This window comes from Salvelinus alpinus, chromosome 23 (assembly GCF_045679555.1).
Source record: "Salvelinus alpinus chromosome 23, SLU_Salpinus.1, whole genome shotgun sequence".
In the NCBI taxonomy this organism is placed as follows: domain Eukaryota; kingdom Metazoa; phylum Chordata; class Actinopteri; order Salmoniformes; family Salmonidae; genus Salvelinus; species Salvelinus alpinus.
The window spans coordinates 43,713,187-43,957,218 of NC_092108.1; the positions used below are offsets into that span (position 1 = coordinate 43,713,187).

General features: G+C 42.6%; 9 protein-coding genes and 1 long non-coding RNA gene across 20 annotated transcripts; 8 read left to right on the plus strand and 2 right to left on the minus strand.

Annotated features, from left to right (window-relative positions):
- Positions 1–2,783: 2,783 nt before the first annotated feature.
- Positions 2,784–20,961, plus strand: LOC139551099 (BMP/retinoic acid-inducible neural-specific protein 3-like). Its single transcript, XM_071362494.1, has 8 exons — positions 2,784–3,365; positions 3,689–3,984; positions 8,624–8,817; positions 9,312–9,529; positions 13,994–14,099; positions 14,472–14,708; positions 15,469–15,691; positions 17,237–20,961. The coding sequence occupies exons 2-8, from the start codon at positions 3,734–3,736 to the stop codon at positions 18,408–18,410; spliced, it is 2,403 nt and encodes an 800-aa protein (XP_071218595.1). The 5' UTR covers positions 2,784–3,365; positions 3,689–3,733; the 3' UTR covers positions 18,411–20,961.
- Positions 20,962–80,209: 59,248 nt separating this feature from the next.
- Positions 80,210–82,591, plus strand: LOC139551100 (regulator of G-protein signaling 5-like). The gene is made up of 5 exons (XM_071362495.1): positions 80,210–80,378; positions 80,568–80,657; positions 80,853–80,914; positions 81,416–81,582; positions 81,791–82,591. Exons 1-5 carry the CDS (start codon positions 80,335–80,337, stop codon positions 81,965–81,967), a joined length of 540 nt encoding a protein of 179 aa, XP_071218596.1. The 5' UTR covers positions 80,210–80,334; the 3' UTR covers positions 81,968–82,591.
- Positions 82,592–108,610: 26,019 nt separating this feature from the next.
- LOC139551101 (carboxyl-terminal PDZ ligand of neuronal nitric oxide synthase protein-like) lies at positions 108,611–144,392 on the plus strand. The gene is made up of 10 exons (XM_071362496.1): positions 108,611–108,945; positions 109,398–109,469; positions 116,433–116,525; positions 117,450–117,508; positions 117,661–117,769; positions 121,570–121,714; positions 122,054–122,175; positions 130,521–130,667; positions 138,095–138,263; positions 143,355–144,392. The coding sequence occupies exons 1-10, from the start codon at positions 108,841–108,843 to the stop codon at positions 143,879–143,881; spliced, it is 1,548 nt and encodes a 515-aa protein (XP_071218597.1). The 5' UTR covers positions 108,611–108,840; the 3' UTR covers positions 143,882–144,392.
- A 9,737-nt stretch (positions 144,393–154,129) lies between these two features.
- On the plus strand, positions 154,130–168,388 carry ddr2b (discoidin domain receptor tyrosine kinase 2b). Of its 4 annotated transcripts, none has more exons than XM_071362500.1 (17): positions 154,130–154,429; positions 156,095–156,177; positions 158,855–158,957; positions 159,185–159,428; positions 159,799–159,946; positions 160,492–160,594; positions 161,068–161,251; positions 161,629–161,872; positions 162,106–162,171; positions 162,616–162,752; positions 163,134–163,341; positions 163,687–163,916; positions 164,193–164,347; positions 165,051–165,251; positions 165,565–165,799; positions 165,917–166,066; positions 167,279–168,388. In XM_071362500.1, the coding sequence occupies exons 2-17, from the start codon at positions 156,117–156,119 to the stop codon at positions 167,411–167,413; spliced, it is 2,604 nt and encodes an 867-aa protein (XP_071218601.1). In that variant the 5' UTR covers positions 154,130–154,429; positions 156,095–156,116; the 3' UTR covers positions 167,414–168,388. The 4 variants fall into 4 exon arrangements, with proteins under 4 accessions (XP_071218601.1, XP_071218599.1, XP_071218600.1 ...); XM_071362498.1 differs by having other exon boundaries at positions 154,131–154,429; positions 160,492–160,603; XM_071362499.1 differs by having other exon boundaries at positions 154,131–154,429; positions 162,103–162,171.
- Positions 168,389–171,690: 3,302 nt separating this feature from the next.
- Positions 171,691–176,540, plus strand: LOC139551103 (myb/SANT-like DNA-binding domain-containing protein 4). 3 transcript variants are annotated; one of them, XM_071362503.1, is made up of 11 exons: positions 171,692–173,213; positions 173,507–173,577; positions 173,665–173,841; positions 173,932–173,993; positions 174,076–174,162; positions 174,250–174,291; positions 174,360–174,533; positions 174,613–174,648; positions 174,747–175,301; positions 175,583–175,694; positions 175,789–176,540. In XM_071362503.1, exons 1-8 carry the CDS (start codon positions 173,056–173,058, stop codon positions 174,646–174,648), a joined length of 807 nt encoding a protein of 268 aa, XP_071218604.1. In that variant the 5' UTR covers positions 171,692–173,055; the 3' UTR covers positions 174,747–175,301; positions 175,583–175,694; positions 175,789–176,540. The 3 variants fall into 3 exon arrangements, with proteins under 3 accessions (XP_071218603.1, XP_071218602.1, XP_071218604.1); XM_071362502.1 differs by having other exon boundaries at positions 171,691–173,213; positions 174,360–174,648; XM_071362501.1 differs by having other exon boundaries at positions 171,691–173,213; positions 174,360–175,301.
- A 1,137-nt stretch (positions 176,541–177,677) lies between these two features.
- LOC139551107 (3-keto-steroid reductase/17-beta-hydroxysteroid dehydrogenase 7-like) lies at positions 177,678–198,899 on the plus strand. Its single transcript, XM_071362512.1, has 9 exons — positions 177,678–177,855; positions 178,421–178,624; positions 180,074–180,166; positions 188,698–188,812; positions 196,288–196,482; positions 197,159–197,263; positions 197,391–197,447; positions 197,958–198,056; positions 198,487–198,899. The coding sequence occupies exons 1-9, from the start codon at positions 177,821–177,823 to the stop codon at positions 198,619–198,621; spliced, it is 1,038 nt and encodes a 345-aa protein (XP_071218613.1). The 5' UTR covers positions 177,678–177,820; the 3' UTR covers positions 198,622–198,899.
- Positions 198,900–203,524: 4,625 nt separating this feature from the next.
- On the minus strand, positions 203,525–204,595 carry LOC139551109 (uncharacterized). The gene is made up of 2 exons (XR_011670202.1): positions 204,457–204,595; positions 203,525–204,185 (listed from the first exon to the last, which is right to left on the minus strand). It is a non-coding gene; the product is annotated as an uncharacterized lncRNA (long non-coding RNA).
- On the plus strand, positions 204,445–211,590 carry LOC139551105 (SERPINE1 mRNA-binding protein 1-like). Of its 2 annotated transcripts, none has more exons than XM_071362510.1 (9): positions 204,445–204,866; positions 206,233–206,422; positions 206,756–206,896; positions 207,019–207,087; positions 207,250–207,327; positions 207,709–207,910; positions 208,435–208,488; positions 208,700–208,900; positions 209,893–211,590. In XM_071362510.1, exons 1-9 carry the CDS (start codon positions 204,611–204,613, stop codon positions 209,950–209,952), a joined length of 1,251 nt encoding a protein of 416 aa, XP_071218611.1. In that variant the 5' UTR covers positions 204,445–204,610; the 3' UTR covers positions 209,953–211,590. The 2 variants fall into 2 exon arrangements, with proteins under 2 accessions (XP_071218611.1, XP_071218612.1); XM_071362511.1 differs by having other exon boundaries at positions 206,236–206,422.
- A 1,418-nt stretch (positions 211,591–213,008) lies between these two features.
- On the plus strand, positions 213,009–222,891 carry LOC139551108 (nucleotide sugar transporter SLC35D2-like). The gene is made up of 13 exons (XM_071362513.1): positions 213,009–213,544; positions 215,534–215,567; positions 215,651–215,737; positions 216,128–216,195; positions 218,239–218,310; positions 218,410–218,478; positions 218,681–218,783; positions 219,128–219,220; positions 219,355–219,422; positions 221,242–221,320; positions 221,432–221,514; positions 221,701–221,753; positions 222,061–222,891. Exons 1-13 carry the CDS (start codon positions 213,348–213,350, stop codon positions 222,069–222,071), a joined length of 1,017 nt encoding a protein of 338 aa, XP_071218614.1. The 5' UTR covers positions 213,009–213,347; the 3' UTR covers positions 222,072–222,891.
- mier1b (mesoderm induction early response 1b, transcriptional regulator) lies at positions 222,706–238,440 on the minus strand. Of its 5 annotated transcripts, none has more exons than XM_071362509.1 (13): positions 238,342–238,440; positions 237,434–237,458; positions 233,863–234,002; positions 233,321–233,503; positions 231,730–231,862; positions 231,349–231,410; positions 231,143–231,215; positions 230,853–231,004; positions 228,941–229,022; positions 228,610–228,701; positions 228,107–228,153; positions 224,580–224,710; positions 222,706–224,452 (listed from the first exon to the last, which is right to left on the minus strand). In XM_071362509.1, exons 1-13 carry the CDS (start codon positions 238,348–238,350, stop codon positions 224,106–224,108), a joined length of 1,476 nt encoding a protein of 491 aa, XP_071218610.1. In that variant the 5' UTR covers positions 238,351–238,440; the 3' UTR covers positions 222,706–224,105. The 5 variants fall into 5 exon arrangements, with proteins under 5 accessions (XP_071218610.1, XP_071218606.1, XP_071218609.1 ...); XM_071362505.1 differs by having other exon boundaries at positions 228,107–228,234; XM_071362508.1 differs by having other exon boundaries at positions 228,610–228,704.
- Positions 238,441–244,032: the final 5,592 nt, after the last annotated feature.

Genomic DNA, 244,032 nt, shown 5'->3' on the forward strand with positions numbered 1-244,032 from the left:
ACATGTAAGGAAGACGAGAAAGACAGACTTGAGAGAAACAGAAAGAGGTGGAGAAAGAGTAGGAAGGAAGGAAAGAGAGACAGACAGATAACTGGGGAGAGTGGGGAAAAGGGAAGAGAACAGATAGGTTTAGGAACTTTTCAATAACCGTATACCCAGACAGCCAAGGCCCAAATTTCAGGAGACTATAACAGTCTTCAGCCTAGGGGGAAGCTAATTTTTGCCGACAGAATATTTAATGCATTCCTTTTGCAGCACAAGCAATTGTAGACTTCCATATCGTTGGAAATCACCATCAGTTACTGAAGGAGCAAATTCTCCAGACAGAAACTACATAATGAATGGTGGGCTACATTATTGCTCAAATGGAGCCATTTCATGTAGATTGGGACCATCCGATGGCATTGAGGAGTTTACTACATCAGTCACCGGCTTCATTAATATTAGTGCATCGATGACGTTGTCCCCACAGTGACCATACGTACATATCCCAACTAGAAGCCATGGATTACATGCAACATTCGCACTGAGCTAAAGGCTAACGCTGCCACTTTTAAGGAGCGGGTTATTAATACGGACACTTATAAGAAATTCTGCTACAACCTCCATCAAAAGAGGGCATCCTCAGGATGCTGAAAAGATTTGGCATGAGCCCTCAGATCCTCAAAAAGTTATACAGCTGCACAATTGAGAACATCTTATTTTTTATTTTTTTTTATTTTATTTTTCCCCCATTTTCTCCCCAATTTTCGTGGTATCCAATCACTAGTAATTACTATCTTGTCTCATCGCTACAACTCCCGTACGGGCTCGGGAGAGACGAAGGTCGAAAGCCATGCGTCCTCCGAAGCACAACCCAACCAAGCCGCACTGCTTCTTAACACAGCGCGCCTCCAACCCGGAAGCCAGCCGCACCAATGTGTCGGAGGAAACACCGTGTACCTGGCCCCCTTGGTTAGCGCGCACTGCGCCCGGCCCGCCACAGGAGTCGCTGGAGCACGATGAGACAAGGATATCCCTACCGGCCAAACCCTCCCTAACCCAGACGACGCTATGCCAATTGTGCGTCGCCCCACAGACATCCCGGTCGCGGCCGGCTGCGACAGAGCCTGGGCGCGAACCCAGAGACTCTGGTGGCGCAGCTAGCACTGCGATGCAGTGCCCTAGACCACTGCGCCACCCGGGAGGCCAATTGAGAACATCTTGACTGGCTTCATCACCGCTTGGTATGGCAACTGCTTGGCATCCGACTGCAAGGCGCTACAGAACGTAACGGGTGCAGCCCAGTACATCACTGGGACCGAGTTCCCTGCCATCCAGGACCTCTATACCAGGCGGTGTCAGAGGAAGGAATTAAAAATTGTCATCACGTACACTGCTGCTACTGTTATTCTGTCCTGTTGACTAGTCACTTTATTCCTAGTTATATGCACATATCTACCTCAATTATCTCGTACCCCTGCACATCAACTCGGTAATGGTACCCTGTGTACTCATTGTGTATTTATTATGACTTTTATTGTTCCGTGTTAATACTTTTCTATTATTTCTCCCCCAAAAATATTTCTCCATTGTTGGAAGTAAGCATTTCACGGTTAGTCTAAACCTGTCATTTACGAAGCATGTGACCGATAATATTTGATTTGATCCTCACATCTAGCATTGGTGGTGACTGAAGTCGTTTAGGGTGTATGGACATGACCCCTAAATATTGAATTCTCGTTCAATTTGAGTTTGAACGAGAATACGAAGTCCCTTGACACTTCTGTGGCCCTTGCCAAATGACAATAAAACAGAGAAATCGATGACTGCAGACTATGGATTCGGTAGCATAGAGAAATAGAGACTACCCTAATGTGCTCTGTCAGTCCAAACCATTTAACAGTTTCACTTCTCGCCAGTCACTCGTTGCAACTTTGAATGACAAACATAATGATGACTTGCAAGTTCCTGAACAAAGGGCTGGCTCCTACAGCAACCAACATAAAGGGGGATTACCAACCTGACATCAAAGTACTCATGTTCAGGCATTTAGCTTTTCATTCTTTTGCTCCCTCATAGTTGAAACAGTCTAATTAGCGATCCATCGCCTGCACCTGCCACTCACTCACCCCTCCTTAATCCTCAGTCCCAGAGGATCCACTTTCAACTACTGTCACTCCAGCTTCCATATCTTGTGAGAGGTGTCGACCGACCGGCGCATCAGCTCGCTGTGATGTAGCCATGATGAGAAAATATCAAAAGTATGCATCTGCTCCACACCTGTCTCCACCATCGCTGAAAGGACATATCGATTGCATCGCTAAGGAAGTAAATTCTGAGCCAAAACTCATTTGAACTATAGCATGGTGCCAATCAGGACCTACAACCGAGTTTGATGTTGTTTTGTTTTTGGTAGGCTACCATACTGGTTGGAAGATATCAATAAATACCTAGCCATTGCTCATTGATTATATGCAATTATACTACACTAATGTCTGTTGAAAAAGATCAAGACATTGCTATGTAGAAATGACCAATCTTTCAACATGCATATAACACATGTATAGCCTAAGGTCAGGCTGTTCATCATTGTGATTAGTAGATGCAGTACCAGCAGCTGTGTAGCCTTGTTGTCATTCCAATCATCATCATCATCATTGCCATCTTCATCAAAATCAAAGTTGCTGTGGCTGCTAGAGCAGTTGAGCTCACAATCATCAAATTCTGAATGAAATACATGAACGTGCATTGTGAACAATGTTTCGTTTGTCTGCCCTTAGAACGGAGCTCTCTCCAATCTGCTCCCCCCTCCATCATTCACACAACTGATACTGAGAGGGAGATAGCAACTGCCTGAGCTTAGGAATTGAACTCCGATAACGAATGATCAGGCTATTTGTGCACCCGATTTAGGAATTTTAGGGGTTACAAGTGAAATTAGCAAGTGTTAAATTAAAATAAGGAAGTTGAAAAACGCGTATTCAATTCACTAATTGTGAATTATTGTATTTGACCGCAATTTTTACTCACTTGTTTGAGGCGGACGCCCAGAGTTATTCCCTTCTGTTTTGAGGCTGAAGTTGTCGCGCAACGCAAATGTGAGATCCACCTGCAATCTACGGAGGAGCCTTCCAATATTTGGATGTATGTGCTCTGGAATATAAAGTGGTTTATTTTCAGAAGGCAGGAAAAATGAACGTTTTTTCCCCCTTGTTTGGTATTTCAGCCTCGCATCAATTCTAACACGGGCAGTTGCGCGAATTTATTTCATATTTTGACCACACGGAAAATGAAAATACCTTTTATCAGCGCTCGTGCAACCTCGATATCTCTTTGAGTCATTAAAAATAAACATAATTGGTCTCCACACTTTCAGAAATCAGGTAAGGACCCAAGCAAATTATTTTACAATATAAGGACTATCTATTCACAAGTTGTATGTAACTGTAAGTATGACGTGGAAATGCACGAAAAAATGCATAGGAATGTTAACGTTGATTTATGTACTTGTTTTTTACGTTTTTTATATTGAATTTATCACAGCTCTCCTTTTCAATCTTTCTTTAATATAGCAAGTATCTCAGTGTAGTACAATTTCATGCAATATCATATACAGTATAATACTAAAGCTTATAAAATATCGCAATTAAAGTAGGCTAACATTCCCCAATTGGCAAATTCCCTCAAATGGGTTGTCCCCCCCCAGGACACAGCCACAGTTTGGAGAGGATGAGGAGTCGCTGGGTGAAGCATGAGCTGCCAGGGTATCGGTCTTAGACAGGTGCCTCTGCTGCTCTTATGGGAGGGGGTCGCTCTGGGCCTGTTCTGCTGCTGGACCTGGGCTGGGGTTGCTGCCGCCGCGGCCGGACCAAGTAATGGCGGTGGTGCTGGGCCCATGGGCTGGCTGCTGTCAGACAAAGGACCCTTCCACAATTCCCTGGAGTTCACAGAGTCTGTGGAGAGACACCAGCAGGGCTACACCACCAGATACAAGATCTACAGGTGATCTCTCTCTCCATATCTATCTTTGCTTTCTCTCCTCTCTCCCTCCATCTCTCCCCCTGCCCCCACCCCTCTTTTGCCCTCTACCATAGCTCTACACAAGTGAGGCTATTCTGTGGCACATCTCCCTCTCTGAACAACACTTCACTCCTATAGTATGTGATTCTCAACTCTTAGATGGCATATAGGGGGTCTGAATACTTTCTGAATGAACTGTATGCTATAATTCAGTCCTCACATTGAATGCACTGTATATTAGTGTCTCAACTGCATACATTCACCAAGGACATGCAAATCCATGTGGCGCCAACACAGACGTCAACACGAACATAAGTACACATACACTGGATGTCCACCAAAATTCGCATTGATGGTTACGGTTTCTGCAGAACTAGTGTAAATTGAAATTGAGGTCATGTGCTCTTAAAATTATATTAACTTTTGGATTGGTGGTATTTGGTTGAATACACTCTCCACTCTGGTTCATGCTCTGTATCAGAAAGGATACCGACTGCTTTAGAAAAGCAGTATCGTCTGAAACATTCCTGAATGGTCTGGAATAAATGGAAGGTCAAGTGTTTGTACTGCTCAAACTTCCAAGGAACCATATATGATCATTGGAAAGTATAGGATGATGCTGGCCTTGTGCCACTGCAATTAACAATATAATGGCATTACTATAATTAACAAAAATATAAACGCAACATGTAAAGTGTTGGTCCCATGTTTCATGGGCTGAAATAGAAGATCCCCATAATTTTCCATATGCACAAAAAGCTTATTTCTCTCAAATGTTGTGCACACATTTGTTTACATCCTTGTTAGTGAGTATTTGTATTTTGCCAAGATAATCCATCCACTGGACAGGTGTGGCATATCAAGAAGCTGATTAAACAACATGATCATTACACAGGTGCACCTTGTGCTGGGGACAATAAAAGGCAACTCTATCATGTGCAGTTTTGTCACACAGATGTGTCAAATTTTGAGGGAGCGTGCAATTGGCATGCTGACTGCAGGAATGTCCAACAGAGCTGTTGCCAGAGAATTGAATGATCCTTTCTCTACCATAAGCCACCTCCAACATTGTTTTAGAGAATTTGGCAGTACATCCAACCGGCCTCACAACCGCAGACCACGTGTAAACCACGCCAGCCCAGGACCTACAAAGCCAGCAACTTCACCTGTGGGATCACCTGAGATCAGACACCTGGACAGCTGATGAAACTGAGGAGTATTTCTGTCTGTAATAAAGTGCTTTTGTGGGGAAAAACTAATCCAGAGCTGCTTGGCTTGCCCCCCCCCCCCCCCCCCCCCCCATGGTTCCGTCCCTACCCAGTCATGTGAAATCCATAGATTAATTTTATTTATTTAAATTGACTGATTTCATTACATGAAAGATAAATCAGTAAAATTGTTGAATGTTGCGTTTAGATTTTTGTCCATTATAAATATGGTCCTGCTGGTCCACTACGGCTCAATACTTGTTCACCATCTTGTGGTAAGCTAGATAAAGGAGACTTTCTACTGGCTCTGAGAATGCTATAGTCTTCTCTGAGAGCACACAGAGTCCCATCACCCATCTCCCTGAACAGCTCCTACTGATTTTAATTCTCTCTAGAGGATGGAGAAAAAGCAACATGGTATCCATTCAATTCAGATGAAGCCCCCGCTTTGAAACGTCCTCTGTTTGGATTGGAATATAACCATAGCGACGTAACCATGTGGATTAACATCGGATTCAGTTACAAGTGATTAAACCGACAGACCGCTGGTGTCCGTTTTTCCTCTCGACCGGCTCTCCATTTTCCCCGGGGTGCCTTCCCGTTTCTCCGCATTTGATTACACATGGCTCCGGGTCTTGAACAGGAAGCTGTCAGACTATTATCCACCAGTGTAGCGTTAGCGTAGTATCCCTGCTTCCAATCCATAAGTGCTCACTGGTGAATAAGACCGCAGGCTAACGCCGGGGTGCGATCTATAGTGCCCATCAAGTGACAACCGGAGAGGCACTGCAGTCTGCCTCTCGTTACGATGATTGGATGTAATGACATTCTCCACACCGGCCTTATTCCTCAATTATTTCTCTGCCGATCGTTACTCGTGGCAGTGATTTGATTGCCTCCCATGAGGACGGAGCAGTAGGAGTCTTGACTGTAGAGACTGGAGAGAGAATTGTGTCTTAAGAATGCTAGAGTTTGCATGTCCCCAATGGGATGTGACTGTGTAACTAACAGTTGATGGTCGATGTGACACGTGTCAGTACACTCTGTATGTAGCGAGTAACGGTCATCGCAAACAGTTAGTGGTGAATCACAAGGGCTTTGTGATATAAAATGGTGAACATGCAGTGCATTCGGAAAGTGTTCAGTCTTTCCCTTTTCCACATTTTGTTGCGTTACACTCTTATTCGAAAATGTATTATTTATTATTTATTTATTATTATTTTTTATATTATTTATTATTATTTTCCTCAGTAAATCTACATACTATACCCCATAATGATAAAGTGAAAACAGGTTAGAAATGTTATTTGCAAATGTATTAAAAATAAAAACAGGAATACCTTATATACATAAGTAGTCAGACCCTTTGCTATGAGACTCAAAATTGAGCTCAGGTGCATCCTGTTTCCAGTGATCATCCTTGAGATGTTTCTACAACTTGATTTCTACCTGTGGTAAATTAATTTGGACATGATTTGGAAAGACACACACCTGTCTAAATATGGTCTCACAGTTGACATTGCATGTCAGAGCAAAAACCAAGCCATGAGGTCAAAGGAATTGTCCGTAGCGCTCCGAGACAGGATTGTGTCGAGGCACAGATCTGGGGAAGGGTACCAAAAATGTTCTGCAGCATTGAAGGTCCCCAAGAACACAGTGGCCTCCATTATTCTTAAACGGAAGAAGTGTGGAACCACCAAGACTCTTCCTAGAGCTGGCCGTCCGGCCAAACTGCACAATCGGGGGAGAAGGGCCTTGGTCAGGGAGGTGACCAAGAACCTGATGGTCACTCTGACAGAGCTCCAGAGTTCCTTTGTGGAGATGGGAGAACCTTCCAGAAGGACAACCATCTCTGCAGCACTCCACCAATCAGGCCTTTATGGTTGAGTGGCCAAATGGAAGCCACTCCTTAGTAAAATGCACATGACAGCCCACTTGGAGTTCGCCAAAAGGTAGCTAAAGGACTCTCAGACCATGAGAAACCAGATTCTCTGGTCTGATGACAGCAAGATTGAACTCTTTGGCCTGAATGCCAAGTGTCACGTCTGGAGGAAACCTGGCACCATCCCTACGGTGAAGCATGGTGGTGGCAGCATCATGCTGTGGGGATAATTTTCAGCAGTAGGGACTGGGAGACTAGTCAGGATCGAGGAAAAGATGAACAGAGCAAAGTACAGAGAGATCCTTGATAAAAACCTGCTCCAGAGCGTTCAGACTGCGGCGAAGGTTCACCTTCCAACAGGACAACGACACTAAGCACACAACCAAGACAACTCAGGAGTCTCTGAATTTTCTTGAGTGGCCCAGCCGGAGCCCGGACTTGAACCTGATCGAACAACTCTGGAGACACCTGAAAATAGCTGTGCAGCGACGCTTCCCATCCAACCTGACAGAGCTTGTGAGGATCTGCAGAGAAGAATGGGAAAAACTCTCCGAATACAGTTGTGCCAAGCTTGTATCGTCATACTCAATAAGACTCAAGGCTGTAATCGCTGCCAAAGGTGCTTCAACAAAATTCAGAGTAAAGGGTCTGAATACTTATGTAAATGTGATATTTCAGTTTTACGTTTGCAAACATTTCTAAAAAACAGTTTTTGCTTTGTCCTTGTGGGGTATTGTGTGTAAATTGAGGGGGGGGGGGGGAACGATTTAATCAATTTTAGAATAAGGCTGTAACGTAACAAAAGGTGGAAAAAGTAAAGGGGTCTGAATACTTTCCGAATGCACTGTATTTGGTTTGCTCAAGGTCTTAAGATGTTTCACGGTCACTCAGGTCTGGTTCAGGATACGCTGTGGTACATGGTTACCCATGCTTATAGGGACGCTGCACTGGTTTATGGGCCCTCTGGCATATAGTAGTTCATGGTCACATTGACAATTTATATCACTTGTTATGCATTCGTAGTGCTGCATTGGACACCCATAAGGACTCATGCTACAGTAGCAGTATGGGACTGTGGAGATCACCTAAGCAAAGACATTGCCCAACTGAGGTTTCTTTCCATCGCAACAGCTAGCTGGAAGCTACAAAGAAATAAGGCAATGGCGCAATAACAAACACAATTGCAAGATAAGGTCCTACCGTCACAAACACCACTATAGACCTGTGAACATACTGTATGTGGCTTGAGAGTGACCTACTGTCTATTAGCCAGTGGCAGTCTGTCAGAGCAAATGTGGCGGAGTCTGAGTAAGAGAGATTCTGCATGTGTCTGTCTGCAAATGTTGTGTCTGTTTGCATTGGGGTTTATCTGTGAATGAATGTTTTCAGATTCCACAATTACATTCGACTGAATGTTCTCAACAGCCTATTGAGTTTAACGTGACGTTTTCACAAAGTTAAAACTCCTTCCGCAAATCAAGAACCTCAATCAACTATTGTATGAAACGTGTTAAGGTGACGTTGTTTACAGGGAGTTTGGCCGATGGAAGGTCAACAGCCTGGCGGTGGAGTGGCGTGACAACAGTGGCGGCCTGGCTCCGCCCCTCGACCCTGACTTCATGCACACGGTCCGGCAGCTTGGGCGGCGGCCCACACTCCGCAGGATCACTGAGAAAATCATCAAGAAGTACGGGACTCACCTCCTACTGTCCGCCACGCTGGGAGGTACAGTAAAGGGAGGCTCCGAACGTTGGTTCCTACTTGACCCGCATTACAGCAGTATTATTCCCTGGGAGATGTCTTAGACTAAAAATAACTGTGTTTTTGCAGAGGGAATTTTGTATGACTCTCATGTCAAAACCTACTCTTCTCAGTGTCTGAGATACACTCAGTAACTTAGCTACAACAGATTCTTCTGCAGAAGCGGTCGATTCCAAATGTAACTTGGAAATGACACAGTTTGGATGTGATGTATACATATATGTTATGTGCATAAAGAGCTTTATACACTAAAGCAGAGAGCTTTGTTCAGTATGGTTGTTGAACTGGGATGAGATTAAACATAGATCACGTGTTCTGCCCATTACCATTCTTCAACACAGTCATTGAATAATTGGAACCTCCCTGAAGGAGAGATGGGAGATAATTACCATTGATTAACGTCTCTGGCCCAGCCTCTCAGTCTCCCATTTCCTCATTTCCTGTTGCTTTGTAATCAGGGGAGGAGTCCTTGACGATATTTGTGGATAAGAGGAAGCTACGCCGCGACCCGGAACCAGGGGCTGGAGCTGAGGGCAGCAGACACAATGGTACGGGGGCCATGGCAGGGGCGGTGACCCTGGAGGCCCTTCACCAGCTGGCTGCCTCCTACTTCACCGACAGGGAGAGCACTCTGCGCCGGCTCCACCACCTCCAGATTGCCTCCACTGCCATCAGGGTAAGAGGCCCTAGACTGCCCTCTGCCTCTGGGCATACGGAGTTGAAGTTAGATGCGAATAGGTTACTATATACAATATAGGTTACTACAGAATAGGTTACTATATACAATATAGGTTACTACAGAATAGGTTACTATATGCAATATAGGTTACTACAGAATATGTTAGTATATACAATATAGGTTACTACAGAATAGGTTACTATATGCAATATAGGTTAATACAGAATAGGTTACTATATGCAATATAGGTTACTACAGAATAGGTTAGTATATGCAATATAGGTTACTACAGAATAGGTTACTATATACAATATAGGTTACTACAGAATAGGTTACTATATACAATATAGGTTACTACAGAATAGGTTACTATATACAATATAGGTTACTACAGAATAGGTTACTATATGCAATATAGGTTACTACAGAATAGGTTACTATATACAATATAGGTTACTACAGAATAGGTTAGTATATACAATATAGGTTACTACAGAATAGGTTACTATATGCAATATAGGTTACTACAGAATAGGTTACTATATGCAATATAGGTTACTACAGAATAGGTTAGAATATGCAATATAGGTTACTACAGAATAGGTTACTATATACAATATAGGTTACTACAGAATAGGTTAGTATATACAATATAGGTTACTACAGAATAGGTTAGTATATGCAATATAGGTTACTACAGAATAGGTTACTATATACAATATAGGTTACTACAGAATAGGTTACTATATGCAATATAGGTTACTACAGAATAGGTTACTATATGCAATATAGGTTACTACAGAATAGGTTAGTATATACAATATAGGTTACTACAGAATAGGTTACTATATGCAATATAGGTTACTACAGAATAGGTTACTATATGCAATATAGGTTACTACAGAATAGGTTAGTATATACAATATAGGTTACTACAGAATAGGTTACTATATGCAATATAGGTTACTACAGAATAGGTTACTATATACAATATAGGTTACTACAGAATAGGTTACTATATACAATATAGGTTACTACAGAATAGGTTAGTATATGCAATATAGGTTACTACAGAATAGGTTACTATATACAATATAGGTTACTACAGAATAGGTTACTATATGCAATATAGGTTACTACAGAATAGGTTACTATATGCAATATAGGTTACTACAGAATAGGTTAGTATATACAATATAGGTTACTACAGAATAGGTTAGAATATGCAATATAGGTTACTACAGAATAGGTTACTATATGCAATATAGGTTACTACAGAATAGGTTACTATATACAGAATAGGTTAGTATATACAGAATAGGTTACTATATGCAATATAGGTTACTACAGAATAGGTTAGTATATACAGAATAGGTTAGTATATACAGAATAGGTTAGTATATACAGAATAGGAGGTCAAACTGTTAAACCCGTGCTGCTGCTGTGGGGACTTTGTTTTGTTTTGTTTCTATGTTTCAGTGGGGGGGGGGGGGGGGGGGGGGGGGTGCAAGTGGATAGGCTGCTGCCAACATTTTATTGTTGATCATTTATTTATGTGAAATAGTCTAAGTGTAGCGTGTTGATTTTCCTTATTGTCGGACTCCCGCTGTGCGGATTTAGTATGTAAGAGTTGTAGCGTAGTCTATCTCAAGATGAAACTGCTGAGAATTAACATGTTTCAAGTCATAAGAATTGCATGGGATTTCCATCAGGCTGTACCCACGTGTTCCAATTATATATTCAAGGGATGGACAGATGGACAGGATTCTGTCGGTAAAGAATGTGTACCCATAACAACAAAATATACACATCACATAAAATATCCACCCCCATATTTTACAGTAGGTATGGTATTCTGTTCTGCTTATGCATCCTTATTGCGACACCAAACCCACCACTGGTGTGCGTGGCCAAAGAACTTTATGTTCATGTCATCTGACCAAAGCACTAGTTCCAATCCAAGTACCAATGCCGTTTAGCGAACTCCAGACGTTTACGTTTGTTGGATGACATGAAAATAAAGCTCTTTGGCCACTCGTTGGTGGGTTTGGCGTCGTAATAAGGATGTATAAGCAGTAAGGAACCCCATACCTACTGTAAAATATGGTGGTGGAGCGTTGATGTTATGGGGCGGTTTTGCTTGTACTGGTCCTGGGGCCTTTGTTAAGGTCAACGGCATCATGAACTTTACCCACTACCAGGACATTTTAGCCATCAACCTGGTTGCCTCTGCTAGGAGGCTGAAACTTGGCCCCATGTGGATCTTCCAAGCACACAACAAAATCCACAAAGAAATGGTTAATTGTCCACAAAATCAACATTTTGCGATGGCCAAGGATTGATGTTCTTCTTTAATGAGTACACTACTGGAACACACATACACTATATAAACAAAAGTATGTGGACACCTCTTCAAATTAGTAGATTTGGCTATTTCAGCCACACTCGTTGCTGACAGGTGTGTAAAATCGAGCACACAGCCATGCAATCTCCATAGACAAACATTGGCAGTAGAATGGCCTTACTGAAGAGCTCATTGACTTTCAACGTGACACCGTCATAGGATGCCACATTTCGAACAAATGTCTGTCCTGCTAGAGCCGTGCCGGTTAACTGTAAGTGCTGTTATTGTGAAGGGGAAACGTCTAGGAGCAACAACAGCTCCGCCTCGAAGTGGTAGGCCACACAAGCTCACAGAACGGGACTGAGTGCTGAAGTGCGTAGTCGTCTGTCTATGGTTGCAACACTCACTACCGAGTTCCAAACTGCCTATGGAAGCAACATCAGCACAATAACTGTTTGTCAGGAGGTTCATGAAATGGATTTCCAAGGCCGAGCAGCCACACACAAGCCTAAGATCATCATGCGCAATGCCAAGCGTTGGCTGGAGTGGTGTTAAGCTCGCCGCCATTGGACTCTGGAGCAGTGGAAGCCCGTTCTCTGAAGTGATGAATCATGCTTCACCATCTGGCAGTCCGACTGAAAAATCTGGGTTTGGTGGAAGCCAGGAGAACGCTACCTGCTCCAATGCATATTGCCAACTGTAAAGTTTGGTGGAGGCATAATGGCCTGGGGCTGTTTTTCATGGTTCGGGCTAAGCCCCTTAGTTTCAGTGAAGGAAAATCTTAACTCTACAGCATACAATGACATTCTCGATGATTCTGTGCTTCCAACTTCGTGGCAACAGTTCCGGGAAGACCCTTTTCTGTTTCAGCATGACAATGCCCCCGTGCACAAAGCAAGGTCCATACAGAAATGGTTTGCCGAGATCGGTGTGGAAGAACTTGACTGGCCTGCACAGAGACCTGACCTCAACCCCTTTGAACACCTTTGGGATGAATTGGAACGCTGAGCCAGGCCTAATCGGCCAACATCAGGGCCCGACCTCACTACTGCTCATGTGGCTGGATGGACGCAAGACCCCGTAGCAATGTTCCAACATATAGTGGAAAGCCTTCCCAGAAGAGTGAAGGCTGTTATAGCAGCAAAGAGGGGACCAACTCCATATTAATGCCCGTGATTTTGGAATGAGATGTTCGACGAGCAGGTGTCCACATACTTTTGGTTATGTAGTATACTATTCATTCAGATTAGTGCTGAGCAATTAACAGAAATGTCAGTTATTTTTGGGGGGTTTTCTGTGAGCTCAAGGCGCACATTGCACAGCTTCTCTAGAGATAAATCAGGACCTCTAAACTGTGCGATGTACTAGGGAGTGGTAATGAACTACAATGACCATAATCCATTGTGCATCTACTTGTCCGGTCTGTGTTTCTTTTTTGTCTGCAATGGAAGAGGCAAAAGAATGCACAATCATGAGGGGATATAGAGTGGCAGCTGTTGCTTCGCGAGGTATCTCTAGCTGTAAAATTGCGCATTTTTCTCTCCATCCCATGTCAAAATGATTAGAATTCCATGACATGAGAGTTAGAAAATTGCAAAAACTTCTTTCTGCTCCATGGCAAAATGTGTAGAATTGCAGGAAATGCACTTTAAAACGTATATTTGTTATCTTCGCTGTCATGAGGGGGGCTGCTAAAATGTTTTGCTCGCAAGGGGGTGGGGGTGTTGGGGGGAGGGGTGGTAAGTCAGCAGTCCTAAAAGTATGCCTTATTTACTTTGAAGAACAAAAAAAAATTGTGATTTTGTCAGACAGCAGAGATGATATGATGCCTTGGAATGAAAATAATACTACCACTACCATCATGGGGCTTTTATTATTATTATTTTATTTTTTATTAATTATTAAATTGTTGTTACAGCATTCAAACAAAATAATCAAAACCGTGATTCTTTTTTAATCATTGAACCGAAACCGAACCGACCTCAAAAAACACTAATTGCTCAGAACTCATTCAGATCCACAGAATGTGTTTAGATGTTTGATGCAGGAAACAAAACATGGGTAAATTAATGATTGAGGTCAACATTGACAGTTCATTTGGTATCTTTCCTCCCCAGGTGACTGAAACCAGGACGGGCCCGCTTGGATGCAGTAACTATGACAACCTTGACTCTATCAGCTCAGTACTGGTCCACAGTCCAGAAAACAAGATCCAGTTACAAGGTACTTCTGAAACTAGATCTACAGACAAATTGTCAACAGGTGTATCACTCTGGAAGAACATGAATGAATCAGGTGTGGCTTTCATGGTTTACTCATTTATTCCCAATAAGTTAAAGGGACTACTGTACAGTAACTTACTACAGCTGCCTCTATATGGGGTGCATTCTTAAGGAGGTCCAATGCAGCAAATACAGGGGATAGTAGTTCCTATCTGGAATCGAATTGGCTCTCGAGGCTAACCCACAAGGAACGTATTCATACCCCTGGATGACTGTAATTGGTATATCCTCAAAAGAAATGTAGCTGCAGTGCCTGTTTGTTGTGCCTTCTTACACCCCCAAATACTTACCTACGTCTCACTTGCCTCCCCAGGACTCCAGGTAATTCTACCAGTCTACCTGCGGAGCCGCTTCGTCCAGGCAGCCCTCAGCTACATCGGCTGTAACTCGGAGGGCCAGTTTGTTTGCAGGGACAGTGACTGCTGGTGCCAGTGCGGACCGGACTTCCCACAGTGCAACTGTCCACAGACGGACCTCCAGGCCCTGGAGAACAACCTGCTGCGCCTCAGGGAGGCTTGGACACTGGCCAACCAGGAGTTTGTGGAATCAGGTGTCTACTGGAGTTAGTTGAATATGCAACAGTCCAATGTACTTGGTGATGAGCGACAATTGAGTAGGCTGGGTGCCAGTATGCTTCTGCTTTAGCCAGCTTGTTGATGACTTGCAACAATGTAGTGTTGAATGTAGGGAGTCGGGTCTTCAGGCTCGCATTCAATAAGCTTTCATATGTATGGAAATAATAAAAATCACCATTGTCCAATTTTTCATTGAGGTATGGTCGTGGAGTAGGGTGCATAGTAGTTTTCAACCTTCACATAACAAAAGTGTCTCGATGTATTTCTCACTCCTTTGAAAGACCTCTGAAATACCCCTGTTTCAACAAAAACCTTGATATAATAGGTTAACGTGGCGATTTAAATGGTCTTGCTTCGATACCGTAGACAGCTGGAAGTGTATTTTTGCACCCACTCCAAGTTACTCACCATCTGATAAATGACCAGTTTAATGACTGAGGTTGGATAACCATCCCTCACTGCTCCAAATTACAGACAGGTGGTTAATAAAATATGATACATTTTTGCTCCAATTAAATAATGTCAGTTCTGTTCTCCAGCAAGTCATAAACAATAAGAACAACATATTGTTTATTCATACTTGGGTTTGTTTGCTTTTCATGTACAAACAAATACAGTGAGAACAGACACGTTTTTACCACATTCTTATTATTACCCAATGGCTCATGCTCCTCCCCGCCAGAAAATAAAACTTTACTTATTCATGTTTTTTGTCTTATTTTGGTTTTATTCCAGAGGAGTTCCAAAGCTTTGTTGGAAGGTTGCCAACCCATTACGCCGTGAACACATCTGTCGTGGAGCACTTGTGGAGGATGGATGGGGGTCTGCTCCAACGCTATAGGCAGCTGGAGACCACGAGCGGCCTGCTCCTCGACAAAGCACGTCGCGCCGCTAACAAGCTCTTCAGTCTTAGCAAGAGATGCCGCCATCAGCCCAGAATAGTGCTGCAGAGGGAGAGGTACAGATTATTTTTAGGGGGTCCGTTAACCCGAGGTCCCCCCCTAAAATTCCTTGTCTTGTATTTATGCAACTGATTTATGCACTGTACGAGAAAGAAATGCACTTTTGGGAAACAAAAGCTGAGACGTTTTGAAAGGAGACAAGAAGTGCTGACGGTAGAAATTGAGTCTCACCTGGGAAAACCCGAATGAAGGATAGTTGGACGACCGGCAGTCGCTTATTGCAGTACAATTAGAACCGCTTCTACTTTCTTATCCGAAGTATCTAAGACCAAAGAGCTCAGTAGTTGTGGTAGGCCTACATACTAGGTCACAATAAGTCTTCGGATAATGTGGGATGTCCACACTCAGAAAGAAGTATGAAGAACAAACGTTTTGACATTCAAACGTTTGCGCTTTAGATCACGCCTCTTCTAAAGTAACTCATTACATGCAATCCCTTTTAATCTCTTTCATTAAAAGTTAACCGCCAAAACTACAGTCTAAAGTACATTCGATTTAGAATTTGGATAGCCTGGTCCCAAAACTCTTTGTGCTTACTGGAGCTGGCAAAATAGCATAAACAGATCTGGGACCATGCTACTGTACCTCTAAAAATACTGTTTCTGAGTAAACCATAAGTAGTTAGCACTGTGACTACTGTTGTTTCCTGGTTCAGCCCTATGCCCTGCTACCTGGCCCATCCGTTATTAGTTACTCCAGCTTTCCAGAGCAGCTCTCCTTTTATCATAACTTCACGGTGATGGATTCCTCTCTCCTGACCGCTCTGTTTTGATAGCCATTCTTTGTATAGGAAATGAACTAAATGGCACAATACATCAGTTCTACTGCCATAGGCAAGCTCTGCTTCCTCAATCCACAATCCAATTACACTGCTTTATTACACCTCGCTGGTAGTAAAAGGGGGATTTGATGGAGGTGCAGAATTATTAATCTTGTAAATTTTTTGCATGTGTTCCCATGAAACCTTATCAGAATCCCATATTTTTTTTATTCTTTAATAGCTCTAATTGTACTGAGTTAGTATATGCCGTATTCATACATTGAACAAAAAAGTGTGTGTGTGTGTGTTCGTGTGGCTCTCTCCATCACCACCCACCTGTCTACTCAGGGGGAATTCCCGACTAGATGAACATGTTCATTTTTGTCTGATTTGGCTTGCATTGCAACAGCTGAGCCTACGGGAGCAGAAATGGGGCTTCTGATCTGCCTATCCCACTCAATTTACGATATTGTTGCTGTTAATGTGCAGTATGAATCCTGCTGTGTCTGATGAGATGTTTTTCACATACAGTCAGGTCAAAAATGATTGAAAATGAGTTTTTGCATATAAAATATTATTTATTTTATACTGTTTTTTTTGCTCATCTTTATAAAGGATGCCAATCATTTTGGACCTGACTGGATATCATGGACAGAAAACAAGAAAATTGACTAACAAAAGTTAACAAAACAAAAGAAAACGTAAATTTACTAAGAAATCAAAATGTAAAGTGACTAAGAAGTTACCCTCATCTACAGTATGTTCTATCCTCTGTCCTCAGACCCCTTCGCTACTGGCTGAGCTACATCCTGTCCCTTCTGTACTGCAGTGAGAATGACCACATCGGCCTGTACTCTGTGGAGACCCGCAGCTGCTCCTGCCCCTACCTCCACCCCCCCTGCCAGGGCCCCATCCCCTGCTCAGTAGGAGAGGGCATCCGCTGCACCTCCTGTTCCACTGAGAACCGCACCCGCTGCTCCAGCTGCAACCTGGGCTTTACCCTGGGCCAGGGGCTGTGCCGACCCGCCGTGCCTGACCCCACGGACCCCTACCTGGGCTTGGAGAGCGACCGAGACCTCCAGGACCTGGAGCTGTGCTACCTGCTCCAGCACCGGGACCCGCGCATCACCTTGCACGGCATCTTCGTCAGCAACGACGTTCGCCTCAACGCCTGGTTTGACCCGTCGTGGCGGAAGAGGATGCTGCTGACCTTGAAGAGCAACCGCTACAAGTCCAACCGTGTGCACATGCTCCTGGGGGTGGCGCTCCAGGTGTGCCTGACCAAGAACAGCACGCTGGAGCCTGCGCTGTCCGTGTTCGTCAACCCGTTCGGGGGCAGCCACTCTGAGAGCTGGACCATGCCCATCGGCCAGCATGGCTACCCCGACTGGGAGCGGACCAAGCTGGATATCCCCCTGGACTGCTACAACTGGACCTTGACGCTGGGTAACCGGTGGAAGAGCTTTTTCGAGACAGTGCATTTCTACCTGAGGAGCCGCATTAGGGATTCGGTGCCAGGATTGGCTCCAGGGCCAGAGGTTAGGGGACACAGGAACGCTAGTACAGTGTACCTGGAATCACCTGAGGGCACCGTGAAACCAGAGGTGGCATCTTCATCCCAGAACATGGGCTACATGAAGATCAACAGCATGCAGCTGTTTGGATACAGCATGCACTTTGACCCGGACACCATCCAGGACCTGATCTTGCAGCTGGACTACCCGTACACTCAGGGATCCCAGGATTCGGCCCTGCTGCAGCTGGTGGAGATCCGCTACAGGGTCAACCGACTCTCTCCTCCAGGGGCTCAACCGATGGACCTGTTCTCATGTCTGCTCCGTCACAGACTGAAACTGTCCAGCTCTGAAGTGACCAGAATACTGGCTTCCTTACAGGCTTTCAGTGCCAGACAACCAAACTCTGTGGAGTACGAAGCAACCAAACTATGTAGTTAATAATGAGCGGTGGGCAGGGCCAATGTGATGTTTTTTGTATTGACCCAATCAGAGACAATGTCTGCCACATAGCTTATAGATTTTGTCCAATGGGTCCATTTGTGTTGGTGTACACTGTTCATGGCTTTAGTTGTATGTAAGTGTCATTAAATTTGATGTTTTTAATCACTCAAATAATCAAATTGCTTTGATTTATGGACTTTTATGAATTTTAGGAAACAAACCATCAATTGGTTATTACATTGATACTAACATGCACCCTACTGGAGCATATGTATCAGTCTAATTCATCTGCTGAGGGAAGGGGAGTGAGACGCTGCATATGGGCTGCGTTTGTACTGACCATCTGAAGCTGCAGAATACATTGTCTCACAGTGTCTCTGTTCTCCAATGGGGAGAGAAGCTATCCTTGGCACAGATTACCAAGCATATAGTGGGGAGATTGAGAGTAGTAGCCTCCTACTCTGTACCTGGCCGACATTCACATTTACTGTCATGGATGAGGGAGGGAAGCAGAGAGACATGCAAAGCATCAAACACAGGCTAGGTATCAATGGCCATGATCAGAGATACAGTTGAAGTCGGAAGTTTACATACACCTTAGCCAAATACATTTAAACTCAGTTATTCACAATTCCTGACATTTAATCCTCGTAGAAATTCCCTATCTTAGGTCAGTTACGATCACCAATTTATTTTAAGAATGTGAAATGTCAGAATAATAGTAGAGAAAATGATTCATTTCAGCTTTTATTTCTTTCACCACATTCCCAGTGGGTCAGAAGTTTACATACACTCAATTAGTATTTGGTAGCATTGCCTTTAAATTGTTTAACTTGGGTCAAACGTTTCGGGTAGCCTTCCACAAGCTTCCCACAATAAGTTGGTTGAATTTTGGCCCATTCCTCCTGACAGAGCAGGTGTAACTGAGTCAGGTTTGTAAGCCTCCTTGCTCGCACACACTTTTTCAGTTCTGCCCACAACTTTGATAGGATGAGGTCAGGGTTTTGTGATGGCCACTCCAATACCTTGACTTTGTGGTCCTTAAACCATTCTGCCACAACTTTGGAAGTATGCTTGGGGTCATTGTCCATTTGGAAGACCCATTTGCGACCAAGGTAAACTTCCTGACTGATGTCTTGAGATGTTGCTTCAATATATCCACATAATTTTCCTTTCCTCATGATGCCCTCGATTTTGTGAAGTGCACTAGTCCCTCCTGCTGCAAAGCACCCCCACAACATGATGCTGCCACCCCCGTGCCTCACGGTTGGGATGTTGTTGTTCGGCTTGCAAGCCTCCCCCTTTTTCCTCCAAACATAACAATGGTCATTATGGCCAAACAGTTTTATTTTTGTTTCATCAGACCAGAGGACATTTCTCCAAAAGTACAATCTTGTGCAGTTGCAAACCGTAGTCTGGCTTTTTTATGGTGGTTCTGGAGCAGTGACTTCTTACTTGCTGAGCATGTCGATATAGGACTCGTTTTTACTGTGGATATAGATACTTTTGTACCTGTTTCCTCCAGCATCTTCACAAGGTCCTTTACTGTTGTTCTGGGATTGATTTCCACTTTTCGCACCAAAGTACGTTCATCTCTAGGAGACAGAACGCGTCTCCTTCCTGAGCGGTATGACGGCTGCATGGTCCATTGGTGTTTATACTTGCGTACTGTTGTTTGTACAGATGAACGTGGTACCTTCAGGCATTTAGAAATTGCTTCCAAGGATGAAGCAGACTTGTGGAGGTCAAACATTTTTTTTTAGGTCTTGGCTGATTTCTTTTGATTTTCCCATGATGTCAAGCCAAGAGGCACTGAGTTTGAGGGTAGGCCTTGAAATACATCCACAGGTACACCTCCAATTGACTCAAATTATGTCAATTAGCTTATCAGAAGCTTCTAAAGCCATGACATCATTGTCTGGAATTTTCCAAGCTGTTTAAAGGCACAGTCAACTTAGTGTATGTAAACTTCTGACCAACTGGAATTGTGATATAGTGAATTATAAGTGAAATAATCTGTCTGTAAACAATTGTTGGAAAAATTACTTGTGTCATGCACAAAGTAGATGTCCTAATCGACTTGCCAAAACTATAGTTTGTTAACAAGAAATTTGTAGAGTGGTTGAAAAACGAGATTTAATGACTCCAACCTAAGTGTATGTAAATTTCCGACTTCAACTGTAGTTCTCACACGGAGCAAGAGGGAGTTGATTTAAAGTCTCAAAGACCAATGGGTAAAATTTAGATAGCACTTGTGCAGAAGTCACTAGTAGTCACGTAATCTAGATTCGTAAGACATTTTCTCCTGGGGTTAAGGAGAGACTTGATTTTCTGATATTCTCTACTAACCACTGCTCATATTTAATTTAAACAGGATGAGAGCTGAAGGGATTATGTAATGTGATGGTACTTTATGGAGGTAGGGGGTATTGGCGACTGTGTATAAGGGTGTTTTTCTGTAGTCTAATAGTGAGAAGCTTGTACATGTTATTTTGTGTGTTATTTATGCCAGACTTTTTTTTAAATAAAATAAAAAATCTGAGTTATCCATCCCATCTCTTCCCTTTGTTGTAATTCTAATTTAAGGGAAAGAGAAAGTGGGTAGAAACAGAAGCAATTTACTTGAAAACACTACAAATGACACACTCCTTGTCCCTAAAATATGCAGTCGTTTAATTTGTAAGTAAATTGGATTGCTTTCCAAATTTGACAGACAGAACCATTTTCAGTGAGGCAAGGTTTAGATTTCTAATCAATTTGAAAAAAGGTCCTAGTTATATTTGCATATCCAAATGGAAAGTAAAGTAATTAAAATCAAGGCTGAGTAAACAAACAAACAGCTATGCCACCCATGTGTAGCATTTCATCGACAAGGCCCAAATGTACTTGAACAAACCCTTTATAATGGTCCTTGATTGTGGGGTTGCAACGTCCCCGGATTGCTAACCTCTACACTGTGTTGTGTTTCAAAATGTTATTTACCAACAGGGAGGCAATTTTTTTCTGTTAAAATATGTTAATTCAATGGTTGTTCACAACTGGCCATTTTTGTAATCATGGTGTTTGATTGTGATTGTACAGCATATAGGCCTATATCTGCCAATGTAGAGTTTTTAAACACACACACAGACAGAGATGAGCATAGAAGGATGAAGGAAACACACACACTGAATGATTAGCTGAGGCTTTGGGCTGACAGGCCAGTGGGCCTTGGAGAAAACATGAGTTAGACTAATGTGTGTGTCTGTTTTACAAGTGGGCTGGTGAGGGGAGCCCGGGCTGCGGTGAAGAGGAAGAGTTTATGGAGAGGAGTCTCTCAGGAGAGGCATTAAAAATAATGTCTGACAATCCACAGGAAGAACACAATGAACTCGCCCTGGAAGTCCACCGAGACTAAACGAGAAATCTGTGTGTTCATTGTACAACAGCAGTTCCTCTATATGAAACAGCCCTGTTGTTAAAGCTGAGCCACGCTCTACTGTGCTGGCCGGGTTAGGCATCCACCACTGGAACCATGCTGGAAAGGACAGTGTAAAAATTAAATATATGAGCCAACATAGTATGTTTCTGGTTGGCACGGTAGTGCGAAAAGGGGACATGTGAGCTAAATGTATCCACACACAGGGATAGAGCAGTAACTGAACCTAGAGTGACTGATAACTGTATTTCATAAGAGAATATAAACATGTCATCCTCATCATGCATATATGACACGATACAAATCATCATCTAAGGTTTTGGTTTTATTTACCGTTAATAGATTCAAGCCCCCTCAACAAGATTTGACACAATCATTTTAATGCACTCTTTAAAAACTCTTTTTTTCCCAGAATTCTATAGCTATCCTTGAGACCTACCCCAGCTAGCACATAAGGTTCTGAGAACAATATGTTTCTTAGAGTTTAGTGAGAGTGTGGTTGTCCTATGGTTATTTTACATAGAACCTTCCCACAACTGGAACATTGGAACATTCTTAGCACATTTAAGGAACTTGACAAAAAAACATAATTTTACTGGTTACTTTAAGCTGCAATATGTAACTTTTTGTGCGACCAGACCAAATTCACATAGAAATGTAAGTTGTAGATCTGTCATTCTCATTGAAAGCATGTCTAAGAAGCGGTATATATGTTCTATGTGCACTATTTCTATTTCTTAAGTTCCATTTTTGTGTCTTTTACTTCGGTTTTATACACCAGCTTCAGGCAGCTGAAAATACAATATTGTTGGTTATGGAAAAGATGTGTCACAGCGGTTTAGATGGTACAGTGACTCTCTACACAGTACTTGCTTGTTTTGTCACAAAAAGAAATCAGGCAAATTATTCAAATTTTTGCAACCAGGAAATGGCAGAGCGATTTCTGCATAGTGCATCTTTAACAGACTGTTTACTTAAATTTCAAACATGGTTACATTTCATTTCAATTTTGGTAATGTTCTATGAACTTTCTCCAACAGGTTTGACATTGGGAATGTTCTCAAATACTTCAGAGAACGTTAAAAACAACGTTCTTCTGTGGAAATGTCAGTACTTTCAGCACAACATTTCCTCATGGTTCTATTTAAAGTAATGTTCTCAAATTGTTCGGAGAAAGTTAAGAACACTTTCCATAAAAACCACAAGAAATCTTTAATAACGTTCAGAGAATGTTCTTAGAATATTATTTAAAAAACGTACAGTCCGTTCTCAGAACGTTAAGAAAACATTCCATAAAAAACAAAAGAAAACATTATTAACATTCAGAGAACGTGCTAAGATGTTATTCAAAAACATGTCTATTCTCAGCATCAATACGACTCCTCTATCTTGTTAAGTGTGTTCAGGTGTGTTGGCCTCGACCACTAATTGGCCACACCTGATCTTAATGAGTGTTTGTTTTCTTTTAAATGGGGTATGGTTGAATAGACTAAAACTAACATCTTTGTAGATGTAAAAAACAGGCATGCTAGCTCCATCCTGGTAGCACAGTGGACTAAATCCTGGCTAGAGAACAGAAGATTATAGGTTCGCTACTCTCTGATACTGTGTCACAAAAAATAAACGTGTTTGCATGATTAATGCATGAAATAATAAATTTCCATGTGTCCTATCTGTGCTAGGAGTTCCAAAGAGTTAACCCGAAATAAGCTAACAGTGTTAATAGACGTCTTACTGAAACGTAAAGTTTTAAGTAAGTTATTCAAAAACCTCGAAATAACCTATAATTTATTTTCTCAGAGTCTTAAATGTTCTCAGAACCTCCCTACAACCTAAAAAAAAAAAATGTCAGTTTTCTTATCAAAACGTTCAAAGAACTACCGGTCAGGAAACCTATGGCTTTGTTTCCACAACCAATGTGCAACCAAAAACTAGGGTGGAGTGCCAGATGGGCAGGTTTTGCACATGTGGGACTATTCCATTGATTCTGCAGCACCAGGCAAGCTCAATCAAGTGCAATGAAAGTATAAAAGTATAAAAAGAAAAATACAATTTGGTACCCAGGTCTGGTTTCAGGAGATTCAAAACCTGTCTTGAAACAAGCTCAAACCACCAAGAACAGGGATGTTGTTCATCTGATTTATTACATCGTACTGACATGAAACCTCACATATTTACATCCAACAAAGCCAATTTGCTTGGCAGCTGATAGACATACTCAGATCAGAAGAGGACCCATCGACTGAATCACCTCTTTGGCTTTGAAATATTGCTGGAGTATGATATTTTCAACATCTATACTTTCTCACATAGCTTAACAATGGATGCAATAAAGAGTTCCCATCGTGAGTGGCATCAATGCCCCCTGCTATGCCAGGAACACTAACAACGGGCCAGTTCAGTTATTTATCTCAGTCTCTCATTGTTAGCTACCGAGCTAATGACTCTCAGCGGATGGAGGTATGGTGTCTGAGATGAAAGACGGAGATACTGAACAATTAAAGATCTACCGATCGCTGATAATGCACACCACAAACAAAAAACACCCTCCGGTGACCACCGGTGGGGGTTCTCCTCTGTTGTTTTGCCACGTACTTCTTCAACAGCTAGCATTATTGAAAAGCAGAGCATGTGAATTAGAATGAGAGTCTAGCTTCCCTTCCTGTAGTACAAAGCCGGTTGGAGGCGTAAATCCATAGACACACACCAGGGCCCCTACGCAACGCCTGTGTAGCCTCTGCTACTTCTTCGGCTTCCTCTAAGCAGTTCTGATTATTAGCATAATATGGTATTATAATGCTACGCTAATCAGGTGCAGAGGAATATTCAGCCAGACCAGGCTGGGGATTTGAGGGAAACTTCCTTGAATCATTGAAAAGTACTCATTGTATGATGTGCCATACTACTGATAAACAACAGTGGTATACTGTCATTCAAAGCCAGAGGCAGCCATTGTACAATATACAGTGTAAAATAATCCATGCCGTTCTGTGCCCCATATACTGAATACAGTACTCTCATACTAAAGTACACAATCCAAATATAACAGACAGAGGTTAATAACCTTAGGCATCTCATATCATCCAGCTAACACAATGTCATCCCCATATTGCGTTATGTACCAAAACATCACCTCAAAATAGTATACAGACCTGTTAGTAAGTAGTGCAGCTACCTGTTACATTCCTCAAATCATTGGCCTGTGATACTACGTGACGAATTGAACTGACAACATCATACATTTTGTGTTATTCATATTTCACATAGTAAACAAACAATTAGTTATCCTCATTTACTCGGCTGTGTCCGGGGACGCTTCAGGGTTGGGCAGCTGCCTCGGGAACCTTTTTACAACATTTCTCAACGTTCCCCCTTCACATAAATGAAACAGGCACTGACTAGCACATAATCAGGATGTCTAGAGGCCGTCTGAGAGCGCACAAATTATTGTGAAAAGCTGTAGGAATCAACGGTTTCGGGGTCTTCGGAGACTGTTTGGCTGGCAGGAGCTGCCATAGCTGGAGGACTTGTAATCTCACAGCCCCCTAAACATTGCAGCCAATTATTTAGTAGAAACAGGCACATCCCAGGACAACCCAGGGCCCTTGAACAGCACAGTGGAGTGGGAATAGTAATTATGTCTCAAAATCATAGGTAATTTGTCTCTTTTGAAAGGTATTTACTACACCATACAAGTATCAAGTACACTGGCGTTATCCGTAGTCTATTTCACTGGTGATACTTGTTTTTGCAGTTGTCGAGCTTAGTGGCAAGTTCGTGAGGAGTTTGTACCATAGATGGGGTTTGAACTAAACGACCCAAACACCCATGGTGAACGTTGTTTTTTTACTATACCCTCGGTAAGCTGTCTCTTGTATTAAGTTGGAATTCACTGAAGCATTGAGAAAGCGCATGTAGAGCTACTAAGGTAGCATTAGCGGTTAAGAGCGTTTGGTCAGTAACCGGAAGGTTGGTTCAGTGAAATGCTGGTTCCAGGCAGCAAGGTGGAAAAATCTGCTGTTCTGCACCGATGATGTTGATTAAGGCAGCCCCGTACCTCTCGGATTCAGAGACGGCCACTGGCATGCTGAAGAAGTGTGCTCTTCATGGATGAATCCTGGTTTCAACTGTACCGGGCAGATGGTAGATGACATTGTGTGGGCGAGCAGTTTGCTGATGTCAATGTTGTGAATAGCGTGCCCCGTGGTGGTGGGGTTAAGGTATGGGCAGGCATAAGCTACAGACAATGAACACAATTGGATTTGAATGCACAGAGATACCGTGATGAGATCCTGAGGCCCATTGTCGTGCCATTCATCCATTGCCATCACCTCATGCACGGCCCCATGTCGCAAGAATCTATACACAATACCTGATAGATGAAAATGTCCCAGTTCTTCCATGTCCTGCAAACCCACCAGACATGTCACCCATTGAGCATGTGTGGGATGCTCTGGATCGACGTGTACGACAGCGTGTTCCTGTTACCACCAATATCCAGTAACTTCACACAGCCATTGTAGAGGAGTGGGACAACATTCCACAGGCCACAATCAACAGCCTGATCAGCTCTATTTAAAGGAGATGTGTCGGGCTGCATGAGGCAAATGGTGGTCACATCAGATACTGACTGGTTTTCTGATCCACGGCCCAACTTTTTTTTAAGGTATCTGTGACTAACAGATACATGTCTGTATTCCCAGTTATGTGAAATCCATAGATTACAGCCTAATGTATTTATTTAAATTGACTGATTACCTTAAACAGTTGAAGTTGGAAGTTTACATACACTTAGGTTGGAGTCATTAAAATTAGTTTTTCAACCACTCCACACATTTCTTCGTAACAAACTATAGTTTTGGCAAGTCGGTTAGGACATCTACTTTGTGCATGACACAAGTAATTTTTCCAACAATTGTTTACAGACAGATTATTTCACTTATAATTCACTGTATCACAATTCCAGTGGGTCAGAAGTTTGCACACACTAATTTGACTGTGCATTTAAACAGCTTGGAAAATTCCAGAAAATGATATCATGGCTTTAGAAGCTTCTGATAGGCTAATTGACACAATTTGAGTCAATTGGAGGTGTACCTGTGGATGTATTTCAAGGCCTACCTTCAAACACAGTGCCTCTTGGCTTGACATCATGGGAAAATCAAAAGATATCAGCCAAGACCTCAAAAGAAATTGCAGACCTCCACAAGTCTGGTTCATCCTTGGAAGCAATTTCCAAATGCCCGAAGGTACCACGTCCATCTGTACAAACAATAGTATGCAAGTATAAACACCATATGACCACGTCATATCGCTCAGGAAGGAGACGTGTTCTGTCTCCTAGAGATGAACGTACTTTGGTGCAAAAAGTGCAAATCCCAGAACAACAGCAAAGGACCTTGTGAAGATGCTGGAAGAAACAGGTACAAACGTATCTATATCCACAGTAAAATGAGTCCTATATTGACTTAACCTGAAAGGCCGCTCAGCAAGTAAGAAGCCACTGCTCCAAAACCGCCATAAAAAAGCCAGACTACGGTTTGCAACTGCACATGGGGACAAAGATCGTGCTTTTTGGAGAAATGTCCTCTGGTCTGATGAATAAAATTGTAAAATTGTTTGGCCATAGTGACCATCGTTATGTTTGGAGGAAAAAGGGGGAGGTTTGCAAGCCGAAGAACACCACCCCAACTGTGAAGCACGGGGGTGGCAGCATCATGTTGTGTGGGTGCTTTGCTGCAGGAGGGACTGATGCACGTCTCAAAATAGATGGCATCATGAGGTAGTAAAATGATGTGGATATATTGAAGCAACATCTCAAGATATCAGTCAGGAAGTTAAAGCTTGGTCGCAAATGTGTCTTCCAAATGGACAATGACCCCAAGCATACTTCCAAAGTTGTGGCAGAATAGCTTAAGGGCCACAAAGTCAAGGTATTGGAGTGGCCATCACAGAGCCCTGACCTCATCCTATAGAAAATGTATGGGCAGAACTGAAAAAGCGTGTGCGAGCAAGGAGGCCTACAAACCTGACTCAGTTATACCAGCTCTGTCAGGAGGAATGGGCCAAAATCCACCCAAATTATTGTGGGAAGCTTGTGGAAGGCTACCCAAAATGTTTGACCCAAGTTAAACAATTTGAAGGCAATGCTACCAAATACTAATTGAGTGTATGTGAACTTCTGACCCACTGGGAAATAAAAGCTGAAATATATCATTCTCTCTACTATTATTCTGACATTTCACATTCGTAAAATAAAATGGTGATCCTAACTGACCTAAGACAGGGCATTTTTACTCAGATTAAATATCAGCAATTGTGAACAACTGAGTTTAAATGTATTTGGCTAAGGTGTATATAAACTTCCGACTTCAACTATAACTCAGTCAAATCTTTGAAATTGTTTTATGTTCCGTTTATATTTTTGTCCAGTGTAATAAAGCAGTGATCCAGAAACAGAACTTCTCGTTAGTTTAGCATATGCCCGACTTGATTCCATTACCAACCTGAAGTCCAATTTGTGGTAATGGGAAGAAGGTGCAACGGAATGTCAATGTGACCGACTTTGGTTTGAACCAGGATCTCCTTCATATCCCTCTGAGCTCAAGCCTTTAGCTTGGAGAGCTAACACAGGTTTTCAGGTCTGGGGCAAGGTTACTCATCGTGCAAACGTGTTTCAGCAAAGTACCTTATTGTATTATTATCATAATCTCCAATTTGCCACAATAGACTGATCATTTGGGACGATTTCTAGCTGAATTGTTCAATGGGAACCAGGTACCTGTAAATGTCCAAAGGTTTAAAAGGGTTGCTCATTAGATTTGGGCTCCTATTGTGAGCCTGGTTAGTATCCCCCCAAACACAACCCAGATGCCCTTGCACAACCTAATGACAGCATAAATCAACTGTACAGCGCCTTCACTCGTAATCTGTCCACAAATTCATGGGCCCCCATCCCATTTTAATTCCGTCCCTGCCGGTGCAGTGCACCCTAACTCAAATTGCAGCACTATAGGACTTGAAACTCGATAAAAAAAGCGGAAATTGAGGCACATTCCTTTGAAAGCGAAACGTCTCTTTATTCCTTGGAGGTTGATGCGTCTGCAGTAAGCTTGCACAGTTTGCAGATGATGATGATGATGAAAGGGGTTTCAAGTCTGGCTGAAGATGAAAGAGATGACTTTGCTTCTCTCCAGGCTCATTATTCTCAATTTAGGTGTCTTTCCGCAGAGTACTTCTCTCCTCCCCTCCTTTTCCCTCTTCCCTCCCTCCTTCACTGTCAGATCCCTCGCTCCGGCTGAATGAATGAAGTCGTCTTCACTTAGGGGTCCGCTAATAGGATCAGAGTGATGCCCAAATGATTTTGTTAGACAAATTGAGACAAATGTACAGAAATTTGGTTGACGGTTGGCAGACATGCTGCTTTGATGAGAACAGGTAGATAATGAATTAGAAGGGGGGATCTTCATGATTGACAAACATATATTTTGAAACATGAATGCAAAGAAAGTTGTTGGTTTGATCCTTGGCTCATTGATTTCGATGCCCCAGCAACTAACAAGAACATGTATTTACATCAATGATTTCAGCACGATCATAACTCCAGAGAGGTGTATCTCGCTCTGTCCTTCGAGACACATTTCATGACTGACAATTTAAGCTGTGCCTCGATTAATTGGCTCCCATTTGGGCCGGTCCTCCAAGAGGACTGTAACCGTATGCTAATTCCGCAACTTTAAAAGCAAGTGAAATACATCAGCCAGGCTTAACTATATAGACGTTTTATTAGTGCTTAGGCAGATGGGTAATGACCCTCGACAATAATAAAATGTGTTTTATAATGTCCCAAATCTTACCCCTTAGAACCATGGGTATACAGTGTGTGGTAAGGTGAGACACTTGCGAGTACTTGCATTTGTCACATCTCTTATTGATTCCATGTGTTCTTATAGAAAATGAGAAGATAGGCCATGTAATATCACCATTCCCTGAGTTACTTGTCCCTATCTACCGATTCAATTAAACCGAACAAAGAGGTCCTCAAAGAATGATTTCCGGGCTTCACATTTTGCAGTCAGATGCAATCAGTGCAATTGCTGCAAAAATGTATAAATTGCCCATTGCCACTAAAGCCCTAATATTCAGTATAAAAGCCTCAAATGCAGAGGCACTTTTCATTTGCCAAAGACAGCATATGTTTGCAATTAGTGTATGTCAAAGATGGAATCAAAACAGTAATTAAAATTGACACCAGAACGGCACATAGAAAATGTGCAGCATTGTTTTTCTGACAGTGTGGCATAAACATTGCCTGGCATTGTCGCTTGTCTTTATTATCGCTGTTCTGAACAATATAACACATTACCGTGTCTCCCCAAATTACAACAAATCCCCAAATGTTCTGAAAATAACATTCAAAAGTTTTAATTAGCGTACTGTATAGCCAGCATTGGCCACCGATGGAGATTGCCGTGTGAGCTAATTAAAGGATAGCTCAACCAAATTACAAATGTACATGTGTTTCCTTTCCAAATAGACAAAAAAAAAAAAATGTAACGTGGATGAACTATCCCTTTAAATCAACCAGCATGTGTTATCGTATTCCTATTTCCCCTTATATCCATGCTAGTGGAATGATTACCAGAGACTCGTGTTTAGAGGTGGCCAAGTGGCTTGTTGAGGTCATCCGATTAATCCCTTGTTGAAAATGAAACTCTCCTTCAAAATGGAAGGAATTAATAGACATCCCCCTCAAAAGCTCTTTTCTCCATTATCCTTCTATGTCAAGTAGGCCTACAGAGGTGGAGGAGTACTAGGCACAGTATGATAAGCACAGAGACTCATTATTACCAAAAAACTCTTCAGCTCTATATTGAGACTCTACACAGCGCTGAAAAAGAATGTCTCAGTCGCAGTCTAAATTAAAACGTGACACCTGTGTACTGAAACTGAGGACATAACCACACAAAAGTGCATCTCTTTGTAATTTTTGGGGAGAAATAATGACTTTTCCGAGTAGAGTTCCTCACTCCCAGACTATGTTCAATTGGATTGGCTTTTTCAGTCATTTCAGATGTGGCACTGACACCAACTTATTCACCCATATATACTAAGTGTACTGTATGTTCTTCCCTTTTCCATCTTCAAACGATTGTAAGTAGCCATAACGGAATGGCACCATCAAAAGATGAATGTGGCCTGTGTGGTCGTGTGGCTAGTGCCCCTGACCCCAGCACACGCACTGTATAGGCCAGAGTTATGGGCTGGAATCTGACTCACTACCCTTCTGACTCAAGCTCCTCCTTATCTGCCTCTCACTATCCGATCTGTTCAATAAAAACCACAAAATCAGATGAGATTCATCTTTATGGTATCATCTATGTCTCTGCCTAACTGTAAAATGTGAGGGTACATAAATGTAAAGTATTGGTTTACTCCACAAAACCTTAATCACCCTTTCTTAAAAAGAAACACTGGGTCCTGATGTTGCTCATTACAGTTTAACTCGAGAGAACTTTTGAAACTGTGCTCTGCTTTCCATTTCTTAATGCATTAATATCGCAATTATCCGCAATGAATCTGCCAAGATAATGTAATAGAGGAAGATTTATGACAGTCCAGCAAAAGACCGGTGCAATGATTGAGTAATTTCTGAGACTGGGGAAAGACAGACATAACCATTGACTCTCCTTTCTACTGCGTCCCCTTTTTCCACCTCTCATTTCAGAAGGGAATCGTTTTAAGCCATCACGTTCAGATAGGTCCACTTATCGCTGTCATTTATCCCTATTATGCTTCAATCACAGCCTCACATCATCCCATTGGAGAAAATAGCTGTGGAGATTGCAGGGCCACTTGGAAAATATTTATTTTGTTTGATAATGACATTAGTTAATTAACCCTTTGACGCATACCAACACATGGGTGTGATCATTCTACAGTGGTCCCTGCAGCGTAAACTCAAACCGGTGTGATTTAGAATGCTTATTTAGAATGTCCATTTTAGATTGACGCAACAGTCAGTCTTTGAGCTGGCAACACAGTTGTTTTCACAGAAACATTTCGCACAAACACAGTCCTTACAACATTATGTCCTGAATGTGACAAGTTTATGTTTGAATGCAATGTTCAGACAGCGACAGCTGTGTCGTCTACCATCATTCAAGTCCCTTCATTCACTTCCGGAAGTTTACTCAAAAGATGAGTGAATCATCCCTCACCTCATTTTGTTATAACATCTTTGGTCAGACAGATGTTTATGCGACACTTAGAATGCATTGTATAATGTCAACAAACATGGTGCCACACATAGCTGCAAATAGCTTAGCATTAGCTCATCATAATCAGTACAAACTTCAAATAAGCATTTTATGTGTCCATTACAATCTATGCAAGAATCGTAATGCATGATTTGTCACCAGTACCTGCATTTTTTTAAATTAAACAGTAAATACATTATGCTCCATACATACGGTATGCTACAGTAGAAACGACATCCCGATATACATAAAATAAGGCACTTACTTTGGTTAGGGACACACACATGTCCTAAGTTATTATTTGTAAGGAAAACAACAATGAAGGCAATGCAAGTACCAGTCAGAAAATATACCAGGGGGAAAATGTTTGTGCTAGAATGCTCAAATATCTGCATACTTGATCTGGGGAAACACTGGGGAGGTGCTTGGGCTCTTATGGAAAAGAGAAGTTTGTCCGGTCCGGTAAAGCCTCAAACATAAATTGTCCGCAACAGTGAAATGGGATACTTCTATGTGAATTAATGAGGAGGCGGAACACACCTCAATTCAAACTGTTGTAAGAAAATAAAAACTTATTAGAACATCATTTCAAATTGATCACATTTTGATCACATTTTGGGATAGTGAGTGCATTCTGACATCACACGCATAAAAAAATCTAAACAAACTCAGGATGGGGCTACCGTTAGAGATATTTGGAACTCACGCATGAAAAGTTGAACCATCCCTGTATGATGCATTTTGCATCAATCTGTATGATGAGATGATTTCGGTATTTTAAAAGCTACATATCTTGAAAATGTTTTTGCTGACATTCAAAACATTTTTGGGACTATGTCAACAATGGACTAATGAAACAAATACCAAAATATTGTTTTTGTGTGGAATTTTCCTTTAATTTGCAATTACTATAGTATTTTGTTTGAGATGGGAGAACATGTTTTTTATTAAGTTGAACATGTGCTTGCCATGACAGAATGTTACACTACCCAAAAGGGACTGATTTCGTGGAACTACCCATATCTCCCCACAACAAGAAAGCATTGGTATTGGAATATATATTATGTGAATCTTTCATTAAAGCTGATAAGGTAGGTCTACATGTACTGTAGGAACACAATCATACATTGTCCTTGCATGGTAAAGTGCGTATTAAGTACGTAGTTTAAGGCCTTGGGCCAAAGTGGGCATTTGTTCTCTGCATACCGTTTATTATTTATTTCTCAATTCAGCCAGATCGGACTGTGACTAAATAATTTTTCCTCTGTTAGCCCTTGAACTCTAAGTTTTTCCCTCTCAAGTCATAATCTATTCATGCATCTGTTACCTGATATACAAAGTATTCCATTGGCATTCATAGCTGGACCTTGAAAACAGAGAAGTGATTGGGTATCTCTCAAGAAGCAGAGGCATTGAAGAGGTTTACACGTAATAGGACTTACTGTATATGTCAGTGGTGGTTCCCTGGGTCTGAACCACGCCCTGTGCAACTGGGTCCTGGACTTCCTGACAGACCGCTCCCAAGTGGTGAAGGTAGGAAACAACACCTCCACTACACTGATCTTCAACACAAGCCCACTCCTGTACTCCCTGTTCACCCATGACTGTGTGGCCACGCACGCCTCCAACACAATCATCAAGTTTGCAGATGACACAACAGTAGTAGGCCTGACTACCAACAATGAATGGACAGCCTACAGGGAGGAGGTGATGACCCTGGCGGAGTGGTGCCAGGAAAATAACTACCTGCCCTCCAGGACACCTACAGCACCCGATGTCACAGGAAGTTCAAAAAGATCATCAAGGACAACAACCACCCGAGCCACTGCCTGTCCACGTTGTTATCATCTAGAAGGCAAGGTCAGTACAGGTGCATCAAAGCTGAGACAGAAAAACAGAAAAACAGCTTCTAACTCAAGGCCATCAGACTGTTAAATAGCCATCACTAGCCGCCTACCACCGGTTACTCAACCCTGCACTTTAGAGGCTGCTGCCCTATGGACATGGACTCACTGGTCACTTTAATAATGGAACACTAGTCACTTTAATAATGTTTACATACTGCTTTACTCATTTCACATGTATATACTGTATTCTACTGCATTTTAATCAATGCCACTCCAACATTGCTCATCCTAATATTTATATATTTCTTAATTCCATTTTCCAGTTGTGTATATTGTTGTGAATTGTTAGATATTACTGCACTGTTGGCGCTAAGAACACAAGCATTTCGCTACACCCAAAATAACATCTGCTAAAAATGTGTATGCGATCAATACAATTTGATTTAACTTGGTTCAGTAGATATGAAATGTATTGAGTAAATCCTGCTTTTAACAAGCTGCTTGGACTGACCGATGTTGATTCTTTTAAAAGTGAGACTGTGCTGCTATCTGCTGGTATATCCAGGAGACACACGCCAAGTGCTCTGTTGGAATTGGGAGGGTGTGACAAGAAAATATAGCTTCTGCATAATAATATACGGCAGCATATCTAATCCATCCATAATGTTATTCGTTTGTATCAAACATGTTTGTAGAGGCAGTTAGTCCTAACCAAATTAGAAGTGTAACAAAGATTGCAATTTTAACTGATTAACTCATTGATTATGTTCTTCTTGCCTCATGCCTAAACTAAAGTGGGGAAAGTGTCCACCTGAAAGCTAATGTATCACTAATAGGTTCAGCATGTCAAGTTGATGCAAAATACCCTCTCTGGGCAGGTTGAATCACATAGACTAAAGTTAATCAGAAGCCAGGGGAATATACTGTGGGGATTTGGGGCATTTTATATACAAACAAATAATACCTGGTATAAGCAAATCAAACTGATTCAGACCTGGGCAGAACATTTTTGTATTTTGTGGTTTATTTGAAAATACCAACTTTTCAAATACGCACGGTAGTAGAATAAAAGCAAATATTTTCTTTGATATTCAAATAGAGGTCTCAGAAAAACAAATCATATTTTAAAGCATTTTGAATAGCTCTCAGAACACTCAATTACATTTGAAGATATTTGAAGATATGCAAGTTATTTCAAAACAAAAACATTCATTTGATTGCTGCCAAATATTTGATGAAGAGCCAATTACAACAGTTAGTGTAGTTAGTCTTCAGTGTGCTCTCAGAAATGGAGAGTGGTGGACCTAGAGTTAAATACATGAGGGACAAGGAATCTCCTCAACATTAGAATAGACCACTTTTGCAGCTTCAAAATGACTAACACATATACACCTCTGTAAGCGAGACATAAAGTAATACAATAACACAAAATCGAATCACATGCGCCAAATACAACGGGTGTAGACTTTACCATGAAATGCTTGCTTTTACGAGCCCTTCCTTTGATTTGACATCAAATTCGTATACATGTGTAGTAACTTTGTGATTATTACAATTGCAACATTGTTGTCACATAGGACTTTGGAAATTGCTTTATAATATTATTATTAAATAAGTGGAATAAGGAACTCACTATTCCTCTTGTGTACAGTAGTTCCATAAACTCTCAGGTCATTACTGTTCAATTAAAATGTAATTACCAAAGTTTTATGTAAAAACATGCTAATAAAATGTGGCTCCAAAAGCAAAGTTTTATTACAAAGGCACAGGAACAGTTTAATGTTAGGTATTACTGAGAATGCTAACAATAACAAAATATGCATATTAAATGTCGAAAGGAAACTAAATGTCCCAAAACTGGCTTCTTTAATCAACTACAGCCAAGGTAGGTATTTTGTTTTTATGTATTATTTCTTACATTGTTAGCCCAGAAAATCTTAAGTGTTTTTACATCGCGTCGGAAAAAACTATTGGATATCAGAGCGACATCAACTTACCAGCACTACGACCAGGAATACGACTTTCTCGAAGCAGATCCTTTGTCCGAACCACCCAGGGCATTTGAACTGATTCCAGAGGCTGACCCAAAACAACGCCGCCGGAGAAGAGGCAGACGGAGCGGTCGTCAGACTTCGGAGGCGCGCACACCACCCACCGCTTCCGAGTATTTTACTCACTAATGTCCAGTCTCTAGATAACAAGGTAGACGAAATTAGGGCAAGGGTTGCTTTCCAAAAGAGACATCAGGGATTGTAACATACTCTGTTTCACGGAAACATGGCTCTCTTGGGATATGCTGTCGGAGTTGGTACAGCCACCTGGATTCTTTGTGCGTTGCGTCGCCAGGAATAAACATCTCTCCGGGAAGAAGAAGGGCGGGCGTGTATGTTTTATAATTAACGTCTCATGGTGTAATTGTAACAACATACAGGAACTCAAGTTCTTTTGTTCACCTGACCTGGAATTCCTCGCAATCAAATGCCGACTGTATTATCTCCCAAGGGAATTCTCCTCAGTTATTGTCACAGCCGTGTATATCCACCCTCAAGCCGATACCATGACAGTCTTCAAGGAACTTCACTCGACTTTATGCAAACCGGAAACCATATATCCTGAGGCTGCATTTATTGTAGCTGGGGATTTTAACAAAGCAAATATGAGAACAAGGCTACCTAAATTCTATCAGCATATTGACTGTAGCACTCGCACTGGTAAAACACTGGATCACTTCTACTCAAACTTCCGCGATGCATACAAGACCCTCCCCCGCCCTCCTTTCGGCAAATCTGACCACGATTCCATTTTGCTCCTCCCTTCCTATAGGCAGAAACTCAAACAGGATGTACCCGTGCTAAAGACTATTCAATGCTGGTCTGACCAAACGGAATCCACGCTTCAAGATTGTTTTGATCTCACGGACTGGGACATGTTCCGGGTAGCCTCAGAGAATAATATCGACATATACGTTGATTCGGTGAGTGAGTTTATAAGGAAGTGTATTGGAGATGTTGTACCTACTGTGACTATTAAAACCTACCGTGGATAGATGGCGGCATTCGCGGAAAACTGAAGCGTGAACCATCGCATTTAACCATGGAAAGGTGACTGGGAAAATGGCTGAATACAAACAGTGTAGTCATTCCCTCCGTAAGGTAATCAAACATGCGAAATGTCAGTATAGAGACAATGTCGAGTCGCAAGTCAACGGCTCAGACATGAGACCTATGTGGCAGGGTCTACAGACAATCACGTACTACAAAAAGAAAACCAGCCACGACACCGACATCTTGCTTCCAGACAAACTAAACACATTCTTTGCCAGCTTTGAGGATAATACAGTGCCAAGGACTGTGGGCTCTCCTTCTCCGTGGCCGACGTGATGTGAAGACATTTAAACATGTTAACCCTCGCAAGGCTGTCAGTCCAGACGGCATCCCTAGCCGTGTTCTCAGAGCATGCGCAGACCAGCTGGCTGGTGTGTTTACGGACATATTCAATCTATCCCTATCCCAGTCTGCTGTCCCCACATGCTTCAAGATGGCCACCATTGTTCCTGTACCCAAGAAGGCAAAGGTAACTGAACTAAATGACTATCGCCCCGTAGCACTCACTTCTGTCATCATGAAGTGCTTTGACAGAATAGTCAAGGATCGTATAACTTGCACCTTACCTGTCACCCTAGACCCACTTCAATTTGCTTACTGTCCCAATAGGTCCATATATGATGCAATCGCCATCACACTGCACACTGCCCTGTATCATCTGGACAAGAGGAATACTTATGCAAGAATGTTGTTCATTGACTCTAGCTCAGTATTCAACACCATCGTACCCTCCAAGCTCATCATTAAGCTTGAGGCCCTGGGTCTCAACCCCGCGCTATGCAATTGGGTCCTGGACTTCCTGACGTGCCGCCCCCAGGTGGTGACGGTAGGAAACAACACCTCCACTTCGCTGATCCTCAAAACTGGGGCCCCACAAGGGTGTGTGCTCAGCCCCCTCCTGTACTCCCTGTTCACCCATGACTGTGTGGCTATGCACGCCTCCAACTCAATCATCAAGTTTGCAGACGACACAACAGTAGTGGGCTTGATTACCAACAATGACGAGACAGCCTACACCGAGGAGGTGAGGGCACTCGGAGTGTGGTGTGAGGAAAACAACCTCTCACTCAATGTCAACAAAACAAAGGAGATTATTGTGGACTTCAGGAAACAGCAGAGGGAGCACCCCCCTATCCACATCGAAGGGACAGCAGTGGAGAAGATGGAAAGTTTTAAGTTCCTCGGCGTACACCTCACGGACAAACTGAAATGGTCCACCCACACAGACAGTGTGGTGAAGAAGGAGCAACAGTACCTCTTCTACCTCAGGAGACTGAAGAAATGTGGCTTGTCACTTAAAACCCTTAAACTTTTACAGATGCACAATTGAGAGCATCCTGTCGGGCTGTATCACCGCCTGGTATGGCAACTGCACCGCCCACAACCCCAAGGCTCTCCAGAGGGTGGTGCGGTCTGCACAATGCATCACCGGGGGCAAACTACCTGCCCTCCAGGACACCTACAGCACCCGATGTCACAGTAAGGCCAAAAAGATCATCAAGGACAACAACCACCCAAGCCACTGCCTGTTCACCCCGCTACCATCCAAAAGGCGAGGTCAGTACAGGTGCCTCAAAGCTGGGACCGAGAGACTGAAAACAGCTTCTATCTCAAGGCCATCAGACTGTTAAACAGCCATCACTAACACAGAAAGGCTGCTGCCTACATACAGACTTGAAATTATTGGTCACTTTAATAAATGGATCACTAGTCACTTTAATAATAACACTTCAATATTGTGTACATATCTTGCATCACTCATCTCATACGTACACTACCGTTCAAAAGTGTGGGGCCACTCAGAAATGTCCTTGTTTTTTAAAGAAAAGTCCATTCAAATAACAGCAAATTGATCAGAAATACAGGGTAGACATTGTTAATGCTGTAAATGACAATAGTAGCAGTAAACGGCAGATTTTTTATGGAATATCTACATAGGCGTACAGAGGCCCATTATCAGCAACCATCACTCCTGTGTTCCATTGGCACGTTGTGTTAGCTAATCCAAGTTTATCATTTTAAAAGGCTAATTGATCATTAGAAAACCCTTTTACTACTATGTTAGCACAGCGGAAAACTGTTGTGCTGATTACATAAGCAATACAACTGGCCTTCTTTAGACTAGTTGAGTATCTGGAGCATTAGCATTTGTGGATCCATTACAGGCTCAAAAGGGCCAGAAACAAAGACTTTCTTCTGAAACTCGTCAGGCTATTCTTGTTCTGAGAAATGAAGGCTATTCCATGCGAGAAATTGCCAAGAAAATGAAGATCTCGTACAAGGCTGTGTACTACTTCCTTCACTGAGCAGAGCAAACGGGCTCTAACCAGAATAGAAAGAGGAGTGGGAGGCCCCGGTGCACAACTGAGCAAGAGGACAAGTACATTAGAGTGTCTACCTCAACTGTCAGCTTCCGTATATATATATATATATATATATATATATATATATATATATATATATACTGTATATAAGGTGCCTACATGTCTTGGTGTTTAAGACAAAGGGGGTACCTACTTTTTAGAGGTCTTGTGAATCCATAGCCATTTTAATTAAATGATGAAGTAGACCTCCATGGATACTTGATATGATGTAATCAATGAAATCTGTGGGTATGTCATTTATATTTTTGTATTGCTTACATCAAAAACATGGTAATGATTGGTGATTCATCAAACCTCATTTGATGTGAGGAGCCAGTCTCCATGGATAGTCTTAAACAGGTATGTCCTATCTTTGATCACTAAAAAGGCAAATATTGGCATCTAAAATTTACCACAATGTTTTCATGTTATTGAGGTACTGAAATTACGTTTATTTACCTGTTTTGTGTGAAGCACACTATTGAGTTTGAAGTTGTCCTGCTACTAGTCATGCAATGGCACATTCAGATTAACCCTTCCTAGAATCATCATCTTAAATATAATATATTTTGGTAATGGTATGTTAGCAGGTGATGTCATTCTTCAACAACACAGACCCCAAAGCAAATCAGGGCTAGCTTTATGGCCTTTAGCATGCAAATGGTCTGACAGTGATTTTGCCTCATCTTCTGACGCCAACAATATCATCAACATATTATACGACAAATCAAACTAAATGTTATTGGTCACATACACATATTCAGCAGATGTTATTGCGGATGTTATTCTGGGTGTAGTGAAATGCTTGTGTTCCTAGCCCCGACAGTGCAGTAGTATCTAACAAATCAAAACAATAGACAAATCTAAAAGTAAAACAATGAAATTAAGAAATATATAAATATTAGGACGAGCAATGTCGGAGTGGCAATGATTAAAGAGCAGTATAATATAATACAGTATATACATATGAGTTGAGTAAAGAAGTGACTAGTGTACCATTAGTGATTCCATGTCTATGTACATATATACATCTAAGGTGCAGGGTTGAGTAACTGGGTGTTAGCCAGCTAGTGATGGGTGTTAGCCAGCTACTGATGGATATTTAACAGTCTCATGGCCTTGAGATAGAAGCTGTTTTTCATTCTCTCGGTCCCAGCTTTGATGCACCTATACTGACCTCGCCTTCTGAATGATAGCGGGGTGAACAGGCTGTGGCTCAGGTGGTTGATGTACTTGATGATCGTTTTGGCCTTCTAGGCAGAGTTCCGAAGAAAAAGTAATATCTCAGACTGGCCGATAATAAGAAGAGATTAAGATTGGAAAAGGACACAGACACTGGACAGAGGAACTCTGCCTACAAGGCCAGTATCGCGGAGTTAACTCTTCACTGTTGACGTTGAGACTAGTGTTTACTAGTGGTACTAATTAATGAAGCTGCCAGTTGAGGACTTGTGAGGTTTTTGTTTCTCAAACTAGACACTCTAATGTACTTGTCCTCTTGCTCAGTTGTGCACCTCTTGAGGACTCTAACCTCCTATCTATAGAACACAATTGTTTCTTTAGGGCCTGGTTATCCCTAAAACGTGTGTTTACTTCAAAAGCTTTTACAAGGCTTACATTACCCTCACGTGTAAAAATTGCTACTCATTTAGCAACTCACTTCCTTGCAACAAGAAGTGTTCACACCCATAATCAATTATGGCTTATTTGAACTGATAGGGCTTTAACAGAGGATTCTAACCCCTATAAATCACAGAAACGTATCACTCATTGCATGCACTTATAAAATATTTACCTGATTTGGTTCTTTTAGATGATGTGGGTCTAGACACACCCATCAATGTGCAGTCAATCAGGGGATCAAGAGCTAACTCCCGAAATGGGTTGCGTGCCGCCCTCACTTTTTCTCCAGGATCAACACACAGTTGATGAGTATCTTTGGTGAAGACCTAACCATCCTGTGTCACAGCCCCATGTGTTAGCAGATGTTATTCTTCAACAACACAGACTCCAAAGCAAATCAGGAGGAGAAAGATGTATTTATGTAAAGAGAACAAATCATAGTTGTTATGCTTGAAAGTGGATGCTTGTTCTTTCCTGTTCTCCTTGTTTTCTCCGCTGAACGAAGAGACAGGATGTAGTTTATACAGAAAGCCTAGCCTGTGGTTGACCAATTAGAATGAATTTCAGTCAAATTGGGCCGATATTCAAATACAAAGTTTCCGTTTCAGGTTTCAATGTATAGATAGTTTGGACCAATGAGAACTTGCCACACATAGCTATGAGTCCCGAACTGGAACCCCTACACAGATTCTAAACAGATGTTGAACTGAAAAACAATCCGTGTCCCTGACCCATTAATCTTCAATTCCACATTACAGAAAAACAACTAGTTCCATTGATCTCTAGTTCTCTGCGTTGTGTATTTATCTTTTAATATTCCTACTACTGTTGTGAGCTGGTTTTGGATCAGCTCTGATGGGTTTGCTAAAAGTCATCCATTGGAAAAACCCTGAGTTTATCTTATACACATATGGTTCAAGCATTGTGGACGGGGGAGAGAGGAAGGCAGGCTGGGCAGTTACTACAATGGACAATGTGATAGTGACAGGCATGTTACCGGCAGGGACATCAGCACAGGTAGCGGAATGGGTGACTTTGACAGAAGCATGTAAACAGGCTGAAGGAAAAACAGCTAATATCTACACAGACTCAAGGTATGCTTTCGGCGTTACCCATGACTTTGGAAAAATATGGAAAAACTGAGGATTCATGACATCACTGAGCGCTCCTGTGAAGAATGGACCAGAGGTGATGGCTCTACTGAATGCTCTCCAGTTACCTGTACAGGTTGCAATTTTGAAAATGAAAGCACATGGAAAACTCTTTACAGACGAGAGTAAAGGTAATGACCTTGCCGACAGAGCTGCCAAGGTGACTGCCAAGAAAACACCTCTGTCACCTAAACCAATTAGGAAATACACCTTGGATACATTGTAACACAATAGAGATATGCAGAGCAATGCATCAAAAGTTGAAGTGTGGGAATGGAGGGCTGCAGGATGCAAACTCAGTCAAGAAGGTGTGTGGAAATACAACAATGTGATGGGTTGCACTAAATGCACTCTTACCCTACTTAGGTGACACAGATCCACTCTTTGGGACACATTGGTGTGGACAAGATAATGTATCGCTTTGTGGGCAAATGGTGGAATCCTGGTGTGTGGAAAGAGGCTGATGCTGTTGTGGCGAATTGCAACATTTGTATGGAAAACAACACCAAGGGACGAGTGAAAGTACAGACAACGAGCGCCTGCCCCACCAGGACCATTCAGACATCTACAGCTTGATTACATCACGCTGCCTAAATGTAAAGGACAGGAAGATGTGCTGGTAGTTGTTGATCGTTTTTCACGATGGGTTAAAGCCTACCCTACTAAGAAAGGAACCGCACGACACAGCCAAAATCCTGATTCGAGAAATCATTCCCAGATGGGGATTGACGGACCAAATAGACTGTGTGTGTAAGGAGGTAGCTCATCTTCTGAACATAGACGGGCAACTACACTGCCCTTCTACACTGCCCTTACCATCCTCAATCGAGTGGTCAGGTAGAACGCACAAATCGAGTTTCGAAAGAAAGACTGTCAAAGATGCATCAAGAAGGGATAAAATGGCCGGATGCATTGTCTACAGTCTTATCTAGTATATGGGCCACTCAAAGAAAAAAACAGTGTTGAATCCATTTGAGTTCGTCACAGGTCGACCCATGTCACTACCAGGCACGTTAGATTTGAGAAAGGCAGACGTACACATTATGAGCGACACAATGCTTAATTACTTCATGCAACTTTCTAATGCAGTAGGGGCAGACAAGTAAATGAGGCGTGTGGGAATAACGCCCAAGAGGGGACATGACGTAGTGCCAGGATGAATACATGTAACTCATTGCAAGGTTGTCCATTTTGATGACAAAGCGGAGACTGGAAAATAAAGAACTGATTGATCGGCAGTCTGGGGCCGATCTCGAGATTAGAGACATAGTAAGACGATCAGAACCTGATAAGCTTATAAGTTGTACACAACAGTCATCATATTAGGGGTTTTTGGTGAAATGTCCACTTTTTCCTGAAAATCAGGACATGGTTACTTAGGGAGATCTACAGTGCATTTGGAAAGTATTCAGACCTCTTGACTTTTCCCACGTTTTGTTACGTTACAACCTTATTCTAAAATTGATTAAATAGCTTTCTACACACAATACCCCATAATGACAAAGCAAAAACAGGTTTATAATTTTTGGTAATTTATTACAAATAAAAAACAGCAATATCACATTTACAGAAGTATTCAGACCCTTTGCTATGAGACCCAAAATTGAGTTCAGTTGCATCCTGTTTCCACTGATCATCCTTGACATGTTTCTACAACCTGATTGGAGTCCACCTTATTGGAGTCCACCTGTTGTATTGTAGACATGATTTGGAAAGGCACACACCTGTCTATATAAGGTCACGACAGTTGAGAGTGCATGTCAGAGAAAAAAACAATCCACGAGGTCGAAGGAATTGTCCGTAGAGCTCCGAGACAGGATCGTGTTCGAGGCACAGATCTGGGAAAGGTTACCCAAAAATGTCTGTGTCATTAAAGGTCCCTAAGAACACAGTGGAAGAAGTTTCAAACCACCAAGACTCCTCATAGAGCTAGACACTGTAGAGAGAATGAATATTGCCTTGGAGGAAGACATAATGACACAAGAAGACCCAAGTTGGATGGTAACACACCACTCTACTATAACTGGCCTCCTGATGCTTCCCCATCTCCTTGGGGAAGGCAGTACACTGTTTGTAAAGCAGTTCAGTAAGTGACTATTTACAGTATTTAATGTATTGGCATATGCTACATTCTTTTTTCACTCAGTTCTATAATATATTGTATTTTATTTATTTCAGGAGACTTCCACACCATCTGATGACAACACGGACCGCCAGCTCCCTATGTTGCGAGTATTGGCTCAGTCCATTCCTCAACACGTTTCTACTTGACAGAAAAACTTTAAAATAAATATAGCATAATGAACACGTAGCCTACTGTAGATTTAAAAACATTTTATTTTTTACGTTCCGTCATAATGCTTAAATGAGCACAACTTGAAATAACATGTTATTGTCAAAGACTGCTTCCAACTTACTTATGTCACACGGTCTCCGGAGTAGCCACAGTGATTTCCCACTTATTGGCAAAGACATGAATAGAAATATAACGTAATGGTTCATTTAAATGGAAAGACACAATTACAGTGACAAGTCTGGCATTGCAACTGGGGGAATCACTCTGCATTATCCACCCGGAACAGTGTAGGCGGGGTGGTCATCAACAAATGACACTCCACCATCCACTCCCCTCTGTCCCCTGACGCACTGCTCCTCTGGCATGTGCCAGAAGACCTTCTATTCCTGGTCCCTCACAAATGGTCTTCATCACATGCCAGGCAGTTCTCATTCAACCCGTTGGTAAATATAGCAACACTGTGGTCCCATGTGTTCTAATACAGCCATTATCATAAGTGGTTGCCATCCCATTGAGAGACCTAGAGTTGACCCAGAGCATGACTGTGACCTGACTTGTCTTGAATCAGTCATCCTCGTCACCCTATAGTTCTGTCATTAACGTCATATTTCAGAATGCTTAGGTTCCTGCTATGTGAGCCAGCCAGTCAATCTCATAGGACAAAACCTGTCCCCATGGGGCCCAATAAGATGTCACAGAGGCCAGCTCTCACCATCTAGCAGGTACTTCCGGCGCCGAAAAGAGATGGCCGCCTCGCTTCGCGTTCCTTGGAAAATATGCAGTATTTTGTTTTTTTATGTGTTATTTCTTACATCGGTACCCCAGGTAATCTTAGGTTTCATTACATACAGTCGGGAGGAACTACTGAATATACGATTAACGTCAACTCATCATCGTTCCTACCAGGAATATGACTTTCCCGAAACGGATCCAGTGTTTTGCCTTCCACCCAATACAATGGATCTGATCCCAGCCGGCGACCCTGTGCGACGCCGAAAAAGGGGCAAACGAGGCGGTCTCGTGGTCAGGCTTCGGAGACGGGCACATCGCGCTCCACTCCCTAGCATACTACTCGCCAATGTCCAGTCTCTTGACAATAAGGTTGATGAAATCCGAGCACGGGTAGCATTCCAGAGAGACATCAGGGATTGCAACGTGCTCTGCTTCACGGAAACATGGCTAACTCAAGGGACGCTAACGGAGTCGGTGCAGCCAGCTGGTTTCTTCATGCATCGCGCCGACAGAAACAAACATCTTTCCGGTAAGAAGAGGGGCGGGGGGGTATGCCTTATGATTAACGAGAAGTGGTGTGATCATCATAACAACACACAGGAACTCAAGTCATTCTGTTCACCTGATCTAGAACTCCTCACAATCAAATGTCGACCGCATTATCTACCAAGGGAATTCTCTTCAATCATAATCACAGCCGTATATATTCCCCCCCAAGCAGACACATCGATGGCCCTGAACGAACTTTATCTGACTCTTTGTAAACTGGAAACCACACACCCTGAGGCTGCATTCATCGTAGCTGGGGATTTTAACAAGGCTAATCTAAAAACAAAACTCCCTAAATTCTATCAGCATATCGATTGTGCTACCAGGGCTGGGAAAACCCTAGATCATTGTTATACTAATTTCCGCGACGCATATAAGGCCCTCCCCCGCCCCCCTTTCGGAAAAGCTGACCACGACTCCATTTTGTTGATTCCAGCCTACAAACAGAAACTCAAACAACAAGCTCCCGCGCTCAGGTCTGTTCAACGCTGGTCCGACCAATCTGAATCCACGCTTCAAGACTGCTTCGATCACGCGGATTGGAATATGTTCCGCATCGCGTCCAACAACAATATTGACGAATATGCTGATTCGGTGAGCGAGTTCATTAGGAAGTGCATTGACGATGTCGTACCCACAGCAACGATTAAAACATTCCCAAACCAGAAACCGTGGATTGACGGCAGCATTCGCGTGAAACTGAAAGCGCGAACCACTGCTTTTAACCAGGGCAAGGTGACCGGAAGCATGACCGAATACAAACAGTGTAGCTATTCTCTCCGCAAGGCAATCAAACAGGCTAAGTCCCAGTACAGAGACAAAATCGAGTCGCAATTCAACAGCTCAGACACAAGAGGTATGTGGCAGGGTCTACAGTCAATCACGGATTACAAAAAGAAAACCAGCCCCGTCGCGGACCAGGATGTCTTGCTCCCAGACAGGCTAAACAACTTTTTTGCCCGCTTTGAGGACAATACAGTGCCACTGACACGGCCCCCTACCAAAACCTGCGGGCTCTCCTTCACTGCAGCCGAGGTGAGTAAAACATTTAAACGTGTTAACCCTCGCAAGGCTGCAGGCCCAGACGGCATTCCCAGCCGCGTCCTCAGAGCATGCGCAGACCAGCTGGCTGGTGTGTTTACGGACATATTCAATCAATCCTTATCCCAGTCTGCTGTTCCCACATGCTTCAAGAGGGCCACCATTGTTCCTGTTCCCAAGAAAGCTAAGGTAACTGAGCTAAACGACTACCGCCCCGTAGCACTCACTTCCGTCATCATGAAGTGCTTTGAGAGACTAGTCAAGGACCATATCACCTCCACCCTACCGGACACCCTAGACCCACTCCAATTTGCTTACCGACCCAATAGGTCCACAGACGACGCAATCGCAACCACACTGCACACTGCCCTAACCCATCTGGACAAGAGGAATACCCATGTGAGAATGCTGTTCATCGATTACAGCTCAGCATTTAACACCATAGTACCCTCCAAACTCGTCATCAAGCTCGAGACCCTGGGTCTCGACCCCGCCCTGTGCAACTGGGTCCTGGACTTCCTGACGGGCCGCCCCCAGGTGGTGAGGGTAGGTAACAACATCTCCACCCCGCTGATCCTCAACACTGGGGCCCCACAAGGGTGCGTTCTGAGCCCTCTCCTGTACTCCCTGTTCACCCACGACTGCGTGGCCATGCACGCCTCCAACTCAATCATCAAGTTTGCGGATGACACTACAGTGGTAGGCTTGATTACCAACAACGACGAGACGGCCTACAGGGAGGAGGTGAGGGCCCTCGGAGTGTGGTGTCAGGAAAATAACCTCACACTCAACGTCAACAAAACAAAGGAGATGATTGTGGACTTCAGGAAACAGCAGAGGGAGCACCCCCCTATCCACATCGACGGGTCAGTAGTGGAGAAGGTGGAAAGTTTTAAGTTCCTCGGTGTACACATCACGGACAAACTGAATTGGTCCACCCACACAGACAGCGTTGTGAAGAAGGCGCAGCAGCGCCTCTTCAACCTCAGGAGGCTGAAGAAATTCGGCTTGTCACATAAAGCACTCACAAACTTCTACAGATGCACAATCGAGAGCATCCTGTCGGGCTGTATCACCGCCTGGTACGGCAACTGCTCCGCCCACAACCGTAAGGCTCTCCAGAGGGTAGTGAGGTCTGCAGAACGCATCACCAGGGGCAAACTACCTGCCCTCCAGGACACCTACACCACCCGATGTCACAGGAAGGCCATAAAGATCATCAAGGACAACAACCACCCAAGCCACTGCCTGTTCACCCCGCTATCATCCAGAAGGCGAGGTCAGTACAGGTGCATCAAAGCAGGGACCGAGAGACTGAAAAACAGCTTCTATCTCAAGGCCATCAGACTGTTAAACAGCCACCACTAACATTTAGCGGCCGCTGCCAACATACTGACTCAACTCCAGCCACTTTAAAAATGGGAATTGATGGAAATTATGTAAAAATGTACCACTAGCCACTTTAAACAATGCCACTTAATATAATGTTTACATACCCTACATTACCCATCTCATATGTATATACTGTACTCTATATCATCTACTGCATCTTGCCATCTTTATGTAATACATGTACCACTAGCCACTTTAAACTATGCCACTTTATGTTTACATACCCTACAGTACTCATCTCATATGTATATACCGTACTCTATACCATCTACTGCATCTGCCATGCCGTTCTGTACCACCACTCATTCATATATCTTTATGTACATATTCTTTATCCCTTTACACTTGTGTGTGTGTGTAAGGTAGTAGTTGTGGAATTGTTAGGTTAGATTACTTGTTGGTTATTACTGCATTGTCGGAACTAGAAGCACAAGCATTTCGCTACACTCGCATTAACATCTGCTAACCATGTGTATGTGACTAATAAAATTTGATTTGATTTGATTTGATTACAGTCTTGGAATGAGACACACAAAAAAATACATAAAATAACTGCTGAGAAGAGTTAATAATTCACAAATGTTTCTATGGTAATTTTTGTTTTACGTTTATGTGACGTTATGTTGTCACGGTTCATGCAAACCTTTTGTTATACTTATCGCAAGTGAATGTCATTCTTCAATGAGTCACGTCATGAAGAAGTAATTATTCACATGTTACGAACCGATGTTGAGAAACCATCTTGACCTCATGCCTATTTGTCAAGGGAAAAAATTATTTCTACAAGGGCATTCATTTGCTAAGAGTGTTTCTCCCTTTGTGAGACATTCTACTTGTGCTTCGTGATAGCTCTATGACCCCCCACGGGTTAAGGTGACATAACAGGAAAATGGGCTGTGATATTCACTATCCCTGAGCCACTGACACAATGCCCTAATGATATTTGTCTTGATAAAAGCTTTGGAAGCTCATTTATGTGGTACTGTACCACACACCAAAACCAAAACCAAACCACTGATCTTGAGTTTGAAATTCTCATCGACAGGTCTCAGGAAGAGGGATAGAAGTAACTCTTTGATGCTAACGGTCAATTGACATACAGTACGTGACGAAGGTAGTGCGATGCATCAAACTCACATGTTGAGTAACCTTGCCTGAAACCTAAAGAATTTTGTTAGCTCCCCAAGCTAATGACTAGATGTACACTCAGAGATCACAAAGCGACAACCAACAGTTGAACGTAGCAAGTGGCCATCCTATCACCTCTGACTGGAATGTCGACCATCATTTTCTGACCATTGTACATGTTGAATTTGAACATCTTGGCCATGTTCTGTTATAATCTCCACCCGGCACAGCCAGAAGAGGACTGGCCACCCCTCATAGCCTGGTTCCTCTCTAGGTTTCTTCCTAGGTTTTGGCCTTTCTAGGGAGTTTTTCCTAGCCGCCGCGCTTCTACACCTGCATTGCTTGCTGTTTGGGGTTTTAGGCTGGGTTTCTGTACAGCACTTCGAGATATTAGCTGATGTACGAAGGGCTATATAAAATAAACTTGATTTGAAACTTGATTTGAATTGGCGCAAACAGCCACCGTTCGTCGACAACAAGCAAGGTGATCTTCGTTTAGACGATGTCGTCACGTGTCTGAGCTCTAATACAGTGTTGTAGCATCCAGGAGATCCAAATTCGATCCCAGTCAGCCACATACAGTAGGTGCCATTACGTGGATGCGTCTCTGATGATGAGGTCAAAGGGGAATGACATGTAATGGAGGTGGTTCGGTGCATCAAACTCACGTAATGGGTAACCTTGTCTGAGAGCTAAAGACTTGCGTAGCTCCCTAGGCCAATGTCTAAGCTTTAGCTCAAAGGGCTAACACAGTCCTTAGGTGCTCATGAAACCCCGGGTTTGAATCCAGCCGGCCATGCATTAGGGTATGTAAGTGCGCTTTCATCCAATGACCCCTTCGTAATGGTTCTGTGATGTATGGAGTATGGCAAAACATGTTTGGCTAAATAAGCAACCGATGAACACGATCCGAGTTGTCATTGATTAAAAGTTTGGCATGGCTTGTGCCATGGCGACCTGACCAGTAGCCTACGAGTTCATCATTACATCTACACGCGTTTGTATTCTTGAACTCTCTGGAACTATCCCAGGAACTAGGCCTGTTAGAGACAATATATGTGGAAAAGCTGAAAACATGCAGTGTTCATGGTTTGTAGGCTTGCATGATTTGACATTAATATGATACAATAAAAGGGACGGATATCCTCTGTTGCCCTCAACGTTGCCCTTGGTGACACCGATGTGACACCCCCCTGTTGTTTACCAGCACTCACATACAGTGGGGAGAACAAGTATTTGATACACTGCCGATTTTGCAGGTTTTCCTACTTACAAAGCATGTAGAGGTCTGTAATTTTTATCATAGGTACACTTCAACTGTGAGAGACGGAATCTAAAACAAAAATCCAGAAAATCACACTGTATGATTTTTAAGTAATTCCTTTGCATTTTATTGCATGACATAAGTATTTGATACATCAGAAAAGCAGAACTTAATATTTGGTACAGAAACCTTTGTTTGCAATTACAGAGATCATACGTTTCCTGTAGTTCTTGACCAGGTTTGCACACACTGCAGCAGGGATTTTGGCCCACTCCTCCATACAGACCTTCTCCAGATCCTTCAGGTTTCGGGGCTGTCGCTGGGCAATACGGAATTTCAGCTCCCTCCAAAGATTTTCTATTGGATTCAGGTCTGGAGACTGGCTAGACCACTCCAGGACCTTGAGATGCTTCTTACGGAGCCACTCCTTAGTTGCCCTGGCTGTGTGTTTCGGGTCGTTGTCATGCTGGAAGACCCAGCCACGACCCATCTTCAATGCTCTTACTGAGGGAAGGAGGTTGTTGGCCAAGATCTCGCGATACATGGCCCCATCCATCCTCCCCTCAATACGGTGCAGTCGTCCTGTCCCCTTTGCAGAAAAGCAGCCCCAAAGAATGATGTTTCCACCTCCATGCTTCACGTTTGGGATGGGTTCTTGGGGTTGTACTCATCCTTCTTCTTCCTCCAAACACAGCAAGTGGAGTTTAGACCAAAAAGTTATATTTTTGTCTCATCAGACCACATGACCTTCTCCCATTCCTCCTCTGGATCATCCAGATGGTCATTGGCAAACTTCAGACGGGCCTGGACATGCACTGGCTTGAGCAGGGGGACCTTGCGTGCGCTGCAGGATTTTAATCCATGACGGCGTAGTGTGTTACTAATGGTTTTCTTTGAGACTGTGGTCCCAGCTCTCTTCAGGTCATTGACCAGGTCCTGCCGTGTAGTTCTGGGCTGATCCCTCACCTTCCTCATGATCATTGATGCCCCACGAGGTGATATCTTGCATGGAGCCCCAGACCGAGGGTGATTGACCGTCATCTTGAACTTCTTCCATTTTCTAATAATTTTTTTATTTATTTATTTATTTAACCTTTATTTAACCAGGTAGGCAAATTGAGAACACGTTCTCATTTACAATTGCGACCTGGCCAAGATAAAGCAAAGCAGTTCGACACATACAACAACACATAGTTACACATGGAGTAAAACAAACATATAGTCAATAATACAGTGAAAAAAAAAAAAATAAGTCTATATACAATGTGAGCAAGTGAGGTGAGATAAGGGAGGTGAAGGCAAACAAATATATGTATAAATAAATAAAAATATAAAAGGCCATGGAGGCGAAGTGAGTACAACACAGCAAGTAAAATAAAAACTAAGAATAAAATAAAAAAAATAAAAAAATAAATAAATAAAAATAAAACAATGGAATGGTTGGTTTGCAGTGGAAGAAAGTGCAAAGTAGAGACAGAAATAATGGGGTACAAAGGAGCAAAATAAATTAATAAATAAATACAGTAGGTAAAGAGGTAGTTATTTGGGCTAAATTGTAGATGGGTTATGTACAGGTGCAGTAATCTATGAGCTGCTCTGACAGCTGGTGCTTAAAGCTAGTGAGGGAGATAGGTGTTTCCAGTTTCAGAGATTTTTGTAGTTCGTTCCAGTCATTGGCAGCAGAGAACTGGAAGGAGAGGCGTCCAAAGGAAGAATTGGTTTTGGGGGTGACTAGAGAGATATACCTGCTGGAGCGCGTGCTACAGGTAGGTGCTGCTATGGTGACCAGCGAGCTGAGATAAGGGGGGACTTTACCTAGCAGGGTCTTGTAGATGACCTGGAACCAGTGGGTTTGGCGACGAGTATGAAGCGAGGGCCAGCCAACGAGAGTGTACAGGTCGCAGTGGTGGGTAGTATATGGGGCTTTGGTGACAAAACAGATGGCACTGTGATAGACTGCATCCAATTTATTGAGTAGGGTTTTGGAGGCTATTTTGTAAATGACATCACCGAAGTCGAGGATTGGTAGGATGGTCAGTTTTACAAGGGTATGTTTGGCAGCATGAGTAAAGGATGCTTTGTTGCGGAATAGGAAGCCAATTCTAGATTTGACTTTGGATTGGAGATGTTTGATGTGAGTCTGGAAGGAGAGTTTACAGTCTAACCAGACACCTAGGTATTTGTAGGTGTTCACATATTCTAAGTCAGAGCCGTCCAAAGTAGTGATGTTGGACAGGCGGGCAGGAGCAGGCAGTGATCGGTTGAAGAGCATGCATTTGGTTTTACTTGTATTTAAGAGCAGTTGGAGGCCACGGAAGGAGAGTTGTATGGCATTGAAGCTCGCCTGGAGGGTTGTTAACACAGTGTCAAAAGAAGGGCCAGAAGTATACAGAATAGTGTCGTCTGCGTAGAGGTGGATCAGAGAATCACCAGCAGCAAGAGCGACATCATTGATGTAAACAGAGAAGAGAGTCGGTCCAAGAATTGAACCCTGTGGCACCCCCATAGAGACTGCCAGAGGCCCGGACAACAGACCCTCCGATTTGACACACTGAACTCGATCAGAGAAGTAGTTGGTGAACCAGGCGAGGCAATCATTAGAGAAACCAAGGCTGTCGAGTCTGCCAATGAGGATGTGGTGATTGACAGAGTCAAAGGCCTTGGCCAGGTCAATGAATACGGCTGCACAGTATTGTTTCCTATCGATGGCGGTTACGATATCGTTTATGACCTTGAGCGTGGCTGAGGTGCACCCATGACCAGCTCTGAAACCAGATTGCATTGCGGAGAAGGTGTGGTGGGATTCGAAATGGTCGGTAATCTGTTTGTTGACTTGGCTTTCGAAGACCTTAGAAAGGCAGGGTAGGATAGATATAGGTCTGTAGCAGTTAGGGTCAAGGGTGTCCCCCCCCTTTGAAGAGGGGGATAACCGCAGCTGCTTTCCAATCTTTGGGGATCTCAGACGACACGAAAGAGAGGTTGAAGAGGCTAGTAATAGGGGTGGCAACAATTTCAGCAGATAGTTTTAGAAAGAAAGGGTCCAGATTATCTAGCCCGGCTGATTTGTAAGGGTCCAGATTTTGCAGCTCATTTAGAACATCAGCTGACTGTATTTGGGAGAAAGAGAAATGGGGAAGGCTTGGGCGAGTAGCAGAGGGGAGGGCAGTGCTGTTGTCCGGGGTAGGGGTAGCCAGGTGGAAGGCATGGCCAGCCGTAGAAAAATGCTTATTGAAATTCTCAATTATAGTGGATTTGTCGGTGGTGACAGTGTTTCCTATCTTCAGAGCGGTTGGAAGCTGGGAGGAGGTGTTCTTATTCTCCATGGACTTTACGGTGTCCCAGAACTTTTTTGAATTTGTGTTGCAGGAAGCAAATTTCTGCTTGAAAAAGCTAGCCTTGGCTGTTCTAACTGCCTGTGTATATTGGTTTCTGGCTTCCCTGAAAAGTTGCATATCACGGGGGCTGTTCGATGCTAATGCAGAACGCCATAGGATGTTTTTCTGTTGGTTAAGGGCAGTCAGGTCAGGAGAGAACCAAGGGCTATATCTGTTCCTGGTTCTAAATTTCTTGAATGGGGCATGCTTATTCAAGATGGTGAGGAAGGCATTTTTAAAAAATGACCAGGCATCCTCTACTGACGGGATGAGATCAATATCCTTCCAGGATACCCCGGCCAGGTCGATTAGAAAGGCCTGCTCGCTGAAGTGTTTCAGGGAGCGTTTGACAGTGATGAGTGGAGGTCGTTTGACCGCTGACCCATTACGGATGCAGGCAATGAGGCAGTGATCGCTGAGATCTTGGTTGAAAACAGCAGAGGTGTATTTGGAGGGCAAGTTTGTTAGGATGATATCTATGAGGGTACCCGTGTTTACGGAATTGGGGTGGTACCTGGTAGGTTCATTTATAATTTGTGTGAGATTGAGGGCATCAAGCTTAGATTGTAGGGTGGCTGGGGTGTTGAGCATGTTCAAATTTAGGTCGCCTAGCAGCACGAGCTCTGAAGATAGATGGGGGGCAATCAGTTCACATATAGTGTCCAGAGCACAGCTGGGGGCAGAGGGTGGTCTATAGCAGGCGGCAACGGTGAGAGACTTGTTTTTAGAGAGGTGGATTTTTAAAAGTAGAAGTTCAAATTGTTTGGGAACAGACCTGGATAGTATAACAGAACTCTGCAGGCAGTCTTTGCAGTAGATTGCAACACCGCCCCCTTTGGCCGTTCTATCTTGTCTGAAAATCTTGTAATTGGGGATGAAAATGTCTGAATTTTTGGTGGTCTTTCTAAGCCAGGATTCAGACACGGCTAAAACATCCGGGTTGGCAGAGTGTGCTAAAGCAGTGAACAAAACAAACTTAGGGAGGAGGCTTCTAATGTTAACATGCATGAAGCCAAGGCTATTACGGTTACAGAAGTCATCAAAAGAGAGCGCCTGGGGAATAGGAGTGGAGCCAGGTACTGCAGGGCCTGGATTCACCTCTACATCACCAGAGGAACAGAGGAGGAGTAGGATAAGGGTACGGCTAAAAGCTATGAGAATTGGTCGCCTAGAGCTACTAGAGCAGAGAGTAAAAGGAGGTTTCTGGGGGCGATAAAATAGTTTAAAGGAATAATGTACAGACAAAGGTATGGTAGGATGTGAATACAGTGGAGGTAAACCTAGGTATTGAGTGATGATGAGAGAGATATTGTCTCTAGAAACATCATTGAAACCAGGTGATGTCATCGCATATGTGGGTGGTGGAACTGAGAGGTTGGATATGGTATAGAGAGCAGGGCTAGAATCTCTACAGTGAAATAAGCCAATAAACACTAACCAGAACAGCAATGGACAAGGCATATTTACATTAAGGAGAGGCATGCTAATCGAGTGATCAATAAGGGTCCAGTGAGTAGAGGTTGGTTGGGGTCGTGGCGATCCAGACAGCTGGCCGGGTATATGGCTATCGGTAGCAGCATAGGATGGAGGTCTGTTTGTAGATACCTCGTGCGTTTCCGTCGGTAGGTTAGTGGGGTTCCGTGTAGTGGGGTTCCGTGTGGTAGAGGGGATCAATCCAAATTGGCAAAATAGATATAGTGACCCAAGGAAAAAATAAAATAAATAAATAATAATAATAATAATAGTTGTCCAATATACTTGTTCAAATAGCAGCCGATAAGACAGCTAACGATTAGCGGGCCTCAGATGAGCGTTCAGGTAACGTCGGGACGGAGGTGCCAGTTGGATAAATCCCTCGGGCAGATAACGTCGGCAGTCAGTCGCGGCAGTCAGTCGTGAAGGCCCGGTGGGGTTCCGTATCTGCAGCAGCAACAAAAGAAACGGGTCCGGATGGTGATGGAACTCCTCAGCTGGCTAGCTCCAGAATGATTAGAGTTTGCTCCGGGGTCGACGTAAGCCAATAGTCACACGGTTTGCAGCTAGCTAGCTGCGAAATCAAGGTACAAGTGTCCAGAGCCTGCGGCTGGAATCCGGGGAAACTGAGAGAAAAAAAGAGTCCCGGAATGCTCCGGTCCGAGTCGCGTTGCACAAAAGTGCCGGTAGATTATCGAGCTAAAGGAATAGCTGATGACCACTAAACGTGGGCAGCTGAAACACCAACGCTAGCCAGCAAACCGGCTAATTTCGGGGCAGCTACAGATTAGCTTCTGGCTAGCTATCGGAGTAGCTTCTGGTTAAGCTTTCAGGCTAGCTTCTGAATTAGCCCCTGGCTAGCTTCCACGATGGATTTTCAGATTGAGGTAAGTAATACTTTTTGTAATTGGTGAAGCGGGTTGCAGGAAAGCTTTTGCAGGAAAGCTTTTGTAGTTGAGTTCTTGGATAATAAAATAGATAAAAGATATGCGAAGAAAGGTGTAAATATATATATATACAGGACACGAACAATACGGAACAGAAAAAGACGTCTGAATTGCGCCAACAGTTTTTGCCTTCTCACCAAGCTGCTTGCCTATTGTCCCGTAGCCCATCCCAGCCTTGTGCAGGTCTACAATTTTATCCCTGATGTCCTTACACAGCTCTCTGGTCTTGGCCATTGTGGAGAGGTTGGAGTCTGTTTGATTGAGCGTGTGGACAGGTGTCTTTTATACAGGTAACGAGTTCAAACAGGTGCAGTTAATACAGGTAATGAGTGGAGAACAGGAGGGCTTCTTAAAGAAAAACTAACAGGTCTGTGAGAGCCGGAATTCTTACTGGTTGGTAGGTGATCAAATACTTATGTCATGCAATAAAATGCAAATTAATTACTTAAAAATCATACAATGTGATTTTCTGGATTTTTGTTTTAGATTCCGTCTCTCACAGTTGAAGTGTACCTATGATAAAAATTACAGACCTCTACATGCTTTGTAAGTAGGAAAACCTGCAAAATCGGCAGTGTATCAAATACTTGTTCTCCCCACTGTATATCTGTGTTCCCGCTCGTCTTGGTTTTTCATTAGGCAACCACTCTACGGAATCAGAAAGGACGCATTAGTCAAATATTGAAGTTAATCAATTCCTCTCTGCAATGTTCCCAATTAGCATTCTGTGTACTAGCATCCCACTGTTTTGGTGTTCGCCCTGCACCCGCCATCTTGTTTCTAGGCTAGTCAAGTAGTGCTCGTCGCCCCCTGTAGAGTTTTCTGTGAAAAATGTTATGACATTTGCACTTCATCGTCTTTAGGCTATAGCAAAGATTATCTATTATATTGATAAGATGGTCAAATGACTGCTCTAACAATGGAAATACATGTCCTCAAAGATGGAAGGCAGGCAGGAAGACGTGAGATCAGGTGGGACCATTCTAGCCAATAAGAGGGCATGTACACGTGTGAACAACAGGCACAACTAAGATGTTTTTCTCAAAGTAGCCAGAATACCACGTGCATCCACTTTTATCATTACATTTTTAACACCCTAAACATTGCGAAACTTCTATTTGATCAAATAAGCCTCACGTAATCCGACACTCTCTCATAGGCCTCAATACAAAAAATCCCCACTTGGCCTGCTTATCTCATGCAGACAGATTTTGGGCAGAGTAAATCCTCTCGCATCGCCTCTTCCTCTCTGGCTATAATCTCGAAAACCAGACACTGGGTGGGAGGCAACGCGGATGTCTAGAGAAACTATTTAGGCTATGTCTGAGGGAATAAAGTACTCTCCATTTAGCTTTGAAATTAAATGAATCATCCTTCGAATGATTTGCAAATTAAACAGTGAGAGAGTGCTAGATCATTTCCGTGGCACACTCCTCGCAGAAAGTTGGGGGTCAACCATGTTTGGTGCAATAAGATGTAATAATGATTCAACTTCTTTGGGTAACATTGTATTAAGGTACCTTTAAAGGGGGTTGTAGACAATTTATAAGTAGATCATGGATGATGATTTATTAGTTCATATGTTTTTTATAAATGATTCATAAGCAGTTATAGCTCATTGTTTGAAATTATGTTGTAGTTTTAGCGCTGGACAAATTGTAATTTATTTTCCTTCAGATCAGAAGCTTCTCTTGTAGCACACAATGAGTGAAAAACAAGGGGTGCATTCATTTATAACAAGCCGTCTGTTTAAAAACTATAGCTTGGTAACATTTGGTATCTCACCAAGACCCATGGGCCATGTATCAGGAACAGTATCCTCTTACTCAACACCTGATTGCATGGATTTCATTGTGAGACCACATGCTTCAATTATTATTCCAACAGAAGCTAGGACAGTGTTTGTATAACACAGTTAACATGGATTTATCCCAGCCAAAAGCATTGCAAAACCACCAATGACCGGTTGACATTTGATACTCCGCAGATAAGGTGCGCCATATCGTTTATCCACATTGGGTCAACATGTTAGTTGGGATGCATGAGGTTGGACTCCACCTGTTCTATTAGATAGCCATTCAGAGGGATAAATAAGGATGACTCCCAGATCCACTGCCAGATGGTCAGGATTCAAAGCCTTGTCTGCAGCCTTGACACTAAACCAAACATAATCTAATTGACTTGGAGATGTCCTTGCTTTAGTGGTGAGGAAAGATTTTAGATTAAATTAGTTGTTTAGTTCACCAAAAATTCTGGACGTTAATGACAAATGTCAAACACAAGTGTTGCTGAAAAATGTTGTTTGTAATAATATATGGTCATTTAGAAGATACCTTCATCCGAAGTGACTAGCAGAACTGTTGACACTGATAGTAACACATGCAGTGCCTAGTGAAAGCCTACACACTCCTTGCAGTCTTCACATTTTGCTGCCTGAAAATTAAATGTAAAACGGGATTAAACTGCATTTTTCCCAACAGATAAACAAAACATACTCCACATTTCTACCAAACTTTATGGAATTGTTTTAAGAAGGTCATACGAAGAATCATTTAACTATTTGATTTTGAATTTGAAGAATATTCAATAAGTATTTGATGAAAAAAATACTGCTATTAGCCCATACGAACACATTGAATAACATATTCACTACATGGAAAAGCAGATAGTGCCCCCAAAAAGTATCTCTTCTATATCTGAGAGATACAGTATCAGAAAGATCAGGAAACATATATACAATGTATTCGGAAAAACTATTCAGACCCCTTGTCTTTTTCCACATTTTGTTTCCTTACAGCCCTTTTCTAAAATTGATTAAATATTTATTTCCCTCATCAATCTACACACAATACACCATCATGACAAAGATAAAAACTGTTTTTTATACATTTTTACAAATGTACAACAAATAAAAACCAGAAATACCTTATTTGCATAAGTGTTCGGACCCTTTGCTATGAGACTCGAAATTGAGCTCAGGTGCATCCTGTTTCCATTGATCATCCTTGAGATGTTTCTACAATTTGATTCAATTGATTGGACATGATTTGGAAAAGCAGACACCTGTCTATATAAGGTCACACAGTTGACAGGGCATGTCAGAGCAAAAACCAAGCAATGAGGTTGAAGGAATTGTCCGTAGAGCTCCGAAACAGGATTTTGTCGAGGCACAGATCTTGGGAAGGGTACCAAAACAAAAAAGTATAAAACTGATCTTTGATGAAAACAGGACCTCAGACTGGGGCGAAGGTTCACCCTCCAACAGGACAACCACCCTAAACACACAGCCAAGACAACGCAGTGGTGGCTTTGGGACGAGTCTCTGAATGTCTTTAGTGGCCCAGCCAGAGCCTGGACTTGGACCCGATCGAACATCTGATTGATTGATACACTCACAAAAGCTTGGATTGCTTTCGCTGCAAAGCATATTTTCAAAATCTGACACGATAGGTGGATTAACAACAAGCTAAGCTGTGTTTTGGTATATTTCACTTGTGATTGCATGATTATAAATATTTTTTGTAATATTTTTGTGAATCTGATACGTTTGGGAATTTTCTTCTGCCTTTCAGGACTGGAACGAGGCTGTAGTTTTCTGAACATAACGCGCAACCCAAATGGCTTTTTTTGTTATAAAAGTAATATTTATCGAACAAAAATAACATTTATTGTGTAACTGGGAGTCTCGTGAGTGCAAACATTCGAAGATTATCAAAGGTAAGCGATTCATTTTATTGCTTTTCTGACTTTCGTGACCATGCTAATTTGGGGCTAGCTGTTCTAGCATTGATTGATACACTCACAAAAGCTTGGACTTCTTTCGCTGTAAAGCATATTTTCAAAATCTGACACGATAGGTGGATTAACAACAAGCTAAGCTATGTTTTGGTATATTTCACTTGTGATTGCATGATTATAAATATTTTTTGTAATATTTTGCGCCCTGCAATTCAGTGGTTGTTTAAGAAAATTATCCCGTAAAAGGGATCCGTAGCACAGAGAAGTTAAATACACAACAGGTAATGAATGGGATTGAAACCAGGTGTGTAGGAAGACAAGACAAAACCAATGGAAAATGAAAAATGGATCAATGACGGCTAGAAGGCCGGTGACGTCGACCGCCGAGCACCGCCCGAACAAGGAGAGGCTTCGACTTCGGCAGAAGTCGTGACAGATACCCATAACATGATGCTGAAATGCATACTTGCATGCTGCCACTATGCAAGTATGCATTTCAATAGAATGTCACTGCACAACTGTTTCAGAGCACTCTCGTCTGAGTGTGCCAGAGCGCAGAATAACTAATGAATTTACGAATGCTCAACACCCGTTGAATATGGCCGGTGTCAGTAAACGTCGGCAAAAAAGTGTAATTAAATTGTTGCCAGGAGCACAGTTACAGTCACCAACGCTCTGGATAACATGAAAACAGCCTAACCAGCGCTGCTAGTGCGAGTAAAATGGTCAGATTTTGGGTGGGGGCTAAAGCTTAAAGATTCTTATGGCATTGCACACGGTTAGTGTGAACCAGAGTGACTTGACACAACGGGCAAAGCAAGCTGTTCAAACAAAATAGAAACGACACTGGACGTCTTATTTAATGAAAGGGGTTGCAGTCTGCCGTGAAGAGTTCATCCATGTTTCAGGTATTATACATTTCTAATTTTGTCAGAAAGCTGTTTTCATTGCAAGTTAAAGCTTACTGTTAGCTAACTAGCTGACTTTAGATGGCTGGCTCGCTAGCTAACATAACATTACTGGACACAGATCATAAACATAATCTCAGAATGCCATTTCGCATTGCTAGTTATAGCATAATGTTAGCTAGCTAACTAGCTAACATTGAACCTATTTGGCTAGCTATGACTTTAGCTAGCTATGACAATCGGTTTGTATTGCTAGTACTCTGGATTGGGATTATGGTTCATTGTTTAGCTAGCTAGCTTACTGTTAGCTAGCTAGTTGACGACTCATCAAGTTAGCCAGGTGTGTCTAACGGTGATTACGGCTATCTATTGTATAATAATGCTAAAATATTTGTATCTGGAATTTGTCTTTCAGCATCAGTAGAACACGTCTGACTCTCCTCCACCAGTCATACAAGGAGAATTGTCTAATGCCTCACATCAAAAAGAGAGCTGGCCCAGGCACAGGTTACACCTGAAGCATAAGAACTTGCAGCGAGAGGTGAACTTCATCAACAACTACACAGAGGATAATGCAATAGTGTTACCAGGACGCCACCCAGGACACAAACACTTTGGTGGAAAGCTGCTGCCGTCCCACGTGACAAAACAGCAGTGTGGTGTCTCTACAAGGAATCGATGACAACACTTGGTATGTAAAGCATAAACAACACATTTTGATTATGTAATTGACCTCCAACATGATTGGCACTTTGACTGAGATTGCTGGTGTTGTGAAGGACAGCACTGTGAAAGGGGTCAACATCACACAGCTGGTTGGACTGGAGGATGGTACGGTGCTGGTGGAAAGCTATGGCTGGCAACTACACCTGACTCCCTACTTCAGGCCGCTGCCACAGATCAAGCGGTACCAGCACTTCAGGTGAATATCATTTTCATTGCATTGTATGAGGTTATTCTTCTTATCTAAACTTGGGAGGTGAATTCATGTTGTGCAAGGTTGTAATGTCTTCTCGATTCTTTTGTTATTTCCTGTTTTACAGCTTCGATGCTCTGGAGCCTGGTGTTGTTGTCGCCAAGGAGCGTTCAGACTCAGTCGGGACCAGGTTTCAGCTGTTGCGCAATGCTCACATCATTGCTACCTTAGATGGTCTGCCTGTACAAGCACCACCTGGACTGGACACAGCTAGACAAACTCATTTTCTTTAAAAGTTTTGCGACGAAGAGGCTAAGGACATCACATCAGCACTATCTGCAGGGCCTCTATTCAAATGACTCGCTACTTTACTTTACTTTGCTTACTTTATTGTCGCCATAGGAACATTTTGTTGCAGTGTCATGTACACGTTTAAAGTGGCATTTAAATAGCAAAACAAATTGACAATACAACTTTCATAACAGTTACATACAGTACCAATAAAAAGAGACTAGCCTGCTGGCCTTACTGGGATGATAGGAACATTAGCCCGAGCTATTTAGGAGGGATATCACACCTGGCACAAATTATTTTCAGGTTCTCTTTTTCCTCCCGAGGGGTGCCCTATACCTGCGCCAATAGGGGAGTAGTTCAAAGTCCGGGCTTGGGTCTAAAATGATTTTGTGAGCCTTGCGGAGGGCCCTGACCTTAAAGATCTCATCCAGGCCTGTCTGTTTGACTCCAAGTACCTTGCTTGCTGTGGTGATAATCCTTCTCAGCATATTTCTCTGGCTGACAGTGGAATTGCCAAACCAACAAACAATACAAAAAGTTGAAATACTCCCAATGATAGATTTGCAAAACAGAGTCAGTGTAGTACAATTAACTATATTCATACGTTGCAGCAGAAATATATATATATTTGTCACGTTCCTGACCTGTTTTCTCTTGTTTTGTATGTGTTTATTGGTCAGGGCGTGAGTTTTGGGTGGGCAGTCTATGTTTTCTGTTTCTATGTTGGTTTTGGGTTGCCTGGTATGGCTCTCAATCAGAGGCAGGTGTTTGACGTTTCCTCTGATTGAGAGTCATATTAAGGTAGGTTGTTCTCACTGTTTGTTTGTGGGTGGTTGTCTCCTGTGTCAGTGTTTGTCGCACCATACGGGACTGTCTCGGTTTTTGTAGTCTGTTCCTGTTCGTGAGTTCTTCGTGTTATATGTAAGTTCGTCGTTCAGGTCTGTCTACATCGTTTGTTGTTTTGTTAGTTATCAAGTATAGTTCGTTTTCGTCTTCGTCTGTTTTTGTTTAATAAAATATCATGTCATTTCAAAACGCTGCGCCTTGGTTCAATCCCTGCTCCTCCTCTTCGGATGAAGAGGAGGAGGAAAACCGTTACAATATTATCTCGCCGCTCAGCCACTTTATCCCTGATTGTATGCATATAACTACCTCATCTATCACTGATATCGTTATTTATATTGTTCTTGTACATCATGTCAGTATAAATAAAATAATATACACTATCTATTTCTGATATTGCTACTATGCAAGTAACCATTTGGCTGTACCGTTTACACCTTCTGTAGAGACCCATCCACTTAGCAAGATGTGGCTGGGGGTTAGAGCATTTCTTTCACATGACCCATCAATTTAGACAAGTGTGTCATCCAGTGGCGACCTGTCATTCAGGGTAGGTGGGGCACATTTTTTGCAAAACCCCCCCCAAAAAATATACTTATTTTGGTGGGCGGGGGCTTGCCTGTTTTGCATGTTATTTTGTACGAGTCACATATCAGTTTGCAAACAATGTAAAAAATATATCATTGAGTTAATAAAGCCGCATAAGAACATGGTCTCTTTTTTGTTTTCTTGGGTAAGGCAGATCCAAAATGCAGGTGTTTCAGCCTAGCTCAGTGCTTTCTGTGGTGGTGGGACAAGCCAGCAGAAAATATGAGCGTTGTTTAGCTCAGTGTTCTGTCACTCATGGGGAAACTACATCACCAGCCCTTAGTAAGGGTAGACATCGAAAATCTAGACCTCTGCGTCCTGCCATACATTAGTAGTGCCCTTTCAAGATCATTGGCCACAGATAAAATGACATCAAATCACGTTATATGTACAGTCGTGGCCAAAAGTTTTGAGAATGACACAAATATTAATTTTCACAAAGTCTGCTGCCTCAGTTTTTATGATGGCAATTTGCATATACTCCAGAATGTTATGAAGAGTGATCAGGTCAAATCAAGTTTATTTTATATCAAGTTTATTTTTTTATTTTATATTTTATATAGCCCTTCGTACATCAGCTAATATCTCGAAGTGCTGTACAGAAACCCAGCCTAAAACCCCAAACAGCAAGCAATGCAGGTGTAGAAGCACGGTGGCTAGGAAAAACTCCCTAGAAAGGCCAAAACCTAGGAAGAAACCTAGAGGGGAACCAGGCTATGAGGGGTGGCCAGTCCTCTTCTGGCTGTGCCGGGTGGAGATTATAACAGAACATGGCCAAGATGTTCAAAATGTTCATAAGTGACAAGCATGGTCAAATAATAATCAGGAATAAATGTCAGTTGGCTTTTCATAGCCATGAATTGCAATTAATTGCAAAGTCCCTATTTGCCATGCAAATGAACTGAATCCCCAAAAAACATTTCCACTGCATTTCAGCCCTGCCACAAAATGACCAGCTGACATGTCAGTGATTCTCTCGTTAACACAGGTGTGAGAGTTGACGAAGACAAGGCTGGAGATCACTCTGTCATGCTGATTGAGTTCGAATAACAGACTGGAAGCTTCAAAAGGAGGGTGGTGCTTGGAATCATTGTTCTTCCTTTGTCAACCATGGTTGCCTGCAAGGAAACACGTGCCGTCATCATTGCTTTGCACAAAAAGGGCTTCACAGGCAAGGATATTGCTGCCAGTAAGATTGCACCTAAATCAACCATTTATCGGATCATCAACCATTTATCGGATCATCAAGAACTTCAAGAAGAGCGGTTCAATTGTTGTGAAGAAGGCTTCAGGGCGCCCAAGAAAGTCCAGCAAGCGCCAGGACCGTCTCCTAAAGTTGATTCAGCTGTGGGATCTGGGCACCACCAGTACAGAGCTTGCTCAGGAATGGCAGCAGGCAGGGGTGAGTGCATCTGCACGCACAGTGAGGCGAAGACTTTTGGAGGATGGCCTGGTGTCAAGAAGGGCAGCAAAGCCACTTCTCTCCAGGAAAATTCATCAGGGACAGACTGATATTCTACTAAAGTTACAGGGATTGAAATGCTGAGGACTGGGGTAAAGTCATTTTCTCTGATGAATCCCCTTTCCGATTGTTTGGGGCATCTGGAAAAAAGCTTGTCCTGAGAAGACAAGGTGAGCGCTACCATCATTCCTGTGTCATGCCAACAGTAAAGCATCCTGAGACCATTCATGTGTGGGGTTGCTTCTCAGCCAAGGGAGTGGGCTCACTCACAATTCTGCCTAAGAACACAGCAATGAATAAAGAATGGTACCAACACATCCTCCGAGAGCAACTTCTCCCAAGGGTCCATGGCCAGGAAACTCCCCAGACCTTTATCCCATTGAGAACTTGTGGTCAATCCTCAAGAGGCGGGTGGACAAACAAAAACCCACAAATTCTGACAAACTCCAAGCATTGATTATGCAAGAATGGGCTGCCATCAGTCAGGATGTGGCCCAGAAGCTAATTAACAGCATGCCAGGGCGGATTTCAGAGGTCTTGAAAAAGAAGGGTCAACACTGCAAATATTGACTCTTTGCATCAACTTCACGTAATTGTCAATAAAACACTTATGAAATGCTTGTAATTATACTTCAGTATTCCATAGTAACATCTGACAAAAATATCTAAAGACACTGAAGCAGCAAACTTTGTGGAAATTAATATTTGTGTCATTCTCAAAACTTTTGGCCACGACTGTACAGTAGCTTTGATTGGACTGATCATGTCACTTTCTAATCGACCTGGCCGAGGTATCCTGGAAGGATATTGATCTCATCCCGTCAGTAGAGGATGCCTGGATATTTTTTTTAAATGCCTTCCTCACCATCTTGAATAAGCATGCCCCATTCAAGAAATTTAGAACCAGGAACAGATATAGCCCTTGGTTCTCTCCTGACCTGACTGCCCTTAACCAACAGAAAAACATCCTATGGCGTTCTGCATTAGCATCGAACAGCCCCCGTGATATGCAACTTTTCAGGGAAGCTAGAAACCAATATACACAGGCAGTTAGAAAAGCCAAGGCTAGCTTTTTCAAGCAGAAATTTGCTTCCTGCAACACAAACTCAAAAAAGTTCTGGGACACTGTAAAGTCCATGGAGAATAAGAACACCTCCTCCCAGCTTCCAACTGCACTGAAGATAGGAAACACTGTCACCACCGACAAATCCACTATAATTGAGAATTTCAATAAGCATTTTTCTACGGCTGGCCATGCTTTCCACCTGGCTACCCCTACCCCGGTCAACAGCACTGCCCTCCCCTCTGCTACTCGCCCACGCCTTCCCCATTTCTCTTTCTCCTAAATACAGTCAGCTGATGTTCTGAAAGAGCTGCAAAATCTGGACCCTTACAAATCAGCCGGGCTAGATAATCTGGACCCTTTCTTTCTAAAACTATCTGCTGAAATTGTTGCCACCCCTATTACCAGCCTTTTCAACCTCTCTTTCGTGTCGTCTGAGATTCCCAAAGATTGGAAAGCAGCTACGGTTATCCCCCTCTTCAAAGGGGGGGACACTCTTGACCCAAACAGCTACAGACCTATATCTATCCTACCCTGCCTTTCTAAGGTCTTCGAAAGCCAAGTCAACAAACAGATTACCGACCATTTCGAATCACACCATACCTTCTCCGCTATGCAATCTGGTTTCAGAGCTGGTCATGGGTGCACCTCAGCCACGCTCAAGGTAATAAACGATATCTTAACCGCCATCGATAGGAAACAATACTGTGCAGCCATATTCATTGACCTGGCCAAGGCTTTTGACTCTGTCAATCACCACATCCTCATCGGCAGACTCGACAGCCTTGGTTTCTCTAATGATTGCCTCGCCTGGTTCACCAACTACTTCTCTGATCGAGTTCAGTGTGTCAAATCGGAGGGTCTGTTGTCCGGACCTCTGGCAGTCTCTATGGGGGTGCCACAGGGTTCAATTCTTGGACCGACTCTCTTCTCTGTATACATCAATGATGTCGCTCTTGCTGCTGGTGATTCTCTGATCCACCTCTACGCAGACGACACTATTCTGTATACTTCTGGCCCTTCTTTTGACACTGTGTTAACAACCCTCCAGGCGAGCTTCAATGGCATACAACTCTCCTTCCGTAGCCTCCAATTGCTCTTAAATACAAGTAAAACTAAATGCATGCTCTTCAACCGATCGCTGCCTGCACCTGCCCGCCTGTCCAACATCACTACTCTGGACGGCTCTGACTTAGAATATGTGGACAACTACAAATACCTAGGTGTCTGGTTAGACTGTAAACTCTCCTTCCAGACTCACATCAAACATCTCCAATCCAAAGTTAAATCTAGAATTGGCTTCCTATTCCGCAACAAAGCATCCTTCACTCATGCTGCCAAACATACCCTTGTAAAACTGACCATCCTACCAATCCTCGACTTCGGTGATGTCATTTACAAAATAGCCTCCAAAACCCTACTCAATAAATTGGATGCAGTCTATCACAGTGCCATCCGTTTTGTCACCAAAGCCCCATATACTACCCACCACTGCGACCTGTACACTCTCGTTGGCTGGCCCTCGCTTCATACTCGTCGCCAAACCCACTGGCTCCAGGTCATCTACAAAACCCTGCTAGGTAAAGTCCCCCCTTATCTCAGCTCGCTGGTCACCATAGCAGCACCTACCTGTAGCACGCACTCCAGCAGGTATATCTCCCTGGTCACCCCCAAAACCAATTCTTCCTTTGGCCGCCTCTCCTTCCAGTTCTCTGCTGCCAATGACTGGAACGAACTACAAAAATCTCTGAAACTGGAAACACTTATCTCCCTCACTAGCTTTAAGCACCAGCTGTCAGAGCAGCTCATAGATTACTGCACCTGTACATAGCCCATCTATAATTTAGCCCAAACAACTACCTCTTTACCTACTGTATTTATTTATTTTGCTCCTTTGCACCCCTTTATTTCTATCTCTACTTAGCACCTTCTTCCACTGCAAACCAACCATTCCAGTGTTTTTTTTTTACTTGCTATATTGTATTTACTTCGCCACCATGGCCTTTTTTTATATATTTATTTATATATATATTTTATTTGCCTTCACCTCCCTTATCTCACCTCACTTGCTCACATTGTATATAGACTTATTTTTCACTGTATTATTGACTGTATGTTTGTTTTACTCCATGTGTAACTATGTGTTGTTGTATGTGTCGAACTGCTTTGCTTTATCTTGGCCAGGTCGCAATTGTAAATGAGAACGTGTTCTCAATTTGCCTACCTGGTTAAATAAAGGTGAAATAAATAAAATTAAAATTAAATGTCAACATATTACTTTTAAAATCTTAGCTAGCAGTCATCACCATGAATCAAGTCGACAATCTACTTGCAAATCATTTTTAATTCTTGTCATATGAAGACAAATAATGACGAGAAATAATAGATCAAATGTATCGGTGCTCATCAGCCATTGGACACAAGCATTTCACAAGTTGGAAATCGCAAATTCGACAATGAGTGATTTGGAATAAATCCGTGACCGTGGCTAAGTGCAAGCATTGCAACTGGGAAGTCGAGAATAAACGAGATCAGACTGGGAAAATACGTTTTGAACGGTCATCCAAGTCGGAATTGTAAATCTTTCTCTTTCTTTGATGACAAAATTTGCCCGCGAAGGACTGCCGCGCCACCTTCCTGTTCTAGTGAGCACATCACAACAAGGTGAGTCCAAAAATGTCTTATATGCTGCTGCATAAAATATATAATATGCCAGGGAGATATGTATTCTGTAGCTAAGAAAGTAATACTAAGTGTATGTTGTGTAGTAAGATGTTAGAAGCCCATGTACCTCATAATTTGGTCTATTTTCACCTCTTAATTTCGCCTAACGTTACTGTAATGACTCGGTGGTGCACATGTAGCCTATAACATGTTTTTGAGAAATGTCATCATCTAATATTGTAAGAGATTTCATTGTCTGCTTTTATGCCCCCTTTTTTTATCCTACGGTTCTGACTTGGTGTACAGGGAAAATACTGTAAGAGCAGCCAATGTTCTGCATTCTGTCGCTGTACATTTAAAAAGTGCATCCATCCATCTTAGCTCACTCATTAAAGTCTTAATCGAAATTATGGAATGCCTCTTATCCGCTCATCGTTCCCTTATGCCATACATTTGTTTAAGCAAGTCAGCCATATCAGCTCTGGTTTTTTTAAAGCATTAAACAAGGTTGAATGAATTGCCAGACAAGGCTCCGCTGATAGCCAGGTGTAGCGGTGGTAAGGATTTACTTCATTGTGCTGGAAAGAAAGCTCTGCTGTTGCGACGGCTTTACGTAGGCCCTAACATTTGTGGGCACCGCTTGTCGCCGTTATAGTGCAATTAATGTATTGTTTAGTGTTGTGTTATGCAGTGGCTTTGCTGGCATGCATCTAAAACATTTTTTTTTTCCCCCACCAAGATTTACATGCTAAAATCATGCTAACATCATGCTAAAATCATCTAACATTTGTTATCTGGACATTTTCTGTTTACCTGGAATTTTTCCTTACTGTAGGCTACTACTTTTACCACTTTTAGTGTGAATCTTTACTACACTATTCACTGTTTAGCACATACCCTCCCATGTGAATCCTTAAATAGATGGGTGGGGCTGGCTTAAGAGGATGTGAACAATGCTGAATGGGTGTAGACAAAGGAGAGATCTCCAGTAGTAGTTCTAAAACATTCAAAGGCCATTTTCTTGAAATTGAGGTTACAAATGTATCAACTTTCAAAGCAGAATTACTTTCTCATTGTTTTTCAAAAATGCAGTGTATGATATAGCGTGATTGTAACAGATTTCCTCTTCGTCTGAGGAGGAGTAGCAAGGATCTGACCAATGTGCAGCGTGGTAAGTGTCCATAATGAGAATATTTAATAAATCCACAGAACACTGAACAAAATAACAAAAGTACAAACAACCGAAACAGTCCCATATGGTGCAAACACTAACACAAGAAACAAACACCCACAACACACAATGGAAAACAGCCTAAATATGGCTCCAAATCAGAGACAACGATAAACAGCTGCCTCTGATTGGGAACCACACCAGGCCAAACACATAGAAAACAAATAACCTAGAAAAAAGAACATAGACTGCCCACCCCAACTCACGCCCTGACCAACCTAACACAAAGACATAAAAAAGAAACGAAGGTCAGAACGTGACAATGATATGATATGTCTCTGCTTTTATCCAATGTAAAAAACACCATTTCAAATTTTGCTACATAAGACCGAATCAAGATGGTCTTTCACAAATAGTAAAAAAATATCTTGAATGAGTAGGTGTCCAATCTTTTGACTGTTACTGTATGTTGCCCCAAGAGTTGTCCAAGGTTGGTAGAATCTTATTTAAAATGATTCACACCTGTAATGGCGGCCCATTCAGGAATTGAACCCACACCCCTGATATTAGCAACACCATGCTAACCCACTGAGCCGTTGGAACCATGTCCCTTCACTGGTTGGTCAAAAATATATACTATTTTCCAAAAACATATATCTCTATTTACACAGATAGACCGCCTTCAAGCGAGTAGTGAGAAAAAAGCCTGGAAACTTATTTTTGGTATACAGCCAGAGCCAGATATTTGGGGTCAGAAGCTTGTGGACCTGACAGATTGTCTGGAATTCCCACATTTCACATTCCCGATTTCCCACTCTCTAAAGGCTAAGTCTCTCTGCCCAAAACTCCCCTTCTAAGTTGAGCTGAGAAATCCAACCACCACAAGCGGACAGGAAATTGTGGGCAGTCCAACTCCCGGTTGTGTCCATACATTCATTATCAAAACATTGTCACCAATGTGAAAGCTGAAATCTTACAAACATTTCAAAATACCCAAACATGTCAACATGCTTTTCTCACCAGACATCCTGAAATAAAATGTCCCCAGTCATTGTTTGGTGAGTATTGTTGTAATCCAAACTAATATTCTTTGTTGTTGGAGTGTCCCATCGTCTGGCAGCGAAATCATTAATTCAGCCTCATTTACTAACTTTTTAAAACCATAGCTGAAATGGCGAACCTGCTTAAACAAATGTGGTTTCTACTAACTCCTTGTGGATTTGTATATGTCGATAAGAACCGCATTGTCTCTCAATAATAAGGAACGCCAACATGAGTTTTGACTTTTGAACCATACACAAACATTATTACATTTATGTTCAGTAAGTTCATTATGTTTGTTCTTATATCATTAACACTTAGCTCTAAGTATGAGCAAGTGCTCATACATACTTTAGCATACAAGCTGTGACGAAGTAGGCCTATTCGGTCAGCGCTTTCAAAATGGACACCGACAGAAATTCAGATAGAAGTTCAGATAAATTTATCAAGATGTTGAGGCCTTAACTTTACTCTTCTTTAAGTCACCACATGCTCAGACAGAAGTATTTTATTAGGCCTATGTGGAATAAAACGGAAGGAAAATACAATCACGAGGATCCACTTTTATAGACAATATACCGAAGCACCTGGGCTGTCCCGAACGGAAAAAAATCTTAGGTCGACCAAGTCGTCTGTTCTTTCGACCAATCAGTTGGTCGACATCTTAAAACGTGTATTTTTCCATATACAGTTGAAGTCAGAAGTTTACATACACCTCAGCCAAATACATTTAAACTCAGTTTTTCACAATTCCTGACATTTAAACCGAGTAAAAATTCCCTGTCTTAGGTCAGTTAGAATGTGAAATGTCAGAATAATAGTAGAGAAAATGATTTATTTCAGCTTTTATTTCTTTCATCACATTCCCAGTGGGTCAGAAGTTTACATACACTCAATTAGTATTTGGTAGCATTGCCTTTAAATTGTTTAACTTGGGTCAAACGTTTCGGGTAGCCTTCCACAAGCTTCCCACAATAAGTTGGGTGAATTTTGGCCCATTCCTCCTGACAGAGCTAGTGTAACGGAGTCAGGTTTGTATGCGTCCTTGCTCGCACACGCATTTTCAGTTCTGCCCACAAATGCTCAATAATATTGAGGTCAGGGCTTTGTGATTGCCACTCCAATACTTTGACTTTGTTGTCCTTAAGCCATTTTGCCACAACTTTGGAAGTATGCTTGTGGTCATTGTCCATTTGGAAGACCCATTTGCGACCGAGCATTAACTTCCTGACTGATGTCTTGAGACGTTGCTTCAATATATCCACATAATTTTCCTTTCTCGTGATGCCATCTATTTTGTGACGTACACCAGTCCCTCCTGCAGCAAAGCACCCCCACAACATGATGCTGCCACCGCCGTGCTTCAGGGTTGGGATGGTGTTGTTTGGGTTGCAAGCCTCCCCCTTTTCCCTCCTAACATAACGATGGTCATTATGGCCAGTTATATTTTTGTTTCATCAGACCAGAAGACATTTCTCCAAAAAGCACGATCTTTGTCCCCATGTGCAGTTGCAAACCATAGTCTGGCTTTTTTATGGTGGTTTTGGAGCAGTGGCTTCTTCCTTGCTGAGCGGCCTTTCAGGTTATGTCGATGTAGGACTCGTTTTACTGTGGATATAGATACCTTTTTACCTGTTTCCTCCAGCATCTTCACACGGTTCTTTGCTGTTGTTATGGGATTGATTTGCACTTTTCCCACCAAAGTACGTTCATCTCTAGGAAACAGAACGCGTCTCCTTCCTGAGTGGTATGACAGGTGCGTGGTCCCATGATGTTTATACTTGCGTAATATTGTTGGTACAGATGAACGTGGTACCTTCAGTCGTTTGGAAATTGCTCCCAAGGATGAACCAGACTTGTGGAGGTCCCAAAAAAATTTTGAGGTCTTGGCTGATTTATTTTGATTTTCCCATGATGTCAAGCAAAAAGGCACTGAGTTTGAAGGTAGGCCTTGAAATACATCCACAGGTACACCTCCAATTGACTCAAATGATGACAGTTAGCCTATCAGAAGCTTCTAAAGCCATGACATCATTTTCTGGAATTTTCCAAGCTGTTTTAAAGCACAGTCAGCTTAGTGTATGTAAACTTCTGACCCACTGGAATTGTGATACAGTGAATTATAAATGAAATAATCTGTCTGTAAGCAATTGTTGGAAAAATTACTTGTGTCATGCACAAAGGAGATGTCCTAACCGACTTGCCAAAACTATAGTTTATTAACAAGAAATTTGTGGAGTGGTTGAAAAAGTAGTTTTAATGACTAAGTGTATGTAAACTTCTGACTTCAACTGTAATGTATAGACACACCCTATGTTTGAATAAAATCAACTGTACTGTATGTAGGCTACTGAGCTTATTATACCACACAAATTACTAAAGAGGGCGCCAGAGATCAATATAGACTAACCGGAAGAAAAAAACCTGTTCCCAACTCTCCTCCTGCTCACTGAGGTTATGCTCCTGAAATTGCCATAGGTTGCACCAGCGGTCGTCAGCAAACTTTTCAATTTGGAGTGCCAAGTTATCGTACCATTAACCATGCCAGTTAAGATTTTCATGTGCACATTTTTGTGGAACAGTTTAATTTTGTGGAACAATTTAATTCATAAAGTCTTCATATCTCAAAACCAATGCCATGTGGTTAATCAAAATGATATCTAAATGAAAATGATACAAATCTAAAAGTATTGCCATTGCCAATGTGTACAAATAGCCTACATAAAGCCAACAAACAAAAACATTGCAAATAAATATCCTATAAATCACATTGGCGACGCATGGCCAGTCTGCAAGGAACTTGAAACATTCTAGCAGCTATTGCATTAATTTGGTCTGGCACGAAGCTCGTGCTAGCAAACCTGCAACATTATCACCAAACATTTGACCAGTCGACTAAATGTGGTCAGCCCTAGTCTGTAAGTCACATATGCACACGCATACACACCCATGAGATTGTGATCTTATGACCCCAATTGGAAAGCAATAAATGGAAGGACCCCAACAACAGGGTAGGAGCGGGATCACATTTTCCTCTTCTAGGCCTATCACGTAATTCAACATTTTTTAAATTGACACTACTCTTTTAGGTAACACTTTGACTTGACACCCAGCGTCACAACACCTGTTATGACACGGTCATAACCACGTCATAATATGTCATAACAGCTGACATAACGTGTCATAACCTGTTATAATATGGTCACTGTCATGAAACATCATTAGACCTGTTATGACATATTGCGTTATTGTATGACTGGTTATGACACCTACATAAGAGTGTAAAAACCCACGAAACCTACAATGGTAGTTATTTTATGGCTGGTTATGACACCTACTGTACATAAGAGTCTCAAAACCCACAAAACCTACCACACAAAGCAAAACATTCCATTACACCATAGCCTATGTTTATGTTAAATTGTATATTTTTTTTATTGACCATATTAAATTATCATTATAATTGGGCACACATTGATGTCAGACATGCACCTACCCCAATGCTGATATGGTGCTGATGACTGGGAAGAATGCAGGGTCAGATTTCAGGAGCAGGACAAGACACCCTCTTTTTGACCTACATAAGGGCATGTACGTGATAGGCCTATCTGGCTTATATGATTATGATGGTCATAATGCTGCATGACAGTGTCATAAAGTGTATTTTCTTAGTCCAAGTAAAGTGACACAGGATGGTCATAATGCTTCATGACAGTGTCATGAAGTGTATTTTCTACAAGTAAAAAAAAATATGATGGACAAAAACATGACTGTAAAGAATTGATTACAACAACAACAACAAATGATTTAAGAAACAAACTTTCAAATGAAAGGAAAATTCTTGGCAGGGAAAAAAATATTTTGTATAAATGTGAGTTTTGACACTCTTATGTAGGTGTCATAACCAGCCATAAAATAACACAACACGTCACAACAGGTATATAGGGGTCATGACAGTGTTATATAATAATTATAATTCCCTTCTCTCTGAGTGCTATGTTCTTTGAAGCACCAATCATTCCCATGGCTCTCCATCACGTGATCGGGTCTTTCTCACAGGCTACAAGTGAAGCCAGACACATCGGGGATGCAACTGCGTGCGTCCTTATCCAATTCCGTTGTACATGTTGAAGATATTGGAAGAACTGTCCACATTTACTTTTTGTCAGCCAACAAGAACAGCAAAAGCAGTAGCCTATGTCAATCTACTATCCCCCATAGTACAAAAGTTGACCTATTATTTTCTGTGCGAGAAATAAATATTCCAAACATAGTTTGGGACTGAAAAATAATACATAAAATAATACAACCACTAGCATTAAAAAAAACTTTTTTACGCAATGAGGCTGATGCAACAGATCAGAACGTTTAGCTTAATAACTTAATAAATATAAGCGCATCAATGTGCACACGGCAGTAGGCTATAAACGCAAATGTTCCATTAGCGGGAAAACACCGTTATCAAAAGTGACTGCAAATGCAATTATGCAATTATGCATGTAATGATTTTATTATAAAGGTTCAATTCGCTCACAGTCAGGCTCTACACCCTTTGCAAAGCAGATTAATGTGCTTAATTTTAAGAAGTTATTTGGCCACTTTAGTTGTGATACAAACCTTATGAAAACATATAGGCCTATGGGCTAGGCTACATGAGGTGTGTGACTATGATTCGAAAAAGGTGCAAAAAAAGGAGTTGTTTCTTGCCTTTACGCTGGGCATCATTCACAAGTGATAATATATCATTCAAAAGTGACAGGCTAATATTGTCACCCATCAGACTATTCTTGATTTAATCTTGTCTTTACATATACTAAATAATGTATGTGTGAAATTTGTTTTGACTTAGAATGGACCATTATCGTGCACCTGTCTCGAAACAGGGGCAGGGGGAAAAATACATCTCATATATGCACTTAAATAACGAATGGAGGACACTTTCCCAGTGGTTCATTTCCATGCCAGCCAAGTAGGCTATAGTCCTGTTGTAAAGAGAAGCAATGTGCTTAATATTAGGAAAGTTGAGAAATAAATATAGTAGGCCTAGCCTATAGAATGCTGATGGGATCCTCTTCTTTTTAATAGAGGCCATCACTCTTGTTTTACGCAATTGCATAATCTATCGAAATGTTGCGCAACATGAGCTCATGGGCTCTCATGAAGTGTTTGATTAGATTTTTGATTAGATTTACATTGATGTCAGAGTAATTAGAAGGATAATAGAGTGCTGAGTACCAGGCAGTTAGTTTGGTAGGCTGCAAATGACCATCAGCATCAGAGCTTGGAGAAGCCTAATTACACTGACTAAACGGTCAAGTGGAATTTGACTACCTTCATGACTCGTGACAGCCGATGTGGCAGTAATACGATCACAGTAACAGCCCTAGTTATGTCAACTGTTATGACATGGTTATGACCAGTGTTATGACACTGGGTGTCAAGTAAAGTGTTACCATATTTTGTTACCTTGAAAATAACCTTATCCCTCATACTACCAACATATTTTACATAGATTGATTACTTCAACTGAGGTAATCCAGAAGAAACTATTGGAAAAAGTAACAATCATAGCAAAATATGAACTTAATTCTTTCCCTTTTATCAAAACATCATTAACATATAAATAATATTATCTGAAATAACGAACAATTATCGGTCGGCATTTCAAAGATTTTACCTAAACTACCTGTTTCCATCACAGCTGTGAGTGTGATTTTCTTTTTCCTGCATAACTTTACTCGCATAAAAACGGGGTTACTGGCACACTTTTATATATTTGTATGACTTATTGTCAATTATCAAGGACTTCACACTTCCCTAGCTACCCACACATTTTTTTATGAACTTCTGTAGCCTTCTGTTTTCTATCATTCAAACATTGCAGTGTAAATTGGCTGCTACAGCTCACACTAGTCCATAATCTTCAGGAAGGAGTTCAGTCCCTCTTCAGGATAAGAGTTTAAGATGACATATCTGCTCTGACACACTACTATCCTAAATCTGGTAACATTTTACTTGAACCCTCCCACATGAGGGCTTTAAAACACTGGCATGACATAACCTTTGCAGAAAAATGCTTTCAAAGTATAGGGAGCGATAATTCTTTTTTTTACCACTACATCACTAAACAGTCAAACAGTCATGACATGGTGTGAGGATGTTCAGCGATTTTTATTTGGCCTTGATCTAGAAAACGGGGATAATTAAAGTATTGTGTCATAATAGTGTATAGTCAGTTTTCATACGCTTCGGCAGCTGCCTGTTGATCAAAGTACAAACATTAACAGAAATGTGTCGACGTTGACGCTCTTATATGCCAAAAACATCAGAGAAGTCAGAATAATAGAGTTTGTATTGAAATAGATCTGGCTCATTCCGTAAGGGCTTATGTAATTCAACAGCATGATGGTTAAGGCCATGGAAAACATGTTTACTCTATGTTGAAGCTTCCATTGGCAGAGAGCCGGAAGATGTACAGAATGTCCTTAAAAACATCAACCCTAGAGCAGGAAAATAGGCCATCGACTATTCTGGCCTAGTGAACTTAGACATGACAAGGAATCTGGCAGGAAGTGAGCTGAGGGTTGCTGGTATTAAATCTTACGAGCCATCGGCTGCTGTTCTTCCCTTGAGCAACAACTGCTCGACGGGCACTATAGTATGACAGCCACCTGCTCCAACCTCTTCAACGTGTATGTGTGTCTTTCAGAAGGGTTGGGATAAAGCGTAAGACAGATTTCTGTTGGACCGTGTGTACAAATGGACAAATAAATCTTAATACCACAAATGAAAAGGTTATAAATGTTTGGAGTCCAAGCAAGGATACACTTGAACTAAGGCATTCATTTTTTCCCCCTGATATTCCAATAAAGGAAAGGTGATAGCATCTCCCATAAATGTCAGCAACAACAAGGTCTTTAATTCATGGTGCTCTTTCTATTTTAAGAAAGCTGACGACCTGTGGAGTTAGTCAAGCTTTTAGACGTTTATGGGAGATGCTATCACATTTCCTTTTTTGGAATATCAAGAATCTACAATGACTACCCAGATAAGCAGAGCCCCATACCAGAGAATCCTTTGGTACTAAGTAACGTCAAGTTTTGAAGTTTCCCACTGGGCACAGACATCAATTCAACGTTGGTATCAGGAATCAAAGTAAGACTCAGATGCAGACTGTCGAAATAACACTGTTTATTGTAGCAACGGGGGCAGGCAAAGACAGGTCAAGGCAGGCAGGGGTCGAAAATCCAGGGTAAGGCAAATGAACAGGACGGCAGCGGACTCAGGGTCAGGGTCAGGCAGAGAGGTCAGGCGGGCGGGTACAGGGTCAGCACCGGCAAAGGTCAAAACCAGGAGAACTAGCAAAGAGAGGCTGGGAAACGATAGGCGCTGACAGGAAAGACGCTGGAACGAACAAGGCGAACTGGCAACAAACAGACAGAGAACACAGGTATAAATACACAGGGGATGATTGGGAAAATGGGCGACACCTGGAGGGGGGTGGAGACAAGCACAAGGACAGGTGAAACAGATCAGGGCGTGACAGTTGATTCAACGTAATTTCATTGAAATGACGTGGAAACAACGTTGATTCTACCAGTATGTGCCCAGTGGGTTACCTCATTCAGCAATGTCTACTCCAGTCACTGTCTTAGATTGATGACGATATGAGAAAAGTATTTTGGTCCCTAACCTATTCATGGGTTTCACGTCGCATCACTACATTGGTGAAAGTTCTATGACTGAAAGTTCTACTCAATGCGTTCTCAATTGGCGCTGATGAAACTGTCATCTAAAGTGCTTCATAGTGACTTGGAAAAAACAAGGACATTTCTAAATGAGGCTAATCATTAGCAGGCAAAGCTTTTGTCATCATTGTGACGTCGTCACCTTCTGATTGTTGCCTGTAGTCCCACCGTTTATACAGAGACAAATTGGTTTCCTACTAATTATTTGCCTACTTAATCAATGTTATCGTATTTCCAAGACACCGCAGTGTAATTTAGACAAAATCATCATTAGCCTCCATTTAGAATGAATAAACAAGTTTGAAAAGTTGGCCAGTCCTCAAGAAAACATTCATAAAAACGGCCTGACGCACTGGTGAATAACCCATGAATTAGCAGAATAGAGCCGACCACCGTTTCCTGAGTGTAAGCGTAGGCCAATTGCCTATTACTGTAACAAGGAAGCTGAGTCACTACATCTGTAGTTCTGACCTGTAAACAACCAAACTATGTGTGAATAATTGTGAATAATGTAGCAGAGTTTCTGGGAACGAGTCACATTGATTTAGTTGGCCAGTGTAGGACCTACAGTCCTTCCAAGGAATCCTCTAGTCTACCCCCTTTTCCTGTTTCACCTACTTCCTTTCCCCTTTCCCTTCCTTTCCTGTTTCACACTCACTGAGATTCATCCGATTGTCTTTGGTGTTGGCTCTGTCTCATGTTTAAAATTAGAAACCCTTTTCCGAATAGACAATAGATTTCTCGTCTAGCCCAAAATGGAAGACTAATTATAGACATGGGTGTTTGACTTCTCAGAATAAGCTTTATGCTTTTGTCATTTGGGCCACTGTGAGAAATAGCTGTCCTCTTCGATGTATTGTGATGATACTGAAATTACTATAACATTTTGGGATGGTTTCCCGGACATCCAGCCATTTAACCTAGTCCTGGACTAAAATGCACTTTCAATGGAGATTCACTATTGAACATGCTTTTTAGATCAGGACTACGCTTAATATGCGTCTCGGAAACTGGCCCAAAGTGTTATAGTAATTTCAGTATCATAACAATTATTTATTGCAGTGGCAAACGTGTTCCAAGTACAACTTCAAACAGATGTTTTTTTGCTTGAGGGCTGGAAATAAACTCAAACCATGCAACACATTTAAATAAATGATTGTGTGGATTTGCAATTAACTTTATATTATGCTTGCTTAATATAATATGCTTGCTTATATTTGCTTCCTTCTTTCTAATCACACACGTGATGGTCAACCCCCCCCCCCCCCCCCCAAAAAAAACAAAAAAAAACAATGAAACGAGGGAGTATTTTTTTCTCCTCCCACGGCCCTCATGTCATTGGCTAAGAGGCGTGATGTCACAGAGGGGGCTGCCTTATAAAAACACACTCTTCACACACAGGCAGTAGACCACACTGAGAACTACTTTCACTGCAGTGTTAGAACCATCGCAGACTAAAAGCTCCGGAACACTACAGAAATACAGCACAGCAGCACAAAGGATCACATCTCATCATCTCCCACCATGTGCCGAGAACTGGAATCACTGCCTATCACATGTCTGGAGAGGTATGTTTTGTCATATATCTCTACTATTTCTACCATCTCATTATACGTCCCTGGATTTGGGTTACATTTTGGATTTACATCGATGGGAATTATTATATATCTACTTCATGGGGAAATTGGATGGACAGTTGTAAATAAGATGTGAATGATTGCATCAATCTGATGTAAATGGTTTCTCTGTTTTCACAGGGCAAAGGAACTCAAAGCTCTCTTTAGAAGCTTTCTACAGAAGCCAGATCTGAGCATCATCAGTGACTCACACAAGACTGACAAAATAAGGTAAGATATTTTAGCTCAGAATACTCCATTTCTATATAGCTTTTAAACCTGATCTAAACTGAATAGTGATAAATGTAGTCATGATTGAAATTTTGCATCGGAAATGGAAAAAAAACTTTAGGATACTATGCTAAATAAATGCTAACAAATATTTTTAGGACTGGGTGAACTAACCTGACTCTTTTTTATCAACAGGTTAAATATGGACGAACCCTTAAAATGGAGGCAGTCGTTTGAGAACCTGCTGTCCAACCAACGTAAGTCTGATTATTGATATGGGTTATCATACTGATCACTTCTCTTGCCTAAATGATATACGAATGTAGGATCTTAATTTGATCACCCTGTTGTTGCAGGAAATTATTTTAAAAAGCTAAAAGTGTGTCAACCCCTTCAAAAATGTCCATTAGTTATAACCCACACAATTATTCCCTATTCCTGTTGCTGCGGGATTATTTTCCTGCTGTGAGAAACTGGTCAAATTAAGATCCTGCATCTTTAGCATACTTAATTGGGCATACTGTACAGGCTCAGAAGTACATCTTGTAGAGATGTGCATTGCAAAAGTGTATAGGAAAAGCCATGTAGCTGGTACCCCATATAGCCAGAATAAATAGCCTAAAGAGCAGTATCAGGATGCACTCATAATATCACATTACAATATACTATTCATACTTAAACACTATAGGAAATGCAGCTTTTTCCAAATATCAAAAAATCGACACAGTTGAAAGTGAATCTCATCTTTTCTTTTCCAGATGGACTGTGCTTGTTCAGAGCTTTCCTGGTGTCAGAGTTTAGTGAGGAGAACATAGCTTTCTACCTGGCCTGTGAAGATTACAGGATAACCAAGCCCTCCTCAAAGCTATCCGCTAAGGCTAAGAAGATCTATGAGGAGTTTGTCTGCAGTGACGCACCAAGAGAGGTAAATATCAATATACAGTATAAATATAATGATGAAATTGTTCTGACTACATACAGAATATGTTTGAAGTGGAATTCATGGATTGGATGTACACTGCATAAATATATGCGCCCACACACACATAATTGACTAATTGTACATGAACAATACTCAATAACACTTAGTTTATTGTTAAACACATATTAATCAAATTGCCCTCTTTACCCAGGTCAACCTAGACCATGATACCAAAGCCATCACCAAGAAGAACCTGGAACGCCCCGGCCAGTCCTGTTTCAGCCTGGCCCAGGAGAAGATCTACGCCCTGATGGAGAAAGACTGCTACCCTCGCTTCCTCAAGTCCATCACCTACCTGGAGATCAGTCGGCAGGTCAAAGCCGGTTAAGACCAGTTAAGGCTGGTTAAGACTGGTTAATGCTGGTTGAGGCTGGTTAAGGATGGTTAAGGCCCACTGCAAGTGGCGAATGGGACACAAAGAAGAAGTGTATAGGAAACAAGCTGAAAAGCACACACTGGAAACCAGGTAGCCTCACTAGGTTCCTCCTCAGTACTGGTTGGTCAGAAGTATGGAGGGGCAACTGAAGATGAATACTGGACTGGAAGTCAGTCAGAATCAAGACTGGAAATCTTGTCCTGTGGCCTGGGAAAGAGCCTCGCTCAATGTGAAGATTGAGGTATTGAGGTTTGCTCAAGGTGAGCCTGTGTCTTGAAGTCAAGGACACACCAAGAGGTTCCTGTTCACGGCATTTGAGTAGAAAGAATAACGAGACGGAAAAGGACTGCTTTGCACAATCACTGATGGAGAAGCTGTTGTAGTCTTGTATTATCCAATGCTTTAATTTGTCTATTTATTTCTGTATTTATTAGCATTTATTTATTCGTTTCTACTGTGCAACTGTTCGACTTAGATTGTAATATTTATGTATATATATTTATGTGTTTTTTCTTCACAGAATTCCTTATGTGACAGGAAATTATTTGAAATAAAATGTAACTACATGAAACATAATGACATGAGGTTTTATGCATTTTCATTACCAGATCAAAAAGGACAGAAATGATCAGATCAAAGGTTGGGTTTCTTTTACATTCAATATGATGTATGAAACATGCAAAACATATCCATAATTTCTGTCTCTCCTCTCTGACTTGCACATACTGTATATAGACTTAGAAGACAAAGGGGAAGGAGGTTGAAATCATTTGGCTCCGTGAACAAATGAAAGATAATCATCACTGGCCATGCACCATAAAGTCCCATCTAATTGGGATGAAGCCTTTGCCTCCTAATATCAGGCAGGCACTTAAGTTGCAGGGAGGACAGGGGGATCATGACCCTACTAATATTACAGACAGGCCAATTTGAATCCCTCAATAATATACCATAATGAATTTGATGCATTCATCTTTCTGTGGCTTTACACTATACAGTACTATTCAATTCAAAATTGTATGATTGGATCCCCCCCGTGCCAATGATGCATTTGCTTTGGCCTCGTCCTCAGAGGCCATGGTTTGTGAAGGGGAAAAAGTTGAGCGAGGCTTGTAAGGAGCAGGGTTTCCACTGGGTGCATGTTTAGTTTTTTGCCCTAGCACTACACAGTTGATTCAAATAACCAAGTCATCGTCAAGCTTTTATTATTTGAATCAGCTGTGTAATGCTAGGGCAAAAAACAAAACGTGCACCCAGGAGTGCCAAAGGACCGACTTTGGCAAGCCCTGGTAACGAGAATGGAGCAATAACTCCTAGTGGTCTAAGTAAAAAATACTTTAAAGTACTACTTAAGTTGTTTTTTGGGGGGCATCTCTACTTCACTTTACTATTCATATTTTAAACTACTTTTACTGTTACTTCACTACATTACCAATGAAAATAATGTGATTTTTACTCATATGTTTTCCTTGACGTACAAAAGTTCTCGATACATTTTGAATGTTTAGCAGGAGAGGGAAATGGTCCAATTCACGCACTTACAGCGCATTCGGAAGGTATTTAGACTTTTTCCACATTTTGTTAAGTTACAGCCTTATTCTAAAATGGATTCAATTGTTTTTTGAAACAATTGAAACAACCCTCATCAGATCAACCAACAATGTACCATAATGACAAAGCAAAAACTTGGTTTCGTCAGACCAGAGAATTTTGCTTCTCATGGTCTGAGAGTCCTTTATGTGCCTTTTGGCAAATTCCAAGCGGGCTGCCGTGCCTTTTACTGAGGAGTGGCTTCCGTCTGGCCACTACCATAACTGCCTGTTGGTGGAGTGCTGCAGAGATGGTTGTCCTTCTGGAAGGTTCTCCCATCTCCACAGAGGAACTCTGGAGCTCTGTCAGAGTGACCATGGGGTTCTTGATCACCTCCGTGACCAAGGCCCTTCTCCCCCGATTGCTCAATTTGGCTGGGCGGCCAGCTCTAGGAAGAGTCTTGGTGGTTTCAAACGTCTTCCATTTAAGAATGATGAAGGCCACTGTGTTCTTGGGGACCTTCGATGCTGCAGAAATGTTTTGGTTCCCTTCCCCAGATCTGTGCCTCGACACAATTCTGTCTTGGAGCTCTACGGACAATTCCTTCGACCTCATGGCTTGGTTTCTGCTCTGACATGCACTGTCAAATGTGAGACCTTATATAGACAGGTGTGTGCCTTTCCAAATCATGTCCAATCAATTGAGTTTACCACAGGTGGACTCCAATCAAGTTGTAGAAACAGCTCATGGATAATCAATGGAAGCATCTCAATTTCGAGTCTCATGGCAAAGGGTCTGAATGCTTATGTAAATAAGGTATTTCTCTTTTTATTTTTAACAAATTTGCAAATATTTATAAAAATCTGTCTTGGCTTTGTCATTATGGGGTATTATGTGTAGATTGAAGAGGAAAAACATTTTGGAATAAGGCTGTAACGTAACAAAATGTGGAAAAGGAGAAGGGGTCTGTATACTTTCTGAATACACTGTACAGTATCAATAAAACATGCCTGGTGTTTAATTGATCCCTACTGCCTCTGATCTGACGGACTGACAAAACACACGTTGAAGAATCTCTCTCTCTTTCTCTTCTTAACAAACCCTTAACTTTGTGAGCTGACTTGTAACAAATAAAGAAGAACACTCCCATTTGACATGGTCAATTCATAAGCACAAATAAGAATTGTATCGAAAAAATATATTTTTTAAGTAGAGAAAGTTGATATTGCGACGTGGCTAGACGCACATGCGTTAATTCTTAAAACGAGAGATAATTGGAAATGGGTATTTTTTGAGTTCCCTGACAACTTTAGTAGTATTTTAAACTTTCAAACAACTGGTTTCTATTAGGCTACAGACTTAGAGAAGGGATGTTCCTCTGAACCTCAGGCAGTAGACTCAAGCAGGCCTGTTTCTCTTCTCAGTCAGAGGAGGCCTGCCTGCCTGTCTCACCGACTCAGACCAGCGGCAGCAACCTATCCTCCTTATTTATGTGGAACACTCGTCATGTTTATGCAACCCAATAAGAATATCTCCAGAACCACCTTCATATTTATTTCAACGGAAAATCTACAAAGGAAATTGGCCAACCCTAGTCTTTATTGATAGAGATGCATGTGACATTGCACAGCGGTACGCTGGTTTATTATTCCTTTATACAATTGTTCTTCTTGGTTTCAACATGGAAGGAAACCAGGTACTGGTGTTTGTATGTATTGTTTCTTGATGAGTGAAAGGTATTCTTATACCATATTTTCTGTGACAACAGTAGCACTTTATTCAATTCGGGGAAGTGAGGGAGCATATGATGTTCCTCCATGGTGAAAAGGGGCCATGACTGAAAAAGTTTGGGAAGTGCTGATCTAGCTAATGATTATCACAAATACAGATGGCCACATGCTTCAGCTGATTTATTTATAGCCACCACTCTGCATCAGTTGGGCTACAGATGGTAATGTTTATTTCTAAATGACACACCAGCCTGATAATCTGGACACATTTTTAGGCACATTTTTGGAGGGGAAAAAGTAATTTTAATGGTGTCACCATTATTTGATTTTCATGAATTTTGGAGTAGAAAAGTCACCAGGTCTGCGTTCAGTATTAAAAAAAAATGAAATGCAGCGTTCAATTAAACGGCAACGGTGCTGTCCAGAATTACCAGTTGAAAAACAGGGAGGGGCTCGTTTGTGGTTTGAAAATGCACCGCTGCCCGTCAAATACGTCACTCATTGATTCACGCCACACCCATCAAATGGAGCAAATGACACCTCAAAGTCTGTTCAAGAACGTTGAAGAATGTTTCGGAAAACGTAATTCAGTGCAAATCGTTATGCAATGTAGCCAACGTTCCGTCAAACTGAACACACCGCAGAATTGACTTCCTCAGTCGTTCTACAAAAAAATGACCAAGCATGGTTCCCTTCTGAACTGTTAGAGTTAGACCAACAGTTTAAAGTAATACAGACTTTTTTGGTATTTCAGTTGTGGTTGAACAAACAATCAGGAAATGTATTTCCCCTTCAAAATTCACCAGAAACAACCATTTCACAGTTATATATCTCCCAGGGGGGCCATTGTGTTGTATATTGGGGCGGTCAGGTTCAAAGTTACGCCGTTGGTCTCAGGGTTCTTGTGTATGTGAGGGGGGTAGACTGCAGGAACATCTGGAGGAGCAAATTCTCCAGTACGCTCAGCCTCACAGAGGGGTTTTCCCAGAAAGCGGCTTCAGAGAGTTTTGCCTGGCCGTGGTCTCCATGAAGACTAGCGATCACCCATTGCGCACCTCTTCAGGTTTATTTGCTGTGGCGCCACAGCCCACGAGTGAACCCCTCAGAGCCGCGGTGACTCACTTTACATAACCTCTCTCTCTTCCCCCTTTCCTTCCACACATCAATGAAGTATGTAATACAGACTCCCACAGAAAAGTGGGTGAGGGGAAAAAAAGGGTTGTTCATCAAAGCCACTCATCACATGGAGAAGGATGGTAGCCAACCGACATCTCCAGTCAACCCACTAACTCAGTAACTATAAGGTGGGTGGTCCCGTGTGGCTCAGTTGGTAGAGCATGGCGCTTGCAACGCCAGGGTTGTGGGTTCATTCCCCACGGGGGGACCAGGATGAATATGTATGAACTTTCCAATTTGTAAGTCGCTCTGGATAAGAGCGTCTGCTAAATGACTTAAATGTAAATGTAAATAAGGTCAAAGATTGATGGCACATCTTCCCAATGCAGTGCACTACTTTTGACCAGGGCCCATCCTCTCTCCAAGGAGTATGTAGTCTGACCAGAGGGCAAGAGACAGAGCAGTAAAGCAAAGGATCTTTGGTCTGAACTATATCAAAAATATTTGATTGTAACTGTGGCAATAGTTGGAAGAGATGCATTATTTACATATGTACTGTATACAGTTCATTGTACTGTAATGAGCATGAAAAAAAACCAAATGAATGATAGAATGATTCTATGTCAATGTTGATTAGAAACCTGTATCTTCTACAGACAAGCCCTCGCTTGACTGTATTTAACTATAAGTATCTCTAGTATGGTGATCAAATCCTATGTTTACCATTCAACTTGGTTGATCGATTACAGCTAATGCGTCTTAATCAAGGGGCTTTAAATCCCCCTACTAGAAAGTTTCATAAATGTATTTCTCCCCAGTTCCACCTAGGCCTACACTGTTAGAAAAAAGGGTTCCAAAAGAGTTCTTTAGCTGTCCCCATAGGAGAACCCTTTTTGGTTCTAGGTAGAACCCTCTGTGGAAAGGGTTCTCCTATGGGGACAGCCAAAGAACCCTTTAAGGTTCTAGCTAGCGCCTTTTTTTCTAAGAGTGTAGAGCCGTTTAAAATGACCTTCATGCCTAGACTAAGTCCTTAGTCAGGCCTCGACCAGAAGAGAGTAGCTGTGAGAAACGTGTAGGTCTCAGACCTACCATTTGAAACACTACTCTAAGTGTCAGTCTATTGCGTCGAAGCAGATTTGCTTGGAAATGGTTTTACTCACTCACTACGCCATGCCCAAGGGAATATTTCCTGATTTCAGTTACTGGAAGTACTTACAGTGTCAAACTCCTAACCACTCTGGAGAGAAGTTATAGAAGTCTTTCCAGGGTAACAGTCACACAATAGGAATTCCTTTGAGTACTCCAACTCTGCCCCGTTGTGGTGAGATGGTTGTAAATGAATGCACTTTTGGCTCAATAGAGATTACCCTGAGGTCATTGCTAGTTCACTGCAACTCCGCAATTAGTTTAGAAGAATTTCTTTATGTGACGTTCAAGTTTTATTCTTCCACATTCACACCATTCTCAGCACTAAGATGTGAATAAACTCGCACTGTGAAGCTCATGTAGCCTCATATTGTAAATGGTCCATGGTCGTATTTGGAAGAGTTAACTGAAAGGTTTCTTGGAGGTTCATAAGCAGGGCCAGGAGTTTTTCCTGACCATGTGAACGGACCAAGGAAAACTCCGGGCCCTAGTTGCAGGTATAGCGAGATTCCCCTAGCTTGGGTGAAAGGAGTTTTTCCTGGTCACATAAACATCCCTTCCCTATACAGCATATCCTAGATGATCTGATCACTACTGAATCACTAAGAAAACATGATTTATCATTCAAAAAGATTGTTCCATCTTACTGAGATGTTCTTAATATACTGTGTGGGTGTTGTGGGAGAAAACATCCCTTTGGAGACCTGTGAGAAATTAACAAACCAGAGAGATTACTGTGCTTTCTGAGATTTCAAAATAAGGCCTTACACATTTTTTTAAAATCCAACTATGGACCAATTCACTGTGACACAGCGGACCTATTGGTGCATTGGTTGAGATTTTATTTTGATTTATTTAAGGAAGAAACATCCACCCCTGTTAGAACATGTACTGAGATTTTATTCCATGAAATGGTTTGAAATCCACCCACAGAGGGCAAACAAACTGTAAACAAGGCTGTTGCTTAGCAAAAGAGCTTTCCTGGCTTTCTCTTCAGTGGAAACCTTGGCTGGTTGGATTCTCTTCCTGTCTGTCGGTCTGTCTGTCTTTGTCTGCAGACAAGCAGTGCGGCTGGATCACCAAGGTCCAATGTTGTTATAACCGAAAGGAAACAATGGTAGGGATTTTCTTCCGGTGACTGTCTGTCTGTAGCTTTACAGTGTGGGTGGTTCCCAAGGTTCAGGCGGCAGGCCAGGTACCTGAGTCACTGGCTGGAAGAAAAAAACAGACAGGTCCTTTCTGATTCCTGTCAAGCATAACAATCAACAGCCTTGTGAATCTTAAGTCATTCGTCAATTCTCTAAATTGACATAACAGAGACATAATACTTTAAAACCTGGTCCTTGAGCATCTCAAAAGAAATGGAATGTCAGAATGAACTGTTGGTTTGTAACAAGTCAAGTGGAAAAGATGGATGAACGCGTAAGCAAGCGTAGCTGTGAAGAGCAACAGATATATGTGGACTTACTGTTGTTGCAGAAGGACCCACATGAAATCATTTCACTGTTACTCTACACCTGTTGTTTTACGAAGCATGTGACAAATACATGTTGATTTTATTACTAGCCTAAGAGGGCCCTTATCTTTCTAGGCTCTCTTTTCCAAGAAGATGGATCATTGGACTTGGCAGTTGGGACAGAACAGCTGACTTCTCATCAAACCCCTTGTGAGAACATGTTAGTCCTTTCTCCCTGTCTTGTGTCCAAAAAAAACATGGTGGACTTCAAGGAGTTGCCAGTAAATCTGAAGCAGGTACAACAACAAGAATATGAACAAAGAGTAGCAGGCCCATTTGAGTTAGAGCTTGATCAGTGCAAATGAGTCACATACTGGACATGTTTAATACAGTACACTGATGGCTTAGAAGTGATGCTTGATGATTTTGCCCTTCACTTTTAAAAAAACAAACGATGTATGATGTTGAGAGAGCCATGTTCAAAATACAGGGCCATAGTCATGGTAACAAGGTTACTAGGGGAACCAAGCCGACGAGTAGCGGAGGGGTCGTTTGGAGAACGTTCTCGAATTACATGACATTTGCCACGCAACCGCTAACATTAGATCCCCATGATTGTGATTGCCTTAATCCATTGTGGTTCATCTTATTGTAAGACAAATTAATGTTTTGCAATTAACCGTCCGTATCATAACGGATAATAATCAACGTTTAACGTTTGCCTCGTCACTGGAAATGTAATGGTGGTTGCCTCAGCTCTGGCATTAATTAGGTACATATTACTCACAGCATGGCATTTACAGTTTGCAGGGTGATTGCTTTCCCCCCCAAAGCTTACAAAGACTTACTGGAATGAGTATAGGTTCCGGAAGGTAATAAAGAACCGGAAAGGTGTTGGATGTTCCTTGAAATAGTCGTTCAAAATACTATAAATATTCATAATATAATTTAAATACGCATATGAAGTACTTTAAATACTCATAATATAGCAGAATTATTTGTTTTTTTCATTGTTAAATTATAACACCAGAGGACTGCAATTAGTTGTCATCACATTAAAAATAGAGAACTCAAACTCCAAAAATAGCATTTGTCATTGAGTGTTTGTCATTATTTTCTATTGAATACACATTCCTTAGTTTAACTGTAAATAAAAAAAGCAGGAAAGGGTTCATTTCAGATTGCTTGTTTGTGGACAAAAGCAAGTTTTTAAAAAGTATTTTGTGGCACATTTGTGTGACCAGATCCCAGAGGGTGAATAACCCACTAGACGAGTCCATGTCCTTTGGGATATAACTAATGTGATGTCAACATGAGCAGCCCAGATGTCTCCTCTAACTCTCAGCTGGACTCAATTCCTCTTCTTTAAACCCTTGGCCCATAAGCTGTCTCTTTAGAACAGAGCTTTTCAAAGAATTATGCAGAGGAGAAACTAATACAGGAAACCTCAGAGAATGTGTAAAAGGTTTGCGGCCTTACAGCAAACATGCTTTGAGAGGTAAATGCAGTTCTATATGGCCCCCCATTCTGACCTGAGCGCGTAAATGCACTTTTCTCTCAATGTGTATTCTGACCTTGAACTTATGCATGAGAATAGAGTGCTATTCACCTGCTATTCGTTTTGGGTGGAGAGTCTACAGATGTGCCATATTCTGACCTTGACTTCATTCCCTAATAAATTCCACCAGCTGTACCACAAGGAAACCATGAATAAGGTCTAGCGAACCTGCCAGTTCTAAGTGGAAAAGCATCTACTTAATTTTTTTACAATAGATATAAAACTATTCTCCGGCACATCACAGCACCCCTCACCCTCACCATGGGACCCATGCACCAGGAAAGCCTTCCCTACCTCATCACCACCGCACCCGTACACAAAGCAATCCTCTGCCTCCCGTGACTCCAACGTCATAACCCCACCATTTCCCGGGTCGAGGATGAAAATCACCGCCTGCAGACCAGGATGCCGGAGGACTTGCTTTCCCGTACCCTGTGGTTCCATGCTGGTTGAGAGTCCAGTAAGTGCCCTCCAGCCCATCAATTGGTCCTCCCATATCGTTGGCCCCGTGTTTTGGGACGTAGATGTGGACATACGCCAGGTTCTGGAGAGGGAACCCGCTCCTGCTACCTGCCCTCCAGAACGCATCTACGTCCCCATGGGGTTAAGAGATCGGCTGTTGACCTGGTCACACACATCCCTCGCCGCTGGATACCCAGGCATCACCCACACCATCCAATCCCTCTCCAAGAAGTACTGGGGGCCCACCTTGGCGCAGGACATCACCCACTATGTCAACTCATGCTCCATATGTACCCAATCCAAATCTACCCAGCACTACCCAGCAGGGAAACACTTCCCCTTCCACTACCTCAGCGGCCTTGGTCACATCTGTCCATAGGCTTTGTAACTGATCTCCACCTGTCTGATGGTTTTACCATTACGGTTGTTGTTGTCAGATACTCTAAATCCTGCCATTTTACCCCTCTCTCTGGTCTACCTACCGCTCTCCAGGTCACTGAGGCACTATTCCAGCTGGTCGTCTAGTACTATGGGCTTCCTGACGACATCGTTTCCAACCATGGTCCCCAGTTCACGTCACGGGTCTGGAAAGCCTTTATGGAGAACCTGGGGGTCACGGTCAGCCTGACATCCATGTACCAGCCTCAGTTCAACGGACAGGTGGAGAAGACCAACCAGGAGCTGGGGAGGTTCCTAAGGAGTCACTGCTAGAACCAGCTTAGAGAGTGGGCCTGGTTCCTTCCTTGGGCGCAATACGCCCAGAACTCACTTTGACACTCCTCCACTGGGCTGACACTTGGTGGACTCCGAGCCAGACCGAGGCTCCTGCAGTGGACGAGTGGTTTCTGGCACAGAGGAGGTGTGGAACACCTCCCACGTGAGGCTCGAGTTAGCCGTCCGCCGTCAGAAGGATCAGCCGGACCGCCACCGCAGTGAGGCTCCCGTGTTCCATCCTGGTGATCGCGTCTGGCTCTCCAACAGGAACCTCCCGCCCTGTGGAAGCTGAGCCCCCAGTTTGTGGGGCCTTTCAAGGTCCTCCAGAGAGTCAATGAGGGAACCTATCATCTCTACCGGATCTCACCCTCCTTTCATGTTTCCCTCCTCAGGCTGGTGGTTCCAGGTCTCCTAGCTGATGCCGTCCTCCACGACACCCCGCCGCCTCCCCTGGACATTGAGGGGACCCCCATCTATGCTGTTGGGGGTCAGCTCCAGTACCTAGTGGACTGGGAGGGGTACAGTCCTGAGGAGCACACTTGGTTCCCAGTGGCGGACATCCTGGACCCCAACATCATCCAGGATTTCTATCTCCGCTGTCCGGACCGGCCCCCTCCTCACCCAAGGAGCCGGTGACATCCTGCGGCTGTAGCCGTGCATCGGGGGCATTGTCACGCCTACTCCTGCTCCCTTCCTCCAGTGCTCGACATCGCCGGTCTACTAACCACCGGTCCTGGCAACCCACATTACGCACACCTTGCAACCATCATTAAATTGCATGGCATTTTAACTTGCAGAGATGGGCACTCTAATGTCTTAATTATAGGCTACACCGACTTTCTGTTTCCTATTGCTATCATGTTAAATCCCACTATGAGTATCGACCATCAGTAAACCTAATAACAAAACATATTCAACTGCCAATTTACTGTTAGTTCCCTAATGTATAACCTACATTATCATTGAATTACATTGTTTAGTTTACCTTAATTTGCTTCTGTCATGCCTAATCCTGCTCCCTTCCTAACTCTCTCTCTCTCTCTGGCACGGGAGTCGCCGGTCTCTTAACCACCGGTCCTGGCAGCACCCATTAAGCACACCTGGCAACCATCATTGTGCACACCTGCTCCCCATCGTTATGCACCCCTGGACTACATCATCACTCTGATTACTCTCCCTTTATTTATGCCTCAGTAGTATCAGTCATTAGGTAGTATTGTTTTCTCTCACGTTCAGTGCGCGCCTCATGTTTGTTAATCTGTGTAGGTTCATTATTAAACTCACCTTTTGCACCTGCTTACTGACTCCCAGGCGTGTACGTTACAGCTTCCTCTGTAAAAGCTGTCATGGCCATGTGATTGTTGCTGAGGATTATTATTAACTGTTGATAATATGAAGAAAAACATGTAGGCTAATTAAATCTTTATTAAATCAACACCAATATACCAGTTGGTGTTGAAACGGAGACGAATATGCATATATTTAGATGGACTTCTTTCATTGATTCCTATTTTATGAACCCGTTCTCTCTATGTATTCCAGTCTGTCGACAAAATTCTAATTAAAAGGACACCGTATTTAAAGGGATGGCTTGAGACAAATGTACTGATAAACCCTATTGAATGAAAACGCCACAAGAAAATCTGTTGGCCAGCAAGTCGGAGGGTTTTCCGCGTTTGAGTTACATTTATTCAGCGTGTGCAAGGGAACCACGTCTGCAAAGCCCTTTACGCACCTTCATAAGATAAGACTGAAAACCAACTACTGAAAAGTGCGTAGGAATGGAGTGCGTAAGAAAGGCGTCATTTCCTAAATTGGAATTGGGCACCATGAGCATTCTGTCCAAATAATATGTTTACTGAATGAATTTTCACATCTAGGCTATTTAAATAGAAATGCTCTTTTTGATACAACAGTTGACTTTTAGGGCTCTGTTTGACTAATGATTTATTAATCCTTTACAGGTTTTTCCCTCTACTTTGCAATTGCTCAGTGTCATTAAAATCATGCCACCAGTTGAACACTTACTTGTTTACCACTTGTTGTTTAACACTTGTTTAAAGCTTTAACACTTGTTCTCCTGACTCCTAATGTTTGAATGGAAATGTACAGTATATGTGTGCTTTTCAAATGTAACCCCATTCAATTGTCTTTATTGTAAATGTTTAGAAACGGATGTTATTCTGATTCAAACAAATTACATTAGTCTTTGAGTTGATGGTATGCCAGATTGTCACATGCTCATTCTTCTTGTTGGGCCAAGCAGATCAAATTCAAGTTTGGTATCCTGCTCCAGAGGCCAGACCATGATCACACTGAGAATGTCATCCCTCTTCCAAAGAAACCTGAGAGATGTCTGGAGATGCCTCCGAAGCATGGCAGGTAATGAAAACCATACTCTTCAAAACAGACAGAGCTTGCAGGCCCTAGAAAAATATGTGTCCCTACAGAATAATGTGTTATTGTAAAAGCTCAAATGTTGATTGCAGTACTTTTCATTATATTAACAAAGTCATGTGCTGGATTATTATGTTTCTACATTGTCAACATTTTTCCATACGCATAGAAAGTGGATACATGGACATGCGTCACAATTAGATTTAATTTCTTCCCGGTACAGGACATGCTATTTATGCATACTCTTGCATAGTTTTTAGGTATCAGATTGTTCTGAGAATTCTCACATAGAAACTTCATTGGCAGGAAGGATGTTTGAAATGCTTTTTATACTGAACAAAAATATAAATGCAACATGTAAAGTGTTGGTCCCATGTTTCATGAGCTGAAATGAAAGATCCCAGAAATTTTCCATATACACAAAAAGATTATTTCTCTCACATTTTGTGCACAAATTTATTTACGTCCCTGTTAGTGAGCATTTCTCCTGTGCCAAGATACTCCATCCACCTGACAAGTGTGGCATATCCAGAAGCTGATTAAACAGCATGAACATTCCATATACAGCCGGGCTCCAGAGTGGCGCATCAGTCTGAGGCACGGCTGCCATCTAGAGACCACATCTAGGGTGTCGTGTGGGCGAGCAGTTTGCTGATGTCAACGTTGTGAACAGAGTGCCCCATAGTGGCAGTGGGGTTATGATATGGGCAGGCATAAGCTATGGACCTTGAACACAATTGCATTTTATTGATGGCAATTTGAATGCACAGAGATACAGTGACAAGATCCTGAGGCCCATTGTCATGCCGTTCATCCACTGCCATCACCTCATGTTTCACCATGATAATGCACAGCCCCATGTCACAAGGATCTATACACAATTCCTGGAAGCTGAAAATGCCCCAGTTCTTCCATGGCCTGCATATTGAGCATGTTTGGGATGCTCTGGATCGACGTGTACGACAGCGTGTTCCAGTTTCCGCCAATATCCAGTTACAACTAACAGCCATTAAAGAGGAGTGGGACAACATTCCACAGGCCACAATCAACAACTCTATGCGAAGGAGATGTCTCGTGCTGCATGAAGCAAATGGTGGTCACACCAGATACTGACTGGTTTTCTGATCCACGCCCCTACTTTTTTTTTTAAGGTATCTGTGACCAACAGATGCATATCTGTATTCCCAGTCATGTCAAATCCATAGATTAGGACCTACTGAATTGAATTCAATTGACTGATTTCCTTATATGAACTGTAACTCAGTAAAATCGTTGAGATTGTTGCATGTTGCATTTATATTTTTTGTTCAGTATAGAAAAGGTAAATGTCTTACCCAGTACATTTTGTCACATCTGGCCTTAACTACACGTCAAATACACCCACACTCTGTCACATAGGATACACTGAAACATGGACCTTCTCTTCCTTATTCATCTATCAGAGTCCAAAACGTGTATGAGTACGCACAGCGGTGTTCTAGAACATTGCACCGTTGGCATTCGTACTTTTTTGAATTCTCAGCACGGCTCAAGGAATTTGTCCAACTGTCAACACGTTGAAATGAAGAGGTCAGGTCGGTTGGGAATTTTGGCGATGTGCGTGTTCGGGCCGTGCATCCCTCCGCGGGCGGTAGTCTCAGAGCCATGTAGCTATGTCACAATGGGACGCTGGTCTAACACTTCTCTGCATCTTTGCACTGTGAATTACACTTAAAAGTGGCAATCAGCAGTTGCTACGTCAACTTTTGGACTTAGAGATTAATGATGTGTAGCCATTGGTTCTTGAAGAATGTAACTTATAAATGGCTCATGAGCTTAGTTTAACTGTAATACCTCATCGGAACCCAAAATATAAGCTTGTTTTACTCCAATGGTTGTAAACAAAAACAAAAAACGTAAATAAACACTCTATAGCCTCAAAACATGGTTAAAACTCAAATGTTGATATCATGGATAATCAGTCCTTGCATCCACAGCTCTGTCTATGAAATTGAGAGAGGTTACATTTCTCCAGCCCCATCCCTCAGCTTTTTACTGAATCAGGGGTGGGGCGACCGCTTTGTTATTGTTTCTACTGCTGATTGTAGCTTTACTGTCACAAATACTACCGAAGGTGACTCCCCTTCCCGTTCGGGTGGCGGTCGTCGTCGCCGGTCTACTAGCTGCCACCGATCCCTTTTTCCTTTTCGTTTATGTCTGTCTAATTGTTTTCACCTGTTTCTTGTTGGGGTTTTGGGAGGTGTACTATTTAGGTTCGTTTCGCCCGCTAGTGTTTGTGCGGGCTTATTTTGTGTTCATGTTACGTCGGGAGTGGATTATTGATTGTGGGTTTTTCGCTGTCCAGTTTATTTTAAACAGTGGTCTGTGGGTTGTGTTTGCGCCTGTGTTTTGGCGTCACCCCTTTTGTACTTGTTCCTGTTTTCACTGTGGACATTAAAGCGTTTTGTTCCCGTAAAACTTCTGCTCTCTCTGCGCCTGACTCTACACACATCATTCTCCTGACGTTACATTTACAATACATTACAATAATAAAACTGGGGACGACGACATGAATTTCAGAATGTGAGAGGGACATGTCCCCCCCGTCCCCAGCGAAAGTTCCGCCCCTGGTAGCAAATGCTATGTTACACTCTCGCAAGGTGCAAGGGAAGAGTGGGTGACAGTGCACTGACAACGCAAGTGAACTTATATCACTTGCTACGTACACTGCCAACGGCTGATATAGTTAGTACGTCAGAGCTTTACATGATACATGCATCACACCTGAAAATAGAAAGTGTTTAGTTCATTCAATCTGCAATAAAAAGATGTCAAGCAAGGCTAAAAAAAAATCTATCTGTTTAATACTTTTTCGCACGCTATTGCAAATGTTCTTAGAGAAAAAAATCTCAAATTTGTACAATTCCAGCCCTGTTCCTAACTGTATTTCACTGTTAGACTTCTAGAATGTTGCTTCTCTAGCAGCCATGGATTCTCTTAAACCTAGTGTTCGTAACTCTCATCATGGCCTTAAAAACAGATAGCCTCTTCTCAAAACAAGTTTTCAAGCTGAAGCAAAAATGTTATACTTAGGTTGAATTTAGAAAATTCACCTGTTGAGCTGCCCTGACAAATCGCCCGTACAGTCAGTATCCAGACTGAAGAATAACCGAAAAACATGGAATGATGATTATGCTCTTGAGGACATGAGCATGACATGTCACGTAAGAAAGGGTGTTATTTTGGTATTGGTGTATCTGGCTTTCTGCGCCACACAAAGGAGGCCATCAGTTTCGAAACGCTGAGGCAAAAAAGAGTGAGGTTACATTGACTGTGATTGACAGGAATGTTTGGTCAATTATTTACTTCAGAAGTCATTCCCGACTCAACACGGTCAAACTCCATTTCCATCAAGCCATGGAAATTTTGTCACTCTAAATGAATTCAAAATGTGGAACTAATATAATTCGATAAGAAGAACAATTGAGGCAATTTCCTGGTTATTTTTTTACTATTTCTATCGAAAAACAATCTGAAATGGTACATTATGCGTGCGCTATTGAGAGAAGTCCGGCATTTGTTATAATGTTGTTGAGATTTGTCAGCGTGTGATAGTTTCAAGTTCTCAAGTTTTAATGTCACATGCACAAGTACAGTGAAATGCCTTTCTTGCAAGCTAACCCCAACAACGCAGTAATCAATAACAATGTAATGCTAAAAGTAACAAGGTAGAACAAAAACTTAAAAATAAGAACACGTTAAGTAAGTTAGAATACTATATACAGGGTCAGTTCCAGTACCATATTTACAGCGTGCAGGGATTCTGGACCAATAGAGGTAGACATGTATAGGGGGAAGGTGACTAGGCATTAGGATATATGATAAACAGAGTAGCAGCAGCATATATGATGATTGTATAGGAGTGGGTCCATTATTATGAGCCGTCCTCACCTCAGCAGCCTCCACTGATATGCACATACACTTATACTGACTATACTGATGCCTCCGAAGCATGGCAGGTGTTGCTTCTCTAGCAGCCATGGATTGAGTCAGTATAAGAGAGAGTCAGTATAAGTGTATGTGCATATCAGTGGAGGCTGCTGAGGTGAGGACGGCTCATAATAATGGCTGGAATGGAGCGAATGGAATGTTATGATGTATTTGATACCATTCCACTTATTCCACTCCAGCCATTACCACGAGCCTGTCCTCCCCAATTTAGGTGCCACCAACCTCCTGTGGTGCATATTATGTGTGTGTGAGCAAATTATGGAGTGAGTGTTTGTATGTGTGTTGAAGTGTCTGTGTGCGTAAGTGTAACGGCCCTGTGAGTGTGCATAGAGGCCGTGCAAAAATAGACTGTGCAAAAATAAGAAGAAGTCCGTGTACCCATTCTGTTAGCTATTTTGTAAGCTATTTAGCAGTCTTATATAAAAGCTGTTCAGGGATAGAAGCTGTTCAGGAGCCTGTTGGTGTCAGACTTGATGCACCGGTACCGCTTGCCGTGCGGAAGCAGAGAGAACAGTCCATGGTTTGGGTGGTTGGAGTCTAACAATTTTCCTGGCCTTCCTTTCACAACGCCTGATATAGAGGACATGGATGGAAGAGAGCTCGGTTCCAGTAATGTACTGGGCTGTCGGCACCACCCTCTGTAGCGCCATGCGATCAAGGGCGGTGCTATTGCCATACCAAGCAGTGATGCAGCCAGTCAAGATGCTCTCAATGGTACAACTATAGAACTTTTTGAGGATTTGAGGGCCCATGCCAAACCTTTTCAACCTCCTGAGGGGAAGAGGCGCTGTTGCGCCTTCTTCACAACTGTGCACGTGTATTTGGACCATTTTAAGTTCTTAGGGATTTAGACAGCAAGGAACTTGAAGCTCTAAACCCACTCCACTACAGCTCCGCTGATATGGATGGCGGCGTGCTGACCCCCCCGTTTCCGGTAGTCCACAATCAGGAAGGGTTGCCTGGTAGCCTGAGCGTTGGGCCAGTAATCGAAAGGTTGCTGGATCAAATCCCAGAGCTGACAATTTAAAAATCTGTTGTTCTACCCCTGAACAAGGCAGCTGTTCAGGGGAGCCGAAGGCAGTTGTTCCCTGGGAGCCGTGGATGTCGATTAAGGCAGCTCTCCGCACCTCTCTGATTCAGAGGGGTTGGGTTAAAACACATTTCAGTTGAATGCATTCAGTTCTACAACTGACTACGTATCCCACCTTTTAGTATTACCGCCTTTGGTTGGATCACTATATACAGTGCATTCGGAAACTATTCAGACCCCTGGAGTTTTTCCATATTTTGTTACCTTACAGCCTTATTCTAAAATGGATTAAATATAAACATTGTTCTCATCATCTACACACAATAATCACAAAGCAAAAACAGGTTTTAATACATTTTTTGAAAATGTATGAAAAATAAAAAACAGAAATTTCACATTTCCATAACTTTCAGACTCTTTACCCAGTACTTTGTTGAAGCACCTTTGGCAGCAATTACAGCCTTGAGTCTTCTTGGGTATGGCGCTACAAGCTTGGCACACCTGTATTTGGGGAGTTTTTCCCATTCTCCTCTGCAGATCCTCTCAAGTTCTGCCAGGTTGGATGGGGAGTGTTGCTGCGCAGCTGGCCGGGCCACTCAAGGACATTCAGAGACTTGTCCCGAAGCCACTCCTGCGTTACCTTGGCTGTGTGCTTAGGGTCGTTGTCCTGTTGGAAGGTAAACCTTCGCCCTAGTCGGAGGTCCTGAGCAGGTTTTCATCAAGGATCTCTCTGTACTTTGTTCTGTTCGTCTTTGCCTTGACCCTGACTAGTCTCCCAGTCCCTGTCGCTGAAAAACACCCCCACCACCATGCTAAACTGTAGGGATGGTGCCAGGTTTCCACCAGACGTGACGCTTGGCATTCAGGCCAAAGAGTTCAATCTTTGTTTCATCAGACCAGAGAACCTTGTTTCTCATGGTCTGAGAATCTTTAGGTGCCTTTTGGTAAACTCCAAGCGGGCTGTCACGTGCCTTTTACTGCGGAGTGGCTTCCGTCTGGCCACTCTACCATAAAGGCCTGATTGGTGGAGTTCTGCATAGACGGTTGTCCTTCTGGAAGGTTCTCCCATCTCCACAGAGGAACTCTAGAGCTCTGTCAGAGTGACCATCGGGTTCTTGGTCACCTCCCTGACCAAGGCCTTTCTCCCTTGGTCAGGGAGGTGACCAAGAACCTGTCTGGGTGATTCCAAACATCTTCCATTTAAGAATGATGGAGGCCACTGTGTTCTTGGGGAACTTCAATGCTGCAGACATTTTTGGGTACCCTTCCCCAGATCTGTGCCTCGACACAATCCTGTCTCTGAGCTTTACATACAATTCCTTCGACCTCATGGCTTGGTTTTTGCTCTGACATGCACTTTCAACTGTGGGACCTTATATAGACAGGTGTGTGTGCCTTTCCAAATCATGTTCAATCAATTGAATGTACCACAGGTGAACTCCAATCAAGTTGTAGAAACATCTCAAAGATGTTAAATAGAAACAGGATGCACCTGAGCTCAATTTAGAGCCTCATAGCAAAGGGTCTGAATACTTATATAAATATTATATATTTTCTTTCTTTTTTAAATAAATTTGCAAACATTTCTAAAAACCTGTTTTCGCTTTCTCATTATCGGGAATTGCATGTAGATTGATGAGGGGAAAAAATATTTTGTACATTTTAGAATAAGGCTGGAACGTAACAAAATGTGGGAAAAGGGGAAGGGGTCTGAATGCACTGTATTCCTCTTATCTAGGTGGGTGAGGGCAGTGTGGAGTGCAATTGAGATTTGCGTCATCTATTGAACTGTTGGGGCGGTATGCAAATTGTAGTGAGTCTAAGGTGTCTGGGATGATGGAGTTGAAGTGTGCCATAACCAGACTCTCAAAGCATTTCATGATTACAGAAGTGAGTGCTACAGGGTGGTAGTCATTGTGGCATGAAGCCTTAGAGTTCTTGGGAACAGGAATGATGGTGGCCATCTTAAAACATGTGGGGATTACAGACTGGGACAAGGAGAGGTTGAACATTACCTTGAATATGCCTGCCAGCTGTTCTGCACATGCTCTGAGAATGCGCCCTGGAATATCATCGGGCCCCGTGGCCTTGCAGGTGTTGACCTGATTAGATTTTACTCAGGTCGGCCTCAGACAGCTAGATCACCCAATCTGAGTTGTGGCGGCCCTCACACCCAGCACAATGTTACTATTGTCAAAGTGTGCATAAAATGCATTGAGTCTGTCTGGTAGAGGAACTGTTGGGCAGATCACGCCTGGGTCTTCCTTTGTAATCCAGAGATCTAGTGCCATCCTCTGGACACAGAGAATGTTGTCATGACAAAAAATCATGGAGCAGTCAAAAAACGACCTAAGGGAAAGGGGGATACCTCAGTTGTACAACTGAATGCATTCAACTGAAATGTGTCTTCAGCATTTAACCCAACCCCTCTGAATCAGAGAGGTGCGGGGGGCTGCCTTAATCGACATCCATTACTGTGAAAATAAGGTTTGTGACAACCACTCAATACATTCGACTAATATAGAGGATTGTCATTTACATAACAGAATAATTGTTTTAATAATTGCAAATGATTTATAATATGAGTTTTCTCCCAAGTTGTCTCTTTCGATGAACATTTCTACCTGTATTTACTGAGATATCCAGACCAGTTGAATACACCAAGCAGACTAAATCATAGAAGAAATCCCAAAGCTAAGACCGTAAAACACTTCAAACGTTACTTCCACAGTGCAAATCCAGGTACGCAAACACATTTAGCCACGAGGCAAGGGGTATCACTTTTGACCAAAAATTAAATTTACAAATAAATGCATTCCGGATAGTAGGTAGTTTTAATTGTGTTGTTTTCATTGGGTATGTTTACATGGACAGATTATAAGAATACTCGCATTAATGAAATCGTTTGATTAAAATGTTTACATGCTTTGCAAGAGGAACGATTTCCCTAATTTTCCTGTTTACATAGTCAATCAAAACCCTTAAAGGCGCAGGTTCTTTTTTACAGCTCCTATTTCAGCACATCTGTCCTCCAGGTACATTACACGTGGTCTTTGCCCTGTTGGCATTGTGTAGCAAATCCATTCAGGGGCCCGTGGCTTGATCCTTGTGCCTAAGCATATCAAATGGATAGCATCTGCATAGGACTACTTTGTTAATCTGGAGACCAATAGTGAATACAGTAGGCACGTTTGAAAACAGCAGCTGCGCTGTTTCCAGATTGTACCACTAGATGTCACACCTGTATCAATTATTACATATTGTGGGGTTTTATCTGAATTTGAGAGAGTCATACCAAAGATGCAGGTAACTAAGCCAAGACATCTCATTGGCATTTTTTCAAATGAGAGCAAATGCATAGTGGGAAGAATAAATGGGCAGAGCCAAGCACAAGCTAGCGGGATCCTATTGTCGCGTTTTAGCATGTATTTGCATATTTCCGTTGGGGTACTCCTTCTCTGTGAAGTGTTTCCACTTACCACAGACACAAAGTCAAAATTGGCTATAGTAAACATTCATGAAAACAAAAATGTGCTTTTTGGTCTTCATTTAAGGTTAGGGTTAGGCATAAGGTTAGCAGTATGGTTAAGAATAAGATTACGTTTAAAATCACATTTTAAGAAAATAAATTGGAAAAATAGGCAGGGTTTATCTTTATGGCTTTGTGTCTGTGGTAACTGGTGACGACCCTGTTAAATGCGCTTGTGCAATAACTCAATCAGCCCTTGCACTCATTCTAAACAACGCAATTGTTTTCAACTTTAGCAAAGGGTAAATTCTACCCTCTGTTCACAACAGATTCTAGTTTTGGGAACAAAAAACTGCATTGAGGCTGAATGTTTCACTGCCAGTGTTCAATAAATGTGAAATAGAATACAGCTTTGTAGTGAATTCCCATTAATACATGTTTTAAAACAGAACAGTCTCAACAGCCAATTACTGCAGGATATCGAAGGATATGCAGTAACAAAAACCACCAGTATTTCAGTTCTCAAACGGGGGTGCGGGGTTGTCCGGTACACCAGTGGCTGCTGTGCTGTTCCAATGAAAACTGCGGAATCCCCCGATTAAAAAAACACAGCTGGTCTTCAAGAGGACGGGGCTTTCACGACAACTGGTAACTCGGGGAAAAAACAAGGTCAAAGCATGACGTCAGTGATTTTCAGGTTGAAATGTCAGTGCTCTAGAAAGATGCCCTAGTTTCTGACTTGGATTTCCGAGTTTGATGATCGTTAAACTATTTTTCCCAGTCGGAGCTCGTTTTTTCCCAAGTTCCTAGTTGTTTTGAATGCAGCATTAGACGCTGAGAGGCAAGTAGCCTAGCGGTTAAATGCGTTGGGCCAGTAACTGAAAGGTTGCTGATTTCAATCCCTGAGGCGCAAGGTGGAAAAATCTGCCGTTCTGCCCTTGAGCACGGCAGTTAACCCTCAATCATTTTCTCCCCGGGCGCCGATGATGTCGATTAAGGCAGCCCCTCGCACGGCTCTGATTCAGAGGTGTTGGGTTAAATGCGGAAGACACATTTCGGTTGAACGTATTCAGTTGTGCAACTGACTAGGTATCCCCCTTTCCCTCATTTGTCAGAGGCTCTTCTACCTCCAAGCCATAAGACTGCTAAAGAGTTCATTAATGGTTACCCGGACTATCTGCACTGACCCTACACACACTTACTAAATTACATTGAGTGTACAAAATATTAAGGACACCTGCTCTTTCCATGACATAGACTGATCAGGTGAATCCAGGTGAAAGCTTTGATCCCTTATTGATGTCACTTGTTAAATCCACTTCAATCAGTGTAGATGTAGGTGAGACAGGTTAAAGACAGAGTTTTAAGCCTTGAGACAATTGATTGTGTATGTGTGCCATTCAAAGGGCAAATGGGAAAGACAAAACATTTTAGGCAAAACGGGGGGGGGACTTCATATTAGGAAGTTGTTCCTAATGTTTGGCATACTCGGTGTATATATACACAGGGCCGGTTCCAGACATAAGCAACAGTCGTGGTTGCAACTTACCATTACGAGTAAGAATAGTGGAATACACCAGGTGCAACTTCAGAATTTGGTTGTGCATCAGCAATTTTTTGCTTGTTATGTCAGTCACTGACAGTCACTCAATTAGCCATGTCAGCTAACAACTTTTGATTGGTCGTTAGTCTAGCCAGCTACAGTGCATTCGGAAAGTATTCAGACCCCTTGACTTTTTCCACATTTTGTTAAGTTACAGCCTTATTATAAAATTGAATAAACTTTTTTCCCCCTCATCAATCTACACATAATACCTCATAATGACGAAGCTCAACAGGTTTAAAGACCTGATTGGGGGAGTGCTGCAGAGATGGTTGTCCTCCTAGAACAGGCCTGGGCAACTCCAGTCCTCGGCGAACTGATTGGTGTCACACTTTTGCCCCAGCCCCAGCTAACACACCTGACTCCAATGGTCTGGAATTGCTTAGGCCTGTTCGAGAAGGTTCTCCCATCTCCACAGAGGAACTCTGGAGCTCTGTCAGAGTGACCATCGGGTTCTTGGTCAACTCCCTTACCAAGGCCCTTCTCCCCCAATTGCTCAGTTTGACTGGGCAGCCAGCTCTAGGAAGAGTCTTGGTGGTTCGAAACTTCTTCCATTTAAGAATGATTTGGGCCACTGTGGTCTTGGGGACATTCAATGCTGCAGAAGTATTTTGGTACCCTTCCCCAGATCTGTGCCTCGAAACAATCCTGTCTCGGAGCTCTACAGACAATTCCTTCGACCTCATGGCTGGGATTTTGCTCTGATATGCACTGTCAACTGTGGGACCTTATATAGACAGGTGTGTACCTTTCCAAATCATGTCCAATCAATTGAATGTACCACAGGTGGACTCCAATCAAGTTGTAGAAACATCTCAAGGATGATCAATGGAAGCAGGATGCACCTGAGGTAAATTTTGTGTCTCATAGCAAAGATTCTGAATACTTATGTAAGTAAGGTATTTCTGTTTTTTATTTTTAATACATATGCTAAATAAAATAAAAGTTATTGCTTTGTTATTGTGGGGTATTGTGTGTAGATTGATGAGGGGGGAAAAAAGTTTTAAAAAAGTAATTTAGTCCATTTTAAAATAAGGCTGTAACGTAACAATGTGGAGAAAATTCAAGGGGTCGGAATATTTTCCGAACGCACTGTATCTAAACTTGTTGTAATCGTGGACGAATACCGACCGGGCATGTTGTTGGTCATTCTGACTCAGATATCATATTAACATGGCATAAGTCATCACAAAATGTATAGAATTGCACAAATTTTGCTTTATAATGACAAAAATGTCTCTCCACCCGATGGCAAAATGGGTAGAATTGCAGGAAATTAGCTGTAAAACAGCACAGTTTTTCTCTTTGCCCCATGGCAAAATGTGTAGAATTGCAGAAAAAATTGCTGCTGACACTCATTTGCTGCTGATACTCTGAACAGCAAGAGTCAATGAACAGCATTCTTGCATAAGTATTCCTCTTGTCCTGATGGGATAGGGCAGTGTGCAGTGTGATGGCGATTGCATCGTCTGTGGACCTATTGGGGCGGTAAGCAAATTGAAGTGGGTCTAGGGTGACAGGTAAGGTGGAGGTGACTAGTCTCTCAAAGCACTGTTATTTTTTTCTATCCTGATGTCTAGTCACTTTACCCTGCCTTCATGTACACACAGTACCAGTCAAAAGTTTGGACTCAAATACTCATTCAAGGGTTTTTCTTAATTTTTTACCATTTTCTACATTGTAGAATGATAGTGAAGACTTAAAAACTATGAAATAACATATATGGAATCATGTAGTAACCAAAAAAGTGTTAAACAAATCCAAATATATTTTATACTTGAGATTCTTCAAAGTAGCCACCCTTTGCCTTGATGACAGCTTTGTACACTCTTGGCATTCTCTAAAATCAGCTTCATGAGGTAGTCACCTGGAATTTGTTTCAATTAACAGGTGTGCCTTGTTAAAAGTTAATTTGTGGAATTTCTTTCCTTCTTAATGCGTTTGAACCAATCAGTTGTGTTGTGACAAGGTAGGGGTGGTATATAGAAGATAACCCTATTCGGTAAAAGACCAAGTCCATATTATGGCAAGAACAGCTCAAATAAGCAAAGCAAAATGAAAGTCCATCATTACTTTAAGACATGAAGGTCAGTCAATACAGAACATTTCAAGAACTTTGAAAGTTTCTTCAAGTGCAGTCGCAAAAACCATTAAGCACTATCATAAAACTGGCTCACATGAGGACCGCCACAGGAAAGGAAGACACAGAGTTACAGTGGATAAATTCATTAGTTAACTGCACCTCAGAATGCAGCCCAAATAAATGCTTCAGAGTTCAAGTAACAGACACATCTCAACATCAAATGTTCAGAGGAGACTGGGTGAATCAGGCCTTCATGGTCGAATTACTGCAAAGGAAGAAATCACTACAAAATTACACCAATAAGAAGAGACTTGCTTGGGCCAAGAAACACGAGCAATGGACATTAGACTGGTGGAAATCTGTTCTTTGGTCTGATGAGTCCACATTTGAGATTTTTAGTTCCAACCGCCGTGTCTTTGTGAGATGCAGAGTAGGTGAACGGATGATCTCGCATTGTGTGGTTCCCACCGTGAAGCATGGAGGACGAGGTGTGATGATGTGGGGGTGCTTTGCTTGTGACACTGTCTGTGAAATATTTTGAATTCAAGGCACACTTAACCAGCATGGCTACCACACCATTCTGCAATGATACGCCATCCCATCTGGTTTGCGCTTAGTGGGACTATTATTTTTTTTTCAATAGGACAGTGACACAAAACCCACCTCCAGCCTGTGTAAGGGCTATTTGACCAAGAAGGAGAGTGATGGAGTGCTGCATTAGATGACCTGGCCTCCACAATCACCTGACCTCAACCCAACTCAGATGGTTTGGGATGAGTTGGACCGCAGAGTGAAGGAAAAAGGAAAAGCAGCCAACAAGTGCTCAACATATGTGGGAACTCCTTCAAGACTGTTGGAAAAGCATTCCTCATGAAGCTGGTTGAGAGAATGCCAAGAGTGTGCCAAGTTGTCATCAAGGCAAAGGGTGGCTATTTTGACGAATCTCAAATATTTACATTTACATTTACATTTAAGTCATTTAGCAGACGCTCTTATCCAGAGCGACTTACAAATTGGTGCATTCACCTTATGATATCCAGTGGAACAACCACTTTACAATAGTGCATCTAACTCTTTTAAGGGGGGGGGGGGGGGGTTAGAAGGATTACTTTATCCTATCCTAGGTATTCCTTAAAGAGGTGGGGTTTCAGGTGTCTCCGGAAGGTGGTGATTGACTCCGCTGACCTGGCGTCGTGAGGGAGTTTGTTCCACCATTGGGGTGCCAGAGCAGCGAACAGTTTTGACTGGGCTGAGCGGGAACTGTACTTCCTCAGAGGTAGGGAGGCGAGCAGGCCAGAGGTGGATGAACGCAGTGCCCTTGTTTGGGTGTAGGGCCTGATCAGAGCCTGAAGGTACGGAGGTGCCGTTCCCCTCACAGCTCCGTAGGCAAGCACCATGGTCTTGTAGCGGATGCGAGCTTCAACTGGAAGCCAGTGGAGAGAAATATAAAACATATCTTGTTTGGTTACATTTTTCCATGTGTGTTATTTCATATGTTTGATGTCTTCACTATTATTCTACAATGTAGAAAATAGTACAAATAAAGAAAGACCCAAGGATGAGTAGGTGTGTCCAAACTTCTGACTGGTACATTATCTACCTCAAATACTACAGCACATTGATCTGGTGCTGGTGCAGTACTCACTGTAGCTCCATTCTTATTATTTTTCGTCTTGTTAATCTCTTTTCTTTTTATTGTTTTTTTCAAACTCCGCATTCTTGGGAAAGGCTCGTAAGCAAGCGTTTCGCGGTAAAGTATACACCAGTTGTATTCCTCGCATGTGGCAAATAAAAATGGATTTGATTTGGCACGCGCGTAAACTGCGCATCACCTGTTGTTTTTATTTATGGCCAAGACAGGAAAAACGGACAACCTTGCCTTGAGGGGATTCGATTAATCTGTCCCGGGACCCCGGGGAGGCGTGTTTTTCACCGGGTGAAATTTGATTGCATTCGTTTTAGAACCGGGCTTCCTCCCCGGCGTGAGCCAGGCGCCCAGTTCAAAGCACACGGCAAAGTCGGCTCAAAACAAAAGTGACGTGGTAATGAGTAGGATTCTGAGTTTTCACGTCAATGTGATTTGCTTTTGATAAAATCCCGTTATCTGATTTCCCAATGAAAACTAGTTTGACAATTCAAACATACATTTAATGGAAAATAGATGTATGTTTCTGGACGATGCATCATGCTGCGTTACACTGGCGCAGATTACGGTTCAATTTGAGATGTACACTCCTCCCTCACCGCTTTTGCCCGTTTCCTTCATGGGCCATAGACCGGTGCCCCGTGGTTCAGCATAATCGAACCCGACCCTTGAGAATTGTGCGTCATCCAAAACAGCACTAGAGCGGCAGATATTCCATCTCGGACTGTATAAAATTGTACCACTAGACGCATATTGTGTTGGCATAGTGGTTCCATTCCATAGGCAACTAACCAATCAAAGACCTTCGTGAGTGTTGAGCGAGATGCGCGTATTTACAGTCTTCTAATAGCGTTGGCATAAAACTAGTGTCGGACTAGTCGTGTATCGGAAGGGCGATGCCAGGGATAACCAAGTATAATTTAGTGGATGATGCACAGGACTTGAGGATCCCCATGCACAACGAAGCGGCATTTCAGCATGGGGTCTGCTTTGAGGCAAAGGTAAGGTTACCTAGTAGGCTATAAACTACAGTAACCGCTTATCAATGTGGGGCAACAATGTAGTTAAGGATAACAGGAGTGACCCGGCGTCGCTTAGTAAATAATGAATTGATATCTAAAATGACATGACAGTACAATGTAATGAGGATATATTTACATGTTTTATTTTAATCGTACGCTAATATTACGCTGTGCTTGTTAATTTAATTCTAAATGCACTGTATTAGATTATAGGTTACAGTGTGCTTTTGACATCTATTAATTCATTTTATTAAGCTATATTATACCAACTTGTTTGCTATTCAAATCCATTTACAGTACGTTAACAATTTATTCCGAATGTATAGTGAACTCCTTTTGACAAGAAGCAGTTGAGATCAGAGTAAGAGTTGAAGATATCAATAGGCTACTTGAATTACTAATGACGTCTCATAACTTTGTAAATATTATAGTACATTGGCAGTCTGGAAGTCGGTCGTCCAAATAGCCGAATGGAGATAGTGGCTGCAATGAGAAGGATACGGGTAAGGCACTTTCAACAATACAATCTGTGAGCCATACTATTAAATGTATTTCTCTCCCTTCCAGAAATGATTCTTTCGCTATATATTAGGAATATTGCAATGCCCTTCAAAACTTGGACTGTATGTGTGTGTGTGCATGCACGTGCACGTGCTTGCATGCAAATATATTTTTAAGAGACTAATATTCTACTCTCTCACATTGGTATGGTATCTGCCTATCAAACAGAATGACATTGCCTCTTATCAATTATTGCAAGTATATCATAATATTCTAAGGCTATAAGACTATAATAACAGTCTAAAGGCCCCCACAGACTACGATTTTAGCAGTCTTATGTCACGTTTTTGCGGACCCAGACAAAAAGTCCACGTTGTGGGCAAATTCTTAGGTCATAAATGATTGTCGGACATCTTGGCTCGTTCAGTGTGACAGCAGCTGTGTTCGAATACCAATACTAACATACTGTATACTACATACTTAGGGTGCGTTCGTAAATTCAGAGCGTTGTCAGATTGAGTTTTTCGCTCTCTGAGCGTTCAGAGCGCACACTAGATGCTCTGGCCGAGGAATAGGGTTGATCAGAGCGTTCTGACCTCACAACGGCAGTCAAGCACCCAAGCTAACATTGGCTAGCTTGCTAGCTAATTCAAGACACAAATGAGAGGACACCTCACTCTGACCCTTTTACTCGCCCTAGCAGAGTTGGTTAGGCTGTTTTTATGTTATCCAGAGCATTGGTGACAGTAACTGTGCTGCTGGCAACAATTTAATTACGCTTTTTTGCCAACATTTACTGACACGGCCATATTCAACTGGTGTTGAGCGTTTGTAAATTCATTAGTTATTCTGCGCTCTTGCACACTCAGACAAGAGTGCTCTGAAATCGGAGTAGATAGCCAGAGAGAATTTACGAGCGCACCCTTAATGAGTATATACTACATACGAAATACTATTAGTTCATTTTAGTATACTGTAAATTAACTATCGTTTCAGTTGAGCATACTAGTGCTTTGCTTTTGCTATGCAACCTCTTGCTAGCTTGGCAGCATAACAAATGACTAGCTAGACATTTTACATTTCCGGGTGTGTTCGTAAATTCAATCTGGAGTACCAGAGAGCACTCAGAGTGCGCTCTGGGTGTTTGTAAATTCAGAGCATTGTCAAATTCAGAGTGTTTTGCTCTCAGAGCGTTCAGAGAGCACACTGGACGCTCTGGCGGAAGAGTAGGGTTGATCCGAGCGTTCTGACCTAACAATAGCAGTCAAGCACACAAGATAACTTTGGCTAGCTACTTCCAGACACAAATGAGAGGACACCTCACTTTGACCATTTTACTCACCCTAGCAGAGCTGGTTAGGCTGTTTTTATGTTATCCAGAGCATTGGTGACAGTAACTGTGCTGCTGGCAACAATTTAATTATGCTTTTTTATTATTATTCATCAGTTATTCTGCGCTCTTGCACACTCAGACAAGAGTGCTCTGAAATCGGAGTAGATAGCCAGAATTAACAATGTCCATTGAGAACGCACAACGACTATACCACTTAGCTAAGAATGACGTGAATAATCAAGTCAATAAACATTTTGTAGTTAGTTAAATAGCATATAGTTAATATACTGCCTGGCAAGTTCGATGTATTTAGTAGTCAACTAACGTTAGGTGGCTAGCTAACATACTGGTACATACAGCTGTAATGCTATGCGGTTCGTAAGGATAGGGTAGCCAACAAATTGTCAGCCAACGTAACGTAACTTATTTGAAAAATCATTACTTTATTACATTGCTCAACATCTTCTTAACATTTTTCATAATTAGTTAAAGCAATGAATTTGTATCCTCTCTCATCGGACTTCGGCTGCATATTGTCCGCCATTTTCTTCAAATCTGAAAACTTGAAGCCACGGCCATTTTCTGAAGACATTTTATTTTTTATTTTTTTTCACCTTTATTTAACCAGGTAGGCTAGTTGAGAACAAGTTCTCATTTGCAACTGCGACCTGGCAATTCCCATAGCATTATGGGTCCTAAAAGCATGGAAATAGTGTCCACTGTTTGTGTACTTCGTATTTTGGCGGATTTAATAAGACATCCGGGAACTTTTGGCATACTAACTATATCCATACTATGACCAATAAGCCTACTACATACTCAATTTACGTCACAAATAGTACTGTTAGTGAGGTTAGTATGAGTATTCGAACACAGCTAAGGTCTGCCGATTAAGTACCACTATGTGCGGTCGTAGGCTCGGACAAAGTTATGGCAGTCAAAACTTTAGCATTTATAGTGTAGTGTTCCTGGTGTTACGAGCCGATGCCGGTGACTGACCAATGGGAACACGGTCGGCACTGAGTATACACACAATATTATGATTATTACGTTAGCTAACGTAGCCTCCCAATCGCAGAATGTGGCGATGGAATTTAAGCAAATCATACATTCTAGCCAGGTTGATATAAAGATTTTAATTTGACAACATCGCACAGTGTGACGGAAAAATAGTTAAAGACTGAATCCGACGTACAGTGTGGAAAGGCCTTAAACCAACCATCTCTTCTAATCTTATATAACCAATATTTCTAACCATCTCTGTTCGAAGAGTCCTCTTTCTAAATCTTAAAACCAATATCCCTAACCATCTCTTTAAGAGACATCCACTCCTCTGGAGAGATGAGACAGAGACGGCAATGGTGTCTTGCATTAACGGATACTGCAGTGGGCCAGAGTATTACAGTGTTACAGAGAGGATTTAACTGCTGCAGAGTCAGCTGGGAGAGCCAAATGTTACATTTAATCTAGTGATGCGTCTGTGTCACACAGAGGTCGGCCAGTTCCTCAATGACACCCAGAGAGGGACAATTTCTATACGTTTTATTTTCACATGCACAAGTACAGTGAAATGCTTAAGTTGCCTGCTCTACCCAACAGTGCTGTAATCAATATCAAAATAGTTTAACAAACAAAATCTCTCTCTCTATATATATATATATATATATATATATGTATGTATATATATAAAGAAAGAAAACACGAACAATAAGAAATAAGAAACAGTATGTTTAAACAGTATGGCAGCAGCATAAGTGGTGTGTGTGTGTGTGTGTGTGTGTGTGTGTGTGTGGTGGTGATTATGTGTGTGTAAGTGTTTGGGTGTTAGAGTGACAGTGTAGACGTGATAGGTGGATATACATGTGAACAGGGCTGGAAAGTAACTGGTAGCAAGAATATATAAATACTTAAGGTAATATACAGTGGGGAGAACAAGTATTTGATACACTGCCGATTTTGCAGGTTTTCCTACTTACAAAGCATGTAGAGGTCTGTAATTTTTATCATAGGTACACTTCAACTATGAGAGACGGAATCTAAAACAAAAATCCAGAAAATCACATTGTATGATTTTTAAGTAATTAATTTGCATTTTATTGCATGACATAAGTATTTGATACATCAGAAAAGCAGAACTTAATATTTGGTACAGAAACCTTTGTTTGCAATTACAGAGATCATACGTGTCCTGTAGTTCTTGACTAGGTTTGCACACACTGCAGCAGGGATTTTGGCCCACTCCTCCCTACAGATCTTCTCCAGATCCTTCAGGTTTCGGGGCTGTCGCTGGGCAATACGGACTTTCAGCTCCCTCCAAAGATTTTCTATTGGGTTCAGGTCTGGAGACTGGCTAGGCCACTCCAGGACCTTGAGATGCTTCTTACGGAGCCACTCCTTAGTTGCCATGGCTGTGTGCTTCGTGTCGTTGTCATGCTGGAAGACCCAGCCACGACCCATCTCTAATGCTCTTACTGAGGGAAGGAGGTTGTTGGCCAAGATCTTGCGATACATGGCCCCATCCATCCTCCCCTCAATACGCAGCAGTCGTCCTGTCCCCTTTGCAGAAAAGCATCCCCAAAGAATGATGTTTCCACCTCCATGCTTCACGGTTGGGATGGTGTTCTTGGGGTTGTACTCATACTTCTTCTTCCTCCAAACACGGCGAGTGGAGTTAGACCAAAAAGCTCTATTTTTGTCTCATCAGACCACATGACCTTCTCCCATTCCTCCTCTGGATCATCCAGATGGTCATTGGCAAACTTCAGACAGGCCTGGACATGCACTGGCTTAAGCAGGGGGACCTTGCGTCCGCTGCAGGATTTTAATCCATGACGGCGTAGTGTGTTACTAATGGTTTTCTTTGAGACTGTGGTCCCAGCTCTCTTCAGGTCATTGACCAGGTCCTGCCGTGTAGTTCTGGGCTGATCCCTCACCTTCCTCATGATCATTGATGCCCCACGAGGTGAAATCTTGCATGGAGCCCCAGACCGAGGGTGATTGACCTTCATCTTGAACTTCTTCCATTTTCTAATAATTGCGCCAACAGTTGTTTCCTTCTCACCAAGCTGCTTGCCTATTGTCCTGTAGCCCATCCCAGCCTTGTGCAGGTCTACAATTTTATCCCTGATGTCCTTACACAGCTCTCTGGTCTTGGCCAATGTGGAGAGGTTGGAATCTGTTTGATTGTGTGTGGACAGGTGTCTTTTATACAGGTAACGAGTTCAAACAGGTGCAGTTAATACAGGTAATGAGTGGAGAACAGGAGGGCTTCTTAAAGAAAAACTAACAGGTCTGTGAGAGCCGGAATTCTTACTGGTTGGTAGGTGATCAAATACTTATGTCATGCAATAAAATGCTAATTAATTATTTAAAAATCATACAATGTGATTTTCTGGATTTTTGTTTTAGATTCCGTCTCTCACAGTTGAAGTGTACCTATGATAAAAATTACAGACCTCTACATGCTTTGTAAGTAGGAAAACCTGCAAAATCGGCAGTGTATCAAATACTTGTTCTCCCCAATGTACTAGTGGTAATATATGCATGTAAACAGGAGTAATAGTGACCAGTAGCAGGATAAATAGATAGATACTAATGGTAATCAATAATCAATGAACAGCAGTGTAGTGGTTGTATTTAACAATCTTATGGCCAGGGGATAGAAGCTGTTTAGGAGTATGTTGGTCTTGATGCACCAGTACCGTCTCCACCATCTGACGGGAGCATGGAGAACAGTCCATGTCTCGGGTGGCCAGTCTTTGGCCATTTTTAGGGCCATTCTCAGACACTGCCTGGCATGTATGTCCTGGATGGCTGTGAGCTCACCCCAAGTGATGCGCTGGGCCATCCGCCTCAACCTCTGTAGGGCATTCCTGTCGAGGGTGGTGCAGTTTCCATACCAGACAGTGATACAACCAGTCAGGAAGCTCTCAATGGAGCAGCTGTAAAAGGTTCTAAGGATGTCAGGAGCCATGGCAAATCGTTTCAGCCTCCTGAGGGAGAAGAGACACTGCCGTGCCTTCCTCACAACTGTGCTGGTGTGAGAGAACCATGATCCTCAGTGATGTGGACACCGAGGAACTTGAAGGTATTGACCCTCCACTGCGGCCCCATCGAAGTGAATGTGGCTGTGCACCTGCCCATGTTTCCTGAAGTCCACGATCAGCTCCTTGATCTTGCTGACATTGAAGGAGAGGTTGTTGTCCTGGCACCACATTGCCAGGCAGTGGTGTAAAGTACTTAAGTAAAAATATTTTGAAATACTACTTAAGTTGTTTTTTGGGTATCTGTACTTTACTATTTAATGTATTTTTTAAAAACTACTTTTACACCACTACATTCCTAAAGAAGATAATGTATTTGTTACTCCATACATTTCCCCTGACACCCAAAAGTACTCATTACATTTTGAATGCTTAGCAGGACAAGAGAACATCCCTGGTCATCCCTATTGCCTCTGATTTGGCGGACTCACAAAACACACATGCTTCGTTTAGAAATTATGTCTGAGTGTTGGAATGTGCCCCTGGGTATCTGTAAATAAATAAAAAACAAGAAAATTGTGCAATCTGGTATGCTTAATATATACAGTACCAGTAAAAAGTTTGGACACACCTAGTCATTTAAGGGTTTTTCTTAATTTTTGTACTATTTTCTACATTGTAGAATAATAGTGAAGACATCAAAACGATGAAATAACACATATGGCGTCATGTAGTAACCAAAAAAGTGTTTAAAAAATCTAAAAATATTTTATATTTGAGATTCTTCAAAGTAGCCACCCTTTCATAAAATAGTCCATAGTCCAAAACTAAAAATGAAGGAAAAAGGAAAAAGTCAGCCAATAGAACATGCAGAATATCAATTCATTTTTACAGGAAAAGAAGAGCAGCATGGAGAATCTTCAAACCTTTGACATGAGAGAATCCTGATTAGCCTTTTGGTCGAGGATCGGAGGGGGGAAAAGTGCTTTTGATAAAAGTCCTCATTTGATCAATTCGACTTCTGATGTTGTATTTCCTCATTTGGGGAAAAACATGTTTATTTTAGATGAGTATTTGTCGTTTAGATGTCTGGTCCCTTTGACTGCAGTGAGGCAGCGGGAACGGTTCGAACTACTCAAAGGCAAGAATAAAAGCGGTGCACACTGCTGAGTCTTCCTTCATGTCTAATGCACTCTGAGGGGAGGGGGAACCTAGTTGCTGAAGACTTTGCCAGCTCTACAATCTGACTTTTCCTGTTTTCTTTCAGCCTTAGGCGACATTGTGTTGACCCAAACTTTGATTTACTCTCAGCAGCAGATGGTGTCTTGTAGGGACAAAGATGGTAAATACTTAAGTACTCACTCTCTGCCTCAAAGCACGTTTCTATCCCTTTACATCTCTACAGGAACTGTATCTCTGACAAGGTTGAGGAAAATTGGAATTGGAATCTAATTTTACTTCCTGAATACGAATGAATTTAAATGGATTTTACCCCAACCCTGCTCTGTGGTTATGTGCAAACTATAATGACATGATACACACACAAAGTCCATGATGTCACCCCTAGGCTATATACCGTGGGCTTGTATGGATCATTTTATATTCCAGTTTCATGTACAAATCTATGGAATTTACATTTCCCCCCACAGTATGAATTCAAATTGAAGAACATCAAGAAGAAGAAAGTCAACATCATCGTGTCTGCGGATGGTGTAAGGGTGGTTTTGCGGAAAAAGAAAAAGGTAAGTCCCCTTCAAAATATGAAATAACTGATGAAGTCAGAGTAGCTACCAAAATGATGGTCTTCATTATGAATTGTTCTATTGGAGAATGTGTGCCTTTTCTTACATTTGTATGAGCTTGACTGTCTTGTGCTCATAGTGAAAACTCACATCAACATTTCAGCCACTTAGCAGATGCCCTTATCCAGAGTAAGTTCCTTTTATTTATGTTTATTTTACCTTTATTTAACTAGGCAAGTCAGTTAAGAACAAACTCTTATTTACAATGACGGCCTACCCCGGACGACGCTGGGCCAATTGTGCGCCGCCCTATGGGACTCCCAATCACAGCCTGGATTCAAACCAGAGACTGCAGTGACACCTCTTGTTCTGAGATGCCGTGCCTTAGACCGCTGCGCCACTCAGGAGCCACTCGCTACACTCACAGTAGTGAGTGGATACATTTCATTTGTACTTTTGTACATCAACTATTATTTTGCACCAAGGTCAATGATACAAGAAACTGAAACTGTTATGTTATTTCTTAGCCCATCATATTGAAGGGCTAGAGTTACTAAATGTTTCCACCAGTGTGAAGTGTGCAACTATTATTTTCCAGATGCAGTAAATCAAAAGGAAAATTCATCATCAATGATGAAAAGACGGTTCTATCGTCAAATGTGAACAGGCTTTCGTTTGCGTATGGAGGCGGAATGGCTTATGGTTGTGAAATGTGGTGATTTGATGAATGATTGAATGCCATAGCTCTTTGTCCTTCATGGAAGCTGCAAGGTCCCTCATCTTGAGTGTCTCTGCAGATGGAAAAAGTTTAAGAACCTCCATATGTACGTATTTCCTATAGGTGAAACACTGACCCTAAGTCATGAGTCGTAGAAGTGAATTACAGCGTTGCGTAAGTGTTGTTGCTCTGTGGTTGTGTTCCAGAGGAAAGAGTGGTCTTGGGATGACAATACAGTCATGATAACACAAGACCCCATCTACAGGTAAAGACAGGCACCAAGTGCCCTCAAACATAACCCTCTTTAAGACTATTCTTTGGTATGTCCATACAAACACATTGATGATTTTTGATTGAGTAGTTCAGATTGAAATCAATCAAATTCTCGTGATCAAGATATTTCCCCGTCCCTTTTAGGATTTTCTATGTGTCACATGACGCGCAGGACTTGAAGATCTTCAGTTACATTGCGAGAGATGGAAAGAGCAACATGTTCCGTTGTAATGTCTTCAAATCCAAGAGGAAGGTAAGACCTTAGAGATCTTATAATTCTACAGTATACAGTTGAAGTCAGAAGTTTACATACACCTTAGCCAAATACATTTAAACTCAGTTTTTCACAATTCCTGACATTTAATCCTAGTACAAATTCCCTGTCTTAGGTCAGTTAGGATCACCACTTTATTTTAAGAATGTGAAATGTCGAAATAGTAGAGAGAATGATTTATTTCAGCTTTTATTTCTTTCATCACATTCCCAGTGGGTCAGAAGTTTACATACACTCAATTAGTATTTGGTAGCATTGCCTTTAAATTGTTTAACTTGGGTCAAACGTTTCGGGTAGACTTCTACAAGCTTCCCACAATAAGTTGGGTGAATTTTGGCCCATTCCTCCTGACAGAGCTGGCGTAACTGAGTCAGGTTTGTAGGCCTCCTTGCTCGCACACGCTTTTTCAGTTCTGCCCACACATTTTCCATAGGATTGAGGTCAGGGCTTTGTGATGGCCACTCGAATACCTTGACTTTGTTGTCCTTAAAACCTGTTACAGCTAGACGTTCCGCTAGCGGAACATCCGGTGAAATTAAATTATTAGAAATATTTTCAATACTTTGATACAATCACAAGTGCAATACACCAAAATTAAGCTGAACTTCTTGTTAATCCAGCCATTGTGTCAGATTTTAAAAAGTCTTTACTGTCACGACTTCCACCGAAGGTGGCTCCTCTCCCTGTTCGGGCGGCGCTCGGCGGTCGTCGTCACCGGTCTACTAGCTGCCACCGATTCCTTTTTCTTTTCTGTTAGTTTTGTCTTGATTGTTTTCACCTGTTACTTATTTGTTGTTAATTATTGGCCTATTTAATCTTACAGGGCCCGCCTGCTTTTGTACGGGCTTATTCTACCTGTCAGTGGTGTGATTGTTGTGTGCGTACGTATTTTGCTGTCTGTTATTTTCCCTAGTTTTGGGGACATACCTGTTTATTGGTATTTTTGCCTGTTTGTTGGCTAGACCCAGCTAAATAAAACGCATGCATTGGAAGCATTGCTCTCTGCGCCTGACTCCACACCCACCACTCCTAGCTATAATGATATGATATGATCCTTTGCTGTTGTTCTGGGATTGATTTGCACTTTTCGCACCAAAGTACGTTCATCTCTAGGAGACAGAACGCGTCTCCTTCCTGAGCGGTATGACGGCTTTGTGGTCCCATGGTGTTTATACTTGCGTACTATTGTTTGTACAGATGAATGTGGTACCTTCAGGCGTTTGGAAATTGCTCCCAAGGATGAACCCCAAAACAATTCTGAGGTCTTGGCTTATTTCATTTGATTTTCTCACGATGTCAAGCAAAGAGGCACTGAGTTTGAAGGTAGGCCTTGAAATATATCCGCAGGTTCACCTCCAATTGACTCAAATGATGTCAATTAGCCTATCAGAAGCTTCTAAAGCCATGACTTCATTTTCTGGAATTTTCCAAGCTGTTTAAAAGGCACAGTCAATTTAGTGTATGTAAACTTCTGAACCACTTGAATTGTGATACATTGAATTAAAAGTGAAATAATCTGTCTGTAAACAATTGTTGGAAAAATGACTTGTGTCCTGCACAAAGTAGATGTCCTAACCGACTTGCCAAAACTATAGTTTATTAATGACATGAAATTTGTTGAGTGGTTGAAAAACTAGTTTTAACGACTCCAACCTAAGTGTATGTAAACTTCTTACTTCAACTGAATGTTCTATGTGATGATTATATGGGTAAGAAGGGTGTAGCTCTCTGGGAGTGGGCTGAGAATGAGATTAAAGTTATCCACAGGTTCCAGATCAGTGATATATAATCCGCTTATTTCTACAGGGTATCAGATCGTGGCAGCAGCTGCTTAGGGAAGGGGCAGGGAATAGGGAGGGAAGGGGGCTGGGTATAGGGAATGTGCCATGATGCATTATATTTTACTTGGGACTCTTGGATCAATAGGGATCTTCGAGAGCTTAGTCTATACAAACACATACACACACGCTGTGCATGCACGCACGCACATGAACACAGTGCATACACATTTTATACACAGTACACACATCTGATGAATTTAAATTTCACATAACCCTGCATGCAAGAAAAATGATTGGGAAAATGAATGGCACGCGACTACCCCATAGCTGCATATGGAACAGCCACAATTTTCTGCATAACAAAAGCCTGGATAGCAACCCCACCAATGAGGTTGGCTCTCATCACTTCACCATGGATACCAGCCATGTACTGTAGACAGTGACTGAGTGAAGCAGCATACTAATGAGTGTCTGCGTTCCAAATGGCACCCTATTCCCTATTGGGGATTATGGGCCCTGGTCAAATGTAATGCACTGCGTAAGGAATAGGGTGCCATTTAGGACGCAGTCAGTGAGTGAGAAGGGAAGAAAGAGGCTTTTACTTCTGTCCTTAATGTCATCTTCAAGCTGTACCACCCACCATCTTCACTTACCAGGGAACAGAGACGCAGGCTGCAATCCTGTGTAGTGTAGTCGTGCCATTCAGATGATTCCAGCCTTGAAGCTCTTATCTCAGGCTTCCAGATCGAACGTTGGCCATTGAAGGGGAGGGTGAAACGATGATACTGCGCTTGATTTACTGGACTTCATGTGGCTTCCCATGGATCACTGTATAGGGTTTATAGTATCCCCAGAATCGTAGTGTTTACCTTGTCACCCATGTGGCTCAGTTGGTTGAAGCACAGTGCTGGTTTCACAGGGGTTGTGGGTTCAATTTCAGCAGTGGCCATGCCAATAAGACAATCTACTGAAAATGAAAAAATAGTGTTATAGAGTCTAGAACAGTAGTATACAGTTATCTACAGTTATATATGTCATGTGTGCTCCCTCTCCGGCCTCTAGGTCACCAGGCTGCTCGTTATGGCGCACAACTGTCACCATCGTTACGCGCACCTGCGTGTCTTCAGACTCACCTGGACTTCATCACCTCCCTGATTACCTTCCCTATTTATGTGTTTCTTATTGTGTATTATGTGTTGTTTCTTTTTTTTGAACACTCACTCCCTGAACTTGCTTCCCGACTCTCAACGCACATCGTTACAGAACAACGCCTCACCTAAGGGAAGCAAGTTGTGGGAGTGAGTATTTCAATAAATAAATACAACATAATACAAAATAAGAAACACGAACAACGCACAGACATGACACAGGAACAGAAACAATAACGCCTGGGGAAGGAACCAATGGGAGTGACATATATAGGGAAGGTAATCAGGGAGGTGATGAAGTCCAGGTGAGTCTGAAGACACGCAGGTGCGCGTAACTATGGTGACAGTTGTGCGCCATAACGAGCAGCCTGGTGACCTAGAGGCCGGAGAGGGAGCACACATGACATATATATAACTGTAGATTACTATATAACCAAGAGCGTTGCGCCTTGTAGGGTCTCAAGGAAAAACGGATCTGGAATGAACCAATCCGTTACAACGAAAGCATGCACCTACAGTAGATCAGTAAGGCTACGTCGCTGAATTACTGTGCGCTGTCAAACACTCTCCTCTCTCTTCTTTTTGTTCTCTTCCTCTTTCCATCCCTCACTCCCCCCTCTTTCTATCTCCCTCTCTTTCAACTGTTTCTCCTTTTATCTCCTTCCCACTATCCCCTCTTCCCTTCCTTCCTCTTGCCCCTTTCTCCACACCTGGTCCTGTCTCTGTCCTACCCTTCTCCTCTCTCTTTCCCCTCTCCTCCCTCCCCTCACCTACCTCTCTCCCGTCCCTCCATCAACTCACTTCCCCCTTCCCACTCCTCCCTCTCCCCCTTCCCCTTGCCCAACTCCAGTCCCAGGCCATGCGCATCGTGCGGACGGTGGGCCAGGCCTTTGACGTGTGCCACCAGCTGACCCTGCAGCAGACAGGGGAACAGATCTCAGAGGATGGAGGGGACACCAGCACTGCCGACGCAGAGGGGGCAGACGCAGTGCCAGGTGTGACTGGCATTTGCCCACGCACCATGCCGTCTTATTACATAGTACCTACTGTTTCATCTTTGCACAGTGGTGACATTCTCTACTGAGGCTGAATCAGTTAGAGATTGTCGTGTGTGTTGTGACTCCAGCGAGTGTGGAGAGCAGCCAAGTTTGAATTCCATGTTTCAGTTTTTTGGTCTGAGAAAAGCGCTATAAAAATATTATGTACTATTCATTTGTATATAAGGAATGGGTTATGTTATGTGTTTTTGCTGGTGATTGTTATTTTGTTTGTTGATGATCTCTTTCTCCCTCTCTCTCTCTCTCTCTATATATATATATATATATCTTTCTCAGCCAAGAAGAGGTTGGCATTGTCTGATTCCACTGACCTTGAAGCCACTACAGAGGAAAGCATCGACCGTTTGTCATCCGACCAGGACAAGACCAAGAGCCAGGACCTCAGTAAAGATGGGAAGGTAATGTATATGACCTGGGTTGTGTTTATTAGAGCAAACTGTTGCATAATTTTTACATAAAGAACTTCCCTTTTTCAGGACTCTGTCTTTCAAAGATAATTCGTAAAAATCCAAATAACTCCACAGATCTTCATTGTAAAGGGTTTAAACGCTGTTTCCCATGCTTGTTCAATGAACCATAAACAATTAATGAACATGCACCTGTGGAACGGGGTGCTATATAGAACCACAAAGCACCTTATTTTTTGCAGTGTAAAGTTGTGTTACCCAACATATCCAGTGCCCTACAATTCCACAACCAAAGCTCATCCTTACAACATACGTTTGAGTAAAATAAGGTATTGAAATCGCCATCATCTAACAAGTTCAAACCTCATACATACTCTAAACAGAACATGTTTTCTGCATATGATTTCTCCCTCAAAGGAAGCTTTATACAAATCAACAGCCGCTACGGAACGATCTAGTGTTGAACTGGGTTGATAGCTCATGTTTGTTGTCATAAGGTTGAGAAATATTTCACAGGGTTCTTGTAATATTGATGTGTTCCTATGGTTTATTGATGAAAACGCACAGCATGATGCTATCCAGTGCTCTACTAACCATCTTGTCATACCACCCACTTTCTCGCGCGCGCTCTCGCTCTCTCTCACTCTCGCTCTCTTGCTCTATCGCTCATTTAGAAGGACATTCTCTCAGTCAGAGTAGAGGGAAGTTGAACGGTCTGTCTTTTACTGTATACCATCAATAAACTAAACAAATAAACTGGTACACTAAGGATCATGTCAGGACCCGGTGCGAGAAACAGTCACTAAATCGGCAGAACCCAGAAGATGAGGCAGACACAGCAGTACTAGAGATGGTGGTTTAATAAAAAATAGATATCTTCCAAAATACAAAGAAAATCCACAAAGTGGTAAAAACAGCAAGGGAAAAACAAACCTCAAAAGACTAATACAAAATACAAAAGAACAAAACCAGAGAACCTCTGGAAAATCCAACAAGAGAAAAATATATGTTCACAACAAGGCTTGGGCTGGGGCTGGGTGCTAACATACAAACACTGAGCAAGGAACTGAGGAACACACAGGGATTAAATACTAACAAGGGAACGACATACAGGTGCAAACAATAATTAGAGCAAGGGAAAAACAAAAGGTACAAAAAAGGTGCAATGGGGACATCTAGTGACAAAAAAACAGAACAGTCCTGGCCAAAACCTGACAGAATCCCCCTCCTAGGAACGGCTCCTGACGTTCCTACCAGCCTTCTCAGGGTGGAGGGCCCTGAACTGACGAATGAGGTCAGGGTCCAGTATGTCCTTGGCAGGAACCCAGGAGCGCTCCTCGGGACCGTAGCCTTCCCAGTCCACCAGATACTGCCAGGACCGCTGCACCCGGCGGGAGTCCAGTATCCGGTGGACGGTATAAGCCGACTGGCCTCCGATGACACGGGGCGGAGGGGGAGGTCTGCCTGCCGGAATAAGGGGAGAAAAAACAACAGGTTTTAATAAAGAAATGTGAAATGTGGGATTGATTTTAAGGGATCTGGGTAAGTGCAGGCGAAAAGTAACGGGATTGACTCTCCTGGCAATCTTAAAGGGTCCGATGAATCTCTGGGACAGCTTGCGAGACTCCACCCGTAGCGGTAAGTTTTTTGTTGAGAGCCATACTCTCTGGCCGAGGTACAGGGTAGGACCGGGACGGCGACGTCTGTTGGCTTGTCGTTGGTACTGCTGTGAGGAACGCAGAAGATTAAGACGGGCCTTCTTCCACGTAAGCCGACAGCGTCTGATGAACCTCGAGGCTGAAGGCACTCTGACTTCTGCCTCCTGGTCCGGGAACAATAGAGGAGCATAGCCAAACTGACACTCGTGCGGGGATATACCAGTGGAGGAGGAGCACAAGGTGTTGTGCGCGTACTCAGCCCAAACAATGAAGGATGACCATGTGGATGGGTTGTTGGAAACCATACATCTGAGGGTGGTTTCCAGCTCCTGATTCATCCTCTCAGTTTGGCCGTTGGACTCCGGATGGTACCCTGAAGATAAACTGGCCGTGGCCCCTATGAGTTGGCAGAAGGCCTTCCAAAACCTTGAGGCGAACTGGGGACCTCTGTCGGAAACCATATCTTGCGGGATGCCAAAGACTCGGAACACATGGTTAATCACCAACTCAGCTGTTTCCTTGGCAGAAGGTAATTTGGTCAAGGGAACAAACCTGGCCGCCTTAGAAAACCTGTCGATGATGACTAGGATCGTAGTATTACCATGGGACGGAGGAAGGCCAGTAATAAAGTCCAGCGAGATATGGGACCAGGGTCGGTGGGGAATAGATAAAGGGTGAAGGAGTCCTTGAGGGCGGAGGTGAGAAGATTTGCCCTGGCAGCACACGGAACAGGCCTTGACGAAAGTGGCAACGTCTTCTTTTATGGTGGGCCACCAGAACTTACGCTGGATGAACTCCAAGGTGCGACCTACGCCCGGGTGACAGGTGAGGCGAGAGGAGTGCCCCCACAGAAGGACTTGGGACCTTGCTGCCTTGGGAACAAACAACCGATTAGCAGGACCTCCTCCAGGGCCCGGTTCGATGGCTTGAGCTTGTTTCACGGTATCCTCCACTTGCCACGAGATCGGAGCCACGATCTTAGCGGCAGGAAGAACAGTCATGTCAGTATCTTCTCGAATGGCAGGAGAGTAGACTCGTGACAAGGCATCCGGTTTGAGATTCTTCGACCCGGGTCTATAGGTGAGAATAAGCTGGAATCGGCTGAAGAAAAGAGACCATCGAGCTTGTCTGGAGTTCAACCGCTTCGCCTGCTGGATATACTCCAGATTTTTGTGGTCCGTAAGCACTTGAAACGGTTGAGAAGCCCCCTCGAGCCAGTGTCTCCATTCCTTCAATGCCATCTTAACCGCTAGGAGTTCACGATCCCCCACATCGTAATTCCTCTTGGCCGGGGTAAGCCGGTGGGAGAAGAAGGCGCAAGGATGAAGCCTCTTGTCTTCACCCCTCTGAGACAGGACAGCTCCAACACCAACCTCTGATGCGTCTACCTCCACCACAAAAGGTTCATCCGCCGTCGGTAGTGTCAGGATGGGAGCAGAGAGGATGCGCTGCTTGAGTCCTTGGAAGGCCGTCTCAGCTTCTCTTCCCCACAGAAACCTTGTGTTGCCACCCTTGGTTAAAGCTGAGAGAGGGGCTGCCACCGAGCTGAAGTTCTTGATGAACTTGCGGTAGAAGTTAGTGAAGCCCAGGAAACGCTGAACTTCCTTAACGGACTTGGGGGTGGGCCAATCTGCTACCGCCCCTACCTTCTTGGGGTCCATCTGGACTCGACCGGGTTCCACTACAAATCCCAGGAACTGTACTCGAGAGGAATGGAATTCACACTTTTCCGGCTTAACGTACAAATGGCTGTCTAGGAGGCGTTTGAGCACTTGTCTGACATGCTTAGTGTGTTCTTGAAGGGAGCTCGAAAAGATGAGGATGTCATCCAAGTAAACAAACACGAAAATGTTAAGCATATCCCTAAGCACATCGTTTATGAGCGCTTGGAACACAGCCGGGGCGTTGGTCAGGCCGAAGGGCATCACCAAGTATTCGTAGTGACCAGTAGGCGTGTTGAAAGCGGTCTTCCACTCGTCACCGGGTTTGATCCGCACAAGATGGTATGCGTTCCGCAGGTCAAGCTTAGTGAAGACCACTGCTTCCTGGAGCAGCTCAAAGGCTGTGGCCATAAGGGGTAGCGGGTAGCGGTTACGGACGGTTATGGCATTAAGTCCCCGGTAGTCGATGCAAGGACGTAATCCCCCGTCTTTTTTGGCCACAAAGAAAAACCCTGCTCCCGCCGGCGAGGTGGATGGACGCATGAGGCCTGCTGCCAGAGCGTCCTTGATGTAGGTATCCATAGCAGCTCGTTCGGGAGGAGATAGGGAAAAGATCCGACCCCTGGGGGGGCAGGTGCCCGGAAACAGGTCGATGGGGCAATCGTAAGGTCTATGAGGTGGTAGTTTGGTGGCCCTCTGTTTGCTAAATACCGGTTTGAGGTCATGGTAACACTCGGGAACTCGGGACAGGTCGATGGATTCTAGAGACTCGGGAGGGGAACTCGGGGAACTTGGGAAGATACAAGTGGCTTGGCACGTAGGACCCCACTGCTTGATAGTGCCCACAGACCAGTCGATGTGAGGGTTATGGCTGTGAAGCCAGGGGTATCCAAGGACGAGAGGGAACTCGGAACACGAGGTCAGATGAAAGTTCATCACTTCCTGGTGTTGGGAAACTGAAAGACGCAAGGGGGTAGTGACACGAGTGACAAGTCCAGATCCCAAAGGGCTTCCATCCAACGTAGTAACCCTTATGGGGTCACTTAGAGGTTCAGAGGGAACTCCATTCTCCTTCGCCCAGACACCATCCATGAAGTTACCTGCGGCTCCAGAGTCTACCAAGGCTTGAAGAGGAAGCTCGTGGTTGTCCCAGGAAAGGGTAACTGGAATGAGCAGGCGGGAGTTGGATGGATGAGAGGAGGTTATGTTTCCCGTTACCGTCCTCCCAGGCCTGCACGGGAGAGTGCGTTTTCCCTGGAGCCCGGGACACGTGGAGAGGAAATGGCCCGGTTTGCCGCAATATAGACAGCATCGCTCCCTCATCCGGCGGTCTCTCTCAGCCTGGGAGATGCGTCCAACCTGCATGGGTTCCGGTGGAGTCAGCGGGGATAAAGGTGGAGACTCGGAGCTGGGACCGATAGGAGCTAGGGTGAGAGATATACGGTTGAGCTCTCTCTCTCTCAGACGCTGGTCTATGCGTGAAGCCAACTTGATCAGGGACTCGAGGTTGTCCGGTGGTTCCCGAGTGACCAGTTCATCTTGGATGGTGTCGGAAAGACCCTTCAAAAAGCACACTGTGAGCGCCTCGTCATTCCAGCCACTCGCTGCTGCCACCGTGCGGAACTGGATGGCATAGTCCGTCACGCTGCGCCGACCTTGGCGGAGAGTCAGGAGCTGTTTGGCTGAGTCAGGACCGCTGGTAGGACCTTGAAACACTCGCTTGAATTCTTCAGCAAAGGTAGAGTAGCTGGCACAGCAGGGACTTTGGGCATCCCACACAGCAGTAGCCCAGGCTAGGGCTTTTTCCGACAGCAGGGTGATGATATATGCTATCTTGGACCGGTCGGTGGGAAATGACGAGGGTTGCAGCTCGAAGGAGAGAGAACATTGGGTGAAAAACCCCTTACAACCACTCGGATCACCTGAGAACCGTTGGGGAGGCGGCAGACGAGGTTCAGCCAGGGGGTTAACTGCCACGGGCACTTGAATCTGATGAACTGGAGCAGAAGCGGTTGCAGGAGAAAGTTGATCAGAAATCTGCTTTATGGAAGTCATCATCTCCGACAGAAGTTGAGAATGTCCAGCCATTAAGGCCTCTTGCTGAACCAGAGCAGCTTCGTGACGTTGGACAGTCCCCTCGTGGTGGGACAGCATGGGAAAAAAGTCCTGGGTACTGGCTGCCTCTGGGTTCATTTTAATGGCTCAGTGTTTCTGTCAGGACCCGGTGCGAGAAACAGTCACTAAATCGGCAGAACCCAGAAGATGAGGCAGACACAGCAGTACTAGAGATGGTGGTTTAATAAAAAATAGATATCTTCCAAAATACAAAGAAAATCCACAAAGTGGTAAAAACAGCAAGGGAAAAACAAACCTCAAAAGACTAATACAAAATACAAAAGAACAAAACCAGAGAACCTCTGGAAAATCCAACAAGAGAAAAATATATGTTCACAACAAGGCTTGGGCTGGGGCTGGGTGCTAACATACAAACACTGAGCAAGGAACTGAGGAACACACAGGGATTAAATACTAACAAGGGAACGACATACAGGTGCAAACAATAATTAGAGCAAGGGAAAAACAAAAGGTACAAAAAAGGTGCAATGGGGACATCTAGTGACAAAAAAACAGAACAGTCCTGGCCAAAACCTGACAGATCATCCTAAAAAAACAAACCATACCTATATCTGAAATGAGCTGAGATAGAGTTAAGAGTCAATCTAGACTCTAGATGAGTTGTTTTACTGTGACGTGGGAGATGTCTGTCTGGCTAACGTGCTGTACAATACAAGGAGGCGCTCAAAGACATCCATATTTACCATAAGACTGATAACAACCACTCTCTTTTAGTCCAATAGTCTATTTTTCGATTTTGTTTCGATTTTTTTTTAAAGGTTAAATACACTACACTAAACGCAGAATAAAACCATTAATAACGTCCCATGATGGTAGTGACTGCCCATTACTGCTTCACACTTATTTACCATATTTTATTGACATTACTTAACTTTAATAAAATATATCAGTTGTCTACTTTGTGCTTGGAAAATTCCAGAAAAGGATGTCATGGCTTTAGAAGCTTCTGATAGGCTAATTGACATCATTTGAGTCAATTGGAGGTGTACCTGTGGATGTATTTCAAGACCTACCTTCAAACTCAGTGCCTCTTTGCTTGACATCATGGGAAAATCAGAAGAAATAAGCCAAGACCTCAGAAAACAAATTGTACACCTCCACAAGTCTGGTTCATCCTTGGGAGAAATTTCCAAACGCCTGAAGGTACCACGTTCATCTGTACAAACAATAGTACGCAAGTATAGACACCATGGGACCACGCAGCCGTCATACCGCTCAGGATGGAGACGCGTTCTGTCTCCTAGAGATGAACGTACTTTGTTGTGAAAAGTGCAAATCAATCCCAGAACAACAGCAAAGGACCCTGTGAAGACGCTGGAGGAAACAGGTACAAAATTATTTATATCCACAGTAAAACGAGTCCTATATCGACATAACCTGAAAGGGCGCTCAGCAAGGAAGAAGCCACTGCTCCAAAACCGCCATAAAAAAAGCCAGACTACGGTTTGCAACTGCACATGGGGACAAAGATTGTACTTTTTGGAGAAATGTCCTCTGGTCTGATGAAACAAAAATAGAACTGTTTGGCCACAATGACCATCGTTATGTTTGGAGGAAAAAGGGGGAGGCTTGCAAGCCGAAGAACACCATCCCAACCGTGAAGCACGGCTGTGGCAGCATCATGTGTGGGGTGCTTTGCTGCAGGAGGGACTGGTGAAATTCACAAAATAGATGGCATCATGAGGAAAAAGGAAATTTATGTGGATATATTGAAGCAACATCTCAAGACATCAGTCAGGAAGTTAAAGCTTGGTCGCAAATGGGTCTTCCAAATGGACAATGACCCCAAACATACTTCCAAAGTTGTGGCAAAATGGCTTAAGGACAACAAAGTCAAGGTATTGGAGTGGCCATCACAAAGCCCTGACCTCAATCCTATAGAAAATTTGTGGGTAGAACTGAAAAAGTGTGTGCAAGCAAGCAGGCCTACAAAACCTGACTCAGTTACGCCAGCTCTGTCAGGAGGAATGGGCCAAAAGTCACCCAACTTATTTTGGGAAGCTTGTTGAAGGCTACCCAAAACGTTTGACCCAAGTTAAACAATTTAAAGGCAATGCTACCAAATACTAATTGAGTATGTAAACTTCTGACCCACTGGGAATGTGATGAAAGAAATGAAAGCTGAAATAAATTATTCTCTCTCGTATTATTCTGACATTTCACATTCTTAAAATAAAGTGGTGATCCTAACTGACCTTAAACAGGGAATTTTTACAAGGATTAAATGTCAGGAATTGTGAAAAACTGAGTTTAAATGTATTTGGCTAAGGTGTATGTAAACTTCCGACTTAAACTGTACTACTTCAAATACTACTTGAGTAAAAGTCTGAAAGCATATGGTTTTAAATATAGTTACGTTTCAAATGTAAATGTAATTGCTAAAATATACTTAAGTATCAAAAGTAATAGTATAAATCGTTTAAAATACAGTATGGGGTTGCAAAATGCCAGTAACTTCCCCAAAATGTCCTGGTTTTCCTGAAAGCCTGGTTGGATTCCTGGAATCAGGAGGGAATAAGCAGCACATCTGGGAATCCTCCAACCAGGATTTCCTGAAAACCAGGGAATTTTGGGAAAGTGTTATCGTACAACCCTTGCAGCTCAACACTCTAACCACTTTACCCTGGCGTGGCAGGGTAGCCTAGTGGTTAGAGCATTGGGCTGGTAACCGAAAGGTTGCAAGTTCAAATCCCTGAGCTGACAAGGTACAAATTGTTGTTCTGCCCCTGATCAAGGCAGTAAACCCACTGTTGGGTTAATTGAAAATAAGAATTTGTTCTTAACTGACTTGCTTAGTTAAATAAAGGTAAAAATAAACTGTGTATCCTTAGTCATTATAGATCATTAATCACTGACCTGGTCCTAATTTTCCCCATCCAAGGACCCAACCCAGCAGTTGACCTCATCCAGGTCGGGGCAACCTGTGTCAAGCTTGCTAGCTGTGGACTGCTCTATGGCACACCAAGTGCAGCTTCTCCAGAGACAGCTCCAGCAGCAGGAGCAGCAGGCCCAGGCTGCTGCAGCACAGGTAGACACACTTTTCCAAACAGTTCCAAATGATGGATTGCCTTGTTGAACGCAGCTCATGTGTGTGGGTCTGCGCTATTCAAACATGTTAATGTTCAGTTTGCCAAGGTTTCACTGTTTGTAATGGCAGTTTAGACCAGAAACAGGCGCTTTGATTTGCAGTGCGCTACAGTACCTTTTCAGATTGTTAGCTTGCAACTTTAAACTGGAGTGTGTGAAGAGCACAAGTTGTTCAACTAGGGTTGCAAAGCTACCGGTAATTTACCAAAGTTACTGGGATATTCTGTAATTTTGATAATTAACTGGCAATCTATTGTACTTTGGTCATTTATATTTGAATAACTTTAAAAAAATGTATTAATATATATAGTTTTCCTTTTTTATAACTTGTCCATATTGTCCGTGAGTTTCTAGAGGATACACCATATGGTTCAAGAGAAAATGTATTTAAAAAGCATCTAATCAACAATGGCATTATTTTTCAATTAACTCTGCAACTCTTCCAACTATTAACTTATTTCACAACTGCCACCAGTTTGGCGCCAAAACATTTATAACAAAATAAAATAAATAGAAGTGCGTAAAAAAGGATAGAAATGATATTTTATGCTGAAACCCTCATATTAAACACCAATGGTATTGACTAAATTGCTGGTTTGTATTTAGGGTGACGTTTTACAGCCTTGCCATAAAAATTTATTTTAAAATTGTCTTAGCTGTTTGATTATTTGATATATTTTACGCCGCGATACGGCCACACAGAGGGCCAGAGATATTTACAGACACCTGTGATAATCTGAAGTACCCAAAAAGGCCACTAGATGTCATATGATTAAAAAATATATAAAAACTTGAAAGTTAGCAAAATTCTGATAATTTACTGGTAAACTTAGAATGTTTATATGCAGAAATATAACCTCCCTTTGCAACCCTAGGCTCATCTATTGTCCTACACGCAAACCTTTGGTTTAATTTGTTTTGGTTGCAACCCTGAGGTATCCCTATAATGATTGACAGTTCAACAAGGCAATTGTGGCTGTAAAGGGAGGACAAGACAGCGCTTTTCATCAAAGGTAGCGCTCATCTCGGCTGGAGTAATAACACATTCCTTATGGCTAATGAGCAAGCCAGCTCAACGGTGTCACTCTGTGCTCTCTTTTCTGTTTCTTGTTCTCTCTTCTCTTTCCTATAATCACATGGCTTGGTCTAATGAGGTTTGGGCTTGCTTTTGATTATAATGAGGGATTCTATCTAATGCTGATTGAACAGCGTCAGAATTGTAGAAGTGAAGAAACGTTTGCTTTGATCTTGATCAGTGGGTGTGTGTACCATGAATTTTAATTAGATCTTGTGTGGTGTGTGTGTGTGTGTTTGCAGTTGTGCGTGCCCCTGGTGTGTGAGTCTGCACACAAACATACCTACATACACTACCGGTCAAACGTTTTAGAACACCTATTCATTCAAGGGTTTTTCTTTATTTTTTACTATTTTCTACATTGTAGAATAATAGTGAAGATATCAAAACTATGAAATAACACATATGGAATCATGTAGTAACCAAAAAAGTGTTAAACAAATCAAAATATATTTTATAAATAGCCATCGTTTCAAATAGCCACCCTTTGCCTTGATGACAGCTTTGCACACGCTCTGCATTCTCTCAACCAGCTTCATGAGGTAGTCACCTGGAATGCATTTCTTTTAACAAGTGTGCCTTCTTAAAAGTAAATTTGTGGAATTTCTTTCCTTCTTAATGCATTTGAGCCAAACAGTTGTGTTGTGACAAGGTAGGGGGATAAACAGAAGATAATCCTATTTGGTAAAAGACCAAGTCCATATTATGGCAAGAACAGCTCAAATAAGCAAAGAGAAACGACAGTCCATTATTACTTTAAGACATGAAGGTCAGTCAATACGGAACATTTCAAGAACTGTGAAAGTTTCTTCAAGTACAGTTGCAAAAAACATCAAGCGCTATGATGAAACTGGCTCTCATGAGGACCGCCACAGGAATGGAAGACCCAGAGTTACCTCTGCTGCAGAGGACAAGTTCATTAGAGTTACCAGCTCAGACATTGCTTCACAGAGTTCAAGTAACAGAAACATCTCAACATCAACTGTTCAGAGGAGACATTTACATTTACATTTACATTTAAGTCATTTAGCAGACGCTCTTATCCAGAGCGACTTACAAATTGGTGCATTCACCTTATGACATCCAGTGGAACGGCCACTTTACAATAGTGCATCTAAATCTTTTAAGGGGGGGGGGGGTGAGAAGGATTACTTTATCCTATCCTAGGTATTCCTTAAAGAGGTGGGGTTTCAGGTGTCTCCGGAAGGTGGTGATTGACTCCGCTGTCCTGGCGTCGTGAGGGAGTTTGTTCCACCATTGGGGGGCCAGAGCAGCGAACAGTTTTGACTGGGCTGAGCGGGAACTGTACTTCCTCAGTGGTAGGGAGGCGAGCAGGCCAGAGGTGGATGAACGCAGTGCCCTTGTTTGGGTGTAGGGCCTGATCAGAGCCTGGAGGTACTGAGGTGCCGTTCCCCTCACAGCTCCGTAGGCAAGCACCATGGTCTTGTAGCGGATGCGAGCTTCAACTGGAAGCCAGTGGAGAGAGCGGAGGAGCGGGGTGACGTGAGAGAACTTGGGAAGGTTGAACACCAGACGGGCTGCGGCGTTCTGGATGAGTTGTAGGGGTTTAATGGCACAGGCAGGGAGCCCAGCCAACAGCGAGTTGCAGTAATCCAGACGGGAGATGACAAGTGCCTGGATTAGGACCTGCGCCGCTTCCTGTGTGAGGCAGGGTCGTACTCTGCGGATGTTGTAGAGCATGAACCTACAGGAACGGGCCACCGCCTTGATGTTGGTTGAGAACGACAGGGTGTTGTCCAGGATCACGCCAAGGTTCTTAGCGCTCTGGGAGGAGGACACAATGGAGTTGTCAACCGTGATGGCGAGATCATGGAACGGGCAGTCCTTCCCCGGGAGGAAGAGCAGCTCCGTCTTGCCGAGGTTCAGCTTGAGGTGGTGATCCGTCATCCACACTGATATGTCTGCCTGACATGCAGAGATGCGATTCGCCACCTGGTCATCAGAAGGGGGAAAGGAGAAGATTAGTTGTGTGTCGTCTGCATAGCAATGATAGGAGAGACCATGTGAGGTTATGACAGAGCCAAGTGACTTGGTGTATAGCGAGAATAGGAGAGGGCCTAGAACAGAGCCCTGGGGGACACCAGTGGTGAGAGCACGTGGTGAGGAGACAGATTCTCGCCACGCCACCTGGTAGGAGCGACCTGTCAGGTAGGACGCAATCCAAGCGTGGGCCGCGCCGGAGATGCCCAACTCGGAGAGGGTGGAGAGGAGGATCTGATGGTTCACAGTATCGAAGGCAGCCGATAGGTCTAGAAGGATGAGAGCAGAGGAGAGAGAGTTAGCTTTAGCAGTGCGGAGCGCCTCCGTGATACAGAGAAGAGCAGTCTCAGTTGAATGACTAGTCTTGAAACCTGACTGATTTGGATCAAGAAGGTCATTCTGAGAGAGATAGCGGGAGAGCTGGCCAAGGACGGCACGTTCAAGAGTTTTGGAGAGAAAAGAAAGAAGGGATACTGGTCTGTAGTTGTTGACATCGGAGGGATCGAGTGTAGGTTTTTTCAGAAGGGGTGCAACTCTCGCTCTCTTGAAGACGGAAGGGACGTAGCCAGCGGTCAGGGATGAGTTGATGAGCGAGGTGAGGTAAGGGAGAAGGTCTCCGGAAATGGTCTGGAGAAGAGAGGAGGGGATAGGGTCAAGCGGGCAGGTTGTTGGGCGGCCGGCCGTCACAAGACGCGAGATTTCATCTGGAGAGAGAGGGGAGAAAGAGGTCAGAGCACAGGGTGGGGCAGTGTGAGCAGAACCAGCGGTGTCGTTTGACTTAGCAAACGAGGATCGGATGTCGTCGACCTTCTTTTCAAAATGGTTGACGAAGTCATCTGCAGAGAGGGAGGAGGGGGGGGGAGGGGGAGGAGGATTCAGGAGGGAGGAGAAGGTGGCAAAGAGCTTCCTGGGGTTAGAGGCAGATGCTTGGAATTTAGAGTGGTAGAAAGTGGCTTTAGCAGCAGAGACAGAAGAGGAAAATGTAGAGAGGAGGGAGTGAAAGGATGCCAGGTCCGCAGGGAGGCGAGTTTTCCTCCATTTCCGCTCGGCTGCCCGGAGCCCTGTTCTGTGAGCTCGCAATGAGTCGTCGAGCCACGGAGCGGGAGGGGAGGACCGAGCCGGCCTGGAGGATAGGGGACATAGAGAGTCAAAGGATGCAGAAAGGGAGGAGAGGAGGGTTGAGGAGGCAGAATCAGGAGATAGGTTGGAGAAGGTTTGAGCAGAGGGAAGAGATGATAGGATGGAAGAGGAGAGGGTAGCGGGGGAGAGAGAGCGAAGGTTGGGACGGCGCGATACCATCCGAGTAGGGGCAGTGTGGGAAGTGTTGGATGAGAGCGAGAGGGAAAAGGATACAAGGTAGTGGTCGGAGACTTGGAGGGGAGTTGCAATGAGGTTAGTGGAAGAACAGCATCTAGTAAAGATGAGGTCGAGCGTATTGCCTGCCTTGTGAGTAGGGGGGGAAGGTGAGAGGGTGAGGTCAAAAGAGGAGAGGAGTGGAAAGAAGGAGGCAGAGAGGAATGAGTCAAAGGTAGACGTGGGGAGGTTAAAGTCGCCCAGAACTGTGAGAGGTGAGCCGTCCTCAGGAAAGGAGCTAATCAAGGCATCGAGCTCATTGATGAACTCTCCGAGGGAACCTGGAGGGCGATAAATGATAAGGATGTTAAGCTTGAAAGGGCTGGTAACTGTGACAGCATGGAATTCAAAGGAGGCGATAGACAGATGGGTAAGGGGAGAAAGAGAGAATGACCACTTGGGAGAGATGAGGATCCCGGTGCCACCACCCCGCTGACCAGAAGCTCTCGGGGTGTGCGAGAACACGTGGGCGGACGAAGAGAGAGCAGTAGGAGTAGCAGTGTTATCTGTGGTGATCCATGTTTCCGTCAGTGCCAGGAAGTCGAGGGACTGGAGGGAGGCATAGGCTGAGATGAACTCTGCCTTGTTGGCCGCAGATCGGCAGTTCCAGAGGCTACCGGAGACCTGGAACTCCACGTGGGTCGTGCGCGCTGGGACCACCAGATTAGGGTGGCCGATGCCACGCGGTGTGGAGCGTTTGTATGGTCTGTGCAGAGAGGAGAGAACAGGGATAGACAGACACATAGTTGACAGGCTACAGAAGAGACTACGCTAATGCAAAGGAGATTGGAGTGGCAAGTGGACTACGCGTCTCGAATGTTCAGAAAGTTAAGCTTACGTAGCAAGAATCTTATTGACTAAAATGATTAAGATGATACAGTACTGCTGAAGTAGGCTAGCTGGCAGTGGCTGCGTTGTTGACTTTGTAGGCTAGCTGGCAGTTGTTGACTTTGTAGGCTAGCTGGCAGTGGCTGCGTTGTTGACACTACACTAATCAAGTCGTTCCGTTGAGTGTAATAGTATCTACAGTGCTGCTATTCGGGGGCTAGCTGGCTAGCTAGCAGTGTTGATTACGTTACGTTGCGTTAAAAGAACGACAATAGCTGGCTAGCTAACCTAGAAAATCGCTCTAGACTACACAATTATCTTTGATACAAAGACGGCTATGTAGCTAGCTATGTAGCTAGCTACGATCAAACAAATCAAACCGTTGTACTGTAATGAAATGAAATGAAAATGTGATACTACCTGTGGAGCGAAGCGGAATGCGACCGGGTTGTTGAGTGCAGAAGTTCTATTCGGTAGACGTTGGCTAGCTGTTGGCTAGCTAGCAGTGTCTCCTACGTTAAGGACGACAGATAGCTGGCTAGCTAGCCTCGGTAAATTAAGATAATCACTCTAAAACTACACACTCTAAACTACACAATTATCTTGGATACGAAGACAGCAAAGACAACTATGTAGCTAGCTAACACTACACTAATCAAGTCGTTCAGTTGGGTGTAATAGTTGCTACAGTGCTGCTATTCGGTAGACGGTGGACGTTTGCTAGCTGGCTAGCTGCTGGGCAGATGGCAGATAGCAGTGTAGACTGCGTTAGGACGACGAAATACGATAATTACGCAATTATCTTTGATACAAAGACGGCTATGTAGCTAGCTAAGAAGAAATTGCTAAGATTAGACAAATTAAACCGTTGTACTATAATGAAATGTAATGAAATGTAATGAAAAGTTATACTACCTGCGGACCAAAGTGCTGCTATTCGGTAGACGGTGGACGTTTGCTAGCTGGCTAGCTGCTGGGCAGATGGCAGATAGCAGTGTAGACTGCGTTAGGACGACGAAATACGATAATTACGCAATTATCTTTGATACAAAGACGGCTATGTAGCTAGCTAAGAAGAAATTGCTAAGATTAGACAAATTAAACCGTTGTACTATAATGAAATGTAATGAAAAGTTATACTACCTGCGGACCAAAGTGCGAAGTGCGACCGCTCGCTCCAACCCGGAAGTTGGAGCTGTGAGACAGTGTGAATAAGGCATTCATTGTCGAATTGCTGCAAAGAAACCACTACTAAAGGACACCAATAAGAAGAAGACACTTGCTTGGGCCAAGAAACACGAGCAATTGACAAATTGGAGAGTCCAAATTGGAGATTTTTGGTTCCAACCACCGTGTCTTTGTGAGACGCGGTGTGTGTGAACGCATTATCTCTGCATGTGTCTTTCCCACCGTAAAGCATGGAGGAGGAGGTGTTATAGTGTGGGGGTGCTTTGCTGGTGACACTGTCTGTGATGTATTATTACACTTAACACTTATTACACTTAACCAGCATGGCTACCACAGCATTCTGCAGTGATACACCATCTCATCTGGTTTGGGGTTTGGGACTAGTATTTGTTTTTCAACAAGACAATGACCCAACACACCTCCAGGCTGTGTAAGGGCTATTTGAGCAAGAAGGAGAGTGATGAAGTGCTGCATCAGATGACCTGGCCTCCACAATCCCCCGACCTCAACCAAATTGAGATGGTTTGGGATGAGTCGGACCGCAGAGTGAAGGAAAAGCAGCCAACAAGTGCTCAGCATATGTCGGAACTCCTTCAAGACTGTTGGAAAAACATTCCAGGTGAAGCTGGTTGAGAGATTGCCAAGAGTGTGCAAAGCTGTCATCAAGGCAAAGGGTGGCTATTTGAAGAATCTCAAATATAAAATGTATTTTGATTTGTTTAACACGTTTTTTTTGTTACTACATGATTCCATATGTGTTATTTCATAGGTTTGATGTCTTCATGATTATTCTACAATGTAGAAAATAGTAAAAATAAAGAAATACCCTTGAATGAGTAGGTGTTCTAAAACTTTTGACCGGTAGTGTATCTGCATACGTGTGTGTATACACTCTCACATCTCTTCTACGTGTGCCTACCTAGGTGCGCGTTCTCCAGGACCAGCTGTCAGTGGAGGTGTGTGCCAGGACAGACGCCCAGGCCCGGGTCCAGAGACTCCTACTGCAGAACACTGATCTACTGCAGCACATCTCCCTACTGGTCAATCAGATCCAGGAGCTGGAGCTCAAATCTGTTGCAGGACTCAGCTCCAGTGAGTGATGGTTCTTCTTCTTCTTCTTCCCATTTGTATTATTTATTAAGGATCCCCATTAGTTCCTGCCTTAATGTTGCTGGACCCTATTCCTGGGGTCCAGCAACATTAAGGCAGTTATGTACAATCAAAAATATTACATGACATCTCATTAAACTTTTCACAATACATTATGTGTGTGCCCTCAGGCCACTACTCTACTACCACATATCTACAATACATAATCCATGTGTACTTGTTTGTAGAGTGTGTGTGTGTGTTATAATGTGTATGTGTATGTCTGTGTGTGTGTGTGTCTCTTCACAGTCCCCGCTTTTCCATGAAGTGTATTTGTATCTGTTTTTTAAAATCTGATTCTACTGGTTGCATGGCTCTATGTAGTAACATGCGCCTCCCATAGTCTGTTCTGGACTTTGGGATTGTGAAGAGACCTCTGGTGGTATGTCTTGTGGGGTATGCATGGGTGTCCAAGCTGTGTGCTAGTAGTTTAACCAGACAGCGTTACTCCAGGGTTACTCCAAGCAATTTAGTCACCTCACAATGCTCATTTTCCACCTTATTCATTACTAGATTTAGTTGAGGTTTAGGGTTTAGTGAATGATTTGTCCCAAATAAAATGGTTTTAGTTTTTGAAATATTTAGGACTAACTTATTTATTGCAACCCATTCTGAAACTGACTGCAGCTCTTTATTATGTAAGGTAAGGGTCCTAGACAGCTGCCCTGGGGAATTCCTGATTCTACCTGAATTATGTTGGAGAGGCTTCCATTAAATAACACCCTTGGTGTTCTGTTAGACAGGTAACTCTTTATCCACAATATAGCAGGAGGTGTAAAGCCATAACACATAAGTTTTTCCAGCAACAGACTATGATCGATAATGTCAAAAGCCGCACTGAAGTCTAACCAAACAACTCCCACAATTTTTTTATCATCAATTTCTCTCAGCCAATCATCAGTCATTTGTGTAAGTGTCTTCCGTACATGTTGAATCTCCTTCCCTATAAGCTTGCTGAATGTCTGTTTACTGTAAAAAAGCATTGTATCTGGACAAGCACCATTTCTTCCAAAAGTTTACTAAGGGTTGGTAACAGGCTGATCGGTCGGCTATTTGAGCCAGTAAAGGGGGCTTTACTATTCTTTGGTAGCGGAATTACCACACAAGATCTAATTAAAATTCATGGTACACACACCCACTGATCAAGATCAAAGCAAAATTACTTTTCCTTCCCACCAAGCCAGAATCTCTTACTTTTTCTTCATCCCTTCGCTCTTTGATTGTCTGCCTTTCTTTATTCCTCCTTCTCCCTTCATCCCTTGTTCTCTTCATCCCTCTCTCTCATCTCTGTCCCTCTCTTCTTGTCTCCCTCCCCCTCGCTTCTATTTATCTTTTTCTCTCCCTCTGTTCATCCATCTCTCTCTCTCTTACTTCATCCACCTGTCTCTTCATCCCTCCCTCTCTCCTCTCATCTCTCCCCCTCTCTTCATCCCTGTTTCTCCACTCGCCCTCTCTTCATCCTTGTTTCTCTTCTCCTCTCTCACCCTCTCTTCATGCCTCCCTTTCTTCTCTTTCTTTGGTTCTCTTGCTCTTCCTTTCACACAGAGGGGATTCTGTACTGTTATGTAAACTCAGCAAAAAAAGAAACGTCCCTTTTTCAGGACCCTGTCTTTCAAAGATAATTCGTAAAAATCCAAATAACTCCACAGATCTTCATTGTAAAGGGTTTAACTTCTTATGGCTGCAGGGGCAGTATTGAGTAGCTTGGATGAAAGGTGCACAGAGGTGCCCAGAGTAAACGGCCTGCTCCTCAGTCATAGTTGCTAATATATGTATATTATTAGTAGTATTGGATAGAAAACACTCTGAAGTTTCTAAAACTGGTTGAATTATGTCTGTGAGTATAACAGAACTCATATGGCAGGCAAAAACCGGAGAAAAAATCCAAACAGGAAGTGGACATTTTGAGGCTGGTCGATTTTCAACCAAGATCCTATTGAAATCACAGCGAGATATGGATGAGTTTGCACTTCCTACGGCTTCCACTAGATGTCAACAGTCTGTAGAACCTTGTCTGATGCCTCTACTGTGAAGGGGGGGCAAATGAGAGGGGAATTAGTCAGGTCTGCCATGACCTGACAATTCTTTGACCATGCACGTTCACATGAGAGGGAGCTCTGTTCCATCGCTCATCTGAAGTCAATGTAATTCTCCGGTTGGAACGTTATTCAAGATTTATGTTAAAACATTTTAAAGATTGATTCAATACATCGTTTGACATGTTTCTACTGACTGTTACGGAACTTTTGGACATTTCGTCAGCTTTTAGTGAACGCCCTTTCTGACGTTAGATTTGTTTACCAAACACGCTACAAAAATAGCTATTTGGACATAAATGATGGACATTACCGAACAAAACTAACATTTCTTGTGGGAGTCCTGGGAGTGCATTCCGACGAAGATCAGCAAAGGTAAGTGAAGATTTATAATGCTTTTTATGAGTTTTGTTGACTGCACAATTTGGCGGGTAACTGTATGGCTTGCTTTTGTGGCTGAACGCTGTTTTCAGATTATTGAATATTGTGTTTTGCCGTAAAGCTTTTTGAAATCTGACACAGCGGTTGCATTAAGATCAAGTGTATCTTTAATTCTATGTAAAACATGTATCTTTCATCAAAGTTTATGATGAGTATTTCTGTTATTTGACGTGGCTCTCTGCAATTTCTCCGGATATTTTGGAGGCATTTCTGAACACGGCGCCAATGTAAACTGAGGTTTTTGGATATAAATATGAACTTAATCGAACAAGACATAAATGTATTGTGTAACATGAAGTCCTATGAGTGTCATCTGATGAAGATCATCAAAGGTTAGTGATTAATTTTATCTCTATTTGTGCTTTTTGTGACTCCTCTCTTTGGCTGGAAAAATGGCTGAATTTTTCTGTGAGTTGGTGGTGACCTAACATAATCGTTTATGGTGCTTTCGCTGAAAAGCCTATTTGAAATCGGACACTTTGGTGGGATTAACAACAAGATTACCTTTAAAATGGTATAAGATACATGTATGTTTGAGGAATTTTAATTATGAGATTTCTGTTGTTTGAATTTGGTGCCCTGCACTTTCACTGGCTGTTGTCATATCATGCCATTAACGGGATTGCAGCCAAAAGAAGTTAAACACTGTTTCCCATGCTTGTTCAATGAACCATAAACAATTAATGAACATGCACCTGTGGAGCGGTCATTAAGACACTAACAGCTTACAGACGGTAGGCAATTAAGGTCACAGTTATGAAAACTTAGGACACTAAAGAGGCCTTTCTACTGACTCTGGAAAAACACCAAAAGAAAGATGCCCAGGGTCCCTGCTCATCTGCGTGAAAGTGCCTTAGGCATGCTGCAAGGAGGCATGCGGACTGCAGATGTGGCCAGGGCAATAAATTGCAATGTCTGTACTGTGAGATGCCTAAGACAGCGCTACAGGGAGACAGGACGGCCAGCAGATTGTCCTCGCAGTGGCAGACCACGTGTAACAACACATGCACAGGATCGGTACATCCGAACATCACACCTACAGGATGGTGTGATCTTCGGTACAGGTACAGGATGGCAACAACTGTGAGGTTGTTGGTGAATGGAGAAAGGCGGAGTCAGGCGCAGGACACAGAGATGAGTATAGTCTGACAGTTTACTCAAAAATAAAGAATAATATTCCAACACGGAAAACACAAAATATCCAAAGCACAAGAACACGAACCCACATGACACACAATAACACACAAAACAGAGAGAGAAGCCAGAGGGTTAAATAAGGAACATAATTAATGTAATAGAAATCAGGTGTGTATAATGAAGACAAAATCAAACGAAAATGAAACATGGATTGGTGGCGACTAGAAAGCCGGTGACGTCGACCGCCGAACGCCGCCCGAACAAGGAGAGGGACCAACTTCGGCGGAAGTCGTGACAACAACAACTGCCCGAGTTACACCAGGAACGCACAATCCCTCCATCAGTGCTCAGACTGTCCGCAATAGGCTAAGAGAGGCTGGACTGAGGGCTTGTAGGCCTGTTGTAAGGCAGGTCCTCACCAAACATCACCGGTAACAACGTCGCCTATGGGCACAAACCCACCGTCGCTGGACCAGACAGGACTGGCAAAGAGTGCTCTTCACTGACGAGTCGCGGTTTTGTCTTCGTGTTTATCGTCGAAGGAATGAGCGTTACACTGAGGCCTGTACTCTGGAGCGGGATCGATTTGGAGGTGGAGGGTCCGTCATGGTCTGGGGGGGTGTGTCACAGCATCATCGGACTGAGCTTGTTGTCGTTGCAGGCAATCTCAATGCTGTGCGTTACAGGGAAGATCCTCCTCCCTCATGTGGTACCCTTCCTGCAGGCTCATCCTGACATGACCATCCAGCATGACAATGCCACCAGCCATACTGCTCGTTCTGTGTGTGATTGCCTGCAAGGAATGTCAGTGTTCTGCCATGGCCAGTGAAGAGCCCGTTCTCAATCCCATTGAGTACGTCTGGAACCTGTTGGATCGGAGGGTGAGGGCTAGGGCCATTCCCCCCAGAAATGTCCGGGAACTTGCGGGTGCCTTGGTGAAAGAGTGGGGTAACATCTCACAGCAAGAACTGGCAAATCTGGTGCAGTCCATGAGGAGGAGATGCACTGCAGTACTTAATGCAGCTGGTGGTCACACCAGATACTGTCTGTTACTTTTGATTTTGACCTCCCCTTTGTTCAGGGACACATTATTCCATTTCTGTTAGTCACATGTCTGTGGAACTTGTTCATTTTATGTCTCAGTTGTTGAATCTTATGTTCATACAAATATTTACACGTTAAGATTGCTGAAAATAAACGCAGTTGACAGTGAAGACGTTTCTTTTTTTGCTGAGTTTTTAAAATAATTATCCACATTGACATCACAGCTCGTAAGCAACACTGTCATCTTGCCCTTTCGAATCTATCATCATCTCCTCTCTCAGTCCTGTCCTCAACTCACTTCCTCTCGCTATATTCCCTCCACTCATCTTCTTTCCTCCATTCCAACAAATTCTCTCTCTCTCTCTTCTCTCCACAGTGGGCTCCCAAGACAGTCTGCTGGAGATTACCTTCCGTGCCAAGCCCCCCTCCGTGCTACATGACATCACCACCACCCACACCTCCATGGGCCCCCTGCAGGGTCAGCCCCAGATAACCAATGGCCCCTGGGCCTCCATCCTACCAGGGGCCTCTCCTCCAGGGACCAGGGCCCCGGACAGCCACTCTCTGGGCCCGAGCGGAGTGAGGCTGGAGTGCTTCCGCTTCCCCCGCAGTGGGGGAGGGGACAACCACGAGAGCCAGAACCAGGAGGCTGAGAGTCCATGCTCGGGCTGCCCAGGCGGGGACTCCCCTCTGGGGGGAGGGGAGGTTCTTGGAGCCCTGGAGCTCCTCCGTTTCCGGGAGTCGGGGATTGGTTCGGAGTACGAGTCCAACGCGGATGAGAGCAGTGACAGGGACAGCTGGGGGCGGGGCGAGGGGGCACGGCCTGAGGGCGCGGCACTCCTGTTCAACGTAATGAATGCGGAGAGCCCCGCGGACTGTCTGGGTGATGAGGTGGCCGTGTAGCCCTTCGACTTCACCCAAGAACGAAATCATATCACACAGTCTACAGTTCTACAGTTCTATGGTGTTAACTGTTCACCGCCCTCCAAACTCTGCTCTGCAGTCCTTTTGTTTGATATTTGTTTATAGTTGTTGTTTGTGTGTTGCATTTTTTGTACTTGTTGGATATTTTATTATTCGTTTTTGTTTATATTTGGTCACATTTGTCTGATGTTTGTTTATATCTGTTGCAGTTATTTCCATGTGTTTCTTGAATGTGTTTACATTTGTCCATGTATTTTGTCTCGGCACTTGACTTGCTGCTGCTGTTCCTGCTCTCCTGGGCTTACTGCAGTGTAGTTGTAGTCTGTGTCACAGCCGTCTAAATATATGGTTCTGGTCTGTGTTATTGAACCATTGTGTAGTAGTGAAACACACCCAGCATGGCCAGTCGTTGGCGTTGTTTTTTGATGAAAAGACTTTGAATGGATTGAAAATGAATAAACGTCTAATGTAAAGACTGTGTACTTCAAAAGCCTGCTGTACTGTAGTGCTGTATTACATGACTGCATCTCATTTGTGATGGACAATTGATTCAAGACAGTTTACAAGTTCAAGTTTTCCTCCACCATGATGCTCCATGCAATATGTCCTCTTTCCCAAGAGTTTGGTGCAATTCACTTTTGAGCAAACTCAATATCATACACCCAAAAAGTTGTTGTGTTTGGTGTTGTTTGTTTGGTGCAATTGAAGAAAATTGAAGAAAATCATGAAAATTAGTTGTCTTTTGTTGAATGACAACACACACTTCATTGAATGATCCCTACTCTTGACCAATGACTGATGAAGGGGCGTAGACTTCGGCTCCGAACTTCAGCTTGCCTCAATATTTTTTTGTGTGTTCACAAACAGCCGAACAAACCCTTGCCGAAGACCAAAACGAACAAATACGTCACAAAATGGCGTCGTAATATATGCATGAACTGTTCCGAACTGTTTCGGAAGGGAAGTACGCGGACGCCTTAGGTGTACAATATATCTCACCACAGATATTTACCATCTCTCCCAATACAAGGCATGCTAGGGTTTAGATGGAACCAATAATATCTTACTAATCTCTAATAGAGAAGAGGTTTGAAGCCAATTGAATATCACTTAGCCAAAATGTTATTACGCCTATATCTACTGTAGCTCAACATAGCTATTTTCCCTCTCTCCCAAGATTAAGGCGGTTAGGATTCAGTTTGGAGCCAACAATATATCACTACTCTTTAGACATTTACTGATTTTATCATCCCCCTAAGGACAATTTGTTTGCAACACAGAGGTGTGTGTAACAAAATCATCAGCAGCATATGTAGCAGGTTCTCCTCTCCCTGCAGCTTGGCTGTCACTGCTCCCTCATGTCTCCGTACTGCACCAAAGCAGCACTGTCATGTTCTAATGGCCCAGCTGTCAAACAGCAGGACTTTTTGGACTCAGCTCCAAGCCTCTGACTCATCGTATTGGGGCCACGTCTTTGAGCACTCTCCAAATCGATACATCTCTCTCACTCTCTTTTTTTGTGTGTTTTACTCTCTCGCTCTCTCTCTCCCTCACACACACACAGCTTTCCGATCACACACACACTCTTTTTCCCTGTCACCCTCCATTTTTGTGTTTTACTATTTCGCTACTCTTTCTTCTCTCTCAATCGTTTATTTTCAGGGTCATGTCTTTTCTGATATGAAAGTGTACAAAAAGTTGAAAGGGAAGATACATTCAGTTGGACAACTAAGTGCATTCAGTTAGGTGTGATGTCACTAATGCTCTCCTCACTGAATTAAATGCCCATTCTCAAATGCCATGTTCGATGTATCTCCTCTTTTAGCTCATCTGAATGAATTAAAAATAACTTACTGTCTTAGTAGGTGTCCCAAATGGCACCCTATTCCCTATGTAGGGCACTGCGTTTGACCAAAACCTGATCAAAATAAGTGCACTACATAGTGAATAGGGTGCCATTTGAGACATATCCTTAGTTCGCCTTATCCAGACCTGGGTTCAAATACTATTTGAAATCTTTCAAATACTTTGAGCATCCGCTTTAAGATGGGCGGGGGGCTGCACTTTTGGGACTGTTCTATTACATCCATTGCAAAAGGCAAGCTCAATCAAGCACAGCGGAAGTATTTGAAATTATTTCAAATAGTATTTGAACCCATGTCTGCTCTTATCATATTCAGCACCGATTCTCCTCTGGATATGACTTTCCGTTCTCCAACTAATGTTGACCTTTTCAAATACCTGTCTCTGTGGGTATTTATAGCTATTTTCTGTCTGTGGACTGTGTTGAGATCATTTTGAAGGGTGCCGGCCTAACCGGGAGAGTGAGAAGACAACAGCGCTGGTCTTTGGATTGGGTCAGTACCCTTGGGAGCATTCGTTAAGCTCAACGTGACAAGACTACTGACACCTCCCTGTTGCCTAACTTTGGGTTGCTAATGAGGTAGAACACATAAATGTTGGACATGCTACAAAACATTTGATGTTTATGGAATCGAGTGTTTTGACTCATCAGAGTTAAAAAAGAGTTCTGAAGGTGTGTGCCCCTGTCTGATGGTTGACTGCATGACTAGATAGCTGATATGACTGTCATTTCTAAATCACTATTTTCAGTGCTTCAGCTTAAAGTGCAGCCAAAAGTTCCATGAATATCAAGAAAAATATTCAGCTTTAAAAAAATATATTAATTTGTAAATATTAATTCAAACATAATTCCACTTCGAAATTATTGGGTATTATGTGTAGGCCAGTGACACAAAATCTAAATGTAATCCATTTTAAATGCAGGAAAAAGGAAAGTGGTGTGAATACTTTCTGAAGGCACTGCAGCCGATTCAGTCAATAATTTCTAAATCACAAATTCAACGCTTCAGCTAAAAGTGCCGCCAAAAGTAGGTGACACTTGCTCAACAAATCCTACATTATCAGCTTAAACACATGTTTTAACCAGATAATGTAACAATCCCATCAATATTTGAGACAGGGATAGTCACACCCTATTTCTTCGGGTTGTCAGAGTATATTGTCAAAAAGCACAACTCTGTAGGACTGACACACCCTGTATTGAGACAAAAAATTGCAGTATGGTAACAGCCCAAATATGCTCTTTGTGCTTTGAGGTAACACTCACAGTGGCCTGCAGATGAGTACTCAGAAGAGCACTGTGATAATGATTATTGGAAATTAGAGAACAAAACCTGGGCCCACAAACATCACACACAGTCAGAACAATGTTTATTATATCCTTTTCATATAATAAAACCTAGTTATCATTTTTGCTCCTGACACTGAAGGCATGTCTAGCCTATAGCTACAAAATATCTAGCTTACTCTCAAACAAGGACCAATAACAATTAGGCTATCTATGTATAGAGGTCAGTCCCTCCTATCTCCATCTGTGGTCGGTCTTTTATGGAGGCGGAGAGTGTTTACTCCTGTCAAAATCTGTCCACGATAAGCCGACCGATAAGAAAACCGCCTGCCTTCTCGCCTTTGGCAAGTATGGGCAGCTGCAGCTCAATACGGTGACCGAAGTATGGGTGTGTCTAAAGGATGGGTGTATGGAAAGAAAATCAGCTAATTGGCAAAAAAAAAATCGCTCCCATAATTTTATTTCAAGTAGGATAGCAGCCCGCACAAGAAATGACTAATATTGATAACCATCTAGATGTCACCTTGATATGTACATACAATCTACGCAATGGGAGGGCATGAACGGCAACAACACAGGGACACAGCGCCCTTCCCTCCCGCTTGACAAGCACTACTGTCCTGCAACGGTCTGGGAAGTAGCCAGCTACCTAGTAGCCAATATCAGGGTGACAGTCACAGTAAGCACACGCATACCAACGCATGAAGCAACAGTACACCGATCATGAGTAGGTCTACTTTTAATACAAAATAAACAAGTCAGTTTTATAACCATTTTTTTTATTATTATTTGTATAAAACTAACAGTGAAATACGACTCCGACTCAAATGTATGGTAGTTTCGTGGTAAGATACAAAATAAACACTGCCCAATCAATCAAAACCGTTTAACCTGTAGCAGAGCGCTTTCCCCACGCCCCCTTGCTTTTGACACACCCACTTCTTTCCACACACCCACTCATTCAGACACACCCACTCTCCATACTCCGGTCGCCCTATTGTAACGCAGCTACCCCCTTCTCACCTTTGGAACAACGACTTCAGTTGTTGGAACGGTCACTCGACTATCTTGTTAATATAATAGAAAAGATTTAGTTATGGTCAAGTACTTCCATATTATTGCTTTCTTAGAAAGGCATTGGCTGTTTGGGATTTCACGCCCACAATACGTAAACATGGATGAGTAGGCTAGTGCGAGAAGTTTTGATTAATCTTTTGCTTTCCTAAAAGCAATTCCAAGAAAACATTCAGCAACATTCAAAACAGAATATAATTTAATAATAATATAATTTAACAGTGATATAATTTAACTTTCGATATGTACATATTGAATACCATATTGCCAAGACTGGCTATACTGCCATTCTTCCTTTACTTCCGAAATCCCTATGGTCAGTCCGTTCACAGTTGATTCACAGCTGATCAATGTTGTGTGTGAAAAGTGTTAATCAGACAGAACTGATCTGATAGGAGGACCAGGATCCAGATGTTTTTCTACATGATGAACTGTGTGTGCAGTAACTCCCAATAACCACAATTTCTCACACCCTGATCTGTTTCACCTGTCTTTGTGATTGTCCTCACCCCCCTCCAGGTGTCGCCCATCTTCCCTATTATCCCCTGTGTATTTATGCCTGTGTTCTCTGTTTGTCTGTTGCCAGTTCATCTTGTTTGTCAAGTCAACCAGAGTTTTTGTCTCAGCTCCTGCTTTTCCCAGTCTCTCTTTTTCTCGCCCTCCTGGTTTTGTCCTGACTCTGAGCTCGCCTGCATGTCCTGACTCTGAGCCTGCCTGCCTGACCACTCTGCCTACCCTGAGCCTGCCTGTCGTCCTGGACCGTTGCCCCACCTCTGGTTTACTGACCCCTGCCTGCCTTGACCTGTCTATTGCCTGCCCCTGTTGGATTATTAAACCATTGTTAATTCGACGTTGTTTGCATCTGGGTCTTACCTTCATAGCTGATACTATTATCACTAACTCAATTTAACTCCCAGTAACCACCAACTATCACAAACTAAAATTAACTCCAAGTAACCACCACTAACTATCATAACTCAAACATACTACCAAAAACTCAAACGTACTACCACTAAGTCAAACAACAGATGTGGGATCTTAATTTGGTCACCCTTTTGCAGAAGAACTTTCCTACAATGCAGGAAATTAAAAACTTGTAGTGTTGAAGTTTGTAATTTCCACTTTGAAATTTCAGACTTGACTGTACAAAACCTTAACACCTGTTCTTTCCATGACATAGACTCACCAGGTGAATGCAGGTGAAAGCTATAATCCTTTATTGATGTTTACTTGTTAAATTCACTTCATGTTAAAGAAGGAATTTTAAGCCTTGACATAATTGAGTCATGGATAATAATATGTGTGTGCCACTCAGAGGGTGAGGGGGCAAGACAAAAGATGTAAGTGCCTTTGAACAGGATATGGTAGTAGGTGCCAAATGCACCGGTTTTGTCAAGAACTACAACGCTGCTGGGTTTTTCACGCCCAACAGTTTCCGATGTGCGTCAAGAATGGTCCACCACCCAAAGGACATCCAGCCAACTTGACACAACTTTGGGAATTATTGGAGTCAACATGGGCCAGCATCCCTGTGGAACACTTTGTAGAGTCCATGCCCTGACAAATTGAGTCTGTTCTGAGTAATTGACCATTAATTAACATAAACACAGGGATTTAGCATCTCCTGGCTTCGACACTGCCACTGATGCAGACCTTTGAAGCGTCTACACTTTAAAAAGTCTAATAAATCCATGTAATATAGCTTACACTTTCACAATAAATCCAGTATTCATTTTAGACAGGTCTGAAGAAACATGATAAGAAGAAAATGTTGTCTATTTCAGAAGAACAGAATAGCATACTCTGAGTTATTTTAGATCCTGATCTGACTATGCCATATGGCTGTGGGCTACACTCATGTAGTAGGCAAGATTTGCTTACAATTCTGTGGCATTATTTTAGAGTATTTTAGAGTATGAAGAATACAATTGAACAAAGCTGAATAAAATACAAAGGATATTTTCTCCAAACGTTTTGAGGGAGTGCGCACATGCGGCTATTCTGTGTTGAGCGATTAACAAAGAAACAGGTACTCCTATATGCTTCATTTAGAGTTATTTGTGTAACTTTAGTTGTGATACAAACATTGGGTTATATATTTTATTTTGTATAAATTCTAAGGCTGCATGATGCAACTCTAATGATGATTTGAAAAAAGTTGAATGGAAGGCATGAGATCTGCTTTTTTTGTGCAGGCTGTACACACTTCATCAGTCTCTCATTCACAATTTGAGAAACACTTGATAATGCCTCGAATTAACCCGGAGGCATTGTCACGCCCTGACCTTAGAGAGACTTTTTATGTCTCTATTTGGTTTGGTCAGGGTGTGATTTGGGGTGGGCATTCTATGTTTTGTTTTCTATGTTTCTTTATTTCTATGTTTTGGCTGGGTATGGTTCTCAATCAGGGACAGCTGTCTATCGTTGTCTCTGATTGGGAACCATACTTAGGTAGCCCTTTTTCCCTCCTTTCAGTATGGGTAGTTAACTTTGTTTGTGGCACTAATGCCCTGTAAGCTTCACGGTTGTTTCTTTCTTTCGTTTGTTGTTTTGTTGGCGACATTTTAAATAAAAAGGCAAATGTACGCTTACAATGCTGCACCTTGGTCTTCTTCCAGCATCGGCCATGACAGCATCCCCTTTGTGTTGTCGTAATGCCCACAAAATAATCCAGGCCTTTTGCAGCCAGTGGCAGTTGTGCCCTTGGGCTGAATATAATAATTTAAATTCCCCTTTAACTGCATGCTGCAAAGCACCTCTCACTCACGTGTCTCTCAATCACGTGATTGGGTCTTTCTCACAGGCTACAAGTGAAGACAAACACATTGGGGACGCATATTGAAGATATTGGAAGAACTGTCCACATTTACTTTTTGTCAGCCAACAAGATGAATAGGCTTAACGAACAGAAAAATCACTAGCCTATGTCAATCTACCCTCCCCCATGGTACAAAAGTAAGCCTATTATTTTCTGTGCAAGAAACAAATATTCCAAACAAAATCTGGGACAGTTGTGGGGTGTGATAGATCCCAAATTAATACAACCACTAGCATCAAAAACCATTTTTACGCAATGAGGCTGACACAACAGATCAGAATGTTTAGCTTAAAATGTAGGCTTTTTCTTCACATTATAAGCGCAACAATGTGCACATGGCAGTAGGCTATAAGCGCAAATGTTCCATTAGCGGGAAAACACCATTATCAAAAGTGACCACAAATGCGATTATGCATGTAATGATTTTATTATAGTTGCATTTTTATGCTGAAATAATCTTCCCCAAACGTAAAACTCACGCACTGTGTATGTATGACAGTTAGACTCTACACCCATTGTAAAGCGGATTAATGTGCTTCATTTGAATAGGTTATTTGGCCACTTTAGTTCTGATACAAACCTTATCAAAACATATAGGCCTATGGGCTAGGCTACATGAGGTGTGGGACTAAGATTTGAAAAATTTGCAAAATAAAGGTATGCATTGTTTCTTGCCTTACACAAGGCATCATTCACAAGTGATAGGCTAATATTGTCACCCATCAGAATATTCTTGATTTAATCGTGCATTTACATATACTAAATAATATGTGTGAAATTTGTTAAGGATTTAGAATGGACCATTATCATGCACCTGTCTCGATACAGGGGCAGGGGGAAAAAATACATGTAATCTATGCACTTTAACAGCAAATGGAGGACACTTTCCCCGTGGTTAATTTTCATGCCAGCCAGGTAGGCTATACTCCTGTTGTAAAGACAAGCAATGTGCTTCATATTAGGAAAGTTGAGATATAAATATAGTAGGCCTAGCCTATAGAAAGCTGATGGGATCCTCCTCTTTTTAAAAGGATCGGCGTTCCGTCAACGGGACATCTTAGAGTAACAACAAATGTCGGTACATAGAAGTGTCTTATATCGGCTGAAAGCTTAAATTCTTGTTAATATAACTGCACTGTCTTATTTACAGTAGCTATTACTGCGTAAAAATGCCATGCTATTGTTTGAGGAGAGCTCCTAAAAACAAAACACTTTTTTCAACGCAATAGGTTTGATAAATTCACCTCTGAAGGTGAAATGTGTACTTACATTCTGAAATCTTGCTCTGATTTATCATCCAAAAGGTCCCAGAGATAACATGAAGTGTTGTTTTGTTAGATAAAATCCTTTTTCATATCCTAAAAAGGTCCATATATCACGCACAATCGATTTTGTATTTCCACTCGTTCAATTTGCAAACAAAGGAATCGGTGAAAATCTCACCCTAAACATTGTTTGAATGAGTCACATCACGTTCGTATCTATTCCTCAGAGATCCCAGAAGGTAACAAGACTTCACTATATCATTAGGGTGTAGTATATCCTATAGGACACCATATTTGGTCAGAGAGCGACGCCTTCATGGCACGCCAATGACGCGGGCGGCCATCTCTTGAACGACTGTATCTTGGTCAACTAAGCACTAATCAGGGTCAAACAAAGCTAGCTAGATAGCCAATTAGATGGGCTTTACGGGAGTATCCGGAAACCATATATCTGTCGTAAAATGTAGCTTCTAACGACAGCATGCCTTTTCATTTTGGACAAAAATTATAAGGATATTCAGAGTTATGAAGTTATGAAAACTGGTTGTTTTGCAAATGTTGAACTTATAATATGGCTACTACTACTTGGAAAGCTAAATCAAAGTCCAAGTATACAGATTTGACGATATTCTTGCAGAAAAATGGAATATGAATGCGAATGTCTGCTTCACGGTTTGCCCAAATGTACCTGGGGACTTCACACCAAAAGTCTTGTTGTCCACTCATTTTTCAAGTTATCCATCTGAAAATTTGCACATACACTGCTGCCAGTTTTTGGACACTATCGGAATTACAACCAGAGTGATGGCTATAACTATGACCTTTCTCTTGTATTTCAAAGATGGTGGTTGAAAAGGACCGTTTTTTTTTTTTTGTATTTTCTTCTACCAAATCTATTGTGTTATATTATCCTACAATTCACATTTCCACAAACTTCAAAGTGTTTCCTTTCAAATGGTACTAAGAATATGCATATCCTTGCTTCAGGGCCTGAGCTACAGGCAGTTCGATTTGGGTATGTAATTTAGGCGAAAATTGAAAAAAGGGGGCTATCCCTAAGATTAATAGAAGCCATCACTCTGTTTTCTCATGATATTGCTTAGCCTATAGAAGTGTTGTGCAACATGAGCTCATGGGCTCTCATTAAGTGTTTAATTAGATTTTCGATCACATTTGCATTGATTTCAGAGTGACAATAGAGTGCTGAGTACCAGGCATTTAGCACGTTTGGTAGCCTACGAATTACCATCAGCAGCATCAGAGCTTGGAGAAGCTTAATTACCGTGACTAAACGGTCAAGAAAAATTTGACTGCCTTCATGCCTCTTGACCGCTGGTGTGGCGGTAATACAGTCACCGTAACAGCCCTAGGTACAACTCAATATTAGGAAGGTGTTCTTAATGTTTTGTACACTCAGTGTATTTAATATATATATATTTATATTTTTTGTGGTTGGGGTGCCTCCTAGCGGTGCCTCCTAAGCGACCGCTTATGACAATTATGCCTGGAGCCGTCCCTGCTGCCCTCTCATGGTAAACTCCATTACTGAGGTGTGGCAGTTCCAGGTCAGTGTCTCAATCCATGCTAAATTGGCACGAGCTGGACACAAAAGAACCACTGTTGAAAAACTGGTGAGATCCACTCACTGCTGTCAGTAAACAAAGAGTGGACATTACTCTTTTTATCAATAACACTTCAATAAATAGCAGAAAAGGAGCATCCAAGTTCAGTCAGACATGATTTGACTTCTCTATCCAGCAATGTTTCTTTTTTTGGTCTACAGTCTGCATGATACTTTTAGAAGCCCTATAAAACCCCATCACTCCCACAGTAATGAACAGGTTTCCACAGGATGAATGTAAACTCGGATCCTTCTTCAGTAGCACTTGGCTGCTCAACAGAAGCCTGCTCTAAACTAACTCCCTTACGGCTCTCCAGGCCATAATTGAAACCTTATGTGCATCAGGTGGAATTCTGGGGCTTTTTGGCATCACACCAAAGAATCCCAGAGTGTGTTATTTTTATTTCATTTTTTTTCCATTTCTCTTTCCTCTAGCAAGAGAGCTTGCTTTTACATCAGCCCTTTTCCTCCTTCTTTCACAGAAAGTCTATCCCGGGAAGAAAGTATATTACAGCGTAATAGACTTTGGAATTTTATCCAGTCGATTATGGAATAATATTCCCCTGGACTACTAAGGATTTTGGGAAGGCAGTGAAAAGTAAGTGTGGTCTCTCCTCGATTACTCTTACTTTTATAGAACGTCATTTAGCATTGTATTTTGACACTGCTAGTAGCCACGTTTCGGTGACAGCTATGGGTATATTTGTCATCAATGAAATTGAAAGCTGAGAAAAGTTGAGCTGGTACCTCCCAACTTGATTGACATGTAAATATAAATAAGTTGTTTGACAAAAAGAAGTTACTTTCCATTAGATAATAGTTCACTATTGTATCGTTGTTTTATTTGTTTGAGGAAAAAGTGGAATTCCATTCTCTTCTAATGATTGACTTTATTTGAATGTATTTATGTTCATTTTGATACTTTATTTGAAGACACTAGTAACCTAACTAGTGACCTGTCAGTGCCAGTGTCAGTATTGACATGTAAGTGACACATGGACATTAACATTATTAGTATATTAGCCATGGTGGATATGACCTAAACGCTGATTTTTTTTCTTCTAATTACACATTATTATAACTAGGGCCCAGAGTTTTCTGACCTGACCAGAGGAAAACTCCTGACCCTACACATACACACACCCAACTGAGGTAGAGAGCAGTCCGAGTTTAGCATGATGAAATAGGCCTAACGCAGGACAGGACCACACAAAAGCACAAAGGCAGCACTTTACAGCAAGGATCCGTGGGCATCAGATAGCGTCCATGTGAATTCACCATCGCACCAGGGCTACACAGAACCACACAGTCAGTACTTTTCCCCCCACTCACATTTTTGGGGTAAACTCACCACATAAATTACTGAAAGTACAGGAGGTTAGCCATGTAGCGCATATTTGTGCAGTAGGCATATTTCACCGAGACATTTACAGGCCTTTTAAAAGATAAATAAGCATTGGGGTCTTATACTGCATGTACTGTGGATGGAGGGGTAGTCAATTACCTGAGTAGACCGTACAAGGGGGTCTCTGTGTATGTCTGCCGCTGGTTGGTACCAATGGCTTAGATAGGTGCATAATCTTAGAACGTGTTTAGGGGGTCTTCTTTGTATACTGTATGCGTTGTATGGTTGAGGTCCGTTCCATTTCAACTCCATAAAGAGTCAATTGAAAATCCTAATGGCGAATGGGTGCCTGTTTTCATTCCTTGAATTGAATGTCAATTCATCTCCTGAATTGACTGGGTTGAAATGGAATTGACCCTGATGCATTGGATCAATCGATCTGCATCATTATACTGAAGGGACATTTTAGTTCTTGGCAGGGGACATTAAAGTGGTCAAATATATTCATCATAAATTAAGAGTTTATTTCCAAAACGCTATATCCACCATTTTTTCCACATTTGTGTTTTTTCATCACAAATAATTTTTGTGAATGAGGCGGATATATAGCATTTAGCAAAAACCATGATCATTTGTCTCTGAAATGACACCATCAAGTGACATATTTTAAACAAATGCATCTCTGTCATTGAACACCTCCATGCCTTTATTAGATGTGGGGAAAAAAACACCAATCTCTTTCATCCTTTCTTTCAACAATAAAAGCTCATTTGCCAACATTTTTATTTCTATAGAGAAAAAGGACGAGATTAGGATGGTATGGTACAAGTACAACCCCTACATAAGTGACATTACATACTGTACATATTGTGGTCGCTGCTGCTGTTGTTATACTGAACTTGTGAAACATTCTGTCAGGTGTTCAGCTCCTGCCTCTGAGATGAAGGCTCATTGTCTCCTGCTATTCCTCCTCACTGCTGTAAGGACCCAAGTCAACCCAGGTACTGTACATGGAGGTCAACTCATAGCCTTTTCACACTGTCAGAGCTGCACTGTGCTGGCTTAGATGCCCTCTCCAGCACGGTCCCAGCAACTACAGTGGATGTGTAACCAGGGCCAAGACAGTGCAGCTTGACCCTGGTGACTCAGTAATCTGAAAAGGATGTTAAGTGTTTGTTTACTCATTTTAAGAGGTTACATGTTCGTGTCACGTCTCTGCATTTTCAACAGCCTTTATTTATATAGTACATATGTCTAACTGAAGGGGATATTACCGCATTGTAGTCAAGTCAAGATGTTTGACATGATCGAGATACCAGCACGCCGTAATAGCTAGGTGGGCTGGTTAGGTCATCGCCGTCAATGTGTGTGTGTGTGTGAGGGCGCGTGTGTGGGGTTTAGCCATTGGTCGATTGGTCAAACAGCAAATATGTGAGAACAGGCAAACCATTCACAGGCTGGGGGCATTCAGGAAATGTCTGAAAAAATGTAGGGGCAGGAGAAAAGAGGCTGCAGGAGGTATGGAGTGAGCTGCTGGTGTGTGCTTGTGTGTGTGTGTGTGTGTGTGCGTGTCTGTGTGTGTGCGTGCGTGTACGTGTGTGTGTGTTTGCGTGCGTGCATGCGTGTGTGTGTGTGTGTGTGTGTCTGTGTGCGTACGTCTGTGTCAGTGCTAAGGAGCAGGGTGACAGGAGAGGCACTCATTCATAACCTACCTCTCCTGGACTTTTCCACTTGAAATAGTTTCACTGTATGAAGCATATTTTGTCCACAAGCTCTCAAAGTCTATTTCTATGTTTCAGTGTTACTTTGAGTTGTAAGCAGATCCAGAATGAAGGGTAATAGGCAGGTACAGTAAGAGTAGGACAGAGTTAACAGTTATGCACAATAAGTTAACTACATCTACCTACTTGTAGACATTACCTCAATTACCTCGACTAACCGGTGCCCCCGCACATTGACTCTGTACCGGTACCCCCTGTATATAGCCTCACTATTGATATTTTTACTGCTACTCTTTAATTATTTGTTACTATTATTTTTGGGCTTTTTTTTTTACTTCGAATTTTTTACTTAACACTTAATTTTCTTAAAACGGCATTGTTGGTTAAGGGTTTGTAAATAAGCATTTCACTGTAAGGTCTACACCTGTTGTATTCATGCGCATGTGACAAATAAAATGTGATTTGATTTGATCACTGACACAGTAGGCGAAGAAGCCATTTGGTCATACACACACACGCACGCACGCACGCACGCACGCACGCACGCACGCACGCACGCACACACACACACACACACACACACACACAGACACGCACACACACACACACACACACACACACACACACACACACACACACACACACACACACACACACACACACACACACACACACACACACACACACACACGCACACACAGACACGCACACACACACACACACACACACACACACGCACACAGACACACACAAACAGGGCACACACGCACACAGACACGCACAAACACGCACACACATGCACACAGACACATACACACACGCACACACACACACACACACACGCACAGACACACAGACACATACACACACACACACACACACACGCACACACACACAGACACGCACACACACACACACACACACACACACACACACACACGCACACAGACACACACAAACACGCACACACGCACACAGACACGCACAAACACGCACACACACGCACACAGACACATACACACACGCACACACACAAACACACACACACACACGCACGCACAGACACACAGACACATACACACACGCACACACACAAACACACACACACACACGCACGCACAGACACACACAAACACACACACTCACACACACACACAGAAACACACGCGCACATGCACACGCGCACACACACACACACAAACACGCACACACACGCACCTCAATCGCTGTTTTAACAGCTCATGGTTTTTCTCTTTCTTGCTATAATAAATGTTGTTTTAAACCGCCGTAATAATATCTTGAGCAATAAGTTTTACATTTTTTTGAGGGGGGGTGTTCGTTTCCAATGGTTACAGCTCTAAGTCTAAAACTATCTGTGGCTTTGGCTCTGGTACAAAAGATAGAAAAAGAGAGGCAAAATAAAGAGGAGGAAAAGTGAAGGGGCCCCTCCCTACTCTTTTTGCTTGGACTGGCACCTACATAGTGATGCCTCTGTTTCAGTGGGGCCTCCCAGGCCTAAAGGAAGAAGCTGGGGGAGGGTTGTGCCCTGTCCACTTCAGTTCTGACTCAATCCAGATCCTACCAAATGCATGTGCAGTGTGGCACACTCATGGACTTCGGGAATACGTTCCCTTGCATAGATACACACACACACACACACACACACACACACACACACACACACACACACACACACACACACACACACACACACACACACACACACACACACACACACACACACACACACACACACACACACACACACACACACACACACACACACACACACACCAAACATCTCAGTGACTTGTTGATGACATGAGTTGAATCTGTTTCATTTGCCATTGTCATAGCTTTTAACTAGGTCCTGGAGTTTTTCCCTGATCAGGCCACGTGGTCAGGAAAAACACCTGGCCCGAAAAACATGCATCTATAACACTGTATCTGCTTTTAGGTGTGTGTCGGTATCCTCTGGGTATGACTGGAGGACAGATTCTTGATGAGGATATCTCTGCTTCTAGTCAGTGGTCAGAGTCTACAGCAGCAAGATATGGCAGGTATGCTATCTGCATTGTCACCATACACACTCTAAACTCTTTTCCATCAGGTAATCAGAGTACTGACTGTACTGTCTTAGTGAAGGCAAGATTGCCTGCCTATTGCCCTTCACCAATCCAACCTTGTCAGATCAGTGATTCCTTAAAAAAAGGGAGGAAGGCATTTTTATTATTCAATTGACTAAATATTCCCTTCTACTCCTACTACTTCCCCCTCTCCTCCTCAGATTGGACTTTGACGATGGAGACGGTGACGGGGCATGGTGCCCTAACATCATGGCAGAGACGGACGCAGGCGGCCCGAAGGATTTCCTCCAGGTGGACCTGCGTTCGCTGCACTTCATCACGCTCGTGGGCACCCAGGGTCGCCACGCCGACGGCATGGGCAATGAGTTTGCCCAGCGCTACCGCATCAAGTACAGCCGTGACGGCAGCCGCTGGGTGGCCTGGCACGACAGGAAAGGCAGGCAGGTGAGCAGATGCAAGCTAGTGTCCATACTACCAGAATCCATTCTGACATCTGCTTTCAATGTTTTTCCAATGTTGATTCAATGTCCTTTTGCTCTCTGGGCTGGGTTCAAAGAGTATGAGTTTTCTTTCAAATACTTTGAGTGTTTGATTGAGCCAGCCTGGAGTGCCAGTTGGGGCCCAACTGTTGGGCTGGGTTTTCACTTTTGGGACTACTCCATTGGTTGCACAATCTTGCTTTGATTGGCTTTGTGATTGGTGTGACTTTTCTATAACTTCCATTCTTGTCTGGCTGTGTTTGTTGGCGTTCAATGTTTAGTGACTGCAGTTTTTGGATGAGGATGATGATGCCCTTTCCTGTTCCTGTCTGCAGGTGATCGAGGGGAACATGAATGCCTATGACGTGGTGCTGAAGGACCTAGAGCCACCCATCATTGCCCGCTTCGTACGCTTCATGCCAATCACAGACCACTCCATGATCGTGTGCATGAGGGTAGAGCTCTATGGCTGTGAATGGCTAGGTCAGACACACTACAGTACATCCTATATCTAATCTCATCTCATCCTATCCTATATCTAATCCCATCCTATCCTACAGCCTATATTTAATCCCATCCTATCCTACATCCCACATCCTATATCTAATCCCATCCTATCCTATCCTATATCTAATTCCATTCTATCCTACATCCTATATCTAATCCCATCCTACATCCTATATTTAATCTCATCCTATCCTATCCTATATCTAATCCCATCCTATCCTACAGCCTATATTTAATCCCATCCTATCCTACATCCCACATCCTATATCTAATCCCATCCTATCCTACATCCTATATCTAATCCCATCCTACATCCTATATTTAATCCCATCCTATCCTACATCCTATATCTAATCCCATCCTACATCCTTTCCGTATGTGAAACTGAAAGAAAAGAGAATAGCCTAGATACTACCAGAGTTAGAATGTAAAGCAAAGTTTAGACCAGGCTGATGTAAAATGGCCACTGTCATTGATTGTGACCTTTCCTTTGACCTGTCCCTGGCTGTGTGTTATTGCAGATGGCCTGGTGTCCTACAGTGCTCCGGCCGGCCAGGAGATGACCTACAGAGGCCTGGACGTCCACCTCAATGACTCGGTCTACGATGGATCCATGGGTCTACAGTCAGTTGGGTTTGTTTTAGTATATTTGTACTTCAACAGTGGCATTTTCTGAGTACAAAACTGTTAAGAAGCGTTAAATGGTCCACATCCTGAGTGACTCTGACCCGAAGGTACTATTTAACAAAGTTGCGAGCCATTCTTGGCCCATGTGAGGATTTTGTGGACAACTCTTGAGCTAAGCGGAGCCAAGCTGTCCTGCACTGGCCTGGTTTTGTATCCACCATCGTTTTTGGAACCGTGCAGAAAAGAACAATGTGAAAGGAACATATCCAAGCCAGCACAATACGGTTCGGGTCAGTATGATAGTGTGAAATGATGACGTGTAAGACACAGGCATGATAGCAACACAGACCTCTTTTTTTCCTTTCTCCCCTCAGTATGAGTTAGGGGTTAAGTGCCATGCTCAAGGCCACAACCGTAGTGGATGGGAGTAACGGTCCTGTGTAACGGCCCTGTCTCCTCTCTCCCCCCAGTATGGAGGAAGGCCTGGGCCAGTTGACTGACGGGACGTGGGGTCTTGATGACTTCCTCCACAGTCACGTGTACGGCGTGTGGCCCGGATACGATTATGTGGGTTGGACCAATGAGAGCTTCCCTAAGGGCTACGTGGAGATGACCTTCGAATTTGACCGTGTCCGCAACTTCACCTCGATGAAGGTGAGAGGTCAACGAGTACAAAATGAGGTGGATGTGGTTTTACCATGTTCCCAACGGGAAAAACTGGGCAAAACGGGTTGAAATTCTGGTTGTGTTGATGTCATTTCAGACCGACCATAACCTTGTGTCATTGGTCCACTCAGTAGGTGTTCAAGAGATACTGTATTCAGCCATATGTGGAGGTCTGTTTTGTCCTTCAAGAGTGGCTAAATATTTAGGCATATGTCCAACAACTTTAGCCTCCAATTGTTTCGTCATTGGCTGAATAGCACCTGGACATGCAATTTGTACTTCAAACCATGCAGTGACAGACAGTATACCACAGTACACTCTACTCTCAAGTGTTATAGTTCATAGTTCTCCTCCTCTCTCCGTAGGTGCACTGCAATAACATGTTCAGCCGCGGCGTGAGAATGTTTCGGCAGACTTCGTGTTACTTCCGTACGTCCGAGTTGGACTGGGAGTCCCAGCCAGTGTCCTTACGTCTCCCGGTGGACCAGGTCAGCCAGAGCGCCCGGTTCATCACCGTGCCCCTGGGGGGCCGCATGGCCAGTGCCATCAAGTGCCGCTTTGCCTTCAACGAGAACTGGATGATGATCAGCGAGGTGGCCTTCCAGTCAGGTGAGACTTGAGATGCTTGGGTCATGTTCAGTAGGGCTCACTGTAACAAAACATTTTTCTAAGAGGGAACGCAAATCTTATTGTGTTTTAGTTCAGGTGGTGTCTCCCCGTTTCACTCTGTTTCAAAATAGATGATGACATTTCTCCTCTTTCTCCCTCTCTCTCTCTCTCTCTCTCTCTCTCTCTCTCTCTCTCTCTCTCTCTCTCTCTCTCCCTCCCCCCTCTTTCAGCAGGGACAGCAGTTTATAACACATCTCCGACTCCCCGCAAACGTGGCCACCCGACAAATGTTCTTCCAGGTTAGCTCCAGCTCCGTTCTTACCTATTTTGTCTTCGCCAACCCTGTCTCCTTTTGCATTCAATAGTGCCCTCTGCTGCCTGTTCTTAAAATGCTGTTGCATTAGTTATGACGAATAGAGGTTAGTTACAGTGAAATATGAGGGAAATTGCAACAGCATTAATGAATGATAAATACAACACTTACTGAGGATGACGTTTTTATGAAAACCTTACATGTGATGTGAGCACTAAACGTCTTGATGACAATCCTTTCTTGTAATAAATATTATAATGCCATAAAATGTTTCAAGCTGTCAAATCTTTATATCCTCAACTCCTTCAGTGAGGGATCTTGGATTCTTCGCTCCAATGCGCTTTGACAGGGAGGTAAGGAATTGAGTAAACAAGGACGGAGGAAGCAACGAAGCTCTCTGTTAAATATTTTATACCTTCTGGTACATTAGGAGATAACCCCATCCACAAAGTGGATGAAAGCAACACCCGGATCCTGATTGGCTGCCTGGTGGCCATCATCGTCATCCTTTTGGCCATCATAGTCATCATTCTGTGGCGCCAGGTCTGGCAAAAGATGCTAGAGAAGGTATGTAACAGATTTTTATTCCCTGAGGTGTTTTCAGAGTGGAAATCATTAGGGTTGATCTAATATCTACGAGGAAACTTCTCTGTCTTGTTATAAAATAAATACTGCTGTCAGGCTAAAAAGGAAGTCAGAAACTAAGACTGCAAATGACACTGATCAAAGTTGTTGATGGCCTCTTAGCTAAACTTAAACACAAGATTACAACATCTGTCAATGTTTGACTTGGTGCCAACCACAGTGTTAGAAAAGCTAGAAGATGCACCTCTTATCTTTGCCATTGATTGCTTCTGTTTTCCCAAGAGCGCCCTCTAGCTTTTCTCTCTGGCGCCACCAAACATTACAACACACACAGCTTATAACAGTTGCTACCCTTCCCTCCAGGCTTCGCGGCGTATGCTAGACGACGAGCTGTCGGCCCGTCTGGCCGTCCAAACCCAGGCCTTCTCTTTCCACCACTCGTCCCAGTCCAGCGGGGACGGCTCCAACTCCACCTACGAGAGGATCTTCCCCCTCTGCTCCTCTGACTACCAGGAGCCCTCCCGCCTCATCCGCAAGCTGCCCGAGTTCGCCCAGTCCACTGAGGAGCTGGGTGAGTGGATTAAAGGGAAAGTACAATCCAAAATCAAAGTTTAACAGATGTTTTCAGACTTCAGCGATGGTGAGGGACTTGGACTAATCTTGACGTTAGACTACTTTTGAGGTGTGAAAAAAATATGACAAACTTTGATTTTGGAGTGTAATGTCCCTTCAAGCCAGTGTTTCTCAAATGGTGGGTATAGTGACCCCTAATTACTTTTGGGTTGTGGCTTATTAAGACAGGCCTGTGGCTAGAAATATCAGTGTTGTTAACTTGGAGGGTCACAAGAACATTTCAATGGTCTTGATCAGGTCACATCTTACTGAAGTGTGAACCTATGCTCTGTGTATTCCACAGCAGGGACTAGCTCCTCCTCCAGACCACCCCAGGCCTGTGGATCAGACGGGGCTCCCCACTATGCCGAGGCAGACATTGTGAGCCTGCAGGAGGGGACTACGGGCAGCAACACCTACTCCATCACGGCCGTCAACATGAGTCTGCTCTCTGGGAAGGACACGGCCATGAGGGAGTTCCCCAGGGACAAGCTCACCTTTAAGGAGAAACTGGGAGAGGGACAGTTTGGAGAGGTATGGAATAAAACTGGGGATAAAGGGAGTGTTGTGTGTGTGTGTGTGTGTGTGTGTGTGTGTGTGTGTGTGTGTGTGTGTGTGTGTGTGTGTGTGTGTGTGTGTGTGTGTGTGTGTGTGTGTGTGTGTGTGTGTGTGTGTGTGTGTGTGTGTGTGTGTGTGTGTGTGTGCAAACATGCAGGAAAGCAATTAAAAAGAACAAAAGTCAGATGACTCTTGCTTTCTTGCTAGACAGATGAAACATCAATTGTAAAATGCCTTTGTTTCTGCCCACAGGTGCACCTGTGTGAGGCAGAGGGCATGCAGGACATTGTGGAGAAGGATCTGTCTGGAGAGGTCAATGACCGTTCAAATGAGGTAGAGGGCAGCGATGACACACCTATTCTGGTGGCTGTGAAGACACTGAGGGAGGACGCCAACAAGAACGCAAGGTGAGAGCACTGGATCTGGAACTGTTTCCATGACAACTGTACTGTCCTACAAGAGCCACATGATAGTACAAGAGCCACATGATTTATAGTTGGAAAAGGAATTTTGTGATCTGCATGACAACAATGCTTGTTCTTGCCTCATCTTTCACTTTGTGTTCCTGGTGTCTTGCCATTGGCCAGTTGTAACAGAGAATGTGTTCACAATAATCTACCAAGTAAGAATAGGTAAGTTGACCAATCAACAAACGGAAAGAGCACTGTATTTCCCAATTTAGCCAGGTGTCACATCGGTTACCATCCGTTGTAACAGCAATGACTTTTTGAAAGTGAAACTACATGGTGTGACAAGGTAAAGTGGGACAGGCAGGTGTCACAGACGTTATTATCTCCTCTCTAGGTTTCTTCCTAGGTTCCTGCATTTCAAGGGAGTTTTTCCTAGCCACCGTGCTTCTACATCTACATCTGCATTGCTTGCTGTTTGGGGTTTTAGTCTGGGTTTCTGTACAGCACTTTGTGACATCTGCTGATGTAAAAAGAGCTTTATAAATACATTTGATTGATTGGTTTACGAGCAGGTGTCTGTTATTGTCCAGTGTTAGTTACAAGAATGACTTATTGAAGGAGAAACGACATGGTATATTTGTGCAACTTAATGTAAAGTGTGACTGGAAGACGTCATAGCCGTTACCACCTCGTGTTACAGGAATGACTTCCTGAAGGAGATCAGGATCATGTCTCGGCTGAGGGACCCTAACATCGTCAGCCTGCTGGCAGTGTGTGTGGAGAGCGACCCCCTCTGCATGATCACGGAGTACATGGAAAATGGAGACCTTAACCAGTTCTTGTCCAGCCATCAATTGGACGAATTGGAGGAGATACAATCTAGTGACAAAGCCACGGTCAGGTACGCTACATCTGCATAATTTTACTAGATAATGACATCCCCGATTAGGGTTATTATGAAAGGTGATACTGTAATCATAACAATAATTAATTTTCTTATTTTTTATTTATCAAGTAAATGTTTTAATCCATATAGTTCATAACAGTATGCGGAAACCCGATGCAATAGCGCAGTATTAAAAAGTTTGTCATGCAAACACTTTAAAATGAGCTAAAATTTTATTTTCTGACCACATACTCTTGCACTCTCTTTGGCATTATATAAAAAAAAGTTCAGAGTTCAATTACTTTTCAATACTCTCATATCCTCTTAGCTATAGCAACCTGATGAGCATGGCTACACAGGTAGCCTCTGGAATGAAGTACCTGTCCTCTCTCAACTTTGTCCACCGCGACCTGGCCACGCGCAACTGTCTGGTGGGCAAGAACTACACCATCAAGATTGCTGACTTCGGCATGAGCCGGAACCTGTATCGCGGTGACTACTACCGTATCCAGGGGCGGGCCGTTCTTCCTATTCGCTGGATGTCATGGGAGAGCATCCTATTGGTGAGGAGTTTTGGAGAGAGCTGATATTAACTGGGAATGTTCAGTCGCATGTAGTTTTCAACCAAACATGTTTCCCTGTGTTTAGATATGAGTCAAATGACTGTGTGCCTTTCCCAGGGTAAGTTCACCATGGCCAGCGATGTGTGGGCTTTTGGCGTGACTCTGTGGGAGATTCTGACCCTGTGTGAAGAGCAGCCCTACTCGCAGTTTTCCGACGAGCAGGTCATCGAGAACACCGGCGAGTTCTTCAGGGACCAGGGCAAGCAGGTGACTACACACTAGTGTATTTACTACACTCTTAGAAAAAAGGGTTCCGAAAGGGTTATTCGGCTGTCCCCCTAGGAGAGCCCTTTTTGGTTCCATGTAGAACCCTCTGTGGAAAGGGTTCTACCTGGAACCAAAATTGGTTTCCTATGGGGACAGCTAAGAACCCTTTTAGGTTGTAAATAGTACCTTTTGTACCGGTGTATGGCTACCACATGTTTACTATGTCGGCATGCAATCAGCACTGTTCTATGGCAGCAACATGTGTACATCCAACAAAACGGGTATAGAACCAGGTTTGTCAGTCTACATGACTAAATATTCTGTTAGGCTGCTGCTCAGCTAAATGTCTTGGAGCTAGCTTAGTCTCACACGGAACCCAAACCGGCTGCGCGCGTGCGCCATCGTGAGTTATCGTGCATACATTTATTTTTTCCCCCTACACCAAACGATCACCACAAGCAGGTTAAAATATCAAAACAAACTGAACCAATTACATTAATTTGGGGACAGGTCGAAAAGCATTAAACATGTATGGCAATTTAGCTAGTTAGCTTACACTTGCTAGCTAATTTGTCCTATTTAGTTAGCTTGCTGGTGGTAGGTAATTTGTCCTGGGATATAAATGTTGAGTTGTTGTTTTAACTGAAATGCACAAGGTCTTCTACTCCGACAATTAATCCACACATAAAACGGTCAACCGAATCGTTTCTAGTCAACTCTCCTCCTTCCAGGCTTTTTCATCTTTGAATATATATGGTGATTGGCATTTACACTTTCATAGTATTACCACGACAACCGACAAAACAGTTTGTCTTTCAATCACCCACGTGGGCATAACCAATGAGGAGATGGCACGTGGGTACCTGCTTCTATAAAACAATGAGGAGATGGGGGAGGCAGGACTTGCAGCGTGATCTGCGTCAGAAATAGGAATGACTTCTATTTTAGCCCATGGCAATGCAGACGCTCGTTGGCGCGAGCAAGCAGTGTGGGTGCAATAATTGAATAACATGGATTTCTAAATTTATTTTGCAATGCTCGCGCACGCGACGTGTCCGGTCTGATCAGCATGTTAGTTTACTCATTGTTGGGGTTGACAGACATGCACTGTGTTGTTCTATGAGTGAAATATGTGTGACATACATCCCAAATCTGGTCGTTTTGTAAAAATGTGTTTTTCCTGTAATATCCTAAAATGTTGTTTCTTCTCAGGTGTACCTGCCGAGGCCTGCCTGTTGCCCTGATGCGGTTTATAGCAGCCTGATGCTGGGTTGCTGGAGGAGAAATGCCAAACAGAGACCCACTTTTCAGGAGATATACAGCCAGCTTGGGGAGAGCCAGGAATAGCAGCTCATATATAGACCATGATTATATAGAGTGCTGTGGGGTAAAAGTTCCCCTAGGTACAGATCTAGGATCAGCTTCCCCTGAAAAACTAACTGAAGATCAGCATTTAGGGGCAACTTTATCCTACACTTCACCCTTTTTTGTAACATGGACCAACATCTACGGTCCTTCTACATTCAAGGGAAGGCAAAAGTATGGTCCTTCCTCCTTTGAGGACCCCGTAAATTAGAACTAGCACGTGAAAACTGACTGAAAACTGCACGCAATGTTCTATTCATCTCTCTCAGCCTTTTTCTCTCAATTTGAGTTGACTTCCTATCTCTATTCGCCAGAGCCATGTATATTTATATTAACAATGTCTATTGCACACTATGAAAACACCACCTCTCTCTCTCCCTCTGTCTCGCGCCATCTCGCTCTCTCTCAATCTAGTTTTTAGGGTGGTGGACAGTTCTGTAAAAAATGATTCATTATGTCTGTGATGATAAAATGTAGGAATGCTGTGTCAGATTGTGCACACCAGGAAATGTAATGTTGTTTATAATCTTCTATTATGAAGATGATAATAATAATGTGTAGAAAGTCTCCTTTTGGACTCAGATATTCAAGCATGTATCTGTTTGATAGGTTTTTCTTTATTCAGTTGATGTTGTGAAATGTGTTGTATTTTGTCAAAGCTAAATAGTCCTTTGAGTTAAATTTGTGCTTTGAAATAGTGCAACTTCATACTTAAAACCTGCATTTCTTATTGTTCATGCAAGTTTTATACTCTAATTAGACAAGTAGGCCTACTTATGGTTTCAATTCATTTACTGAACATTCTTCAATGTTCAAAACCATTTTAAAAACGACAATAAAATGTTCAAATAAAAAAAGATGATGCAGATTATTCCTCTTTTCCTCTGCCTTCAACTCAGTGAGCCTGAAAAAGAAAGACAAAAACAGAAGTAGCAAATAAAACCATGTAATTCACAACTTTTTATTTTCTTCAACATTCTGTATTGACGGGATGTACTGCTACAATATTTGAGAAATGAAATGCAGAGTAAAAGTACAACCGAGTGCTTAGTAATGCTTAAAGTCTTCTTCTCCTTTCCTCTGCCCTCTCAGTGCTCTCCGGAGTCCCTGGAAGTCCTGTAATCTTCTTCCTCCCACCTGTAGCAGTGGAAAGGCTAGAGGGGGTCATCACTGATAAGAATCTGTAGTTTACCAGGGGCATCAGCCAGCAGTGTGCAATACTGAGGGGCCACAGAGCTCACTGGCAGCTCTCCTGGGGAGAAGGACTTGGCCAATGATCTAGTTAGCCAGACAGATTATGGAGTCATGTGAAGCACAATAGAATAGTCTTGAGGTTGCTTATTGAAGTGAAGCTTCCACTGAGTGAGGAAGGCAGGGAGCTATCAATGTCATATGCGGCATACTCATCACCCAATGACCTTGTTGGTGAGAGATTCTACATGTACCTCTGTCTTAGGGAGGTTCATGGCAGACAGATTCAGTTGCATTTTGAGAAGTTGGTTCCCACATGTGAAACTCATCAAGGTAAAAAACCTTCCAGTTAGTAGGAGTGGATCTCAGGTGAGATCTGGTCTGAAAGAAACGTCATGGCAACACAAACAAAAATCTGGATACGAGAAATGATTTGGGCATTATAAATGGGGTTATTCTCATTCATGGCATGAATTGTTTTACTATCAGATATTATCAACTCAAAAGTGTTGAAATACTCTACCGTTCAAAAGTTTGGGGTCACTTAGAAATGTCCTTGTTTTGAAAGAAAATAATTTTTTTGTCTATTAAAATAACATCAAATTGATCTACAGTGTAGACATTGTTAATTGTTGTAAATTACTATTGTAGCTGGAAACGGCTGATTTTTAATGGAATATATACATAGGTGTACAGAGGCCCATTATCAGCAACCATCACTCCTGTGTTCCAATAGCATGTTGTGTTAGCTAATCCAAGTTCATCATTTTAAAAGGCTAATTGATCATTAGAAAACCCTTTTGCAATTATGTTAGCACAGCTGAAAACTGTTGTCCTGATTAAAGAAGCAATAAAACTGGCCTTTAGACTAGTTGAGTATCTGGAGCATCAGCATTTGTGGGTTCGATTACAGGCTCAAAATGGACATAAACAAAGACCTTTCTTCTGAAACTCGTCAGGCTATTCTTGTTCTGAGAAATGAAGGCTATTCCATGCGAGAAATGGCCAAGAAACTGAAGATCTCGTACAACGCTGTGTACTACTCCCTTCACAGAACAGCGCAAACTGTCTCTAACCAGAATAGAAAGAGGAGTGGGAGGCCCCGGTGCACAACTGAGCAAGAGGATAAGTACATTAGTGTCTAGTTTGAGAAACAGACGCCTCACAAGTCCTCAACTGGCAGCTTCATTACATTTACATTTAAGTCATTTAGCAGACGCTCTTATCCAGAGCGACTTACAAATTAAATAGTACCAGCAAAACACCAGTCTCAACGTCAACCATGAAGAGGCGACTCCGCTGGCCTTCTAGGCAGAGTTCCTCTGTCCATTGTCTGTGTTCTTTTGCCCATCTTAATATTTAATTTTTATTGGCCAGTCTGAGATATGGCTTTTTCTTTGCAACTCTGTAGCTAACGTAGCTAGCACAACATGCCATTGGAACACAGGAGTGATGGTTGCTGATAATGGGTCTCTGTACACCTATGTAGATATTCCTTTAAAAAATCTGCCGTTTCCAGCTACAATAGTCATTTACAACATGAACAATGTCTACACTGTATTTCTGATCAATTTGATGTTATTTTAATGGACAAAAAAATTTGCTTTTCTTTCAAAAACAAGGACATTTCTAAGTGACCCCAAACTTTTGAACGGTTGTGTATATCAAGGCTATAACAGCAAATGTAAAATGCAGTGGTATAGTTTACAGCAAACACAGCCAAAAGTTTCCTGGACCAAATTGTTCCACACTTTGATATTTTACATATTCTCTTTCTAGGCCTACTCAAAATGCTATTTTCCAATTAATTATAATATTAAATTTTTTAGATATAATTCAAATTCAAACGTTCTCACCCGTCATGAAATCATTCTCCATATTTGAAAGTAAAAATGTTTGGTGTAAAAGTCGCTGTCTTCGTTGTTAGTAGAGTTAGGTAGACTGCTCTTTACGTAAATGATTCCATTCCTGATTGTGACGGTCATTGTCATATAATTCTGACCAGAGCCATACAGTACACACTGAGTGTACAAAACATCAGTAACACCTGCTCTTAACATGACATAGACTGACCAGGTGAAAGCTATGATCCCTTATTGATGTCACCTGTTAAATCCACTTCAATCAGTATGGATGAAGGGGGGAGACAGGTTAAAGGAGGAGTTTTAAGCCTTGAGACATGGATTGTGTATCTGTGCCATACAGATGGTGAATGGGCAAGACAAAAGATTGTGCCTTTGAACTTGGTATGGTAGTAGGTGCCAGGTGCACTGGTTTGAGTGTGCCAAGAACTGCAATGCTGCTGGGTTTTTCATACTCAATAGTTTCCAGTGTGTATCAAGAATGGTCCACCACCCAAATGACATCCAGCCAACTTGACACAACTGTGGGAAGCATTGGTGTCAACATGGGCCAGCATCCCTGTGGAACGCTTTCGACATCTTGTAGAGTCCGTGCCGTGCCCCGACGAATTGAGGCTGTTCTGAGCGAAAAAGGGGGTGCAACTCAATATCAGGAAGGTGTTCCTATTGTTTTATACACTCCGTGTATTTAGATATAGACTCTAAATACATGGCTATGGCTTTGCTGGCCCTCTGTCATGCAGAATTCTAAAGGTGCCCGCATACTAGGTTCGGTTAACTCCTAGCAGAACTCGGCGAGGCGAACGTCTGTGCCTCGCATACTCCCTTAAAAGACCTTTGTTGAAAAATCTAAAAAAGCTGCAATATTACTGTTTGTCCCTCATGAGATACCATAACAACAACATGGCCAGTATACACTTCCTCAAGATAGTCAGAATTCATCTAAGCAAAATCTACAAGCCTGTAATGCATTTTGACGTTTTTGCTGAGGTCTTAGTCGCGAAATTTCACATCTCACCAAGATGTGTGGTGCAGTATTTATCAAGTGAAAAAAATTGCATAGAGACTATTCGGCTCTCGTTGAATAACAATAAACACTTAATTGAGGAATCCGAGCTCCCAGTTGTTTTGAACGTGCATTCGTTACAGAACTTCGACTTGTCTCAAGAAAAAATGACGTGCTCAAATACCAAAACGAACAAAAACATCACAAAATGTCAACATAAGATATGCGTGAACTGTTTCTACTGGGAAGCTTGCGACAGACTATTGCACAACTATTGGAGGCGTTCATGCTGTCAAGAGTAATCTGAAGTTCGGAGTTCCGACAGGGAAGTTTTACTTGAACAACCGTCCAAGTTGTAGGGCGCGTTCAATCAGATCATTTTTGTCAAGTCTTTGTAAGTATGTTGAGCATACATGCTGATTGCATGAACTTTACAAAAATAATGGAATCAAAGGTCATGAAGTTTTGACTGCAAGTTTCTGCAGCTGCTCTTCACCAACTTCATCGCCTGCATTGTGGGAAGCTCAATTGCCAACCAATCATTAGGGTATATTTTTGTTTGAGCCACGCAAATGTGACCAAAGTGCGATTCAGTGGATATATACAAATTCATGTGATATTTGAAGCTCTCACTCACTGATTGATTGTACACACACATGATTTCAGTTTGTGAGTGTGGGATATGGGGGTTGGAGACATGTTTATACAAACATTATAAAGTAAAACTTTTATAAACAATGGCAACACTGCCATGTTGATCTGAGCCTTGCTGTTGGAAGACCACATTAGTGTCAGACTTCCGGCTGTCGCAGATACACCTCCCCCGACCTCAGTCCTCAACTGTCGTCTACAGTCAGTTGCATTCGCCTTTCCACTCAAACGCGCCCATAATTGCAAGTGGGACTCTGGCATGAAATTTTGGCAAAGATGGTGGAAAAATTGAAGATAGTTCCCTTAGGCCGTTTACCACTGAAAATAAATAGCCAGTTCCAGTTTACTTAATAAGGGGATGGCTCTTCCATAGTGATAGCAGCTGGGTCTGTCTACTACTTAGTTCACTGACTTCCATTGAAACAGAAAAAACGACAAGAGTGGGATGTCTCGCTTCCTCTTCCGTCTCTGTCGTTGCTGAGTTGTGACGTTTCACCTTTCACCTTTTCAACCCAAAAGATTACAACAAATCCGCCTTGATAATTACACATTTATGTTAAGCTAACTAACTTTATTATTGGCAACGTTAAAATCTTATTGGTTTAAGAATTGTTCCGACTTCAAAAGCACTTGAACACAACCATGTTGGACTTACAAATGTGCACTTCCCAATTTCACACTTCCCACCAGGGGCCTGTTGCACAAAAGTAGAATTAAGACATCCGGGATAAATGACTCAGCTGAGCTCAATGAAGCCAAAACATGTGCGTCCAGGCTTAATTGGTTGCACAAAGACCAAGCCAGGATGAGCAGACACGGATTCATTAAGCCAGGTGAAACCAATCCTGGATAGGTGCGCGCTCACGGCTCACTCAAATAGACCCCGCCACAGATCACAGATTAACTGATTTACCATGGCAACTAGAGCCGCGTACTTTTCCCGGTCGGAAGCACAAATCCTCATGGAGGCATACGAGGAGGTAAAAGATATAATTAAGAAGAAAGGCAACACCGCCACAGTGATAAAGCAAAGAGAAAAAGCGTGGCAAAGTATTGCAGACCGCCTGAATGCGTAAGTAGTGCACAATTACACACTCACCGCTCCGCTGAAACATCACAATTACAATTCAAATATTTAATTCACATCTCCAAAAATGCAGTTGTACTGTAATTATGAAACGGTTAAATTTTTAATTGAAATGCACTGCAGATATGAGTGAAATTGTGTAAAGTAACTCCATCACACTGTATAAAGCTATGATAAATTTTTTGATATTTTTACTGAAAACAAGACAAAAATACCAAGTAATTTTTTGCAGTGTGACTCCATTAAATGTGTGTGTGTGTGTGTGTGTGTGTGTGTAGATTAAACATGAACGGGCCAAAACGGACATGGCAGCAGGTCAAAATCAAATACAAGAACATTCTGCAGAATGGTATGGTCCCTGACTAATATTTAACAAAGCACAAGCATATATTGTACCCAGAAGGTGCCTGCTCACACATTGTCTGTACTGTTTTAGCAGTGAAAAAGAATACCCACAGACAAGGCACGGGTGGTGGGTCACCAAAGGCTGACCTTACCCCAGCAGAGGACATGGCCTTGGAGCTAAATAAAGGCAGGCCCGTCTTAGAGGGGATCCCTGGGGGGAAAGAGACGAGCATAGGTTCCTCCCAAGATGCCACCCGCTTCATTCAAGGTATGTCCTTCCATCTCTACATGGGATACAACCACATTCATATTGAATCAATTTGGACTGTCTGACTTTGGTTTACCTATTGCCTTGCAGTGTCTGGCAGCACTGTGTTCCTGTTAGAGCCACCAGCACAAGCACCAGACGATGCTGATCCAGTGAGTACTCCATCAAAGGCATACTGTAGGCCTGGCATGTCTTGTCTACTAGCTTCAATATGAATCCGATTAAATGTGATAGGGTGAAGGCCCCAGTGCAGCAGCAACAGCACATGATGGAGACGATGATGAGGAGGAGACCATCTCTCTGGATTCCAGAAGGCATGAGGTATCATGTTAAGACTGTGAAAGTACTATTTACTCTACAATGGTGAGGAGTCCTCATCAAAATCAAAAAATCTAATTTCTTTTACAGGACCCAGATGCTATACAGTGGGAAAACCAGCCTGGCAACATAGTGCGTATTAATAAAAGGACACCACATCCTGCCAAATTCCAGCTGCGCTAATTGTATTGTGTTCACAGAGCTCACAAGCTATCAGAAAGTTGTATGGCAACCACCTCCGGCGCCAAATAGAACTGGCAGACATAGACATTCAGTACAAGAAGAAAAAGATGGAAAATCTTGCACTGGAGTCCGAAATAAAAAAGAGGACAATTAGGAAACTGGACCTTGAAATAAAAAAACTTGAGAGGGAGGTGAGATATGCCTTCAATGTACACTGTATGCTAACTGTAACACAAATGTATTAATCATTATTTTTCTTTCCTCCCCCAGCTCCAAGAAGATGACACAGCTCAAAATAAAAATTAGGTATATTCTCGTAAAGTCAAGTGAGCCATGACATATGAGCTCTTATTGTGAGCACACAGGACGGTGGCATCTTTCTAAGGTTTTTTTTATTTTCCCAGCAATCAGTACAACCAAGTCATCGTTATAAGGCATCGCCCTCTTTTGCCCACCCCCCCAGCACCAGGTGTGGCCACTAGCCTATATGAAGGCCCAAAATTGTGTGTTCCTTTCTGCTCTGACAATGGCATGCCCATTCGTGCGAGATGTGGTGGATGAAGAAGCACTTGTGCTGAGGAGAGCCTTCAGGCGAGAAAGGGTCTTCAGGGACCGGTTGGACCCACTGGCCTTCCCTGATGACCATCTATATGAAAGATACAGGTTTTCTGCAGATGGCATCAGGTATCTATGCAGACTACTGGGTCCCAGGATTAAGCACCGCACTGCACGGAGCCATGCACTGAGTGTGGAGCAAATGGTTTGTGTGGCCTTGCGCTTTTTTGCTAGTGGAGCCTTCCTGTACTCAGTGGGGGATGCAGAACAGCTGAACAAGGCCACAATTTGCCGCACAATAAGGAGTGTGTGTCTGGCTATCAAAGCATTAGCAGATGTCTTCATCTCCTTCCCTGGCCACAGAAGACTCTGTGACATCAAAGAGGAGTTCTATAGGATTGCAGGTAAGAGGATCTACAAATTACAGGACAACTGTTAACACATAGTAGGATACTCATTACTTTGTGTGACAGGTTTCCCCAATGTCATTGGTGCAGTGGACTGCACATACATAAGGATAAAAGCCCCCTCAGGTGCCCATGAGGCCGATTTTGTGAATAGGAAATCCTTTCACAGCATTAATGTTCAGGTGAACATAACTTTTTGATATTGTCCATTGACGAACACTCTGCATTGCCAGTGATGTGCATTGATTGGTGTAATATTCCTCATCTTATGATTTCAGATGGTCTGCAATGCTGACTGTGTGATCAGCAATGTTGTGGCAAAATGGCCTGGCTCAGTCCATGACTCCAGAATCTTTCGGGCCCCTGAAATCTATCAGTGCCTATCACAAGGTAAGCCACACAACCCCTATTTATAACCATCATGGCTGTGTCAAGAATATCACTGTGTTTATGAGGTAGTAATGATGAGATTTTGTGTTGACAGGTGAATTCTCTGGTGTGTTGCTGGGAGACAGGGGGTATGGCTGCCAGCCTTTTCTCCTGACACCTTTCACAGACCCCCAGGAAGCACAGCAGGCCTACAACCATGCCCATGCCAGGACCAGGGCCAGAGTTGAAATGACCTTTGGCCTCCTGAAGGCACGCTTTCACTGCCTTCACAAATTAAGGGTCAGCCCTGTTAGGGCATGTGATATTACTGTGGCTTGTGCTGTCCTCCACAATGTGGCCTGCCTGAGGAAGGAGAGGGCCCCCAGAGTGCCACCAGCCATGGACTGGGACAATCCGGCAATCTTCCCTGATGACGACAGTGGTCGGCTGCTGAGGGACCAATATGTGTTGAATTATTTTAGTTAGTATGTGTGCTTTCAATTTTGGTTAAATATGTCCTGCGGTGGCAGAGGAATTTGGGTTTTTTTGGGTTCGTTTTTTGACGAATTTGGCCTCTTATGATGTTTGTGCGGTATACTGTGTGTAATACAAGGCTGCAGGGAGGCTACTGCATCCATTCATTTGTCTGTTCAGTTGATGTGTATGGATTTGTCCTGCATTTATTTTAGTGTGCAGACATGCAGGGTGTGTTATATACAGACCTTTGAATGTGTATGTATCATTTTGTATAATATGCTTGGATTCTGTGCTTTCCATCTTGTAGAGTCACTGTGACTTCAGTTTCGAAAGGAGCTGATGGTTTACCTGCTTTGTTTTGTCCTTATTCAATAAAGGAACATAATGTTACACATTGTGTTTTTATATTCATATGGAATGTGTATTTGTTTATATGACAGAGTACTAGGGCCACACTGAAGAAAAAGGATAAAGTCATACATTTATGAGGCTGGTTCTTTATGCAGAAAAGCTACATATTGTTTTGATACTTATGACAATGTGATACTTAATATTCTGGCACATCAGCATGTCTTTGTTTATGAAACCATACTGAAGTACAATTTCACGAAATGCCCCACATCTGTCATTTTAACAACTGTCCTCCTTTAAAACAACTGGTTATGACTTGTGTTTTTTTCCCCTCTGTGGCCCTAATATTCTATCATTTTATATATAGCCTTATAGTCTATGGGAAACTGTAAATTATCTAATGATAGCAACATCATCTAAAAATCATTTTTTATCCAAAATCATTTAAATTAATGATCACAAACGTTTAAATAATAACAGTGGGTCTAGTTATATGTGATAACAATGTATAGTGAGCAGTGAAATAACTATTGGTTTCCATTTGTGGTGACTGCTGACTGACATTAGGGATGAGATTAAATAGATCCTGGAATTTAGCCTGGTCTGGAGCAGGCTAGCTCCACAGAATAAATCTCCATGGTAATTTATACCATAACATATCCTCCTGCCCCCTATCCATCTTTAGTGCAACCGGATTACGGATCAATTGAGCCAGGATCACCAAGATATCCTGGCTTAATCCCTTATCCTAGTTTTGTGCAACAGGCCCCAGCGCATGAAAGCCTAAATAGGCCTACATACCAAGCAAAATTTAAATACAAAAATCTAATGCGCACTTCACAAGAATTACATGCAAGAAATGTACTTTTTGAAATAAAAAAATGCATTAGGTAAAACCAAAATGTTGCGACAAAGAAAGCATTTTGATCATAGAATAAAACACATTTTTCATTCCTTGTTCTACATTTCTATTTGAGGTCTTTAAATTGTTTCAGATCTTGAAATGAAACAGCACTTGCAAAATGATTAAAGAAAATAAAAGTGTATTTCCTCTGCCCCCTCTCCTCTGTAGTCCTACAAAACTCCGCATTCGAGATTTTTTTATTTTGCGCTGATGGGAAGGATGATCCGCTTGGCTCTCTGTAGTTAAATCTGATTGGCCGACAGTGATGTGTCGTCATCCAATCACACCATGTAGCCGTGTCTGCATAGGCTATCGTTGTGTTCATAACATCGGACCAGAGTGTTGTACATTGATAGTATTATTTTCTGTTATCTTTTAACATTCACCAGTTTCCTACAATTGAAGAAGTGCCATCATGGAGAAAGTGATTTTAGTGACCGGTGCGAACAGGTAGGCAACGTACATTATTCATAAATCGGCTGACTGTCACTGCAGTTAATCTTGTCTAGGCTACTTGATGTGATAGGATAACGTTATTAATGCGATAACGTTACAATTTTGCCAATCATTGCCTGTCGGAGAATTAATGTGTTTGAAAAAAGTTAGGGTAAGCATTTGCAACAACGTTTCAAATGAAGAACCACTTGACGCAATATGGCGTTGTAACGTCATATTGTGGCAAATGTAGGCTACATGTTGACAAAGTTGCTGTTAGTGGAAATACTGCCAAGTTACATTCACATGTCTCACTTGTAATGAAGCTATTGCACTAATAGCCAAGTTACTCTCTACTCTATCTCAGGCCAGCTTGTTGTCATTTAGTCTGACTAATCCATAAACTGACTGATTCACTGATTGTCCACTGACTGTGTAATAACAGTTGACCTATGGAATTAAAATAAGCTTGTGTGTGCGTGCAATGCATGCACATGCAACACGTGTGTACATGAGGGCGTTTGTGTCCTACTCCTACAGTATATGTAATCTCCTATCTATGACCTCTCCATCTCCACAGTGGCATCGGCCTAGCCCTGTGTGAGCGGCTGCTCTATGAGGACAGTCGGCTGCAGCTGTGTCTGGCCTGCAGGAACATGCAGAGGGCTGAGGCGGCCCGCTCCGCTCTGCTGACCTCTCACCCCGACGCCCACATAGACCTGCTGCACCTGGATGTAGGCTCTGTCCGCTCGGTTCTCCACGCCGCCCACAAGGTCAAGGCTAGGTATAGACCATCAGACCATTACCCTGTTAACACCTCACACACACGTACACACACATACCGTACACACACTAGTGGAGGCTTCTCATAGGAGGAAGGGGAGGACCATCCTACTCAGTGAATTTCAGAAAAATGTAAAAAGTGAACCATTACAAAAAGTGATGCTTTTTAGATAAAACTATACAAAGTATATTCACGTCACCAAATAACTGACTAAAACACACTGTTTTGCAATGAAGTTTTACAGGAGCCTCAACAGCACTCTCTGGGGTAGCACCATGGTGTAGCCGAAGGCCAGCTATTTTCCATCCTCCTCTGAGCACATTGACTTCGATACAAAACATTTTAGGCTCATGATTCTTACCCTCTTCCATAGACTTACACAGTAATTATGACAACTTCCAAAGGATGTCCTCCAACCTACCCGGAGCTTTTGCAGCATGAACTGACATGTTGCCCACCCAATCAAAGGATCAGATAATTAAACTAGTACTGAAAGCATAAGCTACAGCTAGCAGTGCAGTGTGTAAAATGTGGTGAGTAGTTGACTCAAAGACAGAGAAAAACAATACTTGAACAGTTTTGAACAAATTATTTTCTTCAAAAATTGTATTAATTTATTGCCACTGGGCCCACAGGTGTAACTGCTAAACTGCTTGCTGTACACTGTACTGCGTGATTGTAGCTGGTTTACTAACGTGTTAGTTCTAGTAGCTATGTTGACTTTAGCTAATATAGTGACAATGATGTAGGCTGTGTGTGGTGGTTATGGTATGAAGGTTTGGCTTGGAAAGGTTTTTTCACCTAGTCACAGGCAGCTGTTGTGTTGTGCACTGAAGTCCACAAGCGAAGGGAAAATGTGAGAGGAGGAGAGCACGTTGAAATACCTTTCTTAAATGGAAGCAAACTGAATGAAAATGGGATAAACCTACCAGAATATTCTAGATCAGCTAGATGCAGACAAAAGTGTGCAAGGTGGTATTGAATGTGTCACTGTCTGTCACCTTGATTACTACGAATTTGTCTCTCGACATGTGCACCTGCATTAGAAACTTTAATTCGTAGGCTAGGTTGTAGAAACCGCATGATGGGTAAAGGGAAAATTCAAGTATCATGTAGTAGCCTAAACCTATCAATGTTACATTGAGCTGGGTGAATGGAAAATGAATGACAGTCATCCAATATGCTGTAATAGAAATAAGACCATGCTCATAAAAAAATGAATATATATATAATAAACAGCACCGACGCTGACACACAGACACACAAACACATCTGGATATGGGCTCTGTCCGCTAGGTGGTTTGTGCTGCCACACAGTAGAAGTAATAGTCATTAACCAGTTAACCCCTCACACATATACGTATAGACACACACACACAAATGCATACGTACTTTACATCCTTTTCAATGTGACATCAATAAATAATTTTACTAATACTCATTCCACAGGTACAACAGACTTGACTACCTATACCTTAATGCCGGGATCATGCCAAATCCACAGATTGACATCAAAGCCTTTTTCAAGGGCCTATTTTCTAGGTAAGGTAATCGCCTTCAAGCATTACTCTACTCTAACAACACGCACCATTTAATTTCTCAAGGAACCCCTGCAGTTCCCCAAGGAACCATTTCTAGTCAATGGTTCATGTTTGCACCTTCGGTTATTTGAGGGGTTCTTGGAGGAACCTTTAATGGTTCAATGTAGCAACGGGTTCCTCGAGGAACCTTGGGGTAGAGGTGTTGCTTAGTAGGGTCATGGCTTTAAGATAGATCTTTTTTTGGAAACCTGTTAGAGTAAATGTCATTACTGTTCATCTGTTGTGTTGTCATCAAATTTTATTGGTCACGTACACATGGTTAGCAGATGTTAATGCGAGTTGTTCAGTTCTAATTCTCGGAGTAAAAACTCAGAGGACATTTAAGAAAGCTTAACCAAGTTTATTCTGCCCAAGGTCAAAACAGCTGCATTCCGACAAAAACATTTTCACACAAGCACTGATATTTAACCGTTCCTCATAGGCTGAGTCTCCTCCTACCCATCTGTACAAACATCATTCTTCACTGCTAGGCAGGACACTAGTGATACGGGCATAAACTTTTATTTCTTCCTTTATTTGACCTGACCTCAACCCCCTTCCATCACTAATCCATGGCTCTCTCCCCTTATCAATGCCTGCCACATGTAATCACTTCCCTGCACTCAACACATTCCAAGCTTAGTTGCACACACGATATACCTTCCTCCTATAACCATTAACTTCTGGTGTAGACCCTCTAAACCTCAGCACTCCATCCGTGACATGAATAAGTATATTTCATATTCTCAGAACCCAACAGAGTGTAGAGAAATGCTTGTGCTTCTAGTTCCAACAGTGTATGTACATATAAATATATGGATGAGCGATGGCCGAGTGGCATAGCCAAGGTCCAATAGATGGTATAAAATACAGTATATACATATGATTAATGTTTTATAACTCGTTTTTCAACCACTCCACAAATTTCTTGTTAACAAACTATAGTTTTGGCAAGACGGTTAGGACATCTACTTTGTGCATGACACAAGTAATTTTCCCAACAATTATTTACAGACAGATTATTTCACTTATAATTCACTGCATCACAATTCCAGTGGGTCAAAAGTTTGCATACAGTAAGTTGACTACAGCTCGGAAATTTCCAGAAAATGATGTCATGGCTTTAGAAGCTTCTAATAGGCTAATTGACATCATTTGAGTCAATTGGAGGCCTACCTTCAAACTCAGTGCTTCTTTTCTTGACATCATGGGAAAATCAAAAGAAATCAGCCACGACCTCAGAAAAATAATTGTAGACCTCCACAAGTCTGGTTCATTCTTGGGGGCAATTGCCAAACGCCTGAAGGTACCACGTTCATCTGTATAACAATAGTACGCAAGTATGAACACCATGGGACCACACAGCCGTCATACCGCTCAGAAAGGAGAAGTGTTCTGTCTCCTAGAGATGAATGTACTTTGGTGCGAAAAGTGCAAATCAATCCCTGAACAACAGCAAAGGACCTTGTGAAGATGCTGGAGGAAACGGGTACAAAAGTATCTATATCCACAGTAAAACGAGTCCTATATTGAAATAACCTGAAAGGTCGCTCAGCAAGGAAGAAGCCACTGCTCCAAAACCACCATAAAAAAGCCAGACTACGGTTTGCAACTGCACATGGGGACAAAGATCGTACTTTTTGGAGAAATGTCCTCTGGTCTGATGAAACAAAAATAGAACTGTTTGGCCATAATGACCATCGTTATGTTTGGAGGAAAAAGGGGGAAGCTTGCAAGCCGAAGAACACCATCCCAACTGTGAAGCACGGGGTGGCAGCATCATGTTGTGGGGGTGCTTTGCTGCAGGAGGGACTGGTGCACTTCACAAATAGATGGCGTCATGAGGAAGGAAAATTATGTGAATATGTTGAAGCAACATCTCAAGACATCAGTCAGGAAGTTAAAGCTTGGTCGCAAATGGGTCTTCCAAATGGACAATGACCCCAAGCATTACATTTACATTTACATTTAAGTCATTTAGCAGACGCTCTTATCCAGAGCGACTTACAAATTGGTGCATTCACCTTATGATATCCAGTGGAACAACCACTTTACAATAGTGCATCTAACTCTTTTAAGGGGGGGGGGTTAGAAGGATTACTTTATCCTATCCTAGGTATTCCTTAAAGAGGTGGGGTTTCAGGTGTCTCCGGAAGGTGGTGATTGACTCCGCTGACCTGGCGTCGTGAGGGAGTTTGTTCCACCATTGGGGTGCCAGAGCAGCGAACAGTTTTGACTGGGCTGAGCGGGAACTGTACTTCCTCAGAGGTAGGGAGGCGAGCAGGCCAGAGGTGGATGAACGCAGTGCCCTTGTTTGGGTGTAGGGCCTGATCAGAGCCTGAAGGTACGGAGGTGCCGTTCCCCTCACAGCTCCGTAGGCAAGCACCATGGTCTTGTAGCGGATGCGAGCTTCAACTGGAAGCCAGTGGAGAGAGCGGAGGAGCGGGGTGACGTGAGAGAACTTGGGAAAGTTGAACACCAGACGGGCTGCGGCGTTCTGGATGAGTTGTAGGGGTTTAATGGCACAGGCAGGGAGCCCAGCCAACAGCGAGTTGCAGTAATCCAGACGGGAGATGACAAGTGCCTGGATTAGGACCTGCGCCGCTTCCTGCGTGAGGCAGGGTCGTACTCTGCGAATGTTGTAGAGCATGAACCTACAGGAACGGGTCACCGCCTTGATGTTAGTTGAGAACGACAGGGTGTTGTCCAGGATCACGCCAAGGTTCTTAGCACTCTGGGAGGAGGACACAATGGAGTTGTCAACCGTGATGGCGAGATCATGGAACGGGCAGTCCTTCCCCGGGAGGAAGAGCAGCTCCGTCTTGCCGAGGTTCAGCTTGAGGTGGTGATCCGTCATCCACACTGATATGTCTGCCAGACATGCAGAGATGCGATTCACCACCTGGTTATCAGAGGGGGGAAAGGAGAAGATTAATTGTGTGTCGTCTGCATAGCAATGATAGGAGAGACCATGTGAGGATATGACAGAGCCAAGTGACTTGGTGTATAGCGAGAATAGGAGAGGGCCTAGAACAGAGCCCTGGGGGACACCAGTGGTGAGAGCACGTGGTGCGGAGACAGATTCTCGCCACGCCACCTGGTAGGAGCGACCTGTCAGGTAGGACGCAATCCAAGCGTGGGCCGCGCCGGAGATGCCCAGCTCGGAGAGGGTGGAGAGGAGGATCTGATGGTTCACAGTATCAAAGGCAGCCGATAGGTCTAGAAGGATGAGAGCAGAGGAGAGAGAGTTAGCTTTAGCAGTGCGGAGCGCCTCCGTGACACAGAGAAGAGCAGTCTCAGTTGAATGACTAGTCTTGAAACCTGACTGATTTGGATCAAGAAGGTCATTCTGAGAGAGATAGCAGGAGAGCTGGCCAAGGACGGCACGTTCAAGAGTTTTGGAGAGAAAAGAAAGAAGGGATACTGGTCTGTAGTTGTTGACATCGGAGGGATCGAGTGTAGGTTTTTTCAGAAGGGGTGCAACTCTCGCTCTCTTGAAGACGGAAGGGACGTAGCCAGCGGTCAAGGATGAGTTGATGAGCGAGGTGAGGTAAGGGAGAAGGTCTCCGGAAATGGTCTGGAGAAGAGAGGAGGGGATAGGGTCAAGCGGGCAGGTTGTTGGGCGGCCGGCCGTCACAAGACGCGAGATTTCATCTGGAGAGAGAGGGGAGAAAGAGGTCAAAGCACAGGGTAGGGCAGTGTGAGCAGAACCAGCGGTGTCGTTTGACTTAGCAAACGAGGATCGGATGTCGTCGACCTTCTTTTCAAAATGGTTGACGAAGTCATCAGCAGAGAGGGAGGAGGGGGGAGGAGGGGGAGGAGGATTCAGGAGGGAGGAGAAGGTGGCAAAGAGCTTCCTAGGGTTAGAGGCAGATGCTTGGAATTTAGAGTGGTAGAAATTGGCTTTAGCAGCAGAGACAGAAGAGGAGAATGTAGAGAGGAGGGAGTGAAAGGATGCCAGGTCCGCAGGGAGGCGAGTTTTCCTCCATTTCCGCTCGGCTGCCCGGAGCCCTGTTCTGTGAGCTCGCAATGAGTCGTCGAGCCACGGAGCAGGAGGGGAGGACCGAGCCGGCCTGGAGGATAGGGGACATAGAGAGTCAAAGGATGCAGAAAGGGAGGAGAGGAGGGTTGAGGAGGCAGAATCAGGAGATAGGTTGGAGAAGGTTTGAGCAGAGGGAAGAGATGATAGGATGGAAGAGGAGAGAGTAGCGGGGGAGAGAGAGCGAAGGTTGGGACGGCGCGATACCATCCGAGTAGGGGCAGTGTGGGAAGTGTTGGATGAGAGCGAGAGGGAAAAGGATACAAGGTAGTGGTCGGAGACTTGGAGGGGAGTTGCAATGAGATTAGTGGAAGAACAGCATCTAGTAAAGATGAGGTCAAGCGTATTGCCTGCCTTGTGAGTAGGGGGGGAAGGTGAGAGGGTGAGGTCAAAAGAGGAGAGGAGTGGAAAGAAGGAGGCAGAGAGGAATGAGTCAAAGGTAGACGTGGGGAGGTTAAAGTCACCCAGAACTGTGAGAGGTGAGCCATCCTCAGGAAAGGAACTTATCAGGGCGTCAAGCTCATTGATGAACTCTCCAAGGGAACCTGGAGGGCGATAAATGATAAGGATGTTAAGCTTGAAAGGGCTGGTAACTGTGACAGCATGGAATTCAAAGGAGGCGATAGACAGATGGGTCAGGGGAGAAAGAGAGAATGTCCACTTGGGAGAGATGAGGATCCCAGTGCCACCACCCCGCTGACCAGAAGCTCTCGGGGTGTGCGAGAACACGTGGGCAGACGAGGAGAGAGCAGTAGGAGTAGCAGTGTTATCAGTGGTAATCCATGTTTCCGTCAGTGCCAAGAAGTCGAGGGACTGGAGGGAAGCATAGGCTGAGATGAACTCTGCCTTGTTGGCCGCAGATCGGCAGTTCCAGAGGCTGCCTGAGACCTGGAACTCCACGTGGGTCGTGCGCGCTGGGACCACCAGGTTAGAGTAGCAGCGGCCACGCGGTGTGAAGCGTTTGTATGGTCTGTGCAGAGAGGAGAGAACAGGGATAGACAGACACATAGTTGACAGGCTACAGAAGAGGCTACGCTAATGCAAAGGAGATTGGAATGACAAGTGGACTACACGTCTCGAATGTTCAGAAAGTTAAGCTTACGTTGCAAAAAATCTTATTGACTAAAATGATATAGTACTGCTGGCTGGTGAAATAGGCTAGCTAGCAGTGGCTGCGTTGTTGACTTTGTTTGAAAGTGTAGCTGGCTAGGTAACCTCTAACTGGCTAGGTAACCTCGACAATTACTCTAGACTACACAATTATCTTGGATACAAAGACGGCTATGTAGCCAGCTAAGATCAAACAAATCAAACTGTTGTACTGTAATGAAATGAAATGTAATACTACCTGTAATACTACCTGTGGAGCAAAGCGGAATGCAACTACTCGCTCCAAACCAAACCGGAAGTGCGTATCGTAGAGGGAGAGGCAATAGAAGTGTTGTTTCTTGTATTATTGTCTTTTGTGTCTTTAGAGGACTGCTTCACCTTAATGTCCCCTTTCCCTTTTCTTCTGTCCTTATTTTGTCCCACTTTGTCCCTTCTTTGTCCCTTCTTCTCTTCTGCCAACTAGACACTCCTTGTTAGCTAGCTAGCTTCTTTCAGGAATGTCCCTAGCAACTGCCTAGCAACAGGTAAACAACTTAGCTAGCTAAGAAAACGGTATAATTTTATGAAAAATTATATTATAAAAAAAGCATACTTCCAAAGTTGTGGAAAAATGGCTTAAGGACAACAAAGTCAAGGTATTGGAGTGGCCATCACAAAGCCCTGACCTCAATCCTATAGAAAATGTGTGGGTAGAACTGAAAAATCGTGTGCGAGCAAGGAGGCCTACAAACCTGACTCAGCTCTGTCAGGAGGAATGGGCCAAAATTCACCCAACTTATTGTGGGAAGCTTGTGGAAGGCTACCCGAAACGTTTGACCCAAGTTAAACAATTTAAAGGCAATGCTACCAAATACTAATTGAGTGTGTGTAAACTTCTGACCCACTGGGAATGTGATGAAAGAAATAAAAGCTGAAATGAATCGTTTTCTCTACTATTATTCTGACATTTCACATTCTTAAAATAAAGTGGTGATCCTAACAAACCTAAGACAGGGAATTTTTACTAGGATTAAATGTCAGGAATTGTGGATAAACTGAGTTTAAAAGTATTTGGCTTAGGTGTATGTAAACTTCCGACTTCAACTGTATGTAAACATTATTAAAGTGGCATTATTTAAAGTGGCATTGTTTTAAAGTGACTAGTTATTAAAGTGGCCAGTGATAGGGTCTCAATGTAGGCAGCAGCCTCTCTGAGTTAGTGATCGCTGTTTAGCAGTCTGATGGCCTTGAGTTAGAAGCTGTTTTTCAGTCTCTCGGTCTCAGCATTGATGCACCTGTACTAGAGGTCGACCGATGATGATTTTTCAACGCCGATACCGATTTATTGGAGGACCAAAAAAAGCCGATACCTATTTAAATCGGTCGATTTTTTTTTTTTTTTTTTATATATGTATATATATATATATATATTTTTTTTTTAATATATATATTTGTAATAATGACAATTACAACAATACTGAATGAACACTTATTTTAACTTAATATAACACATAAATCAAAATCAATTTAGTCTCAAATAAATAATGAAACATGTTCAATTTGGTTTAAATAATGCAAAAACACAGTGTTGGAGAAGAAAGTAAAAGTGCAATATGTGCCATGTAAAAAAGCTAATGTTTAAGTTCCTTGCTCAGAACATGAGAACATATGAAAGCTGGTGATTCCTTTTAACATGAGTCTTCAATATTCCCAGTTAAGATGTTTTAGGTTGTAGTTATTATAGGAATTATAGGACTATTTCTCTCTATACCATTTGTATTTCATATACCTTTGACTATTGGATGTTCTTATAGGCACTATAGTATTGCCAGCCTAATCTCGGTAGTTGATAGGCTTGAAGTCATAAACAGCGCTGTGCTTCAAGCATTGCGAAGAGCTGCTGGCAAACGCAGGAAAGTGCTGTTTGAATGAATGCTTACGAGCATGCTGCTGCCTACCACAGCACAGTCAGACTGCTCTATCAAATCATAGACTTAATTATAATATAATAACACACAGAAATACGAGCCTTATGTCATTAATATGGTCATATCTGGAAACTATAATTTCGAAAACAAAACCTTTATTCTTTCAGTGAAATACGGAACCGTTCCTTATTTTATCGAAAGGGTGGCAACCCTAAGTCTAAATATTGCTGTTACATTACACAACCTTCAATGTTATGTCATAATTATGTAATATTCTGGCAAATTAATTACGGTCTTTGTTAGGAAGAAATGGTCTTCACACAGTTCGCAAGGAGCCAGGAGGCCCAAACGGCTGCAAATACCCTGACTCTGCTTGCACAGAACGCAAGAGAAGTGACACAATTTCCCTAGTTAATATTGCCTGCTAACATGAATTTCTTTTAACTAAATATGCAGGTTTAAAAAAATATATACTTGTGTATTGATTTTAATAAAGGCGTTGATGTTTATGGTTAGGTACATTGGTTCAACGACAGTGCTTTTTTGGCGAATGCGCTTGTTAAATCATCACCCATTTGGCGAAGTAGGGTGTGATTCGATGATAAATTAACAGGCACTGCGGTTTTGTAGTTTCAATGAGGCTAACAGAGGTGTATGAGTTCCTCAAGAGCCTATGCAAATCCCGAAGTTGGAGTAGTTACCACTTTATAAGGTTCTTTGGGCTCCCGAGTGGCGCAGCGGTCTAAGGCACTGCATCTCAGTGCTAGAGGCGTCACTGCAGACCCTGGTTCGATTCCAGGCTGTATCAAAACCGTCCGTGATTGGGACATAGGGCGGCGCACAATTGGCCCAGCGTCATTAGGGTTTGGCTGGGGTAGGCCTTCATTGTAAATAGTAATTTGTTCTTAACTGACTTGCCTAGTTAAATAAAATAAATACATGTATTACTATGTGTAATCAGCAATGTTAATATTATATTTTAATATGTAATCTGCATAAATATTCAAGGAAAGTTGTAGAAACTTAACATAATGAAAAGGTATGACATTTACCCTGACGGGTGGCCAAAAAGCCACAACGCCAATAAGCCACATCTCCAATCTGATAGGCTGCCATCTCTACAATCATTTATTAAAAAAGTTCCAAATTTAACCCATCCCATGACGAAAAGGTTCTGGTTTTAAACTTTACACAGGGGTTCCTCGAAGATCCTTTTCAGAGGGGTTCCTCAAGGAACCTTTTTGAACTGGAAAGGTTCCACCAGTGTGGCAACCCATAAGGTTCTTCCAGGCACCTTTACTTCTCTCACAACTAGACTCCAAGTACAAATCAGTTTGACCCCCTGAAAAAGTTTGAACTTAACCCTTCAGATATATATGTCTAGTAAGTGTTTAGCGTTGCCCTGTGCTCTGATGTGATGTCATCTTTGTGCTGCAGCAACGTCATCAAAATGTTTGCCACAGCAGAGGGCCTCCTGACCCAGCAGGACCATGTCAACAAAGATGGACTACAGGAAGTGTTCGCCACAAACCTTTTTGGTCACTTTGTGCTGGTAAGTCACTTATCTTATTTTATCCTATCGTATCGTAATGTTTCTCAACACAGAGAGGTTTGTTTCAAATGGAAACAGAGCCTGGAAATTAAAACATAAGCTAGTTAGAGCCAGGTGTTTTTTCTTACCTACGTAACCTGACCCGGGCCCCTGTTACAACTAAGGGATAGGGCCTGGGGTTTCCCTGGTCAGATTTCATGGTCACATGGTGAGGAAAAAGGTAAAGGTGGGCTGAACTCACTGATTTCGCCTCGCTATTAAGAAATGATAGAAGCCATAACGAGAGTTGTCTTGAGGCTTTGGTATGATGTTGGTTGTGTGTTCCTCTTTACTCACCATAGTTGAAATATCCCATACAGCCACTTTACTTTCAACAAGGGGTTGTGTGACTAATGGCTTTGCAAATGCCGGGTCATGTGCTGATGTGCTCCTAATCAATTCTATATTTTTTTGGGTGCTGCCAAGTAGCGGTCTCGTAGTAGGCATGTGGGAACAATTGAAATCTAAAGCCAACCCAAGAAACTGTGACGTCCGGGATTCCTTAAATCTCACAGAACAATTTTTGGAAAACACTGACATTATGACTCAAGTTCTCCTACTTAACACTTTTTTGCCAATTGTGGGACTACTATTGATGCCACATTGGCCATTTTCAACCAGATAAGTTGTTTTTTGAGTTGGCCCCTTTGTTAGAGGAAAACCACAAAGGTATTGGAAACTTTAAAAACTCATCTACTTTTCAGAACCACAGAGAAAATGATACCCAGCTTACTGTAACAGGTAGTAACCTCTAGAGACTCATGCCATTAACTATTAAACGTTTGTTTCTATCTTGTCCATTTTGTTTCCATGCTGTACCGTCCATGCACCTTACTCTGTAGTCCCTTGGACTGGCATTAGACAGTCTCAGTGATAGGACACGCCAGATGACAGGCAAGGGCTGGAATTCAATCAAACCAGGCATTCATTAGCTATGTTTACTTTCATGTACTTTTTCATAGTTCTTGGGGTAATTTCACTCATCATATTTCTTGATTCCCAATTGAACACGAATTTTATTCATTTTCCACAAGACACAAAGACAAAAGGACAAAAAATATAAGAAAAAGTCAAGTCAAAATTAAACCTACCGTATATGAGAGAGTAATCTTACCTGTCCAGGTCTCCAGACTAACATTTTCCAAGTTTTTCAGTTTGTGACAACAGCCCATGATTTGGTCGCACACAAATATTTTGCAGCGTCACGCAATAGAAACAAATTGGTATCGTTACTGAGATGGTAATAGGGCTGTGGCAGTCATTACATTTTGTCAGCCGGTGATTGCCATGCAAATAGCTGCCAATCTCATGGTAATTAACCGTTAATTAAACATAAACACATTTAGCATCTCCTGGCTTTCACGCATAGCCTAAAAGCCATTGATGCGGACCTTGGGAACATCTACTTTAAAAACATTTAGTCTAATAAATCCAATTTAATATAGCCCACACCATCACAATAAATCTATTTATTTTAGGCAGGTCTAATAAACTCAGCAAAAACATAAACGTCCTCACTGTCAACTGCGTTTATTTTCAGCAAACTTAACATGTGTAAATATTTGTATGAACATAACAAGATTCAACAACAGACTTAAACTGAACAAGTTCCACAGACATGTGACTAACAGAAATTGAATAATGTGTCCCTGATCAAAGGGGGGGTCAAAATCAAAAGTAATAGTCAGTATCTGGTGTGGCCACCAGCTGCATTAAGTACTGCAATGCATCTCCTTCTCATGGACTGCACCAGATTTGCCAGTTCTTCCTGTGAGATGTTACCCCACTCTTCCACCAAGGCACCCGCAAGTTCCCGGACATTTCTGGGGGGAATGGCCCTAGCCCTCACCCTCCGATCCAACAGGTCTCAGACGTGCTCAATGGGATTGAGATCCGGGCTCTTCGCTGGCCATGGCAGAACACTGAGATTCCTGTCTTGCAGGAAATCACGCACAGAACGAGCAGTATGGCTGGTGGCATTGTCATGCTGGAGGGTCATGACAGGATGAGCCTGCAGGAAGGGTACCACATGAGGGAGGAGGATGTCTTCCCTTTAACGCACAGCGTTGAGATTGCCTGCAATGACAACAAGCTCAGTCTGATGATGCTGTGACACACCGCCCCAGACCATGACGGACCCTCCACCTCCAAATCGATCCCGCTCCAGAGTACAGTCCTCGGTGTAACGCTCATTCCTTCGACGATAAATGCGAATCTGACCATCACCCCCGGTGAGACAAAACCGCGACTCGTCAGTGAAGAGCACTTTTTGCCAGTCCTGTCTGGTCCAGCGACAGTGGGTTTGTGCGCATAGGCGACATTGTTGGCGGTGATGTCTGGTGAGGACCTGCCTTACAACAGGCCTAAGAGCCCTCAGTCCAGCCTCTCTCAGCCTATTGCGGACAGTCTGAGCACTGGCCACATCTGCAGTCCTCATGCCTCCTTGCAGCATGCCTAAGGCACATTCACGCAGATGAGCAGTGACCCTGGGCATCTTTCTTTTGGTGTTTTTCAGAGTCAGTAGAGGGCCTCTTTAGTGTCCTAAGTTTTCATAACTGTGACCTTAATTGCCTACCGTCTGTAAGCTGTTAGTGTCTTAACGACCGTTCCACAGGTGCATGTTCGTTAATCGTTTATGGTTCATTGAACAAGCATGGGAAACTGTGTTTTTAACCCTTTACAATGAAGATCTATGAAGTTATTTGGATTTTTACGAATTATCTTTGAAAGAGGGTCCTGAAAAAGGGACTTTTCTTTTTTGCTGGGTTTATTAAGAAAATGTAGAAGAAGAATAACATATGAAGAACAGAATAGCATATTCTGAGTTGTCCTTATGTTAGGCCCTGAGCTGGCTATGCCATATGGCTATAGGCTACAAAAGTTCATTTAGCAGACAATATTTGCTTAGAATTCCATGGCATTATTTTATGTTATTTTATAGTATGAAGAATAGGCCTACAATTGCACATACAGTGCATTTGGAAAGTATTCAGACCCCTTAACTTTTTCCATATTTTGTTATGTTACAGCCTTATTCTAAAATAAAAATCCTCAACTGTGGGACCTTTTTATATAGACAGGTGTGTGCCTCTCCAAATCATGCCCATCAATTGAATTTACCACAGGTGGACTCCAATCAAGTTGTATAAACATCTCAAGGATGATCAATGGAAACAGGAAGCACCGGAGCTCAATTTCGAGTCTCATCGCAAAGGCTCTGAATACTTACATGAATAAAGTATTTTTGTTTTTTATTTTTAATATATTTGCCAACATTTTTTAAAACCTGTTTTCACTTTGTCATGAAGTGGTATTGTGTGTAGATGAATGATAAACATTTTTAAAATCAATTTTAGAATAAGGCTGTTTCCTAACAAAATGTTGAAAAAGTCAAGGGGTCTGAATAGGTTTTGAATGCACTGTACACACATACTTTTGTGTTATATGTGGACACCCCATCAAATGATTGGATTCGGCTATTTCAGCCACACCCGTTGCTGACAGGTGTATAAACTCGGTTGCAGCACTCACAAACTTCCTCTGGAAGCAACGTCAGCACAATAACTGTTTGTCAGGAGCTTCATGAAATGGGTTTCCATGGCCAATAAGCCTAAGATCACCAAGCGCAATGCCAATTTGGATTCTGGAGCAGTGGAAAAGTGATAAATTAGCTACACCATCTGCCAGTCCGACGGACGAATCTGGGTTTGGCAAATGCCAGGAGAACGCTACCTGCCCGAATTCATCGTGCCAACTGTAAAGTTTGGTGGAGGAGGAATATGGTCTGGGGCTGTTTTTCATGGTTCGGTCTAGGCCCCTTAGTTCCAGTGAAGGGAAATCGTAACGCTACAGCATACAATGACATTCTAGACGATTCTGTGCTTCCAACTTTTTGGCAACAGTTTCAGCATGACAATGCCCCCGTGCACAAAGTGAGGTCCATACAGAAATGTTTTGTCGATCGGTGTGGAAGAACTTGACTGGCCCTGACCTCAACCCCATCGAACGCCGACTGCAAGTCTGTTCTAATCACCCAAAATCAGTGCCCGACCTCAACTATTCTCTTGTGGCTGAATGGAAACAAGTCCCCGCAGCAATGTTCCAACATGAGGCTGTTATAGCAGCAAAGGGTTAACCAACTCCATGTTAATGCCCAGGATTTTGGAATGATATGTTCAACGAGCAGGTGTCCACATACTCTTGGTCATGTAGTGTTCCTAAATAAAATATAAAGGGTAGGCTTCAAATAATTTCAGAGGGACTGCATACATGTGGCTATTCTGTGTTGAGTGGTTAACAAAGAAACAGTTCCTCCTATATGCTTTATTTACAGTTATTTATAGAAATTTAGTTGTGATACTGTTAGGCTATGTGTTTAGATTTTTTATACATTCTAAGGCTGCATGATGAGACTCTAATGATAAGAGGCATAAGCTCTGCTCTATTTCTTGCGCAGGCTGCACACACTTCATCAGTCTCTCATTCACAATTTGACAAGCACTTGATAATATTCACACCCATCAGACTATTCTCAATCTTTAATCTGGTCTTTACATATAGCCTACTAATATATGCTACCGTTCAAAAGTTTGGGGTCACTTAGAAATGTCCTTGTTTTTGAAAGAAAAACACTTTTTCCCCCCCATTTAAAATAACATCAAATTGATCAGAAATACAGTGTAGACATTGTTAATGTTGTAAATGACTGCTGTGCTTTTCTTTAAAAAAACAAGGACATTTCTAAGTGACCCCAAACTTCTTCTTTTTTTTTACACACATACGTGTGTAATTATTTTTTATTTAGAATGGCTCACAATTTTTTTTTTATCCGTAGCCTGCACATAGCAAATGGAGGTTATGTAGTACGTTTTTTAATATGCAGGCATAGGCAGTGCGTCCATAAGACTAGGGGAAGCTAAGCTTTCCCTAAAGTAAATTGAATTAAATTGCCAAAATGATATAGCCTAATTAGCCTACTCCTGTCTATACAAAAATAAATAAAATCATTAAAAATAGGCTACTAAAACATGATTTGGCCACAGACGATCATTACTTAAAAAAGAAATATTTGGTCAGGTTATTGTTTAGTTGTGACTGTCTGTGAAAAGTAGAGAGGCCAAGCCAGGCATAATAGAATCGAGGGAAAACATAGTTTGGAAAGCAAATGGTCATTGCTGTAAAGATAAGACAATGAAGAGACTAGATAGACGTCATATTCTATTTGTCTCCCCTTCTTGTAGGCCTATTATATGGATCAGACATAATTTTTATTGATCTGTTTGTCAGTGTCAGCAGAGTAGGCTGCCTTGTAATTTGTTGTAATAAAAAAATATTCTGCTAATGTCTCCAGTCATATAAAATGTAGTAGAATTGCATGAAATGTGTTTAAAATGCCACATTTTTCCCATGCAAAGAAAGAAGAAATATATCTGATCTCGCCTAGGTCTACGCAATACCTGCTCAGCCATGCATTGAACGCTTTTTTTCAAACAGTGATTGGAGTTCTGTTATTAGCCTAAATTATGACTATCCAATCTACTCATCACATTGTGAATAGTAGGCTATCTTACATAAGTCTGCAAATGCCATGATGCATGGAATGCTTTCACAAGCCGCCTTCCAGTGGCTTCAGTTCTTGGGTATGCCGCTACAAGCATGGCACACCTGTATTTGGGGACTTTCTCAGGTTGGATGGGGAGCGTAGCTGCGCAGCTATTTTCAGGTCTCTGGAACAGGTTTTCATCAAGGCTTCCTTTTTGTGCTTTGCTCTGTTCATCTTTTCCCTCGATCCTGACTAGTCTCCCAGTCCCTGCCGCTGAAAAACACCCCTACAGCATGATGCTGCCACCACCATGCTTCACCGTATGGATGGTGCCAGGTTTCATCCAGATGTGACACATTCAGGCCAAAGAGTTCAATCTTGGTTTCCCATGGTCGGAGAGTCTTTAGGTGCCTTTTGGCAAACTCCAAGCGGGCTGTCATGTGACTTTTGCTGAGCAGTGGCTTCCGTCTGGCCACTCTACCATTGGTGGAGTGCTGCAGAGATGGTTGATTGGTGGAGTGCTGCAGAGATGGTTGTCCTTCTGGAAGGTTCTGTCCTCTGTCAGAGGACAGAGGACTCCACAGAGGAACTCTAGAGCTCTGTCAGAGTGACCATGGAGTTCTTGATCACTTCCCTGACCAAAGCCCTTCTCCCCAGATTGCTCAATTTGGCTGAGTGGCCAGCTCTAGGAAGAGTCTTGGTGGTTACAAACTTCTTCCGTTTAAGAATGATGGCCACTGTGTTCTTGGGGACCTTCAATGCAGCAGACATTTTTTGATACCTTTCCCCAGATCTGTGCCTCGACACAATCCTGTCTCGGCGCTCTACAGACAATTCCTTCGACCTCATGGCTTGGTTTTTGCTCTGCAAATGCACTGACAACTGTGGGACCTTATATAGACAGGTATTTGCCTTTCCAAATCATGTCCAATCAATTGAATTTACCACAGGTGGACTCCAATCATGCTGTAGAAACATATCTATTTATTTAATCAATTTTAGAATGAGGCTATAACGTAATAAAATGTGGAAAAAGTCAAGGGGTCTGAATACATTCTGAATGCACTGTATATGTAGGCTACACCGGTTGTAAAATAGATTAATGTGCTTAATTAAAAAAATAATTGTTGCTATTGTTGTTATATTTTACTGTTCAAATTTGGCTCCAGAATTTTATGATTTTTCCTTTGTTCAATAGAGATGAATCTTTATGTGCACTAATATCATATGCAAGTTTATTTTGGGATAACTCCCCAACCGAGTAAGTGGAAACCCAAAACACATTAGCTGGATCACTAACTAAATATAATACCTACTGCTAGTAGCCAAAATGAATTTAACTAGCGCTTGTATTTCGTCTCGCTACGCCCTCCTGTGGGTGCTAGCAATCCAGTAGGAGCTGGAAGCTAGAGTGAACTTCGATTGTTCAATAGTGCCGCAATATCACAGAGTATTTGCATAAAGTTAAGCTTTCCCCAACTTAGGTTCCGCACTGTTCACACTCCCTTGCCCATGCTCGCATCGCCTAATGGTCCCCCTGTTTTTTCCCCGCAATTGGATTTTTAAATGTTATACAATCAGAAATATATATTTTTTCTTCTTCCGGGAAAGTAGTGGCTCGCTCGACTCAGCAGCAGGCCCATGCAAAACAGGATGGAGACTTTCATTACAGGAATAATGAGAATTTACTGTTTGACCAACTCATGGTTTTAGCCTCCTAAAGAATAGGACGTTTTTAGTGAGGTGAGCATGTACATTGTGTAGCTCGCACCAATGCGGTGTCAGAGGGTCGCAAAATGCGATGAAACGGTTGCAGTCTGGAGCCCTGCTGTCTCATTGGTCCAGGTTATCTGTCCCTTCAAACATTGTCATACTTTCCGTCTCTATGTTCTAGGTCAGGGACCTAGACTCTATCCTTTGCCAGGCTGGTCAGACCTCCCGGGTAGTGTGGACTTCGTCCAGCAATGCCAGACGCTCGGCCTTCAGTCTAGACGATGTCCAGCACAGACTGGGGACAGAGTCCTACGCGTCCTCCAAGTATGCCTCCGACCTCATCAGCCTTGCCCTCAACAGACACAACAACAGCCAGGTGAGCCAAAATGTTCACTCAGTTACACATGGCAGTATTGGGCTATGAGCCACTGGTGGGTTGTGGCAGATCCATTTTGGATCCTTGCAAGTGATGTGTACTAGGTTAGGTACACACTTATTCAGTTGCACATGGCTTTGTTTGCCTAAAGGCTTCTTTATATTCCAAAAGTTGCATGCGTACGCACAGCAGTCTTCTAGAATATTGGACCGTTGGCTTACTTTTCACATTCTCAGAGCAACTCAAGCAATTTCTCCAACTGTCAACACGTTCAAATGAATAGAGGACGCGTACCGGAGTCACATTGGTTGGGAATTGTGGGAGGTAGGCATTCGGGCTGTGCGTCCCCCACGGATGTTGGTCTCAAGAGAAGCGTAGCTATGTCACAATGGGATGCCGGACTATCGCGTCTCAGCGTCTGTGGACTACGGTTTACCCTTAATCATAATTCAGGAGCAACTGGTGGGTTGTGGTGGGTTCGTTCTGGGTCCTGGCCTGGTGAGAGACTGGATTGTCTATGCTAGATCCTAATGCAATTGTGAATGCTGCCCTCTCTCTTTGTTCATAATGTCAAGTTGCATGACATTTTATATTTAGTAAAACTCTACCTCAAAAGTCAGTGCATGTATCGGATAATCAATAATAATACTTTTTTTTTTTTTTACACGATTGACAGGGGCTGTACTCATCAGTGATTTGTCCAGGGCTGGTGATGACCAATCTTACCTATGGCATCCTCCCCTCCTTCTTCTGGACCCTCATCATGCCTATCATGTATCTTGTAAGTTGGTTTTACCCTTTAGTCTTCTTTTACTGTTTTGACAATTTTTTGTGGTCTTGTGATTTCATCAGAAAATCTCATTTGTACAACTTGTATTGTTACTTAACATGTTTGTCTTTATGAACAGATAAGAATCTTCACCAACACGTTCACACTGACACCGTACAATGGAGCTGGAGCATTGGTGTGTCTCTCAGAAACTAATCTAAACAGTTCAGATATGTATTATTTACATATTAACATCTAATATTATACATATTTATGGGCTGGTTTCCCAGACACAGATGAAAAGCTTATTCCTGGACTAAAAAGCATAATCTGTGTCCGGGTAACCGAACATGTATCGTCTTTTTTATGTAATGTTACTATCAATTAACTTGTTTTTACATTCTGCATCTTTGATCTGTTTGGGCAATTATTGGATATTTTACAGCATAAGAATATTTAAATATGAAATCAGTATTTTCTTAGTATTTTACAGTTAATTACAACTGCGTCCTTACAACAAACATTGTGGTATATTCATAGTATTACTGCATTATCACTCTAGCCATGCTTATCTGATGGTTTTTGTGTGTTTATCCGGGAGATGCTTTTACGGTTTAAAATGTCACTCTCAACAGCTTGAAATGTTTAGATAATACATCCTTTGAGTCATATTTCATAATCTGATATGTCATCCTGCCTTTAATAGCACTCGCTGTTTCTGAAAAAACCAGAGTCCCTGGATCCGAGGGCAAAGTATCACAGTTTGACGTCAGGCATGGGGAGCAACTACACGCAGCCTCGACAAGTGAGTGTGTCTTTCACGGTCTTTATATAATCATACCCCCCCCCCCAAATCATATTCAAAAGACAGTAAGCAAACACTATAGAAAGCTAGGCCCCAAGATAAACATCTATAATATTAAAGTTGAGAATAGATTCTATATTACTGTTTCGGTCTGATAGGGTTGTTCTAGCTTTAGGGGCGGCAGGTAGCCTAGTGGTTAGAGCGTTGGGCCAGTAACCGAAAGGTTGTTAGATCGAATCCCTGAGCTGACAAGGTAAAAATCTGACGTTCTGGCCCTGAACAAGGCAGTTAACCCACTGTTCCTGTCGTTGTCGTTGTAAATAAGAATTTGTTCTTAACTGACTTGCCTAGTTAAATAAAATAAAAAAATAGGTTTATTTGATAGAAAAAGTAGCCTTTTTCTCATGACTTTGGTGTTTTCTGTTTTTAGATGGACATCGATGACGACATGTCAGAGGCCCTGTATGTGAAACTGCTGGAAATGGAAAAAGCTGCTCGTAAGAGATTGAAAGAAGAGGATGACAATGAACAAGCCTACAAAAAGTACCTCAACCAGACAGAGTAGTATTTTGTACGGCTATTCTCCTTGACTGACTAGTTAAGGCCTAATCACTCAACTTTTATTCTATAGCATATAATCTACAGTGCCTTCGGAAAGTACTCCGACCGCTTGACTTTTTACACATTTTGTTACGGTACAGCCTTATTCTAAAATGGATTAAATACATTTTTTAAATCCTCAGCAATCTACACATAATACACCATAATGACAAAGTGAAAACAGATTTTTTTAATTGTTTGCAAATGTATTAAAAAATAAAAACAAATACCTTATTTACAAAAGTATTCAGCCCCTTTGCTATGTGACTCAAAATTGAGAGCAGGTGTATCCTGTTTCCATTGATCATCCTTGAGATTTCTACAACTTGATTGGAGTCTGCCTGTGGTAAATTCAATTGATTGGACATGATTTGGAAAGGCACACACCTGTCTATATAAGGTCCCACAGTTGACAGTGCATGTCAGAGCAAAAACAAACAAACAGGCCATGAGGTTAAAGGAATTGTCTGTAGAGCTCCGAGACAGGATTGTGTCAAGGCACAGATCTGGGGAAGGGTACCAAAACATTTCTGCAGCATTGAAGGTCCCCCAAGAACACAGTGGCCTCCATCATTCTTAAATAGAAAAAGTTTGAAACCACCAAGACGAGCTGGCAGCCTGGCCAAACTGAGCAATAGGGGGAGAATGGACTTGGTCAGGGAGGTGACCAAGAACCTGATGGTCACTCTGACAGAGCTCCAGAGTTCCTCTGTGGAGATGGGAGAACCTTCCAGAAGGACAACCATCTATGCAGCTCTCCACCAATCAGGCCTTGATGGTAGAGTGCCCAGACGGAAGCCACTCCTCAGTAAAAGGCACATGACAGCCCGCTTTGAGTTTGCCAAATGGCACCTAAACTCAGAACATGAGAAACATGATTCTCTGGTCTGATGAAACTAGGATTGAACTATTTGGCCTGAATGCCAAGAGTCACGTCTGGAGGAAACCTGGCACCATCCCTACGGTGAAGCGTGGTACCAGCATCATGCTGTGGCGATGTTTTTCAGCGGCAGGGAATGGGAGACTAGTCAGGATCGAGGAAAAGATGAACGGAGCAAAGTACAGAGAGATGGATCCTTGATGAAAACCTGATCCAGAGCGCTCAGGACCTCAGACTAGGGCAACGGTTCACCTTCCAACAGGACAACGACCCTAAGCACACAGCCAAGACAACGCAGGAGTGGCTTCGGGACAAGTCTCTGAATGTCCTTGAGGGGCCCAGCCAGAGCCCGGACTTGAACCCGATCGAACATCTCTGGAGAGACCTAAAAATATCCATGCAGCAACGCTCCCCATCCAACCTGACAGAGCTTGAGAGAATCTGAAAAGAAGAATGGGAGAAACACCCCAAATACAGATGTGCAAAGACTGTAGCGTCATACCCAAGACGATTCGAGGCTGTAATTGCTGCCAAAGGTGCATCAACAAAGTACTGAGTAAAGGGTCTGAATACTTATGTAAATGTGATATTTTAATTAGCAAAAAAATCTAAAAAACTGTTTTTGCTTTGTGATTATGGGGAATTGTGTATAGATTGATGAGGGGAAAAAACTATTTAATAAATGTTAGAATAAGGTTGTAACCAAACAAAATTTGGAAAAAGTCAAGGGGTCTGAATACTTTCCGAAAGCACTGTATATAAACGAAACAGTTTTATTCAGTGTGTTTTACTCCGTGTGAATGAAGAGAAATGGTATGCTCTGTATAAGTTGACCATAGCCATGAGGAACGAGTAGTGGTTTGAATTATGTCGCTCTATTTGAGTGAATACTCTATAGAATCAGCTGTATGCATTGACTTTTTATCAGCCATCATTTTCAATAGCCTCCCTAGTTGATTAGAGGTTTCCCATTTTTCAAGCACTTCATAATTTGATCTTGGTTAGAGTACGCTAGCTAGGCTACACGAGTGCTGTTCCTTTTGTGACTATGACAGGAACATGTACAGTAGGCACTCAAGTAGATACAATATGGTTTAAAGAATATATTAAAACAGAGACTGCAACTTGAACACTGAAATCCACTGAAAATACTGGAACACTAAAAGCAAATACTGAAACTGATGCACCTGAAATGGTTAATGGACATTTGTTAATTTCTCAGAAAGGGACCATGCAGCCTGTACATTCCTGCTGCTAACTCAAGGAGCTAAATGTGGTGGACTGTCAAGAGCATTTGTGAATTATCAAGCACAAATAGCAATAACTGACCAGAACTAGGCAAAGCATTCCTTTGTGTTTGCTTGGTAAGATGAAGAGTTGTGAGCTGTTGAACTTTTATTGAAATGAAAGTTTAAAATGAAAGATTTATTTGCATTATTTAATGTGTAGCTTGTTGGAATGAAACGTTGATCGACGCCACCACTCTTCAAGCTAATGCTGACTTTGGCTCAATTTCTGACGTGTTCTTATCTGCAGTGCCTTTCGTAACCTTTTCCAAATTGTGTTGTGTTACAGCCTGAATTTAAAAATGACTAAATTGAGATATTGTGTCACACAATACCCTATAATGTCAAAGTGGAATTATGTTTATAGAAATGATTACAAATTAATAAAAAATGAAAAGCTGGAATGTCTTGAGTCAATAAGTATTCAACCCCTTTGTTATGGCAAGCCTAAATACGTTCAGGAGTAAAAGGTTGCTTAACAAGTCACTTAATAAGTTGCATGTGTGCAATAATAGTGTTGAACATGATTTTTTTTAAATGAATACCTCATTTCTGTACCCCACACATTCAGTCGAGCAGTGAATTTCAAACAGATTGAACCACAAAGACCAGGGAGGTTTATGAATGCCTCGCAAAGAAGGGCACCAATTGGTAGATGGGTAAAAAAACAGACATTGCATATACCTTTGAGCATGGTGAAGTTGTTAATTACACTTTGGATGGTGTATCAATACACCCAGTCACTACAAATAATGTTTATTTTGTATTTTTTTCTCTTTTTTTTCTCTCCCCAATTTGTAGTTGTAGTCTTGTCCCATCGCTGCAACTCCCATACAGACTAGGGAGAGGTGAAGGTTGAGAGCCATGTGTCCTCCGAAACACGACCTCGCTTCTTGACACAATGCCTGCTTATCCCAGAAGCCAGCCACACCGATGTGTCGGAGGAAACACCGTACACCTGGCAACCGTGTCAGCGTGCATGCACCCTGCCCACCACAGGAGTCGCTAGAACGCGATGGGACAAGGACATCCCGGCCGGCCAAACCCTCCCCTAACCCAGATGACGCTGGGCAAATTGTGCGCCGCCTCATGGGTCTCCTGGTCGTGGCCGGCTGCGACACAGCCTGGAATTTGCGATGCAGTGTCTTAGACCACTTCACCACTCGGGAGGCCCCAGTCACTACAAAGATACAGGCGTCCTTCCATGAGATTTCACCATGAGACCAATGGTGTCTTTAAAACAGTTAGAGTTTAATGGCTGTGATAGGATAAAACTGACGATGGATCAACAACATTGTAGTTACTCAACAATACTAACCTAATTGACAGAATGAAAAATATTCCAAAACATGCATCCTGTTTGCAACAGGGCACTAAAGTAGTACTGCAAAAAATGTGTCAAAGCAATTAACTCTTTGTCCTGAACACAAAGTGTTGTGTTTGGGGCAAATCCAATACAAAATATTACTTAGTACCACTCTCAACATTTTCAAGCATAATGGTGGCTGATTATGTCATGGGTATGCTTGTAATTGTTAAGGACTGGGGAGTTTTTCAGGATAAAACATCAACGGAGTGGAGCTAAGCACAGGCAAAATTCTAGAGGAAAACCTGGTTCTGTCTGCTTTCCACCAGACACTGGGAGATGAATTTGCCTTTCAGCAGGACAATAACCTAACACTTAAGGCCAAATCTACACTGGAGTGACTTACCAAGAAAACAGTGAATCTTCCGGAGTGGCTGAGTTACAGTTTTGACATAAATCTACTTGAAACTCTATGGCAAGACCTGGAAATGGTTGTCTAGCAATGATTAACAACCAATTTAACAGAGCTTGAAGAATTTTGAAACTATTAATGGGCAAATGTTGCACAATCCAGGTGTGGAAAGCTCTTAGAAACTTACCCAGAAAGAATCACAGCAGTAATCACTGCCAAAGGTGTTTCTACAAAGTATTGACTCGGGTGTGAATACTTATGCAAATGAGATATTTCTGTAATTTCATTTTCAAGAAATTTGCTAAAAAATTCTAAAAACATGGTTTCACTTTGTCATTATAGGGTATTGTGTATAGATGGGTGAGGGAAAACAAAAACTTTTTAATCCATTTTTCTTCAGGCTGTAACACAACAAAATGTGGAATAAGTCAAGAGTTTGAATACTATCTGAAGGCAGTGTATGTAGTCAAAGTCTAAAATCAACATGGCCAAATTAGAACGTGTTCAAATGGATATTTCACAGGTTGAATTGTTCAACAACAGGGCAACAGCAGTTGGTCTTGTCTGTTTTGCAGAGCATGTGAGCTGTGTAGGCCTAGTTCACTGGTGTAACAAAGACACCAGCCCTGTTGTTACCTGATACCTGTATCATGTTACACACACAGGTTGCTGTGGTGTGGTGTAGCCTTACAAACCATGATTAGGGTTATTTGGGTGGCGTGGTTTGCCTTAGGCCCACACCAATTATCTCAAGCCAGTTATATGTGCTCCTTTTGTTATGTCACTTCATTCATAAAAGATGATGTGGTGATGGATAGTGTCACTCACACCAAATGTAACAGTATTTTCAACAATGAGGCTAATATAGGAGTAATATCCCACTACTAAAATGGGTCTCGGGTAAAATGTGAGTCATAATGTACTGTAGGTCTAAAGAGAAATACAGTAGCACATAGGATATAATGTCAGTTCCAACATGACGCGGATACTTCCAATAAGTTTATTGGTGCAAGATGCTTGTAATGTCACCGATATCTTACATGGCACACATTTCATTGACACCACTTTAGGGCGTTATGAGGAGAGGCATTTGCTTGCCAAATTGCTTTGTCACAGTTGAGTCATGTGAGTGTCTTGCTCATGCCTTAATCTCTGTAGTAGACTTATGTACACACAAATAATATGATACCTTCTACAGGGGCTAAACTATTACAAAGATATTGTATTCATAGAATAGAAAATTATAAAAGCTAAATTAACTTGGCATCCAATATGTGACCTTGTCGCCAACAGCTGTGTTTGGCTGGATGGTTGAGTTCCCAAACTTCCCATTCTGATAGGTTACAGAGAAGTGACTAGTCAGATAAAATCAACTCAAATTGTATTGGTCACACACATATTTAGCAGATGTTATTGCGGGTGTAGCGAAATGCTTGTAAATAGACAGCTGCATGACACTACCAGCAGTTCACAACATTTCCCTGCCCGCCCTCTACACACAAGTTTATTTTCTGCTTTTTATAAACCTATAAATCCTCCTTAATCTTCAGAACACACAGAGAGAGAGAGCTGCTGTATATTGGGATTAGGAAATGCTTCACTTGGAAAAAGGTCCCCTCTTCCCTCTCTCTCTTCTCTTCATTTCCTGAAAAGCATTAACTGCATATTGGGTATTTATTATTCTCTTCTAAACAATAAGGAAATAAAGGTTTTTATTGGTCATCAGTATATTTATTGTTACCGACCTACAGTGCATAGGCATTTTGTTTTTGTCAATTAACGTATCAATTATATTTAATGGCTAATGCGCGATATAGGAATAATTCAACAGTTATCACCTTCTGACACGTGAGAAAATGTGCATGTGTTTACAAACAGCATAGTTTGACACCCTGCTTGGCAAGACAAGTACATACCCCATATCATATGGCGCACTACTGAATGTCCCGGATATTCCTCGCGCCGGAAGAGAAGGGGTACATTTCCCAGCCATCTTGTGGCAGTATCTAGCGAATTGTTCGCACCCAGCCTCGTAGAATCGGAGGTAAATCCCGCTGAAGGGGCGCCATCATGCCCGGACAACTGCAAGAAGGCTTCGGCTGCGTCGTAACGAATCGGTTTGACCAGCTATTGGATGATGAATCAGATCCGTTCGAGGTGTTAAAGGCGGCGGAGAACAAGAAGAAAGAGGCGGCCGCAGCTAGTATCACCAAGTCTGCAGCCCAAGCTGCCAAGCAGCCCAAGAAAGAGTCACAGAAGGACAGGAAGAATCCGCTCCTTGACAAAAAAGATGAACCTCAGGCTCCAGTACCTCCGAAGAAAGAAGGTGAGGTTCACACTCACAATTTGGTATTGCGTTTTTTAAATATTTCTTAACCTGCAAAAACCTAGCCAGCTTGGTGACAACAGCATGATGAGGGTCAACATGGTACCTGTCCTGTTGTGATCAATTTAGACGGCAACAGAACCCACTGCAAACATGCACATATCCAATGCATGATTATTGGACAGGTTAATCATGCATTGGATATGTACTGTATATCTCCCAACAGTGCACTCAGGCTAACCTGTCTCAGAAATGAATTCCACCTGCAGGATGTGGATTGTTTGTAAATGATACTCCAGTGGTAGTTGCGCAGTAAAATGTGTTTGTCATGAAACAGCTCGAGTTTGGTTAGCATATATATGAATTAGATAACTTATTTCTTAGCTGAGCAAAAAGGTAGCTGACTCGTCTAGGATTTGAGGGGCATGCTTGCTGCGCAGTTAGCTAACGTAGCTATTCTTCAAAACAACACTGATGCGACTAAACTGTAAAAAAAAAAAAAAAAAAAAATCGAGTTTTTAACGTCAAGGCCCGTGCGTTATCCTGCAAGTGCATCATTAGGTAGGTAGCTAGCAAACCAAAGTCCCATGCTGGTTGTTGTTGTTCCAGCATTTTGGTAGAAACTGGCCAACACAGGTAGCAAACATTGCACCGTTTTATTTATCTAGTTAATGCATAGTTAGCACGGTTTATATTGTCTGTTCAAACGGTTTATGGTAACGTGTTGTGACAGTCGTTGACAGAGCGTGCTGGCGTTTATATTTGCAGAAGCATTTCCATACAGATCATGTTAGCTAGCTAGCTTGCTGAATTAGTAGCTAAGTTACTAGGATGTTGTCTACGTGCATGCGCTGTATTTTTGTAAACAAGTGATTTGGCCGGATGTCCTCAACTACACAAGTATAAATACCATGTCTACATGCATTGACAGCAGGCGTGTCTGCCTTGAGTCAAGAGTGCATGCTGTCAAAGTAATAAACCATGACAGGGCGTAGCTAACACTCCACACCCTCATGAGATAGCTAAGCAACTTCGTCTGGTATGACCTAACACATTTGCTGACAACTGACCCACATTTCATGTTAAATGCTTACTTGAAGCTCCTCGTGCAATTCGTCTCTAGTGTAGACACCGGTGCATTATACCACTCTTGGTTGTATTATACTTTTTGGTTACACATTATTTGGCTCCAACACCCTTTATCAGGCCAAAGCATGTTTTAATCAAAAGGTATTATTGATTGAAAGAGTGGTGAATGTTCATGGGTTTTTTCACTGCCTAACCATTTTCACTTGTCTCTGTAGTCATCTCTGGCCAGTGCTGAGTGATTGGCCACATCTAAAGCCTCCGTGTGTTGTTGTGGTAGCAGTTATCAGGCGGGTGGGCCGGAGGCCGGACCAGCAGGGCCAGCCTGGCACCCAGGGCGGGCAGGGGGAGGGGCGGCCCACCGGCGACAGGAGGCTGGACAACAGGAGACCCCCACGCGAGCGCCGCTTCGACAAACCCCTTGAGGACAAGCCCGACGGTGGAGAAAGAGGAGAGTTCTCTGCAGACAAGTGAGTAATTGCTGTAGTAAATGACAATGGTCAGCAATTTTTTTGATAATTGTTGGTAATGTAAATCTGGTTGTCTAGGGATTGTGGGATAGACGGATGTCTGGGACGCACTGCATGCTTCAGTTTGTGTTACTTTGTAAGTGTCAGGTGGCACCAGACTTTGACAGTGGTGTAAAGGATTTTTTTGTTGAAGGTCAAAATTCAAATCATACTGATCCTTGCATGTTTTTTTTGTTTTTTGTTTTTTTTTGCTTTCAATAAAGTATTATTGATAGGAGCAGCTCAGGACTATCTGCCCTCCTTAATGCAAAGTCTGTGTGTGTCCTTCATCAGGCCTCTAGGAGACCGGCCCCCCAGAGGGCGTGGTGGCAGCCGTGCTGGGCGTGGTGGACGGGGACGGGGCATGGGCCGGGGCGACAGCTTCGACTCCCGCGGCAAACGGGACTTCGACAGACACAGCGGTGGCGACAAACCGTGAGTCATTTCTGCTCCGAGTCCTCAAAGGATTTTTTTTTTGGAGGGGGGGTAGTATTTGAGCTTCAGATGCTCTGTGACTAGTGATGGTGGTGCATTTGGTTTCATGTTTGTCTCAACAGTCAGAAATCCGAGGAGAAGCGTGGCGGGAGTGGTGTTCACAACCGGGGAAACCCCAAGGACGAAACGAGGTGGGTGTTCAAAAAATCAGAACCTCTTTCCTTAAATGGAGACCGATCAGACCCATTATGTGTAGGCAAGGTCCTACACGGAGGAAATCCTGGCTTTGTTGATATTGACTGGTTTCTGCTTTTGCCCCGGAGGGGATAATTAAATTAAATTTCTGTTCCCAGTGGTGATGCCGAACAGACTACTGCCCCTGAGGAAACTCCTGAGGGAGTGGAACACCCCCCTGCTGACTCTGAGAATAAGTGAGTACCCTCCTGGACCTGTCCAGTTAACCCCCCCCCCACCTCAGTGCAAAACACCCCAGGACTGCTGCTCTGACTGAAACAGGACAACCAACTAATTTCTCTCCTTTTTCATTTAACCTTTATTTTTACAGGTTAAATCTAATTTTTGCAAGGGAAACCTATTCTTGGAGTTAACATCACTGTACCGGTTCACTAGGGTGCTCCATTCATACTGCTTCATTCAGTCTGATCTCAACGTTCAATTCATCACATTGTCCACAACGCAAGTAGGACTACAGTCAATCTAGATGACATCTAAAACAACAAACCCAATTTGAAAGCTAACAGACAATGGCTGGTAATAGCTTGCCGTAACAGATGCGTCTCCGTCTCTTCCAGGGAGAACGAAGTAGAGGAACCTAAGGAGGAGGGCCCCAAGGAGATGACCCTGGACGAATGGAAGGCCATGCAGGACAAGGAGCGTGCCAAGGTGGAGTTTAACATCCGCAAGCCCAACGAGGGCGCCGACAGCAAGTGGAACAAGGGCTACGTGCTGCACAAGTCCAAGAGCGAAGACGTCAGCGACGAAAAGCCTAAAGATGTAAGTGACACGAACCGCCAAATGTTTGCTTTTCTATTGCTGTCATGTATATTTTATGTTTTGCCATTGTATTTAGTTGTATTTTTAACATTTAATTATTTTTTCCAACCCTATATTTGAGCAAAGTATGTGTTATTTAGGTTAAGGATGTAACTGAATCGATTAAATCATTTGTTTTCATTTCAAATCTATTTGAAGTCAAAACATCTACAGATATACCCTACTCAAGTAATATTGGTGAATGTTCAAGAAGTGTAGGATTAGCTGTACTGTTGCGTTTCAAGTTTGGAAAGAAGTTGCAATTAGAAAAGTTTGATACTTATTGACTGATCAACGCTTAAGAAGTATGCACATCTTTAAGGTACTGATCCATTGTTGTTCTGTATTTTGTTTATGTATTAGCCACCAAAAGGGCTGATATAAACCAGATCGTAATGCAAACCAGCTTAAAACCCTCCCCATGAGGCTATGTCATTACAAAAGTGCTTGGTCTTATTGTTGGTCCTTTCTCTTGGATGTTGCAGAGACCAGCTGTGATTGATACTCCGGAGATTGAAGACATGACCCCCTTGTTCAAGGTACCTGTTTCATATATTCAACCCTACACAATTCTGATAAAACAAGCCTTCATCTACACATGCATACACATTGGCATAGTAGTTAAATTATGTTAAACAGTAGTTAGCATGTTGGCTATTTGAGTTTACATGGTTGCATGAGTGGACTCTGTCTAAATGTAAAACTCTAGCTCTTGACTAAATGTAAACAAAGTCAAATCTCCTCCATCAGGGCAACCCTGATGAAATCGGCCCGGACCACCACTTCCGCAAGCCCGCCAACGACATCACAGCCCAGCTGGAGATCAACTTTGGAGACCTGGGCCGCCCTGGGCGCGGGCGCGGGGGAGCCCGTGGAGGAAGGGGAGGCCGCGGTGGAGGAGGCGGCCGATCCGACCGTCCGGTTCGCGCAGGGGGAATTCGACCCGAAAAGGTAACGCTAATTGAGGCTGTTGTAACTGACCACAAATGGTTGTAAATAATGATCACAAAAGGTTATGGTTACTAGGGCCCTATAAAATCTGTTTTATTTTTTGCCTGATTCCGTTTTATTTTTTCCCAAGTCCCATTTTCCAGGTTTCCGTTTTCCCCGTTTTTTAGGTTCTCTCAAAATTGCACTTGTTGATTTAAAAAAAAAAAAAAAAAATTTTTTTTTAAATGGATGTTCTGTTCTAAATTCACAACAATGCTTAAATCAAGAGACCACTTTTGAGGTATGGGAAAAATATAATACATTTAGATTTTTGGGGTGTTAAACTTAATGCAAGTGAGCACCAGCAAGAGACCGTTGTTTGGTTAGCAGTCTTTCTGTAGTGCTCCTGTGATTTCAGAGTTTGCAAAACAAATTACCGCTGATGCAAATAATCACAATATCATTCTGCCAAGTAGGCATAGGGTACTTTGTAGTCAACATTTAACTGAGATGGTTTTTGGGAAAGCCTTTCCATCTCTACCAGAAGGTTAATATTAGCATCATCGCTATCGGCTACACGAAGTGTAGACATACGTGCACACACCGACAGGAGCATTCCTGTGCTGTTTCAAATTTGCAGAAAAATAAGAATCCCTAACGTATTTTGTTCATATCTGATGATTAACTTGGGCTAATGTACTGCATTTCTGAATAAGTTCAATACATTTAGTAGATTTTCTACAAAATTCAATACATTTTTGAATATTGTTGATTTCCGGTTTAATGTCTGGATTCCGTGACTCCGTCCGCGTTCTCCGCAACGCAGCTTGTATAGGACCCTAGGTTACTGACCACAAAGTGAAATTCTGTGCTGAAGTTGACTAATTATTGTTTTGAACTGTGTTGTTAATCTATAATCTCTCAACTGCAAAACCATTTTCTCCCTACTGAACATGACCCAGTATTCTCTGAGCTTTTATAAATGCATTATTTTTCTCTCTCTTGGTCCCCAGCCAGGTGGAGTGTCTGTTCCCAACGTTGACGACCCAGAGGCCTTCCCAGCCCTGGCCTAAGACTTCAGCGTCGCCACCAGCCCGCCCCGTCAGCGCCTCCGCCCCCCCTCCTATGAGGCTTGCATGCTTACAACTTCAAGTATATGAGAGAAAGAAAAAAAAGGAAGTGATTTTAACGACAAAAAGAAGACAGTCATCCATACCATTCACAGCTGAGGACTGAAATTTTAACCTGTTTTGAAAGGACTGATAAAAAGACAAAAAAAAGAGGAAAAATTACTTATCTTGTTACACTGAAGCAAGTTATTGGTAGAAGTTTTGTATTTAGAGACAAGATAGCAGGGATGTTTTCATATATTATTTGTTTTTTTCAGAGATTATGCGTATATACTTCATGGATATTTTTTTGTATTGCTGCTTGAATATATGCATTTCCAAGATTGAGGTTGAAGTGTGTGTGTGTTCCTCAGGCTTTGGCTAGCTTTCCTCATGACTACCTGAATATTTTGTGGTCATCTTAGACAAGCTTTTATTTTGAAGGGGTGACTTTTAAGTCATGCATTACTCCGATGTTAAACTTAAAATACATTTTAGTACCTTTGTACTAAATAAATCTATGAACTGTGTTTTTAAAAGTAGTGACTCCTTAAGTGTAATGTTTCTGCTTGTTATGCAGTGAAAGTTGATGCCTCTGGTTTCCTTTTATTTTCCTATTGACAGCTTGGCTCTTTTTTCTGGTGGACCAGTGGTTGTTTTATCCCTGGTCCAGATGTTACTACCTGTGTCTTTGGGGCAGCCATGGCCCAAATGTGTATCTAGGCTGGTCCTTGTAGGTTGTACAGGCTATACTATTAGTAACCTTAAGACCACTATGTGAATATATTGTATTTTTTTTTTGTGTGTGTGAGAGAAAGTGTGATTGGGTTGAATGTGAACAATAATTACTTAAACACTTGAAGTACTCCCCTGCCACGAACTTGACATTCTCCAGGAACTTGACCACAAGTACAAAAGCAGCTCGGTTTGGCCTGAAGTAGTTTTTATTTCTGAGAACATAGAAATGACTATCTAGGTATGATTGTGGACATATCTTGCAATTAGAGTATTTGATAAATGTAGAATTTGTAGTCCTATCTTTTAGAGTTTGCAAAGCACTTGTTCCTATCAGCACCAGAACTCTGAAGTAAATCCCTGTTTTTTTCCCTCTTGTGATCATCTTTGCTGTTTCATTTAGCATTTTGTTATCATTACTACAGCAGCACTACTGTATAATTTCTCTGAAAGAAATGGGCCGTTAAATGTGGCGCAATCGAGTGCTACAGAATGTATGACTGCTAATCGAGCTTGTAGTCATCTGTGTCTTGCATTTCCAGGCAAGGTTTTATTTTACCGAAGTAGGTATACTTCACACATTGGGTTTGGGGAAGGGGTACATTTTACTATTTTAAATGACTGAAAGCTTTATATTCCAATGCTCTGGAAAGACTTGCTGGTAATACAGGGACACAGGTGACTGGAGCAAACCTTTTGTAAGACTGTTTGAGCCATTTGACGGTAGACTTTTCTGCAAACATCCCTGTTCTAATAAATTGCTTAGAGGTGTTAAATGTATTCTGCCCCTGGCAGTGAGTTGTGTGAGATCATTACTGTGACTTTTAAAAAGAACACTTAAAAAAAAAAGTGCTTTTCTATATTCAAGCTCTGTGTGATTTTTCTTGGGGGGGGGGTATTATTTCAATGTTATGTCGTAAGATTGATAGGACTGCTTATGGCAGTGGATTACATTGTCAACACAGAAATTATGTTTGGGTTATATCCAGATAACACATTTTAAAGGCCCAGTGCAGTCAAAATGTGATCTTCTTTCTGTGTTTTTATATATTTCTACACTGAGGTTGGAATAATACTGTGAAATTGCAAAAATTATGATAATGCCCCTTTTGGTGTAAGAGCTGTTTGAAAAGACGGCATGAAAATTGTTACCCAGTAATGATTTTATATTGAGAGAAAAACATCTGCATTGGACCTTTAAAATTTGATAAATGATTCAAGTGTTATACTATTACTATTGGAAGTCACAACACACACAAGATTATGCAAACCATAGATTACATAAATGTTCAATTTCTTAGGCCAGGCAGGCTTTCCTTATGACGTGGAATATTGATGTGAAAACCTGGTTTTTAATGTCTATGATGAAATTATGGGAGTGTGGGCGCGTTCGAGCGGATCACTTCTGTCAGGTCGTCGACCATTGTTGGTCACCGCTTTTCAAAGTGTGTTGCATTATGGTTATAAAAATTGTCTGACTTGCAACTACATGTCAACTGCATCAACTTTACAAAAGTCATGTGATCAAAGGTCATGCCGTTTTTGATGAGGTCGCCGCAGTTGCTTCCCACCATCTGCACACGCTGACTCAAATAATCAAAGCTTGAGTTTAGGAAACTCTACTCTAACCAATGAATTGTACACACATTAGGTTTTCAGTTTGTGAGTATGATATGGGGGGGTATAGAAAAGTGTATTATTTATACAGACAAACATTTATAAACAATAGTAGCTATGTTGACACTGCCATGTTGATCTGAGACTTGCTGTTGGAAAACCCCTACAGTGTCGGTACTTTCGGCTGTTGTAGATTCACGTCCAACGACTTGCAGCTACAGAGGACAAACGGGTACACGTAACGGTTTAGAATTTACATTTACAAGGATCGACTAGCAGCTACTCAATGTTCAGTCCTCCCACGGTTTTCTCTGCTCAACTCCATTGATGTGATGTACATTTTGGAGTTGAGAACAATTTGGGTACATTCTGGCATGACACTTTTGCATACTATAAGGTGGCTACATTGTAGCAATGGACACGTTCCAGTGGATTACTTTTGTCAAGTCATTGACCATTGTTGGTCACCGCCTTTCAAAGTGTTGCATTATGGTTAGAAAAATTGTCTGACTTGTGACTACATGTCGACTGCATGAACTTTACAAAAATGTGATCAAAGCTCATGCAGTTTTTGATGAAGTCGCTGCACCATGCAGCCATCACCTGCATTGTGGGAGGCCCTATTTGTCAACCAATTATTAGGGTGCTTTTGTTTGACCGATGTGAATGTCTAAATACGTGACTGAAACAGGAACCAATTCAAATATAAAGCTACAGGTAATACAAATGAAAAGTCATATGAGACCTCTCTCTAACCAAATAATTGTACACACATTGTTTCCAGTTTGAGTGTATTTTGACATTTATTCAGACAAACTTTTATAAACAATAGCAGCTATGTTAACACTGTCATGTTGATCTTAGCCTTGCTGTTGGAAAGCAACTGCAGTGTCCGACTTTTAGCTGTCGCAGATGCACCTCACTCCTTACCACTCAAACGAGCCCAATGCTTATCGCATTGGAAGACAACCCCTCTGACATCGTCACAGCGTAGTATTTAGTGAATTATGGCGGAAGTTCGGAAACGTCAACATGTGCAAATTGAAGGGAAAACCTCGGATAAAAGCTCAGTATCCAAGAATGACAGTAAAGGGATGAAGAGCGTGAGGTCAGCCGTGTTTCTGAAACTTTTTGCTGCCGGATTTTACGGGCTGAGCTCGTTTTTAATCGTTGTTGTGAACAAAAGCGTCCTCACCAGTTACAGGTATGCCTACAGTAATCTATGCATGGGCAGTTGGTTGGACTTTGGACACGAATGAAAGTGCTAAAAACAGAGTGGGGTTGTTTGCTTACTCGGTCTCGGGGGTACCAACGTCAATGTAGCTGAATGTTGTGTGGCATAAAGCTGTTTTACACATGCAGTACCAGTCAAACGTTTGGACACATCTCATTCCAGGGTTTTAATTTTGTTTGTATTTTCTACATTGTAGAAAAATAGTGAAGACAATAAAACTATGAAATAACACATATGGAATCATGTAGTAACCAAAAAAGTGTTAAACAAATCTAAATTTATTTTATATTTGAGATTCTTCATAGTAGCCACCTTGATGACAGCTTTGCACACTCTTGGCATTCTCTCAACCAGCTTCATGGGGTGGTCACCTGGAATGCATTTCAATTAACAGGGGTGCCGTAAGTTTAATTTGTGGAATTTCTTTCCTTCTTAATGCGTTTGAGCCAATCAGTTGTGTTGTGACAAGGTAGGGGTGGTATACAGAAGATAGCCCTATTTGGTGAAAGACCAAGTCCATATTATGCCAAGAACAGCTCAAATAAGCAAAGAGAAACAACAGTCCATCATTACTTTAAGACATGAAGGTCAGTCAATCTGGAACATTTCAAGAACTTTGAAAGTTTCTTCAAGTGCAGCCGCAAAAAACATAAAGCGCTATGATGAAACTGGCTCTCATGAGGACTGCCACAGGAAAGGAAGACCCAGAGTTACCTTTGCTGCAGAGGATAAGTTCAGTAGAGTTACCAGCCTCAGAAATTGCAGCCCAAATAAATGCTTCACAGTTCAAGTAACAGACACATCTCAACATCAACTGTTCAGAGGAGACTGTGTGAATCAGGCCTTCATGGTCGAATTACTGCTAAGGAAGAAACCACTACAAAATTACACCAATGAGAAGAGACTTGCTTGGGCCAAGAAACACGAGCAATGGACATTAGACTGGTGGAAATCTGTCCTTTGGTCTGATGAGTCCAAATTTGAGATTTTTGGTTCCAACCGCCATGTCTTTGTGAGACGCAGAGTAGGTGAACGGATCTCCGCATGTGTGGTTCCCACTGTGAAGAAGGGAGGAGTTGTGATGGTGCTTTTCTGGTGACACTGTCTGTGATTTATTTAGAATTCAAGGCACACTTAACCAGCATGGCTACCACAGCTTTCTGCAGCGATACACCATCCCATCTGGTTTTCACTTAGTGGGACTATCATTTGTTTTTCAACAGGGCAATGACCCAACACACCTCCAGGCTGTGTAAGGGCTATTTGTCCAAGAAGAAGAGTGATGGAGTGCTGCAGCAGATGGCCTGGCCTCCACAATCACCCGACCTCAACCCAATTGAGATGGTTTGGGATGAGTTGGACCGCAGTGAAAGAAAAGCAGCTAACAAGTGCTCAGCATATGTGAGAACTCCTTCAAGACTGTTGGAAAAACATTCCAGGTGAAGCTGGTTGAGAGAATGCCAAGAGTGTGCAAAGCTGTCATCAAGGCAAAGGGTGGCTACTTTGAAGAATCTCAAATATAAATATATTTTGACACTTTTTTTGATTACTACATGATTCGATATGTGTTATTTCATAGTTTTGTTGTCTTCATTATTATTCTACAATGTAGAAAACAGTACAAATAAAGAAAAACCCTTGAATGAGTAGGTGTGTCCAAACTTTTGACTGGTACTTTACTTTCACAGTATTAAACATTATCTAAAGATTTTTGCTGACCACAGATTTATGTAGAGAAACACTGACTGCTTTGAATGTCAAACTTGTCATTGTGATTATTTTACCCTGAATAAAATGTCTGTAATGTTTTATTGCCAAAGAACTGTCTTCATTCCTACATGGTACTATTAGTCTATGGGAATTTCCTCTGATACTGGCCATAATAGTTATGATAGGAGCCTACTTTGTCATACTGTATGCATTTGCTGAAGTCACATTTTTAATAATTTTTGTTTGCAGATTCCCCTCATCAACATGTGTTGGGATCGGTCAAGTAAGTATGCGCTTCATGAGTTACATCAATTGAAGAGTTGCTTATAAATTGCATACATTATTGCATACATTTTTTCCCCCCAGATGCTGGCTACAGTACTAGTACTAGGAGCCGCAAAGGCAATAGGTGTCATCACATTTCCAGGTTTGGACAGGAGCATCCCAAACAAGGTGATATGATGATTCGTTTCTATATCAGCAGCATACTATTATAATCTATTGTACATATACATTTTGTTGCTTAAATTTCCAAATGCACCATATAACCCATTATTCAAGCTGAAGGGAGCTCAATTTTACAGTTTAAATGGCCCTTCTGTTGCTTTCATTTACATACAACCTAATGTCCAAAACAGTAATTGGTGAACATTTAAAGTGGGCGGTACATAGCCCCAAGCTGTATTTTGTTTTCCTCACCATAGACCCTCTCAGAAATAGATAAACAATGGTTTCTCTCGGGAGTAGAATGTACACTGAGTCTTGCATCAGACAATGGAAACCGTGTGCCTGTTTCAACATGCACTACTGTGTCTATAGTAGACTTTTATTCTGTCTTTGCAGATGTTTCCCCTACCGCTTCTGTATGTTGGGAATCAGGTGTCAGGACTTCTAGGAACCAAGCGACTCAAGTATGACGTCTTTCTTCTTCATTGACCCTGATATTCAATATTCACCACTTATGCTTCATATCATAGAAATAAAGAGTGATTCCTCACTAAATTAGGACAAAGAAGGCCATGATTTAGGGGATTTTTGCTAAATGTAATCCATAGAATAGTCCTTTGTGTGCCTCCCGGGTGGCGCAGTGGTCGAAGGCACTGCATCGCAGTGCTAGCTGTGCCACTAGAGATTCTGTGTTTGAGTTCAGGCTCTGTCGCAGCCAACCGCGACCGGGAGGCCCATGGGGCGTCGCACAATTGGCCCAGCGTCGTCCGGGTTAGGGGAGGGTTTGGCCGGCAGGGATGTCCTTGTCCCATCGGGCACTAGCGACTCCTGTGGCGGGGCACGCGCAGTGCACGTGTAACAGTATAACTTTAGTCCGTCCCCTCGCCCATACCCGGGCTCGAACCAGGGACCCTCTGCACACATCAACAACAGTCACCCACGAAGCGTCGTTACCCATCGCTCCACAAAGGCCGCGGCCCTTGCAGAGCAAGGGGAAACCCTACTTAAGTCTCAAAGCAAGTGACGTAACTGATTGAAACGCTACTAGCGCGTACCCGCTAACTAGCTAGCCATTTCACATCCGTTACACTCACCCCCCTTTCAACCTCCTCCTTTTCCGCAGCAACCAGTGATCCGGGTCAACAGCATCAATGTAACAGTATAACTTTAGTCCGTCCCCTCGCCCATACCCGGGCTCGAACCAGGGACCCTCTGCACACATTAACAACAGTCACCCACGAAGCGTCGTTACCCATCGCTCCACAAAGGCCGCGGCCCTTGCAGAGCAAGGGGAAACCCTACTTAAGTCTCAAAGCAAGTGACGTAACTGATTGAAACGCTACTAGCGCGTACCCGCTAACTAGCTAGCCATTTCACATCCGTTACACACGCTGACATGGTCGCCAGGTGCACGGTGTTTCCTCCGACACATTGGTGTGGCTGGCTTCCGGTTAAGTGAGCATTATGTCAAGAAGCAGTTGCGGCTTGGTTGGGTTGGTTTTTTGGAGGACGTACGGCTCTTGACCTTCGCCTCTCCGGAGTCCATACGGAAGTTGCAGCGATGAGACAAGACTGTAACTACCAATTGGATACCAGGAAATTGGGGAGAAAACAGGGTAAAAAAAAAATAATACAGAAATTGTACTTTGTAGGTAAGATTGTTGACATTTGTATCTAAAAGCATAAGTGATAAGTAATAAATACTGTATGCTGAATTTCATTAACATTTTGGCCTTACCCAGGCCTCCTTTAAGACTCCATAATGTTTCATTTGTAGATGCTACAAAGCAAAAATTGGTTCATATGAAGCTTTACCAATTGCTCTGTGGTATGAGTAGTTTTTTGATTTCAATAGCATTTAAAAAAAAAAAATTACATTCATTTATGAATATCAAAAAATAAACATGAATATTTTGAAAAACATCATGGATTTGGCATATTTTTCAATATATTGCTGAACAGAATATAGTCTATGGGAATATCAAAGTTCCAGAGTGGGATCTCAGTGAGTTTTAAAGTTATGGCCCATTTTATACAGAGAAATTGGCATAGTAGGCAATCACAGCCCTCCTTTTACTTGTATCATTGCACATCCTGCTAATCACCAGCAGAGGGTGAACATTTTGAATCCATTTTCACATTCACTCCGTGGGTAATGCTAACAAATTGGATCATAACTCTAAAAGTAGCTCTGGAACTTTGATATGCCATATTACAGTGCAGGTGCCAATGATTGCTTTCTAGTACCTACACACTTAAAGGAGGCCTGGGTAAGACCAAAATGTCAAAAATATACCAACGTTAATAAATGATTTCTGAATTATGCCGTTAGATACAATTGTCAAATTATATCATATGTCAACAATACTTCCTCCGATGGAGCATTCTATGGATTTAATTTAGTGAAAATGTTAATCGTGGTATTTTTGTTGTTGTCCTGGTTTCATGAGGAATCACTCATAAAGAACACAGTGGTATGATTGTATGTATCCTTTATCCTCTTCCAGTCTACCCATGTTTACAGTTTTAAGAAGATTCTCTATTTTGTTAACCATGTTGGCTGAGGGAATCCTACTGAAGTAAGTCCTCTTCAAATATTAAAAACCAATATTAGAAATGTCAAAATAAGATTGCATTTGATTTTTCATTGGGTGAATAACATGTTTCATTTCCCACAGAAAGACATTCTCTGAGCCTATCAAGGCAACCGTGTTTGCCATGATCTTTGGAGCCTTTGTAGCTGCGAGGTAAGAATTTGACTTGCTTGCTTGCTCTTAGGGTGCCTAGGCCAGATTGCTTTAAGCGCGTGTCTCGCCCGGCAGGTTCAGTTTACCATTGCAAAGTCTAGTATGTAGTTAAACTGTTGAAAAGGGAATTGTCCCCATTTAGTGTGGAAATACATGAAAGGAAGAAAAAAACCATCTCTCATTTGGTAAAAATCTGTTACAGCACCGATTTGGCCTTTGATCTTCAAGGCTATGTTTTCATAATGCTCAACAATGTTCTGACTGCAGCCAATGGGGCCTATGTGAAGCAGAAACTTGACTCCAAGGTAAGTGGCCAACAGTTTTTTTGTGAATACTTGACTTGTTCCTCTGTATTTTGTATTAGAGCATGATAAAAGATGGGGAGAGGCCACCCCACTATATATTTACAGTACAGGTACTCATGTTTTATGTTATGTGTGCAAACGATTGAGACAATTCATGAATTCTGTACAGTATATCTATAAACAATGTGGTCCAGTAGGTCCACACACATATTGATATAAAAACAGACTTGGACAACACAGTCTGTGTCAATTTGATACCCTCAGCCCCTTTGGGTCTCACCATTTGAAGTATTGCCATTGTGTGTTGTGTTAATGTTTTTCCCAACCTATGTATGTGTTCATAGGAGCTTGGCAAATATGGGCTGCTGTATTACAACGCTTTATTTATGATCATCCCTACAGTGGCATATGCACATTTCGCCGGGGATCTACAAATGGTAAGAGGTTGTTGCTTGTGTGCGTTGCATGCCATGTTTGTGTGTAACTTATGTGCTGTGAAAAACATCTACTGGCTATTGTTGTTACCCGTTAACTGACCACGTTTGTGGTGTTTCTCCTGTTTCTATCCAAGGCATTGGAGTTTGAAGGGTGGTCGGACATGCTGTTTTTGTTCCAGTTTGTGCTTTCCTGTGTTATGGGGTGAGGGTATTGATATTTTCATAACATTTGGAAAGTATTCAGACCCCTTGACTTTTTCCACATTTTGTTACATTACAGCCTTATTTAAAAATTGATGAAATAGTTTTTTCCCTCAATGTACATACAATACCTCATAATAACAAAGACAAAAACAGGTTTTTAGACATTTTTGCAAATGTTTAAAAAAGTTAAAAAAATATCACAGTATTCAGACCCTTTATTGAGGCCCCTTTGGCAGGAATTGCAGCCTTGAGTCTTCTTGGGTATGATGCTACAAGCTTGGCACACCTGTATTTGGGGGGGTTTCTCCCATTCTCCTTTGTAGATCCTCTCAAGCTCTGTCAGGTTGGATGGGGAGTGTCGCTGCACAGCTGTTTTCAGATCTCTCCAGAGATGTTCAATCGGGTTCAAGTCTGGGCTCTGGCTGGGCACGTCAAGGACATTCCGAGACTTGTCCCGAAGCCACTCCTGCGTTGTCTTGACTGTGTGTTTAGGGTCGTTGTCCTGTTGGAAGGTGAACCTTCGCCGCAGTTAGAGGTCCTGAGCGATCTGGAGCAGGTTTTCATCAAGGATCTCGCTGTACTTTGCTCCGTTCATCTTTCCTTCGATACTTACTAGTCTCCCAGTCCCTGCCGCTGAAAAACATCCCCACACCATAATGCTGCCACCCCCATGCTTCACCGTAGGGATGGTGCCAGGTTTCCTCCAGACGTGACGCTTGGCTTTCAGGCCAAAGAGTTCGATCTTGGTTTCATCAGACCAGAGAATCATGTTTCTCATGGTCTGAGAGTCCTTTAGGTGCCTTTTTGCAAACTCCAAGGGGGCTGTCGTGCCTTTTTACTGAGGAATAGTTTGTCTGACTCTACCATCAAGGCCTGATTGGTGGAGTGCTACAGAGATGGTTGTCCTTCTGGAAGGTTCTCCCATCTCCACAGAGGAACTCTAGAGCTCTGTCAGAGTGACCATCGGGTTCTTGGTCACCTCCCTGACCAAGGCCCATCTCCCCTGATTGCTCAGTTTGGCCGGGCGGCCAGCTCTAGGAACAGTCTTGGTGGTTCCAACTTCTTTCATGTAAGAATGATGGAGGCCACTATGTTCTTGGGGGACCTTCAATGCTGCAGAAATGTTTTGGTACCCTTCCCCCAGATCTGTGCCTTGACACAATACTGTCTCGGAGCTCTACAGACAATTCCTTGGACTCATGGCTTGGTTTTTGCTCTGACATGGACTGTCAACTGGGGGACCTTATATAGACAGGTGGGTGCCTTTCCAAATCATGACCAATCAATTGACTGTACCACACATGGACTTCAATCAAGTTGTAGAAACATCTCAAGGATGATCAATGGAAACAGGATGCACCTGAGCTCAATTTTGAGTCTCATAGCAAAGGGTCTGAAAATTTATATAAATAAGGTATTTCTGTTTTTTAATACATTTCCAAAAACCTGTTTTTCGCTTTGTCATTATGGTGTATTGTGTGTAGATTGAGAATAAGGCTGTTACGTAACAGCATGTGGAAAAAGTCAACGGGTCTGAGTACTTTCCGAATGCACTGTATACCTGGTATAAGATTTCACTGCGATAATGGTCTGGGACGAGTCATTCATTGTACAATAGTTTTAATATTGTGCATTGTATTCTTGTTATAAGCCTATAGTTGGACAATTCGCTTGTCATAGAGTTTCTAGAAGCCTCACAACATTGTCAACCCCAATTAGTGTCAACATTGCTTCAGAATTAAATAAGTCATGTTTTAACAAGATTGTTTATATATGGATTATTAATTCATAACGTCTTTTGTTCTCTGTTTTGGCAGCTTTGTTTTAATGTACTCCATTGTGCTTTGCACTCAGCACAACTCTGCATTGACCACCACCATAGTGGGCTGTATTAAAGTGAGCCATCACTAAGTTGTTTTTATCACTACAACACTACACTCACAGCCTTTACGTAGTTCTACACTGTCGTGACTAAAGTATTGACTGCTGTCTTACTACTTTCCACAGAATATTTTAGTCACGTATCTTGGAATGGTCTTTGGCGGAGACTATATTTTCACCTGGGTCAACTTCATTGGATTAAATATCAGGTAAATGAATGTTCTTCATTCAGCTTAATTCTGAAAGTACGGACCCTTCTCTTTTCGACTTCCGACTATTGCTACTGACAGGTCTACGCCCCATATACCGAAGTGTGATGGGGGTTTTCCTTATGTCATTGACTGAAGAGATGCCGTGAGAGTTTAATTTGAGCATCCTTCTCTTTGTCTCCCTAGCATTGCTGGCAGTCTGGTGTACTCCTACATCACATTCACAGATGAACAATCAAGTAAGCGAAGTGAAAAGATTAGCCAGGAAAATTTAGATTAGAAATTGTGTGTGTGAAAACAAATGGACTTGGTATTGTTATTAATGTCTGACATGTTTTATTTTCCTCTCCAAATGGTACTGTTATGTAAAGTGTGTTCAACTTTCCCATTGGCTAATACTTGGCATAGCAAAAAGGCCTGTGCTTGAAATCCTAGATTTGGTCCATAGTTAATGCTATTCTATATTATTCTATATATATGGCCATAGTAATATTCATAATTTCACTTTATGGACATTTCTGAAATGTTTACTTGTCATTTCAACAGAAAAACCTTAAAATGGGGGTGCCACTGGAAGGTTGGAGCTGGACTTTGTAAGACGTACGTGTATGTCGAAAATGTATTTACCTTTGGCCACTATTTCAACATTTTCTTAATCATACTATCGTAAGACTGAATCAGTGTTATTGAAGATTTGTGCCTAATCAAGTAAATGCAGTAACTATGGCCGGAATTCAATAAGACACAGTACTGTAAATGTTTTTCCTCTTGAGCCGACATCTGCAGTGTTTAGCATGAATGCTATCTTCACAAACTTCTGGGAAATTGCCTTTTGTCGGTTCTGCAATGTACTTGTTGATAATGTGCCTCTGATTATCGACTTGTTTATTCACATTGCCACAACATTTTTTTACACTATGCAGTGAGCCATTTGATACTTTGTTTATTCAAAAATGTTTTTGTGAACCTAATTTCTAAGCAAAGCGCTTGACATTTTTTACTATGTTCAACATTGTAAACCTCAAATGTTGGTTACATGCATATTTCAACATTTGAAATATTGCTAGGTTTAATTTCCTGTCACACTGGTGAGAAATGTATGAAAACTTCCCCACATAATTTAAATCAATTTTATCATTAAAGTGCCTATTTTGCAGTTAGGCCACAGTAAAAACATGAAATAACAGGTCACCAGTCTGAATACATTTATTAAATATAGCCACTGTTGTCACAGCCCGTCTTGGTATACACTAATCAACAATTTTATTTTACCATTTGTGAATGTAGACCAAAGGCTACTGTAACAAAATCAAGTTCTCAAAACAATGTCCTGTTATTAAAAAAACCTCCACAGAAACTAAATGGAGGTCCTTCACATTTGAAGCTTACAGTCAAGTTCTTTAATTACAATTCGTAATAAGAGCTTGCTTAGAGGCCATCATGAAACTTTGCAGGTAATGGCAGGTGAGAAGAAACATTACTGGTACCAGTCTCCGATTTCAAAAAGCATCACATCTCTCTTTTAACATGGAGTCATTGTCAAACATCTTCTTGCTGCAAAAAATGTCCAAATGCACTAGGTGAAAAAATGGGCCTGGGAAATAATGACTCCTTTAGAACAGCTCTGCTCGGAGCAACAAGGAGAGGAGGCTTACGAGAGACCATAAAACAGACAGATTAGACACGGTTATCAAAAAGTATAATTGTACAACAAAATCTATACAAACTTTACACGTGTACTTACTGTCTAAAATCGAAAAACAAAACAATATGAAAGCCTAATAAAATAAAAATATAGCGTTCCACAGGACATCACTGATGTCAGACGCTTTACACAAACAAACCTCGGGACAGACACCCATTGGTTCATTTCTTGCAATTAAAAAAAATGTCCATGGTTATGGCATATGGGGGAATCGTGTTTCAAATAAGCAATGATGTCATTCAGCAGTGTTGCGTTAACCACTCAATATCAACAAAGGATGAAAGTGCAACTTAGTGTGCCTGCAACAGCGCCAATCTGCCTGCTTATCTATTGCCCTGTCGAGGACCTAGAACCCTCTACATACAACACCACCCCTTCGATTTTCTGGTTTCAAATGGCTAGGACAGCAAATACCCATCAATCATACATTTCCTTAAAAAATATATAAATATATTTCACGTAAAAAAATATCACAGACGATTTTTATTCTAATACAAATAGGAAAAAAGCATTGAGCGTACAAATTTGAGATCGGTCTCCAAAAAAGGGAATAAGGAGAATGAGTAGAATGTGGTAGGAGTTCAGGAACTGTGGTACTTTGGATGTGTGGAGCGTTGGAGGTTTTGCTGGATGGGGGACGAGGCAGGGCTGCCCTCCCTCCGTTTGCTGGTGTGGCCCAGCTGGGTTTGGTTGGTTAGTACGGGTCGTATTCATTAGCCACTAAACGGACGAAAACAGGGATGGACTACCTGAACTTGTCCAATAAGAAATGCTAGTTTTCCGTTGCGAAATGTTTTGCTTCCGTGTGCACTAATTAATACGACCATGGTTTTTAAAGGTTTGGTTCTGTGCCCTTTGACCTCTGAGAAGGGGTCGTCATCTATCATCAGTCCTCCTGCTGGAGTGTCGTCGATGTTCTGGAGGGTTCCGGCTCCCCCTGTTCCAGTGACTCCGCCTCCGTCCGGCACCTCTTGGCCGGCCTGTCATAGAGGAGCGCGTCTTCATCGTAGTGACCGTCGGCACGGTGGGGCTCCAGGGAGCCGTTCCTGTTGTGGCTGGGCACGACGGCCGCCGCCTCGCAGCCGTTGGAGTCATTGTCCGAGGCGGTGGGAGCAGGGAAAGCGTCCAGACAGGGGTGGTCGTCAGTGGACTGGGAGGGTTCTGCTTCGACTTCATTCGCCACCGTGGACGATTGAGAACCTTCTCCAGAGCCAGAGTTTTGACTCACTACACCTATTGGAGGAAAGATAAGAGTGAGCTGCTGACGTCATGAATATATGTAGGGTCTTCACAAGAATTCACATATGTTCTTAGTCGTTTTAACAGTATTTCATGTTCCCTGAGTATATTTCTCCCTTACCGTTGTGGCTGCTGCTGCCGTCCTCCCTCTCAGAGTGGCTGGTGCTACTGTTTGAGGTGGTGGGAGGGGGCGAGGCCGCCCGGCTGGAAGTGACGCTCTCCGTCTCATCTAGCAGCCGGTCCATGTAGTCCCTGAGACACACGGGGTAAACAACCAACCACACAGTCAGCATCAACTACAGCCTACCAGCATAGCGCTATAGTGTTAAAAGGATATTTGATTCATACCCCTAGAACAGTGTCAACAGTGGGTATGGTTCACAAAACAAAGGTTATCACACCCATTCATGACAAGTTACATTTCATTGAATATGGGTCTTTCTCTAAACTAGGGTACCAGTGAGGCTTTCACACCCCTTAACTTTTTCCACATTTTGTTGTGATTTTGTCGTCACTGGCCTACACACAATACCCCATGTCAAAGTGGAATTATGTTTTTAGAAATTTTTACAAATAAAAATAAGCTGAAATGTCTTGAGTCAATAAGTACTCAACCCCTTTGTTTTGGCAAGCCTAAATAAGTTCAAGAGTAAAAATTTGCTTAAGGTCACGTAATAAATTGCATCAACATGATTTTTGAATGACTACCTCATCTCTGTATCCCACACATACAGATAATTGTATGGTCCCTCTGTAGAGCAGTGAATTTGAAATGGATTCAACCACAAAAACCAGGGAGGTTTTCCAATGCCTCGCTAAGAAGGGCAACTATTGGTAGATGGGTAAAGATGGGGAAAAAAGCAGACAATGAATATCCCTTTGAGTATGGTGAAGTTGCCAGAGAGGAAGGAAACTGCTCAGGGATTTCACCATGAGGCCAACAGTGACTTTAAAACAGAGTTTAATGGCTGTGATATACTAACCTAAAATGACAGAATGAAAAGGAAGCCTGTACAGCCTTAAATCAACTCTGGACCTTGAAGCCAGTTCCACTGCATTTTTTTCATTGTTGAAAAAGTGTTGAATACCCCTGCTGTACAGAATACAAATATTCCAAATCATGTATCCTGTTTGCAACAAGGCACTAAAGTAATACTGCAAAAAAATGTGGCAAAGCATTTATTTTTTTGGTCCTGAATACAAAGTGTTATATTTGGGGAAAATCCAATTACACACATTATCGAGTACCACTCTCCATATTTTCAAGCATAGTGGTGGCGGCATCATGTTATGGTTATGCTTGTAATCATTAAGGACGGGGCGTTTTTCAGGATAAAAAAAGAAATGGAATGGAGCTAAGCACAGGCAAAATCCTAGAGGAAAACCTGGTTCAGTCTGCTTTCCACCAGACACTGGGAGATGAATTCATCTTTCAGGAGGACAATAACCTAAAACACAAGGTAAAATCTACACTGGAGTTGCTTACCAAGAAGACAGTGAATGTTCTTGAGTGACCGAGTTACAGCTTTGACTTCAGTCTACTTGAAAATCTATGGCAAGACCTGAAAATTGTAGTCTAGCAATGATCAACAACCAATTTGACAGAGCTTGTAAAATTTTGAATAGAATAAGTGGGCAAATGTTGAACAATCTAGGTGTGCAAAGCTCTTAATAAGAGACTTACCCAGAAAGACTCACAGCTGTAATCGCTGCCAAAGGTGCTTCTACTAAGCATTGACTCAGGGGTGTGAAAATGAGATCTGTATTTCATTTTCAATACATTTGCAAAAATTCCTAAAAACATGTTTTCAATTTGTCATTATGGGGGTACTTTGTGTAGATGTGAGAAAATCCATTTTGAGTTCAGGCTGTAACAACAGGCACTGTAAAGGGGAAACATCTATATTAAACACAATTCACAAATTCATTTAAAACCAAAATCGTGTGACAAAAGTTTTCTGTCCTTGCATTTATGGCAGTGTAAGTTGTCGTTATATAATATATTAAGCATCAATCAGTTAAATTAGACATTGTACTTGAACCCTGTAAAAATCCTGGATCTAGTTGTCGAGACAGCTTTTTGTATAGGGATCTCAGAAATCAATCCAGTGTAACTACGTAACGTTTCGTGTCTCATGTTACGGGGAGAACATTTCTGAATGACAGTCAAGTGACGAACAGCTGTTGTGATAGCGCACGCGATGCAACAACACAGCCCAAGTCCTGGAAAAAAGGTGTTCGCAAGGAATGTCAAGAATATTTGTCTAATTTGTTACGTCGGTGAAGACAGTGGCGCCTGGATACACGTTGGATCTAATATCCCTAGCAAATTGATGTTCATCTGTTGTAGTCTGCTTGATTTACAACCGGGTCTCGTTGCATTTAACAGAGAAAGTACGAAGGTAATGAGATCATGTTTTGTGCCTCGGATTTGACACCCGAGTCTACTGGGCGCAATTGTGTAGGATAGACTGTTGCGCAACAACCAGCGCTATTCCTATTAATTATTCTGGATATAATGACAAATGACGTAGTAGTCTACTTCACAATATGATCTGGTAATTAAATAACATGACACATGTTGGATTCCATGTTACACCCGCAATTTTAAACAATACAAGTCGCTTGAAGTAGCCTACCTTGAATTCAGAAATTCAAGTACTGGAATAGGCCTACCTTGAAAATCAGACATTGCCTCAATTTCATGCTTGAAAAGTCATAAATGATAAGTTCTCATGCTCCCTTATAATTATCTGTGATTTCATTTTTGATCAGTCTTTGTGGACGCGTTCATGTTTCCCGCCTCTTTAATTGAAGGGTTTCGCACTACTCCGTTGCGTTTTAAAAGCACGTACGGTTATAATTAGGACGACAACATCTAATGCTGGCTTCAACTTCGCTTTCCATACAGATCCTTCTATTACAAAAGGTACCTGGTTTTTGGTCGCTTTCTCATGATAAAAACAGCGAAAGTGAGATTAATGCTGCCGCTATTCATGGTTTATTATGTGTGCCTGCGTCGGCCACATGAAGATCGCCACGCAAATCAATATTATTCTCACATATTTTAGAATGTAATAATCATTTGAATATCAATGCATTGGCAATGCCTAAAAATATCCATTATTCTCAAAGTGGTAATGGCCTTTTAGATACATTTTAATACTTTATTTTTTTGTGGGGGGGGGGGGGGTTATCTATTAGGCCCTATATGTACAATTGTATAACATTGAGGTCCTTAAATTACAATTAAGTGATTGAAGTCCCTGATAGTCCTTGAATTTGACTTGCCAATGTCTGTATGAATCCTGCTTAAAGGACGTATAGTCCTATGCCTATGTTGTATAGGTGGAGTTATGGGCCAATTCGCATATATTCCTCTAAGTACACGTGGAACGGCATACAAATATTTTTTCATGTTGTTTCAAACCGTTTTAAAATGTTGATCCTAATGTCACACACTGGCCCAATTATTTATAGAAAGACCCATATGCTCTTCGTTATATGTTTAAAATAGATCTGAAATCAGGTAAGTCAAAATCTATAATATATTGAATTGTATAACATAACACATTTGTTGACGTAATCAAATGTTTAAAAGATTTGTGAAAGCATTTGAAAAGTACTTGGTCTGGTGAAAATACTTACGTGACACCGGGGTGAAGGTTGTATTTCCTTTTCCCCAGCCTGGTTTGCTGTGCAAAGAAATCATAACGCTCAGACTTCTTCCACATGTAATAAAAGGCCACACATTCTCCTACTGACCTAGTTCTCACCTGAAAAATGTAATATCAGCAGACAACGAGATAGCCATTATTACCTTCGCCTTCCAGAGCTGGACTCAATTCAATTTCAACTCCCCAGTCAAGTCTATGATGGATGAGTCGAAATGCAATTTGTGAATTGAAAAAAATATATATATATGAAAAAGTAGGAGTAGCTTTTCAATTCATAAACTGATTTTCGATTCCTCACGAAAGTTGAATGAGGTTCAAATGGAATTGACCCCAACCCTGATTGCTTTAAAAAACACATCATATGCAACTCTCAAATCAACATGAAGATTAGTATTATTCTTAAATGTCAATATACTTTTCAATCAAATACTGTAGCAAATATAATAGGATATCTCTAAGATAAACATAGCTTACCTTGTTGGCTTGTATTGAATTAAAGTCTTTCCCATAAGCTTTTAGTCCTTGCTCAAAATATCGACATTCTTCTTCTGTCCACACAGACAGCTCTTCTGTGACAGAGGGAAAGAGTTATCATGACAACTGCTGCATTCAAATAAAATATCATAAAAACTATGAAAATGTTACAGGTCCCAGGCGTAGGATGCTATGAACAAGACACAAACAAAAGCCAGGACCCAAGTAACCCAAGGAAAGTACATGCCTGGTGAGATAATTACGAGAAAATATGCCAGATGTCTTGACTGAAATCAAGAGAAAGTTCAAATCATTTCACTGCTGGTCTTACCTCTAGCTGCCTTCACATTAAACTTCAGTCTTCTTAAAGCTTCCTCTGTGTCAAATTCACACCTGACCAACTCATAAAGCGCCTGTGGAAAGACAACATTGTAAAGAAGACAGTTACAGACAATAGTGCACACTGAAGTCTTTATGGTAATGGTGCTTGTTTAGTACAGTTGAAGTCAGAAGTTTACATACACATTAGCCAAATACATTTAAAAACTCAGTTTTACACAATTTCTTACATTTAATCCTAGTAACAATTCCCTGTCTTAGGTCAGTTAGGATCACCACTTTATTTTAAGAATGTGAATTGTCAGAATAATAGTAGAGAGAATGATTTATTTCAGCTTTAATTTCTTTCATCACATTCCCAGTGGGTCAGATTATTATTTGGTAGCATTGCCTTTAAATTGTTTAACTTGGGTCAAACGTTTTGGCTACTAGCCTTCCACAAGCTTCCCACAATAAGTTGGGTGAATTTTGGCCCATTCCTCCTGACAGAGCTGGTGTAACTGAGTCAGGTTTGTAGGCCTCCTTGCTCGCACAAGCTTTTTCCGTTCTGCCTACAAATTGTCTATAGGATGGAGGTCAGGGCTTTGTGATGGCCACTCCAATACCTTGACTTTGTTGTCCTTATTAAGCCATTTTGCCACAACTTTGGAAGTATGCTTGGGGTCATTGTCCATTTGGAAGACCCATTTGTGACCAAGCTTTAACTTCCTGACTGATGTCTTGAGATGTTGCTTCAATATATCCACAATTTTCCTTTCCTCATGATGCCATCTATTTTGTGAAGTGCACCAGTCCCTCCTGCAGCAAAGCACCCCCACAACATGATGCTGCCACCCCCATGCTTGATGATTGGGATGGTGTTCTTCGGGTTGCAAGCCTCCCCCCTTTTCCTCCAAACATAATGGTCATTATGGCCAAACAGTTCTATTTTTGATTAATCAGACCAGAGGACATTTCTCCAAAAAGTACAATCTTTGTACCCATGTGCAGTTACAAACCGTAGTCTGGCTTTTTTAATGGCGGTTTTGGAGCAGTGGCTTCTTCCTTGCTGAGAGGCCTTTCAGGTTATGTCGATACAGGACTTGTTTTACTGTGGATATAGATACTTTTGTACCTATTTCCTCCAGCATCTTCACAAGGTCCTTTGCTGTTGTTCTGTGATTGGCACTTTTCGCACCAAAGAACGTTCATCTCTAGGACACAGAACACGTCTCCTTCCTGAGCGGAATGACGGCTGTGTGGTCCCATGGTGTTTATACTTGCGTACTATTGTTTGTACAGATGAACGTGGTACCTTCAGGCGTTTGGAAATTGCTCCCAAGGATGAACCAGACTTGTTGAGGTCTACAATTTTCTTCTCTGAGGTCTTGGCTGATTTATTTTGATTTCCCACTGAGTTTGAAGGTAGGCCTTGAAATACATCCACAGGTACACCTCCAATTGACTCAAATTATGTCAATTAGCCTATCAGAAGCTTCTAAAGCCATGACATAATTTTCTGGAATTTTCCAAGCTGTTTAAAGGCACAGTCAACTTAGTGTATGTAAACTTCTGACTCACTGGAATTGTGATACAGTGAATTATAAGTGAAATAATCTGTCTGTAAACAATTGTTGGAAAAATGACTGGTGTCATGCACAAATTAGATGTCCTAAACGACTTGCCAAAACTATAGTTAGTTAACAAGAAATGTGTGGAGTGGTTGAAAAAGTGTTTTAATGACTCCAACCTAAGTGTATGTAAACTTCCGACTTCAACTCTAGGTGGCATAAAGTTAAAGTGAAATGTGAAGGCTTAAACTTTTCCAATAAACAAAGATTTCCGTTGCGAATCGTTTTTCTATGGTGTGCCCTACTGAACACAAGCCTGGATGCCAGTCGGCTCGACTGTGGTGGTCTTCATACCTGCTCATTGTCTTTGATATGGGATCCCTCGGGGATGGCATCCACTCCCTTCTCCTCTCCTGTTCGTTTTGACGCCTCCGTCAAAAACTCCACAACCTTTCCCTCGGGAAGGAACTCAGGGTCCCATAAAAGCTGGTCATCATTTTCATATACTGGAACGTGTGAACAAAAGAGAGGGGGAGAAGGAGAGAAGGAAAAAAATACATTTTATTTCCCATTTACCTCTGTGATTGGAAGATATTTCACTTGAACTTAATTAGTGCATTGTAATTGCAAACATAACGTCTTACCTTTCTCATTGTCTTTATATTTACAAAGGCCAGAGGGCGTTTCAGCCTGATACATGGAACCAACCATGATTTCCTGTCCAGGTCAAACAAACATGGTTAAGTTTCACAAATCGAAAGTGTGATTCAAATGAATAACATGTCTTTAAGGTTAGAACTACCATATCTAACGAATGCTTAAACAATAATAAAAAAAACAATATATTTACCTTTTTCCAATCATCGGAAGGGACATAATCTTCGTCTTCTGATTCTTCCTCTGCATCATTATCTGAAACAAAATTTGTCATTTTGACTCTTTTCACTAGCTAGGTTTCCATCCGAATTGGCGATAGAATTTCACGTGAATATTCTAAAATCCGCATAAACACTATGCGCCTTTTCCCACCAAATGTATTTGTTACAGATAAAATGTTTATCCTACATGTACTTTACGCACATAAAAAGGTTGGATGGAAACCTGGTTACTGACACATATTAGTTCTCATTTTGAACCACTGGGTTAAAACACATAGAACAAGATCTCACAAACTATCCAATACAAGACAAACAAAAAAAACATTGCTCGTGAGGGAAGCAAAGGTGCATACTTTGAAAGTACTTGAGCTTCTGTGATCCACGTATCAGCTCTGCCGTGCAGTGGGATTTGACGGAGCGCGTGTGACCCTCGTTGGACAACTGGTTCTCGTTCCCCAGTCCTGAAGAGATCTTCACCCTCTCGGTCTGAACACACACACATCACGGAGTTATACACAGATTAGTCATCAATGGTGCATTAGTCAAAAACGCCCCTGTGAAACAACAAAATTGCCATTCATTCATTCATATAATAATATATGCCATTTAGCAGTCATGCGTGCATGTTTTAAGTATGATCAGCATTTTAAATACTATCAGCAGATTTGTAACTATACTGAACAGAAATATAAACGCATTTCAAAGATTTTACTGACTTACAGTTCATATAACGAAATCAGTCATTTGAAATAAATTCGTAAGGCCCAAATCTATGGATTTTATGACTGGGAATACAGATATGCATCTGTTGGTCACAGATACCTTAAAAAAAGATAGAAGTGTGAATCAGAAAACCAGTCAGTATTTGGTGACCACCATTTGCCTCATGCAGCATGACACATGTCATTCGCATACAGTTGATCAGGCTGTTGATTGTGGCCTGTGGTGTGTTGTCTCACTCTTCAATAGCTGTACGAAGTTGCTGGATATTGGCGGGAACTGGAACACGCTGTCGTACACGTCAATCCAGAGCATCCCAAACATGCTTAACGGGTGACATGTCTGGCGAGTACACATGCCATGGAAGAACTGGGACATTTTCAGCTGCTTGGAATTGTGTACAGATTCTTACATGGGTCCATGCATTATCATGCTGAAACATGAGGTGGTGGCAACGGATGAATGGCACGACAATGGGCCTCAGAATCTCGTCCCAGTAACTCTGTGCATTCAAATTTCCATTGATTAAATGCAATTGTGTTTGTTGTCCGTAGCTTATGTCTGCCCATACCATAACCCCACCACCACCACGAGGCTCTCTGTTCACAACGTTGAGGCCGGTTGGACGTACTGCCAAATTCTCTAAAACGACGTTGCAGGTGGCCTATGGTAGAGAAATGAACATTCAATGCTCTGGCAACAGCTCTGGTGGACATTCCTGCAGTCAGCATGCCAATTGCACACTCCCTCAAAACATGAGACATCTGTGGCATTGTGTTGTGATAAAACTGCATATTTTAATGTGGCCTTTTATTGTCCTGAGCACAAGGTGAACCTGTGTAATGATCATGCTGTTTAATCAGCTTCTTGATGTGCCCCCCGTCAGGTCGATGGTTTATCTTGGCAAAAGAAAAATGCTCACTAATAAAGTAAACAAATTGTGCACAACATTTTTGAGAAATACACTTTTTGTGCATATGGAAAATGTCTGGGATCTTTTATTTCAGCCAATGAAACATGGGACTAACACTTTACATGTTGCGTTTATATTTTTGTTCAGTGTCGTATACATTTCTGACTAAATATGTAAACTTAGTTGGCTACAGAATGTGTAGTACTGATTTATAACAATCAAATTAGTGCAATAAGGTGCAAACAAGCATTCCTTCTTTATGAGTGTGTTGATTGCTATCCCTGTTATTTCAGGAGATTCATGGCACCCACCTTACTCCTCTTCAGCTCACCAGTGCTTCTGCTGCTTTCATCATTGTCCAGCTCCTCCTCTTCCTCCTCTTCGTCATCCTCTAACTCGTCATCCTCTAGGTCTTCCTCATCTTCTTCATCTGCAGGTGAACCACCGCCGTATCCGTACATACTCAACAACTCATGAATGGGCATCTCTCCCTCCTATGGCACAAATAAAACAACTTTTGTTGCACACGGGATTTAGTGGATTACACCTAACAGACTAGCTAGCTTCACATGATCAATATGTGAGTGTTTCCTTCTGACATAAATCACTGGTATAACGTTACAATAACGGGTCAAATAGTCAATATCTATAACTAAAAGGTTACTGTTCCCAGGGTTGTATTCATTAGAGCATTCACTGCAGCGAAACGCTCTGCAACGTAAAACAAGTGTTTCTTATTGGACAAGTTTGGGTAGTCCCTCCCTGTTTCAGTCCATCGTCTTCCGATCAGTGCCTAATGAATAGGACCCTGGATAACTTTCAAACCACAAGAAGAGATTATGCTGAGACGCACCCGTGCAAGGTCGTCAATCTCATTGCTGAAGTTGGTCTCTCCCTCGAGCATCTCCTCCTCTTCCAGTGTGCGTTCGTCGTCAAAGTCGTGAATGAGCATATCTGCTGAAGGATCAAACTCACAGTCGTCTGCTGAACCTCCTAAGGAAAAAACACACCGGGAAACTGAGGAGACACTTGATAAAGTGCTACATGATTTATAACAAACAATATTATGACATAAGCTAGGTTTCCATCCAATTGGTGACAGATTCAGGCAAATATTCTAAAAGTCGCATAAAGAAAATATGCAAATTTTCCCACCAGTGGTGCGTTACCACCAAACGGACTTTCTGCAGATAAAAATCTGCTGAATGTATATTTTCATATACTGAATAAAAATCTAAAGTTCAATGTGTTTCCATCGCATTTTCAACTCCACCGATAGTTTAGTCACGAACTGTTGCGGTAAATAGCAAATGTGCTTACTCTGGTCTTGGCATGTGCGCTCTAGGCAACAGCTCGCCGATACAGCGCGGGCAGGCTAGTCTACATGAGATTGTTATGGCAAAGAGCAAGAATATTTTTTCTTATCAAACGGCAGTCAAGCATCGATCATGTCAACAGAATAAGACCCTCGATACTTATTGGAAAGGAGCATCAAGCTCATCACCTTGCACTTTCACCAGCCTGAGAAGTTCATAACTTATTTCATCTGTAGCCTAATAAACTGTATGGTTTCTTTCCCGATTCGTAGTGGGAGGACCACACACCATATCATCGTTTGACTCCAAGGTTCCACCACTTATTCTCGCAAAATACATTTTACTGACACAAAAAGATCCCACCATGTCGAACGAACAAATTATCTGTCGGCATTTATAAAAATTGTACAGAAACTTCCTGTTTCTATCAGGGGTTCCTAAACTGCTTCAACCAGGCCCATCTTCCAGCATTGGTGAATATCTCTCACCACCCCCGTACACCACATCTACAGTGAGGGAAAAAAGTATTTGATCCCCTGCTGATTTTGTACGTTTGCCCACTGACAAAGAAATGATCAGTCTGTAATTTTAATGGTAGGTTTATTTGAACAGTGAGAGACAGAATATCAACAAAAATATCCAGAAAAACGCATGTCAAAAATGTTATAAATTGATTTGCATTTTAATGAGGGAAATAAGTATTTGACCCCCTCTGCAAAACATGACTTAGTACGTGGTGGCAAAACCCTTGTTGGCAATCACAGAGGTCAGATGTTTCTTGTAGTTGGCCACCAGGTTTGCACACATCTCAGGAGGGATTTTGTCCCACTCCTCTTTGCAGATCTTCTTCAAGTCATTAAGGTTTCGAGGCTGACATTTGGCAACTCGAACCTTCAGCTCCCTCCACAGATTTTCTATGGGATTAAGGTCTGGAGACTGGCTAGGCCACTCCAGGACCTTAATGTGCTTTTTCTTGAGCCACTCCTTTGTTGCCTTGGCCGTGTGTTTTGGGTCATTGTCGTGCTGGAATACCCATCCACGACACATTTTCAATACCCTGGCTGAGGGAAGGAGGTTTTCACCCAAGATTTGACGGTACATGGCCCTGTCCATCGTCCCTTTGATGCGGTGAAGTTGTCCTGTCCCCTTAGCAGAAAAACACCCCCAAAGCATAATGTTTCCACCTCCATGTTTGACGGTGAGGATGGTTTCTTGGGGTCATAGGCAGCATTCCTCCTCCTCCAAACACGGCAAGTTGAGTTGATGCCAAAGAACTCCATTTTGGTCTCATCTGACCACAACACGTTCACCCAGTTGTCCTCTGAATCATTCAGATGTTCATTAAACTTCAGACGGGCATGTATATGTGCTTTCTTGAGCAGGGGGACCTTGCGGACGCTGCAGGATTTCAGTCCTTCACGGCGTAGTGTGTTACCAATTGTTTTCTTGGTGACTATGGTCCCAGCTGCCTTGAGATCATTGACAAGATCCTCCTGTGTAGTTCTGGGCTGATTCCTCACCGTTCTCATGATCATTGCAACTCCACGAGGTGAGATCTTGCATGGAGTCCCAGGCCGAGGGAGTTTGACAGTTATTTTGTGTTTCTTCCATTTGCGAATAATCGCACCAACTGTTGTCACCTTCTCACCAAGCTGCTTGGCAATGGTCTTGTAGCCCATTCCAGCCTTGTGTAGATCTACAATCTTGTCCCTGACATCCTTGGAGAGCTCTTTGGTCTTGGCCATGGTGGAGAGTTTAGAATCTGATTGTTTGATTGCTTCTGTGGACAGGTGTCTTTTATACAGGTAACAAACTGAGATTAGGAGCACTCCCTTTAACAGTGTGCTCCTAATCTCAGCTCGTTACCTGTATGAAAGACACCTGGGAGCCAGAAATCTTTCTGATTGAGAGGGGGTCAAATACTTATTTCCCTCATTAAAATGCAAATCAATTTATAACATTTTTGACATGCGTTTTTCTGGATATTTTTGTGGTTATTCTGTCTCTCACTGTTCAAATAAACCTACCATTAAAAGTATAGACTGATCAATTCTTTGTCAGTGGGTAAACGTACAAAATCAGCAGGGGATCAAATACTTTTTTCCCTCACTGTATTTCTATGGGCACAAACACTGTTCATGACACAAACCGCAGTACTCTCCAGAGGGTGGTGTGGTCTGCCCAACGCATTACCGGGGGCACACTTCCTGCCCTCCAAGACACCTACAGCACCCGACATCACTGCAAGTCCAAAAAGAGTATCAAGGACATCAACCACCCGAGCCACAGCCTGTTCACCCCACTATCATCCAGAAAGCCATGACAGGTGCATCAAAGCTGGGACTGAGAGACTGAAAAACAGCTTCTATCGCAAGGCCATCAGACTGTTAAATAGCAGTCTGATGGCCTTCCACCTGGTTACTCAACCCTGCACTTTAGAAGCTGCTGCTCTATGTACATGGAATCACTGGCCACTTTAATAACAGAACAACACTTTAATAATGTTTACATACTGCTTTACTCATTTCATATGTATATACTGTATTCTAGTCAATGACATGCCGACATTGCACACCCTAATATTTATATATTTCTTAATTCCATTATTTTGCTTTTAGATGTGTGTATTGTTGTGAATTGTTAGATACTACTGCACTGTTGGAGCTAGGAACACAAGCATTTCGATACACCCTCGATAACTGCGATAACATCTGCTAAATATGTGTATGTGACCAATAGAAAAAATGGAAGCTGTTCACATCCCTATTGTTGGCAGCCCCTCGTGCGCCCCACAGTTTGGGAACCACTAATCCATCACTACTGTCACGATTATTATTTATATGGTATGACTACTCGCATAAAAACGGTGGATCGAAATGTGGTTAGCGTGGTGTGTTCAGCACAATTTTACTTCAAATCAAATGTATTTATGAAGCCCTTCTTACATCAGCTGATATCTCAAAGTGCTGTACAGAAACCCATCCTAAAACCCCAAACAGCAAGCAATGCAAGTGTAGAAGCAGGCATGTTAATGATTTAATGAGGGATTAAAATGAACATATCAATGAGCATATACCTTTCTCTCAGTTGTAATACAACAATATTTACCTGGGCTCGTACTCCCAATGGAGGGCTAAAACACAAAACACAATTAGTCACAACCAGATACCGATACACAAGTACGGTTGATGCCAAAACATGTAGCTTTGCTATAACTTTACGGTTCAGAGATACTGTCAGTGAATTATGCTGTTTTCTGGATGAGGTTAAGATTGTCTCCAGGCAACCTAGGCCTGAACAAAAACATGAATATGAACTACCTACAATACAGCAAACTGATCATCAGTCTGGGTAGTGGATGGAAGTGGAAGTCAAACTAAAAGCGCGCCTGAAACTTATGCCTGGCTCCTTGTTGGCCAACGCCAAGGTAGAATAGACATTACTGTAGCTAACGTTAGCTGGTTCTAGTACGGAGAGAACTCTGATCAGGCCTTCATTGAAACAAGTCATATCATCAATTTCAGGAGAGCGCTAACGTAGTTTTTGATAAACAAGTGGGTTGTTCTCACAATGTAGACACTTAGGTATGAATGATTAGCTAGCTAACGTTAGCTATTTGCTAGCCTCTGCCTCAGCTAACTTTAGCTAGCTAAGTTAGTTATTCAAATAGTTAGCCACCTAGCTTCGTTTTCAATATGCAGAATACCACCAGGTCTACAATAGCACTCTAAATATAAAATTCTATATTTTCGAGTGGGTAACGTTAACGCTAGCAGTCTGCCAACTATAGCTAGATAGCTTAGTTACGAAGCTAGCCAGCATCGCTAAACTGAAGTTTGAAAAATACAACTTATGGAAACGCGACTAGTTTAACATTTAAAAATGTATATCTCTTCTCCGTATTTTTAGGACATATTTTTTGCTTCTCATTTGGGACCTGTGCACCCGCCAGAATCAACTCTATAAATAAACAAAACATTTTTATTATCCCGAATATTTATTAGTTTCCTTCCTACCTCCGCCATGTTTGAAATCCTTTAGGGTTTACATTGGGGGTCAGCAATTTCCCGGATTGACTTGCCCCGCCCATACACATATTTTCCCCTACAACTCGGTCATGGCTAGAAAGGGTACAGCGTTTGTCAAGTTGCTGTCAAAAGTTATTTTGGTGGGCATTTTAGCTCAGCCTAATCCTCTTCCTAGCCTAATTATTTTAACCTGCTTCGTTAATTATAATAACCTGCTGTGTATGTTCTCCTAACCTGTTACGAAAATCTGACAAAAAGTGTAACCCATCTAATCAAAACCCTACAACTCAGAGGGCTATATCAGAGGAAGAGGACAGGAGTAGCCCAATTTGGCGGGAAATCTGTCTCCCTCCTTTTTTTTATTTTCTTGCCTAGATAAATAAAGGTGTAAAAAAATATATACATTTTTAAAATCGGTGTCCAAAAATACCGATTTCCGATTGTTATGAAAACTTGAAATCGGCCCTAATTAATCGGCCATTCCGATTAATCGGTCGACCTCTAGTAGATATTCCATTTAATATCAGCCGTTTCCAACTACAATAGTCATTTACAACATTAACAATGTCAACACTTAACATAACACTTTATGTTATTTTAATGGACAAAAAAGTTGAATTTCTTTCAAAAACAAGGAACTTTCTAAGAGACCCAAAATTTAGATTTATGACCAGTTTATAAATGGTATAATTGTCTGATATGATAACATTTTGCAAACCCACTACCCGGTCGCCCAAAGGTGAATGGTTTTGATCATTATGTCTTGCTTCACTACACGCTCACTGCTTTGAGTGGTGAAATGTTAGTTAGAAACCACAAGTGTCTATCCACATAATGAAAAGGCACCCACAAATGAAAATTCAAGGAACGTATCCTTACATGTAATTTTCAGCGTGCATGATCATGAGCAAAGTTATTGTAGCCTACCATGAGCAGTGGCTGATTTGGCTTTGCTGTAACGCAGGTTGCACCGTGTAGAAAACACATATCAGCGATCAGCGATAGTTATCCATATTACCGGAGCTTCATTTAATTATTTCTAACAATTTCTATGGCGTAAAATGCCAAAACTTTTGCAATAACAATAGATGGTGACAGAGGCGCAACTTTCACAGGGAATGGGGGGACACCCCCCCTCCCCCCACACATTCTAAAATTGCACTGTGATACGAAACGCGGCGCCGGTGTGCTTTAGGACCATGCAGATGGCTCAGAGCGGTTTGGTAGGCTGTTTTCCGGATTAGACGGCTGGATTTGGGACTGCATGGACACCACAGAGCGTGCGGACAGGCTGGCTGTGTGAAGGCAAAGCTTCTGAAAGGCAAGGGTATAGGACCAGCACAGGCGAGATTAACAGAAGCATAATGCAGAGGCAATAATGCAGAGGCTAAATGTAGCTACGCAGTTGGTCTGTAGAAGTTCTTCTGTTTGTTTTGTGTGAGTTATTTGCTACATTGTCACAGTTTTTTTTGTTTACACACAAAAGTGTGTGTTGTGCTTTTTCTCCAAGTTGAAAAAGCGTAGCAAAGCAGAAACTGGCTATTCTTTAGTTGACTGATCTAACTGGCAAGGTACAGTGGCTTGCGAAAGTATTCACCCACGTTGGCATTTTTCCAATTTTGTTGCCTTACAACCTGGAATTAAAATAGATTTTTGGGGGGGTTTGTATCATTTGCCACTTTTTGGGGGTTTGTATCACACAACACTTTGAAGATGCAAAATATTTTTTCTTGTGAAACAAACAAGAAATAAGACCAAAAAAAAACAGAAAACTTGAGCGTGCATAACTATTCACCCCTCCAAAGTCAATACTTTGTAGAGCCACCTTTTGCAGCAATTACAGCTGCAAGTCTCTTGGGGTATGTCTCTATTAGCTTGGCACATCTAGCCACTGAGATTTTTGCCCATTCTTCAAGGCAAAACTGCTCCAGCTCCTTCAAGTTGGATGGGTTCCGCTGGTGTAGAGCAATCTTGTAATGGGTGCGGGAAGTCAGGCGCAGGAGAACGAACTTGGTATAAACGGAGTCGTTTATGCCTTTTCGTTCATAAAACTCCAAAAACCAAAATATACAAAAAATAATAAAAGTGTGTACAAAACCCATTGCACACCGACACATGACTTGCACAAAACATACAATCTCTGACAAGGACATGAGGGGAAACAGAGGGTTAAATACACAACATGTAATTGATGGGATTGGAACCAGGTGTGAAGGAAGACAAGACAAAACCAATGGAAAATGAAAAATGGATCAGTGATGGCTAGAAGGTTGGTGACGACGACCGCCGAACACCGCCCGAACAAGGAGAGGGACCGACTTCGGCGGAAGTCGTGACAAATCTTTAAGTCATACCACAGATTCTCAATTGGTTTGAGGTCTGGGCTTTGAGTAGGCCATTCCAAGACATTTAAATGTTTCCCCTTAAACCACTTTGAGTGTTGCTTTAGCGGTATGCTTAGGGTCATTGTCCTGCTGGAAGGTGAATGTCCGTCCCAGTCTCAAATCTCTGGAAGACTGAAACAGGTTTCCCTAAAGAATTTCCCTGTATTTAGCGCCATCCATCATTCCTTTAATTCTGACCAGTTTCCCAGTCCCTGCCGATGAAAAACATGCCCAAAGCATGATGCTGCCACCACCATGCTTCACTGTGGGGGTGGTGTTCTCTGGGTGATGAGAGGTGTTGGGTTTGCGTCAGACATAGCATTTTCCTTGATGGCCAAAAAGCTCAATTTTAGTCTCATCTGACCAGAGTACCTTCTTCCATATATTTGGAGAGTCTCCCACATGCCTTTATTTTTTTCTTTAAGCAATGGCTTTTTTTCTAGCCACTCTTCCATAAAGCCCAGATTGGTGGAGTGTACGACTTAAAGTGGTCCTATGGAGAGATGCTCCAATCTCAGCTGTGGAGCTTTGCAGCTCCTTCAGGGTTATCGTTGCTCTCTTTGTTGCCTCTATGATTAACGCCCTCCTTGCCTGGTCCATGAGTTTCGGTGGGCAGTCCTCTCTTGGAAGGTTTGTTGTGGTGCCATATTCTTTCAATTTTTAAATAATGGATTTAATGGTGCTCCGTGGGATGTTCAAAGTTTCATATATGTTTTATATAACCCAACCCTGATCTGTACTTCTCCACAACTTTGTCCCTGACCTGTTTGGAGAGCACCTTGGTCTTCATGGTGCCGCTTGCTTGGTGGTGCCCCTTGCTTAGTGGTGTTGCAGACTCTGGGCTCTTTCAGAACAAGTGTATATATACTGAGATCATGTGACACTTAAATAAAGTCCACCTGTGTGCAATCTAACTAATTATGTGACTTCTGAAGGTAATTGGTTGCACCAGATCTTATTTAGGGGCTTCACAGCAAAGGGGGTGAATACATATGCACGCATCACTTTTCTGTTTTCAATTTTTATTTTATTTTTTAAACAAGTAATTTTTTTCATTTCACTTCACCAATTTGGACTATGTCGTGTATGTCCATTACATGAAATACAAATACAAATCTATTTAAATTACAGGTTGTAATGCAACAAAATAGGAAAAACGCCAAGGGGGATGAATACTTTTGCAAGGCACTGTAGGTCTCCATAGCCTTGGTCTCCGGACCCGACAGAGAGTACAGTCGTCCCCGGGGTGGAGTGATGCCTGGGAGAAGGTCAATCCTGCAGTCATATGGTCGGTGCGGCGGATGCAAAGTGGTTCGGGCCTTATTGAACACTTCCCGGAGGTCCTGTTACTCCGCGGGAATGGCGGAGAGGCCCGGGGCAACTTCCGAGCCCCCAGGAAGACGTCCTGGGGCAGGCTGCGCTGACTTCAGGCAATGGGTGTGGCAGAACGGGCTCCAGCCCATGATGTCAGCAACAGACTAGTCCATAAGGGGATTGTGTCACTGAAGCCAGGAGAATCCCAATACCACGGGGATCTGAGGAGACTTAATGAGCAGGAATTGGATTGTCTCGCTGTGGTTCCCTGACATATGTAGGTTGATGGGGGTGGTATTGTGGGTGACCCGGCCTATACAGCACCCGTCCAGTGCTCTAACGTCCATGGGAATGGAGAGGGGCTGAGTGGGGATGTCCAGCTTGGAAACCAGGGTAGCGTCCGTAAAGCTCTCATTGGCGCCAGAGTCGATGAGTACCCAGAAAGATTTCAACTGGTTCCCCCACAGCAAAATGGCATGAAATGGGGTGCGAGTAAGGGGAGAGGAAAAGGTATCCATATGGCCCACCAGAGTACTCGCTCATACCGATGAGTCTGGTCTTTTAGTGGACAGGTGGAGACGAAATGACCAGTAGTCCCGCAATACAGGCAACTCTTAGTGTGAAGCCTGTGTAGCCGTTCAGCTGGAGACAGCCTAGCTTTGCCTTGTTGCATCGGCTCGGGAAGAGGAGAAATCGGCAGTCTTTGGAGACTCTCGGGGAAACTCGGGTAGCCTCGGGGTCTCTCGGCAACGGAACCTTCTGGGACTTCCGGGGTGCCTAGGAGGCGAGGTGGAATTCTTGAACGGGTGAGTGAAACTAAATCTCCTCTCCTTCCTACGTTCCTGTAGTCGCTCATTGATCCGAATGGTCAAGGCGATGAGCAAGTCAAGATCCGTCGGTAGTTCCCGGGCTGCAAGCTCGTCCTTTACTTCCTACGATACTCTGTGCAGGAACATGTCGAACAGCACTTCTGGGTTCCAGACACTCTCAACTGCCAAAGTGCGGAAATCACCCGCATAGTTTGCCACACTGCGGGAGTCTTGCCGAAGCTGGAGTAACTTCCAGGCAGCCTCTCCCGGACAACGGAGCATCGAAAACTTTCTTTACCTCCGCCACGAACTCCAAACTGAAGCATACGGCCGACTGTTGTTTCCATACTGCCTGAGCTCAAGCTGCAGCCCTCCCGGACATCAGCGTGATGAGGTATGCTATCTGAGAGAGGTCCGAGGGAAAGGAGGGCTGCAGCAGCTTGATGATGACGGAGCACTGAGCGAGAAACGCCCGACAGGTGCCCGACACTCCATCGGTGTGTTCCGGGGGAGGTAAGCGGGGTTCCCGGGAAACCGGGGTGACCGGGGAGGTGGCGCTGCTAACAGCCGGGTTACTGAGGGGCTGGGAGGTTACCGTCGTGTTAGGCTGCCTAATAGACAACCCGCGGAATTGCTCCAGCAAGGTGTTCAGCACTTGGTTATGGTGTTTGGCCAAGGACTGGAACCCTTCCATTAGACCACGAAGCAACTCCTTGTGCCTTCCTATGGTGGCTCCTTGAGAGGAGATGGCGTTGCGGAGCTGGTCCAAGTCTGCTGGGTCAGTCATGGCCAGTTCGTACTATCACATTTCATGTAAGACCCAGGATGCAGACAGTGTCCAAGTAACAAAAGTGTATTACTAGTACAGGGGCAGGCAAAACGACAGGTCAAGGGCAGGCAGAGGTCAGTAATCCAGATAGGGTGCAAAAGGTTCCGGAACAGCAGGCAGTCTCAGGGTCAGAGCAGGCAGGGGTCAATAATCCAGTGTGGTGTGGCAAGGTACAGAACGGCAGGCAGGCTCAGGGTCAGGGTAGGCAGAATGGTCAAAACCAGGAAAAACTAGAAAACAGAAACTAGAACAGCCAGGAGCAAAGGGAAAACCGCTGGTAGGTTTCACAAAACAAACCAAACTGGCAACAGACAAACAGAGAACACAGCTATAAATACACTGG

What these genes read in the sequence shown, in the direction of transcription:
- LOC139551100 (XM_071362495.1), top strand. Translation starts at nt 80,335, where the DNA reads ATGTGCCGAGAACTGGAATCACTGCCTATCACATGTCTGGAGAG. An exon ending in CCTATCACATGTCTGGAGAG is followed by an intron (nt 80,379 to 80,567) that starts GTATGTTTTGTC and finishes CTGTTTTCACAG; the next exon opens with GGCAAAGGAACTCAAAGCTC. An exon ending in CACAAGACTGACAAAATAAG is followed by an intron (nt 80,658 to 80,852) that starts GTAAGATATTTT and finishes TTTTATCAACAG; the next exon opens with GTTAAATATGGACGAACCCT.
- LOC139551103 (XM_071362501.1), top strand. Translation starts at nt 173,056, where the DNA reads ATGGCAACTAGAGCCGCGTACTTTTCCCGGTCGGAAGCACAAATCCTC. An exon ending in CACCAGACGATGCTGATCCA is followed by an intron (nt 173,994 to 174,075) that starts GTGAGTACTCCA and finishes TAAATGTGATAG; the next exon opens with GGTGAAGGCCCCAGTGCAGC. An exon ending in TGGATTCCAGAAGGCATGAG is followed by an intron (nt 174,163 to 174,249) that starts GTATCATGTTAA and finishes TTTCTTTTACAG; the next exon opens with GACCCAGATGCTATACAGTG.
- mier1b (XM_071362504.1), bottom strand. An exon ending in GTGAGCTGAAGAGGAGTAAG is followed by an intron (nt 231,863 to 233,320) that starts GTGGGTGCCATG and finishes GTGTGTGTTCAG; the next exon opens with ACCGAGAGGGTGAAGATCTC. An exon ending in TAATGTGAAGGCAGCTAGAG is followed by an intron (nt 228,705 to 228,940) that starts GTAAGACCAGCA and finishes CCTCTGTCACAG; the next exon opens with AAGAGCTGTCTGTGTGGACA.
- LOC139551108 (XM_071362513.1), top strand. Translation starts at nt 213,348, where the DNA reads ATGGCGGAAGTTCGGAAACGTCAACATGTGCAAATTGAAGGGAAAACC. An exon ending in CTAGGAACCAAGCGACTCAA is followed by an intron (nt 216,196 to 218,238) that starts GTATGACGTCTT and finishes ATCCTCTTCCAG; the next exon opens with TCTACCCATGTTTACAGTTT. An exon ending in TCGCCGGGGATCTACAAATG is followed by an intron (nt 219,221 to 219,354) that starts GTAAGAGGTTGT and finishes TTTCTATCCAAG; the next exon opens with GCATTGGAGTTTGAAGGGTG.
- LOC139551099 (XM_071362494.1), top strand. Translation starts at nt 3,734, where the DNA reads ATGAGCTGCCAGGGTATCGGTCTTAGACAGGTGCCTCTGCTGCTCTTA. An exon ending in ACTGTCCGCCACGCTGGGAG is followed by an intron (nt 8,818 to 9,311) that starts GTACAGTAAAGG and finishes CTTTGTAATCAG; the next exon opens with GGGAGGAGTCCTTGACGATA. An exon ending in TTGCCTCCACTGCCATCAGG is followed by an intron (nt 9,530 to 13,993) that starts GTAAGAGGCCCT and finishes TTTCCTCCCCAG; the next exon opens with GTGACTGAAACCAGGACGGG.
- LOC139551105 (XM_071362510.1), top strand. Translation starts at nt 204,611, where the DNA reads ATGCCCGGACAACTGCAAGAAGGCTTCGGCTGCGTCGTAACGAATCGG. An exon ending in CCTGCTGACTCTGAGAATAA is followed by an intron (nt 207,328 to 207,708) that starts GTGAGTACCCTC and finishes CGTCTCTTCCAG; the next exon opens with GGAGAACGAAGTAGAGGAAC. An exon ending in GGGGAATTCGACCCGAAAAG is followed by an intron (nt 208,901 to 209,892) that starts GTAACGCTAATT and finishes CTTGGTCCCCAG; the next exon opens with CCAGGTGGAGTGTCTGTTCC.
- ddr2b (XM_071362497.1), top strand. Translation starts at nt 156,117, where the DNA reads ATGAAGGCTCATTGTCTCCTGCTATTCCTCCTCACTGCTGTAAGGACC. An exon ending in GCAACTTCACCTCGATGAAG is followed by an intron (nt 161,252 to 161,628) that starts GTGAGAGGTCAA and finishes CTCTCTCCGTAG; the next exon opens with GTGCACTGCAATAACATGTT. An exon ending in CCAGTCCACTGAGGAGCTGG is followed by an intron (nt 163,342 to 163,686) that starts GTGAGTGGATTA and finishes TGTATTCCACAG; the next exon opens with CAGGGACTAGCTCCTCCTCC.
- LOC139551107 (XM_071362512.1), top strand. Translation starts at nt 177,821, where the DNA reads ATGGAGAAAGTGATTTTAGTGACCGGTGCGAACAG. An exon ending in TTTTTGGTCACTTTGTGCTG is followed by an intron (nt 188,813 to 196,287) that starts GTAAGTCACTTA and finishes TCTATGTTCTAG; the next exon opens with GTCAGGGACCTAGACTCTAT. An exon ending in ACAGACACAACAACAGCCAG is followed by an intron (nt 196,483 to 197,158) that starts GTGAGCCAAAAT and finishes CACGATTGACAG; the next exon opens with GGGCTGTACTCATCAGTGAT.
- LOC139551101 (XM_071362496.1), top strand. Translation starts at nt 108,841, where the DNA reads ATGCCAGGGATAACCAAGTATAATTTAGTGGATGATGCACAGGACTTG. An exon ending in GGGTCTGCTTTGAGGCAAAG is followed by an intron (nt 108,946 to 109,397) that starts GTAAGGTTACCT and finishes TAAATATTATAG; the next exon opens with TACATTGGCAGTCTGGAAGT. An exon ending in ACCTCAGTAAAGATGGGAAG is followed by an intron (nt 122,176 to 130,520) that starts GTAATGTATATG and finishes TCCCCATCCAAG; the next exon opens with GACCCAACCCAGCAGTTGAC.